At 50.9% G+C, this 248505-nt stretch overlaps 1 protein-coding gene across 1 annotated transcript; it reads right to left on the bottom strand.

Annotated features, from left to right (window-relative positions):
* Positions 1-17407: 17407 nt before the first annotated feature.
* On the bottom strand, positions 17408-240224 carry LOC140390348 (uncharacterized). The gene is made up of 34 exons (XM_072475420.1): positions 239845-240224; positions 209424-209505; positions 191552-191814; positions 188082-188423; positions 175373-175495; positions 169124-169357; positions 166553-166708; positions 158547-158732; positions 153528-153641; positions 147549-147662; positions 143430-143663; positions 141515-141625; positions 119261-119453; positions 99653-99798; positions 97009-97122; positions 95381-95500; positions 91384-91536; positions 90336-90564; positions 83874-84075; positions 79794-79947; positions 71767-71951; positions 63358-63490; positions 60683-60934; positions 59054-59166; positions 56267-56784; positions 54282-54704; positions 53023-53192; positions 51679-51892; positions 45564-45651; positions 34276-34417; positions 33106-33407; positions 29184-29331; positions 21360-21457; positions 17408-19953 (listed from the first exon to the last, which is right to left on the bottom strand). Exons 1-34 carry the CDS (start codon positions 239891-239893, stop codon positions 18703-18705), a joined length of 7356 nt encoding a protein of 2451 aa, XP_072331521.1. The 5' UTR covers positions 239894-240224; the 3' UTR covers positions 17408-18702.
* Positions 240225-248505: the final 8281 nt, after the last annotated feature.

Below are 248505 nucleotides of genomic sequence, written 5' to 3'. Positions count from 1 at the left end.
CATGATCAGCAGGACCACAACGCCAACCTCTCCTCAACCTCACGTATAACAAGGAGACATGTGTGTTCCGTACAAACCGCTTAGCCATCCTCGGCTACGTGGTCCAGAACGGAGTTCTGGGGCCCGATCCCGACCGCATGCGCCCCCTCATGGAGCTCCCCTCCCCTACATGTGCCAGCGCACAGGTAGACCGACTCCGGGCCCTGCACAACAGACTTTGTCACCCAGGGGTCACTCGGTTGTACCACTTCATTAAGGCACGAACTTTGCCCTACTCCGTCGAGGAAGTAAGGATGATCACCAAGGACTGCCAGGTCTGTGCGGAGTGCAAGCCGCACTTCTCCCGGCCGGACCGCGCGCACCTGGTGAAGGCCTCCTGCCCCTTTGAACGCCTCGGTGTGGATTTCAAACGGCCCCTCCCCTCCTCCGATCGACACACATATTTCCTCAATGTGATCCGGTTTTCCTTCGCCATCCCATGCCCCGACATGGCGTCTGCTACCGTCATTAAAGCCCTTAATTCTATCTTCACTCTGTTCGGCTTCCCCGCCTACATCCACAGTGATAGGGGATCCTCATTCATGAGTGATGAGCTACGTCAGTTCCTGCTCAGCAGAGGTATCGCCTCCAGCAGAACGACAAGCTACAATCCCCAGGGAAACGGACAGGTAGAAAGGGAGAATGGGGCGGTATGGAGGGCCGTCCAGCTGGCCCTATGGTACAGAAATCTCCTGACCTCCCGCTGGCAAGGGGTCCTCCCTGATGCACTACATTCCATTCGCTCATTACTTTGCACTGCTACTAACAGTACACCGCATGAACGTCTTTTTGCCTTCCCCAGGAAGTCCACATCCGGGGTATCGCTCCCAACTTGGCTCACATCTCCAGGAACCGTGCTTCTCTGTAAACATGTGCGGCTCCACAAGGTGGATCCGTTGGTGGAAAGGGTGCACCTGCTCCACGCAAACCGACAGTACGCCTACGTGGCGTTCCCCGACGGCCGCCAGGATACTGTCTCCCTCAGGGACTTGGCACCAGCAAGTTCCACCCCCACACCACCCCCGTCGCCCCGCTCCCCTCCATCACCCCCCCTAGGACCGTCCATCCTCCCCCCTAGGACCGTCCATCCTCCCCCTGCCCACTCCTGTTGATGAAGAGGATTTTGGCACGCTCACGGAGTCAACTCCGACCACGACAGCACCGACATCGCCGGCTCCACTTCGCCGATCTCAAAGGACTATCAAGGCGCCGGACCGACTGAACCTCTGACCGGCCCGCCGGATGACCAGAGACATTTATTTTTACTACTCTGTAAATATTAAAGATTGCTAATTGTATATAGTTATCCACCAATCCGCCGGACTCAATTTTAACAGGGGGTGAATGTGGTAAACCACCGTATTCCAATATTAAGGGTTGTACAGGTTCACCTGGGCCCCTGCATGCTATCTCCGCCCAGGAGCCGGGTTATACATATGCGTGGCCTCCAGCTCGCAGCCATTTCATCAGCTGCTGTGGGAGGCCACTCATCTGATACTAATAAAGCCTCAGTTTGGATTCAACTTCGTCTCCAGTCAAATTGATCGTGCCTCATCCCACAGTCCGCTTTGTCTCCTTTCTTGAAGGTGGTGGTGATGGAGGTATATCTGAGTTTGGCAGGAATTTCCTCTCTGTCCCAGATTTTCAGGAACAGTGATGGAGATGATAGATGATCTCTTCTCCGCCAAATTTGAAGATCTCCAAATTGAAATGAAAATCGCTTAGTGTCACAAGTGGGCTTCAAATGAAGTTACTGTGAAAAGCCCCTGGTCGCCCCATTCCAGCGCCTGTTCGGGGAGGCTGGAACGGGAATCGAACCGTGCTGCTGGCCTGCCTTGGTCTGCTTTCAAAGCCAGCGATTTAGCCCTGTGCTAAACCAGCTCCATCCACTCTTGAGTCTTTTCCATTCTTCACGTCTTTAATGGTGGCTTCGACTTTGTCCATGCTTGCTGGGAGTCCAAGATCATTTTTTCTTAATATAAATTTTGAGTACCCAATTATTTTCTTTTCCAACTGAGGGGCAATTTAGCTCGGCCGATCCACCTGCCCTGCACATGGGTTGTGGGGGGCGAGACCCACGCAGACACGGGGAGATTGTGCAAACTCCACACGGACAGTGACCCAGGGCGGGGATCGAACCTGGGACCTCGGCGCCGTCCAAGATCATCTTTGATGGGGAGTTGTGGGAATGTCCTCTACATGCCCTCATCTATGGCTGTATCGCAGTTCAGGAGTTATTTGAAGTGTTCTCTCCATTGAATGCTGATGGTTCTCTGTCTCGCCAGAGAATTCTGTCCTTACTGCACACTGATTTGAGGCCTAAGGCATTGGGTCTATATGTGGCCTTGGTGGCACTGAAGCACCGAGTGTCATGCTCGTCGGCGAGGAGTTGCAGCTCCTTGGCTTTCTCAGTTCACTATTGGTTCTTGAACCTCCGCCTCTGCTGATTGATGAGCCCTCCTCTTGAAATGAAAATCGCTTATTGTCACAAGTAGGCTTCAATGAGGTTACTGTGAAACGCCCCTAGTCGCCACATTCTGGCGCCTGATCGGGGAGGCCGGTACGCTTTGCTGGTTGTGTTGTTTTGTCAGGTAAGGATAACTTTCCTCTTATCAGTGAGGCCTCGGACGGTGGGGCCTTTCTCATCGAAGCAATCTTGGTGTTTCCTGGTCAATGCAGCCCTTTAATACTTTACACCAGAGAGGTGGAACCATCGTGTTGTCAACAGTCCATCCCCAATCTCCAGGCCCACACTGCCCTCCAGTGGACAAAACGGGAGTAAGAAATATATACCGACAGGGTTGACTTGCCTGGTTCTGAAGGGGATCTGTCCTCGTTGAGACACAATACCTTTGATGTAAACAGCGGCTTCAGCAAGCGTGCGCACAATAGGAGCTCTCCACTGCTGATGGGGCACGACAGTGCTGCTGTTACGTTACTGGACTAATCTAAAGAATCCAAGTCCTATCAGTTAAATCAACAAACAAAGCCTCCTGATTTTGAATACTCCCGGCAGCACAAGTGGATAGCACTGTGGCTTCACAGCGCCAGGGTCCCAGGTTCGATTCCCTGCTGGGTCACCGTCTGTGCGGAGTCTGCACGATCTCCCCGTGCCTGCGTGGGTTTCCTCCGGGTGCTCCGGTTTCCTCCCACAGTCCAATGACGTGCAGGTTAGGTGGATTGGCCATGCTAAATTGTCCATAGTGACCAAGAAATGGTTAGGAGGGGTTATTGGGTTGACGGGGATAGGGTGGAAGTGAGGGCTTAAGTGGGTCGGTGCTGACTCGATGGGCCGAATGGCCTCCTTCTGCACTGTGTGTTCTATGTAACTCCCATCTGAGTTTCTCACCTCTGTGGACTTACCCCTCCATCTTGACCAGCCCCTCCCTGTTTGTTTTTTGGTTCCCTTGCCTTGCGCCAACACAACCCCACCCTACCCAACAATGCCACCCGCCCATTGTTTTTGCATTGCTCCAGGTGAGTCCTGACCTTTGTTCTCCATTCACAGATTCTGCTGTGTGGTGAGCCACGTATGGCTACGTAAGGCTGTTGTATATATGTTCTACTGTTCTATTAGTATTGTTATCTCCACTGTTGTATATACTTATTGTTATCGCTGTTCTGTTATTGGTTGTTGCTGTTCTACTGTTGCAATGTTATTATTGGTGCTGCTGTTGGCTCCGCCCAGCGGTGGAGGTATAAAGCCTGTTGACCTGGGTCAGCCCTGCAGTGAGGGAGGAGCTACAGATCGGCACATATTTAGCTTATTAAAGCATCGGTTCACTGCTTCTCAGCGTCTCGTCTGAATTGATGTCTGTCATGTTGTCTTACCTGAATGCCACTATTGGCATTCTTCAGTCCTGAACAGCACCAGTAACACTGCCCTTGGTCATGCGTCCATGACACCTTTGTCAATCTCTCCTTTGCTCCCACCTATCCCTGTCCTTCTATTCTGCCCCAGCTCCTCCACCCGCCCCCTCCATCGATATAGGGGCTGGTTTAGCACACTGGGCTAAACCGCTGGCTTTTAAAGCAGACCAAGGCAGGCCAGCAGCACGGTTCGATTCCCGTACCAGCCTCCCCGAACAGGAGGCGGAATGTGGCGACTAGGGGCTTTTCACAGTAACTTCATTCGAAGCCCACTTGTGACAATAAGTGATTTTCATTTTTTTCATTTTTCATAGAGTTCATTCCATTTCTATCTCTCTTCAGTTCCACAGATGCTGCCAGACCTGCCGCATTTCTTTCTAACCGCTCTTGTGTAAGCTGCAATCCTCACATTTGCTGGCTCACTGATAAATGGCCACAAGCCCATCCTTTTGGAAAGTGAGAGGCCACTTCTCAGGGTCCCGCTCGGTGTCTCGCCTGTGAGAGCGATACAGCGGAGCGATCTCCCTTCAAGGGGTGAGGCAAGAGCAAGTCCAGGAAGGATTCAATTACCTCCCTCGCCAGGCAAGGTGCAGCTTGTGACAAAGAGGCTGAAACATGTGACAAGAGGAAAGGGGATAAGCTACATGGTGGTAAGCGTGCATTCACCACATCCAGTCAAACACTCCCAAGTCAGGTTTCTTTTATTCATTTGTGGGATACGGGCTTCGCTGGCTAGGCCCAGCATTTATTACCCGTCCCTAATTGCCCTTGAGAAGGTGCTAGTGAGCTGCCTTCTTGAACCTGCTGCAGTCCATATTGTGTAGGTACACCCACAGTGCTGTTAGGGAGGGAGTTCCAGGATATTTACCCAGCAACAGTGAAGGAACAACGATATATTTCCAAGTCAGGGTGGTGAGTGACTTGGAGGGGACCCTCCTGCTGGTGGTATTCCCAGGTACCTGCTGCCCTTGCCCACCTGGATGGCTCTGGGTTTGGACATTGCTTACTAAGAGCCGGGTAAGTTACTGCAACGCATGTTGTGGATGGTACACATGGCTGCCACTGTTCGTCGCTGCTGGAGAGAGTGAATGTTTGTGGATGGGGTGCCAATGTAGCTTGAGTTAGAGTAAAGCGTCTTCTGCACTGTCATCAAACACTCTCAAGGAAGATAAAGCACATATTAGACGCAAAGTAAATCCTCCTCTACACTGTCCCATCAAACACTCCCAGGACAGGTACAGCACGGTGTTAGATACAGAGTAAAGCTCCCTCTACACTGTCCCCATCAAACACTCCCAGGACAGGTACAGCACGGTGTTAGATACAGAGTAAAGCTCCCTCTACACTGTCCCATCAAACACTCCCAGGACAGGTACAGCACGGTGTTAGATACAGAGTAAAGCTCCCTCTACACTGTCCCCATCAAACACTCCCAGGACAGGTACAGCACAGGGTTAGATACAGAGTAAAGCTCCCTCTACACTGTCCCATCAAACACTCCCAGGACAGGTACATCATGGGGCTAGATACAGAGTAAAGCCCCCTCTACACTGCCCCATCAAACACTCCCAGGTCAGGTACAGCACGGGGTTAGATACAGAGTAAAGCTCCCTCTACACTGTCCCATCAAACACTCCCAGGACAGGTACATCATGGGGTTAGATACAGAGTAAAGCTCCCTCTACACTGTCCCATCAAACACTCCCAGGACAGGTACAGCCCGGGGTTAGATACAGAGTAAAGCTCCCTCTACAGTGTCCCATCAAACACTCCCAGGACAGGTACAGGCCGGGGTTAGATACAGAGTAAAGCTCCCTCTACACTGTCCCATCAAACACTCCCAGGACAGGTACAGCCCGGGGTTAGATACAGAGTTAAGCTCCCTCTATGCTGTCCCATCAAACACTCTGAGGTGAGGGGGGTCGTGTTCCATGCCGCCCAGGGAGCCGCCGCGCGATCAGGAGCGTACGCGGGGGTGTTGCGGTTTGTGATATCGAGAGAGGAGGCGAGTGCCCGCGCCTCAGCAAGGCTTAAAGTTTCCTTCTCCAAGAGTCGAGGCGGATCTGGGTAGATTGAATACCCGCCACAAAAGCATCTCGAATTAAAAGTTCGGTGTGCTCTGCGCAGAAACTTGTGGACAGGCGCAGTTCCTCCCCAGAACAAGGAGGGTCTGGTAGAATTAATCTAAGGACTCACCGGGAATTGCTGTCTCGTGGCCAGCAAGTGCCGTGCGTAGACCTGGTTCACCGGCCGGATGGAATGTCCTTTTAGTAAGTCCATAACTGCGTCAAAGTCTGGTTCGTCCTCTATGAGCGTGTACACGGCAGTGCCCACGCGCGAGTGGAGGATATGAAGTTTTTGTTCCCTCGATGGGCGGCTTTCGGCTGTGCTTAAATAACTGTTAAAACACGCCAGCCAGTGTTTAAATGCAGCTGTTGCATTTGCTGCGTGCGGGCGGACTCGAAGGCACTCCGGCTTGATACGAAGCTCCATCTTTTTAAAACTTGTGGATTAAATTGATGCACCATCAATTGCACAAGTGGTGAAGATGCGATCCTCTACACTGTCCCCATCAAACACTCCCAGGACAGGTACAGCACGGGGCTAGATACAGAGTAAAGCTCCCTCTACACTGTGCCCATCAAACACTCCCAGGACAGGTACAGCACGGGGTTAGATACAGAGTAAAGCTTCCTCTACACTGTCCCCATCAAACACTCCCAGGACAGGTACAGCACGGGGTTCGATACAGAGTAAAGTTCCCTGTACACTGTCCCCATCAAACACTCCCAGGACAGGTACAGCACGGGGTTAGATACAGAGTAAAGCTCCCTCTACACTGTCCCCATCAAACACTCCCAGGACAGGTACAGCACAGGGTTCGATACAGAGTAAAGCTCCCTCTACACTGTCCCCATCAAACACTCCCAGGACAGGTACAGCACGGGGTTAGATACAGAGTAAAGCTCCCTCTACACTGTCTCATCAAACACTCCCAGGACAGGTACAGCACAGGGTTCGATACAGAGTAAAGCTCCCTCTACACTGTCCCCATCAAACACTCCCAGGACAGGTACAGCACGGGGTTAGATACAGAGTAAAGCTCCCTCTACACTGTCTCATCAAACACTCCCAGGACAGGTACAGCACAGGGTTAGATACAGAGTAAAGCTTCCTCTACACTGTCCCATCAAACATTCCCAGGACAGGTACAGCACGGGGTTAGATACAGAGTAAAGCTTCCTCTACACTGTCCCCATCAAACACTCCCAGGACAGGTACAGCACAGGGTTAGATACAGAGTAAAGCTACCTCTGCACTGTCCCCATCAAACACTCCCAGGACAGGTACAGCACAGGGTTAGATACAGAGTAAAGCTCCCTCTACACTGTCCCATCAAACACTCCCAGGACTGGTACAGCCCGGGGTTAGATACAGAGTAAAGCTCCCTCTACACTGTCCCATCAAACACTCCCAGGACAGGCACAGCACGGGGTTAGATACAGAGTAAAGCTTCCTCTACACTGTCCCATCAAACATTCCCAGGTCAGGTACAGCACGGGGTTAGATACAGAGTAAAGCACCCTCTACACTGTCCCCATCAAACACTCCCAGGACAGGTACAGCACGGGGTTAGATACAGAGTAAAGCTCCCTCTACACTGTCCCCATCAAACACTCCCAGGACAGGTACAGCACAGGGTTAGATACAGAGTAAAGCTCCCTCTACACTGTCCCCATCAAACACTCCCAGGACAGGTACAGCACGGGGTTAGATACAGAGTGAAGCTCCCTCTACTCTGTCCCATCAAACATTCCCAGGTCAGGTACAGCACAGGGTTAGATACAGAGTAAAGCTCCCTCTACACTGTCCCATCAAACACTCCCAGGGCAGGTACAGCACAGGGTTAGATACAGAGTAAAGCTCCCTCTACACTGTCCCATCAAACACTCCCTGGACAGGTACAGCACAGGGTTAGATACAGAGTAAAGCTCCCTCTACACTGTCCCATCAAACACTCCCAGGACAGGTACAGCACACGTCCTACCACGTGTGCTACCACAGTGCACACGTGTACTACCACACGTAGTAGCAACGACGCACCCACAGCTCAGCGGACAGGGACCTCCTCCCCCGACCTGGCCCCCGCTAGCTCCAACTAGGGGTACGGACACAGAAACAAGATCATCGCTCCCGGAGTCACGGATGACCACCGCTCCGACTAGATCATCGCTCCCGGGTCACGGACGACCACCGCTCTGACAAGATCATCGCTTCCGGAGTCACGGACGACCACCGCTCTGACAAGATCATCGCTCCCGGGGTCATGGACGACCACCGCTCCGACGTCACCGGCACCACTACGCAGGTCAAGCAGGACATCGCGGGTGACTGATAGAATCGATGTGACCTATGGGTGGACTTGGGGTCGACTTCTGGCTGCGGATGGACTCTTGTGATTTTTTTTGTTCTTTAACTGTTCACCCATTTTTTCCCCCCCTGATTATTGCACACTGTACATAGTTATTGTTCTGTTCTCCTCTTGAATAGTGGTTACGGGTCAGTGGGCAGCCATCGATGCAATGGCACGGTGTAAACATCTCTAGTCATACTACTAGCCTCCCGTACTCACAGGAACCCCCCATCCCCCACCCCGGCTTCCTTTTCAACAAGGGGTGAATGTGGTAGTATGACTGGGGGTATTACGCTACCTTCAGAGGTGAGCTGCCATTGGTGCAGAGGACTCGCTGCCCATTGGCCCAGGTCAGTCATGTGCCTCTCAGGATATAAAAACCCGTGTTCCCCGGCAGTCGGCCATTCTTCTGTACGTCTGCTGTCGGGCACACATCTTGTGTATTAAAGCCTTTTGTTTGGATCGCATCTTCGCCTCGTGTGCAATTGATGGTGCATCACACACAACAAGACCAATCAACACACACAACACCGCAGCCAATCACCAGTTAGAGCACACTCACTATAAAGACAGGGGGCATCAGAGTTCCCGCTCATTCGGGATGCAGCCTCTCAGAAGGACAGAGCTTACAGCTTACAGCACAGATCTTCACCATGTGCTGAGTGCATAGACTGGTTCGGACAGGGATAGGTCTTTAGTTGAATCTAACATCATGTTAACCCACAGCGAAAGTATGTTCAACAGTTTCTAGCTTAATAAAATAGTGTTGTACTATTTTAAGTGTTGGTGGCCTGTATGTGTTCCACGGATCCAGAGCACCCAACACATCATGGTACCAGTAGGTGAGGAATGTTAGAACTTCTTAGACCTACCTGCAAGTGATCCTCCTTCCACCAGCACACAGCCATCCTGCAAAATGGACAGCGTCCGCCCGCCGCCGCCGCTCCGCATCACCGGTAACCTAGGGGCCAACTGGAAGATATTCAAACAACGCTTCCAGCTCTACCTTGAAGCCACTGACTGGGAGGATGCCTCGGACACCAGGAAGATCGCTCTCTTCCTATCCACGGCCGGGGACCATGCCATCCACATTTTCAATTCTCTCAACTTTGCTGATAGTGAAGATAAATCAAAATTCATGACGGTCCTCCTCAAGTTTGACAGTCACTGCGACATTGAAGTTTCGAGCGCTATGTATTCCAACAGCGTTTGCAGGGTAAGGATGAACCTTTCCAGTCCTTTCTCACCCACCTCCGCATCCTTGCGCAGTCCTGTAATTACGGGCCCACCTCCGACTCCATGATACGCGACCAGATCGTTTTCGGTGTTCAGTCGGACCCCCTACGCCAGAACTCCTCAAGGTAAAGCAGCTCACCCTAGCGACCGCCATTGAGACCTGCGTGCTGCACGAACACGCCACTAGCCTGTATTCCCACATCCAAGCGGCTGAAGCGGCGCGGCAAGGTCCCCACGAGGCAGAACGGGTCCAAGCAATCGAGCAACTCCAGGGCGTCAGCCTGGATGAGGGCGGCCATTTCGCGCACTTTTCGTGGACTCACGCGCTTGTGCGCACCGAACGAGGGGACGGCGATGTTGACGAACGTACTGCGCAGGCGCGCACCACGTACAACCGCACCGCGCATGCGCGGTGGCGCAACAAACGTACTGACACTACAACGTGCGGCAACTGTGGGTCCGCCCACTTAAAGCGGCAATGTCCTGCCAAATCCCGACAATGCCTGCGATGTGGCAAACTTGGCCACTGTGCTGCTTTATGCAGATCAGCTCAGCCTGCCAACTCTCGTCGCTCCAGCCAGTCTCGCAGGAATGTCCGGGCCATTCAACCCATGGTCACAGAGCCCGATTCGGACCTGCTACCCAATATTGACACCGGGGACCCGAAGGCGCCTTTTCGAGTCGGTATCATTTATAAAAAAAATATTTTTTTCATTAAAGTTTTGCCGAGTTTTTCATGATAAATAGTAATAATCCTAACACAGCAAAATAGAGTGAACATTAACATAGTGCAAAAAGAGAGTATACAACAGCAATTGACTAGACGTGACCCCACGTGCCTCAGTCTTTCCACTCGAGTCGGTATCATTACAAAAAACAGGGTGCCCCCGAAGCAAAGAATCCAGCCTCTATCGGTGCACAGCATCGATCCGGACGATGAGTGGTGTGCCACCCTGATGGTCAACCGGTCCCAAATACAATTCCGCCTGGACACTGGTGTCTCCGCCAATCACATTGCGCAGTCTGACCTCCAAAGCCTTCGTGTCAAACCAGCCATCCTGCCATCAGCCTGCCAGCTATTAGATTATAATGACAATACCATTGCTGCCAGCGGCTCATGCCAACTTGAAGTGACGCACAGTTCAGGCAAAGCCATCCTTCCCTTTGAAATCGTGGGCTCCTCGAAAGCCTCCCCGCTTGGCGCGCAGGCATGCAAGCTGTTAAACCTAGTTCAGAGAGTTCACTCTCTCTCTCCTGATGACACGTCTGCCTTTCAGGACACTGACTTCAGGGCGCAGCTCGATGCCATTATCAACCAGTACCACAACGTCTTCAAGAGCATGGGCATGCTCCCGTACACCTACAAGATTTTATTAAAACCGAATGCCACACCTGTGGTGCATGCTCCTCGCAGGGTGCCAGCTCCCCTGAAGGACCACCTCAAGCAGCAGCTGCAGGACCTCCAGAACCAAGGAGTGATTTCCAAAGTCACGGAACCGACCGACTGGGTCAGTTCCATGGTATGTGTAAAAAAAGCCTTCCGGCGAATTGAGAATTTGCATTGAACCCAAGGATCTAAATCGCAATATTATGAGAGAGCACTATCCAATTCACAAGCGCGAAGAGCTCACATGTGAGATGGCTCGCGCCAAGCTCTTCACCAAACTCAACGCCTCAAAAGGATTCTGGCAAATCCAGCTCAATAAATCCAGCAGGAAACTCTGTTCATTTAACACCCCCTTTGGAAGATATTGTTACAACAGGATGCTGTTTGGGATCATCTCTGCATCGGAAGTGTTCCATAGGATTATGGAACAAATGATGGAAGGTATTGAAGGCGTTCGTGTCGATGTCGATGACATAATCATTTGGTCCACCACCCCGCAGGAGCATGTTAGTCGCCTCCAGCGTGTATTCAAACGTATACATGAGCATGGCCTCCGCCTCAACAGGGCCAAATGCTATTTTGGTCAGACGGAACTCAAGTTCCTCGGGGACCACATCTCCCAATTGGATGTGCAGCCGGATGCGGACAAGGTAGCTGCCATCACAGCTATGAAAACACCAGAGGACAAGAAGGCGGTCCTCTGATTTCTGGGCATGATCAATTTTTTAGGGAAATTCATCCCTAACCTCACCTCTCATACCACGGCTCTCAGGAACCTGGTCAGGAAGATGACAGACTTCCACTGGCTCCCTGCCCACGAGGGCGAATGGAGAGAACTCGAGGCAAAACTGACCACGGCCCCGGTCTTAGCTTTCTTTGATCCAGCAAAGGAGACCAAAATTTCGACCGATGCCAGCCAATCCGGCATTGGGGCAGTGCTCCTTCAACGTGATGAGGCCTCATCATGGGCCCCCGTTGCATATGTGTCACGTGTGATGTCCCCCACGGAGCAGCGCTACGCGCTGATTGTAAAGGAGTGCCTGGGCCTTCTGACCGGTGTTGTTAAGTTTCACGATTATGTGTACGGACTTCCTCAATTCACCGTTGAGACCGACCATCGCCCACTGGTCAATATACTACAGAAAGACTTGAACGACATGACACCTCACCTCCAGCGTATTCTTCTCAAGCTCCGGCGATACGACTTCCAGCTGGTATACACCCCAGGCAAAGACCTCATCATTGCTGACGCTCTCTCCAGGGCAGTCAACACTCCATGTGACCCAGCGAGATTTGTCTGCCAGGTTGACGCCCATGTGGCATTCGCGGCCTCCAATCTACCTGCCACGGATGAACGCCTCGTCCAAATTCGCCGCGAGACGGCGGCTGACCCCTTGCTACAGCGTGTCATGCGCCACCTAATGGACGGGTAGCTCAAGGGCCAATGCCCTCAATTCTGTAATGTCAGAGATGATCTGGCGGTAATAGACGGGGTTCTTCTAAAACTGGACCGCATTGTCATCCCGCATAGGATGCGCCAGCTTGTCCTGGAACAATTACACGAGGGCCACCTTGGTGTGGAAAAGTGCCGCCGACGGGCCCGAGAGGCAGTGTGCTGGCCCGGCATTAATGAGGACATAGCCAACACAGTGCTCAACTGCCCCATTTGTCAGCGCTTCCAGCCGGCCCAACCACGTCAGACCCTACAGCCCCATGAGTTGGTCACGTCACCATGGACCAAGGTGGGCATCGACCTGTCCCACACGCTGGGTAGAGACTATGTCCTGATCATGGACTACTTTTCGAATTACCCAGAGGTGATACGGTTGCACGACATCACCTCGTCTGCAGTCATTCATGCATGTAAAGAAACCTTTGCTCGACACGGCATCCCGCTCACGGTTATGTCGGACAATGGCCCCTGCTTCACCAGCCAGGAATGGTCCACCTTTGCCAGGCGGTACAATTTTGCCCATGTGAGGTCCAGTCCCCTGTACCCCCAATCCAATGGCAGAGAAGGGAGTACATATCGTCAAATGGCTCCTATGCAAGGCTGCCGATGCTGGGTCTGATTTCTACCTTGCCTTGCTGGCCTATCGCTCCGCCCCACTGTCCACTGGCCTGTCGCCAGCCCAATTACTCATGAGTCGCACCCTGAGGATGACGGTGCCGTCCATTCATGTCCCAGACCTCGACCACGTTCCGGTCCTTCGCCGGATGCAGCTGCCTCGTGCACAGCACAAGGTGGCTCATGACTCCCGTGCAGCTGATCTTCCTGCTCTGGCTCCAGATGACAACGTCCGCATCCATCTTCCGGATGGTGGCTGGTCTGCAACCGCTGTTGTCCTTCGGCAGGTGGCCCCCCGCTCGTTCCTGGTTCGTCTACTGGATGGCTCTATTCTGCACCGCAATCGACGCGCCCTTCGTCTCGTTCCACGCTCGCTACGTGATCCTCCAGTGTTGCCTCGCCCTCCTGCTGACCCTGCCACGGACTATGCAGAGCTCCCTGTCACTCTGCTTCCTCCTCACTTTGACGCAGTCCAGCCCGCTCCTGAACCGGTGGTTCTCGACCCACCCTTGAGGCGGTCAACCAGAATTCGTCGCCTACCTCAGAGACTACATTTATGAACTTTTCGAATTTATGGACTCTGAACTGTTTCATTGCTTTGTTTGATAATTTCCCTGGTTTGTATATAGTGTTTGTCATAATATACACCAGTATATCATGGTGCAGACTCACACTGATAGACACACAATGGGACCAATCAACATACACAACACCGCAGCCAATCACCAGTGAGAGCACACGCACTATAAAGACAGGGGGCATCAGAGTTCCTGCTCATTCGAGTAGCAGCTAGCTAGGAGCACAGAGCTCACAGCCCGCAACACAGACATTCACCATGTGCTGAGTGCATCAACTGGTTAGGACAAGGCAAAGGTCTTTAGTTAAAGCTGGTATCGTATTTACCCACAGTTTAAGTATGTTTAAATAGTTAACCTTTTAATAAAATAGTGTTGCACTACTTCAAGTGTTGGTGACCTGTATGTGATCCAGAACACCCAACACATCAGTGTTGATCTCATTACGCTTGTTGCATACTGCTTCTCTGCACCAGGCACCTTCCCATGTAAATAGCTTAGTTCTCATGTACGTAGTCCTGTAAATATGTCGTTGCACCCCACACGTAGTTAGGAACATTCTCACCACACATTATTTATTGCCACACACATACATTTTTTTATAAAAGGGGGGGATGGCATAATATACACCAGTATATCATGGTGCAGACACACTCACTGATGGACACACAGTGGGACCAATCAACACACACAACACCACAGCCAATCACCAGTTAGAGCACACTCACTATATAGACAAGGGGCATCAGAGTTCCTGCTCATTCGGGATGCAGCCTCTCAGAAGGACAGAGCTTACAGCTTACAGCACAGATCTTCACCATGTGCTGAGCGCATAGACTGGTTAGGACAGGCATGGTCTTTAGTTTAATCTAACATCGTGTTAACCCACAGTGAAAGTATGTTCAACAGTTTCTAACTTAATAAAATAGTGTTGTACTATTTTAAGTGTTGGTGGCCTGTATGTGTTCCACGGATCCAGAGCACCCAACACATCACCTGGGACAGGTACAGCATGGGGTTAGAGACAGAGGAAAGCTCCCTCTACACTGTCCCATCAAACACTCCCAGGACAGGTACAGCACAGGGGTTAGATACAGAGCAAAGCTCCCTCTACACTGTCCCCATCAAACACTCCCAGGACAGGTACAGCACAGGGTTACGTATAGAGTAAAGCTCCCTCTGCACTGTCCCCATTAAACACTACCTGGACAGGTACAGCACGGGGTTAGATACAGAGTAAAGCTCCCTCTACACTGTCCCATCAAACACTCCGTGGACTGGTACAGCACGGGGTTCGATACAGAGTAAAGCTCCCTCTGCACTGTTCCCATCAAACACTCCCGGGACAGGTACAGCACGGGGTTAGATACAGAGTAAAGCTCCCTCTACACTGTCCCATCAAACACTCCCAGGACAGGTACAGCACGGGGTTAGATACAGAGTAAAGCTCCCTCTGCACTGTTCCCATCAAACACTCCCGGGACAGGTACAGCACGGGGTTAGATACAGAATAAAGCTCCCTCTACACTGTCCCATCAAACACTCCCAGGACAGGTACAGCACAGGGTTAGATACAGAGTAAAGCTCCCTCTACACTGTCCCATCAAACACTCCCAGGACAGGTACAGCACAGGGTTAGATACAGAGTAAAGCTCCCTCTACACTGTCCCATCAAACACTCCAGGACAGGTACAGCATGGGGTGAGATACAGAGTAAAGCTCCCTCTACACTGTCCGCATCAAACACTCCCAGGACAGGTACAGCACGGGGTTAGATACAGAGTAAAGCTCCCTCTACACTGTCCCCATCAAACACTCCCAGGACAGGTACAGCACAGGATTAGATACAGAATGAACCTCCCTCTGCTCTCAGTGTAATCCTGAAAGGCCTGTCCCCTATTGGACCAGTGTAACGTTGTGTCTCCCCCGTCTGGGCATAGAACTGCGATAGCAAGTTAGTGATGAAGTTTCATGTCAGCACACCACTACAGTACACGTCTCTGGAAGTAATCACGCTCTGGGTGAACAGCGCGGCAGCATTGACCGTACACATTCGAAGCTCTTTTTGGGGTGAGCTGATAACAGAGGATAAATGATTCGCCCACACCACTGACTTTTCAAGGACTTGGAAAGTTGCAGCTCTCAAGGATAGAACATTAACCCTTTCCTCAGACATTTTATTTGTCCACAAACCTTTTATTAGAAACACAAGAAGATTTGTTACAAAAAAAATCCATATGCACAGTATTTATAAAATTATATCAAAAATAGCCTCTGAGAAAATGCTGCATTTAAGTAACCAGGAGAGAGTAGAAGTACTACAGCTGTGTCGATAATAGTAATAAATATATTAAAATATCTGGCTGCAGTTTGAGGACATTGCCTCATTCTTGCCCATGTTGTGTAGTCCTGAAGTGGGGGATCTTCCTTCTGACAGCGTGGCAGCGATTGAAAGCTCAGGGGGCCAGCGGGCAATGTGCTCCAGCTCTGACTTGACTGGCGAGTGGCAGCGGTGCAACAAAGTGAGCAGGGGGAGGTGCGGCAGGGGGAGGTGTGGCAGGAGAGGTGGTTGGGTGGGGGGTGGGGGCGCGTGGCGGGTGGGTCTGGTGGTCTGCAGATAAGAATTTGCAGGCGACGGAGAGAAGTGTTGGCACATTCTCAGCTTCTTGCTCCTGGCACTATTGGGTCACCCGGAGGCTGGCAGGAGAGCCTGCCCGATATTCCCACCTCGTCACGGAGTACCTGTCCACACCGCACGATTTTGCGTCACGGATCGAGTAAATGTTTCGGATTGCGACCATTCTGCCCATAGTCTCAGTGTTGGCTCTTTGGCGGAGCTATTCAATGAGTTCCTCTCCCCCTACTTTGTTCCCACCACCGCCCACTCTCCCTCCCCCACAGCCATTTTGTTTTAACCTTCAATTATATAACCAATCCGCTTTTGAAAGTTTCTGCTAAATCTCTTTCCAGTGCCCTTTCTGATATTTTCCACATTATAAAGTAAAGTTGTCCTAGTCCCAGATGACCTTAGGCTGCTTTCCCCTTTGAGGGGGGGACAGCTGACTGGTGGTGATTTAACCTGAGGAGCAGGCAAGGGGCAGGGTTGAGAAGGCGGGGCCTTCATGAATAACCTCAGCCAGTGCGGGGATCGAACCTGTTGGTCTCAATCCGCATCACGAACCAGCTTCCCAGCCAACTGAGCTCCACCAGCCCCTCCGCATTATAACAACGTACATTTGTGACCGCCGCCCCTCCCGCCATGTCGCTCTCTGGTTCTTTTCCAAATCACCTTCAACCCACGTCCCTCTGGTTCCTAACCCGCCAGCCACGAGAAAGTGTTTCTACTTCTTTTATTCCATCAAAAATTCTGAACGAGTCGACCAAATCACCTCTGAACGTCCCCTGCTCGAAGGGGAAGGAACAATGCCCCCCCCCCTCTCACCTCTCCCCACATAGCCAAAGTCCCCGATCTCAGTGCTATTTCAGTAAATGTCTCCTGAGCGCTGTCCAAAACATCCTTCCTGAAGGTGGCGTTGCCTGGGATTGAACACAACGCTGCAGCCGGCATGAAGCAGTGTTTTTATTCCTAACAGTTTACCACAATTCCCTTGCTGTTGCACTCTGTGGCATCGCTGAGCATCCCAAACTCCCCTTCCGAAGATTTCCTATCTTGCCACCTTCAACGATTTGCGTACATGTACCTGAGACACTCTGACTCTGCACCTCCCCCCCCCCCCCCCCCCCCACCCCCTGCCTTTAAAAATTGTACCATTTACATTGCTTCACCCCCCCCCCCCACCCCCCCACCCACCCACCGAAAAGGTATCGCTTCATACTCGTCTGCATCAACATTTAGTCTCCCTCTGCCCACCTATTCCACCAGCCTGTTTATATTCGATAATAGAACAAAGAAAAGTACATCGCAGGAACCGGCCCTTCGGCCCTCCAAGCCCATGCCAACCATGCTGCCCGACTAAACTACAATCTTCTACACTTCCTGGGTCCGTATCCCTCTATTCCCATCCTATTCATGTATTTGTCAAGATGCCCCTTAAATGTCACTATCGTCCTTACTTCCACCACCTCCTCCGGCAGGGAGTTCCAGGCACCCACTACCCGCTGTGTAAAAAACCTGCCTCGTCCATCTCCTCTAAATCTTGCCTCTCGCACCTTAAACCTGTGCCCCCTAGTAATTGACCCCTCTACCCTGGGGAAAAGCCTCTGATTATCCACTCTGTCTATGCCCCTCATAATTTTGTAGACCTCTATCAGGTCCCCTGTCAACCTCCGTCGTTCCAGTGAGAACAAAACATGTTCATTCAACCTCTCCTCATAGCCAAGATCATTTTTAGACGCTCTTCACTCTGAATCCAGGACTTTCTCCTTTAACCCCGTGGGATTCACAGGTTTGGGATGAAGGTTCAGGGTCTAGGTTGGGGTTAGCTTTACGGTTAGGGTTCGGACAAGTTGTCAGGTTGGGGTTAGGGGGTTAGGAACATGTCCGCCGCCAGTCGTTCTTTGGCCAATGTGTTTGTTATTCTTTGCCATGCAATGGTGCTGCCTACACACCCCTAACATTGGGGACCATCGGCATTGAAACCAGGCCACGTTGCCCTGTGTTTCTTCACTGACGACAGGACACCTCTCTCTTGGTCTCTTGTACACAACAGCTAATCTCCTCAAAATGACACAAGGCTTGGTTCTTTACAGTGAATGGTGGATGGCGGGGGCTGTGGGTGGGAGGGAGGGTGTGTGTGAGGGGTAATTGTGCAAAGTGATGGTCACCCCCTCGGTTTGGGATCGTTCAGAGCTTTCATTCCAGGAGACATGTGGAATATCACTAAGGTGGCGCGACCTGATTGACGCTACCCTGCCCGCTGCCCTGGTCCAGTGCTCTTGATGCACGTGGCAACAGACTGGCACAATTGATAGGTAGTGTTCCTCATGCAGACACAGACTGGTGAACGTTTCCATTTGTAAAGCCGGCGCCGTCACCGACTGTCTTCCCCTGTCTCTTTGACCCGATGTTCAGTCGGAGGCAAAGCCGTTCCCGCTACCCACAATTCATTGCTGGTCACGTGACTTGCCCCTCCCCCTTACCTCGAAGAGCAGCCTAGGAGGTGGGGCTGACTATCCCATCTGACCAATCAGACTGGTTGGAATGCGGCGAGGAGCTCGACCATTGGTCGGGGGATTCGGGGGAAGGCGTCAGGAACGGGTGGCGGCCCTGGCGAGGCGGAGGGAGGTCCGTATCCGGTGGTGACGGGTAGCTGTGCTGGGATGGCGGGGTTGGGTACAGGCTGGTCCCCGCGGCGACGGGTTGCTCGTGGATGGTTGGCAGCGAGGCGGCATAACGGTGCGGCTCGTCTCCGGGCGGCCCCTCCTGGGGCAGGCTCCCGACACCCACGGGTGCCGGCCCAGGGAGGCCTGATTGGTTGCACGCAGCCCCCTCCCGGCTGGTGCCACTGCTCGGGATGGGCACTGACGCCTGGTAGGGTGGGCGCTGGTGGACTGACGGTATCAAGTGCTGCCCGCCTCCACACCCGGGCCCCTCAGGCCCGCTGCCCTTCCCTGCCAACCAATCCTGGTGCCGCCCGGGATAGTGGCTCAGTTGCCAGGGCTGGTTGCGTCCTCCCTGCATCTCCCTCTCGGCTGGCCGCTGAGGCGCTGGCACGTACCCGTGTGCCAGGTCTGGCCCCAGTAGCTGACCCGCACCAATCAGGCAGGGCCTTTTGGAGTAGCCTTGCTGAGACGGACCTGCCACCATTAGGCTGCCACCGCCTGGGACTGGCATAGTCAGTAGCCGGGGGCCACTAAGGTTTGGCGTCCTGTGCTTGTATAATTGGTCCATGCTGAGATGGTGGGGTCCATTCAGGCTGGCATGGGAACTGTGGCAGTGCCCATCCACTGGATGCGCTGCATAGGATGGAGGCAGGAAGGCTGGGGATGCAGCTTGGTAAGCGCAGTGAAAAGTCTGGGGGAAGTACAGGGAATGATTCAAGTCTATCTGGGGTTGGAGAGAGGGGTCCCGGAGGCCGCCAGCCCCTTGGCAGGGTGCCACCCTCCCACCCGCGCCGTCCTCCCCACACTCCTTTGGGCAGACTGGCCCCCGGGGACCCTGCCTCCTCCCCTTCTTTGGGGGCTTGATGGCAGGGAAGGGTGAGGCAGGGGCGACGGCCTGGCCGCAAGACAGGCTGCGGTCGTCGAGGAGCTGGACGATGTCGTGGTGTTGGCGCTCGCTGGCGATGGCGCGGGGCAGCCGGTTCATGTGGTCGGCCAGCTCCCGGTTGGCCAGATGTTCCAGCAGAACCTTCGCTGTCTCGTAGCTTCCCTCGCGGGCGGCGATGAAGAGAGGACTCTCCTCCTGTGGAGCACAAAGAAAAAAAGCAAAAGGCGATGGAGATGAGGTAACACAATTTCACTGGCCAGTCAGCGCGAATTATCATCACGATCAGCATTTCCCAATCAATCCTGGTGGACAGTAATAGGCGGGAACTCGGTGCTGAGAATGACAGAACTCCTTGTCTCAAACACTCCCAGGACAGGTACAGCACGGGGTTCGATTCAGAGTAAAGCTTCCTCTACACTGTCCCATCAAACACTCGCAGGACAGGTACAGCACGGGGTTAGATACAGAGTAAAGCTCCCTCTGCACTGTCCCATCAAACACTCCCAGGACAGGTACAGCACGGGGTTAGACACAGAGTAAAGCTTCCTCTACACTGTCCCATCAAACACTCCCAGGACAGGTACAGCACGGGGTTCAATTCAGAGTAAAGCTCTCTCTGCACTGTCCCCATCAAACACTCCCAGGACAGGTACAGCACGGGGTTAGATACAGAGTAAAGCTCTCTCTGCACTGTCCCCATCAAACACTCCCAGGACAGGTACAGCACGGGGTTAGATACAGAATAAAGCTCCCTCTACACTGTCCCATCAAACACTCCCAGGACAGGTACAGCACGGGGTTAGACACAGAGTAAAGCTTCCTCTACACTGTCCCATCAAACACTCCCAGGACAGGTACAGCACGGGGTTCAATTCAGAGTAAAGCTCTCTCTGCCCTGTCCCCATCAAACACTCCCAGGACAGGTACAGCACGGGGTTAGATACAGAGTAAAGCTCTCTCTGCACTGTCCCCATCAAACACTCCCAGGACAGGTACAGCACGGGGTTAGATACAGAATAAAGCTCCCTCTACACTGTCCCATCAAACACTCGCAGGACAGGTACAGCACGGGGTTAGATACAGAGTAAAGCTCCCTCTACACTGTCCCCATCAAATAGTCCCAGGACAGGTACAGCACGGGGTTCAATTCAGGGTAAAGCTCCCTCTACACTGTCCCCATCAAACACTCCCTCGACAGGTACAGCACAGGGTTAGATACAGAGTAAAGTTCCCTCTACACTGTCCCCATCAAAAACTCCCAGTACAGATATAGCACAGGGTTAGATACAGAGTAAAGCTCACTCTACACTGTCCCATCAAACAGTCCCAGGACAGGTACAGCATGGGGTTAGATACAGAGTCTAGCTCCGTCGACACTGTCCCATCAAACGCTCGCAGGACAGGTACAGCACGGGCTAGATACAGAGTAAAGCTCCCTCGACACTGTCCCATCAACACTCCCAGGGCAGTGAGTCAGAAATGAATCTCCTTCTCTGTGTGGCAAAGACTACCAGTCGTTGGGGAAAACCGGTGTGAACTATCACGCTGACATTCCTGGATCAAGGTCTTTCTCCATCCAAGGCTATTCCTACCCTCCTCACCTTGTTGTCCTGCATGTCCTTGTTGGCCCCATTGCGTAGGAGGAGGATGACAGTGCCCACGTTATTCACGGCAGCAGCCCAATGTAGAGCAGATTTCCCTGAGGGAGCAAAGGGACAGAGCGTCAGGTCGCTTGAGTTACTTTCCCATGAGTGCTGACCTCATGTCCAGAGTCTCACAATTGAGGGACGCATTGTCCATCCTGCTGTAGAATAGTTATCCAGAAACCCACCCAACATAACACACTGTTCAGTGTCTCATTGTCAACAGACAAAGGCTCTTCAAAATGTGAAGTTACATCGGCTAGAACGCACTGTGCCAGCTGTCGCTCAACACATTCTGCAGATTCAAACGTTGTGGCTTCAAGTTCCATTTCATAGCTTGTAAGAGTGCTGCACTGTCAGAGGGTCAATACTGAGGGAGTGCTGCACTGTCAGAGGGTCAGTTCCTCGGGAGTGCTGCACTGTCAGACGGTCAGTACTGAGGGAGAGCTGCACTGTCAGAGGGTCAGTTCCTCGGGAGTGCTGCACTGTCAGACGGTCAGTACTGAGGGAGTGCTGCACTGTCAGAGGGGCAGTACAGAGGGAGCGCTGCACTGTCAGAGGGTCAGTATTGAGGGAGTGCTGCACTGTCAGAGGGTCAGTACTGAGGTAGTACTGCACTGTCAGAGGGTCAGTACTGAGGAACTGCTGCACTATCAGAGGGTCAGTACTGAGGGAGTGCTGCACTGTCAGAGGGTCAGTACTGAGGGAGTGCTGCCCTGTCAGAGGGTCAGTACTGAGGGAGTGCTGCACTGTCAGAAGGTCAGTACTGAGGAACTGCTGCACTGTCAGAGGGTGAGTACTGAGGAACTGCTGCACTGTCAGAGGGTGAGTACTGAGGGAGTGCTGCACTGTCAGAAGGTCAGTATTGAGGAAGTGCTGCACTGTCAAAGAGTCAGTGCTGAGGGAGTGCTGCACTGTCAGAGGGTCAGTACTGAGGGAATGCTGCACTGTCAGAGGGTCAGCACTGAGGGAGTGCTGCACTGTCAGAGGGTCGGTACTTACGGAGTGCTGCACAGTCACAGGGTCAGTACTGAGGGAGTGCTGCACTGTCAGAGGGTCAGTACTGAGGGAGTGCTGCACTGTCAGAGGGTCAGTTCTGAGGGAGTGCTGCACTGTCAGAGGGTCAGTACTGAGGGATTGCTGCACTGTCAGAGGGTCAGTACTGAGGGAGTGCTGCACTGTCAGAGGGTCAGTACGGAGGGAGTGTTGCACTGTCAGAGGGTCAGTGCTGAGGGAGTGCTGTGCTGTCAGATGGTCAGTACTGAGGCAGTGCTGCACTGTCAGAGGGTCAGTGCTGAGGGAGTGCTGCACTGTCACTAGGTCAATGCTGAGGGAGTGCTGCACTGTCAGAGGGTCAGTATTGAGACAGCGCTGCACTGTCAGAGGGTCAGAACTGAGGGATTGCTGCACTCTCAGAGGGTCAGTACTGAGGGAGTGCTGCACTGTCAGAGGGTCAGTCTAGGTGAGTGCTGCGCTGTCAGATGGTCAGTACTTAGGGAGAGCTGCACTGTCAGAGGGTCAGTACTGAGGGAGTGCTGCACTGTCAGAGGGTCAGTACTGAGGGAGTGCTGCACTGTCAGAGGGTCAGTACTGAGGGAGTGCTGCACTGTCAGAGGGTCAGTACTGAGGGAATGTTACACTGTCAGAGGGTCAGTACTGAGGGAGCGCTGCACTGTCAGAGGGTCAGTACTGAGGGAGTGCTGCACTGTCAGAGGGTCAGTACTGAGGAACTGCTGCACTGTCAGAGGGTCAGTACTGAGGGAGTGCTGCACTGTCAGAGAGTCAGCACTGAGGGAGTGCTGCACTGTCAGAGGGTCAGTACTGAGGGAGTGCTGCACTGTCAGAGGGTCAGTACTGAGGGAGTGCTGCACTGTCAGAGGGTCAGTACTGAGGGAATGTTACACTGTCAGAGGGTCAGTACTGAGGGAGTGCTGCACTGTCAGAGGGTCAGTATTGAGGGAGTGCTGCACTGTCAGAGGGTTTGTATTGAGGAACTGCTGCACTGTCAGAGGGTGAGTACTGAGGGAGTGCTGCACTGTCAGAAGGTCAGTATTGAGGGAGTGCTGCACTGTCAGAGAGTCAGCACTGAGGGAGTGCTGCACTGTCAGAGGGTCGGTACTAACGGAGTGCTGCACAGTCACAGGGTCAGTACTGAGGGAGTGCTGCACTGTCAGAGGGTCAGTACTGAGGGAGTGCTGCACTGTCAGAGGGTCAGTTCTGAGGGAGTGCTGCACTGTCAGAGGGTCAGTACTGAGGGATTGCTGCACTGTCAGAGGGTGAGTACTGAGGGATTGCTGCACTGTCAGAGGGTCAGTACTGAGGGACAGCTGCACTCTCAGAGGGTCAGTACTGAGGGAGTGCTGCATTGTCAGAGGGTCAGTGCTGAGGGAGTGCTGCACTGTCACTAGGTCAATACTGAGGGAGTGCTGCACTGTCAGAGGGTCAGTACTGAGGGATTGCTGCACTGTCAGAGGGTCAGTACTGAGGGAGAGCTGCACTGTCAGAGGGTCAGTACTGAGGGAGTGCTGCACTGTCAGAGGGTCAGTATAGGTGAGTGCTGCACTGTCAGATGTTCAGTACTGAGGCAGTGCTGCACTGTCAGAGGGTCAGTGCTGAGGGAGTGCTGCACTGTCACTAGGTCAATACTGAGGGAGTGCTGCACTGTCAGAGGGTCAGTACTGAGGGATTGCTGCACTGTCAGAGGGTCAGTACTGAGGGAGAGCTGCACTGTCAGAGGGTCAGTACTGAGGGAGTGCTGCACTGTCAGAGGGTCAGTGCTGAGGGAGTGCTGCACTGTCAGAGGGTCAGTACTGAGGGATTGCTGCACTGTCAGAGGGTCAGTACTGAGGGAGAGCTGCACTGTCAGAGGGTCAGTACTGAGGGAGAGCTGCACTGTCAGAGGGTCAGTACTGAGGGAGAGCTGCACTGTCAGAGGGTCAGTACTGAGGGAGTGCTGCACTGTCAGAGGGTCAGTGCTGAGGGAGTGCTGCACTGTCAGAGGGTCAGTACTGAGGGAGTGCTGCACTGTCAGAGGGTCAGTGCTGAGGGAGTGCTGCACTGTCAGAGGGTCAGTATAGGTGAGTGCTGCGCTGTCAGATGTTCAGTACTGAGGCAGTGCTGCACTGTCAGAGGGTCAGTACTGAGGCAGTGCTGCACTGTCAGAGGGTCTGTACTGAGGGAGAGCTGCACTGTCAGAGGGTCAGTACTGAGGGAGTGCTGCACTGTCAGAGGCTCAGTGCTGAGGGAGTGCTGCACTGTCAGAGGCTCAGTGCTGAGGGAGTGCTGCACTGTCAGAGGGTCAGTACTGAGGGAGTGCTGCACTGTCAGAGGGTCAGTACTGAAGCAGCGCTGCACTGTCAGAGAGTCAGTACTGAGGGAGTGCTCCACTGTCAGAGGGTCAGTACTGAGGGAGTGCTGCACTGTCAGAGAGTCAGTACTGAGGGAGTGCTGCACTGTCAGAGAGTCAGTACTGAGGGAGTGCTGCACTGTCAGAGGGTCAGTACTGAAGCAGCGCTGCACTGTCAGAGGGTCAGTACTGAGGGATTGCTGCACTGTCAGAGGGTCAGTACTGAGGGAGAGCTGCACTGTCAGAGGGTCAGTACTGAGGGAGTGCTGCACTGTCAGAGGGTCAGTATAGGTGAGTGCTGCACTGTCAGATGTTCAGTACTGAGGCAGTGCTGCACTGTCAGAGGGTCAGTGCTGAGGGAGTCCTGCACTGTCACTAGGTCAATACTGAGGGAGTGCTGCACTGTCAGAGGGTCAGTACTGAGGGATTGCTGCACTGTCAGAGGGTCAGTACTGAGGGAGAGCTGCACTGTCAGAGGGTCAGTACTGAGGGAGTGCTGCACTGTCAGAGGGTCAGTGCTGAGGGAGTGCTGCACTGTCACTAGGTCAATACTGAGGGAGTGCTGCACTGTCAGAGGGTCAGTACTGAGGGATTGCTGCACTGTCAGAGGGTCAGTACTGAGGGAGAGCTGCACTGTCAGAGGGTCAGTACTGAGGGAGAGCTGCACTGTCAGAGGGTCAGTACTGAGGGAGTGCTGCACTGTCAGAGGGTCAGTGCTGAGGGAGTGCTGCACTGTCAGAGGGTCAGTACTGAGGGAGTGCTGCACTGTCAGAGGGTCAATGCTGAGGGAGTGCTGCACTGTCAGAGGGTCAGTATAGGTGAGTGCTGCGCTGTCAGATGTTCAGTACTGAGGCAGTGCTGCACTGTCAGAGGGTCAGTACTGAGGCAGTGCTGCACTGTCAGAGGGTCTGTACTGAGGGAGAGCTGCACTGTCAGAGGGTCAGTACTGAGGGAGTGCTGCACTGTCAGAGGCTCAGTGCTGAGGGAGTGCTGCACTGTCAGAGGCTCAGTGCTGAGGGAGTGCTGCACTGTCAGAGGGTCAGTACTGAGGGAGTGCTGCACTGTCAGAGGGTCAGTACTGAAGCAGCGCTGCACTGTCAGAGAGTCAGTACTGAGGGAGTGCTCCACTGTCAGAGGGTCAGTACTGAGGGAGTGCTGCACTGTCAGAGAGTCAGTACTGAGGGAGTGCTGCACTGTCAGAGAGTCAGTACTGAGGGAGTGCTGCACTGTCAGAGGGTCAGTACTGAAGCAGCGCTGCACTGTCAGAGGGTCTGTACTGAGGGAGAGCTGCACTGTCAGAGGGTCAGTACTGAGGGAGTGCTGCACTGTCAGAGGGTCAGTACTGAAGCAGCGCTGCACTGTCAGAGAGTCAGTACTGAGGGAGAGCTGCGCTGTCAGAGGGTCAGCACTGAGGGAGTGCTGCACTGTCAGAGGGTCAGTACTGAGGGAGCGCTGCACTGTCAGAGGGTCAGTACTGAGGGAGTGCTGCACTGTCAGAGGGTCAGTACTGAGGGATTGCTGCACTCTCAGAGGGTCAGTACTGAGGGAGTGCTGCACTGCCAGAGGGTCAGTATAGGTGAGAGCTGCGCTGTCAGGTGGTCAGTACTGAGGGAGTGCTGCACTGTCAGAGGGTCAGTACCGAGGGAGTGCTGCACTGTCACTAGGTCAATACTGAGGGAGCGCTGCACTGTCAGAGAGTCAGTACTGAGGGAGTGCGGCACTGTCAGAGGGTCAGTACTTAGGGAGAGCTGCACTGTCAGAGGGTCAGTACTGAGGGAGTGCTGCACTGTCAGAGGGTCAGTACTGAGGGAGTGCTGTGCTGTCAGATGGTCAGTACTGAGGCAGTGCTGCACTGTCAGAGGGTCAGTGCTGAGGGAGGGCTGCACTGTCAGAGGGTCAGTACTGAGGTAGCGCTGCACTGTCAGAGGATCAGTACTGAGGGATTGCTGCACTGTCAGAGGGTCAGTACTGAGGGATTGCTGCACTGTCAGAGGGTCAGTACTGAGGGAGTGCTGCACTGTCAGAGGGTCAGTGCTGAGGGAGTGCTGCACTGTCAGAGGGTCAGTACTGAGGGAGTGCTGCACTGTCTGATGGTCAGTACTGAGGCAGTGCTGCACTGTCAGAGGGTCAGTACCGAGGGAGTGCTGCACTGTCACTAGGTCAATACTGAGGGAGCGCTGCACTGTCAGAGAGTCAGTACTGAGGGAGTGCGGCACTGTCAGAGGGTCAGTACTTAGGGAGAGCTGCACTGTCAGAGGGTCAGTACTGAGGGAGTGCTGCACTGTCAGAGGGTCAGTACTGAGGGAGTGCTGTGCTGTCAGATGGTCAGTACTGAGGCAGTGCTGCACTGTCAGAGGGTCAGTGCTGAGGGAGGGCTGCACTGTCAGAGGGTCAGTACTGAGGTAGCGCTGCACTGTCAGAGGATCAGTACTGAGGGATTGCTGCACTGTCAGAGGGTCAGTACTGAGGGATTGCTGCACTGTCAGAGGGTCAGTACTGAGGGAGTGCTGTGCTGTCAGATGGTCAGTACTGAGGCAGTGCTGCACTGTCAGAGGGTCAGTGCTGAGGGAGGGCTGCACTGTCAGAGGGTCAGTACTGAGGGAGAGCTGCACTGTCAGAGGGGCAGGACTGAGGGAGAGCTGCACTGTCAGAGGAACAGTTTTGTGGGAGTGCTGCACTGTTGGAGAGTCAGTACAAAGGGAGTGCTGCACTGTCACTGGGAAAATACTGGGGGAGCGCTGCACTGTCAGCGAGTCAGTACTGAGGGAGTGCTGCACTGTCGGAGGATCAGTGCTGAGGGAGTGCTGCACTGTCAGAGGGTCAGTACTGAGGGAGTGCTGCGCTGTCAGATGGTCAGTACTGAGGCAGTGCTGCACTGTCAGAGGGTCAGTGCTGAGGGAGGGCTGCACTGTCAGAGGGTCAGTACTGAGGGAGAGCTGCACTGTCAGAGGGTCAGTACTGAGGGAGTGCTGCACTGTCAGAGAGTCAGTCCTGAGGGAGAGCTGCACTGTCAGAGAGTCAGTACTGAGGGAGTACTACACTGTCAGAGGGTCAGTACTGAGGGAGCCCTGCACTGTCCGAGGGTCAGTACTGAGGGAGTGCTGCACTGTCAGAGAGTCAGTCCTGAGGGAGAGCTGCACTGTCAGAGAGTCAGTACTGAGGGTGTACTGCACTGTCAGAGGGTCAGTACTGAGGGAGTGCTGATCTGTCAGAGGGTCAGTACTGAGGGAGTGCTGCACTGTCAGAGGGTCAGTACTGAGGGAGAGCTACACCGTCAGATGGTCAGAAGTGAGGGAGTGCTGCACTGTCAGAGGGTCCTTACTGAGGGAGAGCTGCACTAAGACGGTCAGCACTGAGGGAATGCTGCACTGTCAGAGGGTCAATACTGAGGGAGGGCTGCGCCGTCAGATGGTCAGAACTGAGCGCCTGCAGCAGTGTCACAGGGTCAGTACTGAGGGGGTGCTGCACTGTCAGAGGGTCAGTACTGAGGGAATGCTGCACTGTCAGAGGGTCAGCACTGAGGGAATGCTGCATTGTCAGAGGGTCAGTACTGAGGGAGTGCTGCACTGTCAGTGGGTCAGTACTGAGGGAGTGCTGCACTGTCAGAGGGTCAGCACTGAGGGAATGCTGCACTGTCAGAGGGTCAGTACTGAGGGAGTGCTGCACTGTCAGTGGGTCAGTACTGAGGGAGTGCTGCACTGTTGGAGGATCAGCACTGAGGGAGTGCTGCACTGTTGGAGGGTCAGTATGAAGATAGTGCTTCACGGTTGGAGGATGCCTATTTTGGATGTGACATTAAATCAAGGTCCCTTTTTCCCGATACGGTGATGTGAAAATCTATTTCAAAGAGATGGGGTTGTTCTCCTTTTGTCTTTCAGAATAGTCACCCGACAAGCAACAGGAGTAAAATAATACCATCATCACATTGTTACTTGTGGGGAGCTTGCTGTGTTCCGCGACAGTAACCAGGATTCCTACATTACATCAGTGACAGTAGTTTGGAAAGTTTGTATCGTGCTAACTTTGTGAAAGGCTCTCTAAATGCAAGTGTCTTTCTTCTCTGTCATTTATCAACCTGCCATGTCAAACTCTCAGTGGAAAGAGTTGAGTGGAAGAGTTAATCTTTTATCGATCATCGGGTACACCGACTGACTTTTCTCTTCACCTGCAGGCTGTCCGCCAAACTGACTGACATCCCCCTGCGGTGGTTTCACTGAATCCTCCGCCCCTGCAGCTCCCTCCATTTTGAAGGTGGACCAGTTCCGCTGGAAAGCTGACGGAGCTGTTTCTTAATTATTCTCTGCAGCTGACAGGGAGCAACATTGGGGAGGAGCCTAAAACCGGGGTTCTACCCAATCCTGAGGGATTTGCACCCTGACTGTGCGCGCTGATGCTTAAAATCACTGGTCCCCAATAGCAGGCGACCGGCGGAGTACCGTGATTGTCTGCGGCGCTGACATCGGCGTTGCAGTTTATCAGCTCCTCCACCACGTTGTCGATGGCGAGCCGGGCCGCCAGGATCAGTGGCGTGGTCCCGTCGTGCATGCGCGCGTCCACATCGGTCGACCTGTTGCGCACGAGGATCTGGGGGGGGGGGGGAATAAAGGAAGGTTAAAGTCGGCCCATCTCGCGGCCAGCTCGCTCATCGCGTGGCCTCTCAGCGTCCTGACTTTGCATCGAAACATTTACCGGCTGTGCCCCACTTCCTGTCGCAGAACCACGCTTGCCACTGACTTCAGTCATGGCTTCGACGTGAACTTTGAGGATGCCCATGTCTCCAGATAGAATTCCTGTGTAAATCCTATCATTTCAGGATGGGGCCAGTGGTGGCTCGCAGTACAGAACGTGAATATTGCTGAAAAAGGGACATGCTGTCAAAGCTTTCCAGCGTGCACTTATCAGGACAGCCACAAGAATACCAAATTTCAAAGGGATCAACAATTCATACTGCGTGAGAAGTAGGGTGTTGATCGGTTGGCAAGCGGACTCTGATTGGTCGAGGTGTTGCCATGGAGAATGTATCAGGGAACTGCTACCCAAAAGCCATTGTTTAAATTTTTTAAAGGCTAGTCTGATTGGTTGAGATGCACCGTGGGAGAGTTTACCGAGGAACAGTGTCCAACCACCTCCCCCCCCCCCCCTCCCCCCCGCCACGTTTTTGGTTAATTGAAAAGGCACAATGTCTGGACAAGTTCCTTTTGCCTTCAGAGAGCTGGACCCTATATCTGGACATATGTAACTTCTAGTAAGTGTAAACGAGCCACCTTGCCAGCCCAACAGACTTAAATTGGTTGTTAATATATTTCTTGACACACTCGGGAGTGTTCAGTCAGTGGTATCCATTTGCGGAATCACATCTAATGTTGGGCACTGAGTTTTGCAAGTACGGCTGGTTCAGTGCAGTCAGCACTGAGAATAGCCAAAGTGATGTGCCATTTGATGCGATCCATCAGTCAGTGGGACATAAGCCCTACATACCCAGCATCAGACCCTGGCGCTGAAAGTAGGAATGTTGGACTTAGGAGCAACAGACGGCCATTGTGCTCTTCAAATCTGCTCTACCATTCAATAAATTCATGGCTCCACTCACCTTTAGTCCCATAACTATTGACTTCCTTGTCAATCAAAGATATGTGGAACTGTGCCCTGACCATTTGGCCATCTTATGGTCTGTTGAACCAGTAAAGGGAGATCACTTCTGTGCGTTTCGCACAACCCATACACACACGGTTGCAGTGAGCCGTGAGGACCAATCCCATCTTACATCTTACGCTCTCCGCACACGCGAGCCCAACCCGTGTTTTTTGTAACCTGCTTTCGAGCAGGGCCGTGCCACCATGCTGAGCAGCAGTATCCATGGATGTGGATTTGGATCGATCATTAAACAGCGTGAGGTTTGCATCAATGCACTGGTTCTGGTCAGGGATGACTATTCCAGTCTCTTTATCGGGCTCACAGATATGTATGCCTGGATTGGCCTTGGCGCTTCGCAATGCCCCACCCCCCCCACACAGTCACAGTGCTTGTGAAAACGGGGCAAGCCAGTGGTTATCCTGCAATGTGCGTGTGCTGGACCAGCGAGGTGTCCTTCCAGGACCCTGCTCCAAAGCAGGTTACAAAAACATTTGTTGGGATTACGTAAGAGTAACGAGCAGCCGGGTGGCATCCATATGGTTGGATTCATCTTTGCGACTCACTGCGTCCGTCTATCTACGGGCTCCCAAGACGCGCACAAGTGATGTCCTCCTATTTTATCTTTGGCATGAATTGGCCAAATCGCTGAGCGAATTGCTGAAATCAAGTCTGAATGAGTTTTCCACATACACAGTGACGATTCCTTCACCTTCGTCGGGAACACACAGGACTTGTATATCGATAGCAAGGCTGTGTCCATTGGCTCGTTCGACATAGCGAGTCCACTCACCATTGTACTGCTCATGGGGGGGGGGGGGCATAGACATTTACACCACGTCAATGTATCATGGTGAGCTGGGAAGGCCACCATTGTCTCAATCTGTACTTATTGAACTTAGCAACTCACACAGTTGGGTTCGGTTTGAACTAGAGCCATGTGTGCCCAAATAGATAGTGTTGCCATCGGATCCCCTCTAGGCCCTGCTCTCGTAGACATCTTTGTCGATTTGCATGAGAAATCCTAGCACCCCCTTTGCATGTTTCCAGTACATAGACGATATGTTTGCTGTATTTGAATCTGAAATGGCATGCAAGAACCTCCTTACACACCATCCCATGTGCAAATTCTCCTCTGAAATGGAGCAATCGACTGCCCTTTCCTCGATGTGCTGGTCGAGAAGTCCACTCATGTGATCTCTACTACTGCCCACCTTTGCTGTTGAATACACACATTAGAATTCCTACAGCTTCACAGGCTATAAGTGGCCCGATCAGTAATCTCATAAATAGGGCCTCAGCTTCTTGCTCATTATGCAAGTTTGATGCTGAATTAGAGTGCATCAAAGATATCCTGCGGGATAATGGCCACCCCGATCCAATCATTGTTTAGTGTATACCGTGCAAGCTCATTAATGGGCATAAGGCTGCCACTTTTAGTCCTGACTATCCTGGATGTCTCAAAGGTTTGAGCAAAGGTGAAGCTAGCTGTTTCACACTGCTACTATGCAGCAGCAATGCAGTACGGGTGGCATTCAGCACTAACAGGATGCAGACATCAAATCGAAAATCATTCCGCCTACCACAGAACCAGGCAATGTGATATATGAAGTACAATGGCGTTGTGATGCCAGATGTGTACGCCGTACGTCCCAATGACTGGGGAAATCGTATCAAACAGCATGTCCCCCTCGGCTGTTCGCAACAGGCAAAGCACTGACCGTCCCCAACCAACCCGTGCTTGCAAAGCTCAGAACGTACCGTCAAACACTTGATGTGATTCGGCAATTGTGCAGCACTTACTGAACAATCCTGAGTGCGCCAGGAATTGTACTCGTTAGCCATTTAAGATGATCAGTCGGGCTTGTCATAGATTATCATAGAATTTACAGTGCGGAAGGAGGTCATTCGGCCCATCGAGTCTGCACCGGCTCTTGGAAAGAGCACCCTACCCAAGGTCAACACCTCCACCCTATCCCCATAACCCAGTAACCCCACCCAACACTAAGGGCAATTTTGGACACTAAGGGCAATTTATCATGGCCAATCCACCTAACCTGCACATCTTTGGACTGTGGGAGGAAACCGGAGCACCCGGAGGAAACCCACGCACACACGGGGAGGATGTGCAGACTCCGCACAGACAGTGACCCAAGCCGGAATCGAACCTGGGACCCTGGAGCTGTGAAGCAATTGTGCTATCCACAATGCTACCGTGCTGCCCCTTGTGACGTGGCTCATTTATGTTCGCTGGGAAGCTACATATTTATAAGCATAAGCAGATCCTCTGAAGGCAAAGGGACTTTGTCCAAGCCTTTCCAGTTAAACAAAAGCTCGGTGGACACTGGTCCTCGACGCATTTCCCGGGGCACGTCCCAATCTTATGGAGGAGGCCGCGGGTTTGGAAGGTGCTGTCAAAGAAAGTTTGGTGAGTTGCTGCAGAGCATCTGGAAGAAGGTACCCACTTCAGCCACTGTGCACTGGTAGCAGAGGGAGTGATTGCTTATTGTGGAGAGGGTGCCAATCAAGCCTGACCAGTGAAGAGGGGGGTTTTAACTGGTCTAACCAGGACTGGGAATGTTCAACCTCAACACTTGGTATTAAAGCAGGAAGCATTCCAGTAAACTCACGAATAACACGTGTACATCTGGGAGGTAAGGTGAAGCATTATGAAATACTGGAAGGAGAGTGAAGAATATTGAACGTCGCGGTCATGGTCTACAGTACCTGGAAGACTCCCTGTGCATCAGCTGCCACCGCTGTGTGCAAGGGGGTGCGTCCCGATCGATCCTGGACATTGGTGTCGGCTCCCATGTCCAGCATGCATTTTGCTGCGTCTGCCCGAGAGAACCGAGCTGCCAAGTGCAGGGCTGTCTCACCGGTCACGTCCGTCTGGGGATGGAGGCTCGCTCCCTGGCCCATAAGGTCCATAATGATGCTGGCTGAACCTTCCTGGGTCTCCGTCTCAGCGTAACTAGATTCCAGACCTCCGCCCGCGCAGGCAGCCAACATCAGTGGCGTTACTCCATCTGAAACCGATAACAGGCAGTGCGGAAAATGGGGTTAAGTAGAGATGGTCAGAGTAGGGAGGAAAAATAACTAGGAACAAATAAGGTGCAGGGACAAAGAGCTAGAATGGCACACAGAGAGGATGACGAGGTAGAGAGTAAAGGGACGGAGCCTGAGGCCTATTGCCCACTGCTCCAGGTTGATTTGAGCCATAGCTGAGAAAATGTTGGTACAGCAAAGGAAAATCAAGGGGAAAGGTCATGCCAGGCAAGTGGCTGGCACTTTTCAGCGGTTTGGGTTGCAAGTTTGTTGAAAAGCTATGTTGTCCTGCACCTGGGAGTAGGCCACATTGTCATGGAACTTGGGAGAAGGCCATGCACCACCATGGAAGCAGGCTGCAAGCCATTTTGTCATGGAATCTGGGAGAAGGCCACGCTGTCATGGAAGCTGGGAGGAGGCCATGTCATCAAAGCAGCTGGGAGAGGAGGTCATGTTGTCATGGAAGCTGGAGCAGGCCATGTTGTCATGGAAGCTGGGAGAGGAGGTCATGGTGTCATGGAAGCTGGCGCAGGCCATGTCGTCATGGAAGCTGGAGCAGGCCATGTCGTCATGGAAGCTGGAGCAGGCCACGTCGTCATGGAAGCTGGGAGAGGAGGTCATGATGTCATGGAAGCTGGCGCAGGCCATGTCGTCATGGAAGCTGGAGCAGGCCATGTCGTCATGGAAGCTGGAGCAGGCCATGTCGTCATGGAAGCTGGAGCAGGCCATGTCGTCATGGAAGCTGGAGCAGGCCATGTCGTCATGGAAGCGGGAAGCATGTCGCGTCTCCATAGATGTTGGGAACAGACATTGTCGTGATAGCTGGGACAGTGATTCGTGTCTACATACCTGGGCCTCTTGCATCAACATCCATGTTCTCAGTGTTCTCCTGTGGTGGGGTCAGCGCTACAGACTGCGGGATATTGACGACGGCTTGGATGTGCTTTTGGGTCCATTTACGATGATCAGGCAGCATCGGGATCTCCTCAGACTTAATGAATAAACACATAGTATCAGCACAAAAGTCCAAAACAACTCTGAAGCCGATTCTGGTCTCCCCTGTTGGGGACATGTACACACAGGCATTGGGCTGGAATCTCACGTTCCTCCAGCCGCATGTATCTCAGCAGCGCCCCATTCTCTGGAGGTGGGATTCGTTACTCCCATTCCTGTCAATGGGATTTCCAATTGAAGCCACCCCAAGCTGCCGGGAAACCAAGCTCTGGCTCGGTTGGTCCCACGTAGGCCTCCAACTACAAAGGTTGTGGGCTGAGGCCTCACTCCAGAGATTGGCTGAACTGTCAGAGGGTCAGGACTGAGGGAGTACTGCACTGTCTGAGGCTCAGTACTGAGGGAGTGCTGCACTGTCAGAGGGTCAGTACTGAGGGAGTGCTGCACTATCAGAGGGTCAGTACTGACGGAGTGCTGCACTGTCTGAGGCTCAGTACTGAGGGAGAGCTGCACTGTCAGAGGGTCAGTACTGAGGGAGCGCTGCACTGTCAGAGGGTTATTACTGAGGGAGTGCTGCACTGTCTGAGGCTCAGTACTGAGGGAGTGCTGCACTGTCAGAGGGTCAGTACTGAGGGAGCGCTGCACTGTCAGAGGGTCAGTACTGAGGGAGAGCTGCATTGTCAGAGGGTCAGTACTGAGGGAGTGCTGCACTGTCCGAGGGTCAGTACTGAGGGAGTGCTGCACTGTCAGAGGGTCAGTACTGAGGGAGTGCTGCACTGTCATAGGGTCCGTACTGAGGGAGTGCTGCACTGTCAGAGGGTCAGTACTGAGGGAGTGCTGCACTGTCAGAGGGTCAGTACTAAGGGAGAGCTGCACTGTCAGAGGGTCAGTACTGAGGGAGAGCTGCACTGTGGGAGGGTCATTACTGAGGGAGTGCCGCACTGTCAGAGGGTCGTTACTGAGGGAGAGATGCACTGTCAGAGAGTCAGTAATGAGGGAGTTCTGCACTGTTAAATGGTCAGCAATGAGGGAGTTCTGCACTTTCAGAGGGTCAGTACTGAGGGAGTGCTGCACTGTCAGAGAGTCAGTACTGAGGGAGTGCTGCACTGTCAGAGGGTCATTGCTGAGGGAGAGATGCACTGTCAGAGTGTGAGTACTGAGGGAGTGCTGCACTGTCAGAGGGTGAGTACTGAGGGAGTGCTGCACTGTCAGACGGTCATTGCTGAGGGAGAGATGCACTGTCAGAGGGTGAGTACTGAGGGAGTGCTGCACTGTCAGAGGGTCAGTACTGAGGGAGAGCTGCACTGTCAGAGGGTCAGTAATGAGGGAAAGCTGCACTGTCAGAGGGTCAGTACTGAGGGAGTTCTGCACTTTCAGAGGGTCAGCACTGAGGGAGTGCTGCACTGTCAGAGAGTCAGTACACAGGGAATGCTGCACTTTCAGAAGGTCAGTGCTGAGGGAGTGCTGCACTGTCAGAGGATCAGTACTGAGGGAGTGCTGCACTGTCAGAGGGTCAGTACTGAGGGAGTGCTGCACTGTCAGAGGGTCAGCAATGAGGGAGTTCTTCAATTTTAGAGGGTCAGCAATGAGGAAGTGCTGCACTGTCAGAGGGTCAGGACTGAGGGAGTGCTGCACTGTCAGAGGGTCAGTACTGAGGGAGTGCTGCACTGTCAGAGAGTCAGTACTGAGGGAGTGCTGCACTGTCAGAGAGTCAGTACTGAGGGAGTGCTGCACTGTCAGAGGGTCAGCAATGAGGGAGTTCTGCACTTTCAGAGGGTCAGCAATGAGGGAGTGCTGCACTGTCAGAGGGTCAGTACTGAGGAGCGCTGCACTGTCAGAGGGTCAGTACTGAGGGAGTGCTGCACTGTCAGAGGGTCAATACTGAGGGAGTGCTGCACTGTCAGAGGGTCAGTACTGAGGGAGTGCTGCACTGTCAGAGAGTCAGTACTGAGGGAGTGCTGCACTGTCAGAGGGTCAATACTGAGGGAGTGCTGCACTGTCAGAGGGTCAGTACTGAGGGAGTGCTGCACTGTCAGAGAGTCAGTACACAGGGAATGCTGCACTTTCAGAGGGTCAGTGCTGAGGGAGTGCTGCACTGTCAGAGGGTCAGGAATGAGGGAGTTGTGCACTTTCAGAGGGTCAGTACTGAGGGAGTGCTGCACTGTCATAGGGTCAACAATGAGGGAGTGCTGCACTGTCAGAGGGTCAGTACTGAGGGAGTGCTGCACTGTCAGAGGGTCAGTACTGAGGGAGTGCTGCACTGTCAGAGGGTCAGTACTAAGGGAGAGCTGCACTGTCAGAGGGTTAGTACTGAGGGAGTGCTGCACTGTCAGAGGGTCATTACTGAGGGAGAGATGCACTGTCAGAGGGTCAGTAATGAGGGAGTTCTGCACTGTCAAATGGTCAGCAATGAGGGAGTTCTGCACTGTCAGAGGGTCAGTACTGAGCGAGTGCTGCACTGTCAGATGGTCAGTACTGAGGGAGAGCTGCACTGTCAGAGGGTCAGTACTAAGGGAGAGCTGCACTGTCAGAGGGTCAGTACTGAGGGAGTGCTGCACTGTCAGAGGGTCAGTACTGAGGGAGTGCTGCACTGTCAGATGGTCAGTACTGAGGGAGAGCTGCACTGTGGGAGGGTCATTACTGAGGGAGTGCCGCACTGTCAGAGGGTCATTACTGAGGGAGAGATGCACTGTCAGAGGGTCAGTAATGAGGGAGTTCTGCACTTTCAGAGGGTCAGTACTGAGGGAGTGCTGCACTGTCAGAGAGTCAGTACTGAGGGAGTGCTGCACTGTCAGAGGCTCATTGCTGAGGGAGAGATGCACTGTCAGAGTGCGAGTACTGAGGGAGTGCTGCACTGTCAGAGGGTCAGTACTGAGGGAGTGCTGCACTGTCAGAGGGTCATTGCTGAGGGAGTGCTGCACTGTCAGAGAGTCAGTACTGAGGGAGTGCTGCACTGTCAGAGGGTCAATACTGAGGGAGTGCTGCACTGTCAGGGAGTCAGTACACAGGGAATGCTACACTTTCAGAGGGTCAGTGCTGAGGGAGTGCTGCACTGTCAGAGGGTCAGTACTGAGAGAGTGCTGCACTGTCAGAGGGTCAGTACTGAGGGAGTGCTGCACTGTCAGAGGGTCAGTACTGAGGGAGTGCTGCACTGTCAGAGAGTCAGTACTGAGGGAGTGCTGCACTGTCAGAGGGTCAGTACTGAGGGAGTGTTGCACTGTCAGAGAGTCAGTACTGAGGGAGTGCTGCACTGTCAGAGGGTCAATACTGAGGGAGTGCTGCACTGTCAGAGGGTCAGTACTGAGGGAGTGCTGCACTGTCAGAGAGTCAGTACACAGGGAATGCTACACTTTCAGAGGGTCAGTGCTGAGGGAGTGCTGCACTGTCAGAGGGTCAGTACTGAGAGAGTGCTGCACTGTCAGAGGGTCAGTACTGAGGGAGTGCTGCACTGTCAGAGGGTCAGTACTGAGGGAGTACTGCACTGTCAGAGGGTCAGTACTGAGGGAGTGCTGCACTGTCAGAGGGTCATTACTGAGGGAGTGCTGCACTGTCAGAGGGTCAGCAATGAGGGAGTTGTGCACTTTCAGAGGGTCAGTACTGAGGGAGTGCTGCACTGTCATAGGGTCAGCAATGAGGGAGTGCTGCACTGTCAGAGGGTCAGTACTGAGGGAGTGCTGCACTGTCAGAGGGTCAGTACTGAGGGAGTGTTGCACTGTCAGAGAGTCATTACTGAGGGAGTGCTGCACTCTCAGAGGGTCAGCAATGAGGGAGTTCTGCACTTTCAGAGGGTCAGCAATGAGGGAGTGCTGCACTGTCAGAGGGTCAGTACTGAGGAGCGCTGCACTGTCAGAGGGTCAGTACTGAGGGAGTGCTGCACTGTCAGAGGGTCAATACTGAGGGAGTGCTGCACTGTCAGAGGGTCAGTACTGAGGGAGTGCTGTACTGTCAGAGAGTCAGTACTGAGGGAGTGCTGCACTGTCAGGGTCAGTACTGAGGGAGTGCTGCACTGTCAGAGGGTCAGTACTGAGGGAGTGCTGCACTGTCAGAGGGTCATTACTGAGGGCGTGCTGCACTGTCAGAGGGTCAGCAATGAGGGAGTTGTGCACTTTCAGAGGGTCAGTACTGAGGGAGTGCTGCACTGTCATAGGGTCAGCAATGAGGGAGTGCTGCACTGTCAGAGGGTCAGTACTTAGGGAGCGCTGCACTGTCAGAGGGTCAGTACTGAGGGAGTGCTGCACTGTCAGAGGGTCAGTACTGAGGGAGTGCTGCACTGTCAGAGAGTCAGTACTGAGGGAGTGCTGCACTGTCAGAGAGTCAGTACTGAGGGAGTGCTGCACTGTCAGAGGGTCAGCAATGAGGGAGTTCTGCACTTTCAGAGGGTCAGCAATGAGGGAGTGCTGCACTGTCAGAGGGTCAGTACTGAGGAGCGCTGCACTGTCAGAGGGTCAGTACTGAGGGAGTGCTGCACTGTCAGAGGGTCAATACTGAGGGAGTGCTGCACTGTCAGAGGGTCAGTACTGAGGGAGTGCTGCACTGTCAGAGAGTCAGTACTGAGGGAGTGCTGCACTGTCAGAGGGTCAATACTGAGGGAGTGCTGCACTGTCAGAGGGTCAGTACTGAGGGAGTGCTGCACTGTCAGAGAGTCAGTACACAGGGAATGCTGCACTTTCAGAGGGTCAGTGCTGAGGGAGTGCTGCACTGTCAGAGGGTCAGGAATGAGGGAGTTGTGCACTTTCAGAGGGTCAGTACTGAGGGAGTGCTGCACTGTCATAGGGTCAACAATGAGGGAGTGCTGCACTGTCAGAGGGTCAGTACTGAGGGAGTGCTGCACTGTCAGAGGGTCAGTACTGAGGGAGTGCTGCACTGTCAGAGGGTCAGTACTAAGGGAGAGCTGCACTGTCAGAGGGTCAGTACTGAGGGAGTGCTGCACTGTCAGAGGGTCATTACTGAGGGAGAGATGCACTGTCAGAGGGTCAGTAATGAGGGAGTTCTGCACTGTCAAATGGTCAGCAATGAGGGAGTTCTGCACTGTCAGAGGGTCAGTACTGAGCGAGTGCTGCACTGTCAGATGGTCAGTACTGAGGGAGAGCTGCACTGTCAGAGGGTCAGTACTAAGGGAGAGCTGCACTGTCAGAGGGTCAGTACTGAGGGAGTGCTGCACTGTCAGAGGGTCAGTACTGAGGGAGTGCTGCACCGTCAGATGGTCAGTACTGAGGGAGAGCTGCACTGTGGGAGGGTCATTACTGAGGGAGTGCCGCACTGTCAGAGGGTCATTACTGAGGGAGAGATGCACTGTCAGAGGGTCAGTAATGAGGGAGTTCTGCACTTTCAGAGGGTCAGTACTGAGGGAGTGCTGCACTGTCAGAGAGTCAGTACTGAGGGAGTGCTGCACTGTCAGAGGCTCATTGCTGAGGGAGAGATGCACTGTCAGAGTGCGAGTACTGAGGGAGTGCTGCACTGTCAGAGGGTCAGTACTGAGGGAGTGCTGCACTGTCAGAGGGTCATTGCTGAGGGAGTGCTGCACTGTCAGAGAGTCAGTACTGAGGGAGTGCTGCACTGTCAGAGGGTCAATACTGAGGGAGTGCTGCACTGTCAGGGAGTCAGTACACAGGGAATGCTACACTTTCAGAGGGTCAGTGCTGAGGGAGTGCTGCACTGTCAGAGGGTCAGTACTGAGAGAGTGCTGCACTGTCAGAGGGTCAGTACTGAGGGAGTGCTGCACTGTCAGAGGGTCAGTACTGAGGGAGTGCTGCACTGTCAGAGAGTCAGTACTGAGGGAGTGCTGCACTGTCAGAGGGTCAGTACTGAGGGAGTGTTGCACTGTCAGAGAGTCAGTACTGAGGGAGTGCTGCACTGTCAGAGGGTCAATACTGAGGGAGTGCTGCACTGTCAGAGGGTCAGTACTGAGGGAGTGCTGCACTGTCAGAGAGTCAGTACACAGGGAATGCTACACTTTCAGAGGGTCAGTGCTGAGGGAGTGCTGCACTGTCAGAGGGTCAGTACTGAGAGAGTGCTGCACTGTCAGAGGGTCAGTACTGAGGGAGTGCTGCACTGTCAGAGGGTCAGTACTGAGGGAGTACTGCACTGTCAGAGGGTCAGTACTGAGGGAGTGCTGCACTGTCAGAGGGTCATTACTGAGGGAGTGCTGCACTGTCAGAGGGTCAGCAATGAGGGAGTTGTGCACTTTCAGAGGGTCAGTACTGAGGGAGTGCTGCACTGTCATAGGGTCAGCAATGAGGGAGTGCTGCACTGTCAGAGGGTCAGTACTGAGGGAGTGCTGCACTGTCAGAGGGTCAGTACTGAGGGAGTGTTGCACTGTCAGAGAGTCATTACTGAGGGAGTGCTGCACTCTCAGAGGGTCAGCAATGAGGGAGTTCTGCACTTTCAGAGGGTCAGCAATGAGGGAGTGCTGCACTGTCAGAGGGTCAGTACTGAGGAGCGCTGCACTGTCAGAGGGTCAGTACTGAGGGAGTGCTGCACTGTCAGAGGGTCAATACTGAGGGAGTGCTGCACTGTCAGAGGGTCAGTACTGAGGGAGTGCTGTACTGTCAGAGAGTCAGTACTGAGGGAGTGCTGCACTGTCAGGGTCAGTACTGAGGGAGTGCTGCACTGTCAGAGGGTCAGTACTGAGGGAGTGCTGCACTGTCAGAGGGTCATTACTGAGGGCGTGCTGCACTGTCAGAGGGTCAGCAATGAGGGAGTTGTGCACTTTCAGAGGGTCAGTACTGAGGGAGTGCTGCACTGTCATAGGGTCAGCAATGAGGGAGTGCTGCACTGTCAGAGGGTCAGTACTTAGGGAGCGCTGCACTGTCAGAGGGTCAGTACTGAGGGAGTGCTGCACTGTCAGAGGGTCAGTACTGAGGGAGTGCAGCACTGTCAGAGAGTCGGTACACAGGGAAAGCTGCACTTTCAGAGGGTCAGTACTGAGGGAGTGCTGCACTGTCAGGGGGTCAGTACTGAGAGAGTGCAGCACTGTCAGAGAGTCAGTACTGAGGGAGTGCTGCACTGTCAGAGGGTCAGTACTGAGGAAGTGCTGCACTGTCAGAGGGTCAGTACTGAGGGAGTGCTGCACTGTCAGAGGGTCAGTACTGAGGGAGTGCTGCACTGTCAGAGGGTCAGTACTGAGGGAGTGCTGCACTGTCAGAGGGTCATTACTGAGGGCGTGCTGCACTGTCAGAGGGTCAGTACTGAGGGAGCGCTGCACTGTCAGAGGGTCAGTACTGAGGGAGCGCTGCACTGTCAGAGGGTCAGCAATGAGGGAGTTCTGCACTTTCAGAGGGTCAGCAATGAGGGAGTGCTGCACTGTCAGAGAGTCAGTACTGAGGGAGTGCAGCACTGTCAGAGAGTCAGTACTGAGGGAGAGCTGCACTGTCAGATGGGCAGTACTGAGGGAGTGCTGCACTGTCAGAGGGTCAGTACTGAGGGAGTGCTGCACTGTCAGAGGGACAGTACTGAGCGAGTGCTGCATTGTCAGATGGGCAGTACTGAGGGAGTGCTGCACTGTCAGAGGGTCAGTACTGAGGGAGTGCTGCACTGTCAGAGTGTCAGTACTGAGGGAGAGCTGCACTGTCAGATGGGCAGTACTGAGGGAGTGCTGCACTGTCAGAGGGTCAGTACTGAGGGAGTGCTGCACTGTCAGAGGGACAGTACTGAGCGAGTGCTGCATTGTCAGATGGGCAGTACTGAGGGAGTGCTGCACTGTCAGAGGGTCAGTACTGAGGGAGTGCTGCACTGTCAGAGTGTCAGTACTGAGGGAGAGCTGCACTGTCAGATGGGCAGTACTGAGGGAGTGCTGCACTGTCAGAGGGTCAGTACTGAGCGAGTGCTGCATTGTCAGATGGGCAGTACTGAGGGAGTGCTGCACTGTCAGAGGGGCAGTACTGAGCGCCCACCTTTTTAAAATTTGTTCCTGGGATGTGGGCGTTGCTCACTGGGCCCAGCATTTATTGCCCGTCCCTTATTACCCTTGAACTGACCAACGTGCCCGACCATTTCAAAGGGCATTTTAAGAGTCAGCCACATTTCAATGTATCTGGTGCCAATGGAGGCCAGATCAGATGTCATTCCCGAAAGAGTGATGGGTATTCCTGACAATTGACAACGGTTTCATCAGACTTTTAATTCCAGATTTTTATTGAATTCAAATTTCACCATCTGCCGTGTTGGGGTTCGAATCCCGATCCCCAGATCGTCACCCTGGGTCTCTGGATTACTAGGCCAGTGGTGGTACCAACCCCCTCACTCCAGTCCCTGTCCTTCTATTTTGCTCCACCCCCTCTTCAACAGTGTACAATCCCCCATATTTCTACCTCCCTTCATCTCTGTTGAAGAGCCCCACGGACTCGAAAACATTGGTCGGGATTCACTTTTCCTGATGGCAGTCTGGGATGGATCCAATGGGAAATACCCCTGACAAACGGTGGGGATGATAGAATCCCGCTGCCAGCGAACGGGGCGCCTCTGAGAAACTAGGGGATCGGAGTACTGATGTGTTATATACTCTGGGATAACACAGGCTGCAACTCGCTGCAACCTTGACCAAAAGATACTCCAGACTTTGAAGTAAGTTCGAAGTGATTTATTGAACCGTTCTCTAGGAGTTCGACTCTCCTGCTAATCTCGCTACAAATGGTTCGACAAATGAATGACAAAATCCTGAAGAGTCGGTAACTGCAGGTTGCAGCGATACCATCGGGCATATCAGGGGCGGGGCTCCAGTCCAATAAAAACAATCACCGAGTTCCCTCTTAGGCCGAGGGCACTAAGCCCATGACCCTGTGGCCACAAGCAAAAGATCGAGTAGATCATAGAAATGCAGTAAGACTAAACCTGAAGGAATTTGAATTTGTTGAGGAGCGGGAAGGTGTCACTTTCCCTCGCCTGAAAGTATTGGAAACCGACTGACAGAATGAAACAATTAGGCTGGCCAAATTGCTGAAACGACGGCTTGTGTCTCAAAAAAATTCTTGCCGTGGAAAAGAATTTAGCAAGCCTTCACCAAAGCTATTGAAAGCTGGACGCAAGTTGATGAGGAAAATTACAGCTCCTTATGCGAGTATGGCGGGAGAAGCTGTCCGAAACATTCAGTCATATATTCCCTCTTCCCTTGTGCTCGTGAGCCAGGAACAGTGAAAGTTAAAATGTAGCAAAGGAGTTTACTGCTTTCGTATTGAGGTATGCTGGTCAGATTTTTCTTACTGCCGTGTTTAGTTCTGTAAATACATTTGGATAGGAAACTAAACTCTTTTCACTTGAACTGCTGTGAAACTCTATTTAAAACAAATTCAAACTGTGCTAGGATACGAGAGATAGGACTTGAGTTGGAAAGTAACAGTGAGTTGGAAAGCTGTTGGGTGGGGCGGGGGGGGGGGGGGGGGGTCATCCGGGGCTCGCGAGCCGGCCAAAGGGCGGGGGGCCACTATTTCTCAGGCGGGGTCCACGAGGGGCGGTGCCGCGTTGCACGACGCGGCCACGGACGCGGCAATTCTCCGGGCTGTATCGGAAGCTAGAGCCGGGCGCTCTCTGCTGCCGGCACGCTAACCCCCAGCTACACGGTGGCTCAGTGGCCATTTTGTGCCGAATTCTCGGGCATAAAACGCCACCGCTCCCATGCCGGGGTGGGCCATATAGCCTCAGAATCAGAGAACCCAGCCCGAGGTGTTTCTTTCTTTTGGTGAAGTAGCAAATATAGTACAACTGCAGCAAGGCTTCTTTATTCCTGTAATCCCCTTGTAATAAGGCCAACAGGCCATTTGTCTTCCTAACAGCTTCCTGTCCTTGCATGCTAACTTTCTGTCTTACTTGTACAAGTGTACTCAAGAATCGCTGAACATCAATATTTACAAGTTCCACACCTTTAAAAAACACTCTGCTTTCCTATTTTTGATGACCGTAGTGAATAATCTCACTTATCTCTGCATTATTCTCCATCTGCCACCTTGTTTCCCGCCCTCTTAACCTGTCTATAGCTCTCTGTGTCCTCCTCACAGCTTACATTAATTCCCACCTAGCTTTGTATCATCAACAAACTTGGATACATTACTCTTTGTCTCTTCCTCTAAGTCATTTACATAGATTGTCTAAACTGCGGCCCCAGCACCGATCCTTGCAGAACTCCACGATCCTTGCCAACTTGAAAGTGCCCCATTTATGCCTGCACTTTGCTTCCTTACCAGCAACCGTCTATCAAATAATGAGGAGCATAGATGAGGTAGATAGTCAACATCTTTTCCAAAAGGTAGAGGAGTCTAGAACAAGAGGGCATAGGTTTAAGGTGAGAGGGGAGAGATACAAAAGAGACCAGAGGAGAATTTTTTTCACACAGAGCATCTGGAACGAGCTGCCAGAGGCAGTGGTAGAGACGGGTACGATTTTGTCTTTTAGAATGCAGTTAGACACTTACATGGGCAGGGTGGGTATAGGGGGATATGGGGCAAATGCGGGCAAGTGGGACTAGCTTAGTGATAGAAAGTGGGCGGCATGGACAAGCTGGGCCGAAGGGCCTGTTTCCATCCTGTAAACATCTATGACTCTATGACAATCATCTATCCGAGCTGATATATCTCCCCCAAATACGCAAGCCCTTATCATAGAATCATAGAATCATGGCTTTTGCAGTGCAGAAGGAGGCCATTCGGCCCATCGAGTCTGCACCGGCTCTTACAAAGAGCACCCTACTGAAGTCCACATATCTACCCTATCCCCGTAACCCAGTAACGCCCAGTTAACATTTTTTGGACACAAAGGGCAATTTAGCATGGCCAATCCACCTAACCCGCACATCTTTGGAGCATCCGGAGGAAACCAAGGCAGACACGGGGAGAACATGCAGACTCCACCCAGACAGTGACCCAGCCGGGAATCGAACCTGGGACCCTGGAGCTGTGAAGCGACTGTGCTAACCACTATGCTACCGTGCTGTCCTTATCGTGTATATTAACATTTTGTGTGGCACCTTATTGAATGTTTTTTGGGAAATCCAAGTATACTCCATCTACTGATTCCCCTTTATCTATCCTACTAGTTACATCCTCAAAAGAACTTTAATACATTTGCAGGTTATCTTAAATCTGTGTCCTCTGGTTACAGATCTTCCGAGCGGTGGAAATTATTTACACTATGAAAATCCTTCACAATTTTGAACACCTTGATTAAATCTCTCCTTAACCCTCTGTGTTTTTCATTACCTTAGATTTCTTGTTGATGGGCGGACGTTCCACGAAGCAATTCTGGTTGTCTTCTTCATCTTCACAGTCAGTTTCCTGGTTCAGAATCCTGGAGTAACAGTTCACAATGAGAAAGAACGTATACTGAGTCAGAAATTTCCATCATGTCCTTCCTCTTTGCTCTTGAGTCACCGGTCTTCCCGTGGTTGGTGTTGAAATGTACTTCAATCTTGTTTCTCTCAATAACATCTACCTTGCACCACCATCACCCCACCCCCCGCCCAAATCTCTTTTCCCCCACTCCCCAAACTCTTTTTCCAGCTTCTCTGTATCCTCACCGAGTAGAATTCCATTGAATAAAATCCATAGAATCCCTACAGTGCAGAAGGAGGCCTTTCATCCCATCAAGTCCCATCGCCGACCCTTTGAACGACCACACAACCTCGGCCCAATCCCCATCCTATTCCTGCAACCCCATCCCTAAGGGGGCACTTTAGCACGGCCAATCCACCTAACCTGCGCACCTTTGAACTGTGGGAGGAAACCGGAGCAACGCACGCAGACAAGGGGAGAACGTGCAAACTCCACACAGACAGTGACCCGAGGTTGGGATCGAACCCGGGTCCCTGGTGTAATGACGCAGCAGTGCTAACCACTGTGCCACCGTGCCACCCTGAATTCAGGAATAATTATACCAACTCCAACCCATTCTTCCCTCGGGCATTGAGATTGTGGATTTAACCCTGTCTCTCAATGTTCACTCCCTCCACACCCACATAACGTAGATGTGTCATTCAGCAGTTATTCGCTTGCACACCAAGAATAATACACATGTGGGACTCCCCGCCCCGTCTGTGTCACATTCCTCTAACCCTCTCAGATTGATCCCAAGTTGCGATCAAAGACACTGGACAAGGCAGTCTGAGCATCGAAGTCGGTTTGATAGTCATGGCGCAGCGGGGGAATACATCGGGCCATGAAGTTGCAGATTGTGGTTGAGTACACTTCTGCTGCTGCTGGTGGCTGGAAGCCCAGTCTTGAGTCGCTGGGTCTGTTGTGAAGCTATCCCATTCCGTACGGCGGCAGTGCTACACAACGTGATCGAGGGTATCCTCATTGTGAAGACTGGACTTCGTCTCCACAAGGACTGTGTGGTTGGTCACTCCTCCCGTTACTATCAAGGACAGATGCATCTGCAGCGGGTGGACTGGTGAGGCCGGGGTCAAGGATATTTTTCCCTCTCGTTGCTTCCCTTACCACCGGCTGCAGGCCCAGCCTAACGGCCATGTCGTTTAGGACTCAGCCAGCTCGGTCAGCCGTGTAGCTACAAAGCCACTCTTGGTGGCGCATGTTGGAATGACCTCACCCAGAGCACGTTCTGCGCTCTTGTTGCCCTCGGGGCTTCATCAAAATGGCTTCCAACATGATTCAATTTCAACATGAATCACCAGCTGAGTGGGGTTTGGGAGTAGGTGGTAATCAGTGTGAGGTTCCTTGCCCATGGTTGACCTGATGCCATAGACTTCATGGGGTCTGGAGTCAAATTTGCAGGCTCCTAAGGCTGTACATAATAATAATCTTTATTGTCACAAGTAGGCTTACATTAACATTGCAATGAAGTTACTGTGAAAAGCCCCGTGTCGCCACATTCCGGCGCCTCTTCGGGTACACAGAGGGAGAATTCAGAATATCCAAATTACCTAACAGCACTTTCGGGACTTGTGGGAGGAAACCGGAGCACCCGGAGGAAACCCACGCAGACACAGGGAGAACGTGCAGACTCCGCACAGACAGTGCCCCAAACTGGGTATCGAACCGGGGACTCTGTGAAGCAACGGTGCTAACCACTGTGCTACCATGTCCCCCTACATCACCTCAAGTTGGCCTGTCCTAACAGTGGGACAGCACATACCCAGAGATGGTGATGGACAAATCTGGGACGTTGGCTTTAGTGTACGAGTACGCCAGGCTGTTGCTTGACTGTGGGATGGGTCTCCCAATTTTGGCACAAGTCCCCAGGTATTAGTAAGGGGGACTTTGCGGGGTTAAATAAGGGGGTGTAAGGTTATCAGGGATAGGCGGGAGGTTACAATCAGATCCGCCATAATCTTATTGAATAGAAAATCAGGCTCAAAGAGCTGAATAGCCTATTCCTGCTCGTGATTTGTGTGTTTGTATGTATGTTGTGATGAATGTAAGAAACTAGTACAGATTGTATTTTATATCTATTGCAGTAATGTTTTTAAAAGCCTGAGATCAGGTATACATAACTGCTGCGGTAATATTATTAAAGGATCTAGGTTAAGGTATCCAGATTCTGTGGTTGTAAAAGGTGCAATTAAGATGTTGTAAAGGGGAGACAATCATTCATTCCAACCATGAAATTGTTTACCAAGTAAGACCTAATGGAATTTTGTTATGATCACTGAAGAGTCCCTGGAGAGTAGATCCTTTGAGACATTGGGTATGATTCAACGGCTTTTCGTGCCCGATTTTGTGTCAGGACGAGGCCGTTGAATCTCGCGAAAGGACTGGATTGAAATTCACAATGCTCAAAACGTCTGATGAGATTCAACAGAATCCCGCGGCACATCGCGATCTGGATCTCACTCTCGCTGGATGAGACGCAGGTGGGCATATTTAAATGAACCATTGGGCTCATTTAAATATACACCCACCAATTCATCTGGGGCCCGGGATTCGCCGGCCTCGCCAGTGTGACCTCAACCATTACAAAGTCGTGAACCAGTTGTGATGGCAACTAGGGGTCTCGCTGGGGATTTGAGGCACCTGGGTGGTCGGGGTCAGTGAAGGATGATACGCTGGCACTACCTTTGACACCTGGCCACCTTGGCACTGTCATCCTGGCAGCTTGGCAGTGCTACCCAGGCTACCCAGGTCACTATCAGGCTGGCACAGGTGCTGTCAGGGTGCTAGGCTGGCAGTGCCAAGGTGCCCAGGTGCCAGGTTGCCCATGCCAGGGTTGGGCTCGGGGGGGGGGGTCCTTGCCCATAAGAGGTGGGGTGAGGGGGACTCGAGGACCCCAGAAGAGGTAGGTTGGGTGAAGTGGACGGTCCTGAAGCCACGGTAGGCGTGTCAAAAGATCGGGCTGTCTTTGCAAAATGGCGTCCCGGTCCGTGAGTAGTCTTCCCGCACTTGCAATCTGAGCTCCCCAGTGTGGGAAATGACTTAAAGGGTGGCCTTGACAGGGAGGCAACAAAAAACGCCATAGTGCTGTTGAATAACCAGCTCTTAGCGGCGAGGAACACCCCACTAAACTTCAACTTGAGTCCGTTGAATTATGCACATAGCATTTAGACTTAGGTAAGCAGATGAGGGGATCAGGGTGGTATGAAGATGATGTAATTAATGGGAGGAGGCAGGTCTATAGGAGGCAGCTTAGCTTTTGGAGTCTCCTAGGAGCTTTGAGCCGAGCAGAAGCTTTTGCCAAAGGCTGTCAGGTTAAGCAGTAGTCTGACACAGACAGAAGGATCTGCAGGTTGTTTTCAAAACAGTTTTCTCTCTCTCTCTTCAAGCAGTCTTTCCAAGAAAGGTATCCTCAAGAACAGCAAGTTATCCTGCGTTTGCTAACTTTATTTACAAATTGACCTGTGATGGGCTTTGCTTAATTGGAGATCTAGAAAGAATAAGTTAGCAGTAAAAACGGTTTCCTTTTATTTTAAGAATTGTTTATGTGTTTATTGAAAAGCTATTTTCTAGGCAGGTCTCAGATCGCTGTTCCTTTACCGATGGCCGTTTTCTTGACTGCGCATGCGCAGCATCTCGCGCATGCGCAAACGAAACTTCCGGTTCTGCGCACTTCTCGCGCAACTGTGCTAGCGTTATACCTTTAGCAAGATGGCCGCCGACCTCGACCCAGCCTTCTCTCAGGCCCGGGATTTCGGCCTCTGGGAATTCGGGCTCCGGGATCCCAGACACGAGGTGAGTACTGCAGCTTTTCTTACCTTTATGTGCCGATTGGATTGCGTTTTCTTCACAGTACTTGGAGAATTTGCCCAGGACTGCCTGGTAATCGTACCTTTGCTGCCTCCTGAAGAACCTGAACCTTGTGAATATTTCTCTTGCCCTTGCACCGGCGATGGTGAGGAGAAATTCAATTTTTTCCCTATCATCCAGGTCTTTGAGTTCAGCTGCCACCAGGAACAATTCGAACATTTGCCGGAATCGCCGCCAGTTTTCGCGGAGGTCGCCGTGGCACTGGAGCGGCTGCGGAACCGGGAGCTCGTACATCATGCCTGGGCACTGCTGGTTGTCTCTGTACACTGAGGTATGCCGGCAGGTATCGATCCACTCCTGTACCATGTGGTGTTGGGTGCTCTGGTGCACAGATGAGCCAACACAGTTGTATGTGGTACAACTCTATTTTATTATAACTCTTATAATACAGTTCGTTCTGGATACTCTGCACGTGCTGTCTCCCAAAGTGTGTTTGGCAACAGATGTGTCCTGGTTCTCCTCTGCAGCTAATACTGACCACCAGGGGTTGTGTCTGTGCTTTTATATCTTTCTGTCATTGGTTGTGGTGTTGTGTGTTCTGATTTGTCTGTTGGTGTGTCTATCATGATGTGTGTGTTTGAATATCATGACACCTGGAGGCTTGGGTCAGTGACATGGCGGGGTTTCTCAGGTTGGAGAAGATAAAGTTTGCCTTGCGAGGGTCTGTGCAGGGGTTCTCCAGGCGGAATGTTAGGTGGAGGTCAATAGCTGCAGCAACCCGGGGGTGGGGGGGGGGGGGGGTTTCTTGTTTGGTTTATGTAAGGGGCGTTTGTCCCATTTTGTTCTAAATTTGTTAAATCGTTTAAGGGTCAGAGGATTAAGTTGCTTTGTTTGTTGGAGTATTGCCCTTTTTATTTTTATTTTGTATATTTTCTTTCCTTTTTGGAGTGTTTTGTAAAAATTATTGAAAAACTTTGAATAAACATTTTTTTTTAAAAAAGAAAAGCAATTTTCTGTGATGTTAATATCTTTAAACCTGTGTTAAGGATAAAGTTTGTTCTAATATTAAATATACCTATTGGCCAGAGTTCCCTCCCCTTGAGCGAAGCATTTTTTCCTCACAGTTTTACAAATTAAACAAATTAAACAATTCATACACGGGGTTCTTGTCCTGGTTTCCTAACAAATATTGGGGTCTGGTCCAGGATCTTAGCAAAATATCTGGGCACTGTATACCGTTGTTGGTTTGGGTGCTGAGGTCAAGGCCAGGTTTGTTCTCATTCAGCTTTTATTCAATTTTCTGATAGGACTGAGTGGCTCGTCGGCCATTTCTGAGGGAGTTAAGAGTCAACCACATCGCTGTGGGTCTGGAGTCACGTGTAGGCCAGACCGGGTAAGGATGGCAGATTTCATGCCCTAAAGAGCATGAGGGAACCAGATTTGGGTTTTTTTTAACAATAATCCAGAGGTTTCATGGTCAGCATTACTGAGAGCAGCTTTCAATCCCAGATTTATTAATTAATTCACACCATTACCATCAAGCCTACTTCGATGCTCAGGCGGTCTTGTCCAGTGTCTTTGATTGTAACTCGGGACCAATCTGAGTGGGTTTGAGGAAGGGGGCACTGAGAGGCGGCAAGGAATGTTTCACATCTGGACCGAGGGTTAGTGGGAGGGGACACTGAGAGGGGGTGAAGAATGTTCCACATCTGGACCGAGGTTTAGAGGAACGGGTACTGAGAGGGGAGGGGGGGGGGGGGTGAGGAATGTTCCACATCTGGACCGAGGGTTAGAGGAAGGGGACACTGAGAGGGGGTAAGCTGTATATTCTATATGTATATTATTCTTGGGGTGGAAGTGAATACAGCTGAGTGTCCCATATATATTGGAGGGTCAGTGTGGAGAAAGCATGCACTTCCTGGTTAACCCCACCCTTCCAGGGACTTATGGTAAAACTGGGATATTGGTCCCACATTGAATTGAAATGTCCCTCCCCCAGCCGCGATTTGAACTTATAAACCCCGAATATGTTAGTCCAGACCTCAGGATTACTCATCCATCCGTAACACCACTGTCACGCCATCATGCCCAGATTCTCTGCTGCGCCCAGCGGGAACAATGATGCTGCCACCATATCTTCCCAACCACTACCCCCCCCCCCCCTCCCCCCCAAACTTACTTCATCCCGATGGCGTCTTCCCCCACCGGCTCCCTCCTCTTGTAGTTCTTGGACTCCTTGCTCGGGGCAAAGCCGGGGGGCAGCCAGAGGGGGCCTCGTTTGCGTTTTGGTTTCTTGGCGACGTGAATGCCGATGAAGATTCCGACGACGGCGGCAAAGAGGACAGCGAGGGAGATGCCAGTCAGTTCCCATGGAAAGGAAGCAGCTCCCACCTCTGCTTTGAAGAGAAGGACCAGGAATGTAACACAAAGGGGTAGCAGCCAGGCAATCATACATTAACCACCTACGGGTCAATTTATACATGGTGGTCGCATGCAGTCAGACACAAGCCTCGCCCAGAGCACAGGGGATTGTCTACTTTCCCTGTCGATCACGCCTAGAGTCCGTGATGCTGTAAAATCTGACTGTTACAACTGTTATAATTTTGCACATAACTATCCTGCTCCTCTTAGGAGATTCTGCTTCAGTTTGTCAGTGAACAATGAGTAAAGGGTCATAGAATAAAATCGTGAAATTAGTTTGATCATGCCCAGTCCACCTAACCTGCACGTCTTTGGACTGTGGGAGGAAACCGGAGCACCGGGAGGAAACACACGCACACACGGGGAGGACGTGCAGACTCCGCACAGACAGTCACTCGAGGCCGGAATCGAACCCGGGTTCCTGGCGCTGTGAGAGGGCTGCGCTAACCACTGTGCCATCGTGTGCCGCCTCAGCTGGGGGTGTGGAACTGGCAGAGTTGCTCCGAAGGTCTCTGCTCTGTCGGGGTGTGTGGTCGGAGAACTCTCGGCCTGTGGTGTAACCATTCTACTTGCTGTTGTTTGTGCACACATTCAAACCACAAATCCCACCGAATGCTTGACTGAGAGAGTAGTGTCGGTTTTGTGATCATGCCGTGCGATCCCAATCTTCTCATTGGCGACAAGTAGTTTAAAAGGGGGTAAGACAGCTGGGAGAAAAGTGAGCCTCTTTGTAATCATACGCTTTTGGAGACTTCACGAGTGAACTAAAAAGGGATTTGTGAACAAATCATATAGAGCAGCATGTTTGCAGCCAATTCCAAAGTCCCTGTGCCCTAGGAGAAATCCTCCCCTTGGGGTGATTCCGCACTCTGAGTCCTGATTGGTCGCCCAGGCCAGGTGACCCTTACTCTGCTGTGTTGCCCTTACAGGGACGATCACCACACCATGCCATCCCTTCAGGTGCAGCTCCGCGCGAACTGGGGGAGACAGAGGCAGGAGGATGAAACGGTCCCAGGGGTCAGTGGATGAGCCCCCGTGACCCATTCCGACAGTGGCAGCAACGGATTGGGGGGGGGGGGTGGATTTGAGAGACCTGACTGACCTTCCTTAGACATCACGGCGACAGCTTGCAGTGGGAAGGGGAACTCCTGCCCGCCATTCTCGGAGGAAGCCAGCGCGACGACAAAGGCAGCAGCGTCCAGGACGGTGGAGAAGCAGGCCGTGTAGGTCACCAGACAGGGTTGTATGTTGATCTCCACAAAGATGATGCACCTTCCATTTGAGAGAAAGACAGCGCAGGTGGTCAGTATTCCGGAGGCTTTGCGACACAGAAATTGGTCCATGCCAGTTCCACATGAACCTGATCCGACCCCTCCTTCATCTCGCCCTCTCAACACACCTTCCTGTCCCCTTGTGTCCCTTGAATACATCTGTATTATCCACCTCAATTACGGTGTGTCGCGGCGGGTCCCACACTGTTACCAACCTCCTGCAAACTTGTTCCTCATCACCGTACATTTCTGTCCCTCCGTTTTAGACTCGCCCAGAAGTGGAAACATCTCTCGGCCTATCCCTCATCATTGTGAAAGGTTTCCACCAGGTTTCGAGTGGAACATTGCGGTCCTGTCGGGGCATGGGGGTTGGACTGGGAAATCCAGCCAGCCATTCAGGAGACCATCGACTTCGGTGAGACCAGAGACCCCGCCCCCCTCCAAAGTTTTTTTGAACTGACGAGCGGGCAGCTTGGTCTTTCCTTTCCTCGTTCAACGGTTCCAGCTGGCTGGCCCAGGATTTGTTACCCATCCCTCATCGCCCTCGCGACGGCGCGCTCGGCCACTTCGGAGTCAACCGGGGTTCAGCACCAGCTGTGAATTCCAGACGAGCTCAATTTAACCCCCCCACCCCCACCCCCACCTCCCCTGGCCGCCTCAGAGACCAACAAATCTTTAGCATTCTCTGCTCTCCCCAATCCCGGGGGACCCCGCGGATGCTCAGCCAATGAAGACTGGGTTTGACAGATTTTGGGTCCTAAAGGAATTAACGGGATGTGGGAATATAATGGGAAGGTGGAGTTAGAGTCATAGAGTTTTACAGCACAGAATGAGGCCTTTCGGCCCATCGAGTCTGCGCCAGCCATTGGGCACCTATCCCCATTTTCAAGCACTTGGTCCGCAGCCTTATTTGTTGTGGGGGACCAACCGTTATCGTTTTGATTGGTGGAGCAGGATTGAAGGACCAGATCACCTACCCCAGCTCCTTTTGCTTATGTTCCTATGCGCTCTCAGTTGTGGTACCATTCTACCCCAAGCCCAGTGAGTTTGCCGCTTAGTCAACACCAACCGTGTATGCTGGGGTTCTTACCCGAGGACTTTGCGTTCTGCCCCCTGCATGGGCCCAACTCCCTCCTCCTCCTCCTCCTCGTGGCGGGCGAGCTCCCTCGTCACGCGTCTCCTTCCCGGGGTACTGACATTGTAAACCAAAGCGGTCAGGTTGTCCAGGTCCTCGCGTCCGTGGTATGGGAAGACCATGTCCTCCCCACTCGGGCTTCTCTTCACCCGCACGGTGGAGTGCAGGACCAGGCCCAGGTTCCAGAGGAAGCTGGAAAGGCTGTGCCGCAGCCTCCGCGGGCTCAGGAAAGCCACCAGCACCAGGGTGCCGCTGGCAAAGTCCTCGGCCCCGGGGCGGGCGCAGTCCATGCCGTCCCAGCCACAGTTGGCCGAGCTGCAGCCCTGGTCGCAGTGGTCGTCGTTGTAGTGGTGCTTGCAGTAGGCATCGTAGTGCGGGCTGTGGAGACAAGGCAGCGGATAAAGACAGGGAAGAGCGGGCAGGAGAAAGGAAGCAGGAAAAGAGGGAGAAAGAGCCAGAGACAAAGGAAGAAAGACAGAGAAGTTGGCATTCACCACCAGAGGGCATCTTACATCATGCTACCGTCAATGAAGGAGGTTTTGAAATGTTTCCATTGTGTTAATGTAGGAATTGGGGCAGCCAATGTACACACAGGGGTTTCTGTTGTGAGATTGGACTACAAACCATCTGCTCTCAGGTAGACATGAAACGCCCCGTGAGACCAATTCAAAACTTTTGTGAGGGCCACGAAGAATCCAGCACGAGATTTAAGGATACAAAGTAATAACATTTATTTACAAGAACATACATATATATATATATACTTGGAGTTTACTAATGGTTTCTCCGCCGCCTCATTGGGGAAGCTCATACTCCCACAGGATTGTGGGATTGTCATTAGTCCCCAGCCAATGGTAAGCAGGCAGGTTATAACAAAAACAGATCTGGGGAGTTCACCCCTCATCAAACACTGTCAAAATAAAAACAGCTAATTTCTATATTTTTTTATTCAAGCCAGTTAGGCCAGCATTTATTACCCATCCCAAATTTCCCTTGAGGTGGAGGTGGCGAGCCCTCTCCTTGAACCTGCGTCCATGTGGCGTAGGTACACTCACAGTGCTGGTCGAGAGGGAGTTCCAGGATATTTACCCAGCGACAGTGAAGGATCGGTGATATATTTCCAAGTCGGGTTGGTGAGTGACTTGGCGGGGAACCTCCAGGTGGCGGGGTTCCCAGGTATCTGCTGCCCTTGTCCTTCTAGATGGTGGCGGTCGTGGGTTTGGAAGGTGCTGACTAAGGAACCTTGGTGAGTTTGTGCAGTGCGTCTTGCAGGTGGTAGACACGGCTGTTTCTGTGCGGCGGTGGTGGAGGGATTGAATGTTTATGGAAGGCCAATCAAGAGGCTGCGGTGTTCTGGATGGTATCGAGCTTATTGAGTGTTGTTGGAGCTGCACTCATCCAGGCAAGGGGGGACTTTTCCCTGACCCCCTGACTTGTGCCTTGTAGGTGGTGGACAGGCTTTGGGGGATGAGGAGGTGAGTTACTCACTGTGGGATTCATGGTCTCTGACCTGCTCTTGTAGTCACAGCATTTATTTATATGGCTAGTCATCATCGCACCACCGTGAGTGGGATCCTGCTGTGTGTAGAGCGGCTGCCACAATTTACTACATTTTAATGGTGATTCAATAGATTTGAGTAAATCTCAAGGTGATGGGAAGCAGTGGTCGGCATTCCCTGGCCTTTGGGATTCTCTGTTCCCGCCGGCAGCGCAGCCCTAGCCCGTGGTTTTCCCCGTCACGTGGGGTGGCTTCAATAGGAAATCCCACTGACAGGCAGCGGGGGCCGAACAGCCCGCCGCCAGCGAATGGGGCGGCGTTGAGAAACCCGCGGCCGGAGTGGGGTGGGGGCCGGGACAGGAGACTCCAGCCCTTTGCTGTACAAGGCCCTCAGATCGGGCCAGCCACCCACAGCCCCGTTCCGGAACCACTGCTCACTCACTTGCACTGGGCTTTCTGCTGCTGACAGTCAAAGCCATCAAAGTGGCACTCCATGTTGTTGCAGGCCTCATCGCACTTGCCGTCCTTGAAGGCGGCTTGGCAGAGTTCCTCCAGCGCGCACTTCCACCAGGGGTCGCCGGCGCAGTCACCCCCGTCCCAGCCGCAGGCCAGGGTGTCGCAGGCCGGGTCGCAGGAGCCGTCCCCCGCCCGGCCGGAGCAGAGGTCACCCGAGCACCCGGCTCCGGCCGAGCGGTTGCGGCCCACCTCCGGGCTCTGGCAGTAAAGGCCTCGGAAACCAGGCGGGCAGCGGCAGAAGGCATGGGGCTCCCGGGCCTGCTCCAGGCAGGTGCCCCCATTTTGGCATGTGTCGGGCGTGCAGCGGCCGCTTCTCGGGGCTGAACAGTCCGGGCCCCTGAAACCCAGCTGGCAGACGCACCGGCCCGAGACGCAAAGCCCACCATTTTGGCAGGGCAGGGAGTTGCAGGAGTTGTAAATTTCACACTTTCCTCCACTGTAGTCCTGGAAACAAACAAAAAAAGAATATTATTGCTGGCAAATCGTCATCACTTGTTTTCAATGATATTGGCCAATGGGAAGCCGTGCCTTATGTTGCTAGGAGACATAATATCTGCTCGGTGCACACAAGATGGGGGAGTGGTGGCGGGCATTCAAAAGCAAATGTTCCTCTTGCCTATCACCTATTCCTTTAATTGCACAAGGGGGCAGCACGGTGGCAGTGGTTAGCACTGCTGCCTCACAGTGTCAGGGTCCCGGGTTTGATTCCGGGCTCGGGTGACTGTCTGTGTGGAGTTTGTACGTTCTCCCCATGTCTGTGTGGGTTTAAGACCAAGGGCAGGAGGTTTAAAGTGCATTTGAGGAAAAACCTTTTTAACCAGAGAGTGGTGGGAATCTGGAATCACTGCCTGAAAGGGTGGTGGAGGCGGGAACCCTCACAACATTTAAGAAGCATTTAGATAAGCACTTTAAACGCCAGAGCACAAACAATGCTCCGGACCAAGTACTGGAAAATGGGACGAGAATAGATAGGAGCTTGATGACCGACGCAGATTTTTAAAATAACAATGGTAACAGTTTCATGGTCAGCATTACTAAGGCCAATTTGATATTCTAGGTGTGGTGATATGCATCACTGTAAATGCACAAGGGGTTAATGTAGATACACTGCAACTAGGTAAACACTAGAGGGAGCACCAGAGACATGGCACACAGACATTCAACCAATAGGTCAGTAAGATAGGACACGACCAATGGGCAGTCACGATACACCCAGAGGTGACACGACCACAAGGGGGCTACCCATATAAAAGGACAGGGCACACATGCTCTTTCTCTTTTCCACAGGCGACACTCAGAGAGACAGGGGCAGATCAGGGAAGCATCACACCCACCGCATGGATTAGAGCAGACTGGTTAGTTAGATTGAGTTACTGTGGTAAGATCAGCAGGAGAGTCGAACTCAAGTAGGAGAATTGTGAACGGTTCAATAAATGTGTTAAACCTATCTCTGAGTCTGAACCTTCCTTTGTCAGAGCATTCATCAAGGAAGCAGATTATGCTACATGAAGAAGCATAACACACGAGGTTTATTAATTGAATTAAAATTCCCCTCCATGCCGGGATTTAAATCCCTGTCATTAGAGCATTGGCCTGGGCCTCTGGATCGCTAGTCATGTGACATTACCAGGATGTCTCTGCCTTCCTCTTTGCTTGTTTTCTCCCCACCCCCTCCCCCCTGCAAACTCCCCCCCCCTCTCCCCCCACCCCGCCCAATCAGGACTGGGGCCTCGAGTCACCACCCTCGGATCTTCCTTCTTTCCATGAATTCTGCCTCGCACAGGTTAAATAGGAAACACCCAGAAATTAGGAAAATCCTGGTCGGAATGCTGCCTCTGCCGTTTTCCTGAATGGGGGGGTGCATATCCCCTCCTCACCGCTCTGCCCCCACTGCTTTTGTCTCCCTCCTCAATCCCTGAGGAATTCCGCCTCTGTCACATCCACAGATCCTCCTCCATTTCCCGCACCCGCCCCCTTCCCCCAACCCTCACATTGTCATGATATTCAGACATGCAGATAATGATATTGTGGTAGTCACCACTAACTGTATATTAGATATAGTAACTGTATATTAGATGTAGTACGGTAAGGCTCCTGTACTAGAGGTACGGGGGTAAATCCCTGCCTGCTGGCTCCACCCAGTAGGCGGTGTATAAATGTGTGTGCACACCGGAGCTGCTCCCATTCTGGCAGCAGCTGCAGGACGCCACACATCTCTGCTTAATAAAGCCTTGATTATTCTCTACTCTTGTCTTGTAGTAATTGATAGTGCATCAGATATACAGACAGGCACAGACAGGCAGCTAATGAACACAGAGAACAGGACATGACCAATGAGCAGGCAGGACACTCAGGGGTGGGATCTCACGATAAAAGGCTTGAGGCACTCACACTCCACCTTTTTCCACTGATGAACATCTACAGAGTGAGTCAGGGTGTATGTACAGTATCACACCTCCTGCACGTGGCTAAGAGCTAGTCTGGTTCAGTCAGACAGAGTAACCACACTTAGGTTAGCAGAGAGTCTAACTCATGGAGAACTGTGCTAACTGTGCTACTGGTTCAATAAGTCAGATTGAACTAACTTCAAGGTCTGGAGTATCTTTTGGTTAAAGCTGCATCCAGTTGCAGCCTGTGTTATCCCAGAGTACATAACACAACACACATCACCCTGGCGAGGATGCAGCAGATGGCAGAAGGTGCCGTAACTCACCGGCGGGCACTTGCACCGGAATCCGAAGGGCGTGTTGATAGTGAGGACGCAGGTGCCACCGTTGTGGCAGGGCCCGGATTTGCAGTTGTCAACGATGGACTCACAGCGCCGACCTGCAGGAGACACAGCGGGCAAGATAACAGAGCACCTATCGAGCACACATGAGCAAGTGCGGTCACAACACATTCAAATCGGGCCTTCGAAATGAAAGCACCCAGCCCGCCTCCCACCTGCGCCTGGTTACACACTAGCACATTGAGGGGGTGACCTGATCAAGGTGCTCACAGTGTGAAAACAGTCCCTTTGGCTGGAGAAAATGGTTCCCACTCTCTCCCCCTCCATTTCCCTGAAATCTGGAACTCCCTCTGTGAGACTGCCATTGGGGCAGCTGGAGCTTTCAAAACTGAGGTTGCCGGAATTATTGATCGAGCGCACCAGGTGACAAGAGGCCAAGGGTCATGATCGAATGAAATGGCGCAGCAGGTTCGAGGAGCTGAACGGCCTCATCCCAGGCACTAATCTACCTTCAAGGCACTTGGAGAATTGCCGTTCACTGAGCTCCCCCAGTAAGACACAGCGCCTCCTTAAGGGGAAGGGAGATAGCTCAAGAAGGGAGAAATGGAAAGTGAAAACTTGCATTGATAGAGCACCGTTCGTCCCCTTAGTAGGTCCCAAAATGCTTCACAGCCAATGAGGGGTGAGGTGTCGCCACCGTTGTCACAGAGAGGAAGGATGGAGTTAGTGAACGGCACAGTAAAACTAGGGAAGAGACCTCGGGGTTGGCAGGTTCAGACTCTTAGTTTTAAATACTTGTTCCTGTTACCACTCGTCAATCAGTGTCCAAACACTGGGTGAGGGCACTGGTGGCAAAGCTGGCATTGACCGCCCCATCCTTGGGTTGCACTGGAGCAGGAGCCTTCTCTTTGGGCCGCATGTGTTTTGTTCCTTCCTGGGTTGTGGCCGTCGCTGGCAAGGCCAAGTATTTGTCGACCATCCCTAATTGCCCTTTGCTTACTCGTGCCCTTTTCAGAGGTCAGTTAAGAGTCAACCACATTGCTGTGCGTCTGGAGCCCCGTCTAGGCCCGACCGGGGAAGGACGGCAGATCCTTAAAGGGGACATTAGTGAATCAGATGGGTTTTTCAACGTTGGACGACAGCTGATGACCCCGTGACTAACTTCTATTTTAACATTCCAGATACAGTAACTGAATTTAAATTCCTGGGTGATTTGAACCCGTGCCCCCCCCCCCGATCATGAACCTTAGCCTCTGGATGGGTTTCCTCCGGGTGCTCCGGTTCCCTCCCACAAGTCCCGAAAGATGTGCTGTTAGGTAATTTGTACATTCTGAATTCTCCCTCTGTGTACCCGAACAGGCGCCGGAATGTGGCGACCAGGGGCTTTTCACAGTAACTCCATTGCAGTGTTAATTTGAGCCTACTTGTGACAATAAAGATTATTATTATAGCAGCCCATCCTAATGGTGGTGTCAAAGGGTGGCGGATGAAGGTGATTACATTTGGAGTGGAGATCAGCCGTGGACTCATTGAATGGAGGAGGAGGTGGGAGAGGGGCCGAATAGCCTGCTCCCTTTGCTAATGTCACTGCTGCCGGTGATTTGAGGCACTGACCTGTGTATCCGGGCTTACACTCACAGCGGTAAGCATTGACCAATTGCACGCAGCTCTGCGTCCCACTGCTGCCGCACGGGTTGGAAAGGCACTCGTTCACATCGCCCTCACACCGCTCCCCAACGTAGCCGGCCTGGCAGTCGCAGGAGTAGCCGCCGATCCCGTCCACACACCGGCCTCCGTGGTAACACTTGGGCTGGTGGCCCGAGGCGGGAGAGGCACAGTCGTCGATGTCGTGTTCGCAATGCGTACCTGTGGAGGGATTTACACCAAGAGAGAGAGTGGGGGGGGGGGGCGAGAAAGAGAGAGAGGGGAGAGAAAGAGAGAGAGGGGAGAGAAAGAGAGAGAGGAGGAAGAGAGAGAAAGAGGGAGGAGAGAGAGAGGCAGAGGGAGTGAGGGGGGAGGGAGAGAGAGAGAGGGGGGCGAGAAAGAGAGAGGGAGAAGAGAGAGAGGGGGAGAGAGAGAGAGAAGGGGGAGAGAGAGAGAGAGGGGGAGAGAAAGAGAGGGGGCAGAGAAAGAGGGAGGGAAGAGAGAGAGAGGGGGGAAGAGAAAGAGAGAGAGGCAGAGGGAGTGAGGGAGAGAGAGAGGGAGAGAGTGGTGGAGAGAGAGAGGGGAAAGTGGGGGCGAGTAAGAGGAGAGAGGGGGAGACAGAGAGAGGGGGAGAGAGAGAGGGGGGAGATAGAGGGGAAGATGGAGGGGGAGAGAGATGAAGAGCGACAGATAGAGGGGGAGAGAGTGGGGGAGAAAGAGGGAAAGAGAGAGAGGGGAAGAGACAGAGAGCAGGAAAGAGGGGATTGAGGGAGAGATGGGGGTGAGAAAGATAGGGGGATAGAGGGGTGAGACATAGAAGAAAAAGAGAGGGTGGGAAAGAGAAATAGAGTGAGGGGGGAGAGTAGGAAGAGAGACAGAGGGGGAGAGCAAGAGGGCAAGGGAGAGAGGGAGAAAGAGAGAGGGGGAGAGCAATTGGTGAAGCGAGAGGGATAGAGAGGAGGAAGAGGGGTCGGAGAGAGGGAGGATGGAGATAGAGAGGGAGATAAAGAGAGGGGGGAGAGGGAGAGAAAGCAAGACAGAGAAGGAGAGAGAGAGGGGGAGATAGAAGGAAAGAGAGAAGGAAAAAAAAGAGGGGGAGAGAGGGGAAAAGGCAGAAGAGGAGAGAGAAAAAGGGAGGGGAGAGCAAGAGGGAGGGAGGGGGAAGAGGGAGACAGAGAGAGAGGGGGGAGAGGAGAGAGACGGGGGAGAGGGAGAGAGAGTGAGGAAGAGAAAGCAAGAGAGGCAGGGAGAGGGAGAAAGAGAGGGAGACGGGCAGAAAGAGCGACGGAAAGAGGAGGGGGAGAAAGAGAAAGTGAGAGGGAGAAAGAGAGGGACTCAAGGAGAGGGAGGGAAAGACGGAGAGAAAGAGAGAGGGAGAGAGAGGGAGAGGGATGAGCCTTTCAATCCGGAGAGGAGGAACAGCAGGAAGGAATTCCACAGGGACAGGAATCATACTCTGGGAATGTATTTCCCAGTATTCACACATCTTCAACAATGTAACAATTCACTCCCACTGTGGGGAGGGGGGTCTCCCAGGTACTGTGGGGAGGGGGTCTCTCAGGTACTGTGGGGAGGGGGTCTCTCAGGTACTGTGGGGAGGGGGTCTCTCAGGTACTGTGGGGTGGGGGGTCTCCCAGGCACTGTGGGGAGGTGGGTCTCCCAGATACTGTGGGGAGGGGGTCTCAGGCACTGTGGGGAGGAGGTCTCCCAGGTACTGTGGGGAGGGGGTCTCCCATGTACTGTGGGGAGAGGGTCTCCCAGGTACTGTGGGACGGGGTGCTCCCAGGTACTGTGGGGAGGGGGTCTCCCAGGTACTGTGGGGAGGGGCCTCCCAGGTCCAGTGGGGAGGGGTCTCCCAGGCACTGTGGGGAGGGGGTCTCCCAGGTACTGTGGGGAGGGGGTCTGCCAGTTACTGTGGGGAGGGGGTCTCTCAGGCACTGTGGGGCAGGGGTCTCTCAGTTACTGTGGGGCGAGGTCTCGCAGGCACTGTGCGGAGGGTCTCCCAGGCACTGTGGGGCGAGGTCTGCCAGGCACTGTGGGGAGGGGGCCTCCCAGGTACTGTGGAGAGGGGTCTCCCAGGCACTGTGGGGAGGGGGTCTCCCAGGTACTGTGGGATGGGGGTCTCCCAGCTACTGTGGGGAGTGGTCTCTCAGGCACTGTGGAGAGGAGTCTCCCAGGTACTGTGGGGAGGGGGTCTCCCAGGTACTGTGGGGAGGGGATCTCCCAGCTACTGTGGGGAGGGGGTCTCTCAGGTACTGTAGAGAGGGGGTCTCCCAGGCACTGTGGGGAGGGGTCTCCCAGGCACTGTGGGGAGGGGTCTCCCAGGCACTGTGGGGAGGGGTCTCCCAGGCACTGTGGGGAGGCGTTCTATCAGGTACTGTGGGGACGGGTCTATCAGGTACTGTGGGGAGGGGGTCCCTCAGGTATTGTGGGGAGGGGGTCTATCAGGTACTGGGGGTATCTCGGGTTCCGAAGGGGAAGGGTCCCTCGACGCACCCTACAGGCAGCTCGATTGTACATGGACAGTGGGAGGAGCAGCTTTTCAGCCGAGTGTTTCCTGTTGGGTGTGTTCTCACAGGGCAGAGAGGACATGCTTCAACCTGTAGAGAAGATAATTGCCCCTTTTGGGTTTTATGTTTACTTACCCCGAGTGCCATGTAGACAGGAACACTGATAACCGTCAATCATGTCAATACAGGTGCCACCATTCTGACAGGGCTGGGAGCGACATTCATCGGTCGCTTCGGAACAGTTTGTGCCGGAATAACCAGGAAGACACTGGGAGTAAACACAGAAAGAGCCCCGTCAATCATTGCTGCATTGACTGTGAACAGGAGGCTGCAGGAGTTACCTGTTCAGGGGCTGCTGCATTACTGCAACGCCCTGGCAATATACTCACAGCCACTCTGACATTTCCACCTTTCTCCTCCAGAAAGCCCAAAGGGGAATGAACACACTCAGAGGAAATATTTGTAGAAGACAGGTTTCTGGGTGGGAGAAGGAGAAATGAGGGGATTAGAGGTTCCTCGGGGAGAATTAGTGATCTGCTGGACTAAGGATGACCAGGGCTGAAGGACTACAGGATTGAGTGTCATTGAGGCTGAGGTACAACACGATTGAGGGTACACTAGAACTGAGGGGCACCAGAACTGAGGGACTGTGGACTGAGGGTCAATGGGACTGAGGGTCAGTGGGAGGGAGAGACACGAGGACAGAGGGACACCAGGACAGAGGGACTCGGAATGGAGGGTCACCGAGGTTGATGGTCTTTGTAGTTTCTGCTCACCTCAGTTTCTGAGGGTCGGAGAGGATCGAATCACACTGTTAACTGTTGCGTTATGTACTCTGGGATAACACAGGCTGCAACTCGATGCAGCTTTGACCAAAAGATACTCCAGACTTTGAAGTAAGTTCAAGGTGATTTACTGAACCATTAGCACAGTTCTCTATGAGTTCGACTCTCCTGCTAATCTTGCTATAGTAACTCAGTCTAACTAACCAGTTTGCTCTAAGCCACGTGGTGGGTGTGATGCTTCTGATCTGCCCCTGTCCTACTCTCTATGTGTCGCCTGTGGAAAGAGACAGAGCATGTGTGCCCTGTCCTTATATATGGATTGTGTAATGCCCCCTTGTGGTCGTGTCACCACTGGGTGTCTTGACTGCCCATTGGTCGTGTCCTATTCTATGTGTTCATTAGCTGTATGTCTGCATGTCATGACATCTCTGGTGCTCCCTCTAGTGTTTACTTAGTCATAGTGTATCTACATTAACCCCTTGTGTATTTACAGTGATGCATATCACCACATTAACAGCAGCCAACAGGTGCCACTATAGAGCCAAGGAGAGCTGGATGTACTGGCTGCCTTACACCAAACTCTTGGGTACTGGGGCCTAGTGTAAAGGCTGCTGCAATGCCTAGCTGACTCAGGGGAGAGTTGACCTGGGAGTCCTCAACATCGACTCTGCACCCCATGAAGTCTCATGGCACCAAGTCAAACACGGGCAAGAAAACCTCCTGCTGATTACCGCTTACAGACCCCCCCCCCCCTCCTTGGCTGATGAATCAGTCCTCCTCCATGTCGAACATCACTTGGAGGAAGGGGGACGTCACTGTCCATCACCAAGCGTGGCTTGTTAGTACCACCACAGACCGAGCTGGCCAGGTCCTAAAGGACATAGCTGCCAGTCTGGGACTGCGGCAGTCGACGAGGGGGCCAACAAGAGGGGAAAACATACTTGACTGATGCAGATACATCAGTCCATGATATTATCGCTAGAAGTGACCTCCGCACAGTCTTTGTGGAGACAGAGCCCCGTCTTCACATTGAGAATACCCTCCATCGTGTTGTGTGGCACTACCACCGTGCTAAATGGGATAGACTTCGGACAGATCGAGCAACTCAGCACTGAACCATCAGCAGCAGCAGAATTGTACTCAACTACAATCTGCAACCTCATGGCCGGCATATCCCTCACTCTACCGTTACCACCAAGCCAGGGGACCAACCCTGGTTCAATGAAGAGTGCAGGAGAGCACGCCAGGAGCAACATCAGGTGTACCGGAAAATTAGGTGTCAACCAGGTGAAGCTACAACACAGGACTACTTGTGTGCCAAACATCATAAGCAGCAAGTAATAGACAGAGCTGAGTGATTCCACAACTAATGGATCAGATCTAAGCTTTGCAGTCCTACCACATCCCGCCGTGATTGGTGGTGGACAATTATACAGGTCACTAGAGAAGGAGGTTCCATAAATATCCCATCCTCAATGATGGAGGATCCCAGCACATCTGTGCAAAAGACAAGACTGAAGCATTTGCAACAACCTTCAGCCAGAAGCACTTAGTGGATGATCCATCTCGGCCTTCTCTGGAAGTCCCCAGCAACACAGATGCCAGTCTCATTTGACTCCTACTACGTGATGTCAAGAAATGGCTGAAGACATTAGATTCTGGTGATAGCGGGACCCCTTTCAGAGAGTGATACTTTGAGGGCCGCGTGATGGACTCAGAGTCAACGGGGGCGAAGAACACGAATGTTATCCTATCTGGGGTTTAGGCGTGGTTCTGGCTGTTGGGGTTTGGTCAGAGTTGGCCCGTGAGTTGTGGGAACAAGGCCTAGTTGGAGCTGTCCTGTGTATGTACTTCCTCTTAGTTCAATAAACCTCTGCTGTCTTTTAACACTGTCTCACAATGTAACGTTGATAATGTGACAAGAATAAATCAAACCGGTCGAAGGAAACTTGTCAAAAATCTGCTTGGGACAGGAGATACCGAAAGGTAAAAGATCGTCAGCAGTCGAATAGCGATGCCACTATTTGGAAAAATTGATCCGTTTGATCTGGAGGTCAAACGTTGGGGCCAATATGTCGAAAGACTTCAATACTTTCACTGCTAATTAAATAACTGCAGAAGAGAATCAAAAAGTAATATTACAATTTGCGGCCCACAAACATATAACCTCATGCGAAGTTTAACTTCTTCGGAGGCTCCGGACTCTTTGATCAATTGGTGCAGTTAGTGAGAGACCATTACAGCCCCCGACCTCCATTATTATGCAAACATCCAAGTTTCATTCTGTCATCAGAGGTCCGGGTGAAATGGTATCTGCTTTTATAGACCGGTTTCGACAGATGTCTGAACATTGTGAATTCGGTACTCCTCTCAGCGACACGCTGCGTGACAGGTTGGTCTGTGGGATCAACAATTTAAATATTCAGAAGAAGTTGCTGGCAGGAACCAGGATATCATTGGGCAAGGGGGTCGCGTTAGCTCAAGCGACTGAAAGCACTGAGCAAAGCACTTTCGAATTGCAAAGCAAGCGGGTTGAGGTGAACCAATTATGGCGGGTAGCAGCGGCCGCTCGAGGTTGCTGAAGAGAGGGATCAGCGGAGCCTGAAAAGAAGAAAGTGACCGACTGTCACAAGGGTTAGAGGCTTGTTGCTGTCGTAGGGGAGAACACTCCAAGATGCAGGTGTGAAGAATTCAGCATTTAGGATGTAATAAGAAAGGTCATTTGCAAGCTAGATTCAGAGGCAGATAGTCTTCTCCAGTCAATAAACTTGAGAAAGACGCTGAAGAAACCTTAGATATCTACAATGTAAATATGGTGAAATTAAGTAAAATAACCCCGTTGTGATCATCCTCGATGTCAATGGCTGTCCGCTCAAACTGGAGGTTGATATAGGGGCATATGATGCAGTAGTGGGTGAGCAAATGTTTAAGTATCTGGAGGTAGGGCTGCGGCCTGTGAATCTGAGTGGTACATCAGCCACCTTAGCCACCTGTACTGGAGAGGCACTGAAGATATTGGGAATGGCATTGTTATGGGCCAGGGTTTAGAGAACCCCAAAGTGTATCATGGAGTTCACCTGACCCACAACCTTCAATAGATTGTGGTATGGGGAGCACACGGCCCACTCTGCAGGTGTGGTACAGCAGAAATGGAAAAGTATTTTTCAAAGCAAAACAATGTTTATTCTATGAACTCAAGTTAACCTTTTTAAAACATACAGTGAACATCTTAGCAACCATCAATTCAAATACAACCCCCAAAGAATACAACACTAAGTAATCCTTTAAGCTTTCCTTTTAACATTCATACGACTTAAAAACAAAACCTTTAACAGAAGCACATCAGGTTAAAGTCACTACTGAAAACATTTATAATTCTGAATTCACCAAATGATCAAGAGATAGTCTTTTGATGGCAGAGAGAACAGCAGTACACCTGCTTGGTCTGGCTTCAGTTCCAACACTGAAAACAAAACTAAAACACACCCTGCAGCAAACAGCCTAAAACAAAAGTAAAAAGCCGACAGGCAGCCCAGCTCCACCCACACTCTGACATCACTGATAAACACCCATTTCTTAAAGGTATATTTCTTAAACACCCATTTCTTAAAGATACTCTCACATGACAGCATCCATAACAGTATCATACCAACATCAGTCAGCCCAGTTACCATTAATGGTTGTGGGGGGAAGGAGGCCAAGCCTCATGGGGTGAGGTTACCTGAGGAAAATCAAATTGAATTGATTCGCAATATTCAGGATCACTGACGGGGTTTCCAGGATCTTCTACGGAAATATCATAAGGTCTTCCAGAGAGAGTTAGGATGCAACACCAAATATTTTTTGGTGCCAAAGCCTTATGCTTTACACCAAAAGGTGGTGGGGTTGAAGCGTCTGGAAGACCTGGGAGGTAATTACTCAGTGCAGTTTTCAGAATGGGCAGCACCCATCGTACCAGTTTTGAAGCCAGACTGGACAGTCCCAATCTGCGGTGATTATAGGATGATGGTGAGCAGGGTGGCAAAAGTAGATAAATATAATAATAATAATCGCTTATTGTCACAAGCAGGCTCCAATGCAGTTACTGTGAAAAGCCCCTAGTCGCCACATTCCGGCGCCTGTTCGGGGAGGCCGGTACGGGAATTGAACCCGCGCTGCTGGCCTTGTTCTGCATTACAAGCCAGCTGTTTCGCCCATTGTGCAAAACCAGCCCCTGTATCTTTTACCCAGGATAAAAAATGTAAATGCCAAGTTGGCTGGAGGTCTTAAATACACCAAGTTGGATTTGAACCATGCATATCAGCAGCTTGAGCTGGAAGATGGGTAAAGAATGTTCGTTGTCAGGTTTATTCTAGTAGACAAGATTGCCCTTCGGTATTTCATCTGCCTGCGCAATATTCCAACGCAGAATGGAGAGCCTTTCGCAGGGAATTCCGAAGGGTGTCATGTATCTGGACGATGTCCTCGTGACGGCGGCAACACCAGAGAAACACAGAACAAATTTGGAAGAAGTCCTCTCGAGGTTTAAAGAAGCTGGTATTGGGTTAGAGGGAGAGAAGTTCCAGGCTGATGAAGTAATGTATTTACGCCCCAGAGTTGCTGTGAAGGAGTTAAACCCGCTCGAAGATAAGATAAAAGTGGGTAAAGAGGTCCTGGAACCAAGGAATAATTCAGAATTGAAGATTGTTGCATCAGCCTCATCTTTTGCACAGATGTGCTGGGCTCCTCCATCATTGAGGGAGGGGATATTTGTCCTTTCTAAGGAATAGTCAATTTGGGCCACTCTTTTGCCCAACCTATTGACCATTTTGGCATCTCTGCATAAACTGCTGGGAAAGCACCAACGTTGGAAGTGGGAAGATTCCCAGAGAACGTCTCCTCAGGTCAAACAGACCCTGCTGTCGTCAGCCTTGCTGGTCTATTTCAACCCAGATGAGCCCATCGATGTTACTTGCGATGCATCACACCATGGGGCATCGGTGCGGGCCTCTCACACAAAATGGAAGATGATGTGGAAAGGCCTTTGTGTTCCTGTCAGATGTTGAAAGGAAATATTCCCAGACTTGCAACGAAAGTCCTGCGGTCATTTATGCCGTTAAAGAATTTCATCAATATCAGGAAGTGGGTGGTGGGGGAGGGGTCGGCATGGGTGCGTATGGAGGCGGCTTCATGTAAGGGCACCAGTCTGGGGGCGTTGGTAACTGCGCCTCTGCCGTTCCCGCCGGCACGTACTCCACCAGCCCCATGGTGGCGGCCCTGAGAGTTTGGGGCCAATGGAGGAGGCATATGGGAACAGTGGGAGCGTCGGTCTGGGCCCCAATCTGTAATAATCACCGGTTTGCCCCGGGAAGTATGGATGGGGGTTTCCGGTTATGGCGGAGAGCAAGGATTGAGAGGATGGGGGATATGTTTATAGAGGGGAGCTTTCCGAGTAGGAGGGCGTTGGAGGAAAAGTTTGGGTTGGCAAGGGGAAACAAATTCAGGTGCGGGACTTCCTTCGTAAACAGGTGTCAGCCTTCCCACTCCTACCGCTAAGGGGGATTCAGGACAGGGTAGTTTCCAGAGGGTGGGTAGGAGAAGGGAGCGTCTCGGACATTTATAAGGAGCTTATGGGGTCGGAGAAGACGCAGACTGAGGAGCTGAAGCGTAAGTGGGAGGAGGAGCTGGGAGGTGAGATAGAGGATGGTCTATGGGCAGACGCGTTGAGTAGAGTCAACACATCCACAACATGTGCCAGGCTCAGCCTGGTACAATTCAAGGTTGTTCACCGGGCTCACATGACAGTGGTCCGGATGAGCAGATTCTTTGGGGTGGAGGTCAGGTGCGCAAAATGTGTGGGAGGACCAGCGAACCATGTCCACATGTTTCGAACATGTCCAAAGTTTAGGGGATTTTGGCAGGGATTTGAGGACGTCATGTCCACGGTGTTAAAAACAAGGGTGGCGCTGAGTCCAGAGGTGACGATTTTCGGGGTGTCAGAAGACCCGGAATCCAGGAGGAGAAAGAGGCAGACGTTCTGGCCTTTGCTTCTCTGGTAGCCCGGAGACGGATACTATTAGCTTGGAGGGACTCAAAGCCCCCGAAGTCGGAGGCCTGGCTATCGGGCATGGTTGGCTTTCTCTGTTTGGTGAAAATCAAGTTCGCCTTGAGAGGGTCAATGTTAGGGTTCGCCTGGAGGTGGCAACCGTTCATCGACTTCTTCGCGGAAAATTAATCATCAGCAGAAGGGGGGGGGGGGGGGGGTAGTAGTTTAGATTAGAGTAGGGGGTCAATAAAGGTGGGACCTGTACGAGAGGTAAATAGCTTTTTCACTATGTTTCATGTATATTGTTTATTTTGTTGTTACTATACCAAAAATATCTCAATAAAATGTTTATTAAAAAAAAAATGTCATCAATGTTCATGGCCGACACTTCACTATCATCTCAGACCATCATCCATCACTCGGCATTTTTCATGAAGACCACCCCGCCCCGCCAATTGCTGTCGCCTGAGTGCAGAGATGGACACTGCTCTCGGCTGCATGTTCGTTCACCTGTAGGTTCACTGTGCACCTCAGGGACTGCAGCGGTTCGAGAAGGCAGCTCACCATCACCTTTTCAAGGCAATTACGGATGGGCAATAAATGTGGGCCTAACCAGTGAAGCCCACACCCCATAAATGAATCGAAAAAAAATATATACAAGAGAATGCGAGAGAGAGAGAGCGTTCTTGAGGATCAGGGAGGAGAAAAATTAGAAAATGTGATGTAGTATGTTCTGTCCACCAACGGATAGCGATGTTGCTCAATGTTTGTTACACTCAGTGAGAAGGTTGCGTGTACAGCGCCTTTGAAATGTTCTTTTTAACAGGAGTGTTCTCAAAAAAAATTTGACATGGAGTCACGAAGGAACATTGATGCAGGAGTAGGCCATTCGGCCCCTTGAGCCTGCTGCACCTTTTAACTAGATCATGAGTGATCTGCTATCTCTACACCACCTTCCAGCACTAACCCCTAATGTTGCTGGTAATTAGAAATCTATCGATCTCTGTCTTGAACGTGTTCAATGACTGAGCCCCCCCCCCCCTCCCCACAGCCCTCTGGGGAAAAAAATTCCAAATATTCACCATCCTTCTGTGTTAAGAAAATCCTCCTCATGGCCTCCCTCTTACTCTGAGACTGTGACCCCCTAGTTCAAGATCCTCCTTCCTGCGTCCACCCTGTCGAGCCCTGTGAGAATTTTGTACACTTGGATGGGAGACTGTCTCTCGTTCTTCTCCGCTCTGGAGAATCCAGGCCCAGTCCCCTCAATTGCTCCTCAGGGGACAATCCCACCATCCCAGGTATTAACCTGTTGAACCTCCATGGTCAGTGTATCGTTTAACACGCGGGGAGATACAAGGGCAGACGTCAAAAGCTTGGCCGAAGAGGCAGGTTTCAAGGAGCAGAGAGGCAGCAAGGGGCAGGGAGCGAATTCTAGAGTTTGGGGCCTAGGCAACTGAACACACGGTCACCAATGATGGAGCCATTAAAATCCTGGATGTTCCAGAGGTCGGAATGGGAGGGGTGCAGATGTCCCGGCGGGTTGAGGGGCTTGGGGCAAGGTTACGGAGTTGGGAAGGGGGCGAGGCCACGAGGGGATTTGAACCCAAGAGCGAGGAAAAACGGAGGCATTGCCAGACTGAAATCCAAGGCAGGTTATCAGGCACAAGGGGTGAGAGGTGAAAGCGGACCGGACTAGGCCTCCGGTTTCCTTCGGGATGCGAGCAACCCCAGTACCTGGCAGGAATACTTTGCAGTCAAGTCGCGGCAGGTGGCTCCATTCTGACAGGGGTCGGGCTGGCATTCATCGATGTCCGTCTCGCAGTAGCCGCCCTCAAAGCCAGCCGGGCACTGGCAGTAGTGGGAGTTTCCCGCGTCGATGCACTGCCCACCATGCTGGCACAACTGCATGGCATCCAACCCTAGCGGGAGAGAAATGAACAGTTTTAGAGAGAGCATCTCCCACATCGGGTGCCATGCGCATCCCAACACTTTGTAATTGAACCAGAGGGTAACCGTCAACACACTGACATTCATCGTTCCAGTGGTGCGACTTAAAGACTTAATTTCTGTAGTGCCTTTCACAACCTCAGGAGCTCCCAAAGTGTGCTACAGTCAATGCAGTTCTTTTTCTTTTTGGAGTGCAGCTGTTGTAATGTAGAAAAAGTGGCAGCCGATTTGTTCATGATGTGCACTCATGCACGTAATGGGATACAGACAGGCAGTGACAGACACCCAGTACAGCCAATCAACACACAGGACAGAACGCAACCAGTCACCAGGCAGAACACTAGAAGGTGGTCTCCCACTATAAAACACACGAGGCATCAACACCCTGGTTCTTGAACTGAAATGAAAATCGCTTATTGTCACAAGTAGGCTTCAAATGAAGTTACTGTGAAAAGTCCCTAGTCGCCACATTCCGGCGCCTGTTCGGGGAGGCTGGTACGGGAATTGAACCGTGCTGCTGGCCTGCCCTGGTCTGCTTTAAAAGCCAGCGATTTAGCCCAGTGTGCTAAACCAGCCCCTCTTTCCACTGCTGACAACTGTAGTGACAGTCAGGGTGTAATTATCAGTTAGCACTCCTAGGAGTGGAAGCGTGTGAGGCACTTGAGCTAGTTAAGCGGATTTACAGTGCAGACAGCACTGCAACCAGACAGCATACAGCATTAGATTCCATACTGAAGGAATATCCTAAGATATTTCAAGGTTTTGGTATTTTACCTTACACGTATAAAATCCAATGAAAGGAGAACGCGATGCCAGTGATTCACGCTCCGAGATGTGTACCAGCTCCATTGAGAGAGGAATTGAAGGCTGAGCTAGAGAGGATGACGGTTTAGGCATAATCAAATGCAGAGAAGAACCTACAGATTGGGTAAACTCTATGGTTTGTGTCAAGAAGAGAAATAGCGACCTACGAAGCTGTATGGACCCCAAAGATCTGAACCTCAACATTAAAAGAGAACATTATCCGATTCCGAAGAGGGAAGAAATCACACGTGAAACGTCAGAAGGAACATGATTTAGTAAGTTTGACGCTTCACAAGATTTCTGGCAGCTCAAGTTAGACAAGGAAAGCAGTAGGCTGTGTACTTCCAACTCTCCATTCGGACAATATTGATTCTTAACGATGCCATTTGGTATAATTTCTGCATCAGAAATTTTTCATTGTGCCATGGGTAGCATAGTTGATGGGGTTCCAGGAGTCAGAGTATGTGTTGACGACATAATCGTCTGGGGAGCAACAATCGAAGAACATGACAAAAGGCTTCTCAGGGTCCTGAAGAGAATTAAAAAGCATGGCTTAATGTTGAACAAAATCAAATGTCGAATTGGTACTGACAGTATCACTTTCTGCAAAAGGCGTTCTGCCTGAACAAGATAAGATAAAGGCAATCTTGAAGATGCCACGTCCCAATGACAAATCAAGCTTGATGAAGGAAGAAACGGCCAAAGACACAGTCTTGCAAAAGTTGATAACTTTTCTCCACGAGGGATGACCTAAAGGCTCCTGCTCCAGCTATTATAATGTTCGGGCTTTTGCTTCAACAACAGAGAATTGTAATTCCACAATCGTTAAGGTCGATGACTCTGAGCAAAATCTACGGAGGGCATTTGGGAATAGCAAAGTGCAAGAGAAGAGCCGAGGACACAGTTTATTGGCCGGGCATCAACCGCGATATTGAAGCAATGGTTAAAAAACTTTGCACAGCGGAGGAAAGTGAACAGCTGCACACAGTGTAGGAAGCTTCAGTTCAACTGCCGAAAGAGTCAGTTACTCGAAGATTAGAGAGGAAACCGATCTTTCAAAAAAGGAGGCAAAAGAGATTTTACGATAAATCTCCGAGAAGGCTCCAACCATTGGAAGACTCCGACCTTAGGGCAGCACGGTAGCACAGTGGTTAGCACAATTGCTTCACAGCTCCAGGGTCCCAGGTTCGATTCCGGCTTGGGTCACTGTCTGTGCGGAGTCTGCACATCCTCCACGTGTGTGCGTGGGTTTCCTCCGGGTGCTCCGGTTTCCTCCCACAGTCCAAAGATGTGCGGGTTAGGTGGATTGACCATGATAAATTGCCCTTAGTGTCCAAAATTGCCCTTAGTGTTGGGTGGGTTTACTGGGTTATGGGGATAGGGTGGAGGTGTTGACCTTAGGTAGGGTGCCCTTTCCAAGAGCCGGTGCGGACTCGATGGGCCGAATGGCCTCCTTCTGCACTGTAAATTCTATGAATTGCAGCCAGATGACACAGTCAGGCTGGAAGATTCCAATAGGAATAGATGGTCAAAGTATGCGAAGGTACTGCAACTGGAATGTCTGCATTTGTATCTGATCATCACTGATGATGGAACAGTCTTAAGGAGAAACTGGAGAGTTCTGCTGAAGTTTCAGCAACCTTTGGTAATGGATCCGCACAAAGACATTGTGAGCAATCCTAAGACAGTTGAAAAAGATACGATTCAGCAGACAGAGCCAGAACAAAGTAAAAATGCACAAAGTCAAGAAGAACAACAAGAAGCAGCTGCAACAGCCAATGAAAATGAAGCACGGTCACAAGTTCAACCACTGTTCAGAGGCAAGGACGTAAGTCTGAGATACTGAATTTGTGATAGTCAAAAGTTTTTTTAAAAAATTTAGAGTACCCAATTCATTTTTTCCAATTAAGGGGCAATTTAGCATGGCCAATCCACCTGCCCTGCACATCTTTGGGTTGTGGGGGCGAAACCCACGCAAACACAGGGAGAATGTGCAAACTCCACATGGACAGTGACCCAGAATCGAGATCGAACCTAGGGCCTCAGCGCCGTGAGGCAGCAGGGCTAACCCACTGCTCCACCACGCTGCCCATAGTTAAATGCTTTAAAGAACTATGCCTATCATATTGATTTGTAAAACAAAATCATGAATAGTAAATAATTGCATTTCTAAAGGAAAGGGGATACGATGATATGCAAAAGCTATCATGTATATAATGATGCACACAACCTCCGACCAGCAGGTGGCAGTGTACATCTACCATGTGACTCTGTACCTCGAGGAGTTGGGAGTTAGTCGTGTTGGTGGATCATCATACTTGCAGTAGCTCCAGGATAATTTATTAGTGTTAGTTTTTTGTAATATACATTGTATAGTTATAGATCATAGAACATACTATGGAGGCCATTCAGCCCATCGAGTCTGCACCGACCCACTTAAGCCCTCACTTCCACCCTATCCCCGTAACCCAATAACCCCTCCTAACATTTTTGGTCACTAAGGACAATTTATCATGGCCAATCCACCTACCCTGCACATCTGTGGGCTGTGGGAGGAAACCGGTGCACCCGGAGGAAACCCACGCAGACACGGGGAGAACGTGTAGACTCCGCACAGACAGTGACCTAGCGGGGAATCGAACCTGTGACCCTGGCGCTGTGAAGCCACAGTGCTATCCACTTGTGCTACCGTGCTGCCCACGCATCTATACCACACATTTGTTTTATAATAAATTACTTTAACTAGTCAAGAACTAGATGTTCTATTGTGCATCATTCCTACCGGCCATAACGCAAGAACATGACATAGAGTATGAAACAAAGATAGTTACGGTGAGTTACGTTTCTGTATAAAACTCTGTAAGAAGTCTTACAACACCAGGTTGAAGTCCAACAGGTTTATTTGGAATCACTCACCTGATGAAAGAGCTGCGCTCCGAAAGCTAGAAATTCCAAATACACCTGTTGGACTTTAACCTGGTGTTGTAAGACGTTTTACTGTGCCCACCCCATGTAATGCCAGCATCTCCACATCATGTATAAAACACTGATTCGTCCTCAACTGGAGTATTGTGTCCAGTTCTGTGAGACCATGTATTAGGAAGGTTATGAAGGTTTTAGTGAGGGTGCAGAAGAGTTTACGAGAATGCTCCCAAGGAATGAGAGATTTTTTGGATAGAGGGTAGCATGGATATGATGGGCCAAATGCCTGCCATCGGTGCCGTGACTGACTATTGATCCCATTCTCTATTGGAAAATCTGGGGTTGCCCCCCAGAGAGGCTGAGAGTAGATTTGATAGGGGTGTTCAAAATCATAGAAACATAGAAAATAGAAGCAGGAGGAGGCCATTCAGCCCTTCGAGCCTGCTTCGCCATTTAGTATGATCATGGCTGATCACCAAGTTCAATACCCTGATCCCGCCTTCCCCCTATATCCCTTGATCCCTTTAGCCCCAAGAGCTATATCCAATTCCTCCTTGAAATTACACAATGTTCTGGCCTCAACTACTTTCTGTGGTGGCCAATTGCACAGATTCACCACTCTCTGGGCGAAGAAATTTCTCCTCACCTCAGTCCTAAAAGGTTTACCCCGAATCCTCAAACTATGACCCATGGTTCTGGGCTCCCCCAGCATCAGGACCATTTCTGAATCTACCCTGTCTAATCCTCTTCGAATTTTATATGTCTCTATGAAATTGTCTCTCACTTTTCTGAACTTCAGTGAATATAATCCTATAGTGTCTCCACACATGACAGCCTGTTAGATCTTCGCTGCACTCCCTCCAGAGCAAGAACATCCTTCCTCCGATAAGGACACTAAAACTGCTCACAATACTCCAGGCGCGGCCTCACCAAGGCCCTGTACAATTGCAGTAAAACTTCTCTATTCCGATATTCATTCTCTCGCGATGAAGGCCAACATACCATTTGCCTTCTTCACTGCCTGCTGTACCTGCTTACTTTCAACGACTGATTCATAAGGACATCAAGGTCTCGCTGAGTATCCACCTCTCTCAATTTACACCCATTCAAATAATAATCTGTCTTCCTATTTTTGCTACCTCACTTTAACCATATTATACTGCGTCTACCATGCATATGCCCACACACTCACTAACTGGCGGTCCAATTTGTCTGTTCCTCCAGGTTTTATTTGTTAAAACGTTGTGGTCTTTTGTGCCAGTGTTTCATTCTGGGATCTTCCTGTCCAGTTATCACATCAACTGGGATCTTAACAACAGCAACCTGCCATTATTCCACCACCTACAGCAGATTTAGAACAAAGAACAATACTGCACAGGAACAGGCCCTTTGGCCCTCCAAGCCTGCGCCGGCCATCGTATCTGCCTAAACTAAAACCGTCTGCACTTACGGAGACCGTATCCTTCCATTCTCACCGTATTCATATATTTGTCTAGATGTCCCTTAAATGCCACCATCGTACCTGCTCCCACCACCTCCCCAGGCAGCGCGTTCCATATATTTACCAGTCTCTGTGTAAAAAACTTGCCTCGCACATCTGTCTAAACTTTTCCCCCATGCACTTTAAACCTATGTCCCCTAGTACTTGACTCTCCGACCCTCGGAACGAGCCTCTGACTATCCACTCTGTCCATGCCACTCATAATCTTGTAGACCTCGATCAGATCACCTCTCAACCTTCGTCGTTCCAGTGAGAACAGATCGAGTTGATCTAACCTCTCCTCATAGCTAATGCCCTCCACACCAGGCAACATCCCAGTAAACCGCTTCTGTGCCCTCTCTAAAGCATCCATATCCTTCAGATGATCAGCTCGACCTCACCTCAAGCCATTTGTTTTCATCTCATTTCATTTTAACTGTCTTTTACCATTTCTTTCTTTCTTGTCTTTCTTTATATATATTCACCCACCCCCCCATATTATCCACCTTTCCTTACCCTTTCTCCCCTTTCCTTCCCTTCCCCTCCCCCACATCGACATCTGTCACAGTTTACCCTCTGCTGTTTGGCCTTTCACACCTTTTGTCCTCTCTGGGACTGCCATTAGCCCTCTTTCCCCTGGGTTTCTGTGGCCATTAGCACCCGGTTTCCCTGGGTTTCTGTGGCTATGACTCATCTTTCATTCTCACTCCACAGAATAAATATTTCCCACTTTCTCTGGGCGCAATTCTCCCATCGGGAGTCTAAGTGCCGACGCCGGAGTGAAAACCGGACTGTTTCACTCCGGCGACCCTGCTCCCAGCCCCCTACTCTCCCGCCCCCGGGGGGCTAGGAGCGGCGTCGCGCCATTTCCATGCGTCGGGACGTGGTGTCACGTAAAAGCGGTGCCGGGTAAATGACGTCGCCAGCGCTTGCGCGGTTGCCGCTCTCCCCGAGGCCGCCCCGCAAGAAGATGTCGGATGGATCTTGCGGGGCGGCGGCGGGAAGGAGGTCCTCCTTCAGAGAGGCCGACCCGCCGATCAGTGGGCACCGATCGCGGGCCAGACCCCATTTGAGCCCCCACCCCCACCCGGTGCAGGAACCGCCCTCCCCTCACAGGCCACCCCCCTCCCCCCCCCCCCCCCCCAGCGTTCCCGCACTGTTCCCGCCGGCAGCGACCAGGTGTGGATGGCACCGACGGGAACCCGTTGTATTGGGCAGGCCGCGGGGGCGAGCGGCGATTCTCCCAGCGGCTAGCCGTGATTCTTGCCGCGCCGGTTTGGGGGGGTGGGAGAATCGCCTGCGGGCGTCGGGGCAGCGTGGCGGGACACGCGTGCCCCAGTGATTCTCCCACCCGGCGTGGAGGGGGGGGAGAATTCCGCCCTCTGACTTTTAGCTTTGACAAAGGGTCATCTGGACTTGAAACATTAGCTCTTTTCTCTCCCTACACATGCTGCCAGACTTGCTGAGATTTTCCAGCATCTTCTCATTGGTTTCAGATTCCAGCATCCAGTAATTTGCTTTTTGCCACATCCTTCTGGTAGTGTGGAGACCAGGGGCGAAATTCTCCGGAAACGGCGCGATGTCCGCCGACTGGCGCCCAAAACGGCGCAAATCAGTCGGGCATCGCGCCGCCCCAAAGATGCGGAATGCTCCGCATCTTTGGGGGCCGAGCCCCAACCTTAAGGGGCTAGGCCGGCGCCGGACGAATTTCCGCCCCGCCAGCTGGCGGGAAAGGCCTTTGGTGCCCCGCCAGCTGGCGCGTAAATTACATCTCCGGGCGGCGCATGTGCGGGAGCGTCAGCGGCCGCTGACGGCATCCCCGCGCAGCGCAGGTTTAGGGGGGGTGGGAGACCGTGGCGAAGGCGGAAGGAAAAGAGTGCCCCCACGGCACAGGCCCGCCCGCGGATCGGTGGGCCCCGATCGCAGGCCAGGCCACAGTGGGGGCACCCCCGGGGCCAGATCGCCCTGCGCCCCCCCCCAGGACCCCGGAGCCCGCCCGCGCCGCCTTGTCCCGCCGGTAAGGTAGGTGGTTTAATCTACGCCGGCGGGACAGGCATTTTAGCGGCGGGACTTCGGCCCATCCGGGCCGGAGAATCGCGCGGGTGGGCCCGCCAACCGGCGCGGCCCGATTCCCGCCCCCGCCGAATATCCGGTGCCGGAGAATTCGGCAACCGGCGGGGGCGGGATTCACGCCAGCCCCCGGCGATTCTCCGACCCGGCGGGGGGTCGGAGAATCTCGCCCCAGAGTTGTACACAATATTCCAAATGAGGCCTAACTAAGGTCCTGTACAGCTGCAACATGACTTACCAATTTTTATATTCACTGCCCCGACCGATGAAGGCCAGCATGCCGTATGCCTTCTTGACCACCTTATCCACGCGCGTTGCCACTTTCAGTGAACGGTGGACATTCACGCCCAGATCTCTCTGCCTGTCAGTACTCACAAGAGTTCTACCAGTTATTGTGTAATTCCTACATGCATTGGACCTTCCAAAGTGCATTACCTCACACTTGTCCAGATTAAACTCCATCTGCCTTTTCTCCGCCCAAGACTCCAACCAGTTTAGATGAAACAATTGAGGTTTAACGGCCCCCCCAACCCCTTACCACGTTTGCCAGCAGCGACCTCGCAGGACACCTTAGGCACGTCACAGTAAAGACCCGACCAGCCCATCTTGCACTCGCAGCGGAACGTTGTATTCACCTGCTCACACTTCCCATCGTTCTTGCACACGGGTTTGGCACACCAGTTTATCAGAGTCTGTGGGCGAAAGAAAGGAATGGTGAGGGGCGGACCAGGCAGGTGGGGTGAAAGGTGAAGGGTCGTGCGGTGCAGGACCAAGGCTAAAGCCAAGGCGCCGCACTGCAGCAACACTGACACGGTGCAAGGAGAGGTCAAGATACAGTCATTGGCGAACATTGGCCTTTATAAAAGCTGCAGATGATTGGAGGATGAGGCATGAGGAGTCCCCCAGCTTCCATTTGGATAATACAATTATTGTCAAAAAAGCCAAGAGGGAGATGAGGAGAATGTGCTTTTTTTTGTAATGAAGTGCGTTGTGATCAGGAATGCACTGTCTGAAAAGGCAATGGAAACAGATTCAACAGGCCTTTGAAATGGACAAAAATACAAAATTAAATTGAAAATTGCAGGCCTTTGGAGAAAGAGTAGAGGGAGTGGGTCTAATTGGATTGTTCTTTCAAAGACACAGCACAGACACGATGGGCTGAATAGCTTTTCCTGGGACCTCTGGTTCCTTGGTGCGGTTCGACATGTGCCTGCAGGGTGAGACTGCAGACAATGAACAAAAAGGACAAAGAAAAGTACAGCACAGGAACAGGCCCTTCGGCCCTCCAAGCCCGTGCCGACCATGCTGCCCAACTAAGCTACAATCTTCTTCACTTCCTGGGTCCGTATCCCTCTATTCCAATCCTATTCATGTATTTGTCACGATGCCCCTCAAATGTCACTATCGTCCCTGCTTCCACCACCTCCTCCGGTAGCGAGTTCCAGGCACCCACTACCCTCTGTGTAAAAAAACTTGCCTCGTACATTTACTCTAAACCTTGCCCCTCTCACCTTAAACCTATGCCCCCTAGTAATTGACCCCTCTACCCTGGGGAAAAGCCTCTGACTAGCCACTCTGTCTATGCCCCTCATAATTTTGTAGACCTCTATCAGGTCGCCCCTCAACCTCCGTCGTTCCAGTGAGAACAAACCGAGTTTATTCAACCGCTCCTCATAGCTAATGCCCTCCATACCAGGCAACATTCTGGTAAATCTCTTCTGCACCCTCTCTAAAGCCTCCACATCCTGGATAATATTCCCCCGCTCCCGTGTGGGATTTCCACAGTGTTCTCCCGTCACCAAGCTGTACTGGCACAGGGGCCAGCTTTTTAAAAATAGAATTTACAGTGCAGAAGGAGGCAATTCGGCCCATCGAGTCTGCACTGGCCCTTGGAAATGTAATCCTACCTAAGCCACACCTCCACCCTATCCCAGTAACCCAGTAACCCCCACCAACCTTTTTGGACACTCAGGGCAATTTAGCATGGCCGATCCACCTAACCTGCACATTTTTTGTGACTTGTGGGAGGAAACCGGAGCACCCGGAGGAAACCCACAGACAGTGACCCCCAAGTCGGAATCGCACCTGGGACCCGGAAGCTGTGAAACCACTGTGCTAACCACTGTGCTACCGTTCCACCCATGCTTCCGGGACGTCTTCCACCCATGTTACCATCAGGAACTGGTACCGCTGGTGGATGTTCCCCCTCCCCCCGGCAGCTCTCAGGCTTTGGGACACTGAGGACTATCCCTGTCTGAGATGAGCAAATATCGAGTGGATTCCCCAGGACCTGTTTGGGACTGTGTATGAACACACCGAGTGCCCTGAAGTGGAATAGACCCAGTGGGTGAACTGATCAAGGTGCTTAAAATGATCAGAGAAGTCGGCAGGATTGATGGAGAGCAACCTTTACCTCTGGTGATGGGCGGTGGGGAGGGGGGTGGGTGGAGAAGAGGAGATCTTGTGGCACAGTGAGTAGCGTCCCTACCTTTGAGCCAAATGCTCCTGGTTCCAGTCCCACTCCAGGACTTGATGGCCACGGAAGGTGTGTTCGTAACGCGGAAAACCATCAAAATCTTTCCAAACTCACGCTAATGGCAGGCGGCTCCTGCTCAGCCCCTTTTGATGTGGAGTGGCATCCCCTTCAAGCTACAAGCCTCTGGTGTCAGACCAGCAACCGGTTCCTTAGAACGTACAGTGCAGAAGGAGTGCAGCGCATTCGGCCCATCGAGTCTGCACCGACCCACTTAAGCCGTCACTTCCACCCTATCCCCGTAACCCAATAACCCCTCCTAACCTTTTTTTTGGACACTAAGTGCAATTTAGCACGGCCAATCCACCCTAACCTGCACGTCTTTGGACTGTGGGAGAAAACAGGAGCACCCGGAGGAAACCCACGCAGACACGGGGAGGACGTGCAGACTCCGCACAGACAGTGACCCAGCGGGGAATCGAACCTGCGACCCTGGCGCTGTGAAGCCACAGTGCTAACCACTTGTGCTACCGTGCTGCCCTTAATACCGGGAATTAATATTTATGGATTAATAGCTGCCTTAGGTACGGGAAGAGAATTGGAATTGGAATTGAGATGAGATGGATGGTTCTTGTTGTTCTCCACATCATGGTTTTTGTTGGGTCAGGGTACCATAGTCTGTGAAGCAACGGCGGGCAAACTGGGTTGAACTACGTGGTCTGATTGACTGGAGGACACAGGTCCGAGGGCTGATGTTCCCTTTCTGTTGGGAAAGCGAGCAACATAGGTTAATGCGTTGGGAATTAGCCACGTAAATCAGATTTATGAAGCTGTGGCCATGAAAGAAGTGGCAAATATCCAAACATTTGACTGACTGATAACCTGCGAGTGACTCGACATGGCACCTTCCCCATTACTGGTGGGGCCTTCGTTCTTGCTCCCGGTATCCGTGGGTGACCCAGGGCTTACTGACGCTTGGTGATAGTGGAGGACTGGAAGGGCCCCACCAAACAGGATGTGGAACTCATGCACAGGGGAGGGCGATATGTGAGGAAAGGTTAGAAGGAAGCTGCAAATGTTTCCTTTTACAAAAAGGTGACATCCAGTTTCTGAGGCGACGAGAGGGTTTGACAGAACATTCCCAGGGAAATACTTCACCGTAGACGAAGATTGAAATATCAGGGGGTGAGCGAGGAGGTTAGCAATTAAAAGTGAGAATACGAGGTGTGCAAGTAGAAAAGTCTTTAATAAGGCCGCCAAGCGATCTTTGAAAAAATTATTATAATTATTCTCGCAATTAAAAACTTTAACCTCAAGCAATAGCGGTTTAGATTACACCCTGACGGACAAAATGGCCACCGAAGGCTGTAAGGTCTGCAAGTTTGCACAGGCCGTGACATTGGGATTGGGCTGCAGAACAGCTGAGATCTAATTGAATTCGAGTGGGCTGGGCAGGGGATATACTGAGAGGTCGCCAATCCTGGCTGGAGAACTGGGATGCAGACTCAGGATAAGAGCTCAGTCATTTAGGACCCATTTGTGGTAAACCACTGTAGTATATAACATGTGTCTTGTCGCAAACGGTTACTGTATTACATGTAATGTGGTAAACCACTGCCGATGGCTCCGCCTCCCCTCGAGCTCGGTATAAAGGTGGCCGGTCTCCACCTCTGACCCAGTTCGGGATCAGACGGAAATCGGCCACCTTTATACTGAGCCCGAGGGGAGGCAGAGCCATCGTGCAGTGGTTTACCACATTACATGTAATACAGTAACCGTTTATCACAATACACATATTATATACTACAGTGGTTTACCACACCAGTTAAGGAATAATTTCTTCACTCAGGGGGCTCGGAAGCTTTGTGAGTCGAAGCCAGGGAGCTGGAGAGGATCAGTCGTTGAATGTCTTTAAGGCTGAGATTAAAAAATGATTGGGCAGCAAAGAAACCCAGGGGTGTGGTGGGAAAGCAGAGTTCAGGTGGGGGGGGGTCAGCGATGATCTTATTGAATGCTAGAATTTAACTTGAAGGGGCTGAACTGCCAACTCCTGTTCCTAATACCCCAACTCCCCGAGAACAAAATGTTGCTTCTTCTCCATCGCCGTAACCCATTGACCTTCCAGTTCCTCTGTTGCCTGGTTACCTGGCAGTTGCTGCCTGTGTAGCCCTGAGCACAGGAACACTTGTAGGTCCCATAGCCGTCCTGGCAGGTGCCTCCATTCAGGCAGGGCTGGGAGTCACACTCGTTTATTTCCTGCTGGCAGTAGTGACCAGCGAATCCGGCCGGGCAGTGGCAGGAGAAGTTGGCGACTTGGTCGACACATGTCCCTCCGTTCAGGCAGGAGCTGCGGAATAAGGGAAAATAGCTCATGATAAGGTGGGATCAAGTGGCTGAACATACGTACCTGGGTTCTGACATGACATTAGTGCAGTACTAATTAAATATCATTGCGATCAGGTCAAAATCAACAGAGTTCACCACAAACATACAAAATAGGAACCGAAGTCGGCCATTCGACCGTTCCATAAGATCATGGCTAATCTGTTTTTGTTTCAAGTACCACATTTCCAGTTATCCCCATGTCCTTCGGCTCCCTTGCCTAACAAGAGTCTATTAAATCCACCTTAAAAAAATATTCAATTTCCAGGGCAGTTGGGAATAATAAAAAATAAATAAAACTACAGATGCCGGAAAAGTGAATTTCAGACCGATGGTCAGATTTTAGCCGAAGTGACCGAGGTTGAAATCCAAGGAATTGGGTGCCAGAGCTCCCTGCCCAATATGACTTTCACTGGAATCAGATAGCAATGCTGTCCCTGATCCCGTCAGTTTCCCAATGGGCAGTGTACGGTTCATTTGTTCAGTGTGCGATTATGCTGATCTGGGGTGGGATTCTCCGACCCTCCAAGCCGGAATCGTGGCCAGCGCGGGGGGGCGGAGAATAGCCGTTCACGCCGGAAATGCGGCGCGACGGCGCTTCCGCGATTCTCTGCAGACCCGCCGGTCGCGTGCGCGCGGTTGAGACGGCGCCGGTCGGGGGCCGTTGGGGGCCACCTGCTACCCACCCGGAGGGAGCCCGGACCCGCGGCCGCGGTGGCATCCTGGTGGGGCGAATCCCACTCCGCGGGGGTGGCCAGGCTCAAGATCGGGGGCCACCGATCAGCGGCCCATCGTGATCTGGGGGGACCTACCTTACTCCGCGTGGGCCCGCTGTGTGGCTCCGCCATGTCGGCGGCGCCCGTGCCCAAGTGGGCCGCCGCAGCCATGCGTGGACCCGCTTGCGGGCGCTGTGTGCATGGGCAGCCGCGCGGTCTGGACAGCAGGGCCCCGCCAGCAGCCAGAGCTGTAGGACACACGCCGGGGCCCTGCTAGACCCCTGGAAAATGGGGAATCACCCCGGACTTTCGAGGAAAATGTCCAGAGTGATTCTCACCCATTTTCCGGCGGGCGTGGGGACTTAATCCCCAAAAAGGAGAATCCCGCCCCTGGTAACTGATCTATGCTCACTGTGCTTGATTGGTTAGGTCTGGTTGTTGACTCAGAACAAAAGTGAACTTAGGAGCTACTAGAAGCTAGAGCTGGGATAAGCATGGGTGCTGAGATTTCTGTGATTGCAGAGATATGTTAAAATACTAGAAATAAACCTGTTGCATTCATCAAAACAAGTGTAATCTCTGAAGTAAATCAACAAATCAGTAAAACACGACAGGCAGAGGGTGAGGAGGCGAATTAGGTTAATACTCCTTCCAACAATGTTTCGGATGCAGGCCATTCATTGCCCGCATCAGTGCAGTCTAAATCAGATCGTCGATATAATGTTGATCATGCCTGGAAAGGCAGCATGCTTGCCTCCGATTCAGAAGACTGTAGATGCACAATATCTCAGTTGGAAAGTAGGAAGGAACTTAAGCAAGGAGTCAGGAGGGCTAGAAGGGGTCACGAAAAGTCATTGGCAAATAGGGTTAAGGAAAATCCCAAGGCTTTTTACACGTACATAAAAAGCAAGAGGGTAGCCACGGAAAGGGTTGGCCCACTGAAGGATAGGCAAGGGAATCTATGTGTGGAGCCAGAGGAAATGGGCGAGGTATTAAATGAATACTTTGCATCAGTATTCACCAAAGAGAAGGAATTGGTAGATGTTGAGTCTGGAGAAGGGTGTGTAGATAGCCTGGGTCACATTGAGATCCAAAAAGACGAGGTGTTGGGCATCTTAAAAAATATTAAGGTAGATAAGTCCCCAGGGCCTGATGGGATCTACCCCAGAATACTGAAGGAGGCTGGAGAGGAAATTGCTGAGGCCTTGACAGAAATCTTTGGATCCTCACTGTTTTCAGGTGATGTCCCGGAGATCTGGAGAATAGCCAATGTTGTTCCTCTGTTTAAGAAAGGTAGCAAGGATAATCCAGGGAACTACAGACCGGTGAGCCTTACTTCAGTGGTAGGGAAATTACTGGAGAGAATTCTTTGAGTCAGGATCTACTCCCATTTGGAAGCAAATGGACGTATTAGTGAGAGGCAGCATAGTTTTATGAAGGGGAGGTCGTGTCTCACTAACTTGATAGAGTTTTTCGTGGAGGTCACAAAGATGATTGATGCAGGTAGGGCAGTGGATGTTGTCTATATGGACTTCAGTAAGGCCTTTAACAAGGTCCCTCATGGTAGACTAGTACAAAAGGTGAAGTCACACGGGATCAGGGGTGAGCTGGCAAGGTGGATACAGAACTGGCTAGGTCATAGAAGGCAGAGAGTAGCAATGGAAGGATGCTTTTCTGATTGGAGGGCTGTGACTAGTGGTGTTCCGCAGGGATCAGTGCTGGGACCTTTGCTGTTTGTAGTATATATAAATGATTTGGAGGAAAATGTAACTGGTCTGATTAGTAAATTTGCAGACGACACAAAGGTTAGTGGAATTGCGGCTAGCGATGAGGACTGTCAGAGGATACAGCAGGATTTAGATTGTTTGGAGACTTGGGCGGAGAGATGGCGGATGGAGTTTAATCCGGACAAATGTTAGGTAATGCATTTTGGAAGGTCTAATGCAGGTAGGGAATATACAGTGAATGGTAGAACCCTCAAGAGTATTGAAAGTCAGAGAGATCTAGGTGTACAGGTCCACAGGTCACTGAAAGGGGCAACACAGGTGGGGAAGGTAGTCAAGAAGGCATACGGCATGCTTGCCTTCATTGGCCGGGGCATTGAGTATAAGAATTGGCAAGTCATGTTGCAGCTGTATAGAACCTTAGTTAGGCCACACTTGGAGAAGAGTGTTCAATACTGGTCGCCACACTACCAGAAGGATGTGGAGGCTTTAGAGAGGGTGCAGAAGAGATTTACCAGAATGTTGCCTGGTATGGAGGGCATTAGCTATGAGGAGCGGTTGAATAAACTCGGTTTGTTCTCACTGGAATGACGGAGGTTGAGGGGCGACCTGATAGAGGTCTACAAAATTATGAGGGGCATAGACAGAGTGGATAGTCAGAGGCTTTTCCCCAGGGTAGAGGGGTCAATTACTAGGGAGCATAGGTTTAAGGTGCGAGGGGCAAGGTTTAGAGTAGATGTACGAGGCAAGTTTTTTACACAGCGGGTAGTGGGTGCCTGGAACTCGCTACCGGAGGAGGTGGTGGAAGTAAGGACGATAGTGACATTTAAGGGGCATCTTGACAAATACATGAATAGGATGGGAATAGAGGGATACGGACCCAGGAAGTGAAGAAGATTGTAGTTTAGTCGGGCAGCATGGTCGGCATGGGCTTGGAGGGCCGAAGGGCCTGTTCCTGTGCTGTACTTTTCTTTGTTCTTTGACAGTGCTGAGGGAATGCTGCACTGTCAGAGATGCCATCTATTTGGATGAGACAAGTACCCAAGGCCGTGCCTGCCCTCTCAGGTAGGTATAAAAGATCCGAGGGCATCTTTCAAGGAGCACAGAATTTCATCCTGGTGTCTTGGCCAATGGTTATCCCTCACCCTGCATCATAAAATGCACGATTATCGGGCCGTTATCATTTTGCTGCTTGTGGGAGCTTTCTGTGCACAAATTGTTTGCCAGATTTCCCTACTTGGAAATACAGACCTGGGTGTACAGGGCAAAAGACAACATTTGCAGATGACACAAAACTTGGAGGTGTCCTGAACTGGTTTGGAGGATAGCGATAGATATCGAGAGGACGTCGACTGGCTAGTGGCACGGGCAGACATGTGGCAGATGAAGTTTCAGCAGAGATGTGTGAAGTGATACACACTGGTCGGAAAAAGGAGGCGAGGAGAGATCAAGTAAAATGAAGGGGACAGCGAGGCTGTGGTGAATGTATTGCTGTAACAATTCACCATGTACATATCTGTATTACGCTGTTCCCCATGTGGGCTCCACCTATGGACCATTGTAAGGTATTACCTATGATGTCGCATGTTGGGGCCTGTGTGGGCTCCGCCCCTGGCTCCTCCCCTTGAGGGGAGGTATAAGAGCAGTCGCCCTGTAGGCGGCTCCCACTAACAGATCAGTCGCAGGCAGGCACTGTTCTAGTTGATTAAAGCCACAGGTTACTTCTACTCCTGGTTTTGTGTGAATTGATGGTCGCATCAGTGGCCACGGGACATAGCTGGGGGCACAGCTGCACAAATAATTGAAAGTGACAAGGCAGGTTGAGAAAGTGGTTAAAAGAGCGTTTTTGTAGATTTACAAAAGCAGAAAATGCCAAGATGAATCTTCATAAAAGATTGATTTGACGTCAAATGAAATACTGTGTCCAATTCTGCCCACCACACTTCAGGGATGGATCTGAAAGCTTGTGATAAGGTGCAGAAAAGATATACGAGAGTTGTTCCAGGGTTTGAAGGAATTCAGTTGAGCTGATAAACTGGGATGTTCTTCTAGGAGAATAGAAGGCTAAGAGGAGATTGGGGAAAGATGTTCAAAGTCATGGGGGATTTAGACAGAGCAGGTGGGGAGAAACTGTCCCCATTGGTTGAGAGGTCAAGACCCAGAGGACATTGATTTAAGATGAATGACAAAAGAAGCAAAGAGACGTCATGAAGAAAACAGAAATGGATTGGATTTGTTTATTGTCACGAGTACCGAGGTACAGTGAAAAGTATTTTTCTGCGAGCAGCTCAGCAGATCATTAAGTACATGAAAAGAAAAGGAGATAAAAGAAAATACATAATAGGGCAACACAAGGTACACAATGTAACTACATAGACACCGGCATCGGGTGAAGCATACAGGGGTGTAGTGTTAATCAGGTCAGTCCATAAGAGGATCGTTTACGAGTCTGGTAACAGCGGGGAAGAATCTGTTCGTGCGTGTTCTCAGACTTTTGTATCTCCTGCCCGATGGAAGAAGTTGGAAGAGTGAGTAAGCCGGGTGGGAGGGGTCTTTGGTTGTGCCGCCCGCTTTCCCCAGGCAGCGGGAGGTGCAGATGGAGTCAATGGTGCAGCGAGTGGTTGGGATAGGAAATGTGCTGCCAGAGAGTGCCGTGGACACATTCAATCTCAAAAGGGAACTGGGTCAACATCTGAATGGAAAAACATTGCAGGTATACAGGACAAGGACAGAGGGGTGGGACTAGTCACGTGGCTGTTGCAGAGAACCAGCATGAACCTGGGGGCCAACCTGCCTTCTCCTGTGCTGTAACCATTCTATAATTTCCACCTGGGAGGCCAGGACTTGAACATGACTGAAAAAAGAGACAGGTTGCAGAATATTTTCATCTCGCACTCATCAGGACAAAGACAAGAATGCTACATTTTGAACGATCACCACAATTAACTTCATTGCAGTGTTAATGTAAGCCTATTTGTGACAATAAAGATTATTATTATTTAGACTGCAGGAGAAAAGGGTGCAGGTTGGTCAGCAAGCTGACTCTGATTGGCTGAGGCGTTGCCACGGAGAAAGCAATGGAGAACTACGGGCTCAGACGTGTTCTCCCAAAAAAACCCGAGTGTGTTCCAGCCTTGTGCCTTCATTTTGTTTCACACAAGAGCTTGGGGAGCCTATAGTTCCTCATTATTTTCACCATGGCAATGCTTCAGCAAATCAGTGCTGACTGGCTGGTCAATTGTCACTCTTCCATCTTGTGGCATAATATCTTGGGGCGATGGTTTGAAATTTGACATTCTAGCATTTGTCCCAATGAGCGCAGGATGTAAAACTTTGGCAACAAGCCTCTCTCTCTTCAGCAATCATAGAATCGTAGAATTTACAGTGCACATTCTATGATTCTACATTACACTAGCCACAACAGTTAAAAAATAAATTACATTCTGGTGGGTGTGGCAGAAAAGAAAATTTATTTCTTTGGCACGGTCTTGGCCCTGGACCTTATCGATGACGTCATCCATTATCCCTCCTGCAGTAACCCAGGAGACACGAAGATAAAGGTTAAACTAAATTTATCTAAATTCAAAAGTAAAGCTTAGCCATGGCCTACAACATTAATGTCCCAGCCCGGGACTAACGGGAACTCCCGGCTGGGGTCCAGAACGGTATTTAAAAGGCTCAATAACGGGCCTCCGCCCGTTACCGTGGGAACTCGCACTCCAAGAGCTCCACGGGGAGATCAGTGAGTGAGCCCTCGTGATCCCAGTGAGGGTTATCACACCTACCTCGGGGTGCAGTCTGGAATGTCGTTTTCACAGCGGATGCCATCATACCCCAGTGGGCAGTTGCAGGTGTACCCAGTCACGTGATCATTGCAGAGCGCCCCGTTCTGGCACGGGTCACTGCTGCATTCGTCCATGTCGTCCTGGCAACGCTCACCGGCGAAGCCCGCCGGACAGGAGCAGTTAAAGAAATCTACCCCGTCCTCACAGGAGCCACCATTGAGGCACGGGTCTGGAGGAAAACACACGTAGAGGTTATATCTCATTTCAGCCTTCTCCTCACCGCCCAACCAACCACCCTCGGCACCCTCCAACCCCCAACACCACTATTGTCCCGTTAAACTGGCTCAATGCACTTTGCGTCAAGTTGTGCCCTGTCGAAAAACTGCTGTAAAGAACCAGGGGAGAACAAAATGAAAGTGTGTCCTAGGAGTTAAAGAGGCAGCAGCGTCACTGATTGGTTGAGGGTGGATGGAGGCATGGTTGTGAAGTTGTGGGGTCCATGAAGATCTGCATAAAGGAGGAAGGGGGCAGAGAAGAAACACGGGGATTGTTGAAAAACAGAGACATGCTGTCAAAGTTTTCTGTCTTGCACTCATCAGGACAGATGCAACAACGCCAAATTTCAAAGGGAGCAAGAATTTAGACTGCTTGAGAAAAGGGTGCTGATTGGTTGTCAGGTCAACTCTGATTGGTCAAGATGTTGCCATGGAGAATGCACCTGGAAACTATGCGTTTATACTATCAGCCAACTATTTTCCACTCAACCAGAATCGACTTACCAACCAATCAGCATCATTTTCCATGCACTTTAACTGTTGCTCCCCTTGAAATAGGCATTCTTGGTCACATTTTTCCGGCCTTACCAGAGGGTGGAATCATCCAGATTTGCCAATAGTGACTTTCTGCTGCAGCCGAGGAAGAGATAGTTTTCTTGACATTTCAGCCCAGTATAGAATGTGTGACCTGATAGTGGAGGGAGGGAGGGAGGAAGGGAAGGAGGAAGAAGAGAAAACTGAGGGGAGGTAAGAAAGGAACCCTGATCACTTACTGGGTGAGCAGTCGTCAATGTCCATGTCACACAGCCGGCCATTGTAGCCCACTTGGCACTTGCAAAGGTGCCCACCTTCAGAGTTCTGGCACTCCCCTTGGTTGAGGCAGGGGTCCGAGACGCATTCATCAATGTCCTCCTGGCAAACAAGCCCTGCAGAGGTAATCAGGAAAAGCCATTGTAGTCCTTCATTTTCCACTGCATGTTGTCCCTCTGCTCTGTACTCTACTGTCCACAAGTCTGCGTCATGGCCCTCAGCACAATGGATATCCTCCCCTCTCCGTTTAAACTCACAGAATCATAGAATACCTACAGTGCAGAGGGAGAACACTTGACCCATCGGCTCTTGCGCCCACCCGCAGAAAGAGGACCCGTCCAAGCCCACTTGCACACACTATCCCCACAACCCTGCCTAACCTCATCCTGGGACACTAAGGAACAACATACCTCAACCAATCCACCCAACCTGCACATCTCTGGACTGTGGGAGAAAACCGGAGCAACCGGAGGAAACTCGCGCAGACACGGGGGGAGAATGTACCACACAGGCAGTCAGCCAAGGTTGGAATTGAACCTGGGTCCCTGGAACTGTGAGGCAGCAGTGCCGATAAAACTGTCAATGTTAAAACCCTCTGCAGCATCTCTACTGTTACCCCCAACTGAAATCTCTAAACTAGGGTGCTCTGGGTTCCTCCCACAGTCCAAATATGTGCAGGTTAGGTGGATTGGCTACAAACGGTCCCCTTCTGCACTGTGGGGATTCTATGATGATAGGAGCTAACCTGACTTATTCAAAGCTCCAAGGTTCACTTCCACCTTTTGTACAGCGCCCTATCTGACAATCTTTGCAAGACCAAACATCATAGTTAACAGCCTCCGAATTATCAGACCGACAGAGGCGACTGGGCGGGATTCTTGGCAGCCCTGCACCGGAATCGCGTTTGGCGTGGGGGCGGCGAATCGATGTTTACGTGGGAATCGTGCACGGCACCGCCATTGACGGAGACCCCCGCCCTCCCCCCCTCTGTTTTCCCCAGGCAGCGGCAGGTGTAGATGGAGTCAATGGACGGGAGGCAGGTTCGTGTGATGGACTGGGCGGTGTTCACGACTCTCTGAAGTTTCTTGCGGTCCTGGGCCGAGCAGTTGCCATAAAGGAGAGAATAGCAGTGCATTTGCAAACGAATAATTGGATTCAGCAGAGCCAGCATGGTTTTATGATGGGGAAATCATGTCAGACTAATTTACTAGAGTTCTTCGAGGAGGTATCAGCCAGAGTAGATAAAGGAGAACCAGTAAATGTTGTATATTTGTATTTTCAAAAGGCATTTGATAAGATGCCACACAAAAGGTTACGATGCAAGATAGGAGCTCATGATGTTGGAGGTAATATACTGGCATGGATAGAGGATTGGCTAACTAACAGGAAGCAATAAGGGGATCTTTCTCAGATTGGAGGACAGTAACGAGTGGAGTGCCCCAGGGATCAGTGCTGGGACTGCAGTCCTTCACAATATATATGAATGATTCGGAGGAGGAAACAGAGTGGTCAGACTTATGGATGATACAAAGGGGAGAGACGGAAGGCAGATGGTAATAGAAGTAGCTTACAGGGGGATTTTGATAGGTTAAGTGAGTGGCAGGAATTAGCACAAAGAATTCAACGTGGGAAAATGTGAGATTGTTCACTTTGGAAGAAAGAATGAGAAGGCGGATTATTATTCAAATGGAAAGAGACTGCAGAAAGCTGCAGCATAAAGGGACTTGGGGTCCTTGTTCACGAACCCCATGGAGCTAACATACAGGTGCAGAAGGTAATAATAATAATCTTTATTAGTGTCATAACTAGGCTTACATTAAGATTGCAATGAAGTTAATGTGAAAATCCATTAGCCGCCACACAGATACACAGAGGGAGAATTCAGAATGTCCAATTCACCCAAGTCTTTAGGGACTTGTGGGAGGAAACCGGAGCACCCAGAGGAAACCCACGTAGCCACGATGAGAACATGCAGACTCCGCACAGACAGTGACCCAAGGCGGGAATTGAACCCAGGTGCCTGGAGATGTGAAGCAACAGTGCTAACCACAGTGCTATAGGGAAGCAAATGGAATGCGGGCTTTTATTTCGAGGGGATGGAGCATAAAAGTGAAGAGGTGTTTCTGCAACTGTACAAGGTAAGAGTGAGTCCACAGTGAGAATAAGGTAAACAGCTTTGGTCCCTTATTTAAGGAGAGATATGTTATTGGAGGCAGTACAGAGGAGGTTTACTAGGATATTCCCGGGTATGGAGGGACTGCCAGATGATGAATGATTAAACAAGTTGGGTTGTAGTTCAGCAGAATGAGAGGTGATAGATTGAAACATATCAGATTCTGGGGGGTGGGACAGGGTAAATGTTGGCAGGACGATTCCACTCATGGGAGGGAGCAGGACCAGAGGGCATAGTCGCAGAATAAGGGGCTCATTTAAGACGGATTTGAGGAAGAATTTCTTCTCCCAAAGTGTGGTGAATCTTTAGAATTCTGTAACCCAGGAAGCTGTGGAGGCCGAGTCCCTGAACATTTACAATGCTGAGATCGATAGGTTTTTAATCAGTTGGGGAATTAAAGATTACGGAGATAAGGCAAGGAAGCTGATTTAGTGACTGCGAGATCAGCCATGATCTTATTAAATAGTGGAGCAGGCTCAAGGGGCTGAATGGCTTGACTCCTGTTTTTTATAGTCAGGTGGTCTTATAGAATGGCCTATGCATACTCCTAAATGCCGTTGTATCTTTGCGGCTTCCCTGGGAGTGTTTGATGGGACAGTGTAGAGGGAGCTTTACTCTGTATCTAACCCCGTGCTGTACCTGTCCTGGGAGTGTTTGATGGGATAGTGTAGAGGGAGCTTTACTCTGTATCTAACCCCGTGCTGTACCTGTCCTGGGAGTGTTTGATGGGACAGTGTAGAGAGAGCTTTACTCTGTATCTAACCCCATGCTGTACCTGTCCTGGGAGTGTTTGATGGGACAGTGAAGAGGGAGCTTTACTCTGTATCTAACCCCGTGCTGTACCTGTCCTGGGAGTGTTTGATGGGACAGTGTAGAGGGAGCTTTACTCTGTATCCAAACCCGTGCTATACCTGTCCTGGGAGTGTTTGATGGGACAGTGAAGAGGGAGCTTTACTCTGTATCTAACCCCGTGCTGTACCTGTCCTGGGAGTGTTTGATGGGACAGTGTAGAGGGAGCTTTACTCTGTATCCAAACCCGTGCTGTACCTGTCCTGGGAGTGTTTGATGGGACAGTGTAGAGGGTGCTTTACTCTGTATCTAACACCGTGCTGTACCTGTCCTTGGAGTGTTTGATGGGACAGTGCAGAGGGAGCTTTACTCTGTATCTAACCCCGTGCTGTATCTGTCCTGGGAGTGTTTCATGGGGACAGTGTAGAGGGAGCTTTACTCTGTATCTAACCCCGTGCTGTACATGTCCTGGGAGTGTTTGATGGGTCAGTGTAGAGGGAACTTTACTATGTAACAAACCCCGTGCTGTACCTGTCCTGGGAGTGTTTGATGGGACAGTGTAGAGGGAGCTTTACTATGTAACTAACCCCGTGCTGTACCTGTCCTGGGGGTGTTTGATGGGGACAGTGTAGAGGGTGCTTTACTCTGTATCTAACCCCGTGCTGTACCTGGCCTGGGAGTGTTTCATGGGACAGTGTAGAGGGAGCTTTACTCTGTATCTAATCCCATGCTGTACCTGTCCTGGGAGTGTTTGATGGGGTCAGTGTAGATGGAGCTTTACTCTCTATCTAATCCCGTGCTGTCCCTGTCCTGGGAGTGTTTGATCAGGACAGTGTAGAGGGAGCTTTACTCTGTATCTAACCCCGTGCTGTACCTGTCCTGGGAGTGTTTAATGGGACAGTGTAGAGGGAGCTTTACTCTGTATCTAACCCATGCTGTACCTGACCTTCTTTCCCACTTTGGGGTTGAGGTCAATAACATTATCAGAAGTCTCTCACCACTCCATCCAGCTGGGCATACACAAGAGAATTTGTGGTAGTCTGCTGACTCAATACATGTGCCACCATTTTTGCAAGGGTACTGAGCACAAGGGGCGAGTAGTGTCTCGCAGCTCGCACCTATGAGGAAAATAAGCAAGAGAAAATTAATCAACTGCGGAAAATATTGATCGAGCAGAATCTATACAATTGCACTGAGTATTGATAGGATATGTCAATCAAATGGACACTCTCACATCAAGATCACTCTCGGCACAGGATTGTAATATCTGCAGGTGCTCCCAAACACTGGATCCCCCCATACACCAGGGGCTGGATTTACCGATTCTGAGGCAAAGTGCCGATGCCGTCGTGGCATTTTACCAAAGCGGCGCCGACCCCTCACCGATCCTGGTATGGGGCCAGCAGCCGTGCCGGCTAAAACTCCCGGCTCCCACGACAAAAAGGGCTGGAGAATGTCCGGTTGCGAGGCCCCGCCTGCCCACGGCGCCGGCCCTGCGTGGCCAAGACCTGCCAGATGCTGCCGGTCTAGCCACCCGCTGGCCGCCCCACCCAGCCCATTGCGGAAACCCCGCCCGGCCAGCAGCGCTGGCCACGGTCCACAGCAGTCACGGCGGGTTCCCGACCGCTGGGCCCACACATTGCCGGCATGGGCGAGAACTCGGGCCATCGGGGGGCGGAGCATCGGGGAGGGCCTTCCGGTGACGCGCCAACGGCGTTCCAACAGCATGCGGCGTGCGATGGGATGGCACCATTTCTGAGGGGGCGGAGGATAGAAAACCGGCGTCAAACCGGTGCCGCCCCCGATTGGGGCATCTGAAGGGATTCTCCACCCAACCCGCCAGTTACAATATCGGCGTCGGGCAACGGTGAATCCCGCCCCCGATCTACTGAATCACATGACCACCCCTCCCCCCCCCCCCCCCCCCCCCCTCCCGACCAGGCCGCCCCCCCCCAGATGGATGCAGGCCGAGGTCCAGCCGGGTAAGACCACACGAGGACGGCGCCGGCGGGACTCGGAGTTTTTTTACGGCCCCCGGGCGGACAATCGCCGGGGTGGGCAACGTGGAGCGGCCCCCGACCGGCGCCGGCGCCGATGGTGCCGATTCTCCGGGCGGCGTCGGGCGATTCACGGCCGGCCCAGCGATTCCCCGGCCTGGCCTGGGCTGAGGGAATACCGCCCTCTATCCCCAGCTCCCAGAGAACTGCTCCAGGGTCTTTGATTGATGGGTCTGGGTCAACCTAGTCAATAAATCAGTCCATGTTCTTGGCAACTTCATCCTGTACTGAGGAGGATGTACAATCAGCCAAAGTGAGTACATTCCTGCACTGGGGAAATAAATGCTCATAAACAAAGCTCACTGCTCATTCGGTGGCTGTTTTCTAGGACTTTCTGCAACATCCAGTAAATACAAACATGGGCAGAAACCCTCCCCTCCCCAGTAATGTCTCCACAACGAGCCAGCCACCGCCACCCCCCCCCACCTCCACCACCAACCGCCCACCCCCTCCCACCATCGGTGGTGTAGCAGGTTACAAAGTGCTATTCCCACTGCAAAGCCATGAATGCCAGTGAAGACAAACATTGATAAGGTCTGCTCTACAACCCATTTGAAGCACTTGCGTACCTGTGTAGGGAAGCTCGCACTGGCACAGGTAGCTGGCAATGCCATCGACGCAGTGGCCCTTGTTCAAGCAGGGGTTGGGGAGGCAGTCATCTTGATTCATCTGGCAGTTCTGGCCTAGTGCAAAGATCAATAAAACAAAAAGGAGTTACTCGAGGATCGGAATCCGGCTGGTAGCTCACAGTGCCAGTCATTCTGTAACGGAGGGCACCGCAGGAGAATGCAGCAGAGTCAATATTTTCAGGCTGATAGAGGCCTCCTCTCCATTATGGCCCTCTCGACAGCAAGAGCTTAGTTTTATATAGTGACCTCCATGGCACAAACTGGATACCTGACAACTGGGGTCTATCTCCATCGTCTCGGAGATCTCGGGCGAGCGCCGTTCAGCCCTGGTCCCCACAAACGGGGACCAGACGGAACAGCACTCATGGGGGTCCCTCAAGGGATTGGAGGCCTCCAGATGCATGCCCGTTGGGCAGGGTGGTAACCTGGTACTGTTGGTGCCACCCAGGCACCCTGACAATGCCAGACTGGCGGCACTTGCTGTGGGACTTTGTTTCCTTTTAGCTGAATCATGCCCGCAGATTAAAGCTCCCTCTACACTGTCCCATCAAACACTCCCAGGACAGGTACAGCACGGGGTTAGATACAGAGTAAAGCTCCCTCTACACTGTCCCCATCAAACACTCCCAGGACAGGTACAGCATGGGGTTAGATACAGAATAAAGCTCCCTCTACACTGTCCCATCAAACACTCCCAGGACAGGTACAGCACGGGGTTAGATACAGAGTAAAGCTCCCTCTACACTGTCCCATCAAACACTCCCAGGACAGGTACAGCACGGGGTTAGATACAGAGTAAAGCTCCCTCTACACTGTCCCATCAAACACTCCCAGGACATGTACAGCACGGGTTAGATACAGAGTAAAGCTCCCTCTACACTGTCCCATCAAACACTCCCAGTACAGGGACAGCACGGGGTGAGATAGAGAGTAAAGCTCCCTCTACACTGTCTCATCAAACACTCCCAGGACAGGTACAGCACGGGGTTAGATACAGAGTAAAGCTCCCTCTACACTGTCCCCATCAAACACTCCCAGGACAGGGACAGCACAGGGTTAGATACAGAGTAAAGCTCCCTCTACACTGTCCCCATCAAACACTCCCAGGACAGGGACAGCACGGGGTGAGATAGAGAGTAAAGCTCCCTCTACACTGTCTCATCAAACACTCCCAGGACAGGTACAGCACGGGGTTAGAAACAGAGTAAAGCTCTCTCTACACTCCCATCAAACACTCCCAGGACAGGGACAGCACGGGTTAGAAAACACTGACTCAAGTCAAATGTAAACTGATGCTGTTTCAGGAATCCTTTTTTTTCTCTTTATCCTTTCATTGGATGTGGGAGGCACTGGCAAGGCCTGCGTTTGTTGTCCATCTCTAATAGCCCTCAAACTGAATGGCATTGAAAGAGTGAACCACATTACTGTGGATCTGGAATCACATGTCGGCCAGACCGTTAAGAACAGCAGATTCCGTCCCTAAAGGACATGGGTGAACCAGATGGGTTTTTACGGCAGTTGAGAATGGTTTCATGGTCATCATTGGACTTCAAATGCCAGGTATTTTTTATTGAAATCAAATTTCACCATTTGCCTTGGTGCGATTCGAACCGGTGTCCTGACAGGATTACCCAGGGTGTCTGCATTCCTAGTCCACCGGCTCCCCCCCCCCCATATAATATAAACTCTGCTTGAGAGCTGACATGATGCCCTCACGAGTTGAGAGGTTTGGTAATGCCAAATGCTGGAACAAGGGGCGGGATTCTCCGCGAACCGGTGCCGCGAACCACTCCGGCGTGAACCACTCCTCTGCACCTTCAGGGGCTAGGCCGGAGCCTGAGTGTTTGGCACCCCGCCAACCGGTGAGGAAGGGCCTCCGTCGGCCGGCGTGAGTTGGCGCATGCGCGGGAGCGCCAACGTGTGCTGGCGTCACCCCAGCGCATGCGCAGGGGGGTTCTTCTCCGCACCGGCTATGGCGGAGGTTGGCAGCGACCGGTGCGGTGGGAATGAGTGCCCCCACGGCACAGGTCCGCCCGCGGATCGATGGGCCCCGATCGCGGGCCAGGCCACCGTGGGTGCACCTCCCGGGTCCAGATCCCCCCGCACCCCCCCCCCCCCGAGAACTCTGCAGGCCGCCCGCAGAGCCATGTCCCGCCGGCAAGGACCTGTTGTGATTTACGCCGGCGGGACCGGCCGAAAACGGGCGGCGGGCCGGAGAATCGCTGGGGGGACCGCTGCCAATGGCCCCCGACCAGCGCGGCGAGATTCCCACCCCCGCCAAAGCCTCGGCGCTGGTGAATCCGGCAGCCGGCGGGGGCAGGATTCACGCCGCCCCCCGGCGATTCACCGACCCGGCGGGGTTCGGAGAATCCCGCCCCAGGTCCCTGATTTTCCTTCCTTTTTCTTCGCTTCCTCCTCAACATTGCGCTCACCTCCTCTTTTCTCTCCTTCACTCTCTTCCCCCTCCATCCTCCACCATTCATTCTCCTCCCTGTCCCCTCTGCTCCAGCAGCAGCCACCCTCTTTCTCTTTAAGTGTTTGACAATTCTTGCCATCGCGCTGCCTGCGCTGCTGCCCCTCTTACCTTTGAACCCCTTTGGGCAGAGGCAGTCGTAGCCATTGACACGATCCCGGCACGTCCCGCCGTGCGTACAGGGGTGCGACTCGCATTCATTGACATCGATGTGACATGTGGTCCCTGTCCAGCCTGACTGGCAAAGGCACGTGAACCTGGAAAAGATAAATCAGCAACTGCTGGTATCAATAAGCAACAGAAGGAACAGACCTTCAGGATTGCTGAAAAAAGAGACGTGCTGCTGAAGCTTTTCATCTTGCACTCATCAGGGTAGCTCACGAGATAAGCCAACAGTACGCAGAACATAGAATATGGAACATACAGTGCAGAAGGAGGCCATTTGGCCCATCGAATCTGCACCGACCCACTTAAGCCCACACTTCCACCCTATCCCCATAACCCCTCCTCACCTTTTTGGGCACTAAGGGCAATTTATCATGGCCGATCCACCTAACCTGCACGTCTTTGGACTGTGGGAGAAAACCGGAGCACCCGGAGGAAACCCACGCAGACACGGGGAGAATGTGAAGACTCCGCACAGACAGTGACCCAGCGGGGAATCGAACCTGCGCCCCTGGTGCTGTGAAGCCACAGTGCTAGCCACATGTGCTACCGTGCTGCTGTAAAGGGAACAACAATTTACAGTGCATGAGAAGAGAGTGCTGATTGCTTGGCACGTAGCATGTGATTGGTAGATTGGTCGAGGTGTTGCCATGGAGAATGCAGCAGAGAATATTACTGCAGGTGTCAACGTGCCTCACTGGTGGCACTGTCACTGCCCCCCTCCCCCCCAACCGCCCCCCTCAACCCACACTGCTCCCCGGCGTGCTCCTCCAAGACAGAAAGTCAAGGGTTTCTGCCACACTCCAGGACTTGAGCCCACAATCTTGGCTGATATTTCACTGGTAGATAGAAAAAAAATATGTGGCATCTTTCACAGTCACTGAACAGCTTAAAGTGCTGAACAGGCAAATAAATTATTTTGCGGTGTAGCCACTGTTGTAACGCAGGAAACTCTGCAGCCAGTTTCCGCGCAGCAAGATTCCACAAACTGCAATGCGATAATGGCCAGATGATCATTTCTTTGCGATCTTCTTTGAGGGTTAAGGACACTGGCTGTAACTCTCTCGCCCTTCTCTGAAATCGCGCCACTGGATCTGTTTGTCGGACACATGAGTAGGTAGTCGGGTCCTGAGTTTAGTGTTTCAGCTGAAAGACAGCACTGTACAGCCGTCCTGCAGTACTACACTGGAGCATTGGCCTTGAGTTAGTGCTCGAGTGCCAGGCTGCACTGCGGTGTTGACTTTCCGGCGAGACGCTGAATCGTTTGCTTCAGTGGATGTGAAAAAAATCCAGATGTACAGTTTGAAGGGGTTGGGGGTTCTTCGTAGTGTGCTGGCCAACATTACTCATTTATCTCACTGCTGTTTAAAATATTGCGCTGGGCACAATCTGGCTGACCTATTTCCTAATTCGCAGCAATGGCCACTGAGGTGGCTGTACACACTTAATGACTACTGGAATGGAGAGTAGGTCTTACGAGGAAAGGTTGAGGGTGCTAGGCCTTTCCTCATTAGAACGGAGAAGGATGAGGGGCGACTTGATAGAGGTTTATAAGATGATCAGGGGAATAGATAGAGTAGACAGTCAGAGACTTTTTCCCCGGGTGGAACAAACCATTACAAGGGGACATAGATTTAAGGTGAAAGGTTGAAGATATAGGGGGGATGTCAGAGGTAGGTTTTTTACCCAGAGAGTAGTGGGGGCATGGAATGCACTGCCTGTGGAAATAGTTGAGTCGGAACATTAGGGACCTTCAAGCGGCTATTGGATGATGGTAGAATGATGGGGTGTAGATTAATTTGTTCTTAATCTAGGACAAATGTTCGGCACAACATCGTGGGCCGAAGGGCCTGTTCTGTGCTGTATTTTTCTATGTTCTATGTTTGCTTACAGTAAGGGAGAGCGATAGTGGATTTGCGCTGAAGTCACTGGTATTCCAGATGTTCGGGCTAATACACTGGTGACGCAGGCTCCAATTCCACCATGGCACGCAGCGGAATTTTAAAATTCAGTAAATTCACTGCGATGATAAATCTTTACTGGACTGATTCCAGGGATGGCGGGACTGTCATATGAGGAGAGATTGACTAGGTTGGGATAGTTCTCACTGGAGTTCAGAATGAGTGGGGGATCTCATAGAGACTTATAAAATTCCAACAGGACTAGACAGGGTAGATGCAGGGAAGATGTTACCAATGATGGGTGTTTCCAGAACCAGGGTCACAGCCTGAGGATTCAGGATAAACCATTTCGGAGAGAGATAAGGAGACATTTCTTCACCCAGAGAGTGGTGAGCCTGTGGAATTCATTACCACAGGGAGTAATTGAAGCTAAAACATTGAATATATTCAAGAGGCGGCTGGATATAGCACTTGGGGAGAATGGGATCAAAGGCTATGGGGTGAAAGGAGGATTCGGCTATTGAGTTGGATGATCAGCTATAATCGCGATGAATGGCGGAGCAGGCTCGAAGGGCCAAAAGGCCTCCTCCTGCTCCTATCTTCTCTGTATCTATGTATCTGTAAGATGAATGCAGTTGCGACCGTGTAACAATTCAGGGGCGTCATTCTCCGCCGGCGGGAGTCTCCGTTTTGCCGGCGCCCGGGGGTTTCCCAACGGCGTGGGGCTGCCCCACAATGGGAAACCCCATTGACCGGCCGGTGTAACGGAGCATCCCGCCGGCCGGTCGGGGCAGAAATGTGGCGGGGCGGGTAGGAGAATTTCGCCCCTGGTGTCTCAAAACCCATCGGGTTCAATCATACCTTCATTTCTTTTCCTCAGGGAAGGAAATCTGCCACCCTTACCTGTTCTGGCCTACATGTGACTCCGGGCCCACAGCAATGTGGTTGACTCTTAAACTGCCCCCTGATATGCCAGCCACAGTTCAGTTCCAGGGCAAATCGGGACGGGCAGCATTTGCTGCTCTTGCCAGTCATGCCCACACCATGGAATCATAGAATCACATGGCACAGAAGAGGTCCTTCGGCCCATCAAGCCTGCACTAGAAAAAAAACACTCTAAACCTGCACTGTCCCATCGAAGATTAAACGGGATAAATAAAGCTATGTCTAATTTTGGAAAAGTACTTTGGGATTTCCTGAGAGATTGAAAGGAGCTGGAATAATGTCAGCCTTCCCTTGTAGCTTACAGATACTGGGCGGGATTCTCCGGTCCCCCAGTCGGGTGTTTCTCATAGATTATCATAGAATTTACAGTGCAGAAGGAGGCCATTCGGCCCATCGAGTCTGCACCTGCTCTTGGAAAGAGCACCCTACCCAAGGTCAATACCTCCACCCTATCCCCATAACCCAGTAACCCCACCCAACACTAAAGGCAATTTTGGACACTAAGGGCAATTTATCATGGCCAATCCACCTAACCTGCACATCTTTGGACTGTGGGAGGAAACCGGAGCACCCGGAGGAAATCCACGCACACATGGGGAGGACGTGCAGACTCCGCACAGACAGTGACCCAAGCCGGAATCGAACCTGGGACCCTGGAGCTGTGAAGCAATTGTGCTATCCACAATGCTACCGTGCTGCGCACCATTCGCTGGCAATGAAATTCTAGACTCCTGCCGCTTGTCAATAGGATTTCCCATTGAATCCACCCCACTCCGCCGGGGAAACTGACGGCAAGATGCGCTGCTAGCGTAAAGAGAATCCCAACTTGGTAGATTCTGTTTTTTAATTCCTCTTTTTAAAAAATATTTTTATTCTTCTTCCTTTTTACATTTTCATCCAAATTTACACCCACCAACAAACAAACAACGGTAACAAATACAATGTCAATCCCCTGGCCAACAATCCCACCCTCCCACCAACCCCCAAACAACCCTCAACATTTTAAATACAAACATCAATGAAAAGGATTCAGGAATCCACCATCGCCCCATACATAAGAGGATAAGAGGCTGGTTTAGCACAGGGCTAAACCGCTGGCTTTGAAAGCAGACCAAGGCAGGCCAGCAGCACGGTCTAATTCCCGTACCAGCCTCCCCGAACAGGCGCTGGAATGTGGCGACTAGGGGCTTTTCACAGTCACTTCATTTGAAGCCTACTTGTGACGATAAGCGATTTTCATTTTTCACATAGTCATCAACAACATACGCAGTCCAACTCAGTCCCCCCCTCACCCCCTCTCCCCCCTGTAAATGTTCGATGTCATTCAATACTTGAAAGTGCAAAATGAACAAAGCTCATTTGTAGAATTGTAGAACCCTTCCGTCCTTCCCCTCAACTCAAACTTCACCTTCTCGAGTGTTAAAAACTCCAACAGATTCCCCCCCAGCCCCGCCAGGGCACAGTTTGGAGAAACAGACCTCCACCCAAACAGGGTCCGCCTTCGGGCGATCAGCGAGGCGAAGGGACAAGGCCATCAGCGCGGGTTCAATTCCCGTACCAGCTCACTGGACAGGCGCCGGAATGTGGCGACTAGGGGCTTTTCACACTTCATACTTGAGACAATAAAAGATTATTATTATTAAAACATCTGCTTCCGCACCCCTTTCAAACCCGGTCGATCTATACCCCGAATATGGCCCCCAGAGGACCCGGCTCAAGCTTCACATGTACCACCTGAAAACATCCCGCCAATACACCCCCAGGACAGGCCCAAAACATATGAATGTGGTTTGCGGAGCCCCACTGCAACATTCACAAACATTCTTCCCCCCCTCAAAGAGTCGGCTTATCCTCGCCTTTGTGAGGTGAGCTCTATACACCATCTTTAGCTGTGCCAGCCCCAACCTCGCGCACAAAGTAGAGGCGTTCACCCTCCGGAGCACCTCACACCACAACCCCTCCTCCATGCCCTCTCCCAACTCTTCTTCCCACTTTGACTTAATCCCCTCCAGTGGTGCCTTCTCTTCTCCCAGAATCACCCCATAAATTGCCAACACCACCCCCTTCTCCATTACCTCTGTCAGCACCTCTTCCACCAGTGTGGAGGCTGGCACCACCAGAAAGCTCTGTATCTCTTTCTTAGCGAAATCTCAGACCTGCATATACCTAAACATTTCCCCCTGCCCCGACCCATATTTCATCCCCAGCTCCTTCAATCCCGCAAACCGGCTTCCTGGAAACAAATCCTTTAATGCCCTGGCTCCCTTCTCCTCCCATCTCCGAAAACTCCCACCCCACTTTCCCTGCCTCAAATCTGTGATTTCCCTGAATTGGCATTTCCCTTGACCCCCACCCCCAGCCTAAAGTGTTGGCACAACTGCCTCCAGATTTTCAACATCGCTACCACTACCGGACTCCCGGCGGGGCGGGGGGGGGGGGTGGTGGTCCCAGCGGGATGGAGTGGCGTGAACCACTCCGGCGTCGGGCCGCCCCAAAGGTGCGGAATCCTCCGCACTTTCAGGGCCTAGGACTGCCACGGAATGGTTTGCGCCGTGACGGCCAGCAGGAAAGGGACTTGGCGCCACGCCATCCGGCAGCGAAGGGCCTCTGCCAGCCTGTGCTGGCTTCATCCCCGCGCATGCGCAGAGGGGTTCACTTCCGCACCGAGAATGACAGAGGACCACGGCCTCCGGTGCGGGACAACAGAGTGCCCCCACGGCACAGGCCCGCCCGCGGATCGGTGGGCCCCGACTGCGGGCCAGGCCACCATGGGGGGCACCTCCCGGGGCCAGATCCCCCCGCTGTGGTGTTGGGTGCTCTGGTGCACAGATGAGCCAACACAGTTGTATGTGGTACAACTCTATTTTATTATAACTCTTATAATACAGTTCGTACTGGACACTCTGCACGTGCTGTCTCCCTGAGTGTCCCCGGCAATAGCTGTGTCCTGGTTCTCCTCTGCCGCTCTTCCTGACCACCAGGGGTTGTGTCTGTGCTTTTATATCTTTCTGTCATTGGTTGTGGTGTTGTGTGTTCTGATTTGTCTGTTGGTGTGTCTATCATGATGTGTGTGTTTGAATATCATGACATCCCCCTTTTTTACAAAGACAAGTGCCTACGTGGTTATAAATACAATTGTGTCGTGAGTGCATCTAAGAGTGTGCGTTTGTGTTGTGTACAGCGTGTGTTTATGACGTAACTATTTACATGGGGCGATGTCGGGTGCGTCACACTAACAAGGTTGTACCATAACAAAACTTGGATGCGAGAGAAAAAAAAACTTGAACATTGGTCCGGTCAGACGATATCTGGAACAATAAACAACAACAGGTTATAATACAGAAGTGTTTGACTTTTTGAACGTATTAACAGCGTTATAAGTCCAGTCTAATGGGTGACCGCCTCAAGAATGGGCTGGGCCTCAAGCCGGTTCAGCTGTGGAGATTTGGGGTCACACTGGTTCATGCGAGGACTGCACTCTGGAGTCTTGCATGTCTTCTTTCATAGAGTCGGGAACGTTGAGCGGGACGTGGACCACGCTCTGTGTGGCAGCAGGGCACTCTCCGTGTGCTTGCACCGCTCCCTGTCTGGTAATGTCAGGCTGCAGCATCATCCGGTACTGATAAGTTGGAACGTCATATCTGCTGGGTTGAAGATCCTCAAATCCGAAAAATGAATCCGCATCTGCGTCGGATTCAATATGGGGGCCGCCAATGTGCAACACGAAAGGTTCGTCCGAGTCATAGTCATATAGGACCACGGAGCTATCATTGGGCTCGCGAGGTTCGGAAACACTGTAAAAATCGTCATCGAAGTATTCAAGGTCGGAATCATCGGCTTGTGCGTAGGTAACTGCTTGTCGGAGGGTTCTTCGGAGGTTAAATTCATCTCCTGGGTCAATTTGCGGCACTGTGCTGTCATTCCAGGTGAAGGAAGGTTGTTTTACAGCTTTAACAGATTTTTGTTTTTTTGATTTGGGACGTTTCCCTTTTAAATTGGATTTGGGACATTTCCTTTTTAAATTGATCCAGTCTTGGGTCTCTGACATCCTGACGCTCGGTATGTAGCACGTAGGAAGCGACTGCGCATGCTCAGATCGCTGTTCCTTTACCGATGGCCGTTTTCTTAACTGCGCATGCGCACCATATTGCGCATGCGCAAACGAAACTTCCTGTTCTGCGCACTTCTCGCGCAACTGTGCTAGCGTTATACCTTTAGCAAGATGGCCGCCGACCTCGACCCAGCCTTTTCTCAGGCCCGGGATTTCGGGCTCTGGGATCCCAGCCACGAGGTGAGTACTGCAGCTTGTCTTACCTTTAAGTCCCCATTGGATTGCGTATTCTTCACAGTACTTGGCGAATTTGCCCATGACTGCCTGGTAATCGTGCCTTTGCTGCCTCCTGAAGAACCTGAACCTTCTGAACATTGCTCTTGCCCTTGCACCGGCGACGATGAGGAGAAATTCAATTTTTTCCTTATCATCCAGGTCTTGGAGTTCAGCTGCCGCCAGGAACAACTCGAACATTTGCCGGAATCGCCGCCAGTTTTCGTGGAGGTCGCCGTCGCACTGGAGCGCCTGCGGAACCGGGAGCTCTTGCATTATGTCTGGGCACTGCTGGTTGTCTGTGTACACTGAGGTATGCCGGCAGGTATCGATCCACTCCTGTACCATGTGGTGTTGGGTGCTCTGGTGCACAGATGAGCCAACACAGTTGTATGTGGTACAACTCTATTTTATTATAACTCTTATAATACAGTTCGTACTGGACACTCTGCACGTGCTGTCTCCCTGAGTGTCCCCGGCAATAGCTGTGTCCTGGTTCTCCTCTGCCGCTCTTCCTGACCACCAGGGGTTGTGTCTGTGCTTTTATATCTTTCTGTCATTGGTTGTGGTGTTGTGTGTTCTGATTTGTCTGTTGGTGTGTCTATCATGATGTGTGTGTTTGAATATCATGACACCCGCGACCCCCCCCCCAGGAAACCCGGAGCCCGCCCGCGCCCCCCGGTAAGGAGCCGACTCTAATTTACGCCAGCGGGACTGACAAAGGACGGGCGGGACTTCGGCCCATCGCGGGCCGGAGAATTCGGGCGGCCCCGGGGCCCATTGAGCCGCGCCGGACCCCGCCATTCTCCGAGGCAGGCGGCGCGATTCATGCCGGGGCAATTTAGGGGGGGGGGGTGAGAGAATTCGGAGGACGGCAGGGGAGGGATTCACGCCGGCCCCCAGCAATTCTCCCACCCGGCGGGGGTTGGAGAATCCCACCCCCTGAGTATTTCCCCAGGCACTTGGTAGATTCTTTTTTTTAAATGATAATCAGCGGAGAATTATTTTCCCTGTGAACTGACTTAAAATTCCTTTTTGTAAAAGGAACAGTGGGACCTAAGAATATATCTGCACAGATCACTGAAGGCAGCAAGGGAGATTGAGAAAGCATTAAAGCACGAGATCTTGGGCTTCATAAATGAAACAGAGAGTACGAAAGCAAATGGATCTTTATAAAATACTGGTTTGGCCGCAAACTGGGCTATTGCGTCCAATTCTGATCACCACACTTTCGGAAGGATGTGAGGGAGGGCTCAGAAAAGATTTGCAAGAATCGTTCCGATGATGGGGCAGCACGGTGGCACAGTGGTTAGCACTGCTGCCTCACAGCGTCAGGGACCTGGGGTGAAATTCTCCGGTATCGGCGCGATGTCCGCCGACCGGTGCCCAAAACGGCGCAAATCAGTCGGGCATCGCGCCGCCCCAAAGGTGCGGAATCCTCCGCATCTTGGGGGGCCGAGCCCCAGCCTTAAGGGGCTAGGCCCGCACCGGACGAATTTCCGCCCCGCCAGCTGGCGGAAAAGGCCTTTGGTGCCCCGCCAGCTGATAAGGAAATGACATCTCTGGGCGGCGCATGCGCGGGAGCGTTAGCGGCCGCTCACGGCATCCCCACGCATGCGCTGTGGAGGGAGTCTCTTCCGCCTCCGCCATGGTGGAGACCGTGGCGAAGGCGGAAGGAAAAGAGTACCCCCACGGCACAGGCCCGCCCGCGGATCGGTGGGCCCCGATCGCGGGCCAGGCCACCGTGGGGGCACCCCCCGGGGCCAGATCGCCCCGAGCCCCCCCCAGGACCCCGGAGCCCGCCCGCGCCACCTTGTCCCGCCGGTATGGTAGGTGGTTCAATCTACGCCAGCGGGACAGGCAATTTAGCGGCGGGACTTCGGCCCATCCGGGCCGGAGAATCGCTGGGGGGGGGGGGCCGCCAACCGGCGCGGCGCGATTCTCGCCCCCGTCAAATATCCGGTGCCGGAGAATTCAGCTACTGGCGGGGGCGGGATTCACGCCAGCCCCCGGCGATTCTCCGACCTGGCGGGGGTCGGAGAATCTCGCCCCTGGGTTCAATTCCGGGCTCGGGTGACTGTCTGTGGAGTTTGCACTTTCTCCCCCTATCTGCGTGGGTTTCCTCCGGGTGCTCCGGCTTCCTCCCTCAGTCCAAAGATGTGCAGGTTAGGTGGACTGGCCGTGATAAATTGCCCCTTAGGATGGGGTTGCAGGAATAGGATGATGGCCTGGGTAGGGTGCTCTTTCAAAGGGCCGGTGCAGACTCGATGGGCCGAATGGCCTCCTTCTGCACTGCGGGGAGTCTCCAAGGCACAAATATACGCAGACAGGCTGGAAGAGATGGGACGGCTCTCTTTAGAGAAGGAAACATTAAGGGGGGAGGGGTTTGATGGAGGGAGGTGTCTGGGCAGGGCAGATGCTAAGAAACTGCTCCAATTGGTAGGACGTCTTGAGTACCAGAGGACACCAGTGTCAGGCAATTGGCATTGAAAGCAAAGGAGACACGGGGAAGACACTGCAATACAGGGAGATGCTTACAACCCGGAACGTGTGGAGAGCTTGGGTTGAGGCAGAGTCAATTGTGACTTTCACAAGAGAATTAGAGAAGCACCTGAATTGTAAAAAAAAAGATGCAGCGATACAAGGGGAAGGGAGGAGGGCGAAACCAGGTGAGTTGCTCTTGCAGAGAGCTGGCCGAAAGGCTTCTGCTGAGCTGTATCTGTTCAATGGTTCTATGTAACTGAACGACCCTCTGTGCCTGCTCACCTTGAAACGATACTGTGGGGTCATCTCATCCAACTATAAACCATTTCATATATTGTATACTATTGTTGGGGGGGGGGGGGGGGGGGGGGGGGGTAGTTAAGTTTCCATGGCTAGCATGTGGTCCAGAATAATGACAAAAGCGGGGTTTTCAATGCCTGTTCTGGCTGAGGCAGACAAAGGAACTGCTTCCTTGCCTGCTCCATGCTTCATGTGGACCCTCAAGCGAGACAGCAACAGTCTCTCCAACAGAGAGTGAGATGCTTACAAACCCTTGTGGACAATGGCTCATTATCTGTATGTATATGTTCTATACATATGGACGATAAGGGAATAGTGTAGATGGGCTTTAGAGTGGTTTCACAGGTCGGCGCAACATCGAGGGCCGAAGGGCCGGTACTGCGCGGTAATGTTCTATGTTCACCTATCCTATCATGGGTTAAATGTATATGTGGCACATAATAGCGTGGAATCACCTTCTCCACCTATATACAAATTAGTGATACTCCCGTATTCTCTATATTCCTGCCCAGAGGGGCAATATATCCAAAGGGACAGGTGTGTGTAAAGATTAAAGTTTGTGGAATGCATAAATCTGACTCTGTATGAGGAGACTCGCCCCCTCCCTCCCTTCCCACCCCAACGTGGCACGATCCCAGAGTTATCAATTCGGAAGCATCTGTTTCCTGCCTGCAGAGCACAACAACAAAGGGCTGTGCTGGCCATCCTGTGGAAACGGCTCAGGAGGATCATTCAGGAGGGGCGTGAGCGCTCAGTCCGAGCGATGACAGACTGCGCTGCTTCGTCGATGCTGGCCTCGCAGCAGGAGCCCGGTCACCACTCTCAGGATAAACAGCCCAGGAGAAGTCACTCGGCAGGAAGGCAAACACGCCGGGTGGCGTTCAGCTTCGTGAGACCGCGACCCTGACGGAAGGGTGACGTCAGCTCTTACGGGGTTACAACCCCCAGAAAGAAGGGATTGTAGCGCTTCACGGCCCAGGATCCGGGTCATCCAACAGGCCCCACCTGTCCATGCTGATGTCTATGCTCCTCTCTAGCATCCTCCCATCTTTCCACTAACTCTAACATTATGAGCCTCGATCCTCTTTTCTCTCTTATATTAACCCTCCCTTTAATTGCAGCTATCATCCTCACTTCGACCACTCCCTGTGTTCCATATTCTCCCACTCACTGGATGGAGATGTTTCTTCTGAATTTCCACTTGGATTTCTTGCATTGCGGTCCCCTAGCTCTGCCCTTCATTACGAGGAAACCCTCTGTATCCGTTCTCTCAAAACCCCTCATCATTTTAAAGACCTCTATTAGGTCTTTAAACGGAAAATCCAGCCCGGATCAAGCGATCGGCGGGGGGGCCCATACCGGAGCCAAATAGTGGCGTGAACCACTCTGGCCGCGAGCCGCCCGGAAGGTGCGAACTCCTCTGCACGTCTGGGGGCTAGGCCGGCGCCGGCAGGGTTGGCGCATGCGTAGGACCGCCAGCGTGTTCTGGCGCATGCGCAGGGGGTTTCTTCTCCGCGCCGGCCATGGCGTACAGAGGCCGGCGCGGAGGGAAAGAGTGCCCCCACGGCACAGGCCCACCCGCAGATCGGTGGGCCCCGATCATGGACTCATACTTAAAGTGGAGACATTTTGGAAAAACATGCAGGTCTTCAAAGAAGAGAGGCTTGGAGGGGTTCTTCTAGGTGGTGGCATCCCCAGGTATCTGCTGCCCTTGTTCTTCTAGATGGTAGAGGTCGTGGATTTGGGAGGTGCTCTCAAAGGGGCCTTGGTGAGTTCCTGCGGTGCATCTTGTTGATGGTGCACGCTGCTGCCATTGCATCAGCGATGGAGGGAATACATGTTTTTGGAAGAGATGACAAGTCAAGTGGGAGTTGTTTCGTCCTGGATGGTGTCGAGCTACTTGAGTGTTGTTGGAGCTGCGCCAAAGATCTCAGCAGTTGTCAGAAACTGATATCCCACTCCACCAACGTGTTTGCATTCCAAGACGATAAGGGAATGTATACATCCACAACATTGTCCGAGAGAGGCGAGAACATGGTTTTGTGAAGGGCAATTCATGTACGACTAATTTTTTAGAGTTCGTCGAAGATGGAACAAGCAAAGTGGATTGTGATATGGTACGAATTAAGTAATGGCATGATGGGAAAACTGGTCAATAGGAAGACTGGTCAAAAGGTTTGATACAATACAAGAAAGGCTGAAACTACTCATTCCAGCTCCCCAGGCCCAGGTAAAGAATGCTGCCCTAACCATTTTCAGACTAGTATGGACGTAGGCCAACTCTGCACAACTTGAAGTCTGAAAAGATCAGTGAAGGTCGAGCCATTCCAAAACACCGGACCTCGGCAACTCCTGATAAAGCTAACTCGTCATAACCCAGGGCCGTAGAAATTTAAAACAAAGATAAGTTCAAGAAGAAACAAGTCTATTCTGACCTTTCAATGTTCCCTCCGAGGACTAAATAATGGTATGAGTGATATGACCAAACATGGTCTGGTCTTTGCTTCCATTTGTATTTCTGATCAAACTCCTGACCATACTGTTGTCACATAATCTTGATAAAGATAATGTATAAATATTGAGCGAATTCTCCGCGAAAGCGCGGAACTTGTGAAAGACTCAGCAGTTTTGTTGACTGCTCTCGGACTACAAGTTTCAGCCATTACTGCATGCAGTTGTTTTCAAAAATAAAGCTTGTTATTCTGTCTTAACGAGTGTGTTGTATCTTTCTACTACAGAAGCGGGAAAATATTGACTTTGACAGGATAATGGGGATCCTGTAGATGTAGTATATCTGGACTTCCGGAAGGCATTTGATAAGATGCCGCACAGGAGGTTAATTCACAGGTTCAGACCATATGGGGTTAGGGGTAATTTATTAGCTTGGATAGAAGACTGGCTGATGGACAGAAGACAGAGAGCCGGGGAAAGTGGGTCTTTTTCCGGATGGTAAGATATAACTAGTGGAGTGCCACAGGGTTCGGTCCTTGGGCCCCAGTTATTTACAATATATATTAACGACTTGGATACAGGGATAGAAGGTTCAATAGCCAAATTTGCAGACGACCCAAAAATAAGTGGGTCAGTAAATTGCAATGAGGAAATAAGAACCTTTCAAATGGATATAGATAGGTTAGGAGAGTGGGCCAAAATGTGGCAAATACAGTTTAACGTGGATAAGTGTGAGGTCATGCATTTTGGTTGGAAAAATGGGAAGGCAACTTATTATCGAAATGAAGAGAGACTTTGGGGAGCTCCGATGCAGAGGGATCTGGCTGTCCGTGTGCGTGAGTCACAGAAAACTAGCATGCAGCTGCAGCAGATAGTCAAGAAAGCAAATGGAACGTTGGCACTGAAAGCTAAAGGAATAGAGTATCAATGGAAGGAAGGTCAGTTGCAACTAGACAAGGCATTGGTGAGACTGCACCTGGGGTATTGTGCACAGTTTTGGTGCACTTATTTGATGAAAGATGTTGTGGTATTGGAGGCAGTTCAGAGGAGGTTCATTAGATTGAATCCAGAGACGAGGGGTTTGTCGGATGAGGAGAGAGTGAACAGTTTAGGCCTATACTCTCTAGAGTTTAGAAGAATGAGGGGAGATCAAATTGAGGTACACAAGATGCTAAAAGTTATGGATAAAGTAGACGTGGAGCTGATGCTGTCTCTTGTGGGGCATTCTAAAACGAGAGGTCATAATCTTAGAATAAGAGGTAGCAAATTGAAAACAGAGTTGAGGAGAAACTACTTCTCCCAAAGGGTTGTGAATCTGTGGAATTCGCTACCCTAGAGCGCGGTGCGTGCAGGGACAGTGAGTAAATTTAAGGAGGAGTTAGACAGATTTTTAAATGGTAATGGGTTGAAGGGTTATGGAGAATGGGCAGGGCAGTGGAGTTAAGGCCAGGATGAGATCAGCCATGATCGAACGGCGGAGCAGACTCGATGGGCCAAATGGCCTCATTTTGCTCCTAAATCTTCTGAACTTATGAATACTGTTGGAGATTGAAGCCTTTGGTGACAGTGAGTTAAAGTGGCAGGTGGGGTTGAGGGAGGTGCAGGCAGGATTTGGTTAGAAACTATAAACAGTGCGGGAGCTTTACAGATGTTGGTAATATAAATAGTTGAGCAAAAGAATGAAACCATTGAGGGGGTGATTGGAGTAGATATAGAGCAATGGATGAATGGATGTGTTAGTATGACCATATGTTAATGGTAATAAACGTGATATCTAGAGTGAGGTGACTAAGAGGCACCAAGAGAACAAGATGGAGAATAGTCAGTGTCCTGGAAGCCACATGCTTACTGTCATGAGCCAGGATTTAGAGAACCCCAAAGTGTATCATGGAGTTCACCTGACCCATAACTTTTAATAGATTGTGGTATGAGGAGCACACGGCCCACTCTACAGGTGTGGTACAGCAGAAATGGAAAATTACTTTTTAAAGCAAAACAATGTTTATTCTATGAACTCAAGTTAACCTTTTTAAAACATAGAGTGAACATCTTAGCAGCCATTAATTCAAATACAACACCCAAAGAATACACCACTAAGTAATCCTCAATAACTTCCCAAACAACATCCAGAAGACAAAAGAAACACCTTTTAACAGAAGCACATCAGGTTTACATTCACTACGGAGAACATTTATAATTCTGAATTCACCAAATGATCAAGAGATAGTCTTTTCATGGCAGAGAGATCAACAGTGCACCTGCTCTGTCTGGTTTCAGCTCCAACACTGAAAGCTAAACCAAAAACTCACTCTATAACAGGCTGCTCAAAAGCGAAAGTAAAAAGCTGACAGACAGCCCAGTTCCACCCACACTCTGACATCACTGATAAACACCCATTTCTTAAAGGTACATTTCTTAAACACTTATGTCTTAAAGGTACTCTCACATGACACTTACCCAGTGGCCTTTGTAAATCGAGTCAAAGAATCATAGGTGTTGCAATGATATGTACATAGGCACGCCAGTGAAGGGTTAATTATTACATCTCAGTGTAAATCAAACACTAGAGGGCACCACCAGTTCTCAGTATAAATATAACACCTCAGGGAATGCTGGGTAGTTAGCTAAGGAGAAAGACTGAGAACAGCTTGTGGAGTAGTTTAGATTAGAGAGAGTTAACACAAGGATATCATTAGTTATACTAGATTATAGATTACTGCTAGACAGATTCATTATTACTTTATTGCTAGTTAAAGCTCAGTAGCGTGTGCGAACTTCATTTAATTAATCATTATCCAATAAATTAGTTTTGATTCAATCTAAAGATTGGTGGTTTCTTTGTCATCAACTCAACGGACCATTCTTGATCAAAACGCAAAGAACAACAACATATTGCCACCAACGGTAATATAACAGGTGTCTATAGCACAGAAAAGGCTCATTGTGCCTGCGCCAGTCAATAACAAACACCTAAGTATTCTAATCCCATTTTCCACCACTTATAGAGTCATAGAGGTCCTTCATTTACACCAACTACCCCAAGACAATCATAGAGTAAGCAAAGGCTCATCAAAGTGTGGTAACACAAACAAGACATGTTGGTAGCAGATCGAAGCAAGGCTGCCGCCGGAAAATCACTTCCAAACAGTTTCCACTCAGGTCACAGAGTTCCTCGCAGGCTGTGGGACATACCAGCATCAGGCATTGTAATACAACCCATCAAATGGTGGCATTGAACGATTTAACAGGGTGATAAAGGGCAGCCGGAGAGCTCATATGTCACAGGGCAAAAGCGTTTCAACAATCCATTAGTTTCCCATTCCACACATATCGATCCAGTCTGTACCCACTGACCAGGAAGACACCAGCTGAACTGGTGCCCGGAACTTCCGCATGCTGCTCCCCATTCTTAATCCATCCCTGCTATCCAACGGGAATATCAAAACAAAAGCAGGAAAAATCGCCAAGTGACAAGGTAAAGTAAAAACATACTCAGACAAGCTGGACATGTGCCTTGGGACCACTATTTGGAGTTGGAGATGGGGCATGCACTGAACAGCAAAATTCGACCATAAATTTTAATCATCTCTGTAAAGATCAAAACATAGCAAGCAATTGCTCAGTACCAACAATTATCTGTGGGATGGATTGGCCATGCTAAAATTGCTCCTCAGTGTTCAAAGGTTAGGGGATTATGGGGATAGGGCGGCGGAGGGTTGGTGCAGACTCGATGGGCCGAATGGCTTCTTTCTGCACTGTAGGGATTCCATGCATCTATGACAACACAACGTGGAACGCAAGATACTTGATAGAGAGCGGATCAGTGATTGTGAGGACATTTCCTTTCCCGATCAGGGATTGAGATGTTGGTCATTCACCTCACCAAGCTGACCACGCAGAATCCACCACCTCAAATTCACGGATCCCAATGAAGGCGCCAGAGGCCTGCATTTCTCAAAGGCTATATCCATACTTTAAAAAGCCGGACAAGTTGAACTCTATAATGTGACTTCATGGGCAAAGGTTTGTTGCGTTAGTTTTTTAAAAAGGTCTTCTGCTGGATCCTCCGATCCTGAGAGCTGGATTCTCCGATTCTGCAGCTCTGTCTGCAGGGTCCGTGTGACCAGACGGTCAGCGCCGCCCCCTGCACCGATGTTCCGCCCGGTGGGGGACGAGCAGCCGCGCCGCGCAAAGCCCCCGGCTTTACCTGCGGATGCGGCCGCAGAATTGCCGGGGCCGTGGCCGCCACGTGGGCAGGGCGGCGGCCTGTGCCGACCGCGCAGCACAATGTGGCGCCAGCCTCGCACAGACCCCGGCCTGCCAAAAACTGCCCCCCACCCCCTGCGACCAACCTTGCCACCCCCCCACCAGTCCTCCCAGCCCCCATCGAAGCCCCTCCTGTCAGCGGAACGGCTCCCCCCCCCATCTGTAGCAGCGCTGGACTCAGTCCGCATCCGCCACACAAGGTCCCCGAAAGTTGTGAGGACACGTGTCCCACGCCGTCGGGAATTCGGCCCATCGGGGGCGGAGCATCGGGGGAGGGCCACAGGTGACGGACTCCACAAGTAGGCCGTTTTCAGGGGGTGGCACATCGGAAAAATAGCGCCCCCCCCCCCCCTCTGATTCCAGCGTCAAAATGGATTCTCCGGATGACCGCCGAACGTGACTGTTGTGTTGATGCCGGGGCAGGATTCATGAACTTTTATGACAGCAAAACTGGGGCTAAACCTGGACTAACCAGCGACTGTGGAGGGGCTAGCGCACCGGCTCTACGTGGAACACAATCGATTCCAATGAAAAATGGTGCGGGATTCGTCAGGTCCGTGATTGACACCCGGGAGGCTGACGAGCTGCAGCCGCATATACACATTACACTCCCCACACACACTCATCCCAGCTGCATATACACATTACACTCCCCACACACACTCATCCCAGCTGCATATACACATTACACTCCCCACACACACTCATCCCAGCTGCATATACACATTACACTCCCCACACACACTCATCCCAGCTGCATATACACATTACACTCCCCACACACACTCATCCCAGCTGCATATACACATTACACTCCCCACACACACTCATCCCAGCCAACAAGGTGGCACTAGTTGTGCTAGAGCGTGCCCATACAGCTGTTGGGTCGTCTGTGGCCAGAGGGCATCTAGCGGGTGGCCTGGACGGACACCTATATGACCCGTGGCCCTAAGTTCACATTAGGCAGCCAGCCTCGTGTGCAGCGGCATGCCTTTCCAGCTGTGACAATGGTGTTCCGTGCCCGTCCACCCTGACCCCACAGCCCACCTCCTGGCAAATGTCCGCTACTCCCCCCGGCCCTGGCAGAAACCACCTGGCTAGCGACACAACTATGGTGATATTGGACACTTTCCATATCCTCTCTATCTCCCTCAGCAGCCACGACGCCGGTTTCGCCATTTTAAAAGTGAACCGTGCAGTCGGGAACTCGGGCCATCGGAGGCGGAGGAAGGCGGAGGCCCCGGGGAATACCAGGTCAGGCCTGCTAATGATATGCAAACCGTGTTTGCAGTACGTGCGTTCTGAACTTCATGGGTGCCACTGTTGAGGTGACGGAGAATTGCGATTTGGCGTCAAATCGCGCCCGCCGCGATTTTGGCGTTGGGACCTATTCTCCGCCCAAACGTGTTTCCCTGGGCGGGATTCTCCCCTACCCGGCGGGGCGGTGGGTCCCGGCGGGATGGAGTGGTGGGAACCACTCCGGCGTCGGGCCGCCCCAAAGGTGCAGAGTGCACCTTTAAGGGCTAGGCCTTCACTTTTAGGGGCTAGGCTTGCGCCGGAGTGGTTGCCGTCCCGCCGGCTGGCGTGGAAGGCATTTGGCGCCACTCCAGCCAGGGCTGAAGGGACTCTGCCGGCCGGCGGAAGTCCGCGCATGCGCGGGAGCGTCAGCGGTTGCCGACATCATCCCTGTGCATGTGCAGGGGGGTGGGTCACCTCCGCGTCAGCCAGCGCGGAGGCGATGGCCGACGCGGAGGGGAAAGAGTGCCCCCACGGCACAGGCCCGCCCGTGGATCGGTGGGCCACGGCGGAATCCTCCAGTCTGCCGGCGCTGCAACCACGCCCGTGGGTTTCCCGGCGGTGTGAGGTGGCTCCAACGGGAAACCCCATTGGCCGGCTGCGGGGACGGAGAATTTGGCTGCCGGTGGGGACGTGCAACATTGGAAGACTGGTGGGCTGGACGATCCCGCCCTTGGTGTTCAATGGTTCAATTCTTCTGTGTTTGATTGTGTTTGTCTGTCGGCTAATCTACGTTCACTGTGCGTGATTGGTTAAGTGTGGACTCAAGAATAAAATAAACAAATATATAGAAGCTACTAGAAGCTGAGCTAGAAGCATGGGAATAGACTTTTTAAAGCATTGTATCAAACAGTAAATTAAGTTCCTGCACGCTTAGAAACTGATGTCATCATTGCACTGCGTTAAAGCTGATCAAATATATAAAATGTATGAAAATTGGTGTGTGTTACCACTGAGGGGCAGATGACATTTATTGAAGTTGCAATGATTTGTGCTTGTTGCAGTATCATGAAATTCCTCCTTGCACCCACAAACCCTCTCGCCACAAAAAAATAGAGATCGGTTCCCCTTTTAGGAGATCTATTTTCCTGCTTGCATTGTGATGGGTGTCATAATATGCACTCATGTTCATAATGAGATACAGACAGGCAGTGATGGACACACACAGGAACCAATCACCACAGAATACAGAGCAACCAATCACCAGGCAGGACACTACAGGGTACATTACCAGTATAAAACACACGAGGCAGGAAGGCTCGGCCTCTTCGTACTGGTGATAGCTGTAGCAACAGTCAGGGTGCAATGTACAGTCAGCACCTACTACACATGGCACAGAGCAAGCCAGACCAAGGTTAGCAAGCTTAGATTAATAGAGTGTCGGCCCACAGCAAACTGTGTATATTACTCGGCAAGTTTAATAAAGCAGTGTTGAACCATCTACAGCATTGGAAGCCTGTTTTCAAGTGATCGAGTTGCAGTCCATGTTAATCCAACATATATAATACATCAATGGGTATTCGAGCCACTCCCCCCCCCCACCTTCACTGACCCCTGCCCTTCAACCCCTGACCCCCATTTTCATACCCGTTGACGTTGCTGAGGCAGGTCCCTTGAGCGCATGGGTTGCTTTTGCACTCGTCGACTCTCGAGAAGCACTGTGGGTCGTAATACCCATCTGGACAGACGCAGGAGAACCCATTCACCCCGTCCTCGCAGGTGCCGCCATTGTGACAAGGACTGGAGGCGCACTCGTCGATGCCAACATCACACCGAAAGCCTGCAATTGAAACAATGGGTCAAAAAATGGTTCGTCGCCTCTTTTGAAAATGAGCTTTGGCCTGTGTTGCCCGAGTTGAACTTTTCAAACAGCAACTTACATTCCTATAGCGCCTCTAACATTATCAAATGCCCAAGGCGCTTCAGTGGGGCTTTATGAACTCATAGTAAAGCTTATAATAGTTGTGTCGCGTTTGGTTCAGCATTTCTTCCCAAGAGCGGTATCCATGGACGGAATTCTCCGTAGCGAGTCCGCCGCACTACTGCCGAGGGCAGCGAGTTTGGCGTGCCGTTAGCTGGTGGCGGGATTCTTTATTTACGCCGCTTGTCAATGGGATTTTCCATTGCAGCCACCCAAACCGGTGGGAAACCCATGGGCGTGCCAGTGGGACCAGGGAACCCGCCACCAGCGAACGGCCCACATTTTTCTCAATGATGCACAGAAGCGTTCATTAGTCATTCAAAGACAGGATAATCGCACTCCGTTGCAAGCATTGTGCGTTATTGTGAGATATTTCCAGCATGTTAAGTCCCAGGCCTCGTCTATGGATACGGCAGGGGAGTAGTCTGAGCCAGATGTAAAGGACACTCGTGCTCCGGTTTTTGTATTCGAAGAATGATATCAGTGCCAATCGCTCAGAAGAAATCGTGTTGTGGTTTCATGTACTGAGACCAGGCAAATTTGTTCATGAACAGGGAGCTTGGAGCCATCAGAGCTGTGCTGTGTTCTGCTGCTCACCAGCAAAAGTGAAACTGAGACTGGATCGGATGACGCACGCCCCTTCTGATTGTCGTGTTAGGTACACTGGTCTAACACTGGCTGCAACTGGATGCAGCTTAGATCAAAAAGATACTCCAGGCCTTGAAGTTAGTTCTATCAGATTTATTGAACTAATAGCACAGTTAGCACAGTTATCTTTGAGTTCGACTCTCTGCTAACTTAAGTGTGGTTACTCTGTCTGACTGAACCAGACTAGCTCTTAGCCACGTGGTGGAGGTGTGCCATTGTAACAACACCCTTGACTGACTCTCCAGATGTTCATCAGTGGAAAGAGGTGGAGTGTGAGCGCCTCGTGTCTTTTATAGTCAGATCCCACCCCTGAGTATCCTGCCTGCTTATTGGTCATGTCCTGTTCTCTGTGTCCATTAGCTGCCTGTCTGTGCCTACCTGTATATCATTATGTGTGTGTCTGCATATCATGACACTGATGACTTTGTGCTGCTGTCCCTTAAGGTCACATCGTAATGTAATCCCAATGTGGCCATTTAGATCGACAGCGTCATGAGAAAAGATATCTCACAGGCTTAAAGTAGAGCGCTTAAAAAAAGGTCTCTTTGCGCCTCTCTGTTTCTTTCTCTCTCTCGTTGCCCAGAGACAGGGCATTCTTAATATTCTCAGCAACGGCATGAGGCTATCTGGGCAACTGAGGGGTAGAAACACATGTCAGGTGTTGAGGCAACACGGGCAGCACTCGACAGTCAGCCTGTTCTATGCAGGGAGGGATGCTTAATCCCATCAATCCCAAGGGCAATGTGTCCAGGTTTGCAGACGACACTAAGATGAGTGGTATAGCAAAAAGGGCAGAGGATACTGGAAGTCTGCTGAGGGATTTGGATAGGCTAAGTGAATGGTCTAGGGTCTGGCAGATGGAATACAATGCTGAAAAATGTGAGGTTATCCATTTTGGTAGGAATAACAGCAAAAGGGATTATTATTTAAATGATAAAATATTAAAACATGCTGCTGTGCAGAGAGACCTGGGTGTGCTAGTGCATGAGTCGCAAAAAGTTGGTTTACAGGTGCAACAGGTGATTAAGAAGGCGAATGGAATTTTGTCCTTCATTGCGAGAGGGATGGAGTTTAAGACTAGGGAGGTTATGCTGCAATTGTATACGGTGTTAGTGAGGCCACACCTGGAGTATTGTGTTCAGTTTTGGTCTCCTTACTTGAGAAAGGACATACTGGCGCTGGAGGGTGTGCAGAGGAGATTCACTAGGTTAATCCCAGAGCTGAAGGGGTTGGATTACGAGGAGAGGTTGAGTAGACTGGGACTGTACTCGTTGGAATTTAGAAGGATGAGGGGGGATTTTATAGAAACATATAAAATTATGAAGGGAATAGATAGGATAGACGCGGGCAGGTTGTTTCCACTGGCGGGTGAAAGCAGAACTAGGGGGCATAGCCTCAAAATAAGAGGAAGTAGATTTAGGACTGAGCTTAGGAGGAACTTCTTCACCCAAAGGGTTGTGAATCTATGGAATTCCTTGCCCAGTGAAGCAGTAGAGGTTCCTTCATTAAATGTTTTTAAGATAAAGATAGATAGTTTTTTAAGAATAAAGGGATTAAGGATTATGGTGTTCGGGCCGGAAAGTGGAGCTGAGTCCACAAAAGATCAGCCATGATCTCATTGAATGGCGGAGCAGGCTCGAGGGGCCAGATGGCCTACTCCTGCTCCTAGTTCTTATGTTCTTATGTTCAGCGCAGCAGGTCTGAGTATCAGACCCTGTGTATTTTGGGAGACAGCTTATGCCAACTTGCGAGATTGATATCCTTAAAGGCTGAGCCAGCCCAGGTTTGAAAGTCTGATGGTGATGAAGGTAAGGCCATGTTGAGGCACTTAGTACCTGGATAGTTGTAGCTGCGAAGGAAGTTTAAATAGGCCGGGATTCCGCTCCAGCAAAGGAGGCTGAGAAGAGAGCTGATTGAGATGTGGAAGATTATGAGGAGTCTGGACAAGACAGAGTAGATGCAAAGGGCCTATTTACCTGAGCAGAGGTTATGAGGGTCTGGATGGAACTCACTGCCTGAGGAGGTAGTAAAAGTATACCCTCTGGAAATGCACCTAAAGTGCCGTAGCCTGCAGGTTCTAGTGTTACGGGCCAAGGATTAGAGAACCCCAAAGTGTATCATGGAGTTCACCTGACCCACAACTTGTAATAGATTGTAGTCGGGGGAGCACACTGCCCACTCTGCAGGTGTGGCACAGCAGAAATGGAAAAGTATTTTTTAAAAGCAAAACAATGTTTATTCTATGAACTCAAGTTAACCTTTTTAAAACATACAGTGAACATCTTAGCAACCATTAATTCAGGTACAACCTGCAAAGACTTCAACACTAAGTAAACCTTTAAGCTTTCCTTTTTAACATCCATACGACGTAAAAACAAAACCTTTATCAGAAGCACATCAGGTTAAAGTCACTACTGGAAACATTTATAATTCTGAATTCACCAAATGATCAAGAGATAGTCTTTTGATGGCAGAGAGAACAGCAGTACACCTGCTCCATCTGGCTTCAGCTCCAACACTGAAAATGAAACTAAAACACACCCTGCAGCCTGTTCAAAAACGAAAGTAAAAAGCTGACAGACATCCTAGCTCCACCCACTCTCTGACATCACTGCAGTAATAAACACCCATTTGTTAAAGGTACTCTCACTACAGATATTTATATACACACCCATTTATAAACACTCATTTCTTAAAGGTGCTCTCACTACAGATATTTATATACACACCCATTTATAAACGCTCATTTCTTAAAGGTACTCTCACATGACACTAGGGACCAAGTGGTGGAAAGGGGATTCAGGCTGGGTGGTCTCTGACTGTGCCGTAAACCTTTTACAATTGCATGATTAACATTTATTTTCTTTTTTTTTTTTAAATATTTTATTGAAAATTTTTGGTCAACCAACACAGTACATTGTGCATCCTTTACACAATATTATAACAACACAAATAACAATGACCTATTTTATAAACAGAAAATGAATAAGTAATAAATAACAAAAATGAAAACTAACCCTAATTGGCAACTGCCTTATCACAAGTAACACTCTCCAAAAATATAATTTAACAGTCCAATATATAATTATCTGTAGCAACGACCTATACATATTATACAGTATATATTAACAACCCTGAGAGTCTTTCTGGTTCCTCCTCTCCCCCCCCCCCTCCCCCCCCCACCCCCCCCCCCCCCCCCCCGATCCTGGGCTGCTGCTGCTGCCTTCTTTTTTCCATTCCATCTATCTTTCTGCGAGGTATTCGACGAACGGTTGCCACCACCTGGTGAACCCTTGAGCCGACCCCCTTAGAACGAACTTAATCCGCTCTAGCTTTATAAACCCTGCCATGTCATTTATCCAGGTCTCCACCCCCGGGGGCTTGGTTTCTTTCCACATTAGCAATATCCTGCGCCGGGCTACTAGGGACGCATAGGCCAAAACATCGGCCTCTCTCGCCTCCTGCACTCCCGGCTCTTGTGCAACCCCAAATATAGCCAACCCCTAGCTTGGTTCGACCCGGACCCACACTACTTTTGAAAGCACCTTTGTCACCCCCATCCAAAACCCCTGTAGTGCCGGGCATGACCAAAACATATGGGTATGATTCGCTGGGCTTCTCGAGCACCTCACACACCTATCCTCCACCCCAAAAAATTTACTGAGCCGTGCTCCAGTCATATGCGCCCTGTGTAATACCTTAAACTGAATCAGGCTTAGCCTTGCACACGAGGACGACGAGTTTACCCTGCTTAGGGCATCTGCCACCAGTCCCTCCTCGATCTCCTCCCCCAGCTCTTCTTCCCATTTCCCTTTTAGTTCATCTACCATAGTCTCCCCTTCGTCCCTCATTTCCCATATATATCTGACACCTTACCATCCCCCACCCATGTCTTTGAGATCACTCTGTCCTGCACCTCTTGTGTCGGGAGCTGCGGGAATTCCCTCACCTGTTGCCTCGCAAAAGCCCTCAGTTGCATATACCTGAATGCATTCCCTTGGGGCAATCCATATTTCTCGGTCAGCGCTCCCAGACTCGCGAACTTCCCATCCACAAACAGATCTTTCAGTTGCGTTATTCCTGCTCTTTGCCACATTCCATATCCCACATCCATTCCCCCCGGGGCAAACCTATGGTTGTTTCTTATCGGGGACCCCCCCAAGGCTCCAGTCTTTCCCCTATGCCGTCTCCACTGTCCCCAAATCTTCAGTGTAGCCACCAACACCGGGCTTGTGGTGTAGTTCCTCGGTGAGAACGGCAATGGGGCTGTCACCATAGCCTGTAGGCTAGTCCCCCTACAGGACGCCCTCTCTAATCTCTTCCATGCCGCTCCCTCCTCCTCTCCCATCCACTTACTCACCATTGAAATATTAGCGGCCCAAAGTACTCACTTAGGCTCGGTAGTGCCAGCCCCCCCTATCCCTGCTACGCTGTAAGAATCCCTTCCTCACTCTCGGGGTCTTCCCGGCCCACACAAAACCCATGATGCTCTTTTCAATCCTTTTTAAAAAAGCCTTTGTGATCACCACCGGGAGGCACTGAAACACAAAGAGGAATCTCGGGAGGACCACCATCTTAACCGCCTGCACCCTCTCTGCCAGTGACAGGGATACCATATCCCATCTCTTGAAATCCTCCTCCATTTGTTCCACCAACCGCGTTAAATTTAACCTATGCAATGTGCCCCAATTCTTGGCTATCTGGATCCCCAGGTAACGAAAGTCCCTTGTTACCTTCCTCAACGGTAGGTCCTCTATTTCTCTACTCTGCTCCCCTGGATGCACCACAAACAACTCACTTTTCCCCATGTTCAATTTATACCCTGAAAAATCCCCAAACTCCACAAGTATCCGCATTATTTCTGGCATCCCCTCCGCCGGGTCTGCCACATATAGTAACAAATCGTCCGCATACAAAGATACCCGGTGTTCTTCTCCTCCTCTAAGTACTCCCCTCCACTTCTTGGAACCCTTCAACGCTATCGCCAGGGGCTCAATCGCCAGTGCAAACAATAATGGGGACAGAGGGCATCCCTGCCTTGTCCCTCTATGGAGCCGAAAATATGCAGATCCCCGTCCATTCGTGACCACGCTCGCCATCGGGGCCCTATACAACAGCTGCACCCATCTAACATACCCCTCTCCAAAACCAAATCTCCTCAACACCTCCCACAAATAATCCCACTCCACTCTATCAAATGCTTTCTCGGCATCCATCGCCACTACTATCTCCGTTTCCCCCTCTGGTGGGGGCATCATCATTACCCCTAACAGTATCCGTATATTCGTGTTCAGCTGTCTCCCCTTCACAAACCCAGTTTGGTCCTCGTGGACCACCCCCGGAACACATTCCTCTATTCTCATTGCCATTACCTTGGCCAGGATCTTGGCATCTACATTTAGAACATAGAACATAGAACAATACAGCGCAGTACAGGCCCTTTGGCCCACGATGTTGCACCGAAACAAAAGCCATCTAACCTACACTATACCATTATCATCCATATGTTTATCCAATAAACTTTTAAATGCCCTCAATGTTGGCGAGTTCACTACTGTAGCAGGTAGGGCATTCCACGGCCTCACTACTCTTTGCGTAAAGAACCTACCCCTGACCTCTGTCCTATATCTATTACCCCTCAGTTTAAGGCTATGTCCCCTCGTGCTAGCCATTTCCATCCGCGGGAGAAGGCTCTCACTGTCCACCCTATCTAACCCTCTGATCATTTTGTATGCCTCTATTAAGTCTCCTCTTAACCTTCTTCTCTCTAACGAAAACAACCTCAAGTCCATCAGCCTTTCCTCATAAGATTTTCCCTCCATACCAGGCAACATCCTGGTAAATCTCCTCTGCACACGTTCCAAAGCCTCCACGTCCTTCCTATAATGCGGTGACCAGAACTGTACGCAATACTCCAAATGCGGCCATACCAGAGTTCTGTACAGCTGCAACATGACCTCCTGACTCCGGAACTCAATCCCTCTACCAATAAAGGCCAACACTCCATAGGCCTTCTTCACCACCCTATCAACCTGGGTGGCAACCTTCAGGGATCTATGTACATGGACACCTAGATCCCTCTGCTCATCCGCACTTTCAAGAACTTTTCCATTAGCCAAATATTCCACATTCCTGTTTTTCCTTCCAAAGTGAATCACCTCACACTTCTCTACATTAAACTCCATTTGCCACCTCACAGCCCAGCACTGCAGCTTATCTATATCCCTCTGTAACCTGCTACTTCCTTCCACACTATCGACAACACCACCGACTTTAGTATCGTCTGCAAATTTACTCACCCACCCTTCTGCGCCTTCCTCTAGGTCATTGATAAAAATGACAAACAGCAACGGTCCCAGAACAGATCCTTGTGGTACTCCACTTGTGACAGAACTCCATTCTGAACATTTCCCATCAACCACCACCCTCTGTCTTCTTTCAGCTAGCCAATTTCTGATCCACATCTCTAAATCACCCTCAATCCCCAGCCTCCGTATTTTCTGCAATAGCCTACCGTGGGGAACCTTATCAAACGCTTTGCTGAAATCCATATACACCACATCAACTGCTCTACCCTCGTCTACCTGTTCAGTCACCTTCTCAAAGAACTCGATAAGGTTTGTGAGGCATGACCTACCCTTCACAAAGCCATGCTGACTATCCCTGATCATATTATTCCTATCTAGATGATTATAAATCTTGTCTCTTATAATCCCCTCCAAGACTTTACTCACTACAGACGTGAGGCTCACCGGTCTATAGTTGCCGGGGTTGTCTCTGCTCCCCTTTTTGAACAAAGGGACCACATTTGCTATCCTCCAGTCCTCTGGCACTATTCCTGTATCCAATGATGACATAAAAATCAAAGCCAATGGTCCAGCAATCTCTTCCCTGGCCTCCCAGAGAATCCTAGGATAAATCCCATCAGGTCCCGGGGACTTATCTATTTTCAGCCTGTCCAGAATTGCCAACACCTCTTCCCTACGTACCTCAATGCCATCTAATCTATTTACCTGGAGCTCAGCATTCTCCTCCACAACATTATCTTTTTCCTGAGTGAATACTGACGAAAAATATTCATTTAGTATCTCGCCTATCTCTTCAGACTCTACACACAACTTCCCATCCCTGTCCTTGACTGGTCCTACTCTGTCCCTAGTCATTCGCTCATTCCTGACATACCTATAGAAAGCTTTTGGGTTTTCCTTGATCCTTCCTGCCAAATACTTCTCATGTCCCCTCCTTGCTCGTCTTAGCTCTCTCTTTAGATCCTTCCTCGCTACCTTGTAACTATCCATCGCCCCAACTGAAACTTCACACCTCATCTTCACATAGGCCTCCTTCTTCCTCTTAACAAGAGATTCCACTTCTTTGGTAAACCACGGTTCCCTCGCTCGGCACCTTCCTCCCTGCCTGACCGGTACATACTTATCAAGAACACGCAGTAGCTGATCCTTGAACAAGCTCCACTTATCCAGTGTGTCCAACACTTGCAGCCTACTTCTCCACCTTATCCCCCCCAAGTCACTTCTAATGGCATCATAATTTCCCTTCCCCCAGCTATAACTCTTGCCCTGCGGTGTATACTTATCCCTTTCCATCCTTAACGTAAACGTCACCGAATTGTGGTCACTGTCCCCAAAGTGCTCACCTACCTCCAAATCCAACACCTGGCCTGGTTCATTACCCAAAACCAAATCCAATGTGGCCTCGCCTCTTGTTGGCCTGTCAACAAACTGTGTCAGGAAACCCTCCTGCACACACTGTACAAAAAAACGACCCATCTAATGTACTCGAACTATATCTTTTCCAGTCAATATTTGGAAAGTTAAAGTCTCCCGTAATAACTACCCTATTACTTTCGCTCTTATCCAGGATCATCCTCGCCATCCTTTCCTCTACATCCCTAGAACTATTTGGAGGCCTATAGAAAACTCCCAACAGGGTGACCTCTCCTTTCCTGTTTCTAACCTCAGCCCATACTACCTCGGAAGATGAGTCCCCATCTAGCATCCTCTCCGCCACCGTAATACTGCTCTTGACTAGCAGCGCCACACCTCCCCCTCTTTTGCCTCCTTCTCTGAGCTTACTAAAACACCTAAACCCCGGAACCTGCAACATCCATTCCTGTCCCTGCTCCATCCATGTCTCCGAAATGGCCACAACATCGAAGTCCCAGGTACCAACCCATGCTGCCAGTTCCCCTACCTTATTTCGTATACTCCTGGCATTGAAGTAGACACACTTCAAACCACCTACTTGAACACTGGCCCCCTCCTGCGACGTCAAATCTGAGCTCCTGACCTCTATACTCTCATTCTCCCTTACCCTAATACTACAATCCAGGTTCCCATGCCCCTGCTGCATTCATTTAAACCCACCCAAAGAGCACTAACAAATCTCCCCCCCAGGATATTTGTGCCCCTCAGGTTCAGATGTAGACCATCCTGTCTGTAGAGGTCCCACCTTCCCCAGAAAGAGCCCCAGTTATCCAGAAATCTGAATCCCTCCCGCCTGCACCATCCCTGTAGCCACGTGTTTAATTGCTCTCTCTCCCTATTCCTCATCTCACTATCACATGGCACGGGCAACAACCCAGAGATAACAACTCTGTTTGTTCTAGTTCTGAGCTTCCATCCTAGCTCCCTGAAAGCCTGCCTGACATCCTTATCCCCTTTCCTACCTATGTCGTTAGTGCCAATGTGGACCACGACTTGGGGCTGCTCCCCCACCTATTTAGGAGGGAAATAGGTCTATAGGACCCGCATTGTAGCGGGTCCTTTTCCTTCTTTAAGAGAAGCGATATCGTTGCTTCAGACATAGTCGGGGGCAGTTGTCCCCTTTCCTTTGCCTCATTAAAGGTCCTCGTCAATACCGGGGCGAGCAAGTCCACATATTTTCTATAGAATTCGACTGGGAATCCATCCGGTCCCGGGGCCTTTCCCGCCTGCATGCTCCTAATTCCTTTCACCACTTCTTCTACCTCGATCTGTGCTCCCAGTCCCACCCTTTCCTGCTCTTCCACCTTGGGAAATTCCAGCCGATCCAAAAAGCCCATCATTCTCTCCTTCCCATCCGGGGGTTGAGCTTCATATAATTTTTTATAAAATGTCTTGAACGCTCCATTCACTCTCTCCGCTCCCCGCTCCATCTCTCCTTCTTCATCCCTCACTCCCCCTATTTCCCTCGCTGCTCCCCTTTTCCTCAATTGGTGTGCCAGCAACCTGCTCGCACTTCTCCCCATATTCGTACTGTACACCCTGTGCCTTCCTCCATTGTGCCTCTGCAGTGCCCGTAGTCAGCAAGTCAAATTCTACATGTAGCCTTTGCTTTTCCCTGTATAGTCCCTCCTCCGGTGCTTCCGCATATTGTCTGTCCACCCTCAAAAGTTCTTGCAGCAACCGCTCCCGTTCCTTACTCTCCTGCTTCCCTTTATGTGCCCTTATTGATATCAGCTCCCCTCTAACCACCGCCTTCAGCGCCTCCCAGACCACTCCCACCTCGACCTCCCCATTATCATTGAGTTCCAAGTACTTTTCAATGCACCCCCTCACCCTTAGACACACCCCCTCATCTGCCATTAGTCCCATGTCCATTCTCCAGGGTGGGCGCCCTCCTGTTTCCTCCCCTATCTCCAAGTCTACCCAATGTGGAGCGTAATCCGAAATGGCTATAGCCGTATACTCCGTTCCCCTCACCTTCGGGATCAACGCCCTTCCCAGCACAAAAAAGTCTATTCGCGAGTAGACTTTATGGACATAGGAGAAAAACGAGAACCCCTTACTCCTAGGTCTGCTAAATCTCCATGGGTCTACACCTCCCATCTGCTCCATAAAATCTTTAAGCACCTTGGCTGCTGCCGGCCTCCTTCCAGTCCTGGACTTCGACCTATCCAGCCCTGGTTCCAACACCGTATTAAAATCTACCCCCATTATCAGCTTTCCCATCTCTAGGTCCGGAATGCGTCCTAGCATCCGCCTCATAAAATTGGCATCATCCCAGTTCGGGGCATATACGTTTACCAAAACCACCGTCTCCCCCTGTAGTTTGCCACTCACCATCACGTATCTGCCCCCGTTATCCGCCACTATAATCTTTGCCTCCAACATTACCCGCTTCCCCACTAATATAGCCACCCCCCTGTTTTTCACATCTAGCCCCGAATGGAACACCTGCCCCACCCATCCTTTGCGTAGCCTAACCTGGTCTATCAGTTTCAGGTGCGTTTCCTGTAACATAACCACATCTGCCTTAAGTTTCTTAAGGTGTGCGAGTACCCGTGCCCTCTTTATCGGCCCGTTCAGCCCTCTCACGTTCCTCGTGATCAGCCGGGTTGGGGGGCTTCCTACCCCCCCCCCTTGTCGATTAGCCATCCCCTTTTTCCAGCTCCTCACCCGGTTCCCACGCAGCTGTATCTCCCCCAGGCGGTGCCCCCCCGCCCATCCCCTCCCATACCAGCTCCCCCCTCTCCCCAGCAGCAGCAACCCAGTAATTCCCCCCTCCCACCCCCCCCCCCCCCGCTAGATCCCCCGCTAGCGTAATTACTCCCCCCATGTTGCTCCCAGAAGTCAGCAAACTCTGGCCGACCTCGGCTTCCCCCCGTGACCTCGGCTCGCACCGTGCGACGCCCCCTCCTTCCTGCTTCTCTATTCCCGCCATGATTATCATAGCGCGGGAACCAAGCCCGCGCTTCTCCCTTGGCCCCGCCCCCAATGGCCAACGCCCCATCTCCTCCACCTCCCCTCCTCCCCCATCACCACTTGTGGAAGAGAGAAAAGTTACCACATCGCAGGATTAGTACATAAAACTCCTCTTTCCCCCCTTTTTAACCCACCTCTTCGCCCCCCACATTCGCCCCACCACTTTGTTCAAAACTTCTTTTTAATAACCCGCTCATTCCAGTTTTTCTTCCACAATAAAAGTCCACGCTTCATCCGCCGTCTCAAAGTAGTGGTGCCTCCCTCGATATGTGACCCACACTCTTGCCGGTTGCAGCATTCCAAATTTTATCTTCTTTTTATGAAGCACCGCCTTGGCCCGATTAAAGCTCGCCCTCCTTCTCGCCACCTCCGCACTCCAGTCTTGATAAACGCGGATCACCGTGTTCTCCCATTTACTGCTCCGAGTTTTCTTTGCCCATCTAAGGACCATTTCTCTATCCTTAAAACGGAGGAATCTCACCACTATGGCTCTGGGAATTTCTCCTGCTCTTGGTCCTCGCACCATCACTCGGTATGCTCCCTCCACCTCCAACAGACCCGCCGGGGCCTCCGCTCCCATTAACGAGTGCAGCATCATGCTCACATATGCCCCGACGTCCGCTCCCTCCGCACCTTCAGGAAGACCAAGAATCCTCAGGTTGTTCCTCCTTGCGTTGTTCTCCAGTGCCTCCAACCTTTCCACACATCGTTTCTGATGTGCCTCATGCATCTCCGTCTTCACCACCAGGCCCTGTATGTCGTCCTCATTCTCGGCTGCCTTTGCCTTCACGACCTGAAGCTCCCGCTCCTGGGTCTTTTGTTCCTCCTTTAGCCCTTTGATCGGATGTAGTATCGGGGCCAACAGCTCTTTCTTCATTTCCTTTTTGAGCTCTTCCACACAGCATTTCAAGAACTCTTGTTGTTCAGGGCCCCATGTTAAACTGCCACCTTCCGACGCCATCTTGGTTTTTGCTTGCCTTCCTTGCCGCTGTTCTAAAGGATCCACTGCAATCCGGCCACTTTCTCCTCCTTTTTCCATCCGTATCCAGGGGGGATTCCCTTCTGGTTTACCGCACAGTGTTTTTAGCCGTCAAAATTGCCGTTGGGGCTCCTATCAAAAGCCCAAAAGTCCGTTTCACAGGGAGCTGCCGAAACGTGCGACTCAGCTGGTCATCGCCGCACCCGGAAGTCAACATTTATTTTCTAACCGAGGAGTAGAAGACAATTAACTCTGACAGAAGAATTTGCGACTCCTCAGATACTGAAGCAGTCCATGTATGCAGCAAGACCTGGACAACATCCAGGCTTGGGCTGACAAGTGGCAAGGTACATTTGCGCCACACAAGTGCCAGGCAATAATGAGAGAGGGTCTAACCACTGCCCCTTGACATTCAATGAGATTACCATCGCTGAATCCCCCACAATCAACATCCTGGGGGTTACCATTGATCAGAAACTGAACTGGACTAGCCACATTAATACTGCGGCTACCAGAGCAGGTCAAAGGGTAGGAACCCGTGGTGAATAACTCACCTCCTGACACCCCCCCAAAGTCAGTCCACCATCTACAAGGCACAAGTCAGGAGTGTAATGGAATATTCTCCATTTGCCTGGATGAGTGCAGCTCCAACAACATCCAGGATAAAGCAGCCCCACTTGATTGCTTCTCCTTCCACAAACATTCAAATCCTCCACCACTGACAGTGACAGCCGTGTGTACCATCCACAAGATGTACTGCACTAACTCGCCAAGGCTCCTTAGACAGCACCTTCCAAACCCACGACCACTACCATCTAGAAAGACAAGAGCAGCAGATACCTGGGAACCCCACCACCTGGAGGTTCCCCTCCAAGTCACACACCATCCTGACTTGGAAATATATCACCGATCCTTCACTGTCGCTGGGGCGGCATCTTGGATCTCCCTCTCTCACAGCATAATGGGTGTACCTACACCTCAGGGGCGGCAGCTGTTCAAGAAGGCAGCTCACCACCACCTTCAGAAGGGCAACGAGGGATGGGCAATGAATGCTGGCCTAACCAGCGACCCCCACATCCCGGAAATGAATTTAAAATTATAAATACGTAAGAAAAAGGATGTTTACCATTTGGCCGGTTGAGCCAGCTCTACCATTCAATAAAATCATTGCTGACTTGACTGGGGCCTTAGTTCTACTTTCTTTACTTCCCCATCAACCTTGACACCCTTAAAGGTCAAATCAGCCATGAATATAATGGCTGACCCAAGCTCCACTGCTCTATTGAAAGGAAAATTCCAAACACAAACAGAGAAGAAATTCCTCCACATTCCTGCCTGCAGTGAGAGACCCGAGGCGGGATTCTCCCGAATTGGCGCGATGGCCCGACGGCGGCGTAAAATACGGCGCGAACCACTCCGGTGCCGGGCCGACTGGAAGTTGGGGAGTTCTCCGCACTTCCGGGGCTAGGACGACGGCGGAGGGGTTGGCGCCGCGCGAGCCGGCGCCGAAGGGACTGCGCGAGTTAGCGCATGCGCAGAACCGCCGGCGTTGTCCAGCATGCGCAGAGCGGCCAGAATGTCCTGGCGCCTGCGCAGGGCGGGGGCGGGGGGGGGGGGTATCTTCTCCGCGCCAGCTATGGAGGAGCCCTACAAGGGCCGGCGCGGAAGGAAGAAGTGCCCCCATGGCACAGGCCCATCCGCAGATCGGTGGGCCCCGATCGCGGGCCAGACTACCATGGGGGGGCCCCCCCACCCAGGGGTCAGATCCCCCCCCCCCGCACCCCACCGAGGACCGCACCAGCCAACTTACCAGCCAGGTCCCGCCGTGTGGGACCATGTCCAATCCACGCCGGCGGGAGAGGCCGGAAACCGACGGCCGCTCGGCCCATCGGGGCCCGGAGAATTGCCAGGGGGGGGGCCGCTGCCAACGGCCCCCGACCGGTGTGGCTTGATCCCCGCCCGAAAACCGCCGCCATAGAATACGGCAGCTGGCGTCGGAGAGGAGGGGCGGGATTCACGCCGCCCCCCCCCCCCCCCCCCCCCCCAACGGGGATTCTACGACCCGGCGGGGGGGGGGGGGGGGGGGGGGGGGGGGGTCGGAGAATCCCGCCGCCTTTATTTTGTAACCTTGCCGCCCAGTTCTAGATTCCCACACGAGGGGAAACATCATCTCAGCATCTACCCTGTCAAGCACCTTCACGATCATTCTTGTAAACTCCTATAAATGTAGGCCCAACAGGCTCCACCTTTCTTCATAAGATCGGCCACTCACTGCAGAACCATAGCCTGCTCCTGCGCATATTTTATGCAGATAAACCAGGAGATGAGGCAAATCTGTGAGCAGAGATTCACAATATTATCGCGCTCCCATCAGGAGACTGATAGATTTGTGTGGAATGGTGGTTTACACCCCACGTAATACTACTCTCCGTGGAAGACAACAGACAACAATATTCGGTAGGATACAATGCTGGCATTCCACTATCAGCATTGTAGGAGTCAGTATTGACGGAGTGCTAAACAGTAAAAGGGTCAGTACTCAGGGAGTGCTGCACTGTAAAAGGTCAGTACAGAGGGAGAGCAGCACTGTCAAAGCGTCAGTACTGAGGGAGTGCTACACCATCAGGGGGTCAGGACTGAGGGAGTGCTACACCATCAGGGGGTCAGGACTGAGGGAGTGCTGCACTGTCAGAGGGTCAGTACTGAGAGAGTGCTGCACTGTCAGAGGGTCAGTACTGAGGGAGAGCAGCACTGTCAAAGCGTCAGTACTGAGGGAGTGCTACACCATCAGGAGGTCAGGACTGAGGGAGTGCTGCACTGTCAGAGGGTCAGTACTGAGGGAGAGCTGCACTGTCAGAGGGTCAGTACTGAGGGAGTGCTACACCGTCAGGGGGTCAGGACTGAGGGAGTGCTGCACTGTCAGAGGGTCAGTACTGAGGGAGTGCTGCACTGTCAGAGGGTCAGTACTGAGGGAGTGCTGCACTGTCAGAGGGTCAGTACTGAGGGAGTGCTGCACTGTCAGAGGGTCAGTACTGAGGGAGTGCTGCACTGTCAGAGGGTCAGTACTGAGGGAGAGCTGCACTGTCAGAGGGTCAGTACTGAGGGAGAGCTGCACTATCAGAGGGTCAGTACTGAGGGAGTGTGCACTGTCAGAGGGTCAGTACTGAGGGAGTGCTGCACTGTCAGAGGGTCAGTACTGAGGGAGAGCTGCACTGTCAGAGGGTCAGTACTTAGGGAGTGCTGCACTGTCAGAGGGTCAGTACTGAGGGAGTGCTGCACTGTCAGAGGGTCAGTACTGAGGGAGTGCTGCACTGTCAGAGGGTCAGTACTGAGGGAGTGCTGCACTGTCAGAGGGTCAGTACTGAGGGAGTGCTGCACTGTCAGAGGGTCAGTACTGAGGGAGCACTGCACTGTCAGAGGGTCAGTACTGAGGGAGTGCTGCACTGTCAGAGGGTCAGTACTGAGGGAGTGCTGCACTGTCAGAGGGTCAATACTGAGGGAGTGCTGCACTATCAGAGAGTCAGTCCTGAGCTGCCATGGCAGAGGGCCAATACTGTCACAGAATTCTGAACTGTCAGACTTTCGGATATGCCAAGGTCCCATCATGTTGTTGTGAAGGGTGTCACAACACTGCAGTGAAGAAGAGCAGGGGAGTTCTCCCTGGTGTGCTGGTCCATGTTTATCTCTCAAAGATCAGCACGAGAGAATATTTGGTTATTGTCAACATTGCTGGTTTTGGGATCCTGCTGTGCACTCTTTGTTTGCTGTGATTCCCATATTACAACTGCAATAAATTACTCTCATGCTGGTTGAGCCCTTTGCAATGTCCTGAGATTGCGACTGCTGCTAGATAATTGTGAGTCTTCATTCCACTGTGGATTGGGGGTGCTGGTTCCCTTCACACTGGGCGGAGAGGGGTGGAGGGATGGGTGCAGAGAGCACTGCGTGCGGGGTCATATTGTGCTCTAAAACCTTGGGCATTTCACACTCACATCAACCAGAGGTGGGAAGGGACGGGCGGACAAAGAGAGAGAGAGGACAAGACTTCAACACAGGATGTGAGAAAACGTGTTGATTGTGATAATAGAGGCCACTTTGCGGTTAGCAGCTCAGCCGTCACATTAGCTGTCACAGTTTATGCTGACACCGCTATATCTTGATGAGGGTGTGCCTTTTCTTTTGTCAGCTCGCTCGCAGCTCAATGGCATGTTCGAAAGCCTCCCTTTCTACAGCCAACCCGTCTGCCCTCTTCTCATCCGCAACTTCTCACTCACGTTCCCGGAGTGGAGTAAGAAGGGCAGTCTGCTGTGTGGGACTGGTAGGGATCGAAACTTCAGCTCCTGCACAGGTCCCTGGGTCTTGCCAGGAAGTCACGGAAGAGTCTGATAAGAACCGGATCGACCAGTTCAACGTCAAACTCGCCAACCGAGAATTCTCTTTTGTGAGCTTTGTGCATTTCCCACGATTTTTGAATTCACAGTGAGAGGGACTGTCAGGGGCAGGTGAATGGGACAGTCCTTCCCAATTTGATTTACCTCCTCCATGTCCATCACTGCTTCTGCTGCGCAGGTGTCACCGGTGCCGACAGCAGATCACCGCAAAATAGACCTCCTCGGTTTCCAGCCGACAGGTTATAGATATCCCCCGATTGAGAACTGAGAGACCCCAGTCAGTGTGCCGATGGTCCCCGAGGGAAATGGACTGGGAGATGGCACGGTGACACAGTGGTTAGCACTTCAGCCTCACAGTGCCAGTGACCTGGATTCCAGAATTGTCTGTGTGGAGTCTGCACTTTCTCCCTGTGTCTGCGTGGGTTTCCTCCGGGTGCTCCAGTTTCCTCCCACAATCCAAGATGTGCAGGTTAGGTGGATTGGCCATGCTAAATTGCTCCTCAGTGTCCAGGGATGTGTAGGTTAAGGAGTTACCGGGATAGGGCAGGGGAGTGGATATCAAACGCGCAATAAAGAGGGCTAAAAGGGGTCATGAAAGGGGGTAGCTAGAGAAAGGATTGGCCCACTCAAAGACAAAAGAGGGAATTTATGCGTGGAGTCAGAGGAAATGGGTGAGATTCTTAATGAGTACTTTGCATCAGTATTCACCAAGGAGAGGGACATGACGGATGTTGAGGCTAAGGATGGATGTTTAAATACTCTAGGTCAAGTCGGCATAAGGAAGGGGGAAGTTTTGGGTATTCTAAAAGGCATTAAGGTGGACAAGTCCCCAGGTCCGGATGGGATCTATCCCAGGTTACTGAGGGAAGCGAGGGAAGAAATAGATGGGGCCTTAACAGATATCTTTGTAGCATCCTTGAGCACGGGTGAGGTCCCGGAAGACTGGAGAATTGCTAATGTTGTCCCTTTGTTTAAGAAGGGCAGCAGGGATAATCCAGGGAATTATAGACCTGTGAGTTTGATGTCAGTGGTAGGCAAACTGTTGGAGAAGATACTGAGGGATAGGATCTATTCACAAAGTAAATAGACTTATCAGTGATAGGCAGCATGGTTTTGTGCAGGGAAGGTCATGTCTTACAAACCTAATAGAATTCTTTGAGGAAGTGACGTTAATTGATGAGGGAAGGGCCGTAGATGTCATATACATGTACAGATATCTCCCTGAGAGAGTGGGGACTGAGAGACCCCACTCAGAGTCCAGATATCTCACAGAGAGAGAGGGACTGAGAGACCCCAGTCAGTGTACAGATATCTCCCTGAGAGAGAGGGACTGAGAGACTCCAGTCAGTGTACAGATATCTCCCTGAGAGAGAGGGACTGACAGACCCCAGTCAGTGAACAGATATCTCCCTGAGTGAGAGGGACTGAGAGACTCCAGTCAGTGAACAGATATCTCCCTGAGAGAGAGGGACTGAGAGACCCCATTCAGTGGACAGATATCTCCCTGAGAGAGAGGAACTGAGAGACCCCAGTCAGTGTATAGATATCTCCCTGAGTGAGAGCGACTGAGAGACCCCAGTAAGTGTACATGTATCTCCCTGAGAGAGAGGGACTGAGAGACCCCGGTCAGTGTACAGATATCTCCCTGAGGGAGAGGGACTGAGAGACTCCAGTAAGTGTACAGGTATCTCCCTGAGAGAGAGGGACTGAGAGACTCCAGTCAGTGCACAGATATCTCCCTGAGAGAGAGGGACTGAGAGACTCCAGTCAGTGTACAGATATCTCCCTGAGAGAGAGGGACTGAGACACCCCAGTCAGTGTACAGATATCTCCCTGAGAGAGAGGGACTGAGAGACCCCAGTCAGTGTACAGATATCTCCCTGAGAGAGAGGGACTGAGAGGCTCCAGTCAGTGCACAGATATCTCCCTGAGAGAGAGGGACTGAGAGACTCCAGTCAGTGTACAGATATCTCCCTGAGAGAGAGGGACTGAGACACCCCAGTCAGTGTACAGATATCTCCCTGAGAGAGAGGGACTGAGAGGCTCCAGTCAGTGCACAGATATCTCCCTGAGAGAGAGGGACTGAGAGACTCCAGTCAGTGTACAGATATCTCCCTGAGAGAGAGGGACTGAGACACCCCAGTCAGTGTACAGATATCTCCCTGAGAGAGAGGGACTGAGAGACTCCAGTGTACAGATATCTCCCTGAGAGAGAGGGACTGAGAGACTCCAGTCAGTGTACAGATTTCTCCCTGAGAGAGAGGGACTGAGAGACTCCAGTCAGTGTACAGATTTCTCCCTGAGAGAGAGGGACTGAGAGACTCCAGTCAGTGTACAGATATCTCCCTGAGAGAGAGGGACTGAGAGACTCCAGTCAGTGTACAGATTTCTCCCTGAGAGAGAGGGACTGAGAGACTCCAGTCAGTGTACAGATATCTCCCTGAGAGAGATGGACTGAGAGACTCCAGTCAGTGTACAGATATCTCCCTGAGAGAGAGGGACTGAGAGACCCCAGTCAGTGTACAGATATCACTCTGAGAGAGAGGGACTGAGAGACCCCAGTCAGTGTACAGATATCTCCCTGAGAGAGAGGGACTGAGAGACCCAGTCAGTGTACAGATATCCCCCTGAGAGAGAGGGACTGAGAGACTCCAGTCAGTGTACAGATATCTCCCTGAGAGAGAGGGACTGAGACCCCAGTCAGTGTACAGATATCTCCCTGAGAGAGAGGGACTGAGAGACCCCAGTCAGTGTACAGATATCTCCCTGAGAGAGAGGGACTGAGAGACTCCAGTCAGTGTACAGATATCTCCCTGAGAGAGAGGGACTGAGAGACACCAGTCAGTGTACAGATATCTCCCTGAGAGAGAGGGACTGAGAGACCCAGTCAGTGCACAGATATCCCCCTGAGAGAGAGGGACTGAGAGACTCCAGTCAGTGTACAGATATCTCCCTGAGAGAGAGGGACTGAGACCCCAGTCAGTGTACAGATATCTCCCTGAGAGAGAGGGACTGAGAGACCCCAGTCAGTGTACAGATATCTCCCTGAGAGAGAGGGGCTGAGAGACCCCAGTCAGTGTACAGATATCTCCCTGATAGAGAGGGGCTGTGAGACCCCAGTCAGTGTACAGATATCTCCCTGAGAGAGAGGGACTGAGAGACCCAGTCAGTGTACAGATATCCCCCTGAGAGAGAGGGACTGAGAGACTCCAGTCAGTGTACAGATATCTCCCTGAGAGAGAGGGACTGAGACCCCAGTCAGTGTACAGATATCTCCCTGAGAGAGAGGGACTGAGAGACCCCAGTCAGTGTACAGATATCTCCCTGAGAGAGAGGGGCTGAGAGACCCCAGTCAGTGTACAGATATCTCCCTGATAGAGAGGGGCTGTGAGACCCCAGTCAGTGTACAGATATCTCCCTGAGAGAGAGGGACTGAGAGACCCCAGTCAGTGTACAGATATCTCCCTGATAGAGAGGGACTGAGAGACCCCAGTCAGTGTACAGATATCTCCCTGAGAGAGAGGGACTGAGAGACCCCAGTCAGTGTACAGATATCTCCCTGATAGAGAGGGACTGAGAGACCCCAGTCAGTGTACAGATATCTCCCTGAGAGAGAGGGACTGAGAGACCCCAGTCAGCGTACAGATATCACCATGAGAGAGAGGGGACTGAGAGACCCCAGTCAGTGTACAGATTTCTCCCTGAGAGAGAGGGACTGAGAGACTCCAGTCAGTGTACAGATATCTCCCTGAGAGAGAGGGACTGTGGGACTCCAGTCAGTGTACAGATATCTCCCTGATAGAGAGGGACTGAGAGACTCCAGTCAGTGTACAGATTTCTCCCTGAGAGAGAGGGACTGAGAGACCCCAGTCAGTGTACAGATATCTCCCTGAGAGAGAGGGACTGAGAGACACCAGTCAGTGTACAGATATCTCCCTGAGAGAGAGGGACTGAGAGACTCCAGTCAGTGTACAGATTTCTCCCTGAGAGAGAGGGACTGAGAGACTCCAGTCAGTGTACAGATATCTCCCTGAGAGAGAGGGACTGAGAGACTCCAGTCAGTGTACAGATTTCTCCCTGAGAGAGAGGGACTGAGAGACTGCAGTCAGTGTACAGATATCTCCCTGAGAGAGAGGGACTGAGAGACTCCAGTCAGTGTACAGATATCTCCCTGAGAGAGAGGGATTGAGACACCCCAGTCAGTGTACAGATATCTCCCTGAGGGAGAGGCACTGAGAGACTCCAGTCAGTGTACAGATATCTCCCTGAGAGAGAGGGACTGAGAGACTCCAGTCAGTGTACAGATACCACCCTGAGAGAGAGGGACTGAGAGACCCCAGTCAGTGTACAGATATCTCCCTGTGAGAGCGGGACTGAGAGACTCTAGTCAGTGTACAGATATCTCCCTGAGAGAGAGGAACTGAGAGACTCCAGTCAGTGTGCTCAGTGTATAGACAACTCCTTCAGAGAGAGACACTAATAGACAGACCCCAGTCAGTGTATGGAAATCTCCCTGGGAGATGGACTGAAGATCCCATTGTGTATATCTCCCTGCGATAGAGTGAGACAGATAGAACCCAGCAAGATATCTCTCTGACCAACAGAGAGGGGACTGACAGACAGACACTTTTTCACAGTAACTTCATTTAGTGTCAATGCAAGACTACTTGTGACACTAATAAAGACCATTATTATTATACCAACCCGTGTACAGGTGTCTGAGAGAGAGGGGACTGTTAAAACACTGTGCTGAGCTGTGTTTGAAAGTTTTGCAGTTGATGCAAGGAAGGTTTGAAATGTGGGACCAGGCAACAGCCATCTAGCTCTGGAAGTCCAAATTTAAGCAAATTAAAATTTGCTGCTTAATGGCACCAAGTGAGTACCCCACTGACAGAGAATATTTTCCCTCATTTTAGCAGAAAGTACAACAAAGGTGGGAAGATTATCCCATTCAGGGAAACACAGCAGAGTAAGGGTCACCTGGTCTGGGTGACCAATCAGGACTCAGAGTGGGGAATCACCCGAGGGGGGTGGGGGGTTCTCCTAGGTCAGAGGTATGTTGGAATTAGCTGTAAACATGCTGCTGCTGAGGATAACTTGGAAGTAAATCCTTTTTTGTTCACTAGTGAAGTCTGTGAAAGTGCACCATTACAAAAGAGCAGCGAGGGATCAGTTGGAAAGAGGGAAACTGATTACTTTTACCTGTGAAACCAGGCTCGCACACGCAGGTGTAGCCATTGACAGAGTCCCTGCAATAGCCAGACTGGCACGGCTTCCCGGCACACTCATCAATGTCAATCTCACAGTGCGGCCCTTCAAGAAAGAGAGAAAAGAGGAAATGAAAACCAAAACAAGAGGAGGTGTGCGTGTTGAAAAGTCTGTCTCAATAACCCAGTCATGAATCAATTGCACTCTGTCATCGACCAGTCGCACCATGACAGCTCTGCAGCAACGCTCACTGGCAACGCTTCTTCAACTGTTGTGCATTTCAGCCGTGTCGGCAGATGCACTTTCACTTCGAGTCAGGGCTTTGTGAGTTCAAATCCTACCCCAGCCACATAAACCAGGACGAAGCCCAGGGGAGTACTGTACAGTTGGGACACCTCTTGAATGAAATGAAAATCGCTTATTGTCACAAGTAGGCTTCAAATGAAGTTACTGTGAAAAGCCCCTAGTCGCCACATTCCGGCGCCTGTTCGGGGAGGCTGGTACGGGAATTGAACCGTGCTGCTGGCCTGCCTTGGTCTGCTTTAAAAGCCAGCTCTTTACCCTGTGCTAAACCAGCCCCAGTGTATGATGTTAAACACAATCCCCCACCTCCTGACATATAAAGATCCCTCATCACTTTTGTCTCTGGCATTTTGAACAAAATTTATCCCTCGCCAGCATCGCAAAAACATGTTTATTTCATCATGATCATGTCGCGGGATCATGTGCGGGATCTTGCCATGCCCGAATTGGCTGTCATTCTTCCTACATGACAACAGTGGCTGGAATTCTCTGGCCGTTGGGATCTGCTTTCCCTGTGGGCAGCGCACCCAGCCCTGCCTCCCCGGTTCCCTGGCGGTGTGGAGTGGCTTCAATGGGAAATCTAGAACACAGAATATGCAGTGCAGAAGGAGGCCATTCGGCCCATCGAGTCTGCTCCGACCCACTTAAGCCCTCACTTCCGCCCTCTCCCCGTAACCCAATAATCCCTACTAACCTTTTTGGACACTAAGGGCAATTTTGGACACGAAGGGCAATTTAGCACGGCCAATCCACCTAACCTGCACATCTTTGGACTGCGGGAGGAAACCGGAGCACCCGGAGGAAACCCACGCAGACACGGGGAGGATGTGCAGACTCCGCGCAGACAGTGACCCAAGCCGGGAATCGAACCTGGGACCCTGGAGCTGTGAAGGCACGGTGCTAACCACTATGCTACCGTGCTGCCCAAACAAAGGGGGTAGAGAATTCTGCCGGCACCGAATGGCCCGCCATTGAGAAACACGCGGCTGGGGAGCTGGAGAATCCTGCCCAGTGACTACACTTTGAAAAGTATTTCATTGGGTAGAAGGCGCTCTGGGATGTCCCGGTTTGGTGAAAGGCACTGCGGAAATAGGAGCCTTTTTTTCATCGGAATGCTGGATGACATTGCTGGGAATGCAAACACGACCTCCCCGCTGCCTCTGTTCTTCCACCCGGAACACTGATCCTCGTGAGGCCCTGCCCTCCCACGGCCGAATGAGAGCAAGCAGCCTCCTCCTTATTCCAACTGTGTGAAGCTCACCCCAGCCAACCAGCCCTCATTAATCGCAACTCCAACGTTTCCTTCAGTTAGCAAGAAGAGAACGTTTTGAAAAGACAAGCACTTCCCGATGAACGTTCCCGCTGGTTTAATGGTTGCTCTGCCTTGGGGACTACCCTTCATTTCCTGGAAAAACCTGGATATTCCCACAAGTGGGCCGCAGCCATGTGGGGAATCACCTCTCCGGTGTGACTAACCCATTGGTCTCCTGGTTGGAGGGTCTCCCATGCTCCATCGAGAGAATTCTGCTGCCCAAGTGCCCACCTGTCACCACCCTCAGCTATCCAAACCCTGCCAACCCCCCCCCCCCCACACCACTCTGGTTACCTGTGATCCCAGGCGGGCAGATGCACCGATAGCTGTTCACCAGGTTTGTGCATCGCCCGGCATTCTGGCAGGGACGGCTCAGGCACTCGTCAATCTCGATGTTGCAGATGCGTCCCGTGTACCCGGGCACGCAGGCACAGGAGTAGCCAGAAATCCCATCCAAGCAGGTCCCGTAGTGACATGGATTTTGAAGGCAGTCGTCAATGTTTGTCTGGCACAGCATCCCTTCAAACCCTACAGGGAGAGAGTTGTCATAATATCCACTCATGTATATAATGAGATGCAGACCGGTAGTGATTGACACATAGGATGACCAATGAACACACACGACACATAACAACCAATCACCAGACAGGACACCACCACTATAAAGCACACAGGGCATTAAGACTCTCCCTCTCTCTGCAGGACACAGCTACTGAGATAGTAAGAGTGCACAAGCTAGTGAGCACTATCACCATGAGGTAGAGAGATAGTCTGGTCAAGCCAGTAGGAGGTTATCAGTTAGATTGACAGAGTGTCAACTCACAGCAGACTATGTACCGCAATCAGGAAGTTCAATAAAACAGTGTTGGACCATCTCCTGTGTCAGAAGCCTGATTCTAATTTCACTGCATCCAGTTGCAGTCAACGTTGAACCAACTCACTTAACACATCAAGAGTGAGAGAGAAAGAGATAGAGGGAGGGATAATCAGTGAGAGGGAGAAATAGAGGGACACAGCGAGTGAGTGATTGTCAGACAGAGACGTTGAAAGAGAAAGTGAGAGAGACGGAGTGAGTGAGTGAGAGAGAGACAGGCAGTCGTTGGAAGAGAAAGAGACAGACAAACAGAGGGAGGGAGAGAGAGCGGGAGTCAGAGTGAGTGAGTGAGAGAGAGACAGACAAAGAGAGTGAGAGAGACTGAGAAAGAGGGATAGAGAGAGACAGAGACAGAGCAAGTAAGTGATAGTGAGAGAGACAAACAGAGGCAGTGAAAGAGAGAGTCATTTGAAAAGAGTGGAAGTCATTTGAAAAGGGAATAGAGAGGGTACAGGGCCAACAGGTTCCTACAAAGGTAAAGGGTGAGAACAATAAGTCTGGAGAAATCTGGATGTGATGGAAAATCAGGATTGGATAAGGGAAAAAAGGAAGTCTCCTGGCGAATACAGGGACCTTAAATAAATGCATGTCCCAGAGGAGTATAGAAATACAGGGAAGTACTTAAAAAATAAATTAGGAGAGCAAAGAGGGGGCATGAAAAAACACTGGCTGACAAAATAAAGGATAATCCCAACATGTTTTATCAGTATATTAAGGGCAAGAGGGTAACCAGAGAAAGAGTAGGGCCCATTCAGGACCAAAATGTGAATCTGTGTGGAGCCAAAAGATGAGGGGCGGGATTCTCCGATGCCGGGTCGGAGAATCGCCGGGGCGGGGGGGTGCGAATAACGCATCGCCGCTCCTATGCCAGTCCGCCGATTCTATGGCGACCGGAGAATCGGCGCCATTGGCGACGGTGCGATCAGCGCAGCGCCGGTCGGGGGGCCACTCAACACGACCCCCCCCCCCCCCGGCGATTCTCCCCAACGGGTTAGGCCGAATCCCGCCGGCGTCGTTCTCGTGTGGTCCTACCCGGCGGGACCTGGGAGTTCATGTTGCTGGGGGGGGTGTGGCCTAGTGAGGGGAAGGGGGGATCTGACCCCGGGGGGGGGGAGGCCTCCACGGTGTCCTGGCCCACGATCGGGGCTACCGATCGGCAGGCGGACTTATCCCGGTGGGGGCCTATGTTCCTCCGCGCCGGGCCCCTGTGGGTCTCCGCCATGTTGCATCGGGGCCGGCGCGGAGAAGGCACCGTATACGCGGACCCGCGGCGCCTGTGCTGATGCCCGGATCGGCAGCTGGAGCAGCGTGGGGCTCTCCAGTGCCATGCTGGCCCCCTGTGCGGCGCAGGATCGCTGATCCTAGGGGCCAGATGACGCCGTCGTAAAACGCTCCGGCGTTTACGACAGCGTCAACACTTAGCCGCAGGATCAGAGAATCCCGCCCGAGATATGAAATGAGTATTTTGTATCTGTGTTCACCACGGAGAAGGGCAATGTTGGTATATGAAACAGGGAGGGGAACTGTGGTATAATTAAACCGATTAGCAGGTTTAAGAAGGTTTAGTGGGTTTAAAAGTAGATAAATCCCCAGGCCCAGATGAGATGTATCCCCGGCTGCTGCGTGAGACAAGGGAGGAGATTGTAGAGGCTCTGTCGCTAATTTTCAAATCCTCTCTGGCCACAGGAGAGGTGCAAGAGGACTGGAGGATAGCTAATGTGGTACCATCATTCAAGAAGGGAAGTAGAGATAAACCAGGCAATTACAGGACAGTGAGTCTGGAATTAATCAAGGCTTTGTCAGGGGTGATCGTGGGGTGGATTCTCCGGCACCGACCCCGAAATCGCGTTCAGCGATGGGCCGGAGAATCCAAATTCCAGACAGAATCGGGGGCAGTGCCACTTCCACGATGCTCCACCCCCTCCAAAGCGCCGTACTGGCAGAGTATGCCGCGCCATGTACCCACAGCATCAAGCCATCGCCTGAGACCGGCCACCCGATGCTCTGCCCCGACCGGCCGAGTTCCGGTGTGGTCTCACCCGTCGGGGACTCAGCGTTGGGGCTGCGGACTGAGTCTAGCGCCGCCATAGTCGGGGGGGGGGGGGGGGAGGGAGGGCCGTTCCGCGGGTAGGGGGGGATATTATTCGGGGCTGCGGGCACAGTGGTGGGGCGGTCCGGGGCGCACGAGCCGGCCGAAGGGGGGGGGATTATTTTGCGGGCGAGTTCCGCGAGCGGCATCCGCCATGAGGCACCGCAGCCGCCGCCCTGCGCATGCGCGGCAATTCTGAAGGCCTTATCGGCAGCTAGACCCGGGCGCTCTACACTGCCGTCCTACTAACCCAGAGCAAAACGGGGAATGGGTGGCCGTTTTGCGCCAGTTTTCCCACCGTTCCCACACCGACGTGGGGGGCGAAGTCTCCAAATCGAAGAATCCAAAACTATGAGGGACATAGAGAGGGCCGATAGGGAGATACCTTTCCCCTGAGTAGAGGTATCAATTCCAGGGGACATAGATTCAAGGCAGGAAATTTAGAGGGGATTTGGATTTGAGGAAACAAAAATTTCACCCAGAGGTTGTTGGGAATCTGGAACTCGCGAGCTGAAAGGGTGGTTGTGGTGGGCACCCTCACAACATTCATGAACCACTTAGATGAGCACTTGATATGCCACAATATACAAGGCTACGAACCAATTGCTGGAAAATGGGATCATGGGGCTAGAATAGATAGGTGTTCAATGGCCAGCGCAAACTCGATGGGCCAAAGAGCCTCTTTCTGCACAGTATAACTCAACGACTCTGTGAGAATGGGTTCTTGAGAGAGGAACAGAAGAGGGATGCCTGCAAGCTCAGAACTGAAGCCAGAAAGAAGTCAACACCCTCAGGAGATGGGAGGAGGGGGGGGGGGGGGGGGAGGACCTAGACAAGGGGGAGGTAAAGAGAGAAATTAGAGAAAGAGAGAGGAAAGCGGAGAGAGAAGGGAAAGAGGGAAGGAGGGGCAGAGATTGAAAGAGAAGGCGAGACATAGAAGGGGTTGTAGAGAGAGAAAAACAGGTGAAAGATAAGACTACCTTCAGGAGAGAGGGAAGGGAGGAGGAACAAGAAGACTGAATGGGAGGGGAAAGAGGGGGAAATGGCGAATGGGGGGTAGGGAGATGGACAAAAGAAAGGAAGAAGAGGGAGAGAGAGAGTGAAGAGTGAAGAGACAGTGGGAGAAGTGTAAAGGAGCTGATGGTATTGGCGGGTCAGAAGGCAGTGGAGATCAGGTGGGGTGAAGAACTCACAGGGAAAACAGTGAGCTTAGAACCCCGAAAAATAAACTATTGAATCGTCGAACAGTTATACAGCAGACAGCAACGTGTCAGTGCCAGAACTCGAAAAAATGCAACATATACAATGAGGCAACGCACAATTCCTTTGTTCCAGTAACATACAGGGCACAGAAATCTCAAAAGTTTCATCTCCAGTTACATGTTGACCCTGGTGGATAGCAATCATTGACCATCGAACACGACCATTGATTGAAAAAAGCAGCACGCACCTTCTGGGCACTCGCAATCATAACGGCTGGGACCATCGATGCATTTCCCCCCATTCAGGCATGGCGTGCTGGAGCACTCGTCAATATTAATCTCACATCGCTGCCCAGCGAATCCTGGGATGGGGAGACAGGCAAGAGGTTAACATTCACAGGGGTAAACTGATCACCAACTGGGTGGGCACCAAGGCGGGTGCCCTATAAAATAGGAGAGGAAGGTGGGTCAGGGGCGCAGTCCTCCATTTGGGGTCATTCCTCAGCATGTAGACTTTTGGTTGTTGGGGCATTGTGTCAGATCTGTTTGATAATGTGTGTCATGTGAGGGTACCTTTAAGAAATGGATGCTTAAGCAATGTACCTTTAAGAAATGGAGCTGATCATATCACTGAAGTGGTGTCAGAGGGTGGGGGGGCGGGGGGGGGGGGGGTGGAGCTGAGCTCACTTCCGTTTTTTGAGCTTCAGTTTGAGAACGCAGCTGGGAGGGTCTGTGTGTTTTGCTGTGAGCTGCAGGAAGAAACACAGAGCTCGTGTGTTGATTTCTGCAATCCAAAGACTATAAATATATTGAATGTAACCTAATGTTCTCCGATTTTTGAAGGTTTGAAGTCTTTTGGATGTTTAAAGGAACAGTTTGAAGGATTATTTCGTGTTGTAGTCTTTTGGCATTATCTTTGAAGAATTGGGTGTTAAGATATTCAATGTTTGTTTTAAAAGGGTTAACTTGAGTTCATAGAATAAACATTGTTTTGTTTTAAAAACCACTTGTCCATTTCTGCTGTATCACACCTGGAGAGTACGCCGTGTGCTTCCCACACCACAATCTATTAAAAGTTGTGGGTCGGTTGAACTCCATGAAACACTTTGGGGTTCTGTAAACCCGGACCCATAACATGTGTCAAAGCCTGATGTAAATCCTTTTCCCATTATACAACTGACAGTGAAGGATGTGACACTGAAAAAGGGGGGACGGTAGAGGACCTAGAAAAGGGGGAGGTAAAGAGAGAAATTAGAGAAAGAGAGAGAAAAGCAGAGAGGGAGAAGGGAAAGAGGGAAGGAGGGGCAGAGATTGAAAGAGAAGACGAGACATAGAAGGGGTTGTAGAGAGAGAAACAGGTGAAAGATAGACTGAAAGAGAGCGAGAAGGGGAAATAGAGGGAAGGGGAAAGAGAGGCAAGTGGGGATAGAAAAGGAGGGGAGAGAGATGGTGAAAAAGGGAGGGGAAACAGGAAGGAAAAGGGTAGAGATGGGAGGGAGGGATGGAGATGAGAGACGGAAGGTGGAGATAGGGAAGAGGAGATGGGTACAGAGACAAAAGAGAGAGTAAGAGATAATTTTACCTCAAACCCAGATCTTGTGACTGTTTTAGCGGGATGGTGGAGGTGTCTGGATGAGGTAGCCTCTGTAGAGGCAGGCACTGACGTGGTCTTTTGACCCAGCCTAAGTGGGTACTGTTGGTCTGTTTTCTTACACCTGCATACACCTTCATCGAAACTTCAGCTCTTCGAAGATCCCGGGCGGGATTCTACGGGAATTGGCGGGGCGGGTAATTCTGGCGCCGAGGAGTGGCGTGAACCACTCCGGAGTCGGGCCGCCCCAAAGGTGCGGAATCCTCCACTGGTCGAAAACGGGTGGCCACTCGGCCCATCGCAGGCCGGAAAATCGCCGGGGGGGGGCCGCTGCTAATGGTCCCCGACCGGCGTGGCGTGATTCCCACCCCCGCCAAATCCCCAGCACCGGAGAATTCGGCAGCCGTCAGGGGCGGGATTCACGCCATACCCCGGCGATTCTCCGATCCGGGGGGAGGTGGGCGGGGGGGGGCGGGGGGGGCGGAGAATCCGCCCCCCTTTCCTGAAGGTTAGGTAAGTGTTGCTTTCTGATTGGTGAATAGCCAAACTGGATGCTGTGTTTCGGACATTCCCAAAATGGCTAGACAACGGTCAAGCAATGAACATCTCCAAAAAGAGAGAATCAAACCATCTCCCTTTGACATTCAATGGCATTAACGGGCGGGATTCTCGGATCCTGAGGCGAAGTGTGGACACCGTCCTAAATGCAATAGCATTTCCCGACGACGTCAAACATGGCCGCAGGAGCAGATATTCTGGCCCATACAGGGGAAATACAGGGAAGGGGAAAGAGAGGGAAGTGGGGATAGAAAAGGAGGGGAGAGAGATGGTGAAAAAAGGAGGGGATCCCGGCGTCTGATGCGCGCATGCGCAGTGGGACCGGCCGAATTTCCGCGCATGCACGGTGTCTCCCTTCTCCGCGCCGGCCCTGACGCAACATGGCGTAGGGCTACAGGGGCCGGCGCGGAGCAAAGGAGGCCCCCAGCCCGAGAGGCCGGCCCGCCGATCGGTGGGCCCCGATCGCGGGCCAGGCCACAGCAGAGGCTCCTCCCGGGATCAGACCCCCCCCCCCCACAGGTCGCCCCCGGATTCTTCCACGCCGAGGTCCCGCCGGGTAAGACCAGGGGCGAGATTCTCCGACCCCCCCCACCGGGGGGCACCGGATATTCGGCGGGGGTGGGAATCGTGCCGCGTCGGTTGGCAGGCCCCCCCCCCCGCTCGATTCTCCGGCCCGAATGGGCCGAAGTCCCGCCGATAAATTGGCTGTCCCGCCGGCGTAAATTAAATCACCTACCTTACCGGCGGGTCAAGGCGGCGCGGGCGGGCTCCGGGGTCCTGGGGGGGGGGGCGCGGGGCGATCTGGCCCCGGGGGGTGCCCCCACAGTGGCCTGGCCCGTGATCGGGGCCCACCGATCCGCGGGCGGGCCTGTGCCGTGGGGGCACTCTTTCCCTTCCGCCTCCGCCACGTCTCCACCATGGCGGAGGTGGAAGAGACTCCCTCCACTGCGCATGCGTGGGAAACTGTCAGCGGCCGCTGACGCTCCCGCGCATGCACCGCCCGGAGGTGTCATTTCCGCGCCAGCTGGCGGGGCACCAAAGGCTTTTCCACCAGCTGGCGGGGCGGAAATCCCTCCGGCGTCGGCCTAGCCCCTCAATGTTGGGGCTCGGCCCCCAAAGATGCGGAGCATTCCGCACGTTTGGGGCGGCACGATGCCCGTCTGATTGGCGCCGTTAGGGGAGAATTTCGCCCCAGGTTAGAACGGCGCCGGCGGGACTCGGGTTTTTGGAACGGTTGTTCGGCACATCCCGGGCGGCGAATCACCAGGGGGTCCCTGTAGAGCGGACCCCGACCGGCACCACGCCGACCGCGCCGGCGCCAATGGCACCGCTCTCCGGAGAATCGCGTCCCGGCGTCGGGGCAATTCTCCGGCCCGGCCCCGGGGTGAGAGAATCCCACCCCACATCACTGAATACCCCACCATCAATATCATTGACATGGGGCGAGATTCTCCGACCCCCCGCCGGGTCGGAGAATCGCCGGGGGCGGGCCTGAATCCTGCCCCTGCTGGTTGCCTTATTCTCCGGCACCAGAGATTCGGGGGGGGCGGGAATCGCGCCGGCTGGCGGGCCCCCCCCCGCGATTCTCTGGCCCGGATGGGCCGAAGTCCCGCTGCTAGAATGTCTGTCCCGCCGGCGTAGATTAAACCACCTACCTTACCGGCGGGACAAGGCGGCGCGGGCGGGTTCCGGGGTCCTGGGGGGGGGGCGCGGGGCGATCTGGCCCTGGGGGGTGCCCCACAGTGGCCTGGCCCGCGATCGGGGCCCACCGATCCCCGGGCGGGCCTGTGCCGTGGGGCACTATTTTCCTTCCGCCTTCGCCACGGTCTCCACCATGGCGGAGGCGGAAGAGACTCCCTCCACTGCGCATGCGCGAGAATGCCGTGAGCGGCCGCTAACGCTCTCGCGCATGCGCCACCCGGAGATGACATTTCCACGCCAGCTGGCGGGGCACCAAAGGCCTTTTCCGCCAGCTGGCGGGGCGGAAATTAGTCTGGGGCGGGCCTAGCCCCTTAAGGTTGGGGCTCGGCCACCCCAAGATGCGGAGGATTCCGCACCTTTGGGGCGGCGCGATGCCCGACTGATTTGCGCCGTTATGGGCGCCGGTCGGCGGACATCGGGCCAATACCGGAGAATTTCACCCCAGAAACTGAACTGCACCAGCCATGTTAACACGGGCCGGGATTCTCCGATCCCGCGGGCAACTTCTGAAGCCAGCGTCAAAAGTGGCCGGAGCCACTCCGGCGTCAATGGGTCTCCAGGCCAGGTATTCACCCCTTCCTCGGGGGCTAGTATGGCGCCGGAGTGGTGTCCGCTGCTCCGGGGCTCGAAAGCGTGGTGCGGGTCCGCACATGCGCGCCACGGCCGGCGCGGAGGAACACAGGCCCCCCGCCCCTGGAACTAGCCCGCCCGCCGATCGGTAGGCCCCGATCATGGGCCAGGCCACTGTGGAGGCCCCCTGGAGTCGGCTCCCACCGCCCCCCCCACCAGGACTGCCCCACAGCCAGAACTCTGAGGTCCCACCGGGTGGGACCACATGCAACCCACGCCGGTGGGACTAGGCCGAGTGCCCGCCGAGGCTCGGAGAGTCAACAGGTGGTCCGCTTTCAACTGCCACCGACCGGCGCGGCAGTGATCCCGCGGGCGCCCGAGAATCGGCACCGGAGAATCGATGGGCCAGCGTCGGAGCTGTGTGGCGCGATTCTCGTGCCCCCCCATCCCCCCCAGCGATTCTCCGACCCGGCGCGGGATCGGAGAATCCCGGCCATTGTATCTACAAGGCTGGGTCAAAGACGAGGGGGGGATTCTCCGACCCCCCGCCGGGTCGGAAAATCGCCGGGGGCTGGCGTGAAACCCGCCCCCGCCGGTTGCCGAATTCTCCGGCACCGGATATTCGGCGGGGGCGGGAATCGTGCCGCGCCGGTTGGCGCCCCCCCCCACCCTGGCGATTCTCCGGCCCGAATGGGCCGAAGTCCCGCTGCTGGAATGCCTGTCCCGCCGGCGTGGATTAAACCACCTCTCTTACCGGCGGGACAAGGCGGCGCGGGCGGGCTCCGGGGTCCTGGGGGGGGGGGTGCGGGGCGATCTGGCCCCGGAGGGTGCCCCCACGGTGGCCTGGCCCGCGATCGGGGCCCACCGATCCGCGGGCGGGCCTGTGCCGTGGGGGCACTCTTTACCTTCCGCCTTCGCCATGGTCTCCACTATGGCGGAGGCGGAAGAGACCCCCTCCACTGCGCATGCGCGGGGATGCCGTGAGCAGCCGCTGACGCTCCAGCGCATGCGCTGCCCGGCAATGTCATTTCCGCGCCAGCTGGCGGGGCGGAAATCAGTCCGACGCGGGCCTAGCCCCTCAAGGTTAGGGCTCAGCTAGTCAAGATGCGGAGGATTCCGCAACTCTGGGGCGGCCGATGCCGGACTGATTTGCGCCGTTTTTGCCGCCGGTCGGCGGACATCGCGCCGATTACGGAGAATTTCGCCCGAGATATTCTACGGTGAGTAACTCATCTCTTGACTCCCCAAAGTCCGTCCACCATCTACAAGGCACAAGTCAGGAGTGTGATGGAATGCTCTCCACTTGCCTGGGAGTACGGCTCCAACAACACTCAAGAAGCTCGACACCAATAGGGTACTGCTGCCGCACTTGATTAGCACCCTTTCCACAAACATGCACTCTGTCCACTAGACACAGAGAAACACTACCACCTGGAAGTCCCCTCCAAGCCACACACCATATTGAATTGGAAATAGAACATTGTTCCTTCACTGTCGCTAGGTCAATACCGCGGCGGTGATCCTCCGGAACTCCCTCCCTAACAGCACTGTGGGTGCACCTACACCATATGGACTACAGCTGTTCAAGAAGGCAGCTCACTACCACCTTCTTAAGGTTGTCCAATAAACTACTGGCCTACCAGCAGCCCTAAGAATAACATTTCATAAACTCTAAAAATATTTATGTCAATAGCTGTGACGTATTTTGCGTTATTTCATGATGGCGCCATGAGGGAATGCGAGTTCTAACTTTCTTCCATCCTTTAATTGGGTCTGAGGGCATTGCCCAATGTTGCACATTCCTTACCTAGAAGGCACTGGCAGAGCACACCATTCACAAGGTCCTGGCATATGGCGCTGTTCAGGCAGGGGTTACTCAGGCATTCGTCACTGTTGATCTCGCAGAACAGGCCTTCGTAACCTGAGGGAAGATGGGACAAGGTTGACGGGGGGGTGGGGAGGGAGACGGTCACATATTTGTCATGTTACTGGACGAATAATCCAAGCGCAATGGTCAGGGGACATCAATCTGGAATATAGACTAGTCTCCGAAATGGTGACCATGGCTGATCGGCCGGCTACACCTGCGACTTGCGGGGCGGCTACTTTGGGAAACGGTGCACAGGTGATGTCAATGAGTGTCTTTCCAACCCGTGCGATAGCAGTGAGGTGCAGAGCGGTCAATGCTTGCCGCTGTGAGTGTAAGCACGGATACACAGGTCAGTGCCTCAAATCACCGGCAGCAGTGACATTAGCAAATGGTGGAGGCCATTCGGCCCCTCTCCCGCCTGCTCCTCCATTCAATGAGTCCATGGCTAATCTCCACTCCATTTTAATCACCTTCATCCAATACCCTTTGACACCACCATTAGGATGATTGGGGAGTGTGGTGGTGATGTCAACTGTGTTCATAATCCAGAAGCTCAAGTTCTGGTTTAGCACATTGGGCTAAATAGCTGGCTTTTAAAGCAGACCAAGGCAGGCCAGCAGCACGGTTCAATTCCCATACCAGCCTCCCCGAACAGGCGCCGGAATGTGGCGACTAGGGGCTTTTCACAGTAACTTCATTCGAAGCCTACTTGTGACAATAAGCGATTTTCATTTCATTTCATTCATGCTCTGGGGACATGGGCTCAAATCACCCAGGGATTTATATTCAGTTAACTAATATACATGGAATATTAAAATAAAAGTTAGTCAATAGCTCACCAACTGTAATCCATTGTTGAAAAAACCTATCTGGTTGACTAATGTCCCCAGAGGAAATCTGCCTTCCTTACCCGGTCTGGCCTACTCGTGGCTCCAGACGCCCACCAATGTTGATCCTTTTTTAAAAAAAAAAATTTAGAGTGCCCAATTCATTTTTTCCAATTAAGGGGCAATTTAGCGTGGCCAATCCACCTGGCCTGCACATCTTTGGGATGTGGGGGCGAAACCCACGCAAACATGGGGAGAATGTGCAAACTCTGTGACCTAGAGCCGGGATCGAACCTGGGACCTCGGTACCGTGAGGCAGCAGTGCTAACCCACTGCGCCACCGTGCTGCCCCAATGTGGTTGATTCTTAACTGTCCACTGAAATGTTCCAGCAGACCACATAGCACAAGGAAAATTCGGGATGGGAAAGAAAGGCTGGCCCTGCCAGCAACACACACATCCCATGAAAACGTTTAAATATTCACTGCAGGGCATTGTCAGCTCTGCTCTGGGATTTCCAACCATACCCAGGCCTAATCCTGAAGGCTTCATCACATGGCCTCCATTGCTCCATTCACCTCATCCCCCTCTCCCCCCCCCCCCCCACCATTGACTCACCCCCGAGCCAATTGGAGAGAGAATGGTTTGAATTCCAAATTGGTAAGTATTGCAGCCCACTTCAATAAACTGGTGACATCTGGGCCTACACCAGGACAAACGGGTCAGTGGAGATCATCGTGACAACCCAGCCAGATGACTCTCACTCTTTAGGGAACGGCAGGGAACCTGTCACCTCTCCCAGTCTGGCATATCATTTACCAGAGTCATCAGCAAAGCCAGATATGTTTCTCCCAGAAATGGTCCACAAAGTAAACAATGAAGCTGTGCCCTTACCTGCCCATGCAGATATTGACCTCACCGCCCATGCAGAATGTAACCATACCCTCCTATGTAGTTTGTGACCTTTCCCGCCCATGCAGATTGTGTCCTCACTGCCCATGCAGTTTGTGACCTCACCGCCCATGCAGTTTGTGACCTCACCGCCCATGGAGATTGTGACCTCACCGCAACTTTGGATTATGCCTCACCGCCCATGCAGATTGTGACCTCACCACCCATGCAGATTGTGACCTCACCGTCCATGCACATTATGAATCAACCACCCAACTAGATTGTGATCTCACTGCCCATGTAGATTGTGACCTCACCGCCCTTGCAGATTGTGAATCACCCACCCATGTAGATTGTGACCTCACTGCCCATGTAGATTGTGACCTCACCGCCCATGCAGATTGTGACCTCACCGTCCATGCACATTATGAATCAACCACCCAACTAGATTGTGATCTCACTGCCCATGTAGATTGTGACCTCACCGCCCTTGCAGATTGTGAATCACCCACCCATGTAGATTGTGACCTCACTGCCCATGTAGATTGTGACCTCACCGCCCATGCAGATTGTGACCTCACCGTCCATGCACATTATGAATCAACCACCCAACTAGATTGTGATCTCACTGCCCATGTAGATTGTGACCTCACCGCCCTTGCAGATTGTGAATCACCCACCCATGCAGATTGTGACCTCACCGCCCATGCAGATTGTGAATCACCCACCCATGTAGATTGTGACCTCACTGCCCATGTAGATTGTGACCTCACCGCCCATGCAGATTGTGACCTCACTGATCATGTAGATTGTGACCTCACCACCCAGGCAGATTATGACCTCACGACACATGCAGATTGTGACCTCACCACCCATGCAGATTGTGACCTCACCGCCCATGCGGATTGTGACCTCATCGCCCATGCAGATTGTGACCTCACTGCCCATGCAGATTGTGACCTCGCCACCCATGTGGATTGTGACCTCACCTCCCATGCGGATTGTGACCTCATCGCCCATGCAGGTTGTGACCTCACCGCCCATGCAGATTGTGACCTCGCCGCCTTTGCAGAGTGTGATCTCACCGCCCATGCGGATTGTGACCTCACTATCCATGCAGATTGTAATCTCACCACCTATGCAGATTGTGACCTTATACACACATGCAGGTTGTGGCCTCACTGCCGGTGGAGATTCTGACCTCACCACCCATGCAGATTGTGACCTCACCGCCCATGCGGATTGTGACCTCACCGCCCATGCAGATTGTGACCTCACTGCCCATGTAGATTGTGACCTCACCGCCCATGCGGATTGTGACCTCACCGCCCATGCAGATTGTGACCTCACTGCCCATTTAGATTGTGACCTCACTGCCAATGTAAATTGTGACCTCACTGCCCATGCAGATTGTGACCTCACTGCCCATGTAGATTGCGATCTCACTGCCCATGTAGATTGCGATCTCACTGCCCATGTAGATTGTGATCTCACTGCCCATTTAGATTGTGACCTCACTGCCAATGTAGATTGTGACCTCACTGCCCATGCAGATTGTGACCTCACTGCCCATGTAGATTGCGATCTCACTGCCCATGTAGATTGTGATCTCACTGCCCATTTAGATTGTGACCTCACTGCCAATGTAGATTGTGACCTCACTGCCCATGCAGATTGTGACCTCACTGCCCATGTAGATTGTTATCTCACTGCCCATGCAGATAGTGACCTTACCCACCCATGTAGATTGTGACCTTACCCGCCCATTTAGATTGTGACCTCACTGCCCATGTAGATTGTGACCTTACCCGCCCATGTAGATTGTGACCTCACTGCCCATGTAGATTGTGACCTTACCCACCCATGTAGATTGTGACCTCACTGCCAATGTAGATTGTGACCTCACTGCCCATGCAGATTGTGACCTCACTGCCCATGTAGATTGCGATCTCACTGCCCATGCAGATTGTTATCTCACTGCCCATGCAGATAGTGACCTTACCCACCCATGTAGATTGTGACCATACCCGCCCATTTAGATTGTGACCTCACTGCCCATTTAGATTGTGACCTCACTGCCCATGCAGATTGTGACCTCACTGCCCATGTAGATTGTGATCTCACTGCCCATTTAGATTGTGACCTCACTGCCCATTTAGATTGTGACCTCACTGCCCATGCAGATTGTGACCTCACTGCCCATGTAGATAGTGACCTTACCCACCCATTTAGATTGTGACCTCACTGCCCATGTAGATTTTGACCTCACTGCCCATGTAGATTGTGACCTTACCCGCCCATTTAGATTGTGACCTCACTGCCCATGCAGATTGTGACCTCACTGCCCATTTAGATTGTGACCTCACTGCCCATGCAGATTGTGACCTCACTGCCCATTTAGATTGTGACTTCACTGCCCATGCAGATTGTGACCTCACTGCCCATGTAGATTGTGATCTCACTGCCCATGTAGATAGTGACCTTACCCGCCCATTTAGATTGTGACCTCACTGCCCATGTAGATTTTGACCTCACTGCCCATGTAGATTGTGATCTCACTGCCCATGTAGATTGTGATCTCACTGCCCATGTAGATTGTGACCTCACTGCCCATGTAGATAGTGACCTTACCCGCCCATTTCGATTGTGACCTCACTGCCCATGTAGATTTTGACCTCACTGCCCATGTAGATTGTGATCTCACTGCCCATGTAGATTGTGATCTCACTGCCCATGTAGATAGTGACCTTACCCGCCCATTTAGATTGTGACCTCACTGCCCATGTAGATTTTGACCTCACTGCCCATGTAGATTGTGACCTTACCCGCCCATTTAGATTGTGACCTCACTGCCCATGCAGATTGTGATCTCACTGCCCATGTAGATTGTGATCTCACTGCCCATGCAGATTGTGATCTCACTGCCCATGCAGATTGTGATCTCACTGCCCATGTAGATTGTGATCTCACTGCCCATGCAGATTGTGACCTCACTGCCCATGTAGATTGTGATCTCACTGCCCATGTAGATTGTGATCTCACTGCCCATGCAGATTGTGACCTTACCCACCCATGTAGATTGTGACCTCACCGGCCATATAGATTGTGACATTACCCGCCATGCAGATTGTGACATTACCTATCCATGCAGGTTGTGAAGATACCCGTGAATGCAGAATGTGAATCACCTGCTGGTGCATATTGTGACTTTCACCCACCCATGCAGGTTGCGATCTTACCCGCCATGCAAATGCACTTAAACTCGCCAATCTGATCCAGGCATGTCGCCTCATTCCGGCATGGATTCGACCGGCACTCATTGATGTCCAGTTCACAACGTGCGCCCGTGTATCCCGCCAGGCACCGACACTCGAAGGAGCCCACGTTGTTCTCGCATCGGCCATTCAGTTCACAGGGGTTGGCATCTGCCCAGGAAGATTCCGGAAAATAACAGTGTTAGGCTGTTTTAAACGTGCTGTTAAGGGCGAGAGAAGTCATGATAACAGGATTCTCCCCATTTTGTGACCTCAGTACTCAGGAAAGAGCATTCAATCTCACCATCAGGTTAACCAGCTTGAATCTGGTCATCAAAATATGAAAACTACAATGTTTGGTTAAGGGAAATGTGCAACGTACAGAATAGAGCCACATTCCATATGACCACATATGTGTCAGCTGTGCTTCAGTGGGTAGCACAGTAACCTTGACACAAAAGGGTGCAGGTTGTAGTCGTTCCAGTGGCGGACACATAATCTAAGATGATACTCCCAGTGTCACACTGACAGAGTGCTGCATTATCACAGGGACAGTGCTGAAAGAGTGATGCACTGTCGAAGGGACTGTATTGAATGATGCTGCACTGTCAGAGGGATAATTCTGAGGGCATGCTGCACTGTTAGGGAGGTAATAGTGAATGAATGCTGCACTGTTGGAGGAACAGTATCGAGGGATGCTGTACTGCGCATTGCCAGCAGGGCAGTACTGTTGGAGTGCTGCACTGTTAGAGGGTCAGTACTGTTGGGGTGCTACACTGTCAGAGGGTCAGTACTGAGGGAGTGCTGCACTGTCAGAGGGTCAGTACTGAGGGAGTGCTGCACTGTCAGAGGGTCAGTACTGTTGGGGTGCTACACTGTCAGAGGTTCAGTACTGAGGGTGTGCTGCACTGTCAGAGGGTCAGTACTTTTGGGGTGCTACACTGTCAGAGAGTCAGTACTGAGGGACTGTTGTACTGTCAGAGGGTCAGTACTGAGGGAGTGCTGCACTGTCAGAGGGTCACTACTGTTGGGGTGCTACACTGTCAGAGGGTCAGTACTGAGGGAGTGCTGCACTGTCAGAGGGTCAGTACTGAGGGACTGTTGTACTGTCAGAGGGTCACTACTGTTGGGGTGCTACACTGTCAGAGGTTCAGTACTGAGGGAGCGCTGCACTGTCAGAGTGTCAGTACTGAGGGAGTGCTGCACTGTCAGAGGGTCAGTGCTGAGGGAGTGCTACACTGTCAGAGGGTCAGTACTGAGGGAGTGCTGCACTGTCAGAGGGTCAGTACTTTTGAGGTGCTACACTGCCAGAGGGTCAGTACTGAGGGAGTGCTGCACTGTCAGAGGGTCAGTACTGAGGGAGTGCTGCACAGTCAGAGAGTCAGCACTGAGGGAGTGCTGCACTGTCTGAGCGTCAGTACTGAGGGAGTGCTGCACTGTCAGAGGGTCAGTACTTTTGAGGTGCTACACTGCCAGAGGGTCAGTACTGAGGGAGTGCTGCACTGTCAGAGGGTCAGAGCTGAGGGAGTGCTACACTGTCAGAGGGTCAGTACTGAGGGAGAGCTGCACTGTCAGAAGGTCAGTACTGAGAGAGAGCAGCACTGTCAGAGTGTCAGCACTGAGGGAGTACTGCATTGTTAGAAGGTCTGTACTGAGGGAGTGCTGCACTGTCAGAGGGTCAGTACTGAGGGAGTGCTGCACAGTCAGAGTGTCAGCACTGAGGGAGTACTGCACTGTTAGAAGGTCTGTACTGAGGGAGTGCTGCACTGTCAGAAGGTCAGTACTGAGAGAGGGCAGCACTGTCAGAGGGTCAGTACTGAGGGAGTGCTGCACAGTCAGAGTGTCAGCACTGAGGGAGTACTGCACTGTCAGAGGGTCAGTACTGAAGGAGTGCTGTACTGTCAGAGGGTCAGTACTTTTGAGGTGCTACACTGCCAGAGGGTCAGTACTGAGGGAGTGCTGCACTGTCAGAGGGTCAGAGCTGAGGGAGTGCTACACTGTCAGAGGGTCAGTACTGAGGGAGTGCTGCACAGTCAGAGTGTCAGCACTGAGGGAGTACTGCACTGTCAGAAGGTCAGTACTGAGAGAGAGCAGCACTGTCAGAGGGTCAGTACTGAGGGAGTGCTGCACAGTCAGAGTGTCAGCACTGAGGGAGTACTGCACTGTCAGAGGGTCAGTACTGAAGGAGTGCTGTACTGTCAGAGGGTCAGTACTTTTGAGGTGCTACACTGCCAGAGGGTCAGTACTGAGGGAGTGCTGCACTGTCAGAGGGTCAGAGCTGAGGGAGTGCTACACTGTCAGAGGGTCAGTACTGAGGGAGTGCTGCACAGTCAGAGTGTCAGCACTGAGGGAGTACTGCACAGTTAGAAGGTCTGTACTGAGGGAGGGCAGCACTGTCAGAGGGTCAGTACTGAGGGAGTGCTGCACAGTCAGAGTGTCAGCACTGAGGGAGTACTGCACTGTCAGAGGGTCAGTACTGAAGGAGTGCTGTACTGTCAGAGGGTCAGTACTTTTGAGGTGCTACACTGCCAGAGGGTCAGTACTGAGGGAGTGCTGCACTGTCAGAGGGTCAGAGCTGAGGGAGTGCTACACTGTCAGAGGGTCAGTACTGAGGGAGTGCTGCACAGTCAGAGTGTCAGCACTGAGGGAGTACTGCACTGTCAGAAGGTCAGTACTGAGAGAGAGCAGCACTGTCAGAGGGTCAGTACTGAGGGAGTGCTGCACAGTCAGAGTGTCAGGACTGAGGGAGTACTGCACTGTTAGAAGGTCTGTACTGAGGGAGTGCTGCACTGTCAGAGGGTCAGTACTGAGAGAGGGCAGCACTGTCAGAGGGTCAGTACTGAGGGAGTGCTTCACAGTCAGAGTGTCAGCACTGAGGGAGTACTGCACTGTCAGAGGGTCAGTACTGAAGGAGTGCTGTACTGTCAGAGGGTCAGTACTTTTGAGGTGCTACACTGCCAGAGGGTCAGTACTGAGGGAGTGCTGCACTGTCAGAGGGTCAGTACTGAGGGAGTGCTGCACAGTCAGAGTGTCAGCACTGAGGGAGTACTGCACTGTTAGAAGGTCTGTACTGAGGGAGTGCTGCACTGTCAGAAGGTCAGTACTGAGAGAGGGCAGCACTGTCAGAGGGTCAGTACTGAGGGAGTGCTGCACAGTCAGAGTGTCAGCACTGAGGGAGTACTGCACTGTCAGAGGGTCAGTACTGAAGGAGTGCTGTACTGTCAGAGGGTCAGTACTTTTGAGGTGCTACACTGCCAGAGGGTCAGTACTGAGGGAGTGCTGCACTGTCAGAGGGTCAGAGCTGAGGGAGTGCTACACTGTCAGAGGGTCAGGACTGAGGGAGTACTGCACTGTTAGAAGGTCTGTACTGAGGGAGTGCTGCACTGTCAGAGGGTCAGTACTGAGAGAGGGCAGCACTGTCAGAGGGTCAGTACTGAGGGAGTGCTGCACAGTCAGAGTGTCAGCACTGAGGGAGTACTGCACTGTCAGAGGGTCAGTACTGAAGGAGTGCTGTACTGTCAGAGGGTCAGTACTTTTGAGGTGCTACACTGCCAGAGGGTCAGTACTGAGGGAGTGCTGCACTGTCAGAGGGTCAGAGCTGAGGGAGTGCTACACTGTCAGAGGGTCAGTACTGAGGGAGTGCTGCACAGTCAGAGTGTCAGCACTGAGGGAGTACTGCACAGTTAGAAGGTCTGTACTGAAGGAGTGCTGCACTGTCAGAGTGTCAGCACAGAGGGAGTACTGCACAGTCAGAGTGTCTGCACTGAGGGAGTACTGCACTGTCAGAGGGTCAGTACTGAAGGAGTGTTGTACTGTCAGAGGGTCAGTACTGAGGGAGTGCTGCACTGTCAGAGGGTCAGTGCTGAGGGAGTGCTGCACTGTCAGAGGGTCAGTACTGAGGGAGTGCTGCACTGTCAGAGGGTCAGTGCTGAGGGAGTGCTGCACTGTCAGAGGGTCAGTACTGAGGGAGTGCTGCACTGTCAGACGGGCAGTACTGAGGGAGTGCTGCACTGTTAGAGGGTCAGTACTGAGGGAGAGCTGCACTGTCAGAGGGTCAGTACTGAGGGAGTGCTGCACTGTCAGAGGGTCAGTACTGAGGGAGTGCTGCACTGTCAGAGGGTCAGCACTGAGAGAGAGCTGCTGTCAGAGGGTCAGTACTGAGGGAGTGCTGCACTGTCAGAGGGTCAGTACTGAGGGAGTGCTGCACTGTCAGAGGGTCAGTACTGAGAGAGTGCTGCACTGTCAGAGGGTCAGTACTGAGAGAGTGCTGCACTGTCAGAGGGTCAGTACTGAGGGAGTGCTGCACTGTCAGAGGGTCAGTACTGAGAGAATGCTGCACTGTCAGAGGGTCAGTACTGAGAGAGTGCTGCACTGTCAGAGGGTCAGTACTGAGGGAGTGCTGCACTGTCAGAGGGTCAGTACTGAGGGAGTGCTGCACTGTCAGAGAGTCAGTACTGAGGGAGTGCTGCACTGTCAGAGGGTCAGTACTGAGGCAGTGCTGCACTGTCAGAGGGTCAGTACTGAGGGAGTGCTGCACTGTCAGAGGGTCAGTACTGAGGGAGTGCTGCACTGTCAGAGGGTCAGTACTGAGGGAGTGCTGCGCTGTCAGATGTTCAATTTTGTGAATGTATTGCTCTGTTGGAGATTCTAATGGTTGAGGTGTAGCCAGGGCTACACGTGCCTCTGAAGTGGCAGTAAGTGATCCCACTGACACTGTTTTAACGCAGTGCCATGAGTTCTCCCTGCTGTCCTGACTTGATATTTGTCATTTAGCCAACATCACAAAAACTGATCATCTGGTCATATTTACATTGTAGCTTGTGGGATCTTGCTGTGCATGAATCAGCTGCTGGATTTCCTACATTGTCCAGCACACCCCGATAGTGTGATAGGATTGAGTCGCTGAGGCCTGGATAGAGTTGAGAAAAATGCGAGGAGATCTCATTGAATTGTGCAAAATTGTGAGAGGGCTCGAGAGGGTAGATATGGGAAGGATATTTTGCATGGCTGTGGGGGATTCGAGACGCAGGGGGCACAGTCTCAGATTTAGACTGGGAGGCTATTTACGACCAGGATGAGAAGCCATGGGTGGGATTTTCCGACCCCGACGCCACCCCGCCGCGGGTCCGCCGATTCTCCGGTCACCGGGCTCTATGCGGCCCCCCCCGGCGATTCTCCGCGCGCGGTGGGCCAGGTGCCCGCTGAGATAGGCCGAGTCCGGCCGGCGCCGTTCACGTGTGGTCCCACCCGGCAAGAGCTCGGCGTTCATGGTGCGGGGGGTGACCTAGTGGGGGGTGGGAAGGGGGATCCGACTCCGCGGGGGGGGGCCTCCACTGTGGCCTGGCCCACGATTGGGGCCTACCGATCGGCGGGCAGGCTTATCCTGGTGGGGGCCCATGTCCCTCCGCGTCGGGCCCCTGTAGCTCTCCGCCATGTTGCGCCGGGGCCGGCGCGGAGAAGGCAACCCATGTGCATGCGCAAAGTCGCGCTGGCCGTAGCGCGCATGCGCGGACCCGCGGCGCCCGTTCTGACGCCAGTATCGGCAGCTGGCGCAGCGTGAGCCTCTCCAGTGCCGAGCTGGCCCCCTGTGCGGCGCAGGAACGCTGATCCTAGGGGCCTGTTGACACCGGCGTAAAACGCTCCGGCGTTTACGACGGCGTCAACACTTAGCCGCAGGATCAAAGAATCCCGGCCCAAGTGTTTAGTCAGATGGTGATGAATCCTGGGAATTCTCTATTGCAAAGTGCTGAGAAGGGGCTCAGTCATTGGGCGGGTCTCTCCGGCTCCCCAGCCCCGTGTTTCTTGGCAACGCGCTGTTCGCTGGCAGCGGGATTCTCCTTCTCTCGCCGCTTGTCAATGGAATTTCCCATTGAAGCTGACCCACGCCACCAGAAACCCCACAGGCGGCGAGGGGTGCGCTGCCGGCGGGAAAAGTGAACCGCAGTGGCCGGAGAATTCCTGCCATTGAGTATGTTCACGGCAGAGAGCAATAGATTTCTAGATACCAATGGGGAAAGTGAGGGAAGATGATTTGACGTTGAAGATCAGCCATGTTGAATTTAAATGGCAGAGGAGCAGAATCGCCTACACTGCACCGATGTTGCTCTATTCACCCTCACCATCTGGCTGTCAGCGTCCTGGACAACTGAGTTTATCTGTCCTAATCCAATCGGTCCATGGACAGAGCTGTCCCACATTCCGCTGAGGGGCTATAGGAATGCCGGTGTGGGGAAAGCAGTGTGGCAGTGTAGCAACTGGGCTCCTGTGACAGGCATTTGGGCATGTTGTTGAGCGGGAGCTGTACTCTAGCTTCACCCACCCAACCCATGCACACCTACAGCTTGCTAATTTACATTAAGGCCCTGTTGTACGACTGATCTCAGCAGTCAAAGGGTTAAAGCGGAGCACCGGCAGAGAGACAGAGAGCAGAGTTTGGTTAAATCCATGGTGTCCAAGCTAATATTTGGGGAGGGCCTACCCTAGCTGACAGGGTAACTGGACACCGTCAGGTTTCTAGGCAAACAGTAATTGAAACAGGAACTTCTGAGCCCGTTTTTTTTTTTTTCGGATTGTGGGGGCTCGACACCCGTCACCCCGGAGAGGTAGCAGGGAGCACGCCCCTGCCGGCTCCTGCAGGCCCACTGCCATTTTACACTCCCGTGGGCATTGATTGGTCGCAGGTGGGGGCTTTAGTCCTCCAGTGGCCGGACGAGGTACTGCAGTGACATGCCAGAGACTCAGTGCAGGGGGGCAAGCGGGCCAGGTAAGGGGTAGGAGTCCAGGGGAGGGAAGGGTAGGGGGCTCCTATGTGGGGCCACAAAGGGGGCAATTGATTTACTGGCTGGGTGTGGGGGTGGGGGGGGAGGGGGCAGTTCAGGAGGTGCCCACTCCTTGAGTGGAGTATGCCCCCAGTCAGAAAGGGGCTTCTGATGGAGATTCCCCCCCCGCCACCTTCCCGTCTAAAATCCAGGATGTTACATTTTTTGATATCCGTAAACCTGCGCACACGCAATTTAACACTGCCCCCTGCCCCGTCTGACTGCAACCAGCACTGACTGTACAATGCTGTTACCGAGAGTTTGGCCACAAGGGTTTCTGGTGAATCTACGCTGTGTAAAGTGCTGAGGATGTTCTGGGAAATGTGCACAATTGCGGTGACGACCATGCCCATGGATCGTGTTTTGGTTTGGGAGTGCCTATTGGGTAAGAATCAGCGGTTAAACCCTGACAGAAAAGGAGCAGGAATTTCACCTGAGAAAATTCAGAAGGCGTTTGTGGCTGAGAACAGTGCCATGTACCAGGCGAGGACTGCCAAGGAAACCCATGAGCTCTTTGGTGTATCTGCTCTTTAATGTGTCACTTGTAATATGTGTTTACCATACCTTGACGAATAATTCACGTTCAATTTATGTTGATTTTAATTTGATTGTTAAAGCAATGGTTCTTGTTGTGTTATGCACTCTGGAATAACACGGGCTGCAACTGGATGCAGCTTTAACCAAAAGATACTCCAGACCTCGAAGTTAGTTCAATCTGACTTATTGAACCAGTAGCACAGTTGGCACAGTTCTCTTTGAGTTTGACTCTCTGCTAACCTCAGTGTGGTTACTCTGTCTGACTGAACCAGACTCTTAGCCACGTGCAGGAGGTATGATACTGTACATACACCCTGACTCACACTGTAGATGTTCATCAGTGGAAAGAGGCGGAGTGTGAGTGCCTCGTGCCTTTTATAGTGAGATACCACCCCTGAGTGTCCTGCCTGCTCATTGGTCATGTCCTGTTCTCTGTGTTCATTAGCTGCTGTCTGTGCCTGTCTGTATATCATTGTCTGCATATCGTGACAGTTCGAAAAAGTGAAATCTTGTCCGCTGGTTTTCTTGTTATTTCTTGGTCTCCACGGAGATCATGCCAAGAGGGAGGCTTGAAAGGGGAGGGGAGGCAGGGGTCAAGGGGCCTGAGGGCAGGGGAGCACTCCCATCCAGACTCACCCATCGAGCACTCGTCAATGTCCTTCCTGCAGGAAAGTCCCGTGAAGCCCATGGGGCACTGGCACATGGCTTGTCCTGTTAACGGGTTCATCTCGCAGACTGCGTTCTCGTGGCACGGGTTACTGACGCACGGATCGTCCAGTTGGCAGAACAGACCTGGGACAAAAAAAAAAACGACAAAATGGTCAGTCGGCACCAAAAAACGTCTTCACAACACCGAGGGAGGGAGGGAAATACCAAAGAAGGGGGAGGAAGGAAGGTGCGCGTGAGGCCGAGGAAGTGACAGGGAAGGGAATGGAGAGAAAGGAAAGGGAAAACGGAATGGTCTTCCGTGTTACAATGAGCACAGTAAGAAGTCTTACAACACCAGGTTAAAGTCCAACAGGTTTGTTTCGATGTCACTAGCTTTCGGAGCGCTGCTCCTTCATCAGGTGAATGAAGAGGTATGTTCCACAAACATATATATAGACAGATTCAAAGATGCCAAACAATGCTTGGAATGCGAGCATTAGCAGGTGATTAAATCTTTACAGATCCAGAGATGGGGTAACCCCAGGTTAAAGAGGTGTGAATTGTACCAAGCCAGGACAGTTGGTAGGATTTCGCAGGCCAGATGGTGGGGGATGAATGTAATGCGACATGAATCCCAGGTCCCGGTTGAGGCCGCACTCATGAGTGCGGAACTTGGCTATAAGTTTCTGCTCGGCGATTCTGCGTTGTTGCGCGTCCTACCTCATACGCTGCAGGAAAGGATGTCCCGAAGCGTGGTACATTGGCGAGACCATGCAGACGCTGCGACAACGAATGAACGGACATCGCGCGACAATCACCAGGCAGGAATGTTCCCTTCCAGTCAGGGAACACTTCAGCAGTCAAGGGCATTCAGCCTCTGATCTCCAGGTAAGCGTTCTCCAAGGCGGCCTTCAGGACCCGCAACAACGCAGAATCGCCGAGCAGAAGCTTATAGCCAAGTTCCGCACAAATGAGTGCGGCCTCAACTGGGACCTGGGATTCATGTCGCATTACATTCATCCCCCACCACCTGGCCTGCGAAATCCTACCAACTGTCCTGGCTTGATACAATTCACACCTCTTTAACCTGGGGTTACCCCATCTCTGGATCTGTAAAGATTTAATCACCTGCTGATGCTCGCATTCCAAGCTTGGTCTGGCATCTTTGAATCTGTCTAAATATATGTTTCTGGAACATACCTCTTCATTCACCTGAGGAAAGAGCAGTGCTCCGAAAGCTAGTGACATCAAAACAAACCTGTTGGACTTTAACCTGGTGTTGTAAGACTTCTTACTGTGCTCACCCCAGTCCAACGCCGGCATCTCCACATCAGTGTTACAATGAGGAGAGCCTTTCTTCAATTGTGGCTGCTGGTCCTCTCTCATTGGTCTCTCCACATGCTCATGTCCCTGGGATGGTAAGGTGGAAGGGGAAGTATTGAGACGTCGGAACAAGGTAAAGAATTGGGTCCAGCAGGTTCGCCTCCCATCATTGTGAATGCCGCACATGACACGACGATCATGGAGTTGTTCGTTCCCTATAACCTCCAATCTCTCTCATTGCGGCTCAGGCGGAGCATCCGTGGCTTGCAGTCAGAAGGAAGCGAATTCAAGTCACAGGCCACAAACTTGACCACTAAATTCTAGGCCCGACACTCCCAGTGCAGCACTGAGGAAGCGCTGCACTGACAGAGGTGTCAACGATCCCACAGCACTGTTTAGAAGGAGAACAGGAGAGTTTTCCCCAATGTCCCGACCTCGATATAACCGTCAATCGGCATCACAAAACAAATGATCTGATCACGGTCATTTTGCTGTTTGTGGGATCTTGTTGCGTGCAAATTGGTTGCCGCCTGTCTGAAATTACAGCAGTAGCTACAGTTTTAAAAGTGCTTCATTGGTTGTAAACCTCTTAGACGCAGCTTCTGATGGTGAAAAGCACCATAGAAATGCAAGACTTTCTTTGTGGTCTACAGCAGACCCAGATGTGACACCGGGGCACAGGGGGATTGAGAGATTTAGTCAACTGTCCATTCCGAAGCATGCTACGCTTACCACATTTCACATCTCAAATTATTCACAGACTGTATCCCAAAGAGTTATTGTCTGAAAGGGATCTGTTTAGTTTGCAGTTGAATAAGTCAATGCTACCAGCTTCCATCAACTCCCGAGGGGAAAGAAACTGACCTCTCGCTCTTGGGAATAATGGGGAAACTTTCATCCAACCGAGCCATCATTAAAACTGGGGGATGAGTGTGATGTTTATGTTAAAACCAGGGCCTATTTTGCTCCCCATCAAAGTCCATTAGTGAGTGATCTCAGGCCTGGTGTCAACCGGCATTCCCGATCCTGTGCAATTCCCACCCAGTGAGTTCACTTAACTCTCTATTTCCACCGCAGGACCAAGGCTCCTGCTCCCGCATCCCAGTGTCCAGTGACTCTTGTTGAATTTGTTCAAGTTGATGTTGGGTGAAGATGACTGATTTCCCCCCCCACCGCCCCCACAACGCACAAAAATACCCAAGGCACCCTTACAAAGGAGAAGCTGAGCATTCTTACCTTTTTTGCCCGGCGGGCACTCACACACAAAGTTTGCCACTTTGTCGTGGCACGTCGCGCCATGTGCGCAGGAGGTCTCCGTACAGTCATTGATGTTCTCGCTGCAGTCATGGCCAGACCAGCCATTGACGCAGATGCAGTTGTAGCCGCCGTCCGTGTTGGTACAGGTGCCCCCATTCTGGCACAGGTTGGGTTGGAGTTGGCACTCATCCACATCATCAGTACAGTGCTGGCCTGGAACCCAACCGGGGGCGTTAGGAAGTCACACCAGCTCACGGTAAACAGCTCGCTCAACAGTTGCCCTCCTCTGACCCACACAGCAGCTGTCTGGGCCAGCATTTAATTATTCGGCAGCCACGACAAGGGTATTGTTGTGAAATAACATTTGCCTCACTGTCACCCCCAAATTCATCATGAACGTCTCCCCCAACCAGGGAACTCACCGTGACCTTATCCTGTCAATCCCTGAATTCACTGTGACCTTGTCCCACTGAACTCACCACAACCTTATCCTGAACCCACCATGACCTTATCCTGTCAATCCCTGAATTCACTGTGACCTTGTCCTACTGAACTCACCATAACTTTATCCTGAACTCACCGTGACCTTATCCTGTCAAACCCTGAACTCACTGTGACCTTGTCCCACTGAACTCACCATAACCTTATTCTGAACCCACCGTGACCTTATCCTGTCAAACCCTGAACTCACTGTGACCTTGTCCCACTGAACTCACCATAACCTGATCCTGAACTCACCGTGACCTTACCCTATCAGTCCCTGAACGCACTGTGACTTTACCATGTCGATCCCTGAAATTATCGTGACCTTGTCTCACTGACAGACTGAACTAAGAATATTGATCTGCAGTTGAAGCACCGGGGTGGAGTTGGAGGTGGTGTTAGGGGTTGGGGGATTGAGGAGGTGGGGTTAGGGGTTGGGGGGGATGGGGAGGTGGGATTAGGGGTTGGGGCGATGGGGAGGTGGGGTTAGGGGTTGGGGTAATGGGGAGGTGGGGTTAGGGGTTGGGGTAATGGGGAGGTGGGGTTGGGGAGATGGGGAGGTGGGGTTAGGGGTTGGGGTAATGGGGAGGTGGGGTTAGGGGTTGGGGTGATGGGGAGGTGGGGTTAGGGGTTGGGGGGATGGGGAGTAGGGGTTGGGGGGATGGGGAGGTGGGGTTATGGGTTGGGGCGATGGGGAGGTGGGGTTAGGGGTTGGGGGATGGGGAGGTGGGGTTAGGGGTGGGGAGGTGTGGTTAGGGGTTGGGGTGGATGGGGAGGTGGGGTTAGGGGTTGGGGGATGGGGAGGTGAGGTTAGGGGTTGGGGGGATGGGGACATATGGTTAGGGGTTGGGAGGATGGGGAGGTGGGGTTAGGGGTTGGGGGGATGGGGACATGTGGTTAGGGGTTGGGGGGATGGGGATGTGTGGTTAGGGGTTGGGGAGGTGTGGTTAAGGGTTGGGGGGATGGGGTGGATGGGGTTAGGGGTAGGGGGAATGGGGAGGTGGGGTTAGGGGTTGGGGGGATGGGGACGTGTGGTTAGGGGTTGGGGCGATGGGAAGGTAGGGTTAGGGGTTGGGGAGGTGTGGTTAGGGGTTGGGGTGGATGGGGAGGTGGGGTTACGGGTTGGGGGATGGGAGGTGGAGTTAGGGGTTTGGGGAATTGGGAGGTGAGATTAGGAGTTGGGGGGATGGGAGGTGGGGTTACGGGTTGGGGGATGGGGAGGAGGGGTCAGGGGTTGGGGGAATGGGGAGGTGGGGTTAGGGGTATGGGGGAATGGGGAGGTGGGGTCAGCATTGGGGGATGGGGATGTGGGGTTAGGGGTTGCGGGGGTGGGGAGGTGTGGTTAGGGGTTGGGGATGGGGATGGGGTTTAGGGATCGGGGAGGTGGGGTTAGGGGTTGGGTGGATGGGGAGGTGGGGTTAGGGGTGGGGAGGTGGTGTTAGGGGTTGGGGTGGATGGGAGGTAGTGTTAGGGGTTGGGGTGGATGGGAGGTGGTGTTCGGGGTTGGGGTGGATGGGAGGTGGGGTTAGGGGTTAGGGAGGTGGGGTTATGGGTTGGGGTGATGGGGAGGAGGGGTTAGGGGTTGGGGGAATTGGGAGGTGAGATTAGGAGTTGGGGGGATGGGAGGTGGGGTTACGGGTTGGGGGATGGGGAGGAGGGGTCAGGGGTTGGGGGAATGGGGAGGTGGGGTTAGGGGTATGGGGGAATGGGGAGGTGGGGTCAGCATTGGGGGATGGGGATGTGGGGTTAGGGGTTGCGGGGGTGGGGAGGTGGGGTTAGGGGTTGGGGATGGGGATGGGGTTTAGGGATCGGGGAGGTGGGGTTAGGGGTTGGGTGGATGGGGAGGTGGGGTTAGGGGTGGGGAGGTGGTGTTAGGGGTTGGGGTGGATGGGAGGTAGTGTTAGGGGTTGGGGTGGATGGGAGGTGGTGTTCGGGGTTGGGGTGGATGGGAGGTGGGGTTAGGGGTTAGGGAGGTGGGGTTATGGGTTGGGGTGATGGGGAGGAGGGGTTAGGGGTTGGGGGGATGGGGAGGTGGGGTTATGGGTTGGGGGATGGGGAGGAGGGGTTAGGGGTAGGGAGGTGGGGTTATTGATTGGGGTGGTGGGGAGGAGGGGTTAGGGGTTGGGGGGAGTGGGAGGTGGTGTTAGGGGTTGGGTGGATGGGGAGGTGGGGTTATGGGTGGGGAGGTGGGGTTAGGGGTTAGGGCGGTGGGGTTAGGAGTTGGAGGGATGGGGATGTGGGGTTAGGGGTTGGGGAGGTGGGGTTGGGGCGATGGGGAGGAGGGGTTAGGGGTTGGGGTTAGGGGTTGTGGCAGTGGGGTTAGGTGTTGGGGGGATGGGGAGGTGGGGTTAGGAGTTGGGGGATGGGGAGGTGGGGTTAACGGTTGGGGGGATGGGGAGGTGAGGTTAGGGGTTGGGGGATGGGGAGGTGGGGTTAGGAGTTGGGGGGGATGGGGATGTGGGGTTAGGGGTTGGGGTGGTGGGGTTAGGGGTTGGGGCGATGGGAAGGAGGGGTTAGCGGTTGGGGGGGATGGGGAGGTGGGGTTACGGGTTGGGGGGATGAGGCAGTGGGGTTATGGGTTGGGGTGATGGGGTTAGGTGTTGGGGGGATTGGGCGGTGGGGTTAGGGTTGGGGAATGGGAAGGTGCGGTTAGGGAATGGGGAGGTGGGGTTAGGGGTTGGGGGATGGGGAGGGGGCTATGGGTTGAGGGGATGGGGAGGTGGGGTTATGGGTTGGGGATGGGGAGGAGGGGTTAGGGGTTAGGGAGGTGGGATTATGGGTTGGGGCGGTGGGGTTAGGTGTTGGGGGGATTGGGAAGTGTGGTTAGGAGTTGGGGAATGGCGAGGTGGGGTTAGGGGCTGGATGGATGGGGAGGTGGGGTTAGGGGTGGGGAGGTGGTGTTCGGGGTTGGGGTGGATGGGAGGTAGTGTTAGGGGTTGGGGTGGATGGGAGGTGGTGTTAGGGGTTGGGGTGGATGGGAGGTGGGGTTAGGGGTTAGGGAGGTGGGGTTATGGGTTGGGGTGATGGGGAGGAGGGGTTAGGGGTTGGGGGATGGGGAGGTGGGGTTATGGGTTGGGGGATGGGGAGGAGGGGTTAGGGGTAGGGAGGTGGGGTTATTGATTGGGGTGGTGGGGAGGAGGGGTTAGGGGTTGGGGGGAGTGGGAGGTGGTGTTAGGGGTTGGGTGGATGGGGAGGTGGGGTTAGGTGTGGGGAGGTGGGGTTAGGGGTTAGGGCGGTGGGGTTAGGAGTTGGAGGGATGGGGATGTGGGGTTAGGGGTTGGGGAGGTGGGGTTAGGGGTTGGGGCGATGGGGAGGAGGGGTTAGGTGTTGGGGTTAGGGGTTGTGGCAGTGGGGTTAGGAGTTGGGGGATGGGGAGGTGGGGTTAAGGGTTGGGGGGATGGGGAGGTGAGGTTAGGGGTTGGGGGATGGGGAGGTGGGGTTAGGAGTTGGGGGGATGGGGATGTGGGGTTCGGGGTTGGGGTGGTGGGGTTAGGGGTTGGGGCGATGGGTAGGAGGGGTTAGCGGTTGGGGGGGATGGGGAGGTGGGGTTATGGGTTGGGGGGATGAGGCAGTGGGGTTATGGGTTGGGGTGATGGGGTTAGGTGTTGGGGGGATTGGGCGGTGGGATTAGGGTTGGGGAATGGGAAGGTGGGGTTAGGGAATGTGGAGGTGGGGTTAGGGGTTGGGGGATGGGGAGGGGGCTATGGGTTGAGGGGATGGGGAGGTGGGGTTATGGGTTGGGGATGGGGAGGAGGGGTTAGGGGTTAGGGAGGTGGGATTATGGGTTGGGGTGGTGGGGTTAGGTGTTGGGGGATATGGCGGTGGGGTTAGGAGTTGGGGGTTGGGGAGGTGGGGTTAGGGGTTGGGGCGGTGGGGTTAGGTGTTGAGGGGATTGGGAAGTGTGGTTAGGAGTTGGGGGATGGCGAGGTGGGGTTAGGGGCTGGATGGATGGGGAGGTGGGGTTATGGGTTGGGGTGATGGGGTTAGGTGTTGGGGGGATAGGGCGGTGGGATAAGGGTTGGGGTGGATGGGAGGTGGTGTTAGGGGTTGAGAGGATTGGGAAATGTGGTTAGGGATTGGGGAATGGGGAGGTGGGGTTAGGGGTTGGGGATGTGGAGGTGGGGCTAGGTGTTGGTGGATGGGGATGTGGGGTTAGGGGTTGGGGGGATGGGGAGGTGGGGTTAGGGCTTGGGGGTTGGGGAGGTGGGGTTAGGGGTTGGGGGGTGGGGAGGTGGGGTTAGGGCTTGGGGGATGGGGAGGTGGGGTTAGGGGTTGGGTGGGTGGGGAGGTGGGGTTAGGGGTTGGGGGATGGGGAGGTGGGGTTAGGGCTTGGGGGATGGGGAGTTGGGGTTGGGGGGCTGGGGAGGTGGGGTTAGGGGCTGGGGAGGTGGGGTTAGAGGTTGGGGTGATGGGAAGGTGGGGTTAGGGGTTGGGGCGATGGGGAGGTGGGGTTAGGGGTTGGGGAGGTGGGGTTATGTGTTCGGGAGGTGTGGTTAGGGGTTGGGCGATGGGGTGGAGGGGTTAGGTCTTTGGGTGGATGGGGAGGTGGGGTTACGGGCTGGGGGATGGGGTGGTGGGGTTAGGGGTTGGGTGGGATGGGGTGGGGTTAGGTGTTGCGGTGGTGGTGTTAGGGGTAGGGGGGATGGGGAGGTGGGGTTAGGCATTTGGGAGGTGGGGTTATGGGTTCGGGAGGTGTGGTTAGGGGTTGGGCAATGGGGAGAAGGGGTTAGGTGTTGGGATGGATGGGGAGGTGGGGTTATGAGTTGCGGTGGTGGGGTTAGGGGTTGGGCGATGGGGAGGAGGGGTTAGGTGTTGGGGTGGATGGGGAGGTGGGGTTAGGGGTTGGGGAGGTGGGGTTAGGGGTTGGGGTGATGGGGAGGTGGGGATAGGGGTTGGGGAGATGGGAGGTGGGGTTTGGGGTTGGGGAGGTGGGGTTAGGGGTTGGGGGTGGGGAGGTGGGGTTATGGGTTGGGGGATGGGGAGGTGAGGTTAAGGGTTGGGCGATGGGGAGGAGGGGTTAGGGGTTGCAATGGTGTTGGGGTGGATGGGGAGGTGGGGTTAGGGGTTGCAATGGTGGGGTTAGGGGTTGGGGGATGGGGAGGTGTGGTTAGGGGTTGGGCGATGGGGAGGAGGGGTTAGGTGTTGGGGTGGATGGGGAGGTGGGGTTAGGGGTTGGGGGGATGGGGAGGCGGTGTTAGGGGTTTGGCGATGGGGAGGAGGGGTTAGGTGTTGGGGTGGATGGGGAGGTGGTGTTAGGAGTTGCAGTGGTGGGGTTAGGGGTTGGGGATGGGGAGGCGGTGTTAGGGGTAGGGGGATGGGGAGGTGGGGTTAGGGGTTGGGCAAGTGGGGTTAGGGGTTGGGGCGATGGGGAGGTGGGGCTAGGGGTTGGGGAGGTGTGGTTAGGGGTTGGGGGGATGGGGAGGCGGTGTTAGGGGTAGGGGGATGGGGAGGTGGGGTTAGGGGTTGGGCAAGTGGGGTTAGGGGTTGGGGCGATGGGGAGGTGGGGCTAGGGGTTGGGGAGGTGGAGTTAGGGGTTGCAGTGGTGTGGTTAAGGGTTGGGGCGACGGGGAGGTGGGGTTAGTGGCTGGGGAGGTGGGGTTAGGGGGATGGGGAGGCGGTGTTCAGGGTTGGTGTGAGACATGGTATTAGGGGTTGGAGTGGGACGTGGGGGTGCAGAGGGAGTGTGGGGGAGGTGTTAACAACAAAATGTTCATTATGGATATTTGAATAGTAGAGGGTTATTACCGGTCCAGGCTGAGGGACATTTGCAATCGTAGGTACTGACTCGGTCGACACATATTCCTCCATTCTGACACCGATGTCCCTTACAGTCATCGACATTCACTTCGCAAAACCGACCAGTAAAAGCTGCAAAAAAACAGATATTGAAATTGCGAGGTTAAAAATAATCATAAAATTATTTCCTCAGCTGCCTTTTCTTTTGTTTATAATCTCTTGCCACAAATGTGAGTGGAGGTTTAGTGTGTCCAATCCTGCCTGACTCAAAATCCTTCTGTTTCGACCCAATTGAGGGAGTGCTGCACTGTCAGAGGGTCAGTACTGAGGGAGTGCTGCACTGTCAGAGAGTCAGTACTGAGGCCGTGCTGCACTGTCAGAGGGTCAGTACTGAGGGAGCGCTGCACTGTCAGAGGGTCAGTACTGAGGGAGTGCTGCACTGTCAGAGGGTCAGTACTGACAGAGTGCTGCACTATCAGAGGGTCAGTACTGAGGGACAGCTGCAGAGTCAGAGGGTCAGTACCGAGGCAGTGCTGCACTGTCAGAGGGTCAGTACTGAGGGAGTGCTGCACCGTCAGAGGGTCAGTACTGAGGGAGTGCTGCACTGTCAGAGGGTCAGTACTGAGGGAGTGCTGCACTGTCAGAGGGTCAGTACTGAGGGAGTGCTGCACTGTCAGAGGGTCAGTACTGAGGCAGTACATCACTGTCAGAGGGTCAGTACTAAGGCAGTACTTCACTGTCAGAGGGTCAGTACTGAGGCAGTGCTGCACTGTCAGAGGGTCAGTACTGAGGGAGAGCTGCACTGTCAGAGGGTCAGTACTGAGGGAGCGCTGCACTATCAGAGGGTGAATGCTGAGGGACACCTGTACTGGCAGAGGGTCAGTTCTGAGAGAGTGCTGCAATGTCAGGGGGTCGGTACTGAGGGAGTACTGCACTGTCAGAGGGTCAGTACTGAGGGAGCGCTGCACTGTCAGAGGGTCAGTACTGAGGGAGTGCTGCACTGTCAGAGGGTCAGTACTGAGGGAGTGCTGCACTGTCAGAGGGTCAGTACTGAGAGAGTGCTGCACTGTCAGAGGGTCAGTACTGAGGGAGAGCTGCACTGTCAGAGGGTCAGTACTGAGGGAGTGCTGCACCGTCAGAGGGTCAGCACTGAGGGAGTGCTGCACTGTCAGAGGGTCAGTACTGAGGGAGTGCTGCACCGTCAGAGGGTCAGTACTGAGGCAGTACATCACTGTCAGAGGGTCAGGACTGAGGCAGTGCTTCACTGTCAGAGGGTCAGTACTGGGGCAGTGCTGCACTGTCAGAGGGTCAGTACAGAGGGAGCGCTGCACTGTCAGAGGGTCAGTACTGAGGGACTGCTGCAATGTCAGGGGGTCGGTACTGAGGGAGTGCTGCACTGTCAGGGGGTCGGTACTGAGGGAGTGCTGCACTGTCAGAGGGTCAGTACTGAGGGAGTGCTGCACTGTCAGAGGGTCAGTACTGAGGGAGTGCTACACTGTCAGAGGGTCAGTACTGAGGCAGTGCTGCACTGTCAGAGGGTCAGTACTGAGGCAGTGCTGCACTGTCAGAGGGTCAGTACTGAGGGTGTGCTGCACTGTCAGAGGGTCAGTACTGAGGGTGTGCTGCACAGTCAGAGGATCAGTACTGAGGGAGTGCCGGACTGTCAGAGGGTCAGTACTGAGGGAGTGCTACACAGTCAGAGGGTCAGTACTGAGGCAGTGCTGCACTGTCAGAGGGTCAGTACTGAGGCAGTGCTGCACTGTCAGAGGGTCAGTACTGAGGGTGTGCTGCACTGTCAGAGGGTCAGTACTGAGGGAGTGCTGCACAGTCAGAGGGTCAGTACTGAGGGTGTGCTGCACAGTCAGAGGATCAGTACTGAGAGAGTGCCGGACTGTAAGAGGGTCAGTGCTGAGGCAGTGCTGCACTGTCAGAGGGTCAGTACTGAGGCAGTGCTGCACTGTCAGAGGGTCAGTACTGAGGGAGAGCTGCACTGTCAGAGGGTGAGTGCTGAGGGAGTACTGCACTGTCAGAGGGTCAGTACTGAGGGAGTACTGCACTGTCAGAGTGTCAGTACTGAGGGAGTGCTGCAATGTCAGGGGGTCGGTACTGAGGGAGTACTGCACTGTCAGAGGGTCAGTACTGAGGGAGTACTGCACTGTCAGAGGGTCAGTACTGAGGGAGTGCTACACTGTCAGAGGGTCAGTACTGAGGCAGTGCTGCACTGTCAGAGGGTCAGTACTGAGGCAGTGCTGCACTGTCAGAGGGTCAGTACTGAGGGTGTGCTGCACTGTCAGAGGGTCAGTACTGAGGGTGTGCTGCACAGTCAGAGGATCAGTACTGAGGGAGTGCCGGACTGTCAGAGGGTCAGTACTGAGGGAGTGCTACACAGTCAGAGGGTCAGTACTGAGGCAGTGCTGCACTGTCAGAGGGTCAGTACTGAGGCAGTGCTGCACTGTCAGAGGGTCAGTACTGAGGGTGTGCTGCACTGTCAGAGGGTCAGTACTGAGGGTGTGCTGCACAGTCAGAGGGTCAGTACTGAGGGTGTGCTGCACAGTCAGAGGATCAGTACTGAGAGAGTGCCGGACTGTCAGAGGGTCAGTGCTGAGGCAGTGCTGCACTGTCAGAGGGTCAGTACTGAGGCAGTGCTGCACTGTCAGAGGGTCAGTACTGAGGGAGAGCTGCACTGTCAGAGGGTGAGTGCTGAGGGAGTACTGCACTGTCAGAGGGTCAGTACTGAGGGAGTACTGCACTGTCAGAGTGTCAGTACTGAGGGAGTGCTGCAATGTCAGGGGGTCGGTACTGAGGGAGTACTGCACTGTCAGAGGGTCAGTACTGAGGGAGTACTGCACTGTCAGAGGGTCAGTACTGAGGGAGTGCTACACTGTCAGAGGGTCAGTACTGAGGCAGTGCTGCACTGTCAGAGGGTCAGTACTGAGGCAGTGCTGCACTGTCAGAGGGTCAGTACTGAGGGAGTGCTGCACTGTCAGAGGGTCAGTACTGAGGGAGTGCTGCACAGTCAGAGGATCAGTACTGAGGGAGTGCCGGACTGTCAGAGGGTCAGTGCTGAGGCAGTGCTGCACTGTCAGAGGGTCAGTACTGAGGGAGTGCTACACTGTCAGAGGGTCAGTACTGAGGCAGTGCTGCACTGTCAGAGGGTCAGTACTGAGGCAGTGCTGCACTGTCAGAGGGTCAGTCCTGAGGGTGTGCTGCACTGTCAGAGGGTCAGTACTGAGGGTGTGCTGCACAGTCAGAGGGTCAGTACTGAGGGTGTGCTGCACAGTCAGAGGATCAGTACTGAGGGAGTGCCGGACTGTCAGAGTGTCAGTGCTGAGGCAGTGCTGCACTGTCAAGGGTCAGTACTGAGGCAGTGCTGCACTGTCAGAGGGTTAGTACTGAGGGAGAGCTGCACTGTCAGAGGGTGAGTGCTGAGGGAGTACTGCACTGTCAGAGGGTCAGTACTGAGGGAGTACTGCACTGTCAGAGGGTCAGTACTGAGGGAGTGCTGCAATGTCAGGGGGTCGGTACTGAGGGAGTACTGCACTGTCAGAGGGTCAGTACTGAGGGAGTACTGCACTGTCAGAGGGTCAGTACTGAGGGAGTGCTACACTGTCAGAGGGTCAGTACTGAGGCAGTGCTGCACTGTCAGAGGGTCAGTACTGAGGCAGTGCTGCACTGTCAGAGGGTCAGTACTGAGGGTGTGCTGCACTGTCAGAGGGTCAGTACTGAGGGTGTGCTGCACAGTCAGAGGGTCAGTACTGAGGGTGTGCTGCACAGTCAGAGGATCAGTACTGAGGGAGTGCCGCACTGTCAGAGGGTCAGTACTGAGGGAGTACTGCACTCTCAGAGTGTCAGTACTGAGGGAGTGCTGCAATGTCAGGGGGTCGGTACTGAGGGAGTACTGCACTGTCAGAGGGTCAGTACTGAGGGAGTACTGCACTGTCAGAGGGTCAGTACTGAGGGAGTGCTACACTGTCAGAGGGTCAGTACTGAGGCAGTGCTGCACTGTCAGAGGGTCAGTACTGAGGCAGTGCTGCACTGTCAGAGGGTCAGTACTGAGGGTGTGCTGCACTGTCAGAGGGTCAGTACTGTGGGTGTGCTGCACAGTCAGAGGGTCAGTAATGAGGGTGTGCTGCACAGTCAGAGGATCAGTACTGAGGGAGTGCCGGACTGTCAGAGGGTCAGTGCTGAGGCAGTGCTGCACTGTCAGAGGGTCAGTACTGAGGGAGTGCTACACTGTCAGAGGGTCAGTACTGAGGCAGTGCTGCACTGTCAGAGGGTCAGTACTGAGGCAGTGCTGCACTGTCAGAGGGTCAGTACTGAGGGTGTGCTGCACTGTCAGAGGGTCAGTACTGAGGGTGTGCTGCACAGTCAGAGGGTCAGTACTGAGGGTGTGCTGCACAGTCAGAGGATCAGTACTGAGGGAGTGCCGGACTGTCAGAGTGTCAGTGCTGAGGCAGTGCTGCACTGTCAAGGGTCAGTACTGAGGCAGTGCTGCACTGTCAGAGGGTCAGTACTGAGGGAGAGCTGCACTGTCAGAGGGTGAGTGCTGAGGGAGTACTGCACTGTCAGAGGGTCAGTACTGAGGGAGTACTGCACTGTCAGAGGGTCAGTACTGAGGGAGTGCTGCAATGTCAGGGGGTCGGTACTGAGGGAGTACTGCACTGTCAGAGGGTCAGTACTGAGGGAGTACTGCACTGTCAGAGGGTCAGTACTGAGGGAGTGCTACACTGTCAGAGGGTCAGTACTGAGGCAGTGCTGCACTGTCAGAGGGTCAGTACTGAGGCAGTGCTGCACTGTCAGAGGGTCAGTACTGAGGGTGTGCTGCACTGTCAGAGGGTCAGTACTGAGGGTGTGCTGCACAGTCAGAGGGTCAGTACTGAGGGTGTGCTGCACAGTCAGAGGATCAGTACTGAGGGAGTGCCGCACTGTCAGAGGGTCAGTACTGAGGGAGTGCCGTACTGTCAGAGGATCAGTACTGAAGCAGTGCTGTACTGTCAGAGAGTCAGTACTGAGGGTGTGCTGCACAGTCAGAGGGTCAGTACTGAGGGAGTGCTGCACTGTCAGAGAGTCAGTACTGAGGGTGTGCTGCACAGTCAGAGGGTCAGTACTGAGGGAGTGCTGCACTGTCAGAGGGTCAGTACTGAGGGAGTACTGCACTGTCAGAGGGTCAGTACTGAGGGAGTGGTGCAATGTCAGGGGGTCGTTACTGAGGGAGTACTGCACCGTCAGAGGGTCAGTACTGAGGGAGTACTGCACTGTCAGAGGGTCAGTACTGAGGGAGAGCTACACTGTCAGAGGGTCAGTACTGAGGCAGTGCTGCACTGTCAGAGGGTCAATACTGAGGCAGTGCTGCACTGTCAGAGGGTAAGTACTGAGGGTGTGCTGCACAGTCAGAGGGTCAGTACTGAGGGTGTGCTGCACAGTCAGAGGATCAGTACTGAGGGAGTGCTGCACTGTCAGAGGGTCAGTACTGAGGGAGTGCTGCACTGTCAGAGGGTCAGTACTGAGGGAGTGCCGCACAGTCAGAGGGTCAGTACTGAGGGAGTGCCACACTGTCAGAGGGTCAGTACTGAGGGAGTGCCGTACTGTCAGAGGATCAGTACTGAAGCAGTGTTGCACTGTCAGAGGGTCAGTACTGAGGCAGTGCTGCACTGTCAGAGAGTCAGTACTGAGGGTGTGCTGCACAGTCAGAGGGTCAGTACTGAGGGAGTGCTGCACTGTCAGAGGGTCAGTACTGAGGGAGTGCTGCACTGTCAGAGGGTCAGTACTGAGGGAGAGCTGCACTGTCAGAAGGTCAGCACTGAGGGAGTGCTGCACTGTTAGAGAGTCAGTGCTGAGGGAGTGCTGCACTGTCAGAGGTTCAGCACTGACGGAGTGCTGCACTGTCAGAGGGTCAGCACTGAGGGAGTGCTGCACTGTCAGAGGTCAGTACTGAGGGAGCGCTGCACTGTTAGAGGGTCAGTACTAAGGGAGTGCTGTACTGTCAGAGGGTCAGTACTGAGGGAGTGCTGCACTGTCAGAGGATCAGTACTGAGGCTGTGCTGCACCGTCAGAGGGTCAGTATGGAGGGAGAGCTGCACTGTCAGAGGGTCAGTACTGAGGGTGTGCTGCACAGTCAGAGGGTCAGTACTGAGGGAGTGCTGCACTGTCAGAGGGTCAGTACTGAGGGAGAGCTGCACTGTCAGAGGGTCAGCACTGAGGGAGTGCTGGACTGTTAGAGAGTCAGTGCTGAGGGAGTGCTGCACTGTCAGAGGGTCAGCACTGACGGAGTGCTGCACTGTCAGAGGGTCAGTACTGAGGGAGTGCTGCACTGTCAGAGTCAGTACTAAGAGAGTGCTGTACTGTCAGAGGGTCAGTACTGAGGGAGTGCTGCACTGTCAGAGTCAGGACTAAGGGAGTGCTGTACTGTCAGAGGGTCAGTACTGAGGGAGTGATGCACTGTCAGAGTCAGTACTAAGGGAGTGCTCTACTGTCAGAGGGTCAGTACTGAGGGAGTGCTGCACTGTCAGAGTCAGTACTAAGGGAGTGCTGGACTGTCAGAGGATCAGTACTGAGGGAGTGCTGCACTGTCAGAGGGTCAGTACTGAGGGAGTGCTGCACTGTTAGAGGGTCAGTACTGAAGGAGCGCTGCACTGTTAGAGGGTCAGTACTGAGGGAGTACTGTCATGGAAGAGGGTCAGTACTAAGGGAGTGCTGCACTGTAAGAGGGTCAGTATTGAGTGCTATCCCACAAATTCTGCCACCCCTGGCAAGACCCCAGTTTGCATAGTTATAGGGAGGCTCTCCTGCCTGCTCCATTCCTCATGTCACCGTCAAGCCACTCACAACCAGAAGGACAGTAAGAAGCCTTACAACACCAGTTTAAAGTCCAACAGGTTTGTTTCAAATCACTAGCTTTCGGAGCACTGCTCCTTGCTCAGGTGAATGAAGAGATATGTTCCAAAAACATATATATAAAGTCAAAGATGCAAGACAATGCTTGGAATGCGAGCATTTCCTGGTAATTTACAGATCCAGAGAGAGGAGTAACCTCAGGTTAAAGAGGGGTGAATTGTCTCAAGCCAGGACAGCTGGTCAGATTTTGCATGCCCAGGCTAGATGATGGAGGGTGAATGTAATGCGACATGAATCCCAGGTCCCGGTTGAGGCCGTACTCATGTGTGCGGAACTTGGCTATAAGTTTCTGCTCCAGAAGGACAAGAATTGTTCCGGCGCAGAAATAGACCATTCGGCCCATCGTGTCGACACCAGCTCTCTGAATATGCATTGCAATTTATTGCTACTTCCCTGCACATTATCTGTCTCTGTTCTTATAACCATCTCACGTCCTCTCCAATGCCTTGATTGAACCTGCCTCCACTATAACAATAGTTTTTATTGTCACACGTAACTTACATTAACACTGCAATGAATTTACTGTGAAAAGCCCCTAGTCGCCACATTCCGGCGCCTGTTCGGGTTCTCAGAGGGAGAATTCAGAATGTCTAAATCACCTAACAGCATGTCTTTCGGGACTTGTGGCAGGAAACCGGAGCACCCGGAGGAAACGCACGCAGACACGGGGAGAACGTCTAGACTCCACACAGACAGTGACCCAAGCTGGGAATCGAATGTGGGACCCTTGTGCTGTGCTGTGAAGCAACAGTGCTAGCCACTGTGCTCCCGTGCTGCCCTAAAGTTCCAGGCAGCGCATTCCAGACCCCAACCACTCGTTGCGTGAAAGCGTTTTTTCTCGCCTCACATGTACATCTTTTACAACCCACTTTAAATCTGCGCCCTCTCGTTCTTGCTCCTTTTATGGCCCTCCGGGACTGTGTCGCCACTTCCATAATGTGGTGCCCAGAAGAGTACACAAAACTCCAGCTGAGATCCCAATGATGTCTTTCAACACCAGTTTAAAGTCCAACAGGTTTGTTTCAAATCACTAGCTTTCAGCGGACACATTGGGGACACCACCACCTGGAGGTTCCCCTCCCCAGTCACAAACAGGTCCTGGTTGAAAATATAGCGCCGTTCCTTCAGTGACCCAGCGGGGAATCGAACCTGGGACCCTGGCGCTGCGAAGCCACAGTGCTAACCACTTGTGCCACCGAGCTGCCTGAATAAAATATTTTTCAAAAAAAACTAAATGGCCTGTTACGGTAACCGTTGATGTTTGAGAATCACCTGCCAGAGCCAGACTAGCTGAATATTTCCAAATTTTCTTTGTTTTACTGCCATTAAGAGTAACCCCCACCCCCCTCCCACCCTCCCCATTAGCCCCACGCTCTGCCTCCTGCTGTTCAGCCAATTTCCTAACCGGGTCAATAATTTGTCTTCAGTTCTATGGGTTTGATCTATAGCTCACTGACATGATGACAAATAACACCCACAAACATGCCCCTCCTGCCTCTTCAAGAAGTTCAGTCAGATTTCTCGGGCCTGACCTGTTGTGTTTTGTACTCTGGGATAACACAGGCTGCAACTCGATGCAGCTTTGACCAAAAGATACTCCAGACTTTGAAGTAAGTTCAAGGTGATTTACTGAACCATTAGCACAGTTCTCTATGAGTTCGACTCTCCTGCTAATCTTGCTATAGTAATTCAGTCTAACTAACCAGTCTGCTCTAAGCCACGTGGTGGGTGTGATGCTTCTGATCTGCCCCTGTCCTGCTCGCTAAGTGTCGCCTGTGGAAAGAGACAGAGCATGTGTGCCCTGTCCTTATATATGGGTTGTGTAATGCCCCCTTGTGGTAGTGTCACCTCTGGGTGTCTTGACTGCACATTGATCGTGTCCTATTCTATGTGTTCATTAGCTGTACGTCTACATGTCATGATGTCTCTGGTGCTCCCTCTAGTGTTTACTTAGTCGTAGTGTATTTACAGTAACCCCTTGTGCATTTACAGTGATGCATATCACCACATGACCTGTTCTCATTTACAGACCCATGTTGGCTTTCTCTCTCACTCTCTCTCTCACTCTCTCTCTCTCACTCTCTCTCTCTCACTCTCTCTCTCTCTCTGTCCCTCTGATCAGCTGAGAATTTCCAATTTGTTTCTTCCCCTTTGCCTTAATTATAGACTTGAGCAAATTTCCTGGCAACGAATGTTAGGCCAAGCTGTGTATACATCCTTGGTTTCCCTCTCTCACCTTTCTTCAATGATGGAGTGCCTTTCGAAGGGGAACAGAGATTTCCCCCTGGGTGGTTGGGGGGGTGGAGGGAGGGGTTGAGGGTGATGGGGTGGAGGCGGCAAGGACAAGGAAGTATAATCTTAAAATTAGAGTTAGATTGCTCAGGAGCGAAACCAGGAAGCATTTCTCTCAGCAAAGGGGAGTGGGAATGTGGAACTCTCTCCACCAAAAGGACATGGTGCAGGGGAAATGATTGATGATTTCTGTCATGTGAGAGTACCTTTAAGAAATGGGTGTTTATAAATGGGTGCGTATGTAAATATCTGCAGTGAGCGTACCTTTAAGAAATGGGTGTTTACTCCTGCAGTGATGTCAGAGAGTGGGTGGAGCTGGGCTGTCTGTCGGCTTTTTACTTTCGTTTTAGGCTGTTTTCTGCAGGGTATGTTTTAGTTTTGTTTTCAGTGTTGGAGCTGAAGCCAGACAGAGCAGGTGTACTGTTGATCTCTCTGCCATGAAAAGACTATCTCTTGATCATTTGGTGAATTCAGAATTATACATGTTCTCAGTCGTGACTTTAACCTGAAGTGCTTCTGTTAAAAGGTGCTTCTTTTGTCTTCTGGATGTTGTTTGGGAAGTTAGTAAGGATTACTTATTGTTGTATTCTTTGGGGGTTGTATTTGAATTGATGGTTGCTAAGATGTTCACTGTATGTTTTAAAAAGATTAACTTGAGTTCATAGAATAAACATTGTTTTGTTTTAAAAAAGACGTTTCCATTTCTGCTGTACCACACCTGTAGAGTGGGTCGTGTGTTCCCCATACCACAATCTATTGAAAGTTGTGGGTCAGGTGAACTCCATGATACACTTTGGGGTTCTCTAAACCCTGGCCCATAACATTTCCAAGACTGAGTTCAATGAATTTTTGTTGGCCAAGAGTCTTGAGGTGAATGGAGCAAGGTTCGGTGGATGGAGCCAGGCTTGCAGACAAGCTACAGTGCAATTGGCTGGTGCAGGAAGCCAGAGGGGCTGAATGGCCTCCTCCTGTTCCTGCGTTCCTTCCTGGATTGCCCTGGCAACCTTGGCCAAGTTCAGCCTGCAGCTGCCGGTGTTGAAAAATTAGCTGCTTCCGGAACCTTCATGCCAGAAATGAGATCGGCCAATCGGTGGCTCCAGTCCAACGAACTCTGGACCAGAAGCCAGAAGAAAACTCGCGGGAGATTGAGGTAAAGACACTCACAGAGAGGTTCTGGCCACGTCGTCTCTGCGAGAGTTCAACAAACAAACAAAACACAATTACTACCTCCTTTCATCTTGCAAGATCGTCAGTTTGTCATTTGCTCTCTCCTTCCTTCCGCCCCTATCACAGACCTTCTCTTTTGTTTCATTCCCCTGCTCCTTCCTTCCCCACCTCTGTACTTGCTTTTAAACCTGTTGGATCTCTAATTTTTTCCAGTTCTAGTGAATGATCATCCACCTGGAACATTAACTCTTGTTTCTCTCGCTGACCGACCGGTTCAGTATTCCCAGTGTTTTCCATTTACGTTTTCAGATTTCTAGCAGCTGCAGCACTTCCGTGGAATAAACACAGCCAGGTATCCATGGAAACACATTGCTGCGGCGATGCAGTGTGGTATTTGGGACACTTCAATGGGTTCCACTGAGAGCATCTAAACCAGACCACGTGGTGACTGCTTCCAACATCTACTTAAATGGTCAGTGGCTCCCAGTGAGTTGCAGTCTTTCTCCATTTTGATAAAATTCAGCTTCTTTATTCTTCCTACCAAAGTGCACAACTTCACATGTTCCTACATTATATTCCACCTGTCAAGTTTCTGCCCATTCACCGAACCTGTCCATATCTCTCTTTGTGTCATCTCCACCACTTACCTTCCCATTTTTAAAAATCTCATCTGCAAACTTCCCTCATCCAAGTGATGAATATATATTGTAAATAATTTGGTCTCAGCATTGATCCTCGTGGCACTCCACTAGTTACAGATTGCCATCCTGAAAATGTCCCTCTTATCTCAACTCCCTGTCTACTATCAGTTAGCCAACCCTCTATCTATGCTAATATACTACTCCCAACACCATGGGAGCGTATCTTATTCAGTAGCTTTTTGTGTGGTACTTTATCAAATACTTTTTGGAAATTCAAGTCCATCTACTGGTTCCCCTTCATCTACCCTGCTCATTACCACCTCAAAGAATTCTAATGTATTTGTCAGGTATGATTTTCCCTTCATGACTCTGCTTGATTATATTATGCATTTCTTCTTTTTTCTTTAAATTTAGAGTACCTAATTCATTTTTTCCAATTAAGGGGCAATTTAGCGTGGCCAATCCACCTACCCTGCACATCTTTGGGTTCTGGGGGTGAAATCCACGCAAACACGGGGAGAATGTGCAAACTCCACACTGACAGTGACCCAGAGCCGGGATCGAATCTGGGACCTCGGCACCGTGAGGCAGCAGTGCTAACCTCTGCGCCACCATGCTGCCCCCGTATTATGCATTTCTAAATGCTCTGCTTTAGATCCTTTATAATGGACTCTAACATTGTTCCGATAGGCTAACTGGCCTATAGTTACTTGATTTTTGATTACCTCCTTTTTTGGCAGTTTTCAAATCCTCTGGAACTTTTCCAGAATTTAAGGATCCTTGGATAATTACTGCATCCAGTATCTCTGTAGTGAGTTCCTTTAATATCCAGGGATGAAACCAATCAGGTCCAGGGGACTTATCGGCTTTTCGTCCCATTAGTTTCTCTCGGACTTTTTCCCCGAGAGATTCTTATTGTATTTGTTTCCTGTCCCCGTTCTGCCTCTTGATCATTGAGTATTTTTGGAATGTTATTAGTGTCTTCAACCGTGACGACTAACACAAAGTATTTGTTTAATTTCTCTGTCATTTCCTGGTTCCCCATTATTACCTCCCAGTCACATTCTCCAAGGGGCCTACATTCACTTTGGCCTCCCTCTTACTTTTTATATATTTAAAGAAGACCTTACTCTCCGTTTTTATGCTACTCACTGGTTTACCTCATAGTTTATCTTCTCCCTCTATTATTTTTAGGTCATCTATTGTTGGTTTTTAAAACATTGTGTGCATTTAATGGAACCACAATCTGCCCTGACCAACTGGGTTTTTATGAAAAAGATTCATGGTCATTATTGGATGTTTTAATTTTAGATTTTTATTAAATTGAAATTTCGCCATCTGCCATGGTGGCATTCGAACCCAGACTCCAGAGCATTACTGTGGGTCTTGGGATTAATAGTCCAGTTACAATCCCATCTTGTCACCACCTCGCCAACCTATTCTACCAGGTTAATTTAGGATGTTGTGTCTGGACCAGATAAAGTCGTGGGGTTTTACAACACAAAAAGAGGCCTTTTGGCCCATCGTATCTATTCTATCCCATTTCCACCCTTGCTCCGTCACCTTGAATGCTATTCAGAGTGGGCTCACACTGCTTCTCACAATGCCACATCCAGCTACACACTGGCAAACTGAGCCACCAGGCTGATGTCCAGAGTGGAAAAGTCATCCTGTCAATTTGCTTTGACCTTACTGTGAGCTATCGACAGTGAAAAGGAACTTACCTGGGAGGCAGGCGCACTGGTCCATCACACCATCTCTCGGAAAGCATGTCCCTCCATTTTGGCAGGACGATGGGAAGCAGGTGGTGGAGGGGATCTCGCAGTTGGGGCCGGTGTAGGTAGATGGGCAGGAGCATATGTACGAGCCGGGCACGTTGATACAGGTGGCTCTGTTCTGACAGGGCCCTCCCAAGCCGGAGCTGCACTCATCCACATCGATCTCGCACACCTGGCCCTCAAATCCCGGGTCGCACTGGCAGGTGAAGTGCCCCTTGGTGCTGGTGCATCTCCCACCATTGGTGCAGGGGTTGGCAGTGCATAGATCTGCCAGCTGACATTGAGGACCTGCAGGACAGAAGATAAATGTCAGTGACCTCAGTCCTACTTGAAACATCCACCTCATCCACCAACAGAAAGAAGGAAAATGTAACCACCTCCCCATGAGATTCAACAGCATTAGAATCACTGTATCGGCCAACATCAACATATGAGTGGTTACCATTGACCAGAAACTGAACTGGATCAGGCACATAAATACTGTATAAATACTGTGGTGAAAAGAGCAGATCAGGGACTGGGAAGTCTACAGTGAGTAACCCACCTCCTGACTCTTCCATGCCTGTCCATCACCTACAAGTCAGGAGTGTGATGGATTACTCTCCCCTTCCCTGAATAGGTACAGCTGCAACAACACTCAAGGTGCCCAACACCATCCAGAGCTGCATGATTGGCACCCCATCCACAATCATTCAGCCCATCCATCATGGACGCTCAGCGGCAGCCGTGTGTACCATCTACAAGATGCACTTCAGCAACTCAGCAAGATTCCTTCAACAGCGCCTTCCAAACCCACGATCTCTGCCACCTAGAAGGACAAAGGCAGCAGATATCTGGGAGTACCCCCATCTGCAATTCCCCCTCTTAAGCCGCCCATCAACCTGACTTGGGGGTTCTCTCACTGCTTCCTCATCACCACTGGGTCAGAATTCCCGGCCACTAAAAGTCTTTCCAACCTGACAGGAATTTATTGACCTTCGCAACACCTGGAGAGAGGGCCGCCCTTTCTAGGCCGACTTTGCATCCAGGTTACCTCCTGGATGTTTCTGCAGCCTCCCCACCTCCTCCATACTACCTGCCCCTCCACCTATCTTTGTATCATCGACAAACTTAGCCAGAATGCCCCCAGTCCCGTCATCTAGATCGTTAATATATAAAGAGAACAGCTGTGGCCCCAACACTGAACCCTGGGACACCACTCGTCACCAGTTGCCATTCCAAAAAAGAACCTTTTATCCCAACTCTCTGCCTTCTGCCTGACAGCCAATCGTCAATCCATGTTAGTACCTTGCCTCGAATACCATGGGCCCTTATTTTACTCAGCAGTCTCCCATGAGGCACCTTATCAAAGGCCTTTTGGAAGTCAAGATAGATAACATCCATTGGCTCTCCTTGGTCTAACCTATTTGTTATCTCTTCAAAGAACTCTAACAGGTTTGTCAGGCACGGCCTCCCCTTGATAAATCCATGCTGACTTGTCCTAATCCGACCCTGCACTTCCAAGAATTTAGAAATCTCATCCTTAACAATGGATTCTAGAATCTTGCCAACAACCGAGGTTAGGCTAATTGGCCTATAATTTTCCATCTTTTTCCTTGTTCCCTTCTTGAACAGGGGGGTTACAACAGCGATTTTCCAATCCTCTGGGACTTTCCCTGACTCCAGTGACTTTTGAAAGATCATAACTAACGCCTCCACTATTTCTTCAGCTATCTCCTTTAGAACTCTAGGATGTAGCCCATCTGGGCCCGGGGATTTATCAATTTTTAGACCTCTTAGTTTCTCTAGCACTTTCTCCTTTGTGAGCTTTCCTTTTAACATCCATAAGACTTAAAACACCTTTTCCCAGAAGCACATCAGGTTAAAGTCACTACTGTTGTAGTTTTAAATCACCAGGATCGATTTACAGTCTAAAAGGGGATTTAGATTACAGAGAGAGACTCTAATACACCTTCTAGCTGTGACTGCAGCTATCCAGCTCTGAAAACGAAACTAAAACACACCCTGCAGCAAACTGCCTAAAACAAAAGTAAAAAGCTGACAGACAGCCCAGCTCCACCCACTCTCTGACATCACTGCAGTAGTAAACACCCATTTCATAAAGGTACTCTCACTGCAGATATTTATATACATACCCATTTATAAACACCCATTTCTTAAAGGTACTCTCACATGACACCCACAAAGGTCAGATGAGGCCCTTGAGCAGGCATTAATTGGCCAAGCAAGGGGCCTCAATTGGCAACAGGGTGGGAATTGCGTCCACTTGCCTTCCCGCCATGCACTTAATCGGGATGCAGAGGGAACGTGGCGGGATGCCCACCCACCACCCTCCTGGCCAAGTATATGCCAATCCACACCCCCCCCCCTTCCGAACCCACCACTGGGGAGGCCATTAACTCCCGCACCTTGCCTTAATTATGGACAAAGTTAGCAGGCGATTTCAAACATTTGTTTGTAATTCCGAAGAGCTTTGATGGAGAAACTGTTTCCAGGCGGCAGAAGGCATACTAATGAGAGATTACCGATTTCAAATGATCTGAAGGGGAGATGAGGAAAATGTTACTCACTCAGTGACTCATTCTGACCTGGAACGCACTTCCCGAAAGTGGTGGAGTGGAAGGCAACTCAAGAGTAATTTTTAAAGGGGATTTTGATCATAAATCGAAGGATATATTTTCAGATCTATGGGATAAGAATGGTGGTGGTGGGGGGGGGGGGGGGGGGGGGTGATTGCTCTCACCCATCCCTAATTGCCCTTGGACTGCGCGGCTCGCTCGGCCATTGAAGGGCCAGCCACATCGCTGTGCGCCTGGAGTCACACGTAGGCCAGGCCGGGTAGGAGCGGCAGATCTCCCTTTCTTAAAGGTCACGAGGATGGGTTTTTAACACCGATATTTTCACAGTCACCATCACCCATCTAGCTTTGAATTCCAGATGTATGGATTCAATTTAAATTCCACTCGCTGCCATGATGGGGTTCGAGCGCATGTCCCCGGATCGCAGCTCGGAAGAAGAGACACACGGATGCGCAACGTGAACTTTGTGCCTCCCTCCACAGATGCTGCCAGACCTGCTGAGGTCTTTATTCCAGCACTTTCTGTTTATTGCTTTCCCCAGGATGTAGGCCCCTGCCTCTATACTAATAGCCCAGTGACATTATCATTACCCCTCCATTCCCCCCAATATCCATGATATGTTATTCGACAATGATTTGGCAGGTGCTGATTCAGTGTCGCAGGTGCTGTTCGCTGACCCCCTACCGTAGGCAAATGGCCAACATTTGTTACACCAAGCTGATCGGCCTTGAAGGCAGCATACTTTGACTCTCCAGTCAATTTGGTGGAGGGTCTGGGGCGGGGTTGAGGGGGGGGCTGGGGGGGGGGCGCAGCTATTGGATAATCATCTGTCCTTACCTGTCCAGCCGTGCAGGCACTTGCATCTGTAGTCGTTGTCGGAGAGCAACTCGCACGTCCCTCCATTTAGGCAGGCGTTGTTCCTGCAGCCGCTGCCGAGGAGGGTCTCGCAGCGCCTGCCCGCGTGGCCGTGTGGACAGAAGCAGGAGGCGGCGACGGAGCCATTCCGGATGACGGTCTCACACGTGGCGCCATGCAAACACGGAGCGCTGGAGCAGGGGTCCAAGTGCTGGCAGCGGTCACCAACGTAGATTGGCGCACAACTGGGGAGGAAGCAAGATTGCAATCAAAAAAGGAAGCAAGTCAGGCCGATTTCATTGTGACGAGGGTGCGCTTGCCACTGGGGACAAAACACTGTGAATAGCAGAGGGCATCAACCATGGCTCAGTTGGGATGTGAGTGGGAGGGGGGGCTGAAATCACCCTCACCTCTGCATTGTGATGAATGTAAGAAATTGCTACTATATATATTGTATTACATGTATTTGTTGTAATGTTTGATAAGCCCGGGTTAGGATGTGTATGCATCTGCTGTCGTAATTTTTTTTTGAATCCTGGGGTAAAAGACAAACTCTGTGGCTGCAAAAGGTACAATTATGGTGTTGTAAAAGTGAGATCAACATTCTTTCAAGCCATGTTTCCCAGTTTGGGTCACTGTCTGTGCGGAGTCTGCACGTTCTCCCCGTGTCTTCGTGGGTTTTCTCCAGGTGCTCCGGTTTCCTCCCACAGCCCAAAGATGTGCAGGTTAGGTGGATTGGCCATGATAAATTGCCCTTAGTGTCCAAAAATGGTGAGGTGGGGGTTCCTGGGTTACGGGGATAGGGCGGTGGTGTGGGCTTAAGTAGGGTGCTCTTTCCAAGAGCCAGTGCAGATTCAATAGGCCGAATGGCCTCCTGCTGCACTGTAAATTCTATGATTCTATGATGCAATGAGAGGCCTAATGAGATTTTGTTACGGTTTCTGGGGAGTAGATAATTAGACATATTGGGCAAAATTCCCCATTGGCGGGATCCTCCGCTTCGCTGGCAGCGCACTCATGCCACAATGGCCGGCTCATGCCCCATTGGCCGGCTGTCGGGACGGAGGATCCCACTGCCGGCAGGGGAGCGCCATGCCAGAAAATGGGTCTGGCGGGACGGGGAATCTCGCCCAATGTGTTTAAACTTAAGTAATTAGGTCATGGGATTTGAATGGGATGAGGATGATGTAAGTGGGAGGAGCCAGGCCAGTAGTAGGCAGTTTTTAGTTTAGTTTCTGGAAGGTGTAAGCTGAACAATAGCTTTTGCAGAAGGCTGTCAGATTCAGCATTAATCTGACAGACAGGGATCTGCAGGTTGCTTACTGAAAGTGTCTCTCGCTCGCTCTCTCTCTATCTATACATGCAGTATTTTAAAAGAACCCTTATCCAGAGGCCAGCGAGTAATCCTGTGTTTGCTAACTTTATTTAAAAGTGTTTTTTGACCTGTGATGGGTTTTGCTTGATTGGAGATAGAGAAGGTATCATCCAGAAGTTAGTATTTTATTTTATTGTCAAGCATTGTTTCACTAGCAATTGTAAGCTATATTTCTGTGATGTTCAGGTAGTTTAATACCGTGTTATTAATAACATTTGTTTTAATATACCAGATTCCGATTTGAGCGTGGAACCACTCCAGGAGCGAAGTATCCTTTCCTCGCAGTTTTATAAATTAAAAGACATTGTTTGGGGTTCCTGTCCGGTATCTGACAAAATCTTGTGGTCTGGTCCGGGATTGTAATAGTGTCTAACGGTTACGTAGATGGATTGGAGAAACTGGGACTATTTTCCTTTGGGAAGAGGAGGTTGAGAAGAGATTTGGTGGTGGAATTCGAAATCGTTAGGTGCCCTGGAGGAAGTAGATGGAGAGAAAGTGTTCCGAAAGACGGCAGGGCCGGGACCCAGAGGTGAAAGGAGATGCGAGGACAACCCTATTCTCTCAGCGAGGTGGTTGGGGTCTGGAACGGACTGCCCGAGTGTGCGGAGGAGGCAGATTCAATCCTGGCATTCAAAAGGAAATTGGATCATTAAGTAAAAATGCAGGGTTACAGGAAAAAGGCAGGGAGTGGCACTCGGTCAATTGCTCCTCCGGGGAGCCAGTTCCGGTCTGGTGGGCTGTATACTGTGACCACTCTGTACGTCTTTGAAAAGCTCCGGAGTTTGAATCCCTATCCCCAAGACTTGAGCGCACAAACAAGGCTGGCTCTTCAGTACTGAGGGGATGCCGCTCACTCATATGAGGGCATTAGATATTTTTGAATTAATTCATGGAAAATGGTGGGCCAGCAGTATTTATTGGCCATCTCTAATTGCTCTTAAACTGAGTGGCATTTCAGCAGAGCAATTATAAGTCAACTCCGTGCACCAAAGTGTGTCTGGAGTCGCATGCAGGCCAGGCCAGGCAAGGAAGGACGGTAGATTTCCCTCCCTGAAGGACATTGGAGAAGTGGGTGTGATTTGCCAGCTGTTCACGACGGCGGGAAATTCTGGTTTCCCGGTGACGAGGGGTGCTGACAACGGCGGGACTGGTAAATCCCACTGGTGGGCCGCCTCCCCTGCCAAATAACACGCGGCGGCCTGGTCAGTAAATCCCGCCCACTGTCTTTACCCCCCGTGGTTTCCCGGCCATAATTTCTAGATTTTTACTGAAGCCAAACTTCACCATCTGCCATGGGGGGGATTCGAACCCGGGTCACAGGACTCTGGATTGCCCAGTCCAGTGCCAAAACCACTATGCCATCGCCTCCACTAAATTAGCGCCCCTATCTGCTCTCTCGATCTATAAGATCCACGACCAGCAGGGGGAATTCTCCCCAGTGTCGTGAAACAATATTTATCCCTTGATATTACAGGTTGTTACAGGGCACTGTGACAGATAGACAGTGTTACAGGACAGAAAGTATTATGGGAAAGAGAGCATCACAGAGTGCATTAGGAACTGTGATGGACTGTTTTACGGAACGTCACATTACAGACCAGAGAATATAAAATAACAGGGTTCAATTTGACTGGTAGAGGATATTACAGGTCAGGGCATATTACAGGACAGAGGGCATTGTAACTGGCAGAGACTATTACAAGACGCAGGATGCTGTAACTGGAAGAGGGTGTCACAGGGCAGCGAGTGTACAGGGCAGAGGGCATTCCAGGGCACAGGGCAATGTGACTGGCAGGGGTTATCAAAGGACAATTTGATTAATCCATTCGACTGCCCTGACTCTCAGAGGTTACGTATCCACGAGCTTGCCATGAACACTGGAGCCAGTTTCATAGGAAATGTTAGACGTGATGATTTATGTCACACAGCCAGCGGCACTGATCAACAACCCAGATAAGGAACTCCTGGAACTGATCACTGGAGCAGAGCCACTTACATTCTTCTTTACACCACAGAGTGTGGAAACAAACAGTCAAGAAGCAGAAACCTTCTCCGTCTCTGCTCTCATCCTCTCCTAACAGTGCTGACCCATCACTGCAGCATGTTCACAATACCAGACCCTCCCTCACTACCCCTCACCCAGTTAGTTTTCCATCCACCTGGCCATTCCTCTGCGAGCCGGCGGGGAGGCTATTCAACAACAGAAGGCATCGTGCTCCATCGAATTCAGTCCTTTTCCCACCTAAAGTCTGCACAAACACATTCCAATGGAATCATGGTACCACTCGGCCCATCATGTCTGTGCTGGTTCTCTGCAAGGGCTTTCCAAATTAGCCATTGTCCTCCCCCCACACCCTCTATACTTTCCCCCCGTGGTCCTGTGAATGTTTCCACCTCGGTGTTTTATCCAATCATTGCTATTAACATGTGGATCACCAGGAGGCGACCCAGAGACTTGGGGAGACTTTGGTTCCCCGCTGGTTTCTCCATGCCAACACCTCGGCCAATCACAGATTACTTGCCGACCAATCAGCACCCTTTCCATCCTTAGGAAAATTTGTGAATGTATGAAATTTGGTGTTCTTGTGTTTGTCCTGATCAGTGCAAGATGAGAAGCATTGGTAACCTGCCTCTTATATCAAGTTCTGTACTACCAACTGACTGTCCAGCCGTTTCCCCCCAATTTTACCTCCAATTTTCCCCAATCCCAATCTCCAGTTATTTCCCCACTCACAAATACCAGTCTCCAGCTGTTTCTCCCCAGGGTCCAGATCTCCAGTTATTTCCCCTCCCCTCACCAACCCCAATCTCCAGATATTCCCCCCCCAAGGTCCTGATCTCCAGTTATTCCCACCAAAAACCCTCTGCCCCCCCCCCCCCTCCATCCCTCCCATAAACAATCCCAATCTCCAGTTGTTTCCCTCAGGATCCTGATCTCCACCTGATTCCACCTGGATCCCAATCTCCGTTTTTCATGATCGTTCTGGCCACATTTATCCAGCCCCTGCCTACCTCTGAACTCTGACCAGAAGCCTGTTTCACGGAAAGACATTGGGCGGGATTCTCCGGTCGCCAACGCGGAAATCGCGTTCGGCGATTAGCCGGAGAATCGAAGTCCCCGACCAAATCGGGGGGGGAGGCGCCGCTTTCGTGATGCTCCGCCCCCTTCCAAAGCGCCGTAACCGACGGCCTCAGGACATTGCCTGTGGCCCTCCCCCGACCGGCCAGTCCCCGGTGGCGTCGGTCGCGTGTGTTCTCATCCGTCGGGAACTCGGCGTGGCGGCTGCGGTCTCAGTCCAGCACCGCCAAAGTCGGGGGTGGGGTGGGGGGGGAGGGCCGATCTGCAGGCAGGGGGGGCTTTATCAGGGGCTGGGGGCACTGTTGGGGGTGGTTCGGGGCGAGCGAGCCGGCGCTATTTTGCAGGGCGGATCCGCGGGCAGCCGGCGGTATGCTGCACGGTGCAGCCACTGCAGGCCGCCGCCATGCGCATGCTCGGCCATGGACCCGGCAATTCTCCGGGCCGTGTCGGCAGCTGGTGCCGGCTGCTCTGCGCTGCCGGCGTGCTAGCCCCCAGCTACATGGAGGATCGGTGGCCGTTTTGCGCCAAATGTTCGGGTATAAAACGCCACCGTTCCCACACCGGCGTGAGGACAGAGCCTCACAATCAGAGAATCCAGCCCCCCAAGTCTAAAAAAAAAAGGCAGCCAGACACTCAGACCCCGAGTGTTTGAAAGTGGCCGTTGGAGGAAGCTGGAATGTAGTTTTGTCCTGCATCAAAATCTATGAGCCAAGGTGTTAAGGGTAAGATCCTGGCATGGATAGAGGATTGGCTGACTGGCAGAAGGCAGAGAGAGGGGATAAAGGGGTCTTTTTCAGGATGGCAGCCTGTGACTAGTGGTGTGCCTCAGGGGTCTGTGCTGGGACCACAACTTTTCACAATATACATTAATGATCTGGAAGAAGGAACTGAAGGCACTGTCGCTAAGTCTGCAGATGATACAAAGATCTGTAGAGGGACAGGTAGTATTGAGGAAGCAGGCGGGCTGCAGAAGGATTTGGACAGGCTAGGAGAGTGGGCAAAGAAGTGGCAAATTAAATACTATGTGGAAAAGTGTGAGGTTATGCACTTTGGAAGGAGGAATCTAGGCATAGACTATTTTCTAAATGGGGAAATGCTTCGGAAAGCAGAAGCACAAAGGGACTTGGGAGTCCTTGTTCATGGTTCTCTTAAGGTTAATGTGCAGGTTCAGTTGTCAGTTAAGAAGGCAAATGCAATGTTAGCATTCATGTCAAGAGGGCTAGAATGCAAGACCAGGGATGTACTTCTGAAGCTGTATAAGGCTCTGCTCAGACCCTATTTGGAGTATTGTGAGCAGTTTTAAGCTCGCATCTAAGGAAGGATGTGCTGGCCTTGGAAAGGGTCCAGAGGAGGTTCACAGTCCCTGGAATGAAGAATTTGTTGTGTGAGGAATGGTTGAGGACTCTGGGTCTGTACTCTTTGGAGTTTAGAAGGATGAGGGGGGGTCTTCTTGAAACTTACAGGAGACTGCGAGGCCTGGATAGAGTGGACGTGGAGAGGATGTTTCCACTTGTAGGAGAGACTAGAACCAGAGGACACCATCTCAGACTAAAGGGACGATCCTTTAAAACAGAGATGAGGAGGAATTTCTTCAGCCAGAGGATGGTGAATCTGTGGAACTCTTTGCCGCAGAAGGCTGTGGAGGCCAAATCACTGACTGTCTTTAAGACAGAGATAGATAGGTTCTTGATTAATAAGGGGATCAGGCAGGTGAATGGGGAGAAGGCAGGAGAATGGGGATGAGAAAATATCAGCCATGATTGAATGGCGGAGCAGACTCGATGGGCCGAGTGGCGTAATTCTGCTCCTCTGTCTTATGGTCCTATAGTCTATGGTCCTATGACTCTCCCAGGTCTGCGGGAAGCTTGCCAGTCATGCTCTTGTCCCACTTGGATTGTCCCCAGTTGCTCCCTGCTCTGGAATGTCAGGCAATCCTAAATCCAGAAACTGAGACAGGGAGAGCCACGGATGCGATTCCTGCCTCATCGCCAAATCAGCTCTGGCCTCAGTGCCTCTGTTGGGAAAACCTCAGGAAATCCTGTCCGGCCAATGGGCTGGAGTCATCAGTCTGCGTCTCTCTTTTCCAGTCTTCAGGAGAAGAGGAGAGAGAGAAAGAGACAAGAAAGAACTCGCAGCCCCTTGCACAACTCAGAGACTTTGCTGTGTTTGTGAAGTGTGCTGACTGTTGTAATGCAGGAAATGTAAGCAACCAATGTGCATACAGCAAACTCACTAACAGCAATGTGAAAATCACCTCATAATCACTATTTACTGCTGTTGGTTGAGGGATAAATACTGGCCAGGACACTGGGGATAACTCCGCTGCTCTGCTCGGAAATATTACCATGAGTTCTTTCACACACACACACCTGAAACTTCAGGAGGATTCTCAATTTAGTGTCTCATCTGTAAGATGGCACCTCCAACGATGCAGCATTCCCTCAGGACTGACTTTCTGACAGCACTCAGTTCAGCTCAGTTGGCTGGACAGCTGATTCATGATGCAGGGCAAGGCCAACAGCGTGGGTTCAATTCCCGTACTGGCTGAGGTTATTCATGAAAACCCCTAACCTTGCCCCTCGCCCGAGATGTGGTGACCCTCAGGTTAGGTCACCACCAGTCAGCTCTCCCTGGCAAAGGGGAAAGCAGCCTATGGTCATTTGGGACTGGGGTGACTTTACTTCGACTCTTAACTTTACTAACACTCTGACAGTGCAGCTCTCCCTCAGTACTGACCCTCTGACAGTGCGGCACCCCTCAGTGCTGACCCTCTGACAGTGCAGCACTCCCTCAGTACTGACCCTCTGTCAGTGCAGTACTCCCTCAGTACTGACCCTCTGACGGTGCAGAGCTCCCTCAGTACTGACCCTCTGACAGTGCAGTAGTTCCTCAGTACTGACCCTCTGTCAGTGCAGTACTCCCTCACTACTGACAGTCCAACAGTGCAGCACTCCCTCAGTACTGACCCTCTGACAGTGCAGCACTCCCTCACTACTGACCCTCTGACAGTGCAGCACTCCCTCAGTACTGACCCTCTGACAGTGCAGCACTCCCTCAGTACTGACCCTCTGACAGTGCAGCACTCCCTCAGCACTGACCCTCTGACTGTGCAGCACTCCCTCAGTACTGACCCTCTGACACAGCAGCACTCCCTCAGTACTGAGCCTCTGACAGTGCAGCACTCCCTCAGCACTGACCCTCTGACTGTGCAGCACTCCCTCAGTACTGACCCTCTGACACAGCAGCACTCCCTCAGTACTGACCCTCTGACAGTGCAGCACTCCCTCAGCACTGACCCTCTGACTGTGCAGCACTCCCTCAGTACTGACCCTCTGACACAGCAGCACTCCCTCAGTACTGACCCTCTGACAGTGCAGCACTGCCTCAGTACTGGCCCTCTGACAATGCAGCACTCCCTCAGTACTGCCTCTCTGACAGTGCAGCACTCCCTCAGTACTGACCTTCTAACAGTGCAGCACTCCCTCAGTATTTGCCCTCTGACAGTGCAGTACTCCCTCAGTACTGCCCCTCTGACAGTGCAGCACTCCCTCAGTACTGCCCCTCTGACAGTGCAGCACTCCCTCAGTACTGCCCCTCTGACAGTGCAGCACTCCCTCAGTACTGACCCTCTGACAGTACAGCAGTTCCTCAGTACTGACTGTAGGGGATTGGTCTTTAGTCCTACCTAAGCAGATCAAGCAACTTACTGGCATACAGATTATGTAATTAATGGGAACAGTCAGGTCTGTCTGTAGTTTTGCAGTTTGATATTGGATTTTAAGTTGAACAGCAGTTTTGTGAAATGCTGCTAGGTTGACCAGAAGTGTACTTAATGTGCTCTTGAAAAGAACTCTCTTCAAATGTCTCTACACAGCTACACTGTAATATGTTTGTTAACTTTATTTATAAGTGGCATTTGAACTGTATTCAGATAATTAATTTAGTAGCAGATATAGATAATAAGTTATTTTATCTTCTGCTTATTAACTGTTTAACTGATAATTGTGAAGCGATCTCTTTGATGTTATATGGTTAATTCTGTGTTTAAATTAAAGTTTGTTTGAACAAAAAAGAGACCTATTGGTCAGAGTCACCACTATTGGGGTGAGGTATCCTTTCCTCACGGTTTTACAAATTAAAAAATTGTTTGGGGTTCTTGTCCAGTATCCTGACAAATGTTAGTGTCTAGTCCAGAATTCCAACAAAACTGAGGGCTTGTTACCAGGATTAAAAAGTATAATTCCTAGTTTGTTTTAGAATTATTGAATTTAAAGACCAGAGCATGCCTGAGGAACAGGTGCTTTATTCCAGGTGTTAGTACACTTGTCAGTTTAAACAAAGTGGTTCATCCAGTGACTAAGAGTTTCCTGGGTGTGGAAGAGTTCATTCTGGTTGGTTTACAAAGGGTGGTTAAAATAAAGCGTTTGGATTTGGCAGTCAAGCTGAAGTTGACTTTACCTGAAGGGGTGAGGAAGATGGAATTAATTCAAGTGACAGCTCAGCATTTACATTTGCCAGAGACACAGTCTGAATCGTTAGAATTAGCTAAAATTTAAGTACAAATGAAACAATTAGAAATGCAGGAAAAAGATAAAGAGAAATAGAAAAAAATAGAACTAAGACTGTGTTATAACCTGCCTACTGACGATTGGCTGGGGACTAATGATTATCCCACAATCCTATGGGAGTATGAACTTCCCCAATGAGGGGGGCGGAGAAACTCCTACTATAAATAAGCTGGCCAGTCCAGGAACCAGGAGGAAGGAGAAGGTAGCAAGGGAAGTTACTGCTACTGCTATGTATATGTTGTTATAGTAAATAAACTTTATTATTTTGTATCCTTAAAACTCGTGCTGGATTCTTCGGGGCCCTTACAAAAGACTGCATAAATTGAAATTACAAGATAGAGAGAGAGAGTAGAGTATCGATGGCAGAAGAAAAGGAAAGATAGAGTGGCAATGGTAGAAGCAAAAGAAAAATGAGAGAATTTGAACTTTGGAAGATGGAACCTCAAAGAGATTATCAACTTAAAATGTTGGTGTTAAATGCAGAGATTGAGAAAAATTCAGAGGGAGGAGTAACCCCTCTTAATCAAAATCATAGTGGGTATATGTTTCAATAAACAAGGTTTGACGAGAAAGATGTGGAAGCTATTTTTATCTCTTTTGAGAAAATGGATAAGCAATTGATTTAGCCAAAAACCATGTGGGTATTGTTGGTTTAAATAAAGTTGGTAGGTAGAGCTAGTGAAGTGTTTGCCTCACTATCAGATGAGGTATCTAAGTATTATGATGAGGTGAGAGAAGCCATTTTAAGTGCATCTGAACTCATGCCAAAAGCCTACAGATCGAAGTTTAGAAATATAAGGAAAGAATCAGGTCAGACATTTATAGAATTTGACAGAATCAAACAAACTAATTTTAAGAGGTAGATGGGAGCACTAAAAGTAGACCTAATGCCTAAAGCTCTGAAGGAAACGGTTAATCTGGAGGAATTTAAAGATCCACATCCCACAGCAGTGAGAGCTGTTGTGGAAGAGCAAAGGATTAAATCTGCGAGACAGGCAGCAGAAACGGCAGATGGTTTTGAATTAGTTCATAAATCAAGGTTGGATTTTGACATCAATTTGAATCTGTGAAGGATAGAAACTGGGAAAATGAGAAATGGGCAGGTGGGCAAGGCAAAGGAGTTTTAGTTGGAGATATTAAAGAGATTTTGCCTCAGGTTAAAAAGGAAACTGATGAGGGTGGAAGAGAGAGAAGAAAATGTAAATGTTTTCATTGTAATAAAGTTGGGCACACAAAGTCAGTGGCTTAAGAAAAGTACTTGGGAGTCAGACTCTTTAAAACAGGAGAAGTCAGTGGAGTTTATTAAAATGGGGGGGAAAAAACATGGTTTCAGCTGAAGAAGTATAAAAGAATGTCCAGCGTGTTCAGAGCTGCGGTGATAAGCAGGTGTCAGAACTTTTAAAAGATTTTATTTGTGAGGGTGAGGTTTACTTGTGTGCACAAGGTGGAGGAGGTAAGGCGATTAAGATCTTAAGGGATATAGGAGCAAGTCAATCTTTAATGGTGAGAGATAAGGAAATATGTAGTTTGGAAGGAGTATGGCGAGAAAAGGTGGTAATATGAGGGATTATTGGCAAAGTGAGTAATATGGGGGCAGCACTGTAGCACAGTGGGTAGTGCCGTTGCTTCACAGCTCCAGGGTCCCAGGTTTGATTCCCGGCTTGGATCACTGTCTGTGTGGAGGCTGCACGTTCTCCCCATGTCTGCGAGGGTTTCCTCCCATAAGTCCCGAAAGACATACTGTTAGGTGAATTGGACATTCTTAATTCTCCCTCTGTGTGCCCGAACAGGCGCCGGAGAGTGGCAACTAGGGGCTTTTCACAGTCATTTTTGCGGTGTTAATGTAAGCCTACTTGTGACAATAAAGGTTATTATTCCATTATGCAAGGTAAGGTGAGAGAGTCCAGTGACAAGTGGTGAAGTGGTGGCAGGAGTAGCAGAGAAATCCCCTTTTTCAGGGGTACAGTTATCCTGGGTAATGCGATAGCTGTATCACAGGTGGGAGTGATGCCTACTCTGACTGAAAAGCCGGTGGAAAGTCAAACAATGAAGATGTTGCAAGAAGCATACCCTGACGTGTTTGCAGGTTGTGGTAACACGATCACAAAGACATAAGTTGAGACAGGAGGAGGAGAAATCAAGATAAGTCGGCTGAGGTTCAGTTATCAGAAGCAATCGTTGACCAGCTGATTGATAAGGACCAACAGCAGGTGGAGGATGAAGCAGATATCTTTAGTTCAGGAAAGTTAGTCAAATTACAACAGAAGGATTCAGAAATAAAGCAGTTATATCAGAAAGCACGTACAGAGTAGAATCTGTAGTATCACTGAAGTGTTATTATGGAAGAAATAATGCATTGATAAGAAAATGAAGACCTTTACATATTCAGGCAGACAAGAAGTTCATCAAATTGTATTACCAGTGGATTATAGAAAGGAGGTTTTGCGGATAACGCCTGAGATTCCAGTAGGGGGCATTTAGGAGCAAGGAAAGCTCAAGCACAAATACAATAATACAAAAAGTGCAAAAAGACGTAGTTCAATTTTGCCGTACATTTCACATATGTCAGGTGATAGGGAAACCTCAAGCGACAATCAAACCAGCACCCTTAATACCCATTACCCTTCATGCAACCTCATGGATTGCGTGGGACCCCTTCTTAAGAAGAAAAGTAGGGAATCAGTATTTGCTGGCCATAATGGATGTGTCTACTAGATTTCTGGAGGCCATTTTATTAAGAAATGTTCCAGCTAAGAGGGTTGTAGAGGCATTAACTACATTTTATTTCAGGTACGAATTGCTAAAAGAAATCTAGTCAGATCAGGGATCCAATTTTACGTCAAAGTTATTCAGGTAGGTAATGGATAGTTTATGAATCAAGCAATTTAAATCAGGAAACATTAGAAAGGTAGCATCAAGCTTTAAAGGTCATGTTGAGGGCCTATAGTTAGGATTATCCAGAGGATTGCGATAAAGGAATTCCATTTGTACTATTTGCAATTAGGGATGTACCGAATGAATTCACTAAATTCAGTCCATTCAAATTGATTTTTGGTCATGAGGTAAGAGGACAATTTAAACCGATGAAGGAAAAGTTGGCAAGTCAAAACTCTGAAACTACCTTGTTGGACTATGTATCAAACTTTAGGGAGAGATTAATGAGGCCTGGTGAGTTGGCTAGAGTGCATTTAAAATTGTCATGGCATGTGATGAAAAAAGAGGAGGATAAGAAATCAAAAACTCGTAGTTTTGTTAGTGGAGAGAAAGTATCAGTATTATTACCAGTGGTAGGTGAATCAGTAAAAGCAAGATTCAGTGGGCCTTATGAAATCAAAAGGAAATTGAGTGAGTTGAATTATTTGATAAGAATGCCAAATAGATAGAAAACCCAAGAGTGTATCATGTTAATATGCTCAAATGGTACTTTGATAGGAAAGAAGGCAGATGTGTTAGTAGTTATGACTCAGAGAGATTCTGAATTTCACATTCCTCAAATTAGATTGGACAATGAGGAAGTAATAAGAAATTCAGATAAATTACTGAGTTACCTTCCGAAGGAAAATCAAAGTGACCAATTCAAATTAAGCAAAATCCACAGACTCAATCCACTAAAGTTGGCACAGGTTTAAAAGAAGATTGAAAGAATGCTTAATAATGATATCATTGAAGTGAGTTGCAGCAATTGGAGCGTCGGCCATGGCAGGGGCTGACATGGTCAGCACGTAGGAAAAGAGTGCCCCCACGGCACAGGCCTGCCCGCGGATCAGTGGGCCCCGATCGCGGGCCAGGCAGGCCACCGTGGGGGAACCCCCCCGGGACCCTGGAGCCTACCCGCGCCGTCAGGTCCCGCCAGTAAGGGACCTAGTTCAATTTACGCCGGCGGGACTGGTATAGAACCAGCGGGACTTCGGCCCATTGCGGGCCAGAAAATCGCCAGGGGGGCCCGCCGACCGGCGCGGCGCGATTCCCGCCCCTGCCGAATCTCCGGTGCTGGAGGATATGGCGGCCGGCGGATGCGGGATTCACGCCCCCCCCCCCTCCCCTCCCCGCCGATTCTCAGACCCGGCAGGGGGTCGGAGAATCCCTCCCCAGATTCCTTGTTTGGAAGACTGCATTGAAAAGGTGGGACAAGAACATTTTATTGCCAAAATTGACTTATCAAAGGATATTGTGCCTTTAGCAGAAAGACAAAGGAAGTTTTGGCTTTGTAACAGCAAATGGTGCATCAGTTTAAAGTTATACCATTTGGAATAAAGAATGCACCTGCAGCATTCCAAAGACTAAATCATTTCTGGACTAAATAATTGTGCAGTGTGCACAGACGATCTGGTCATGTTCAGTCAAACAAGGAAGGAACATTTGGAGCATCTAAAGGAATTATTCGACTACAGGAGGCTCGCTTGTTGATAAACTCGATTAAAAGTGAGTTTGCGAATGCCTAATTGACATTCTTAGGCTATACTGTTGGGCATTGTCAGGTAAGTCCCCGGAACGTGAAAACGTAAGCTACAGGGGCGTTCCCAATGCTCAATGACAAGTTCTGAGATTTCTGGGCCTGAGTGGTTTCTTCAGAAAATTTGTGCCAAAACCCAGCAGTATGGTTGCCCACTGACTGAACTTTTAAAAAAGAACCGGAAATTTCATGGGACGTCAGAATGTCAGGAGGCGTTTGACAATCTGAAAACTGTGTCAACCACCGCACCAGCTTTGGCAACATTATGGCAAGTAATTTAAGGTAGTCATTGATGGAAGTGATGCGGGCATTGGTGCTGTATTGTTCCAACAGGATGATGAAGGTATAGAAAGATATTTGGTTATTTTTCCAGAAAACAGAATACTCATCAAAAGAAGTATTTGACCATCATGAAGGACACATTGAGTTTGGTATTGACGTTGCGACATTTTGACATTTATGTGGCTAACAATTCATCAGAGATAATTGTTTTGGCTTTGATTTTTATGTCATCATTGGCTACAGGAATAGTGCCAGATGACTGGAGGACAGCAAATGTGGTCCCTTTGTTCAAAAAGGGGAGCAGAGACAACCCCGGCAACTATAGACCGGTGAGCCTCACGTCTGTAGTGGGTAAAGTCTTGGAGGGGATTATAAGGGACAAGATTTATAATCATCTAGATAGGAATAATATGATCAGGGATAGTCAGCATGGCTTTGTGAAGGGTAGGTCATGCCTCACAAACCTTATTGAGTTCTTTGAGAAGGTGACTGAACAGGTAGACGAGGGTAGAGCAGTTGATGTGGTGTATATGGATTTCAGCAAAGCGTTTGATAAGGTTCCCCATGGTAGGCTATTGCAAAAAATACGGAGGCTGGGGATTGAGGGTGATTTAGAGATGTGGATCAGAAATTGGCTAGCTGAAAGAAGACAGAGGGTGGTGGTTGATGGGAAATGTTCAGAATGGAGTACAGTCACAAGTGGAGTACCACAAGGATCTGTTCTGGGGCCGTTGCTGTTTGTCATTTTTATCAATGACCTAGAGGAAGGCGCAGAAGGGTGGGTGAGTAAATTTGCAGACGATACTAAAGTCGGTGGTGTTGTCGATAGTGTGGAAGGATGTAGCAGGTTACAGAGGGATATAGATAAGCTGCAGAGCTGGGCTGAGAGGTGGCAAATGGAGTTTAATGTAGAGAAGTGTGAGGTGATTCACTTTGGAAGGAATAACAGGAATGCGGAATATTTGGCTAATGGTAAAGTTCTTGAAAGTGTGGATGAGCAGAGGGATCTAGGTGTCCATGTACATAGATCCCTGAAAGTTGCCACCCAGGTTGATAGGGTTGTGAAGAAGGCCTATGGAGTGTTGGCCTTTATTGGTAGAGGGATTGAGTTCCGGAGTCGGGAGGTCATGTTGCAGCTGTACAGAACTCTGGTCCGGCCGCATTTGGAGTATTGCGTACAGTTCTGGTCACCGTGGAGGCTTTGGAGCGGGTGCAGAGGAGATTTACCAGGATGTTGCCTGGTATGGAGGGAAAATCTTATGAGGAAAGGCTGACGGACTTGAGGTTGTTTTCGTTGGAGAGAAGAAGGTTAAGAGGAGACTTAATAGAGGCATACAAAATGATCAGGGGGTTGGATAGGGTGGACAGTGAGAGCCTTCTCCCGCGGATGGATATGGCTGGCACGAGGGGACATAACTTTAAACTGAGGGGTAATAGATATAGGACAGAGGTCAGAGGTAGGTTCTTTACGCAAAGAGTAGTGAGGCCGTGGAATGCCCTACCTGCTACAGTAGTGAACTCGCCAACATTGAGGGCATTTAAAAGTTTATTGGATAAACATATGGATGATAATGGCATAGTGTAGGTTAGATGGCTTTTGTTTCGGTGCAACATCGTGGGCCGAAGGGCCTGTACTGCGCTGTATTGTTCTATGTTCTATGTTTACACAGACCATAATCCATCAAAGTTTCTGGAGAAGTTTAAAATCAAAATGGAAGACTGTTTGGATGGAGTTCATGGCTACAACCATGTGACTTGAAAATTATACATGTAGCAGGAAGAACATAGAACATACAGTGCAGAAGGAGGCCACTCAGCCCATCGAATCTGCACCGACCCATTTAAGCCGTCACTTCCACCCTATCCCAATATCCCCTCCTAACCTTTTTGGTCACTGAGGGGCAATTTATCACGGCCAATCCACCTAACCTGCATGTCTTTGGACTGTGGGAGGATACCGGAGCACCCGGAGGAAACCCACGCACACACGGGGCGAACGTGTCGACTCCGCACAGACAGTGACCCAGCGGGGAATCGAACCCAGGACCCTGGCGCTGTGAAGCCACAGTGCTAACCACTTGTGCTGCCCTCAACATGAGAAAGATAAAACATAATTGCAGATGCTTTATCACGACTCGGAGATATAAGAAGAATGGAACATTCAGAGTAAATGAATGATACTGATGTTTAAATTTGCGTCCATCAATATGACAAGATACGTGTAGTATAGTGTAATTGTACTGTTTCGTAATGTGTCGTGTTTGAAATTGAAAAGGCTTTGGAAAATGAAGTTATCTTTTCCTATTGCCGGTTCATTTTTTTAAGGGGGAGGTGTGATGAATGTCGAAATTGTTACAAATTGAATTTTATATTTGTGGCAGTAATGTTATTAAAATTCTGGGTTACGGCATATATTTATTGTAGTAATAATATTAAAGAGCCTAGGTTAAGGTAGACTGTGTCTGCTAAAACTGTAATTAGTGAGTCTAAGAAGTTGAGGTCATGATTGATTCTAACCATTTAATTATTTACATAATCAGGGTGAATAGAAACATTGTTATGATTGCTCAAGATTCCCTAGAAAGTAGATAATTTGTGAGGGAGTGGCCTTTAGTTCTACCGAAGCAGGCCATGGAACTTATGGGATACAGATGCCGAAATTAATGAGAGGAGCCAGATCTGTCTGTTTGATATAGGATTTTAAGTTGATCAGCAGTTTTGCCAAATGCTGGTAGATTGAGCAGAACTGTACTGGTTCTGCTCTTGAAAGTAACTCTCTCCAAAAGTCTCTACACAGCTACACAAGTAAGATGTTTGTGAACTTTATTTATAAGTGGCATTTGAACTGTATTGGGTTGCTTAATTGGAAGTGACAGGTGTAGATAGTGGCCGGGATTCTCCAATCTTGCGGCCAAGTTCTGACGCCAGCGTGAAAAGTGGCGCGAGCCACTCCGGCGTCAACGGGCCTCAACTAGCAGCTATCCACCCCTTCCTAGGCAGCTAGTACGGCACCAGAGTGGTGTCCACAGCTCCGGCGCCCGAAAGCCGGCGCACCATGGCCAGTGCGAGTCCGCGCATGCGTGCCACGGCCGGCGCGAGTTCGCACATGCGCGTGGGTTCCCATCACCGCGCCGGCCCCCAGGCAATATGGCAGAGCCCTACAGGGGCCCGGCGCAGAGGAACACAGGCCCCCACGGAACTAGCCCGCCCGCCGATCGGTAGGCCCCGATCACGGGCCAGGCCATCGTGGAGGCTCCCCCACCCTGGGGTCGGATCCCCCTGCCCACCCACCAGGACGGCCCCCGCAGACAGAACTCCGAGGTGCCGCCGGGTGGGACCATACGTGACCCACGCCGGCGGGACTCGGCGGAGGCCCGGAGAATCGCCGGGGGCAGGTTTCAACGGACCCCGACTGTCGCGGCGGCGATCCTGCAGGAGCCCGGCGCCGGAGAATCGGCGAGCCGGCGTCGGGGCGGTGTGGCCTGATTCTCGCGCCCCCCCCCACCCCCCCACCCGGCAATTCTCCGACCCAGCGCGGGGTCGGAGAATCCCAGCCAGTAAGTTTAAGTTTTTCCTTTCGTTTATGAACTGCTTAACTGATAATTGTGAAGCTATCTCTTTGAGGTTGTGTGGTTTATTCTGTGTTTAAATTAAAGTTCCTTGGAACATAAAAGATACCTTTGGTCAGGGTCATCACTCCTGGGGTAAAGTATCCTTTCCTCACAGTTTTACAAATTAAGGAAAATGATTTGGGGTTCTTGTCCAGTATCTTAACAAATGTTGGGGTCTGCTCCCTGATCCTAACAAGGCCCACACAGCCGCTCACACCCACACAACCACACACACCCATTCAGCCTTACGCGCGCGCACACAGCCGCGCTCAGCCCACACAACTGCGCACACCCACATACATTCACGCAAGCTTGCATACCCACACAGACGCGAGCACCCACAAAGGCGCGCACACCCACATAGGCAGACGCACTCACACAAGCAAGCTCACACACACAGGTAAGCCCATATACACAGGTGTGCACACCAAAACAGCCGTGTACACCAGCACCCCCGCGTTCCCACTGTGACGCTTTCTTACTTACAGACAAGTTGCGGTTCCGTTACTGAACGATTGGCAGCTCCCACCATTAACACAAGGAGCCACAGCGTTCAAACATTTAAAACCTAGAGATGGAGGAAATGAAAGCGTGTCAGAACATGGGATTTACTGTCGGAGCAGTAACATCAACTGAACTAGCCCCGAAAGTGTTAAACTACACTTCACTGTATGAAACACTCTTCTAACTGAACTCAAACCCCACTGACACCCTCCTCATTGTGTGAAAAGCCTCTGAAACACCCCCTCATTGTATTAAACACCTCTGAATTCCATACTGAATAAAATGCTCACTGAGGCATCAATTTCCAATGCTTCATTTCAATCACTGTGGTGTCCTCCAATTCAGCCTGCAATCTCCGACAAGGGTGAGACCATAAGACAAAGGAGCAGAATTGGGCCACTCGGCCCATCGAGTCTGCTCCGCCAGTCAATCATGGCTGATATTTTCTCATCCCCATTCTCTTGCCCTCTCCCTATAACCCCTGATCCCCTTATTAATCAAGAGCCGCAGAAGGTAATGGTTTCTCCCTTACAGAATATAGCGGTCAATGTGCTCACGTGGGTAATGGGGTACCTGATGCGCTAAGCGTCAAGAACCACAAAGACATGTGAGACTTTAACTCAGGCTTTAATATACTACATGGGAGGCTTACCCGACACAGACGACCCCAGACAGAATGGGGCCTGTCCCAGAAGAGGTTCTTATACTGACTCCCGGGGGAGTGGCTAAGGCGGAGCTCTCCGTGGCCAGGTCGGGTTACCTACCAGTGACCGAACCTCTGCAGAGTTACAGTACAATACACAGTATTACAGGGCCACGTTACGCACAACTATTATATACTATGTACGATGGTAGGGAGGTACAGTGGTGTATCACCACAGTACCAACATCCAAACAGCTGACCTAGAGGCAAGAGGTTACCAACCAGCTGACACTTAGGAGAGGGAATGAGATGAATTGAGCTGCCTGAACAAGTTGACAGCAGCCTTGGGTTACAAAACCCGAGGAGGGAGGATAGTGTGAGGGACAGGAGAGGATTCACAGCTCGCAGCCCCATCATGGAATGAGCTGGAAGTCAGAGATGGCGCACTGAAGATTCGGGAGGAGGTAGGCTAAGCGGGGAGGACATTGTAAGCCAGAGGCATTGGCTTGCTCTCTCTGTCAAGTCGTGGGTTCCTCGGTGAAATACAATTAACTGCATGTTTCACTGTACAATACTACCACACGTTAGTACTCAGAGCAACCTCAACTCAATGAACTTGTAAGATCAAACACTCTCAAAGCAACTGCAAATATCAAAGCCCCCAGACCCACCATCAAGTATAATTAGAAGCTTTAAAGTTTACGCCATCTGGTTGTTGCACTCAAGGTGACGATCCCAATCAACAACCTTTTGAAAGGGATGTTTATGATGTGGATCCCATTAAAAGATATCCCAGTCAGGACCCTGCTAAAGAGGGATTTACATGATAATGGGTAACTGTTAAAGAGGGAGTTCCACCATCGGTCCATTGAGATCTGTCAGCCTTACCTGGTCTGTCCTATTTGTGACTCCACATCCACAGCAGTGCGGTTGACTCTCAGCTGCCCGAGCAAAGCCACTCAGTTCAAGGACAATTGGGGATGGGCAACAAATGCTGGCCCAACCAGCGACCTCCGCATCACATGAAAGAATCATTTTTAAACATTTATCCCAACTCAATCTTGTGCACAGTGTTATCTGTTTGCGCAGCACCTTACCAAACTCCCCACGGGGTGTTTAGTGGTTCCCTTTACCGACCCTGCTGGTTACATCTTCAGAAAAAAACTCTTTCTAAAAATTGTCAGCACGTTTTCCTTGTCATTGGAGGCAGTTCAGAGATGGTTCGCGGTCTGGAGGGATTGTCTTTGGAGCAAAGGTTAAACAGGTTGGGACTCTACTCGTTGGAATTTGGAAGAATGAGAGGTCATTCGGGGCAGCAAGGTAGCATGGTGGTTAGCACAATTGCTTCACAGCTCCAGGGTCCCAGGTTCGATTCCCGGCTTGGGTCACTGTCTGTGCGGAGCCTGCACATCCTCCCCGTGTGTGCGTGGGTTTCCTCCGGGTGCTCCGGTTTCCTCCCACAGTCCAAAGATGTGCAGGTTAGGTGGATTGGCCATGCTAAATTGCCCTAAGTGTCCAAAACTGCCCTTAGTGTTGGGTGGGGTTACTGGGTTATGGGGATAGGGTGGAGGTGTGGACCTTGGGTAGGGCGCTCTTTCCAAGAGTCGGTGCAGACTCGATGGGCCGAATGGCCTCCTTCTGCACTGTAGATTCTATGAAATTCTCTATGAAATCGCGCCCCTGGGATTCTCCGGATTGCCAGCCGGCCAATGGGGTTTCCCAATGTGGGCAGTCCACGCTGTCGGGATTCTCCATTGCGCCGGCAATTTCCCGACGGCGATTGAGGACCATGGAATTGGGATAAATGTTTAAAATTTATGTTGTTCATCATACGTCTATCAATCTTACCTTAACTCATAGTCAGTGACAGAGTTTCCATGGCCGTCTAGGACAGAGTAACAACAGACACAATGGGCGGGATTCTCCTGTCACTGACGGAGAAATCGCGTTCGGTGATCGGCTGGACAATCCCCGTTTGCGCCGAAATCGGGGACGCCGCCGATTTTGCGTCGCACCCCCCCCCCCCCCCCCAAAATGGCGTACTATTTATTTTCGTGAACCCGACCTGGCGGCTGCGGACTGAGTTCCACGGGCAGGGGCGCACAGGTAGGGGGTGGTCTCGGGGTGGTGAGCCTGATGAGAGGGGGGCAGTTTTTTTGGCAGGCCCGGTCCGCGCGCGGCAGGCGCCATGTTGCATGGCGCGGCCACTGCAGGCCGCCGCCGTGCGCATGCGCGGCCTGGGACCCGGTGATGCTCCAGCCGTATCCGCAGCTAAAGACGGGGGCTTTCCGCTGCGTGCCTGCTAGCCCCCCACAAGGAGGATCGGTGCAGCTTTTGCGCCGTTTTTACAGGGTAAAACGCCACTGATCTCACGCCGGCTTCAACACTTAGTCTGCAAATCAGAGAATCCAGACCAATGTATTTCTTCAGTGTCTGCCATTTCTTCTTTCCTGATAATAATTTATTTCATGTTTGCCTACAAGTAACCAACATTAATGGCTTTAGCTACTCCCCTCTCTTTTATATTCAACTGTCAAATCGCTTACAAACTGGTTTTGTCAATCTGCCTAGTTTCACCCGCTCATATTCTACTTTTTAAAAAACTTTTGTCCATTTTGATGGTTATTTTGCTGGTATCTAAAGTATTCCCAATCCATAGATTTACTCATAATAAACCTCTTCTTTTCATCGAATATGATCCTTAGCTTCCCGAGTATGCCACGGATGAATTTCGCTCTGTTTTTGTTATTTAATTAAATGGATTTGTCTCGAGCTTTACAGCACAGAAAGAGGCCATTCGATCCATCGTGGCTGCTCTGGCCATCTAATCACATTTTCCGTACTTGGCCCGTAACCTTGGAAGCTGTGACATTTTCAGTGCTCATCTAAATGCTTCTTAAATCATAGAATTTTCATAGAATTTACAGTGCAGAAGGAGGCCATTCGGCCCATTGAGTCTGCACCGGCTCTTGGAAAGAGCACCCTACCCAAGGTCAACACCTCCACCCTATCCCCATAACCCAGTAACCCCATCCAACACGAAGGGCAATTTTGGACACTAAGGGCAATTTATCATGGCCAATCCACCTCACCTGCACAGCTTTGGACTGTGGGAGGAAACCGGAGCACCCGGAGGAAACCCACGCACACACGCGGGGAGGATGTGCAGACTCCGCACAGACAGTGACCCAAGCCGGAATCGAACCTGGGACCCTGGAGCTGTGAAGCAATTGTGCTATCCACAATGCTACCATGCTGCCCCCACCTGAGGGTCCCACCTCTACCATCCTTGTGAGCTCCAGATTCCCACCACCCTCTGGGTGAAAAGGTTTCCCCTCAATACCCTCTAAATCTCCTGCCTTTTAAATCTATGCCCCTGGTTATTGGTCTCTCTGTGAAGGGAAAAAGCCCTTCCTATCTATCTATTATTATCCCTCATAATTTTATACAACTCAGTCAGGTACCCCTCAGCCTTCTCCGCTCTAAGGAAAATAACCCCGGCCGACCCAGCTCTCTTCATAGCCAAAACGCCCCAGTCCGAGCAACATCCTAGGAATCTCCTCATCACCCTCTCCAAGTGCAGTCACCTCCTTCGTATAGTGCGGTGACGAGCACTGCACCCAGTACTCCAGCTGTGGCCTAACCAGCCTTCTATACAGCTCCATCGTAACATCCCTGCCCTTATATTCTATGCCTCGGCTAACAAAGGCAAACCCCCATTTTGCATTCTCTCTTTCATCGTTTCCCTCTGTTCATTTATCGATTTTAACGTTTAGTCTATTTACCAAACCAGACTTAGCCAGCCCTCTCCCCTCATGCCCATTCCATTGACTTTGTTGAAGTTTCCTACGTCACATCAGCGACTGCACTTCAAGAATGGGTGGCACGGTGATTGGCACTGCTACCTGACGGCACGGGGGACCCGGGTTCAATTTTAACCTTGGGTGGCTGTCTGTGCGGAGTCTGCACGTTCTCCCCGTGTCTGCGTGGGTTTCCTCCGGCTGCTCCGGTTTCCTCCCACCGTCCAAAGGTGCGGAGGTTAGGTGGATTGATCATTCTAAATTGCCCCTCAAGATGCAACGGTGAGGTGGGGTTACGGGGATAGGGCGGGGGGAGTGGGCCTATGTAGGGTTCTCCTTCAGAGGGGCGGTGTAAGGTACGATGGGCCGAACGATCTCCTTCTGCACTGTAGGGATTCTATGATTGTAGGAAGTGTTTCATGAGCTGTGAAGCACTTGAGGACACACTGAGGTTATGAAAGCTAATATAGAAATACAAGTCTGTTGTTTACCCTTTCTTTCCTTCCTGCTGGCTTAGCTGTGATTGGTAAACTGGCAAAGGTCCAGCCGCATCATTATCAGTTCACCCACTGACCTCCCAGCTGGTACCCTCTGATCCCTGTGATCGTAATGTGCACGCATGTGTAATCAGATTCATTATCCCTTCCCAAATGGGCTAATGAGCTCAATGTTACAGGCTAATCAATGTAATGGTGGCTTCAAAGGAGCTCTTATCTGGAGCCTGTGCAGGGCTGGATAAATGTTTCCATGGGTACAAGATGCTGGGTGGGTAGGCCCCCTCTCAGCTTCCACAAGACTAACTAGGGGAACTAAACCTCCTCGCCAGCGGTGAGCCATAGCCACAGGGTGTCAACTGTAGTACCTTTTTTTTTTTTGCAGAGGCCCAGGCAAATTAAACCGGACAGTCCCTCCCCCACGGTTAGCTGTGACTCAGTCAGGTCGCTCTCTTCTCTCTGAATCAGAAGGTCCAGCCCCCACTTCAGAGACGGGGGTAGAAGACAGCACGTTGGGGGGAGGGGAGGGGGGGGGAAGGTGTGCTGCGTCATCGACGGTTCCGTCTTCCAGACAGTGTTAAACCAATGGCCGTCTGCCTTTATTATGTAGACGAGGCGGACGTTCGGCCTTGTGTCCGTACCACCTACTACCCCTCAACGGCATCATTAAATTAATATCAGAGAGTCATAGAATCATAGAATTTACAGTGCAGAAGGAGGCCATTCGGCCCATTGGGTTTGCACTGACCCTCTGAAAGAACACTCTCACTAGGCCCACTCCCCCCACCCTATCCCCGTGACACCACACGTTGACCATAGCCAATCCACCTAACCTGCACATCTTTGGACTGTGGGAGGAAACCGGAGCACCCGGAGGAAACCCACGCACACACGGGGAGGACGTACAAACTCCACACAGACAGTGCCCCAAGCCGGGAATCGAACCCGAGTATAATAGCATGCATTTTAAATGTAGAGACCTTTAATACTCCCTCACCCTCTGTATATTATGGGTTGTATTTCCATAGCACCTTTCACAACCACTGGACAGTTTAAAGCAGTTTACAGCCAAGGGCGTGTAGTTACTGCTGTAATGTAGGAGACCTGCCAGTTAAAGTGTGCTCAGCGAACTCCTGCAAGCAGTAAGCATGACCAGCTCATCTGTTTTTGGTGATGGTGGTTGAGGTAATGGGTATTGGCCAAGACACCAGAGGTAACCCCTGCTTTGGGGACACAGGTTTGAATCCCACTACGGCAAATTGCGAAATTTGAATTCAATAAAATGTCCATATTTTTTTTTTAAAGACACATCTTGTTCGCTAATGTCCTTTAGAGAAGGAAAGCTGTCGGACTTACCCTGTCTGTCCTACAGGTGACTCCAGGCCGACAGAAATGGGCTTGACTCTAAGCTGCCCCTCAGCTCAAGGGCAATTCGGGTTAGGCAACACATGCAGGCCTTACCATCGACACCCACAACGAAAGAATAGAGAAAACAAAAAGAGGTGAGTGTGCCACCAGCTGACAGACAGAACTGCAACATTTTTCTCATCCACTGTGTGGTACAGGACTCAGAAACGACCTCCCACCCGTAATATTGTGCATACTCCAGGCTGAAATATAAAGAGAACTGTAACAGAGACCAGAGTGCTCTCTGGCCCAGGACTCAACGCAGGATCTCATTCGGACTGTTATACATTCTCTGTGTCCCTGTACAATACAGGGCTCAGAATGCAAGTACAGACTTTGCCTATTCCTGTCAGCAAAACACTCTCTGTGTCCTTGTATGGCACCAGGCTCAGTATACAAGGACAGACTCTGCCAGTTTCTGTATGTAATCCACTCTCTGTGTCGCTGTACAATGCAGGACTTGCTATACAAAACAGTTGCGCTATGCAACACACTTTCTGTCTTCCCTGTACAATACAGAGCTTAGTACACACTTGCAGACATTCCCAGTTCCTGTATGCAACACACGCTGCCCCTGAACAATACTGGCCTCAGTACACAAGTACAGGTTCTGCCAGTTCCTGTATGTAACTCACTCAATGTGTCCCTGTACAATACAGAGCTCAGTATACGAGTGCAAACTCTGCCAGTTGCTGTATGTAACACTCTCTCTGTGTTCCCTGTACAATTCAGGGCCAGTGTATCAGTAGTTATGACACCCTGGGCTTGTGTGTGGTCGAATCCAACCCCACAAACCCCGGAGTCCCCATCCAAGTTAATTTAGCAATAATTTGTACATAGTTTCTGAGTTCTTTGGTCCTTGACTGCTCCAATGACTTACAGGCACCAGATTTGTAAGCGAAACACAACAACTGTTTATTTATAACAAAAACAGTGATAAGACATGAAATCCTTATCATAGAATAATGGCCAGTTAATCAACCAGTCCCCTATTTTACAATCATAACCTCTGCCCAAACACAGACAAGACAGACACACACAGAGGGACGCGAAAGGGTGAAATAAGAAGAAAATTAATTTGAAATGGAAGGTGAGTGTCCTTGCTTCGGATATAGAGGTCATTTTTGCAGCAGGCGGTTATTGCATGATGCTTAAGGATCAAAACCACCAGAGTATGGTTCGAGATGATTTCCTGGCAAGTGCATTCAGCCAGTACTCCCCAACTGTTGGACTTCACTTTAACTTTTACAAAATTGGTTCTTCACTCAGAAGAACAGACTCAGGCCTGTGTAATTCTTACTTGTTTCCAGTTCCGTCAGAATTATCAACAACCTTTGTGACACAAGAACAGAGTTCCCGACATGGGAGCTTAAAAGGGTTTTTAAATGACTGACCCTGTTTTCAGCTGGTGCCTTGTCTGGATTCTCCCTGCAGTTCAAACAGGCTGTGCAGAGAGAAAGGTCTTTACTCTGGGTCTTTAGACTAAATATCCACCAGATGAGAGAGAGAGAAAGCAGAGCTGTGACCCACCAGCTTCTGATCAAAAATGAAACTAAAAGCAAAGTGCAGTCCCGCAGAGGAAGGAACATTCCAGAACAGTCTGCACCAATCGCCATTCAATATCAGCTAAGGCCCAGCATTTGTAAAACAACCCTTTGGCCGCAAGCCAAGTCTATCAAGAGGCGTCATCACTGACGGGGAGGCGGTAGCATAGTGGTATTGTCTAGTAATCCAGAGACCCAGGATAATGACCTGGAGACCTGGGTTCAAATCCCACCACGGCAGGTGATGGAATTTACACTCAATAAAATATCCGGAATTAAAAGTCTAATGATGACCATGAAACCATTGGCAATTGTCGTAATAAAACATCTGGCTCACTGAAGTCCTTTACGGAAAGAAATCTGCTATCCTTACCTGGTCTGGCCTACATGTGACTCCAGACCCACAGCAATGTGATTGACTCTTAAATACCCTCTGAAATGGCCTAGCAAGCCACTCAGTTGTATTCAACCGCTACAAAAGCACAAAAAAGGAATGAAACCGGACGGACCACCCGGCATCGAACCGGTAATGACAATGGCAACCCCAGGCCTCTCGACCCTCCAAAGTCCTCCTTACTAACATCTGGAGGTTTATGCCAAAGTTGTGACTAGTCTCACAGACTAGTTAAACAACAGCCTAACGTTGTCTTACTCACAGAATCATATCTTATAGACAATGTCCCAGACACCACCATCACAATTGCTGGGTATGTCCTGTCTCACCGGCAGGACAGACCCAGCAGAGGTGGCAGCACAGTGGTGTACAGTTGGGAGGGAGTTGGGAGTCCTCAACATCGACTCTGGACCACACAAAGTCTCATGGCTTCAGGTTAAACATGGGCTAGGAAACCTCCTGCTGATTACCACATACCGGCCACCGTTGGCTGATGAATCAGGATTCCTCCATGTTGAACACCACTTGGAGGAAGCACTGAGGGTGGCAAGGGCACAGAGTATACTCTGGGTAGGGACCTCAATGTCCATCACCAACAGTGGCTCGGTAGTACCACCACAGACTGAGCTGGCCGGGTCCTAAAGCACATAGCTGCCAGTCTGGGACTGCAGCAGGTGAGGGGGCCCAACAAGAGGGAAAAACATACTTGACCTCCTCCTCACCGATCTGCCTGCTGCAGATACATCAGTCCATGGCTGTATCGGGAGAAGTGACCACCGCACAGTTCTTGTGGAGACAAAGTCCCGTCTTCACATTGAGGATACCCTCCATCGTGTTGTGTGGCACTACCGCACGTGCTAAATGGGTTAGACTTTGGACAGATCTAGCAACTCAAAACTGGACAGCCATGAGGCCCTGTGGGCCATCGGCAGCAGCAGAATTGTACTCAACCACAATCTGAAAATGAGGTGTCAACCAGGTGAAGTTACAACACAGGACTACTTGTGTGCCAAACATCATAAGCAACAAGTAATAGAGCTAAGCGATTGCACAACAAACACATCAGATCTAAGCTTTGCAGTCCTGCCACATCCAGCTATGAATGGTGGTGGAAAATTGAACAACTCACTGGAGGATAAGGCTCCACAAATATCCCCATCCTCAATGACGAAGGAGCCCAGCACATCAGTGCAAAAGACAAGGCTGAGGCATTCGCAACAACCTTCAGTCAGAAGTGCCGAGTGGGTGATCCACCTCGGTCTCCTCCGGAGGTCCCCAGCATCACAGATGTCAGACTTCAGCCAATACGATTCGCACTCCTAGCCAAGCTGTTCCAGTAGAGCTACAACACTGGCATCTACCCGGCAATGTGGAAAGTTGTCTAGGTGTGTCCTGTACACAAGAAATAGAACAAATCCAACCCAGCCAATTACCACCCAATCAGTCTACTCTCCGTCATCAGCAAAGTGATAGAAGGAGTCATCAGCACTGATATCAAGCAGCACTTACTCAGCAATAACCCGCTCAGGGACGCTCAGTTTGGGTTCCGCCAGGGTCACTCAGCTCCTGACCTCATTACAGCCTTGGTTCAAACATGGACAATGGAGCTGAATGCCAGAGGTGAGGTGAGAGTGACTGCCCTTGACATCAAGGCAGCACTTGATCGAGTATGGCATCAAGGAGCCCGAGCTAAACTGGAGTCAATGGGAATCAGGGCAAATGCTCTGCAGGTTGGAGTCATATCTGGCACAACGGAAGATGGTTGTGGTGGTTGGAGGTCAATTTTCTCAGCTCCAGAACATCACTGCAGGAGTTCCTGAGGGTAGTGTCCTAGGCCCAACCATCTTCAGCTGCTTCATCAATGACCTCCCTTCCATCATAAGGTCAGAAGTGGGGATGTTTGCGGATGACTGTGCAATTTTCAGCACCATTCGCGACTCCTCAGTCACTGAAGCAGTCCATGTCCAAATGCAGCAAGACCTGGACAATATCCAGGCTCAGGCTGACAAGTGGCAAGTTACATTCGAGCCACACAAGTGCCAGGCAATGACCATCTCCTACAAGAGAGGATCTAACCACCGATCCTTGACATTCAATGGCATTACCATCGCTGAATCCCCCACAATCAACATCCTGGGGTTGCTATTGATCAGAAACTGAACTGGACTGGCCATATTAATACTGTGGATACCAGGGCAGGTCAAAGGCTAGGAATCCTACGATGAGTAACTCACCTCCTGACCTCCCCAAAGCCTGTCCACCGCCCTCAAGGCACAAGTCAGGAGTGTAATGGAATCTGAAAATGGAATCTTTGTCAAAGTTTTGACAAAGGGTCATCTGGGCTCGAAACATTAGCTCTTTTCTCTCCCTACAGATGCTGCCAGACCTGCTGAGATTTTCCAGCATTTTCTCTTTGGTTTCAGATTCCAGCATCCGCAGTAATTTGCTTTTATCCAGTGTAATGGAATCCTCTCCACTTGCCTGGATGGGTGCAGCCTCCAACAACACTCAAGAAGCTCAACACCATCCAGGACAAAGCAACCCCATTGCTCCCCTTTCCACAAACATTCAAACATCCACCACCGACGAACAGTGGCAGCCGTGTGTACCATCGACAAGATGCTCTGCAGGAACTCACCAAGGTTCCTGAGGCAGTATCTTCCAAACCCACGACCACTACAATCTAGAAGGACAAGGGCAGCAGATACATGGGACCTGGAGGTCCCCTCCAAGTCACTCACCACCCTGACTTGCAAATATATCGCCGTTCCTTCACAGTTGCTGGGGCAACATCCTGGAACTCCCTCCCTAACAGCACAGTGGGTGTGCCTACACCTCAAGAGGTTCAAGAAGTGAATTTACCACCACCTTCTGAAGGGCAACTGGGGATGGGCAATAAATGCTGGCCTAACACTAACATACTCACAGAGTACGCCGCATGGGCGGCCTCAGGGCGTCATCTGAGGCCCTCGCCCGAAGCTCCGCCCCCGATGCGCCGAGTTCCCGACAGCGTGGGTCACTCATGTTATTTATTGCTGCGGATTGCGTCCAACCCCGCCACGGTTGGGTGGGAGCCGTTCCACGGACAGGGGAGGCTTTGGCGGAGACTGGGGGCACTGGTGGGGGGTGGTCCGGGGGTGGCGAGCCTGGTCAAACGGGGACAGTTCTTGGCAGGCCAGGCCCCCGTGCGTGGCCGCCACCATGTTGCACGGTATAGCCGCTGCAGGCCGCTGCCATGTGTGTGCGCAGTCACGGACCCGACAATTCTCCGGCCGTGTCCGCAGCTAAAGCCGGCGGTTTTACGCTGCTTGCCTGCTGGTCCCCCACCAGACGGAGCATTGGTGGAGGTTTCGTGCCATTTCTTCGGGCGTAAAACGTCACTGTTCCCACGCCGGGGTCAGCACTTATTCCACAAATCGGAGAAACCAGCCCCACATCTTGCTGGAGTGCTCTGCTTTTATTTAAATTAAAGGTGATGTCCATCTTAAAGGCATAGGTCCCCTTAATTGTCCAGGCACAAAATTTGAAATAGCAGGATAACAGAAATCAAAAGGAAAAATAAGGGACAGACAGGAATTAACAATAGAATTCTGTTACTCGGTCTGCTAGTGCAGACTCTGTCAGTTCCTGTATATAATACACTGTGCTCCCTGTACAATACAGGGCTCAGTATACAAGTACACACTCTGCCAGTTCCTGTATATAATACACTGTGCTCCCTGTACAATACAGGGCTCAGTATACAAGTACACACTCTGCCAGTACCTGTATATAATACACTGTGCTCCCTGTACAATACAGGGCTCAGTATACAAGTACACACTCTGCCAGTTCCTGTATATAATACACTGTGCTCCCTGTACAATACAGGGCTCAGTATACAAGTACAGACTCTGCCAGTTCCTGTATATACACTGTGCTCCTTGTACAATACAGGGCTCAGTATACAAGTACACACTCTGCCAGTTCCTGTATATGATACACACTCTGTATTCCCTGTACAATACAGGGCTCAGTATACAAGTACAGACTCTGCCAGTTCCTGCATATAATACACTCTGTATTCCCTGTACAATACAGGGCTCAGTATACAAGTACAGACTCTGCCAGATCCTGTACATAATACACACTCTGTGCTCCCTGTACAATACAGGGCTCAGTATACAGTACAGACTCTGCCAGTTCCTGTATATAATACACACTCTGTGCTCGCTGTACAATACAGGGCTCAGTATACAAGTACACACTCTGCCAGTTCCTGTACATAATACACACTCTGTGTTCTCTGTACAATGCAGGGCTCAGTATACAAGTACACACTCTGCCAGTTCCTGTATATAATACACACTCTGTATTCCCTGTACAATACAGGGCTCAGTATACAAGTACAGACTCTGCCAGATCCTGTACATAATACACACTCTGTGCTCCCTGTACAATACAGGGCTCAGTATACAGTACAGACTCTGCCAGTTCCTGTATATAATACACACGCTGTGCTCCCTGTACAATACAGGGCTCAGTATACAAGTACACACTCTGCCAGTTCCTGTATATAATACACACTCTGTATTCCCTGTACAATACAGGGCTCAGTATACAAGTACAGTCTCTGCCAGTGCCTGTACATAATACACACTCTGTGTTCCCTGTACAATACAGGGCTCAGTATACAAGTACAGACTCTGCCAGTTGCTGTATATAATACACACTCTGTGCTCCCTGTACAATACAGGGCTCAGTATACAAGTACAGACTATGCCAGTTCCTGTACATAATACACACTCTGTATTCCCTGTACAATACAGGGCTCTGTATACAAGTACAGACTCTGCCAGTTCCTGTATATAATACACACTCTGTGCTCCCTGTACAATACAGGGCTCAGTATACAAGTACACACTCTGCCAGTTCCTGTATATAATACACTGTGCTCCCTGTACAATACAGGGCTCAGTATACAAGTACACACACTGCCAGTTCCTGTGTATAATACACACTCTGTATTCCCTGTACAATACAGGGCTCAGTATACAAGTACACACTCTGCCAGTTCCTGTATATAATACACTCTGTATTCCCTGTACAATACAGGGCTCAGTATACAAGTACAGTCTCTGCCAGTGCCTGTACATAATACACACTCTGTGTTCCCTGTACAATACAGGGCTCAGTATACAAGTACAGACTCTGCCAGTTGCTGTATATAATACACACTCTGTGCTCCCTGTACAATACAGGGCTCAGTATTCAAGTACAGACTATGCCAGTTCCTGTACATAATACACACTCTGTATTCCCTGTACAATACAGGGCTCAGTATACAAGTACACACTCTGCCAGTTCCTGTATATAATACACTCTGTATTCCCTGTACAATACAGGGCTCAGTATACAAGTACAGACTCTGCCAGATCCTGTACATAATACACACTCTGTGCTCCCTGTACAATACAGGGCTCAGTATACAATTGCACACTCTGCCAGTTCCTGTATATAATACACTGTGCTCCCTGTACAATAGAGGGCTCAGTATACAAGTACACACTCTGCCAGTTCCTGTATATAATACACCCTCTGTGTTCCCTGTACAATACAGGGCTCAGTATACAAGTACAGACTCTGCCAGTTCCTGTATATACACTGTGCTCCTTGTACAATACAGGGCTCAGTATACAAGTACACACTCTGCCAGTTCCTGTATATGATACACACTCTGTATTCCCTGTACAATACAGGGCTCAGTATACAAGTACAGACTCTGCCAGTTCCTGCATATAATACACTCTGTATTCCCTGTACAATACAGGGCTCAGTATACAAGTACAGACTCTGCCAGATCCTGTACATAATACACACTCTGTGCTCCCTGTACAATACAGGGCTCAGTATACAGTACAGACTCTGCCAGTTCCTGTATATAATACACACTCTGTGCTCGCTGTACAATACAGGGCTCAGTATACAAGTACACACTCTGCCAGTTCCTGTACATAATACACACTCTGTGTTCTCTGTACAATGCAGGGCTCAGTATACAAGTACACACTCTGCCAGTTCCTGTATATAATACACACTCTGTATTCCCTGTACAATACAGGGCTCAGTATACAAGTACAGACTCTGCCAGATCCTGTACATAATACACACTCTGTGCTCCCTGTACAATACAGGGCTCAGTATACAGTACAGACTCTGCCAGTTCCTGTATATAATACACACGCTGTGCTCCCTGTACAATACAGGGCTCAGTATACAAGTACACACTCTGCCAGTTCCTGTATATAATACACACTCTGTATTCCCTGTACAATACAGGGCTCAGTATACAAGTACAGTCTCTGCCAGTGCCTGTACATAATACACACTCTGTGTTCCCTGTACAATACAGGGCTCAGTATACAAGTACAGACTCTGCCAGTTGCTGTATATAATACACACTCTGTGCTCCCTGTACAATACAGGGCTCAGTATACAAGTACAGACTATGCCAGTTCCTGTACATAATACACACTCTGTATTCCCTGTACAATACAGGGCTCTGTATACAAGTACAGACTCTGCCAGTTCCTGTATATAATACACACTCTGTGCTCCCTGTACAATACAGGGCTCAGTATACAAGTACACACTCTGCCAGTTCCTGTATATAATACACTGTGCTCCCTGTACAATACAGGGCTCAGTATACAAGTACACACACTGCCAGTTCCTGTGTATAATACACACTCTGTATTCCCTGTACAATACAGGGCTCAGTATACAAGTACACACTCTGCCAGTTCCTGTATATAATACACTCTGTATTCCCTGTACAATACAGGGCTCAGTATACAAGTACAGTCTCTGCCAGTGCCTGTACATAATACACACTCTGTGTTCCCTGTACAATACAGGGCTCAGTATACAAGTACAGACTCTGCCAGTTGCTGTATATAATACACACTCTGTGCTCCCTGTACAATACAGGGCTCAGTATTCAAGTACAGACTATGCCAGTTCCTGTACATAATACACACTCTGTATTCCCTGTACAATACAGGGCTCAGTATACAAGTACACACTCTGCCAGTTCCTGTATATAATACACTCTGTATTCCCTGTACAATACAGGGCTCAGTATACAAGTACAGACTCTGCCAGATCCTGTACATAATACACACTCTGTGCTCCCTGTACAATACAGGGCTCAGTATACAATTGCACACTCTGCCAGTTCCTGTATATAATACACTGTGCTCCCTGTACAATAGAGGGCTCAGTATACAAGTACACACTCTGCCAGTTCCTGTATATAATACACCCTCTGTGTTCCCTGTACAATACAGGGCTCAGTATACAAGTACAGACTCTGCCAGTTGCTGTATATAATACACACTCTGTGCTCCCTGTACAATACAGGGCTCAGTATACAAGTACACACTCTGCCAGTTCCTGTATATAATACACCCTCTGTGTTCCCTGTACAATACAGGGCTCAGTATACAAGTACACACTCTGCCAGTTCCTATATATAATACACTCTGTATTCCCTGTACAATACAGGGCTCAGTATACAAGTACAGACTCTGCCAGATCCTGTACATAATACACACTCTGTGCTCCCTGTACAATACAGGGCTCAGTATACAAGTACACACTCTGCCAGTTCCTGTATATAATACACTGTGCTCCCTGTACAATACAGGGCTCAGTATACAAGTACACACTCTGCCAGTTCCTGTATATAATACACACTCTGTATTCCCTGTACAATACAGGGCTCAGTATACAAGTACAGTCTCTGCCAGTGCCTGTACATAATACACACTCTGTGTTCCCTGTACAATACAGGGCTCAGTATACAAGTACAGACTATGCCAGTTCCTGTACATAATACACACTCTGTATTCCCTGTACAATACAGGGCTCTGTATACAAGTACAGACTCTGCCAGTTCCTGTATATAATACACACTCTGTGCTCCCTGTACAATACAGGGCTCAGTATACAAGTACACACTCTGCCAGTTCCTGTATATAATACACTGTGCTCCCTGTACAATACAGGGCTCAGTATACAAGTACACACTCTGCCAGTTCCTGTGTATAATACACACTCTGTATTCCCTGTACAATACAGGGCTCAGTATACAAGTACACACTCTGCCAGTTCCTGTATATAATACACTCTGTATTCCCTGTACAATACAGGGCTCAGTATACAAGTACAGTCTCTGCCAGTGCCTGTACATAATACACACTCTGTGTTCCCTGTACAATACAGGGCTCAGTATACAAGTACAGACTCTGCCAGTTGCTGTATATAATACACACTCTGTGCTCCCTGTACAATACAGGGCTCAGTATACAAGTACACACTCTGCCAGTTCCTGTATATAATACACTCTGTATTCCCTGTACAATACAGGGCTCAGTATACAAGTACACACTCTGCCAGATCCTGTACATAATACACACTCTGTGCTCCCTGTACAATACAGGGCTCAGTATACAAGTACACACTCTGCCAGTTCTTGTATATAATACACTGTGCTCCCTGTACAATACAGGGCTCAGTATACAAGTACACACTCTGCCAGTTCCTGTATATAATACACTCTGTGCTCCCTGTACAATACAGGGCTCAGTATACAAGTACACACTCTGCCAGTTCCTGTATATAATACACACTGTATTCCCTGTACAATACAGGGCTCAGTATACAAGTACAGACTCTGCCAGATCCTGTACATAATACACACTCTGTGCTCCCTGTACAATACAGGGCTCAGTATACAGGTACACACTCTGCCAGTTCCTGTATATAATACACTCTGTGCTCCCTGTACAATACAGGGCTCAGTATACAAGTACACACTCTGCCAGTTCCTGTATATAATACACACTCTGTGTTCCATGTACAATACAGGGCTCAGTATACAAGTACAGACTCTGCCAGTTCCTGTATATAATACACACTCTGTGCTCCCTGTACAATACAGGGCTCAGTATACAAGTACACACTCTGCCAGTTCCTGTATATAATACACTCTGTATTCCCTGTACAATACAGGGCTCAGTATACAAGTACAGACTCTGCCAGATCCTGTACATAATACACACTCTGTGCTCCCTGTACAATACAGGGCTCAGTATACAAGTACACACTCTGCCAGTTCTTGTATATAATACACTGTGCTCCCTGTACAATACAGGGCTCAGTATACAAGTACACACTCTGCCAGTTCCTGTATATAATACACTCTGTGCTCCCTGTACAATACAGGGCTCAGTATACAAGTACACACTCTGCCAGTTCCTGTATATAATACACACTCTGTGCTCCCTGTACAATACAGGGCTCAGTATACAAGTGCACACTCTGCCAGTTCCTGTATATAATACACTGTGTTCCCTGTACAATACAGGGCTCAGTATACAAGTACACACTCTGCCAGTTCCTGTATATAATACACACTCTGTGTTCCCTGTACAATACAGGGCTCAGTATACAAGTACACACTCTGCCAGTTCCTGTATATAATACACACTCTGTATTCCCTGTACAATACAGGGCTCAGTATACAGGTACACACTCTGCCAGTTCCTGTATATAATACACTCTGTGCTCCCTGTACAATACAGGGCTCAGTATACAAGTACACACTCTGCCAGTTCCTGTATATAATACACACTCTGTGTTCCATGTACAATACAGGGCTCAGTATACAAGTACAGACTCTGCCAGTTCCTGTATATAATACACACTCTGTGCTCCCTGTACAATACAGGGCTCAGTATACAAGTACAGACTCTGCCAGTTGCTGTATATAATACACACTGTGTGATCCCTGTACGACACAGCGCTCAGTATACAAGTACAGACTCTGCCAGTTCCTGTATATAATACACACTCTGTGATCCCTGTACAATACAGGGCTCAGTATACAGGTACAGATTCTGCCTGTTCCTATGCATAATACACACTCTGTATACAAGTACAGATTTTGCCAGTTCCTGTATATAATACACACTCTGTGATCCCTGTACGACACAGCGCTCAGTATACAAGTACAGGCTCTGCCAGTTCCTGTATATAATACACACTCTGTGATCCCTGTACGACACAGCGCTCAGTATACAAGTACAGACTCTGCCAGTTCCTGTATATAATACACACTCTGTGATCCCTGTATAACACAGTGCTCAGTATACAAGTACAGACTCTGCCAGTTCCTGTCTAATACACACTCTGTATTCCCTGTACAATACAGGGCTCAGTATACAGTACAGACTCTGCCAGTTCCTGTATATAATACACACTCTGTATTCCCTGGACAATACAGGGCTCAGTATACAGTACAGACTCTGCCAGTTCCTGTATATAATACACACTCTGTATTCCCTGTACCATACAGGGCTCAGTATACAAGTACACACTCTGCCAGTTCCTGTATATAATACACACTCTGTATTCCCTGTACAATACAGGGCTCAGTATACAGTACAGACTCTGCCAGTTGCTGTATATAATACACACTGTGTGATCCCTGTACGCTACAGCGCTCAGTATACAAGTGCAGACTCTGCCAGTTGCTGTATATAATACACACTCTCTATTCCCTGTACAATACAGGGCTCAGTATACAAGTACACACTCTGCCAGTTCCTGTATATAATACACACTCTGTGATCCCTGTACAATACAGGGCTCAGTATACAAGTACACACTCTGCCAGTTCCTGTATATAATACACACTCTGTATTCCCTGTACAATACAGGGCTCAGTATACAAGCACAGACTCTGCCAGTTGCTGTATATATTACACACTGTGTGATCCCTGTACGACACAGCGCTCAGTATACAAGTACAGACTCTGCCAGTTCCTGTATATAATACACACTCTGTGATCCCTGTACAATACAGGGCTCAGTATACAGGAACAGATTATGCCTGTTCCTATGCATAATACACACTCTGTATACAAGTACAGATTTTGCCAGTTCCTGTATATAATACACACTCTGTGATCCCTGTACGACACAGCGCTCAGTATACAAGTACAGACTCTGCCAGTTCCTGTATATAATACACACTCTGTGATCCCTGTACGACACAGCGCTCAGTATACAAGTACAGACTCTGCCAGTTCCTGTATATAATACACACTCTGTGATCCCTGTATAACACAGTGCTCAGTATACAAGTACAGACTCTGCCAGTTCCTGTATATAATACACACTCTGTATTCCCTGTACAATACAGGGCTCAGTATACAGTACAGACTCTGCCAGTTCCTGTATATAATACACACTCTGTATTCCCTGTACCATACAGGGTTCAGTATACAAGTACACACTCTGCCAGTTCCTGTATATAATACACACTCTGTGATCCCTGTATAACACAGTGCTCAGTATACAAGTACAGACTCTGCCAGTTCCTGTATATAATACACACTCTGTATTCCCTGTACAATACAGGGCTCAGTATACAGTACAGACTCTGCCAGTTCCTGTATATAATACACACTCTGTATTCCCTGTACCATACAGGGTTCAGTATACAAGTACACACTCTGCCAGTTCCTGTATATAATATACACTCTGTGATCCCTGTATAACACAGTGCTCAGTATACAAGTACAGACTCTGCCAGTTCCTGTATATAATACACACTCTGTATTCCCTGTACAATACAGGGCTCAGTATACAGTACAGACTCTGCCAGTTCCTGTATATAATACACACTCTGTATTCCCTGTACCATACAGGGCTCAGTATACAAGTACACACTCTGCCAGTTCCTGTATATAATACACACTCTGTATTCCCTGCACAATACAGGGCTCAGTATACAAGTACAGACTCTGCCAGTTCCTGTATATAATACACACTCTGTATTCCCTGTACAATACAGGGCTCAGTATACAGTACAGACTCTGCCAGTTCCTGTATATAATACACACTCTGTATTCCCTGTACCATACAGGGCTCAGTATACAAGTACACACTCTGCCAGTTCCTGTATATAATACACACTCTGTATTCCCTGTACAATACAGGGCTCAGTATACAGTACAGACTCTGCCAGTTGCTGTATATAATACACACTGTGTGATCCCTGTACGCTACAGCGCTCAGTATACAAGTGCAGACTCTGCCAGTTCCTGTATATAATACACACTCTCTATTCCCTGTACAATACAGGGCTCAGTATACAAGTACACACTCTGCCAGTTCCTGTATATAATACACACTCTGTGATCCCTGTACGATACAGCGCTCAGTATACAAGTGCAGACTCTGCCAGTTCCTGCATATAATACACACTCTGTATTCCCTGTACAATACAGGGCTCAGTATACAGGTACAGATTCTGCCAGTTCCTATGCATAATACACACTCTGTATACAAGTACAGATTTTGCCAGTTCCTGTATATAATACACACTCTGTGATCCCTGTATAACACAGCGCTCAGTATACAAGTACAGACTCTGCCAGTTCCTGTATATAATACACACTCTGTATTCCCTGTACAATACAGGGCTCAGTATACAGTACAGACTCTGCCAGTTCCTGTATATAATACACTCTGTATTCCCAGTACAATACAGGGCTCAGTATGCAAGTACACACTCTGCCAGTTCCTGTATATAATACACACTCTGTATTCTCTGTACAATACAGGGCTCAGTATGCAAATACACACTCTGCCAGTTCCTGTATGTAGCACACTCTCTGTGCTACCTGTACAATACAGGGCCCAGTATACAAGTGCAGACTCTGCCAGTTCTATACATAATATACACTCTGTGATCCCTGTATAACACGGCGCTCAGTATACAAGTACAGACTCTCCCAGCTCCTGTATATAATACACACTCTGTTCCTGCACAACACAGGGCTCGAGCTCCATAGTTTCATATGTTTCTGTGGAGTCTCACAATTCTGTCATTGTCTGCCTGCTTCTACAAGACATAGAATCAAAATAAAATATTGATTTAAAAAGTCAGCTTGTTCATTACTTTTGCACACACAGGATAATTTAATCTAATGTTTGCCTTTCTTTCTCAGCACAGCACAGTAGACCTCTGCCAGTTCCTGTATGTAATACATTCAATGTGTCCCTGTACGATACAGCGCTCCAAATACAAGTACAGACTCTGCCAGTTCCTGTATGTAATACACTCTCTGTGCTCCCTGTACAATACAGGGCTTGAGCTCTATAGTTTTATTTGTTGCTGTGGCGTCTCACAATTCTGTCATTGTCTGCCTGCTTCTACGAGACATGGAATCAAAATAAAATACATATGAAAATTCAGCTTGTTCATTACTTCTGCGCATCCAGGCTGATTTAATCTAATATTTGACTTTAATTCTCAGCGCAGTTTCCCATCCCCACGACAGTATATGGGACAGTTACTGTGGGTTGATGGGGGGAGATTTGCCATTCTTTCTGTGCTGGGTTAGTTGAATGGGAAATACCAGTGTCTGCTCTGAGCGTGGGAAAGAGACAGGGGGCCAGACTTGGGACAAGAAGTCAAGAGTTGGGCCTCAGGCTTGGGACCGACTCAGGCTGGCAAATGTCCAACAACCAGGCATTCAGAGCAAAGAACCAGTATCAGAAGAAGGGCTAGTAGCACCGGGATTGTACAGCAAGGGCGTTGCTCAGAGTGCATTTGCTGCCCATCCCGATGTACCCTTGGGCCGAGTTGCTTGCTCGGCCATTTCGGCGGGCAGTTAAGAGTCACTGTGGATCGGGAGTCAAATGTAGGCCTGACCAGGTTGAGAATGGAAAATTTCCTTCCCTAAAGTGGCATGAGTGAACCAGATGGGCTGTTATAACAAGCGGTCACCATTGCTGAGACGAGCACCATATTCCAGGATATTAATTGAATTTAAAAATGGGATTTGAACCCAGGTCCCCAGAGCACTAGCCTGGGTCTTGGACCTGATAGTCCAGTGACAGTACCACTGTACTACCATCTCCCCGATTGACATTGTTTGTTAGTGTGGTGAAACCACTGTGTTGTATTGTGCTGCCACAGTATTACGTGTTGACCAGTATTGCCACTATATTACATGTTGTATGGTTTTGGCTCTGCCCGTGGCTTCTCCCCCTAGGGCCCGGGTATATAAGCTGCCGGCCTTTCACACTGCCTCATTCTGGGGCAAGTTCTGCCCCAGTTCTGTTCTGCCAGTTCTGTTCTGTAAGTCAATTAAAGCCATAGTTAATTCACTCTGCGTTCTCCGTCTTGATTGATGGCATATCAGTTAGCTGTTACATTGCTATGCAACTTTATGCAAACTGTCACCTACTCTCTGTCCTTCATCTATCAGCATTTTGATGTTCCCTCAAATCTTTCTTCTGTAGTCCAGCTTACTTTCAGTCCTCATTTTTTTTCTTTCCTCTCATCCATCTTATTTCCATTCTTTTATCTCTCTCTCGGAAAGCTCTCATATTCACCATTCACCATCAAACTGTGCAACCCTCGTGTCCCCATCCCACTGTAACCCAGAATTCCTATCTTCCTCCCACCTTGTGCTTGCTTCTTCTCTGCTAACTGTATACGTCATCCATCCATCCGTCCGCCCTTACATTCAGCATTTATTTCCTATCCCTGACTGCCCTTGAGAAGGATCTGATGAGCCACCTTCTTGAAGATTACTTTGCATTTGAGTGACTGCTTTCCAACTATTCACAACTCATTTGGATACTTCTGGTGTTTGCTGGGCTAGTTTAGCACACTGGGCTAAATCGCTGGTTTTTAAAGCAGACCAAGGCAGGCCAGCAGCACGGTTCAATTCTCGTACCAGTCTCCCCGAACAGGTGCCGGAATGTGGCGACTTGGGGCTTTTCACAGTAACTTCATTGAAGCCTACTCGTGACAATAAGCGATTTTCATTTAATCTCTCTGCCCTCAACCCATCACAGACCCTTTCACTTGCTTGAAACTATTACATTTATATTTTTGCTCAATTCTGATGAAGGATCACTATTTACCTGAAAAAGTCTGACTGATTCTCTGCACAGATGCTGCTGGACCTGCTGAGTATTTCCAGCATTTTTGATTTTATTTCAGATTTCCAGCATTTGCAGTATTTTATCTTTCTTTTTCTTTCTTTCTTTCTCAGACTCGATGGGCCGAATGACCCCCTTCTGCACTGCAGTGATTCTGCTTTTTCTTTCTTTCTTTAAGACCATAAGACATAGGAGCAGAATTAGGCCACTCGGCCCATCGAGTCTGCTCCGCCATTCAATCATGGCTGATATTTTCTCATCGTGCTGGTGCACGAGTCGCAAAACGTTGGTGTGCAGGTGCAACAGGTGGTTAAGAAGGCTAATCGAGTTCTGTCTTTCGTTGCTAGAGGGATGAAGTTCAAGGCTAGTGAGGTTATGCTGCAATTGTATAGGGTGTTGGTGAGGCCGCGTCTGGAGTATTGTGTTTAGTTTTGGTCTCTTTACCTGAGAAAGGACATATTGGCACTGGAGGGAGCGCAGAGGAGATTCACTAGGTTGATCCCAGAGTTGAGGGGATTAGATTATGACGAGAGGTTGAGTAGACTGGGACTGTACTCATTGGAGTTTAGAAGGATGCGGGGGGATCTTATTGAGACATATAAAATTATGAAGGGAATAGATAGGATAGATGCGGGCAGGTTGTTTCCACTGGTCGGGGAAAGCAGAACTAGGGGGCATAGCCTCAAAATAAGGGGAGGTAGATTTAGGACGGAGTGTAGGAGGAACTTCTTCACCCAAAGGGTTGTGAATCTCTGGAATTCCTTGCCCAGTGAAGCAGTTGAGGCTCCTTCTTTAAACGTTTTTAAGAAAAAGATAGATGCCTTTCTAAAGAATAAAGGGATTCAGGGATATGGTGTATGGGCCGGAGAGTGGAGCTGAGTCCACAAAGATCAGGCATGATCTCATTGAATGGCGGAGCAGGCTCGAGGGGCCAGATGGCCTACTCCTGTTCCTAGTTCTTATGTTCTTATGTTCTTATCCCCATTCTCCTGCCTTCTTCCCATAACCCCTGATCCCCTTATTACTCATTCTTTCTTTCGCTCTCAGATTTGATGGGTCGAATGGCCTCCTTCTGCACTGTAGTGATTCCATTCTTTCCATCCATCCATCCATTCATCCATCCATTCATCCCTCGGCCTGTGTCCCTGTCTCTGTCTCTATGAGATTTTGTGCCCCCTCCTTCCGGTCACCGAGGGACCCGGCACGAGGGCTCACCTTTGGTGGGACGGGAAGACCCAACCTGCCCTCCATCTCTGTCTATCTGTCTCTCTCTTTCTGTCTGACTCTCTCTGTCTGTTCACCAGTTCATCTCTCTTCTCTTTAGGTAATGGAATAAACGTTTTTAATTCCTCCACTGAGACAACAACAATGTCCATTTATTTGGGTCTTCAACACAGAAAAGAGCTTTCAGGGCGATGTTAAAAAAGGCCAGGGTGCCAGAAGAAACTAATATAGGAGAGGGTGGGGTTAAAGAGTCGGTTCTGTGGAGGGTTTTAATGTAATGAAGACAGAGAGGCCTGAAGGCTTTAGGGAGGTAATTCCGGAGAATGGGGTGTGATGATGGAGGGCATGGACACCAAAGGTGAGGCAAGGGGGCTGGTTTAGCACAGGGCTAAATAGCTGGCTTTGAAAGCAGGCCAGCAGCACGGTTCAATTCCCGTACCAGTCTCCCCGAACAGGCGCTGTAATGTGGCGACTAGGGGCTTTTCACAGTAACTTCATTTCATAGAATTTACAGTGCAGAAGGAGGCCATTCGGCCCATCGAGTCTGCACCGGCTCTTGGAAAGAGCACCCTACCCAAGCCCACACCCCCATAACCCAGTAACCCCACCCAACACTAAGGGCAATTTTGGACATTCAGGGCAATTTATCATGGCCATTCCACCTAACCTGCACGGCTTTGGACTGTGGGAGGAAACCGGAGCACCCGGAGGAAACCCACGCACACACGGGGAGATCGTGCAGACTCCGCACAGACAGTGACCCAAGCCGGGAATCGAACCTGGGACCCTGGAGCTGCGAAGCAATTGTGCTAACCACTGTGCTACCGTGCTGCCCCTTGTGCCTACTTGTGACAATAAGCGATTTTCATTTTTTCAAGAGAGTGGAGAAGGGGGTGCACATCTTTTTCTTTAGCTTCTGCCCCTTCCAGTAAGTGCTGGACACCCTCTGCACACACCCAGTTTTCGGCAATCCACGCAGTCAATGCTTCCTTTTACTCCCTTTCAATGTCCTGACGTTTTCAATGTGGCACCGCGACTGAAAATAATCTCTACTCTCACAGGGGGGAGGTCAAAAAAAAAAAGTGTTATTCATCGAAATCTTCCTGATTAGATTTCCAGGACCAAAACTGTCCTGCTCAGTGTTTTTTTTTTAGGATTGATGTAGTAGAGGATATGTGACTTAATTCACCGAGCAACATAAGAACAAGGAGAGGAAGTGAGTAAAAACACTCCTCATCCTGCACGCCTAATCCCAAACAAAAACCCGCAGATTGCTAAAGAATGGCCCATTATACTGTGGCAGCTGATGTGACTCTGACCTACAATTCCAATTACATCCAGTAAATCTGAGGCCGACAACTCACTTTGAATACAAGTGTTCTCCCTCCCACCCCCCCCCCCCCCCCCCCCACCCCCACTTTCTATCCACAGCACATTCATACATTGAAAAAAGAAACAGGAGCAGGCCATTCGGCCCTTCGAGCCTATTCATTACGATCGTGGCTGATCACCAAGTTCAATACTCTGATCCCGCCTTCCCCCCTTGATCCCTTTTGCCCCAAGAGCTATATCCAATTCCTTCTTGAAATTACACAACATTTTGGCCTCAACTACTTTCTGTGGTCACGAATTCCACAGATTCACCACTCCCTGGGTGAAGAAATTTCTCTTTACCTCAGACCTATAAGGTTTATCCCTCATCCTCAAACTATTACCCCTTGTTCTGGACTCCCCCACCATCGAGAACATTCGTTCTGAATCTACCCTGTCTAATCCAGTTCGAATTTTATAGGTTTCTATGAGATCCCCTCTCACTCTTCTAAGCTCCATTGATTAAAATCCTAACCAATTAATCTCTCCTCATATGACAGTCACGCCATCCCAGGAATCAACCTGGTAAACCTTTGCTGCACTCCCCCCATATCAAGAACATCCTTCCTCAGATAAGGACACCAAAACTGGACACAATACTCCAGGTGTGGCCTCACCAATGCCCATGCAATTGCAGTAAAACATCCCTATTGCAATACTCAAATCCTCTCGCTATGAAGGCCAACATATCATTTGCCTTCTTCACTGTCTGCTGTACCTACTTACTTTCAGTGACTAATGCATGAGGACACCAAGGTCTTGCTGAGTATCCACCTCTCTCAATTTACAGGGAGATTTTACTGTCATTTATCAATAGTCACAAGGCAGTCCGCCCATGATCTCATTCTTGTCAAGTAAGCCCAATGCAGCTAAACAACCACAGCAGCTGCAACTACCCTCAAGAAGCAAAGCACCATCCAGGACAAAGCTTCCCACTTGTTTGACACCCCATCCACCACTTCATACATCCGCTCCTTCCATCACCGACACAACACTGCAGCAGCGCACACCATGCGCAGAAGACACAAAGGCTCCTCGACCACACCTCTCAAACCAACAGCCTGCTCTATCTCGAAGGAAGAAGGCAATTTATGCATGAGAACAGCATAACCCCTAACTTACCCTCCAAGGCTTTCCCACGTAATCATGCTGGGTCGAGACTCTGGAGGTGCCTAGCTAACAGCTTTGTGGGAGCAACTTCACCACATGGACCTCAGCAGTTGGAGGAAGCCCTTCTCAAAGGCAACTAGATGTGGACAGTCAGTACCAGCCTTGCCAGTGACGCCTACACACCAAGCATGAACAATAAGAAAAAGAGGAAGGTGTGGCAGCCCAACTCAATGTACCCTTAACTCCAAACCTACCCACCAGCGTCACAGTGGTAAAACTCCATCTGGATACACCTCCAGCAAACCCCCAACCAAGCCCTTAATGTGAACTATTCACCCTGCGACACCACTTCCGACAAGAATTGACCCCATGTTAAATCTTCTAATGGTCTTCACTGTGCCACTCCACCACGCACCCCCACCCCCAAAGTCCTCTGGGAATCTGTTCCACTATTTCAGGGGGCAAGAGGTGTCCACTTGCCCTTTCAGCTTCCTCCACCATTCAGCTGGATCATGATACATCTGCACTACAATTCTATATACCTTGATTCCCCAGCCCAACAATTGAAATCTCTCGGGCATAGTGCAGGAATTCCAGTTGTCCCATGGCATCCACTATTGTTTGGGGGATTGAGCTCCAGATTGGCAGCACTCCTTGTGTGATCAAATGCTTGCCGATAGTCCTACCAGAGGAAATATTTCCTCTTGAGCTTACGGAGCCCTTCAAACAGCTCAATCAGACCATCCTTCAGTCTTCCACACTCAAGGAAGGAGAAACCACCTCTACCTGCCTGAAGTAAATGTTGCCCCTAGTGCCTCATGTTCACACATCTTGACTTTCAACTGCATTCCCTGGTTTTCGAACCGCACCCAGAAGAAAACCTTTACACAGGACTACATAAGCTATGCAGCACAGAACAGGCCATTCAGCCCACCCAGCCCATGCTGGCTCCACTTGAGCTTCCACCCATCTTTCCATGTCTAAATCTATCATCATAACCTTCTATTCCCTTCTCCTAGACACAGTTTAGCTTCCCCATGTACTATTCTCCTCAACCACTAGCACTGGACTAGCAATCCTGAGGCCCAGGCGCGTGCTCCGGGGATGTGGGTTCAAATCCCACACCCCAGCAACTGACTGAATGTAAATTCAATGAATTGAACCAAATCTAGTCTCAGTTGCGGAGGTCGTGGCAACCATCATTGATCGTTGCAAAAACCCGTCTGGTTCATGAATGCCCTTTTAGGAAGGAACGTCTGCTGTCCATACCTGGTCTGGCCTACATGTGACTCCAAAACCCCAGCAATATGGTTGACACTGAAATGTCCAAGCAAGTCACTCAGTTCAAGGACAATAAGGGATGGGCAACAAATGCTGGCCCAGTTGTTGACACCCACAGCCCATGCAAGAATAAAAAAACTCCCTGAGGTATTCAGTTCCACATTCTCACCACTCTCTGGGTAAAGAGAGTTGTTTTTTTTCTGAATTCCCTATTGGAAATCTTGGTTAAAAGCAATCTTATATTGATGTCTCTAGTTACGCACTTCCCTACAAGAGGAAACATTCCCTCTGCTTCCTCGCTACCACAACCTTTCAGAGTTTTAAAGAGCACTATTAGGTCACCCTTTCAAGAGAAAAGACACCCGGTCTGCTTGTTTTCTGACGGGTGAACTCCCTGCCTCCCTGTGTCATAATTGTAACTCATTCTTTGCACCCCCTCCAATGCCTCTATACCTTTCTGTGCATAACATGGCGAGCAGAACTGTCAGCAGTACTGTACTGTTCTCTGTGTGATCTTTGGGCAGCACGGTAGCATGATGGTTAGCACAATTGCTTCACAGCTCCAAGGTCCCAGGTTCGATTCCCGGCTTGGGTCACTGTCTGTGCGGAGTCTGCACGTTCTCCCCCTGTGTGCGTGGGTTTCCTCCGGGCGCTCCGGTTTCCTCCCACAGTCCAAAGATGTGCAGGTTAGGTGGATTGGCCATGATAAATTGCCCCTTAGTGTCCAAAAGTTCTCTTAGTGTTGGGTGGGGTTACTGGGTTATGGAGATAGGGTGGAGGTGTGGGCTTTGGTAGGGTGCACTTTCAAACAGCCGGTGCAGACTTGATGGGCCGAATGGCCTCCTTCTGCACAATAAATTCTATGAACAAAACCTCTCTACTTTTCCATCCAACCCCCTGGCAATAAAAGGCAATGGTTGCTGGACCCAAATCCAGATGGTCCCTTCACCCAGCTCCTGATGTAGAAACAATGGATGTGGTTTGTGGTTGAGTTCTGGTTCTATATGCGGGACAATTTTCCCTCCTTCTCTGGCACACACACACACAGCGGGAGCACCGCCTCGGCCTTCCGTGGGCACCACGAGGACTGGGATGCATTATCAATCCCTTCAGTCACGTTTTGTTTGGATGCTTTAAGTTTCCTTGGAGATTCTGTTTGCGATGAAGCAGTATACCCTTAAGGAACTGCATTTTTAATTTGTCCCACAGTTTGTTTGATTAACCAAACGAAGTGGACTATCCAACAGGTAATGAAAGCTACAGTTCGGATCCACACAAACCCACAAAGGCAGTTGCACCTACCATTGCTTTCTCCATCATTCCCTGAGACCTGAACTAACGCACTAACCACACATCTTGAGTAAAACCTGATGGATGCACATGCAAATGGACAAACGGATTGAAATAAACGTTTTTTTTAAGGATGTGACCTGACAAACTGTCTGCTTATTGGCCACCCTTTCAAAATATGTTTGTGCATGTGTATGTGTGCGTATCAATGTGTGTGTTATTTGTGTGTGTGCTTGTCTATCTGTAAGTGTGTAAATCTGTGTGGGTGTTTGTATATCTGTGAGAGTGTATCTCTGTGTGTTTGTTTGTCTGTGCATTCGCCTATCTTTGTGTTTGCCTGTCTGTGAGTGTGCATCTGTGTATGTATTTGTCTAGCTGTGTGTTTGCCTGTCTGTGTGTCTACCTGTGTGTTTGTGTCTATCTGAGTGTGTATATGGGTATGTGTGTCTATCTGTGAATGTGTAACTGTGCATGTGTATCTGTGTATGTGTGTCTGTCTGTGAATGTGTAATTGTGTGTGTGAGTATGTTTTTGTGTGTTGGTCTATCTGTGTGTTTTCATCTACCTGTGTGTCTGTCTGTGTGTGTCTATCTGTGGGTGTCTATCTGTATGTGTGTGTCTATGTGTGTGTGTCTGTGTGTCTATGTGTGTGTCTATATGTGGGTGTCTATCTGTGTGTGTGTATCTGTGTGTGTCTATGTGTGTCTGTGTGAGTGTGTCTATGTGTGGGTGTCTATCTGTGTGTGTGTATCTGTGTGTGTCTATGTGTGTCTGTGTGTGTGTGTCTATGTGTGTCTATATGTGGGTCTCTATCTGTGTGTGTCTGTGCTTCCCACCTTGAGAACTTGGCAGGATCAGCAGGAGAATCCCCAGCAGGTGCACCATCCCTCGCGTCAAAAAACTTCCAGCAACTCGGAAAGATTCATCCGGCGAAGCAAAAAATATATAGAAAACCCCAGCGAATAAATCCGAACGGAACTCGCAGGAACGAAGGGGATGGGTCCCCGGGTTACAGAGCGGGACGATTCTCTTGCATCGTCCCCACCCTCAGGCTCTCCCCGCAGTGAGTCTGAGAGCAGTGTGTGTGAGGCAGGGACTGAAGGCAGCAGCTTAAAGGAAGCGATCCCAGCGACTGTTATTGGGAAGCTGCCAAAAAACGTAGCCGGAGAGCGAATGTGTGTGAGTGAGCTCCCTGTGCGTGTGAGCAGCCCAGGAGGGGGACTCCGCCTGGCTCCACATCACACAAAACACTCTCAGCTGAGAGAGAAGGCGAGAGGCAGCGAGGGAGCAGACTGTTGTGAGGGGCCAGCAGCAACACTCTTCTCCCACCTCTCACCCTCCAAGTGCGATGCTGAGGGAAGGCCCCAGGTGTTCTCCCCACCCACACACATCCCCATGCCTTGGCTCACAGCCCCAAACAAGACGGCGAGAAATAAACTAAACTATTAGCTGCCCAGTCATCTCACTCACTGCGACTTGACTCCGTGCTATTTAACTGGCGTTTGTTTTGTCCACAATAACAATCACTGCTCTCTTCAAACGCAGTCCATATTTTGGCTTGATCCCAGAGTTATTAAAACTCTGTATGAATGCAATTATTTCTGTGTGAAGTGCAGTACACAGGTCTCGGGTTAACCATTGTATGCACACTGTGCAAGTATTATGTGAGGTCTGGGCTATATAGGTATATGTGCATCTGTGTGTGTCTATCTGTGTGTGTGTGTCTATATGTGTGTGTGTATCTGTGTGTGGGTGTGTACCTGGGTGTGTATGTGTATCTGTGTGTCTATATGTGTGTGTGTATCTGTGTGCGTGTCTTTGTGGGTGTCTATCTGTGTGTGTGTGTATCTGTGTGTGTCTATATGTGTGTGTGTATCTGTGTGTGGGTGTGTATCTGTGTGTGTGTCTATATGTGTGTGTGTGTCTATATGTGTGTGTGTATCTGTGTGTGGGTGTGTATCTGTGTGTATCTATATGTGTGTGTGTATCTGTGTGTGGGTGTGTGTCTATATGTGTGTGTATCTGTGTGTGGGTGTGTATCTGTGTGTGTGTCTATATGTGTGTGTGTCTATGTGTGTGTGTGTATCTGTGTGTGGGCGTGTATCTGTGTGTGTGTCTATATGTGTGTGGGTGTGTATCTGTGTGTGTATGTGTGTATCTGTGTATGTCTATATGTGTGTGTGTATCTGTGTGTGTCTATATGTGTGTGTGTATCTGTGTGTGTGTCTATATGTGTGTGTGTATCTGTGTGTGTGTCTATATGTGTGTGTGTATCTGTGTGTGCGGATGCTGGAATTTGAATCAAAACCAGGAAAGTGCTGGACAATCTCAGCAGATCGGACAGCCTCCGTGGTGAGAGAACGGAGCTAATGTTTGCAATCTGGATGACTGTCAAATCTACGCATCTATTGCATAGTTTCTACCAATTTTTAAAAAAATCATTTACCAGATGTGGGCTTCACTGGCTAGGTCAACAGGGCAGCACGGTAGCACAGTGTTTAGCACTGTCGCTTCACAGCTCCAGGGTGCCAGGTTCAATTCCCAGACTGGGTCACTCTGTGCGGAGTCTGCACAGTCTCCTCGTGCCTGCATGGGTTTCCTCCGGAGGCTCCGGTTTCCTCCCACAAGTCCCGAATGACTGTTGGATGAATTGGACATTCTGAATTCTCCCTCTGTGTTCCCGAACAGGTGCCGGACTGTGGCGACTAGGGGCTTTTCACAGTAACTTCATTGCAGTGTTAATGTAAACCTACTTGTGACGCAATAAAGATTATTGTTATTAATCTGACGCCAAAATCAGATGTTGGGTGTCGATTTGACACTGAATCACATTTCCCCATCACCTCGACAGCGGTTGCGGAACGCACCTACAATAAACACTGTTTACAGATCATTAGTGGCCCGACCTGATATTTTCCGCGATTCTCTGCCTCTGATCTGTCGAGTTCCTGAAGGCATGGTTCACTGGTGCATTTAAAAATCATGAACTCGGCGTGGTGGCTGCTGAGGGAGAGAGGGTGGCCAGGAGTTGGGCTGTGGGGTCGGAGTGGACGTGCATGGAGCACCATTGCCACAGTCGGCAAGGCAGCTGTGCACGCCGCTGAGTGCCCACGGTGCATTTAGGTCATATGGGTGTCCTCACAGACCACCCTATAGGTGTCCGCTGGCCCCAGCCGATCTATCAGCTGTATGGGTGCGCTCCACACAACCAGTGCCCTCTTGCTGGCTGGGATGGTGTGCGTGGGGAGCGAAGTGTGTATATGCAGCTGCAGCTTGTCAGCCTCCCAACTGTCAATCACGGACCTGGGAATCCCGCACCCTTTTTCATTGGAATCGATTGTGTTCCACGTGGCACTGGTGCTAACCCTCCACAGTCGCTGAATCGGTCCAGGTTCGGCGCCAGCTTTGCTGTCGTGAAATTCCACAAATCCTGCGTCGGTGTCAACTCTTAGTCTCAGAAACGGAGAATCCCGCCCCATGGCTTTGGAAGGTGGTGTTGAAGGAGTCTTGTCGAGTTCCTGCTGTGTATTTTGAAGACGATACACACTGTTGCCAATGTGCATCACATTTCCAAGTCAGGATGGTCAGGGGCTTGGAGAGGAGCATCCAGATGTTCCCGTGCGTTTGCTGCCCTTGTCCTTCTAGACGATAGTGGTTGTGGGTTTGGAAGCCTGAGGAACCATGGTGAGTTCCGACAGTACATCTTGTAGATGACACACGTACAGTGCTGCCACTGTGTGTCAGTGATGCAGGGAGTGAACTTTTGTGGAGGGGATGGCACTCAAGCGGGGCTGCTTTGTCCTTGGTGATATCGAGGTTCTTGAATGTTGTTGGAGCAGCACTCATCCAGGCAAGTGGAGAGCATTCCTTCAACAGCACCTTCCAACTCCATCACCTCGACAACCTAAACGGAGAAGGGCAGCAGAAGCACGGGAACCCCTGCAAGTTCCCCACCAAATCCCACACCGTCCTGACTTTGGAAATATATCGCTGTTCTTTCACTGTCACTGTTGGCCAAGGGAGGTGCCTCCTTAACATAGCCAACAGGCTTACTACATACCTGCAACATCATTCCAACACGCCGATGGCAGGGCAGTAACAGTGGGAGAGACTCCTAGTCAGCCATGCTTCTTGTGAAGTAGCACCGTTTAAGCTATAAGCCTCTGGCGACAGGCTGGTGACCTGTTTCAGGAAAGAAAATTAGCTATGGGAAGAGATGAAAGTTCCATAGTGCCTTAGGTGGAGGAAGTGAAACAACAAAATGAACAATGGTAGTGTGAGTGATTTGCTGGTCCGTGAGGTGTCAGATTGTGGTTCAATACATGTTACTGGTAGCCCACAATGCCTCATGAATGCCAAGTTTTGGAACTGCTGGACCCCGGTGAATGTATCCAATTTCGCACAGTGAAATGAGCAACATCCTGCAATGAAATGAAATGAAAATCGCTTATTGTCACAAGTAGGCTTCAAATGAAGTTACTGTGAAAAGCCCCTAGTCGCCACATTCCGGCGCCTGTTCAGGGAGGCTGGTACGGGAATTGAACCGTGCTGGTGGCCTGCCTTGGTCTGCTTTCAAAGCCAACTCTTTAGCCCTGTGCTAAACCAGCCCCTGGAAGTCAGGACTTTGTCCACCAGGACTGTGCAGTGGTCACTCCCATCAGTGGTGCCGTGTTCAGATGTATCTGCAATAGGTCTGTGGGTGAGAGCTAAGCCAGTTATAGCTCAGTCTTTTTGCTTCACTGTTGTTTGCCCCGTCTGGCAGACACGTCCTTCAGGGCTCAGCCAGCTCGGTCAGTGGTGGTGCGACCAATTTCTCCTTTATACTTTCATCTAATTTCTTCCCCTAAAGGGCATTTGTGAACCAAAAAGGCTTTTTATGACAATCGATGATAGCTTCACAGCCACCACTTTTGTGGAATGGCTTTAAATTACAGGTTTTTTAAAAATAATTGAATTTAAGTACTGCAATGGTAGGAATTGAACCTGAAGCCCCACCCATAACATTAGCCTGGGTCGCTGGATTACCAGTACCAGTGATATAACCGTTATATCACCAGCTCCCTGAGGTCTCCTGCATATTGAAGTTCATAAGTTCATAAGATATAGGAGCAGATTTAGGCCATTTGGTCCATCATAGCTGCTCCGCCATTCTAGCATGGCTGAAATGTTCCTCATCTGTTACCTACAATGCTACAGACCAAGAGCTGGATTGCGAAATCAGCCAGAGCATCTCCTCCCTAGAGCATGTGACCCAGGAGCAGGAGTCGGCAATTTATCCTCCCCAGCCTAACATCCTCAATGTGATCATGTCTGATCCCATCCTGGCCTCAACTCCACTGCCCTGCCCGTTCTCCATAACCCTGCAACCCATTACCAATTAAAAATCTGTCTCACTCCTCCTTAAATTTACTCACTGTCCCAGCATCCACCGCACTCCGGGGCAGCGAATTCCACAGATTCACAACCCTTTGGGAGAAGTGGCTTTTCCTCAAATCTGCTTTAAATATCCTACCTCATATTCTAAGATTATGGCCTATCATTTTGGATTGCCCCACAAGAGGAAGCATCAGCTCCATGTCTACTTTATCCATATCTTTTAGCATCTTGTATACCTCAATTTGATCTCCCCTCATCCTTCTAAACTCTAGCGAGTATAGGCCTAAACTGTTCAATCTCTCTTCATACGAGATACGGGCAGCACGGTAGCATTGTGTATAGCAAAATTGCTTCACAGCTCCAGGGTCCCAGGTTCGATTCCTGACTTGGGTCACTGTCTGTGCGGAGTCTGCATATCCTCTCAGCGTGTGCGTGGGTTTCCTCCGGGTGCTCCGGTTTCCTCCCACAGTCCAAAGATGTGCGGGTTAGGTGGATTGGCCATACTAAATTGCCCATAGTGTCCAAAATTGACCTCAGTGTTGGGTGGGGTTACTGGATTATGGGGATAGGGTGGAGATGTGGACCTCGGGTAGGGTGCTCTTTCCAAGAGCCGGTGCAGACTCAAGGGGCGCATGGCCTCCTTCTGCACTGTAAATTCTACGATCTATGACACCCTCCTCATCTCTGGAATCAATCTAGTGGACCTCCTCTGAACTGCCTCCAATGCCACTACATCTTTCCTCAAACAAGGGGACCAAAGCTGTGCACAATACTCCAGGTTCCCCTACCTAGAGTAAATGCTGTGCCCTTTCTGCCTCAGTGCCTTCTTCCAAGTGGTGTACAACATCTGAGGGAGAGTGGTTAATGGTCCTCAGCAGGAAGTTTCCGAATCTGGAAGGGGTGAAGGGAATTAGTGACAGCTGGGGCTATAGGACTTTGTTCTTAAAACAATTGCATCTGATATGCCCTTCAGAATGGATGCGTTGTATCGTATTTAATATCCTGTGTCTTTTATTTAATATGCGTGATTGGGCGTGCTCTCTGCAGAAGGAAACCACCCTGCTTCCCATCTGGAACAAAGTTAGAGGTGGGGCAGTGGAACACACGGCACAGTGCAATCAATTTGTAACGGGTTTCAGCAAAAATAACATCTCACAGAACCTTTCAGTCTTGTAAACGTTTCTCTCTTTCTCTCTCACTCTCTCTCTCGCCAAGGCAACACTAAACAATTTTGTTTCAGGTTTTACCTGGAAAAGGTTTTGAAATTCATTTTATCCGTTCTTTCTTTACAATTATTTGGACACAAAGAAAAACAGATATGTGCTGCTGAAGCCTGAGAATAAATATTTATTCCCTTTTATTCGGACATTAGGATACTGCTGTGTGTATTATCATTAGAACTGTGAGGACAGTGTGTACCATCTACAAGATGCACTGCAGGAACTTACCAAGGCTCATTGGGCAGCACCTTCCAAACCCATAACCACTACCATCTAGAACAGTGTTCTTCAAAGTCGGGGGCGAGGCCCACAGGTGGGTCGCGGGCGGGTGTCGGGAGGGTCGCGGAGCCGTTGTCCGCGGCGCTCCCGATCGCGCAAATCACCGCGCAGCTACCGGCTTTACATAACGCTGGCTGCAAGCGGCCGCAAACATGTTAAAGAAAAAATTTGGCCGTATTGCGCATGCGCGCTCGATGATCGGCGCACAACGCGTTGCGCGCCGATAATCGGGGAGGCATGCACAGTGTGGCCGTTATTTTTTTAAACGGTCGCAGCTTTTTGTTTTACAGGTTCTGTAGTGGTTTTTATTCACTTATTCATTTATTTTATTCATTTAATTTTTATTTTTTTCATTTATTTTATGCATTTTATTTTTTTTACAAGTTCGGGGGGGTTTTATTCATTTTTTTCATTTATTTTACTCATTTTTTAAAAATAAGTTTGGGGGGGTTTTATTTGATAAAATTTTACAGGAAAAAAATTCAGAACTTTGGACAGATGGAGACTCCATACTTTCCGACACCGGAATGCTTCGCCTTCATGCAACAGGTTTCATTGGAGGAGTGGGTACGAGGGCCAAAGGGACCCAAAACCATTTCCTCCATTTTTGTCAGCAGCAAACAAGGTAAGACAAAATGGTGGGTTGCGCAGGTCGGCCGGCATGGGTCGCGAAGGTCGGCCGGCGTGGGTCGCGAAGGTCGGCCGGGTTGGGTCCCGAAGGATGGCCGGTTGGTAAAAATGGGTCCCCGGAAAAAAACGTTTGAAGAACACTGATCTGGAAGGACAACGGCAGCAGAAACAATGGAACCCCACCGCCTGGAGGTTCCCTCCAAGTCACTCAACATTCTGACTTGGAAATATATCGGCTGTTCCTTCATTGTCACGGGGTCAAAATCCTGGTATTCTCTCCCTAACAGCACGGTGGGTGTACCTACACCACATGGACTGCTGCGGTTCAGAAAGCTCACCACCAAGGGGCAATTAGCGATGGGCTGAGCTAACCGGTGATGCCCACATCCCATCAACAAATTTCAAAAGGCCTGAATGGACAGTACAGAGGGGGATCACAAAGAAAACTCCAGAGAAGCATTTGAAATGGTCCTTCGGACCCTCCACCATGTATCAGTTGGTAACACATCCATCTAGATATCACATGGTTTAAGTCCCATTTCTGGGCTTACGTTGTGATGAACGTAGCAACTTCAGGTATATTGTATTATATGTATCTTGCAGTAAGGGTTAAAAGCCTGGGGCTGTGTGTATGACTGCTGCAGTAGTGTTTTTACACATCCTGGTTTTCAAGGCAGCCAGGCTTTGTGGCTACAAGAGGTGCAATTAAAGCATCGTAAAAGTAGGGCAAGTGCAGTATTGTGTATAGAAAGAGAGTTTCCCGGTGAGTGGATAATTGGAGACAGTGTTTGGAATTCTCTGGCCGTGTGATTCACTTTTCATGCTGGCAGTCCATCCCTGCCCATAGGTTTCACGGCGGCATGGGGTGGCTTCAATGGAAAATCCGATTGTCAAGTGACGGGAGTATAAAATACTGCCGCCAGTGAATGACGCACCGCCGAAAACACACTGGGGGAACTGGAGAATCCAGCCCATTGTGCTTAGTTGTAGTAATATGATGTAGTTAATGGGAGGAGCCAGAGCGGAAGCAGTCAGATATTGTGTTTTTTAGTTTTGAAGTTCAGCTATAGATTGAGATGTGAGCAGACAAGAAGTTGGGTTCTCAATACAGTTCAGTTAAAGATCCGTCTGTGAGCAGACTAGCTGCTAATAGAGAGACAGTCAGTTGAAGATTCGACTGGGGACAGGCCAGCAGCTTTACTCAAAGCAGTTAAGTTAAAATAGATTTTGCCTGTGAATAGAACAGTAGTTTCAGGAAAGGCTGACAGTTTAAACAATATTTGAGACAGGCAAGAATCTGCAGCTGGTCCCTGAAGGATCTCTCTTTCTCAAAGTGGATTATCCAAGACATCTGATTACAGCAAGTATTCCTGAGTCTGCTAACTGTATTTAAAAGTGGATTGTGACCTGAGATGGGTTTTTGTTTGAGGGGAGATAAATTTAGGATTGTTTCGCTAAGCATTGTTTAACTGGTAATTGAAAGCTATTTGTCTTTATGATGTTTAAGTTAGTAATACTGTGTCGTGGAAATCATAAGACAAATTCCTTGTGGTTCGATTTAAGGAAATTTAATAACACAAATATATTTGCGGAGTGTTCCAGCTGCAAAAGCTAGTGCACTGCACTCTGACATTCAATTGAAGACAGCATGGTTTATAGTCTGATAAAACAGCTTGAAGTAAACAGGCATGTTTATATTAAATAGACCTTGGAAAGTACGTAAAATGAAATACGTAGTACGTATGTTCTTGCCCTTGGCTAAAAACAACTCGAGTACACATTTTGTTATCTTTCGGAGGACAATGTGTTTTCATAATAAGGCCAAAACAAGAATATTTCAGCAGTATTTCATTTATGTTACCTGACCTACTTATTTTCATTCAAAAGCAGTATTGAACTATAGTCAAGCATTTCCCAGCATGCTTCGAAGTTGGTTTATGTTAATTTCCCTTCCACATACTGTGTTATTAATAAAGTTTGTTTTAATATACC

This window comes from Scyliorhinus torazame, chromosome 14, assembly GCF_047496885.1.
Source record: "Scyliorhinus torazame isolate Kashiwa2021f chromosome 14, sScyTor2.1, whole genome shotgun sequence".
Lineage (NCBI taxonomy): Eukaryota > Metazoa > Chordata > Chondrichthyes > Carcharhiniformes > Scyliorhinidae > Scyliorhinus > Scyliorhinus torazame.
The sequence above is the reverse complement of the archived record's forward strand: the minus strand, read 5'-3'. Positions and strand labels throughout refer to the sequence as shown.

What these genes read in the sequence shown, in the direction of transcription:
- LOC140390348 (XM_072475420.1), bottom strand. Translation starts at nt 239,893, where the DNA reads ATGGTGCACCTGCTGGGGATTCTCCTGCTGATCCTGCCAAGTTCTCAA. An exon ending in GTGCCTGCACGGCTGGACAG is followed by an intron (nt 188,424 to 191,551) that starts GTAAGGACAGAT and finishes TCTGTCCTGCAG; the next exon opens with GTCCTCAATGTCAGCTGGCA. An exon ending in CATTGACGAGTGCTCGATGG is followed by an intron (nt 158,733 to 166,552) that starts GTGAGTCTGGAT and finishes CTTCCTGGGCAG; the next exon opens with ATGCCAACCCCTGTGAACTG.